The sequence below is a fragment of the Urocitellus parryii genome, chromosome 2 (genome assembly GCF_045843805.1).
Source record: "Urocitellus parryii isolate mUroPar1 chromosome 2, mUroPar1.hap1, whole genome shotgun sequence".
Lineage (NCBI taxonomy): Eukaryota > Metazoa > Chordata > Mammalia > Rodentia > Sciuridae > Urocitellus > Urocitellus parryii.
The window spans coordinates 47,557,457-47,845,814 of NC_135532.1; the positions used below are offsets into that span (position 1 = coordinate 47,557,457).

Genomic DNA, 288,358 nt, shown 5'->3' on the forward strand with positions numbered 1-288,358 from the left:
TAAAGAGATGTCTGACAAGTGTTGGAATTGGCGTCTGAGTCCCCTTCCTGTGTGCTCTCCCATGGTCTGTTTGTATTTCCTCTTGTTAGCATACCCTTCACTAGCTAAAGACAAATTTGGATTTGCAATGTCTTCTTGTACAGACCTGGAAGTGATTTGTAGTTGTACAGAGTTCTTGTGCTTTTGTCACTGTAAAATGTATGGCTAGGCGAGGACACGTGAGACTGTGGGTCCTCCAGTTCTGGGTAGCCTCCAGGGGCCTCAGGTTTTTTGACCTTTTCCTGTTCTGTTGTTCTTTGGAATGCTCTGGCAGACTCACTTGGATTTTGTAAGAGGTAAAGGGTAGTTTTAATTTCAGTGATCTGCCTCTTAGCCTGGAATAGAGCACAATTTCATTCTTCTCTCAGAGTACAGTTCAAACCTTCTTGAAGTGATTACTGGAGGCAGGGGTGGATATTCCAGATCCCCATGGGCTGAAACGGAAGCATCTCTCTCGGGCATATACTAATAGGTAACTAAGTCAAAATAAAAACATTTCTGAGGAAGACTGCCATGTGAAAGCAATAATGGGAAGTACTCAAATTCCTGGGTATCCCAGCTCCCTGGGTCGAGTCAGGGATCAGGATGCCCTGGCTGAAGTCATGGGTGGGAGAGAACTGAGAAATACGTTTGTGCATCTATCTTTATAATAGCACACCTTCCTGATTCTTGCCTAAGACTAAACTGTCAGGATTATGGGGATGAAATGGGGGGTTCCTATCAAATGCCATGAAGAGTTCAGGGGGAGGAAATTACAAATACCTTCTTTCTTTAACTCGTCAATTGAGAAAGTTTTCATTTAAAATCTGTGACCGGAATGTAGATATTAAAGATATAATGTCAGGTGGCAAGTGTAGGAGACTCTATTCCATCAAGGTAGGATTGAACTCTCATGCAAATCAGTTGGGAGACTTTATTAACAGCTTAGTTCTCCTGTCTTCTTGTCCTATGACCTAATTAAAAAAGAAGTCACTTGATCTTTCTGCTCCTGTTTCTCTCCATGTGTAACCTGAAAGGTTTGGGTAAATGTTAAGGAATCCAGGAGCTTGTGAATTATTCCTAGAGCACTTAACAGATTTGGATTAGTGAGTTGCAGGTAGCCAACATATATGGGTAGGGTTGATATTCTAAATATTTAGCAACCCTATAGCAGTAGAGGCTTGGTATAATAACTGGTAGTTTTGTACTTGTGCATGCTAGGTAAATAGCAACTACACCCATGGGAAAGGAGCCTTGGACTCAAATTGCCAAAGCAGGAAAGACCTTAGAAATCACCAGTCCATCTTCTTGATTTTACAGGTTGTTGAGTCTTTGTTTGAAGTAGCACATTATGTTATTGAAAAAAATGCTGCAGAAAGATGACACAAATGCATAGGCCGTAGGACCCAACTGTGATAGATTGTCATAGTAATGGCACCAATGAGTCCAACTTCCCTCTTTCCACACACTTTCTTAGTCCCTTCCACATTGACTCTGGGCTTGGCTCTGTGATTTGTTTTGGTAATGAGACATTAGCATATGTGATAGAAGCAGAAGCTTAACAAATGCTTGCTCATTAGGGCTTGTCCCATCTTTTGTTACTTTTGGAATATAGTAACTGTGTGAAGAAGGCTTCTGGCCTGTTGGTGATCCTCGGCCTAGCTGACAGCCAGCACTCTTCACCAGACTCAAGAGTGAGGCTTAGACAAACAAGTTGCATTTGAGCTGACAGATGACTATAGCAACAAGAGCAACCTCAGATGAGACCAGAAAAGGTACCACCCTCTAAGCTCAGCCCACATTGCTGATCCACAGAATCAGAGAAAGTAAAATGGTGGTTATTTGAGCTACTAAGTATTGTATTGGGTTAATAAATAGCAGTAGATGCTTGAGAAATTGAGAAAAAGAACTCCAAATTGGAAAAGGGCATTCTGAGGGGTGGGGTAGTTGATGGGAGGCCAGAGTGGTGGTCTCCTCTGCTTTCCTCCTTGAAGGAAGGATTGAGGACTTGGATGTAGTCTCTATAAACTGATCCCTTGCCTCCAAGATGGTTCAAGGTTACAACTTCTTTCTTGTCTTTTTGTTCAAGCATGCCCAGTTTCAGGAAACAAACAAACAAACAAACATAGTTTGTCCTAATCTCTCTCAGTGATGCTTACAGGTGGGTTTTCCTGCTTATCCAAGCTTCTGCCATCATTTTTCTTTTCAGAATGTAATGAGGAACAGTTGATCTGGTCTATTCTTGTTAATTCAGTAAATGGCTGCTAGAGAGTAATTTTATAGATTATTATGAGAATAAAAAGGATTCTTGGGAAAAGGTGAGAAGATAAGATTTTTAAAATGACTTGAGAAACACTGATCTTTATGTCCAAATAGAGCCTGCAACCATCTTGCTTACAATGCTGCTTTGAGACAATAAAAAAAAAACAAAACAAAAACTCATTTTGTCATTGCCCTGCAGTTGATATCTTCCCTCTGTCAGCCACAAGTCAAAGAATTTATATAAAACAAAGCCCTGCAGACTTCTGCTTTTTGTCATAAATGACGCTAAAACTGGAAGATATGGGAAGCAACTGTTTTCAGGTATTGAACAACAAGCAGCACAATCCCCAAGGGAAGAGAAAATCTCCTTCAGTATTCATCCAACTCTCAGCCTCTGTTTCCAATGATACATGGAAAGCTGGAGTCCACACAAAGCTGAAGAGGAGAAATAAGGGTCCAGGGTTACTTAAGTGATAGGAAATTGTGCCAAAAGGAGTTGTGCTGGGTGGTAAGAGATGGAAGGAAGAAGTCTCTACAAGGGTTGCTATGAGCTCATAACTGAGGACTGGGTGCGTATGTGCAGGCAAGGTCACAGAGGTTTGCTGCTGTGGGACTCTGTTAGAATGGAGATGCCAGAGATGGAACATTGCTAGAAGATGATGGAGTTTTGACTCAACCTGAAGACAGTTCTTCTTAACAACCCAGGCTCTGCATTTGAGCCTCCCAAAAGGTTGCCCCATAGAAGAAAGAACTATGTCTTGGGTTAAGATCTATTCTAAACCCACTCTGATAAAGCCTAAAAGAATAAAAAGTTTTGACAAGATCTACAGAGGCAACAGAGTATGGAGATGAATCTACTCGAATGAGAAAAACTATGGCATCTCACAGCCTAAAATCCATAGCAAACAAGTTCAAATTTTCAGTAATTTCAAATTTGAAATTTCAGTCAGTAATTTGATTGGCTTTCAAAAATATCATGAGAAAAGAAAGTTATAAATAATGACCCTACTTAACATAAATGCAATCCCCCCAATTTTAGCAAATAAAACCCAGTAATATTTTTTAAAAGATAGTAGACATATCATGACTATGTGGGGTTGATCCTAGGAATACAAGGCTGGTTTCACATTTACAAATGATATAATTTATCACTCTACAAAATAAAGGAGAAAATCATATGATAATCTCAATGAAGAAAGAAAAATTTCTCAGCAAATTAAGAACAAAAGGAAACTTTCCAAAATCAATAAACATCGTATTGGATGCATCTATATAGCAAATATCATAGTTAATAGTGAAATACCAAATGATTTCCTCTAAGACCAGAATATGGCAATGATGTCTACTTTCACCACCTTTTCCAATATTATACTGGAGGGGCTAGCTAGTGAAATAAAGAAAGACAAAGAAAAAAAAGAGATAAATATTGAGATGGAAGAAATAAGATTATCTCTAATCACAAATGGCATAGTTATCTATATAGAAAAGCCTAAGAAGTCTATAAAATACAAAGAAACAAGCCAAGTTAGTGTATAAATTTAATAATGTCTTAGGCTACACTCAAGTTAAAAAACATCTTTATTTCCATACGTTAGCAAAAACCAACCATTAAATAAAAAATTTAAAAAGACATTTAGCATAGTATCAAAAACATAAAGTACTTTTAAATAAATATAACAAAAACCCAAAATTCTTGTGTATTTAAAACAGTAAATTCCTGTAGGAAAACATTTCAGTATTCTAAAATAAATAAATAGATATACCATATTTACAGATTGGCTATTGTTTAGATGTTCATTTTCTCCAATTTGGAACACAGACTCAAGGCAATCCTTACCCAAATCTCCAGAGTCATTTTTCTAGAAATTGAGAAGCTGACTTTAACATTTACACAGAAATCCAACAAATCAAACAAACAAACAAAATACCCTAGATTAGTCAAAGCAATTTTGAAAAGAAATGTTGGAGGATCTATACTATCTGGTTTCATGATTTTCTAAGAATGCTACAGCAATCAAGACAATATGGAATTATCAGAAGTTTAGGCATAGAATCAGTGAAACAAAATAGAAGATTCAGGAACAGACTCACAGATATATGATCAATCAATTTTGAGAAAGGCAACAGGATAGTTTAATAGGAAAGAAAATTTTTATTTTTAACAAACAGAATTGTAACAACAGATAGCCATAAGGGAAAGTATTAGTCTTGATCCCCTACTCTGTATCACATAGAAAAATTAATTTAAAATGGGTCACAGATAGAAAAGTCCAAACTAAAATTTCAAATCTCTAGGAAATAAGGCAGAAAAAAATATCTGTGTAATCTTAGGATAGGGAAAGATTTCTTAGGATAGAAAAAGTACTAATCATCAACTTCAAAGATGATAATTTGAACTTCATCAAAAGAAAGAATTTCTTCAAATTACACCATTAAAAAATGAAAAGGCAATCCGTAGTCCAGGACAAATATTCACAATGCTTATATCTGACAAAAAAAAACTTGTAATCAGAATATACAAAGAACTCCTACAACTCAATAATAAGAATACAAAAACCCTATTAAAATGGGAAAAAGATTTAACACTTCACAAAAAAAATACAAAGAACTTTTGCACCTTAATAAGAAATCAATAAGAAGACAATCTATTAAAAGGGAAACACACACACACACACACACACAGAATTCAGGAATTCAGAATGGTCCACGATGACATGAAAAGATGCTCAATAGTTTTATTTATCAGGGAACTAAAAATTAAAATCATAGCAATATATCATTTCACACTTATCTGAATGTGAAACATTAGGAAAAAAAAAAACCTCTAAGTACCAAACGTAGTTAAGATTGTGGAGCAACAGGAGGGTTCAGACATGGATGGTGGAACATGAAATGTCATACCATTTTGGAAAATATTCTGGTAGTTACAAAATTAAGCATATGTGATTTACCCCAGCAATTGCACTTGTTGGTATTTATCCTCCCTCTCTTCAAGATAAAAAACATGTCCACCAAAGTGTTGAATGCTAATGTTCACAGACACCTTATTCATAAGAGTCTAAAATTGTAAACAGCTCAAATGTTCACACAGGTGAATGGGAAAGGATGGTATAGTCATATGGTGGAATACTGCCCAGCAACAAATGAACAACAGATAAGCAGAGGAAAGGGAAACACACGGAACATCATGGATGCATCTAAAAAGTATGGTACAGCAAGGAAGAAGACAGATACAGAGAACTTTTTCGATTTCATTTACATAAAAATTGAAAACAGGTCAAACCAATGTATAGTGATAACATTCAGATCAGGGGCTTCCTAGGGTGGGATTGATGCAGATTAGCATTGAGGGAACTTTCTGGGGGTGATACAATTATTCTAAATCTTGATTAAGGTGGAAATTTTATGGAAATACATACTTGTCATACTCCATTGAGCTGTACCCTGATAATATATGCCTTTTATGCTATGTAAAACTTGATTAAAAATGAATAGCCTTTAATAGTAAAAATTACCAAACAACAACAAAAATAAAGCCTAGAGGAATTCCTCTTTGAATGAGTCTTTTTATTGAAGGAAAATAATTTATTACTTACCTCCAAATAGTTATAGAGAATATAAAATATTGAATAGTAATATCATTAAATTTAAGGAGTGTGCAAGTTTCAATTCAAATACAACTATGATTAAACCTTTTCACATTAGCAAATTTAAACTTCACAAAAGCAGGAGACAGGCATTAACTGCCTCATTTCTATATTAAAGAAAATGAGCTTCAGAGAGGTTGAATAGCTTGCCTAGAGTCATCATAAATTAGAAGATGGGAGTCAAACCCAGATATTTTAGCACTAAATTAAATGATTTCCCCTGTACTATGTTGTTTCTCTTGTCATGCACCCCTTTTAAAATATTTTCACGAACCAAAGATGACAATATCCCTTCCATTTCTAGGCCTTAAATTGCATTTCCTTTGATGTTATTAGATTGAAAAAGGCACTGAGTTGTTTGTTTTTTTTTTTTTTTTTCCCTGAAATCTTCTCAATCTCTGGCTTTCCAGAGGTGCTGGGATCTTTATCTTCCTTGCAGGAGGTATGGAATCTTTTTTTTTTTTTTTTTTTTTTTGGTATGGAATCTTTAAACAATCAAATTAGGTTGAATCTCATGTTAGCATTTTCTCTTCCCAACCTGCATTGCTGACGAAGGTAGAAATTGGTACCATATTTCTGCAGAGCAATTCAGCAATACATATTAAAACTCTTAAAATGTGGCATATCCTTAGATTGAGTAATTCACCTTCTGGCAATCTATTCCTAGGAAAGCATTAGAGATGTGTGTATGGATATGTGTCTAAGAATGTTCATCCTAGCATTACTAACAATAACAAAAATTAGAAACAAGCTAAATGACTGTCCCCACCCCCCCCCATTATTCTGTCTCTTCTTTCTCAGCAACAAAAATCCTGGTTTGTGAATAGGTATGTGGCCAGTGACTAAAGCATTAGATGTCTCTGCACTCCCTTATAACTATTTCATGGCTATTAGAAATGTGTATGAATTCTAGAAATCTCCTTGCAGGGCCACACTGTTCTTTGACATGTTTCCTTCCAGATTCCTAGATTGTGGATGTGATGGTTGGGTATAAAGCACACACATTTTGGAACATGAGTCATCACACATGTGGGACAGTGAGATACAAAGAGTCTGAGTCCTGGCACTATGAGAATCACCCCACAAAAGCCTAAATTAAGTTTGCATGACTGAAAATAAACTTTAAACTAGCTGAATCACATATAGTATCTGCATGTGAATTTTCTGTCCCTCCACCCAAAATTGAATCCTAACACTTAAACTGTTCAGTAGCAAAGGGATGGTTAAATGCATATGGTCTATGCATAAAAAAATTCCAAGGAACTTTTCAAATGACCTTATACAAGAGCATTTATTTATCTATTTTTGTTCTAATTAGTTATACATGACAGTAGAGTGCATTTTGAAACATCATACATAAATGGAGTATTTATTAACATGAAAGAGCTTACTAGAGGACTAAGAAAAAAAGAACAGGCCACATTCAAAAGCAAGGATAAGTTCTTTGCAGGTATATGCAAAAACAAATACTTTGTTAAATACGTAGGTATATTTGTGTGCATGTATGTATCTCTATAAATGCATATTGTGCATACACATATGTTTATTTATTTATAAAATGTTCCTCCCTAATATATATGACCAAAATGTTGACAACTATTATGTTTTAGTGTGGAATTTTAGATATATCTATGTTTTTAATGTGAGGTTTTCTTTTTCATATTAGGCATGCATTAAATTAGTTATAAAAATGAAAGAATACTTCTCCAGAATAATGCATGTTTAATTGTGATTCACCAATTTCTAAAGAAAAAGCTATGCTAACATATGCAAAGAAAGAAGAAATTAGTATGGAATGAGTCTCGTCCCTTTACCGTGTGCATTTCATAATATATGCTGCGATTGCATATTTTCTTATGTCGATGCCTGAATACTTATGATTACTCTTTAAAACTCTAGGCAAGGCAATTATTTAGAGTATGTACTTTATAACTCCTTTTCCAACAGAATGTGAAGCCGAGGGACATTCTAAAGATGACATCTAGCGGTTGCTGTGGTAACCTTACAGACTGCATTTTAGAAATCTTTTATGTAAGTTTATAGCATTGGAATTGACTTTACAACTCAGGAAGAAGGCAGTAACTGGTGGCTATTAACCCTTACAAACTGTATTTGTGATTATACTCAGCTTTAAAGAGAACAGGGGAGTCACCATGGAGGTGTGTAAGAATAGCTCTAAAATGATTAAAGGAATCTAAAACCTGTGTTAGAATTTTCCTGACAATCTTAAGAACTGTCATGCCAGCTAATAATTAAAGCTCATATTTATTCTAGAGCACTTGCTGTGCAGCAGGCATCATGCTGAATCCTCCATAAACACGGTCTTGTTTACTTCTGATCTCCAACTGAAACCTTAGAATAATCCTGCAAAGTAATAGTATTGCTATTTGACAAAAGACAACAAAACTGAGACTTAGAGAATTTAGGAGAATTGTCTAAACCCATATTGTTAGGACATGATTAGAACTCATGTCATCTGTCTTCACTCTTAACCACTGCTTTATCCAGGTGCTTGCCCTGATACCTGGTCTGGATCTGTTCTACACGTGCCCTTTAAAGGGAGACACAATGATCATTCAGGTTTGTCTGGTCTCATCTTACTCAGTGACACATTAAATAACAACCACATTGAACATGATGTTGTTGTGATTTCTGAAAGTCTGATGTCCCCTTCTTATGAAATTATGGTATACAATCAAGCTTGCAAGAATAATTGTGCACACCACACATTAATATTGAAGCCTACCTATAAGATAAGGTAGATGGCTAAATGGGGTAGGTCTAATAAGTGCAGTAGGAGAGTTGCATCAGCAGTGAGTAGACACTTCCCAAAGACCTGACCTTCGAATAACATCTAAATTCTAGCTGTTGGGAGGGCAGAACTGGAGGTGCTACAGTGCTGTAGCACTGTTTAAAATGCAGATCTAAGACCCTACTCCAACCGGCTGGATCAGAATCTTCATTTTAAGAAGATCCTCAGGTGATTTCAGGCACATTAAGGTTTGAAAAACACTGTTTTAAAGACTGTTTTTGTATAGCACTCAACAGCATTTGTAGAAGGAATTGCACTGAGGTCACAGGACAGCATGAGCTAAGACACAGTGCTGGGAATGAAGGATGCAGTTCCAGGGAAATGTGGAACCTCTGGTGGAACCATACCTTAAATCAGAAGAAGGAGAGTTGTGGGAAGATAGGGCTGAATTCATGGAGGGGCTCTTCTTGTTCTAGAAGTAATGAGTATAACTAAAAGTTTTTGATCTGGAAATGATGTAATGGTATTTTTTTATCTAACAGCCCCTTAAAATTTATAAAGTATTTAAAGTTTGTGATAAATTTGGAATTTAACCTTTGGGTAAAGTGCTGCTCTACAGCCTTCACATCACCAAAAGGAAAAAAAAATCTATTATTAATAGGTATTCAGTTTATGGCGGTTATTAAAAGAGAATGGCGCAGACCCTGAAAGCAATCAGGATCGCTTGAGAATTCTACACCTATCACCATTCCCCGACAGGGGTTTGATAGTTAAATTGATCTAGGAGATTTAAAAGCCCACATGGCCTTGTCCTTCACGAGAAGATGGAACAAGAGATGACGTATGGGCTCACTGTTTTTTGGATGGGTCAGGCTCTCCTTTGCTCTCTCAGTCTGAGAAGGGCCCCAAATCCCTTCCCTCGGGCTCTTTTGATGTGAGAGACAGAAGCTATTTTGTAAACCTGTCTGCTGTCCTGAATAAGGGAGCCAAGAACAAGAGAAACAGATAAGAGGTGCATCTCAGGCTTGAGGGGGGCCCTTGTCTGCCTTGAATTAAAGGACAAGGGAAGAGGATTTTGGAAGGGCGGGGGAGTCAACTGAATGGAATCTTCATCTGCAGGCTGACAGCAGTGTTACAGACACAAAATGAGTCAACGGAAACATCCAATGACTGGTTGAGAAACAAAGACAAGGAACGGATAAATACCACTGGACACAGAATGCTTCAAATCAAGGGTGAGTGCATTTATCAGAACAAGTATCTCAGAGGGAAAGGTAAATAATCCAGATTTCTGCTCCTGAACTTGGTCCTGGCTAACCAGGATATATATATATATATATATTTTTTTTTTGCCACCAATGGGCAACTTAACCAGTTTCCTGAAGGAAGCTCACAGACTGATGCAATCACTGAGTCCTGCAACAAGCCAGATCCTGGGAAGATTTGCACCATTATCTGTCAGGAGTAGGTGAGATTCCTCATGATCTGCCAACCTGTGTGATCCATTGAAACCTCACTCACACATCTAATCAGAGATAACTGCAATTAAAAAAAATAACACTTAGAAAAGGGAAACCTTCACCTAATGGTCATGATCCATAGTGTGTCTTGTTGGCCAGGAGATGCAAGGACTTCCTACCCTGACTGAGGTACGTGTTCTGAGGTCAGCCATTGTAGCCTCCCTAGATCCTGGTCATGGGGATGGTATTTCTTGACCTTTGTCCTGTGTGACCACATGGGAGCTGGGCATTAGGAACAATATTTCAAGGGTTTCACCAAGATCAGGGGCCATTTTAAAATTTGGGGTTCAACGCTATGAGAGTCCCCCCATTTTTTTGGCAGGGTAAATGTTTAGTATTTGCACTTATCAACTCCACAATCAAAGATGGGGGAAGGGTTTGGATTTACTCCTGGCCTAGGGATTCCTACTTTGAGCAATAGGTTTGAATTTTTTCAGTTTAAGACTTCCATCTGGGTCCTGTCGGAGACACTTAGAGCAATTTTTTTTTTTTTTTTGGAGTGGGAATCACAGCTAATATGTCCCTTTGCTTCTAGCCTTCATTCTAAGGTATGGATTTTTACTGTGAGGCTATTGTCATTTTTCCTCAGTTAGCTATGCCATACTTAGGGGAGTTTGGAAGTGAATGTGGGGAGTCTAGTCTTGTGAGGCCTCACTCTTCTTGATTATTTTTGCTTTTATTTTCTTGCACTAACTTGAGTTTGATGGAGAAATTTTTGCCTTATCTACCAAGATTCTCAACTCTTAGCCCTCTTGTTGACCTCTGTCCGAAGAGTCTATTTTAGTGATATTATATTTTTGTCTTTTTCTGTTTCAGAGGAACCAATGTTAGGTTGAAGACTATCTTTTTTCTTATAAATGTAGTCAAGCCCTCCTAATCTCTGACCCCCTATTCTCTGGCTTTAATAGACACATGATCTGAGTCCCAGAATAGAAATGGCAACTTCCCAGCAGCTGTGCAAACATATAGCAAGAATGCAGGTCAACCTTTCAACTTACCATCTGTAGGTCCCCACTGAACTCTTCGATGTATCCCTTCAACTAATTTACTCAGGCTAAGGTCTGTTACTGATAATTTCAGAGAAGCAACTAACTACTGATTGGCTTCAACGTAATAGTGGAACTCATTGTTTTATGTCAATGGAAAGTTCAGTAAGTGATCAAGAATGGCTGGATATAAGTGCTCAATGCTATCTTGGCTTTTTTTTTTTTTTTTTTTTTTGCAAAACGTTGACTTTACTCTCAGTAAAGCACTCTAAATCTAGTGGTTTCACATCCCAGTTTATATTTTCTGATTTTGGCAACTCTCTGAATGACTTGAGTTGGGACACTTTGCATCTGCCTAAATCAATCACTGAAGCTAGTGGGATGAAATGTTCTAATTTGGCTAAGCGTGGGTCAGGTCACCTTCCTAGCATCAAGGGTGGGGAGTCTATCTATCCTACTTACATGGATGGACTTGGTGAACAGATGGCTTCTCAAAAGAAATCTGGAAGCTGAGCAGGCAAAAAACAAGTGTCCTACATTTCTTGATTGGTCAGTATTGAAGCTAACCCAAGACACCAGTTTTGTAACATGTGGCAGGACCAAAGTCTCAAGTATTATTCAATAAGTTTCATTTATTATAGAAGTCTCATATAACCATTCTAGACACCAAGCCTATGGTTCTTCAGTTTTCTACTTTTGAATTCAAATGATCTTATGTGGTATTTCACAGAAATGATATAAGCTGGGGGGATAATAAATACACCTTTAAAGACATAAATCACAATATAATGTGCAAATGCCTATAACAAAGAACACAGCTGTCTTTTGAGATTCCACAAAGTGTTAAGCATTGAACTTCTTTTTCTTCCTATATTTTCTTATTTAAATTTCAAAGCAACTCTTCAAAGAAGGCATTCTTACCTAAAGACATTGAGGTTTTAAAAGAGGAAATTCTTCTGTCTTTGGTCATTTAGCTAATGAGTATGAGGAACCATTGGGAATTCTATTTGGAAATACTGCTTTTCTTTGTAATTAGGAGATTTGAGAAAGTGTGATCATTTTTTTTTTGTTTAAAATAACGTATTTGTTTTTCATCTTTTCAACCCCTTAAAGCTTATCTGTCATGAAGTTCTACCAATTTTTCCACTGCAATGTTCCTCAGATCTTCTTGCAATACTTCTTCCTACTCTTTGTTCAGGCTTTTGACATCTTGTACCTAGATTGACAAGAAACTTCACTGGTCATCTCTTTGCTTCCAGTCTCTCTAGTTCATCTGGCTGCCCGGTAAGTTATGAGGTAAGCAGAAGGTGTATACCATTCAATAATGGCTTAATAAGTCATTTAAAAAATATTTATTCGGAGCCAATCATTGTGTTGGATGCTGATTTGAAGCTTTAAATAAAATGCAATTCCTTTTGAGAATTTCATCAATATTTAGGGAAGGCAATTAGATACATTATTTATTATAATAAAATACACATCAACAAGCTCTTGCTCCATAAACCACAGTGTTTTATCACTGCTGCTTTGGAAGTATTGACAATTTTTTACCTTAGCATCAAAGTCTTCCTCAATAGTGCCACACAGTTAAACTTGTTCTACATAATGTCCTCCTTGAGCTATTCATTCTAGTCAACTGGTCTACTCGGTGCCTGTACTCCTCTGTGCCTGTACTTCTCCATGTCTTATTCACATGACTCCCAGGTTCTTTCCATCCCTAGCAATTCTAAGACTATAATCTAACTTTTTAAACTGTGAGATCACTTCTCATTTGTACTTGATATAACTGTGTTGTTTGGCACTTGTGACCATCTCTGTATTCTGATGGTGAATGTTTAAGTATTTTCTTGTAACAAGGCTGTGTATTTTAGTGTATCATCAATATGTGATCAAATAGCTGTTGATAAAAGGCCTGAAAGTGCTGTAATTAGTGGTGGATACCAACATTTGTGCTGAGTAGAAAAAGAGGGGTTCAGCTTAGAGGAAAGTAGATGAGGATTAAAATAAGCACAGATAAAAATTGCTTCTCAGTCACTAATCTTTTTATTTTTTCCTTGCTTTACTGTATTCTCTGGTGTATATAGGTGTGTGTGGGACCCTCCTCCCTTCAGGGTGAGAGGGACACAAAGTTTGATCTTTTAGCCGATAACTGAAGGTCAAGGGGCAAAGTCAATCTCATTGCCTCACTTGGAATTTGAGGCATAGTTGGACCAAAACAGTAAAATGTTTTTCATTATTCATTTAATTTCCTTCATGCAGAGATATTAATAAAATCAGTAATTTAAATTAATAGTTTTATGTAGAACTTGGAGATTACATAGTTTTGATGATATCTTTATTAACATGATGATCCTTATGGGAAACTTTTTTCTAAGTGAAGATTACACCATTTGGATGCTTATTTTATGTTAAGGGGAACTTGTGATTAGTGTTGATACTCTCTGGTGGATTTCTGTGATTTTTCTCTGGAATAAAGCACTTAAGTAGTTGATAAAATATTATTTGTTTCTATGCTATATTTGTAGATGGTATTTTGGCTGACTTCAGGGCTGAATTATTTTTCCTAAAATGATTTTCCAAAAAAGACCAGCAATTTACTAATATTTTTTCTTATAAATGGCTGCACAGTCAAGCCCTACCCTAATAACAAACGGATTATGTAATGGGGCAACAGGAATTTGAGCGAATGATACTTCTTATGAGATAATTTAAGACAATTTCTCTGTTTTGGAGGCTTATACCACTAATGATTGACTTTAATTTTTTCAAGGTATGATTTTCAAAAAGAAAAATACAAGGCTGTTAGGTTGATTTGTTTTCTTTCGAACAGATTTAATTGCTTCAATTTCTGAAACTAACTCCTTGAAGACAGCAGCATTGCTTTTGATAATACTTTACTCATTCGGCTTCAGAATGTTTGTTCAGTTGAGAAACGAAAATGTGTCTCAGCATAGAACATAGAATGATTTTTTTTTCTAAATGACACTAAAACTGTTTCTGGCCTAGGGAAGTATCAGTTCAGGATCCTGTAAAAGTTGGTGCTTTCTCTGACACATGGACACAATAAGCCAGCCAAATTTGCTCAAGAGCAATTTCCTATGGCTTAATTTCCCCCCAAACATATATTATTATGTAAACAGGAAAGAAGAAAGTTTCAAGGGCACAGACACTATTCTGAATTAGAAAGCTAATTTCCCCTCCATGTTATAGATGAAAGTAGCTTTAGTTTATATTCAAGGTTCTCTCATGTGTAAAGAGAGGCACATTGATGTTATGTGTTCAGCAAAATAGAAAAATCTTTCATTTAAATGATCAGAATGTAAATCTTGTGTTATGCATCTGATATGTTGACATTTCGGGAATCCACTAGCACATTTTTTGTTCCCCCCACCCTCTGCCCCCAGGAACAAAGGTGAATTCTGGAGGGAGTTCACCAATTCCTCTCTTTATAAAAACGAACTGCACAAGAGGAACATATTGTTGCTTTATTTACATGTTGGTCTCCTCTTGACCCAGTTGTTTGTCTCACTTTATCTTTGACTCCAACAGAGATCAAAATATATTTTATGGACTTACAGTGTGGCAATATGCTGGCAAATGGGAAAACAAGCAACATAAAGCAAATTTCTGCCACGGTGCCTTTAATATTGAGACAGATTTTTATCTAACAGAACCAAGAGAATGGAACATGAGAGTACCAGCAGCTTGGGGCTGTAAACATAGCTTCCGGATGACACATCCCTAGGGGGACTGATCATACAGTTTCTATATTATTCAGCTTGTCACCCTACCAGCACATAACTGATTTTTGCCTCAGAAAATGTCTCTTTCCTGAAATTCCAGCTGTCCTTCATTCATAAAGCAATGTTTTAATAAGGTGGTTGTTTGCTACAAAACAATAATAGTGCTAATAATGAATCACTAACAGCATAGCATATTCCTTACCATGGATGGTCTACATGATGCTAAACAGCTGGAGGAAAAGTGGGGGAAAATGCAATCAAGCATTTAAACATCATCACTGGACGTTTCCAAACAGAAGCTTCCAGATGTTTAGCATTGTGGAAGTAATGTTTGATTGCCTACCCTTTTTCATATTTTATCTGGATCGTTTGATGTTCTTTAGATGGAGTCTTGGACTCTTCTTCCTTTTCAGTATCCTGAATAGTTTTTCTGATCATAAATGGAAACAGCAATGTTGAAAACTAGCAAAGGCCAAACCTAGCAGGAATTGTTTGAGATAAGGAAGAAGAGACTTGGATTGTGGTTAAATGGGTCCCTCTCCTGGCTAATGTATATGGAAGCATGCAATTTCTAAGGGAATATTTGAAGCAGTTTAAGTTTTCAGTTAAAATATATGTACGAATTAAGATGCTTAGTAAAGGGACCTTATTTTCCCTGAGATCCAGAGGCTGAATAATAAGAAACTTCCTTTGGATATTCAATTCAAAGAAAGAAGACAGTCTAATATGCTGTTGAGTATACAGGCTTAAAATGAATCTGATCTTTCTAGTAGAGCTGAAGTAGAGCTGTTTCTTTTTTCAGATTGATGTTTTATCATGCAAAATTAAAAGTCTAGAATAAATTGAGTTTTAGCTCCCCCCCCCATTTTTTAAGGATCTCAGATTATCATACCAAAATTAACTCCTGCTTCCCACTGTACTTCTCTCACATATCAGTTATTGGAACTTAGCATAAAAGTCATTGCCAAATGCTCTGCTAATTTAAAACCGTGAAAATTAATGATCTCATCAAAGATGGCTCAGTTTCAGAATGGGATTCATAGGTCTTGGTGCTAAAATAAATACCAATTCCTACCTAAGAGTGAAAGAAAAAAAATAGTCACTTACTGACATGTCCCTGCAAGAATGCAGGAGCCAAGAAAAACTTGGGAATGTTACTAACTCAGCTTGTTCACTGATTCAAGATGACTGGTTAAAGAGCACTGTGTACTGATGATGACTCTGTGGCATGAGGGACAATGTCATCATTAACATGTGGGACTGCTTAGCATTTAGAACACTTCACACATAAAGTGAAGTTAACACAGGACTATTTATGTGCTTTAGACAGATGGTTTAATGTTTCTTTAGCCTTCAGTCTATGAGGCCACCCGTGGTTTTCTTCAGCCAAAGGCTTTTAAAAAATAATTGATCTGCAGCCATTTTCTAACAAGTCCGACTGCAATATATTTCCTTAAGTCTTTCTCTCACCCTTAACTATCCCTTATAATAGTTTGTGACTGACAAACCTCCCTGACACTGATTCCTCACATTTAAGTAGCTATGGACATAAAAGGAGATGAAGGGAATGAAATATCATCATTAATAGTTTCTTTGCTATAGAAAAGCTATTCAGATGATTACTTTGGAAACTGATTCTCCTCTGATTAGACATTGCCTTGCTCTGGAGAAACTGTTGCCCCAAAAGCCTTCAATATACGCAATGACAACCCAGCATAGATAGATAACTGTGTGGCACGGATGCATTACACTGAGCATATATGTTCATCTCAAATGGTAAAGGAGAAGAGCAACTGTACCTCTGAAGAAGAGGTAAAAGGTTCCAGCTTAGGAGGGAATAAAGAGGCTGCAGATCCCCTGATCTTACTATCAAAGCAATAGAGTAGTTACCTGGGTGAATCAAGCAGGACATATTTGTATAGTGCAAACTTTCTGTGGGCTCTTAATGACCCCCTACATGGCTCTAGCCTCTCTTCATCTCTCCAGGCCCTTTTGTGAGTCTTTTTAGGGGAGCAACGTGACCCAGTAGTTTGGGGACTCCTGAGATTGGCCTGAATGGATGCTTATTTGCATTCTCTTGTCTATATAACCACCTCCATTGGGGTTCTACAGAAGCATGTTTAGGCCTGGGGCAGAGAAAAGCAATTACACAGCAGAGAGGATTTAATGATTAGATGTGTTTAAGGGAGCAAGTGTCTCCTGACTGCACATTCCCACTCAGGAGGGCTTGAGAGGTCTGAAGTCTAAGCACAGAACTTGCCATTGGCTTTTCTCTTTGAGGAACAAAGATGACTTTCTGGAGGCTCAGATTTCCTGGTGACACTTTACAAGGGGTTGGGCTGGAGTACTTGCTGCTTATCTGGCTGTTACTAGTATCAGGATCTTGCACCAAAACTGCCATTTCCTCACATATGAGGAAGAAGCCCCGTGCACCGTCATCGATGTTCTCTCTGACCACGTTTTCTTTAATTCCCAGAGCAAGGTGCCTAGCCAGTTCTGACTTATGAAGCAATTCAACAGCTCTCTGCTTTGGGTGCCCGAGGGTGACAGGCCGCTGACTGTCGCGGATGTAGGCCTGGACCATTAGCAACTATGTGGCCAGGCCCCTCGGTGTGTGACGTGGTCAGCTTCTCACAGGAGCAATTCTGGCTGGTGCATATGGCGGTGGAGGTGAGGGACGTTAACAACCATGTGTAGTGCTTCCCCAGGGCCCAGATTCCAGTGGAGGTGTCCGAGGGAGCCACAGTGGGCATGCGCATCCCACTGGAAGCGCCACTGGCTTGTACCGTTGGACGAGGACGTGGCCATGACAACGCAGCATAGATGGATAACTGTGTAGCAAGTGTCATTGGACGAGGACGTGGGTGCCAATGGGCTGCAGAGTGTGCCACTAGCTGAGCTACACAGCCCGTTCCAAGCGGAGCTGCAGACGTGTGTTGGCGGTGCCCAATGCGTGGATCTGGTGCTGTTGCAGGAGCTGGACTGCGAAAGTCAGGTTGCTTACAGCCTAGAGCTAGTGGCCTGGCCCAGGAGGGGGGCCACTGGTCGCGGTCTGCCATCGCAACTCTTCAGTGTGAGTGTGCTGGACGCCAGCGACCACAGCCCAGCCTTCCCTCAGGGAGCGGTGGAGGACGCCCCTGTGGGCTTGTTGTTTCTGGACCTGGACGCGGCGGACCCCCACCAGGGCCCCGTGGCGGGTGTTCTCCTTCCGTGCTTGCAACCCACCCAAAGTGAGCCGCCTCTTGCGGCTCGACCCGGGCTCCGGTCGCCTCATCCTAGCGGGTCCCGTGGACTACGAATGCCAGGACACCTATGATCTGGACGTGCAGGTGCAGGACTGCGGCCCTGGTCCTCGGGTCGCCACCTGCAAGGTCTTCGTGCTCATCCGTGATGTCAATGACAACGCTCCAGACATCGCTGTCACTCCGCTTGCCACCCCGGGAGAACCAGTCACCTCGTCCTTCACCGCTGCCGCGCTCCGGAAAGCAGGTGCGACCTTGTCAGCGGGGCTGGGGCTCTCCAGGCCTGCGCAAGCAACCTCTTTGGCGCCTAAAGGGTGAGCGCGCGAGAGCTCAGTGATTCTGGTCAGCACGTCGGACAGGGACTCGGGTTCCAACGGGCAGGTGCACTGCGCCCTCTATGGGTACAAGCACTTCCGACTGCAGCCGGCCCTTTTGGGTAACTAGTCGGTGGTTACTTAGATGTTGCTGGACAGAGTGCGTATCACAGAGTACTACCTGTTGCTGGTGGCAGAGGACCACGGCTCGTCCCCACTGCTCACCGTGAAGCCTTACAGCGTGCATGTGGGCGACGAGAACCGACAGCGCGCCTGTCTTCACACAGCCAGTCTATGAGATGTGGGCGCTTGAGAACAACCCGCTTGGTGCCTACCTGGCTATGGTGATCGCCCGGGATCCCGACCTGGGCCACAATGGCCAGGTCACCTACCGCTGTTGGAAGACTAGATGGGCCGCGCCAAGGACTCCGTATCCACCCATGTCTCCTTGGACACAGTCACTGGAGAATTGCGCGCTCGACGGTGCTTTGACAGCGAGGAGCTGGCTGAAATGAAGCTGGTACTGGAGGCGCTAGATGGCGGCTTTCCACCGCTACAGCAGTGCGGTTGCAGGTGGAAGACCAGAACGACCACACGCTCCACCCGGTGGCCCCGATGCTCTTCGATGGCTCAGCCCAGCTACCTCTGCCCGGAGGCGTGCCTTTAGGCTACCTAGTGACAAAACTGCAGGCAGAAAACGAGGACGAAGGGTTCAACGTAGAGCTGGCTCACAACCTCCTCTGCAGTGACAGCAGTTTCCGGCTTTTAGCACTGCACCTGGTTACCCGTGAACTATCCCTGCAGCACCACCTGTCCTTTCAGCTCTCTGGCCCGATGGAAGCAGGCCTATCATGTTAATGCACCGCCACTCAGCTTTTAGTGCCCACGGATCTAGTGCCACCTGGCGGAAAAGTGCTGCTGGTGCCGCCGCCACCGCCGCCGCCACCGCCGCCACTAGAGGGAGCGGAAGGACCAGTCTGGAGAAACACTGCTCAGGGAGCAGCAAGGCAATCTGAGCTCTCCATAGTGTGGGTCAGTGCTTGGGCCAGTGGCTGTAGTCTTTTGCTAGTGGCCATAGTCATTGTGACTTGTTCCTGCAAGGGAGAGGGTAGGACATGGAGGAATAGGCTTTGTGAGCACTGCCCAAGTGGGTATCAGACGAGAAGTGACCAAGCTGGCGGAAGTTGCAGAGTGTTAGGAGCTGACTCCCAGGGCTTCAACTTGAGGTTCTTCATGGGGTCATGGCCGGCTTCCATCCTGAAGCACTTCAGATGAGGGATGCAGGGCCCTCTCTGTCAGTTTCCATATCTAAGGGTGAAATATTATTAACTGCTACTCTCCTCTCTTTTTAAATAGGGTTCATTCTCAGTTCAGAGGTCCAGGGTGTTGGGTCTGCAGGAATTTCCAGGAGTGGGGGTAGCGGAGCATCTTTGCGTTCCTCTCCTGGGGAGAGGACCAGAATCTCACAGGCTCAGGTAGAGCACATTTCAGCTCTCTTATTGTCCTCATTAACTCCCCCCCCCCAAGATTTTGTTTCTTTTCTTTCTGTTTTATTGGTTCTTTCTTTTTATTAATTATACATGACAGTGGAATCCGTTTTTATAAAATTATGCAAGCATTGAATATATATTATTTTAATTAGAACCCCATTCTTGTAGTTGGGCACGATGGTGGGTTCACTTAGGTATGTTTTACATGTGTATATAGGAAAATTATCTCAGATTTTCCTACTATCTATTTTATTCCTATCCCCCACCCTTCCTTTCTTTCTCCTTTGTCTAATCTACTGAACTTCTCTTTTCATCCCTCTTCCCCTTTATTGTGCCTTAGCTTCCACATATCAGGGAAAACATTGAATCTTTTTTTTTTTTGGTGGGGGGGATTGACTTATTTCACTTAGCATGATAGTATCCAGATCCATCCATTTACTGGCAAATATCATAAATCCATTCTTCTTTATGGCTGAGTAATAGTTCATTGTGTATATGTACCACATTTCTTTATACAGTCATCTGTTGATGGGCATCTAGGTTGTTTCCATAGCTTAGCTATTGTGAATTGTGCTGCTATAAACATTGATGTGGCAGCATTACTATAGTATGCTGATTTTAAATCCTTTGGATATATCCTGAGGAGTGAGATAACTAGGTCAAATGGTGGTTCCAGTCCTAGTGGTCTTTTTTAAAAATAATTTTTAGTTGTGAATAGACCTTTATTTTACTTATTTATTTATATGTGTTGTTGAGAATCAAACCCAGTGCCTCACACATGCTAGGCAAGCACTCCACCACTGAGCCACAACCCCAGTCCATTCCTAGCTGTTTTGAAAATCTCCATACTGCTTTCCAGAGGGGCTGACCAATTTGCAGTTCCTCCATCAATGTATGAGCATTTCCTTTCCCCACATCCTCCCCAACATTTTTTTTTTGTTACTTGTATTCTTGATAATTGCCATTCGGACTGGAGTAAGATGAAATTCCTCTGTAGTTTTAATTTGCATTTCTTTAATTGCTAGATGTGTTGAACATTTATTTCATATATTGGTTGACCATTTGTATTTCTTCTTTTGAGGATTGTCTGTTTAGTTTCTTTGCCCATTTATTTGATTGGGTTATTCATTTTATTTGGTGTTAAGCTTTTTGAGTTCTTTGTATATCCTGGAAATACATTCATATTGTGGGGGGGATCGTCTTATGAAAATTTGGTGCTGATCACATTTGAGACTTCAAATGGCTAATGGGGCAGGGGTTAAAGAAGAAAAGTGCTCCACAGATGAGGGCAGAAGGGCCCCTGACAGTCAGATGTTGGTGTAGGCCCATGTCTGTTCTCTTTTTTTGCCCATGACAATTTCCCTTGGGTTGAATGCAGTCCTCCCTCAGGGTTAATGCTGCCATCCTGAAGCACTTCAGATGAGGGATGCAGGGCCCTCTCTGTCAGTTTCCATATCTAAGGGTGAAATATTATTAACTGCTACTCTCCTCTCTTTTTAAATAGGGTTCATTCTCAGTTCCTTTTTATTCCCCAACCCTTTACCGAGACGATAAATCTGCTGCATGTTTAAGGTAATTTCAGAATATTTATCGTTATCTCTAAGCAATGTGTTTGACAATTTTGAACACCCTTTTTTATGGATAACAAAGTAATTCTTCCCTTTTCACTATCAGGACACATCCACATCCAGATGAATTTAGTGTGAAGGACAGTGGAGAAGGAGACAGAGGATTGAATGACAGCAGTTCTGATATCAGTAGAGAGGGCTGCAAGAAAGCATCCTACCAAATGATTGCAAAGCAAGGGGTAGGTTCAAACCTGTGACTTCCAATCTCTTCCTCTCAAAGTCATTGTCATACTTATATGAATCACTGAAAAATAAACTATACAAGTGGCCCATCTATACATTCATAGAAGGCAGTGCCTCAGGCATTTCAGGTTACTGTAATAAGGTACCCTAGACTGGGTAGCTTAAACAACAAACACCTATTTCTCATAATAGATAAAGTTCATAGGGGTCAGGATTTCATTTGCTGGGAATATATAAGTATATGGCTTTGTTTGGTTTTACTTTGCTTGGAGAATTCCGCACCAACACAACCTCATGCTATTTGGTTTATCTGCTGTCTTATTTTGAGGTTTTGTTCCCTGGAAATGCCCATTCTGTAAATGGTCAAATTCTCTCTGATGGTGTCTGGTTCTGAGATGGAGCTTCTTAGGGAAAGGCATTATCGATTATGAGTTTTTGTGTTAGTTTGCATGACAATGCAACCTGTTCTCTGTGTAAGAACTGGCCTTGATCCTCTTTGCAGATCAGTACCTGTGTCTCAACACTACAAAGTCTTCTCATTTAAAACAAGATCCCTAATTCTTCTCAAGGTGTCCCAGTTACTACTGTTAGCCCCAAACATAGTGACTTAAAATAATAATTTTGTTATGCTCATGGATTCTGTGGGTCAACTTGGACAAGACTCAGAAAAGATGGTTTGTCTCTATACTCCAATGTGTTTGGGGACTTAGCTGAGAAAATTTGATGGCTAGAGCTAGAATCATCTGAAGGTTTATTTCATTACATAATGGGTATGTGAACTGAAATGACTCAAAGTCTAAAAAAGTGGATGAGGGAGAGGAAGGGAGGATCGTGTTCTATTTACTTGACTTCCAATTTACAACATGGCAGCCTCAGGAAAGTCACATGGCAGCTCAGGGCTGCAAATCTGAATGATCCATCCAATAAGACAGAAGTCACATATTCTTTAATGACTCAGATCCTGAAATGACACTGCTATTAATTTCCATCATATTCTACTGGTCCAAGGAATCTTTATTTTATTTTATTTTGTACCAGGGATTGAACCTCAGGATGCTTAACCTCTGAGACATATCCCCAACCCTTTTAAAATATTTTATTTAAAGACAGGGTCTCACTGCTTTGCTTAGTGCCTTGCTAAGTTGCTGAAGCTGTCTCTGAATTTGAGATAATCCTGCCTCAGCCTTTTGAGCAGCAGGGATTACAGGCATGTCCACAGTGCCAAGTTGGTCCAAGCAATCTTAAACCCATCCCGGATTTGACCCTACCTCTATCCTGAAAACTTTTCAAAGAATTTTGGGGAGTGTTTGTAAATCAATCAAACATGACCTAGAAAGTCCCACATTATCTAGTCCCTGGTTGCTTCTCACACCTGATTTGTTCTCGCTCTTTCCCTTGATAATTTATATCAACGTTTTGACTTTCTTGTCTGTTGAATACACCAAGTTTTATCTCTATCTCAGACAGACCTAAGGGCCTTGCTGTTCCCTTAGCTTCCCCTACATATCCACATTGTTTATCCCCTGCCTTTGTTTAGGCCTTTGATCAAATGTCTATCTACTCAAAGAGATCTTCCATACCTCAGATTTCCTGTCCTCCTGACACTCTCCATCCTCTTTATCCAGCTTTGTTTTCCTTCATAACATTTATCATTACTGACATCAAATATATACTCAAAATAAAACAAAAGCAACACATTTACTGGATAGATGAATGAAAGGTGCATGCTAACCAGCAACTCAAATGACAACTTCGTAGGATCATGATTGTATTTTAGGTTAGGGTAGTCTTGTGTTGGTGTCTTTCTTTGTTTTTTGAAATGCTATTGGACCCCTGTACTTTCTGGAAAACTTTAGTGTCACCTTAAAAACGTTTTAAAATATTTTTAAAAGATTTTAAAATGAATTATCCTGGATCATTTAATGTTAAATTAACTATTTTAGAATATCAAATAACTGGAACTCCTACTGTTTATTATTGTCTTAACTTACCAACTTATTCTTGTCTTAATTCAGCTTCCTCTTCCTAACATTATAAGCAAACCTTCTGGGTCCATGATAGCTCAAGGTGCTTCAGTAGCAGACAATAATGTGGTCAAGGCAATGTGTCCAGTCTGAGAGGATATAGTTTCTTGGTAATAACAATCACATTTCCTTTTACTGACAGGAACCTTTTACTTATTTAATAATCATTTGCATATCACTTTCTGTATGCTAGGAATTGTTCTGGTTGCTTTTAAGATATTACCTTACTTAATAATTCCTACGACAATGCTGTTAAATAGGTACTATCATTGAACCCTATTTCACAAATGGGGAAACTGAGACAGAGATGTGGGAGTAATTTGGTCAATGCTAGGGAAGCTGTAAAGGGGAAGACCTTAGTTTATAACCTGGAAAGTTTGCAGTTCATACTTTTAAGGTTCTGCTTTACATATTTTCAATAGGTTTTTAAACCCTTACTTTATGGGTCTTTTAAAAATTTAGGACCGATTTACATTCCTGAGGATGTTTCTATCTTTGAGCATGAATGAGATGTTCTGATTTATGGTTTGGTTTATCCTCCAACTCTCAGCTGCATTTTCTTATAAAACTTTTAGTAGGGTTATTGAAAAAATGACACATGGGTGATGGCAAGGCAATTGAATTAAGAGCTGATAGTTAGAAGATAAGTTTAATGAAGGTATTTTTTTTTATCATTTTTGCATCTCGCCCTTAATGGTTAACCCAGAAATTAAATGGATTATTAAACACACTGCTAATCTTTTGAAATTTCATTTTTGATTGTAACTTCCCTCATTCCTCTCACCAAACCTGTATTAAAGATTTCAGCAAATAATTTAATGGACTTGCTTCAATTTGATTTCCACTTCACTTCCTCAGTGTGCCAGCAGGTGGAGGTGCAAATCATTGGCAGAAAAACCAGAGAAAGAAACAAGAAGCTAACAGCTGGAAAACTAGTTCCCTAATAATGAACGTTGTTTGCATTTTAAGCATATTGCTGTATAACATTTTGATTTTCCTCATTTTGGGTTTTAAACTCTGTTTTATTTCCAAGTTGTTTCAGATTATTCAGAACGGAAAGCATTTAAGGATCCTGAAAGATTAAACCAGGAATCTCAAACCAGTATGAATTCTTCATCACATCATGAAAATAGCTACAGGATTGAAATTTCTTCAAAGACCCTTTACCCTCACATTTCCCAGCTGAAAAATATGAATTTCCAGCCAGAGCACTGAGAACTCAAACGATGTTATTTTCAAGTCTGTGCTTCCCAAAGTGAAGGGCTGCCAGATGTGTATGACAGAGTTCAAAACCACAGGCCAGCATTGCCACCTCCCCCTTTTCTGGACAGAATGATGAATTAAATCATCCTTCCAGGGACAGATCACCTTGACATCCCTCAGAAGTAGCCACTTCATTCTGAAATATTGCATCCCATATAGACAGTTATGTTTGGGGAATATATACATTTATGTTTCTGAAAAATGTTTATAAGCCAAGTTATATGCCTCCTGGTTTTAGTATATATTTCCTTAAATTATGTCAATGATGACCTTATATTACATGCGAAAGTTTATGAAAGAGTCTGAAAAGTGATCTTTATTGTTATGAATATAATGAATGAACATATATTTTATATTCTTATTTATGAATATAAATACATATTCAGGATAGCTGTTCATTTATTTTTCTTAAAATATTTTTTTAATTGTCAATAGGCCTTTATTTTATTTATTCAGATGCAGTGCTGGGAATGCTGGGCAAGCACTCTGCCACTGAGCCACAATCCCAGCCCTGTTCATTTACTTTTGAATATTATGTAATTCTACTTCACAATAACCTTAAGGCTGGATTAAGAATCTAGTTTCCCAACCTTAATCATAAAGCTCAATGTGGAGGAAGAGGAAGCTGTGGATAGGCAACAGTGAGGTGTGGGGCTTTCATCTCTCTAGTCTGGCATCTAAGCCAGTTGCTGAGTGCTTCATGGGGATAATGGTGGCACATTTTGGCAATGGGTTAAAATAAAATGGGAGTGGCTGGTGACGTTTCTTAGTACTAAGCCATTTGCAGCAGCAGCCTAGTCAGAGGCTGGGGCTATTGGCAGCAGGAGTGGCAAGAACTAGAGAAAAGCTCTTATGGTTTCTGCCATTTGGGTTAGAGTTCCTAGTGGGGTTCCTCTCCTAGGAGTAAACAGGAGGCTAGAAGGAAACTGAAGTAAAAGAACAGGGGCAAAGAAGGAATTGGGCCCTGAATGCAGTGACTTGAGGGTCTTTGTGAGCAGCTGGGTCTTATTTTTGTCTGGTAGAAGCAAGGCTGGCAGTGGAATGGAGACTCTTGTCTTTTTTTTTTTTCCCAAGATTGGTCCAGATTGTGGAAAGATTGGAGTCTCCACGTGCAGGTCCTTAATATCAACTGGAAGACTCTGAGGTCATTAGATTCCAACAGGCAAGATCTATGCTACCTGATATGATAACCATTATCCACAAGTGACTGTTTAAGTTTAAATGAATTAAAATTCAATACAATGAAAAATTCAGTTCCTTAGTCACAGTATCCACATTTCAGTTGCTCAATAGCCAGACATGGCTAGAGGCTCCAGAATTGGACAGAGAAGCTATCAACCATTTCCATTGTCATGGAAAGCACTGATCTGGAAGAGGCAGACTGGAGGAATACCTCCATGGGCTGGGCTTGAGGGGAGCCATTGGCCCACAAACCTTGCTCATGTATGTGGGGGATGGTGTGGTTTTGTTTGTTCTCCACACTTCCCTGGCCCATGACAGTTAAGTCTTTTATCAGTTCATGTATTTACTTCAGAGTAGATTGGCATATTATATTATTTATAATATAAATATAATGTAAAATCTTTGAAAAAGATAATATAAATAATTATATTATTTATAATATAAATATAATATAAAATCTTTGAAAAAGCCTAAGGATGATAATTTTCAGTAGCACAAGGTTCTCTCACCAGTAGAGAATTTCCAAAGGCTTTTCTGGGCTATCCAGCGTGTTAAATTTATAGTCCTCACCATTGGTCCTATAACCTTAGAGATTTTGTGGCAATAGTCATGACAGAACCTACCCGATTACTCTTAAACTCTTCCAAGAAATAATTCAGGAGTTTTCAAGACAAGTTATTCATTTTTTTTAACTTATGCTAAGGCGAGGAGCTGGTAAGTGCTTTTAATTTCTTTGGCCCCTGTATTCCTATATAATATTTCTGCTATTGAAATTGGTCTCTGGGTCTCAGTGTCTTCAAAGTGTCAGTGTGCCATGGCAAGTTTCAGCTTTCTGGGTAGGATTGGGTGGGCTCCAGAGAGATGGTAGGAAATGTGAATGTACCTTACTTTACCTAGCACAAAGCTAAAAAGTAACATGGACACCTGTCTTTTGGGTTGTACCTACTAATGCTTAAAATACATTAGAATATAATTATCCCTTGGTATCCACAGGGGATTAGTTCCAAGACCTCCTATAGATACAAAAATCTACAAATATTCAAGTCCCTTGTATATAATGGTATAGTGTTTGTGTATAACCTATGTGCATCCTCTCATATTCTTGAAGTCATCCCTATATGACTTATCACATTTAATACAATGTAAATAGTTGTTATACTATATGGTTTAGGGAATAATGAGAAGAAAAATGTTGGTATGTATTCAGTATACAGTTTAAAAAATATTTCCATCTGTAGTTAGTTGAATCTACAAATGCAGAACCCAGAGATATAGAGGGCCAACTGTAATTTTTTATGTGAATATATTCTGCAGAGAACAGTTTTTAAAAGCCAAGAATCTAAGATTTTCCCTCGAATTGATAAACATAGAATCAGATATTTACATTTAAAAAAATCAGGTTCACATGTACTTTTGATATTAGCTTCTACCTTAATTATGATTCCTAAAGTAAATTATAGCTCCCCAAACCTGCCTATTTGTGATTGCATTCTCAGAGTGAAATAATAATAGGTAACATTTATTACTCTCTATATGCAAGGCTCCTCTGCTAAAAGCTTTATATGTATTATTGTATTTATACCTCATAACAATTCTAGGAGGTAGTTACATTATTATTCCCATTTTATAGATGAGGAAATAGGTTTTGAGGTGGTAATTTGACTGAGATCACACAGTAAGTAAAGGAACTTAGAGTTTTTAAAATTATGGCATAACATTAGAGTGCATGACTTTTAGGTTTACAGACAAGTGAAATTTTCTACATATATACTCATGTCACCAGTACTTAGATCAACATATGGAACATTCCCAGTTCCCTGGAAGTTTCCCCCATGCACCTTCCCAGGCAACCCCTCTTCCAAAAGTAATCAGTATGCAGAATATAAACTGCTATAGCCATTGTGGAAAACAGCATAGAGGTTCCTCAAACAACAGAAAATAGAATCAACATAAATTCAATAAGTCCACTACTGGATATCCAGAGGAAATGTAATCAGTCCTTGAAGACATATCCATACCCCCATGTTCACTGAAGCAATATTCACAATAGCCAAGATAGGGAAATAACCAAATGTCTGCTAGTGGATGAATGGATAAAGCAATTGTAATATATGTGAAATATATACTTATTTGTCATAACTAGAGACAGATATACCTATGTAGATGTTATTTGGTCTTAAAAGAAGGAAATCTCAGAAGAATAGAAGTCCAGTGGATTAGACAAAAGGAACTAAAGGGAAGGAAAGGGAGATAGGAATAGTAAAGACAGCAAAATGAATCAGACATAACTTTCTTAAGTTCATATATGAATACATCATAGTGAATCTTCACATCATGTACAACTACAAGACTGGGATCCTAATTAGAATAATATATACTCCATATGTATAATATGTCAAAATATACTCTAGTGTCAGGTGTATCTAAAAAGAACAAAAAAAAGAAAAAAATTTAAAAAGGAAATCTTATAATTTATAACAACATGGATTAAATTGAAGGACATTATACTAGTAGATAAACCAGATGCAGAAAGAAAAATACCACATAATCTTATCATTTGTGCAATCTATTTTTTTTCTTTTTTTAATTTTTATTGGTTGTTCACAACATTACAAAGCTCTTGACATATCATATTTCATACATTAGATTGAAGTGGGTTATGAACTCCCAATTTTACCCCAAATGCAGATTGCAGAATCACGTCGGTTACACATCCACAATTTTACATAATGCCCAATTAGTAATTGTTGTATTCTACTACCTTTCCTATTCCCTACTATCCCCCCTCCCCTCCCCTCCCATCTTCTCTCTCTACCCCATCTACTGTAATTCATTTCTCTCCTTGTTTATTTTCCCATTCCCCTCTCAACCTCTTATATGTAATTTTGTATAGCAATGAGGGTCTCCCTTCATTTCCATGCAATTTCCCTTTTCTCTCCCTTTCCCTCCCATCTCATGTCTCTGTTTAATGTTAATCTTTTCTTCCTGCTCTTCCTCCCTCTCTGTTCATAGTTGCTCTCATTATATCAAAGAAGACATTTGGTATTTGTTTTTTAGGGATTGACTAGCTTCACAAAGCATAATCTGCTCTAGTGCCATCCATTTCCCTGCAAATTCTATGATTTTGTCATTTTTTATTGCTGCATAGTACTCCATTGTGTATAGATGCCACATTTTTTTTATCCATTCATCTATTGAAGGGCATCTGGGTTGGTTCCACAGTCTAGCTATTGTGAATTGTGCTGCTATGAACATCGATGTGGCAGCATCCCTGTAGCATGCTCTTTTAAGGTCTTCAGGGAATAGTCCCAGAAGGGCAATAGCAGGGTCAAATGGTGGTTCCATTCCCAGCTTTCCCAGGAATCTCCAAACTGCTTTCCAAATTGGCCGCACCAATTTGCAGTCCCACCAGCAATGTACAAGAGTACCCTTTTCTCCACATCCTCGCCAGCACTTGTTGTTGTTTGACTTCATAGTGGCTGCCAATCTTACTGGAGTGAGATGGTATCTTAGGGTGGTTTTGATTTGCATTTTTCTGACTGCTAGAGATGGTGAGCATTTTTTCATGTACTTGTTGATTGATTGTATATCCTCCTCTGAGAAGTGTCTGTTCAGGTCCTTGGCCCATTTTTTGATTGGGTTATTTGTTATCTTATTGTCTAATTTTTTGAGTTCTTTGTATACTCTGGATATTAGGGCTCTATCTGAAGTGTGAGGAGTAAAAATTTGTTCCCAGGATGTAGGCTCCCTATTTACCTCTCTTATTGTTTCTCTTGCTGAGAAAAAACTTTTTAGTTTAAGTAAGTCCCATTTGTTGATTCTTGTTGTTAACTCTTGTGCTATGGGTGTCCTATTAAGGAATTTGGAGCCTGACCCCACAATATGTAGATCGGAGCCAACTTTTTCTTTTATCAGACGCAGAGTCTCTGATTTGATATCGAGCTCCTTGATCCATTTTGAGTTAACTTTTGTGCATGGCGAGAGAAAGGGATTCAGTTTCATTTTGTTGCATATGGATTTCCAGTTTTCCCAACACCATTTGTTGAAGATGCTATCCTTCCTCCATTGCATGCTTTTAGCCCCTTTATCAAATATAAGATAGTTGTAACTTTGTGGATTAGTCTCTGTGTCCTCTATTCTATACCATTGGTCCACCCGCCTGTTTTGGTACCAGTACCATGCTGTTTTTGTCACTATTGCTCTGTAATATAGTTTGAAATCTGGTATCGCTATACTGCCTGATTCACACTTCCTGCTTAGAATTGCTTTTGCTATTCTGGGTCTTTTATTTTTCCATATGAATTTCATGATTGCTTTATCTATTTCTACAAGAAATGCCGTTGGGATTTTGATTGGCATTGCATTAAACCTATAGAGAACTTTTGGTAATATCGCCATTTTGATAATGTTAGTTCTGCCTATCCATGAACAGGGTATATTTTTCCATATTCTAAGATCTTCTTCTACTTCTCTCTTTAGGGTTCTGTAGTTTTCATTGTATAAATCTTTCACCTCTTTTGTTAGGTTGATTCCCAAGTATTTTATTTTTTTGGAGGATATTGTGAATGGAGTGTTTTTCCTCATTTCCGTTTCAGAAGTTTTGTCGCTGATATACAGAAATGCCTTTGATTTATGCGTGTGGATTTTATATCCTGCCACTTTGCTGAATTCATTTATTAGTTCTAGTAGTTTCTTTGTAGACCCTTTTGGGTTTTCTAGGTATAGAATCATGTCATCTGCAAATAGTGATAATTTAAGTTCTTCTTTTCCTATTTTTATGCCTTTAATTTCTTTCGTCTGTCTAATTGCTCTGGCCAGTATTTCGAGAACTATATTGAATAGAAGTGGTGATAGAGGGCATCCCTGTCTTGTTCCAGATTTTAGAGGGAATGCCTTTAACTTTTGTCCATTCAGAATGATGCTAGCCTGAGGCTTAGCATAGATAGCTTTTACAATGTCAAGGTAAGTTCCTGTTATCCCTAGTTTTTCTAATGTTTTGAACATAAAGGGATGCTGTACTTTGTCGAATGCTTTCTCTGCATCTATCGAGATGATCATATGGTTCTTATCTTTAAGTCTATTGATGTGGTGAATAACATTTATTGATTTCCGTATATTGAACCAGCCTTGCATCCCAGGGATGAATCCTACTTGATCATGGTGCACAATTTTTTTGATGTGTTTTTGTATTCGATTTGCCAGAATTTTATTGAGGATTTTTGCATCTAGGTTCATTAAAGATATTGGTCTGTAGTTTTCTTTCTTTGAGGTGTCTTTGTCTGGTTTCGGAATCAGGGTGATGTTGGCCTCATAGAATGAATTTGGAAGAGCTCCCTCTTTTTCTATTTCCTGAAATAACTTGAAAAGTATTGGTATTAATTCTTCTTTAAAGGTTTTGTAAAATTCCGCTGTATACCCATCCGGTCCTGGGCTTTTCTTGGTTGGTAGTCTTTTGATGGCTTCTTCAATTTCATCCATTGATATTGGTCTGTTAAAATTGTGTGTATCCTCCTGACTCAGTCTGGGCAAATCATAAGACTTAAGAAATTTATCGATGTCTTCACTATCTTCTATTTTATTGGAATATAGGTTTTCAAAATAATTTCTAATTGTCTTCTGTATTTCTGTAGCATCTGTTGTGATATTGCCTTTTTCATCCCGTATGTTAGTAATTTGAGTTCTCTGTCTTCTTCTCTTCGTTAGCATGGCTAAAGGTCTGTCGATCTTATTTATTTTTTCGAAGAACCAACTTTTAGTTTTGTTAATTTTTTCAATAGTTTCTTTTGTTTCAATTTCATTGATTTCTGCTCTGATTTTAATTATTTCTTGCCTTCTGCTACATTTGCTGTTGTTTTGCTCTTCCTTTTCTAAGGCTTTGAGATGAAGTGTGAGCTCATTTATTTGTTGGTTTTTTCTTTTTTTGAGGAATGACCACCAGGCGATGAATTTTCCTCTTAAAACTGCTTTCATTGTGTCCCATAGATTCCGATATGTTGTGTCTGTAGTTTCATTTATCTCTAAGAATTTTTTGATTTCCTCCTTTATGTCTTCTGTAACCCATTGATCATTCAGTAACATATTGTTTATTTTCCATGTGACGTAGGATTTTTCCTTCCTTCTTTTATCATTGATTTCCAGTTTCATTCCATTATGATCAGATAAAATGCATGGTATTATCTCCACCCCTTTATATTTACTGAGGGTTGCCCTATGGCATAATATATGGTCTATTTTTGAGAAGGATCCATGTGCTGCCGAGAAAAAAGTATATCCATTTGATGATGGTTGATATATTCTATATATGTCAGTTAAGTCTAGGTTATTGATTGTGGTATTGAGTTCTATAGTTTCTTTATTCAACTTTTGTTTGGAGGATCTGTCCATTGGTGAGAGAGGTGTGTTGAAGTCACCCATAATTATTGTGTTGTGGTCTATTTGATTCTTGAACTTGAGGAGTATTTGTTTTATGAATGCTGCAGCGCCATTATTTGGTGCATAGATATTGATAATTGTTATATCTTTTTGGTGAATGGTTCCTTTCAACAGTATATAATGTCCTTCTTTATCCCTTTTGATTAACTTAGTCTTGAAGTCGATTTTATTCGATATGAGGATGGCCACCCCTGCTTGCTTACCAGTACCGTGTGTGTGGTATATTTTTTCCCATCCTTTCACCTTCAGTCTGTGTATGTCTTTTCCAATCAGATATGTCTCCTGGAGGCAGCATATTGTTGGATTTGTTTTTTTAATCCATGATACCAGCCTATGTCGCTTTATTGGAGAGTTTAAGCCATTAACATTCAGAGTTACTATTGATATATGGTTTGTACTTCCAACCATGTTTGATTATTTATCCTTTTTTAAAAAAAAATTTAGTTTGTTTCTCCATGATTATCTTTCCCCTCGCCCTCTGTCTTTACCGAGGCACTTCCCTCTGATGGTTTTGGTTATTGTTTTTCATTTCTTCCTCGTGTAGTGTTTTGCTCAAAATGCTTTGCAATGCTGGTTTTCTGGCTGCAAATTCTTTTAACTTTTGTTTATCATGAAAGATTTTTATTTCGTTGTCATACCTGAAGCTTAATTTTGCTGGATACAGAATTCTTGGTTGGCATCCATTGTCTTTCAGTATTTGAAAAACATTGTTCCATGACCTTCTTGCTTTCAGGGTCTATGATGAAAAATCCGTTGTTAACCTAATTGGTTTACCCCTGAATGTAATCTGCCTCCTTTCTCTTGTAGCTTTTAATATTTTCTCTTTGTTCTGTATATTGGATATCTTCATAACAATGTGTCTTGGCGTTGGTCTACTGTGATTTTGTGTGCTCGGTGTCCTGTATGCATCTTCAATTTGTATATCTGTTTCCTTTTTTATTTCTGGAAAGTTTTCAGTAATTATTTCATTCAGCAGGTTTCTCATTCCCTTGGTTTGAATCTCTGTACCTTCTTCTATCCCGATGACTCGTAAGTTTGGTTTTTTTTATGTTATTCCATAACTCTTGGATGTTTTTCTCGTGATTTTTTACCAGTCTTTCTGAGTTGGCTAGACTCTTTTCAAGATGATATATTTTGTCTTCATTATCTGACGTTCTGGCTTCTACTTGATCCACTCTGTTAGTGATACTCTCAATTGAGTTTTTAATTTGGTTTATCGTTTCCTTCATTTCTAGAATTACTGTTTGATTATTTTTTATAATCTCTATCTCCTGATAAAGATGCTTAACTTCTTCTTTTAACTGTGTATGTAACTCATTCTCAATGTGTTCTTTCGCTGCTTGAATTTGCTGTCTCGTATCCTCTTTAAGGTTCCATTCCATCTGTCTAAGGTGTTCCATGAGTTCTTTATATGACCATTTTTCTGATGACTCTAGGTCCTCCTGAATATTTAGGTTGTCCTGCATTGTTTGTACTCCTTTTCTTCCTTGCTTTTTGAAGCTGCTCATGTTACTTCTTGTTCTGTTTGACTGCTGAGTTACTGTTTACTCCTATAAATTTATTTGATGCTTGGGAGGAAAGGTATTAGAAGGGAAGGGAAGAAGTCACTAAAGAGAATGAGAGTAAGCAGGTAGAATTCAAGGAAGGGGGATAAGATAATTGAAAAGAAATGAAAAGACAAAAGAAGAAAATAAATAGGAAATAAAAAAAGAAAAAAAATTAAAAAAAATTTAAAAAAATTAAAATTAAACTTGGAAGAAAAAAATTTAAAAAAAATTAAAAAAAAAATAAAAAACAAGAAAGAAAAATGAAAATTAAAGAAAAACCCAAATCAAAATAAAAAAATAAAAAATTAAAAAAAAGAGAAAAGAAAAAAGAAAAAAAAACTAATAAATGCAGTCTTAGAGTTTGATTAACTTCTCTTCCAGTAGGTGGCGCTGTGCCCACCAGGCCAAGTTTCTCCTGTCAATACGCGGGAACCAATCACTGTGCAGCAGCTCCTCCTCCCAGACTGGGCGAGTCTCCAATCCTGAGTGCCTAGGGCCTCCTCTTGTGTCTTCCCCACTTTTCCTCTAGCCAGGCCCCTCTCATGGGTGCCGCTCACCACAATACTGGGTACACGCCAGGTCTGCTGCTCCCGGGAGCCCTGTTTTCATGAATGCCTGGGCACACTCTCCCTGTTTGCCATTCCCTCAGACCCTAAGTTGGTAGAGCTTGGGGCTGAGAATCCTCAGCGAATTTTACTGCCCCTCCGGTAGCCACGCCCCCAGTAGCTGGTGCAAGAGACCTCAGCTGTCAGCACTGGTGGGAGCGGTAGTTCCGAGCCGCGGGTCCCGCGCCACCTCTAATTCCCTTGGTCTGGCTACCGCGCTCACGGGAGAGCTGGGAGGGGCCCTTAAGGTTTCCCCGATGTGTGGAGAGGGAAGGCTAGGGAATTACACACCTGTGGCCGCAGGTTTCAATGAAGTTATCTCCTCCGCCGCAGTCTGATGACGTCAGTTCTCTGCCATGGTGGTATCTCTTGCAAATGGCGACACTTCATTTCCCTTTGCCGGGTGACCAATGCAACGGGTGGGTCCTTGCTGTCTCTCCCAAGCCCCATTTCAAACCTGTGGCCGCTACCTATGAAGGCTCGGTTGGCATTACCTCCGTAGGATCAGAAGGGCCGACCAGTTGTTTCAGCCGGATGGATCAGTGCTGAGTCGCAGCTGTTTGTCTGAGGGAAGCAGGCGAACGGGGGCTTGAATTCAGCCAATCCGGGCTCGGTGTGTGTTCTGAGAGGCCCAGACTGTTCGCCCCAGATCCACGTCAGCTCAGCATTGCCTAGTGATCCTGAGCAAACAGATTTAGGCTGTTTACGACTCCCTATGCCTGCACAGCTGAAGAGGTCAGAGACTTGATCTCTCCGCGCCCGCCGCCATGTTCGATCTCTGGAGCCAATATTTTGAAACTCCATTTGTGCAATCTAAAAAGTTGAATTCACAGAAGCTGAGAGTAGAGTAGTGGTTAGCAGGGGTGGAGAGTAGAGAAAATGGGGAGATGTTGGTCCATCCTAGTTAGAATGGACTGACTGGATGATAACTTCAGGCAGGTGGGATATGGCTAGAGGAGATAGATCCCTAGGGGTATGCCCTGGAAGGGTGCCTCTTCCCTGTGGCTCTCACCCCTTCTCTCTCTGCTTCCTTGCTGCCTGCCCTTTCCCATGATGTGCTGCCTCACCTTGGGCTCAGAGCAATGGCGTCAGTTGCCTATGAACTGAGACCTCTGAAACCATGAGCCCTAAATAAACTTTCCCTTCTCTAAGTTGTTCTTTTCAGGTATTTTGGTGACAGTAATGAAAAGTGGACTAAACCACTGTGTCATATACTTGAAATTTGCTAACAGAGTAGATCTTCGATGCTCTCACCTCAAAGAGAAAAGGTAACTGTGACCTTCAGCTCGTCTATAGTAATCAGTTACATGACTTAAATATATATAATTTAAATTTAAAAATATTTAAAGATAATGACTGTTTAAACTTTTACCATTTGTTACTCTTTCCTATACTTGAAATTTATATAAATGGAATCATAGAGGTTATACTATTTAGTGCCTAGTTCATAAAAGTTATGTCTATGAGCTTCATCCATGCTGCGTACATATATCATTATATGAATATTTTGCCACTTATTTATAATACTATGGTTGATGCACATTGGAGTGATTTCTAGTTTTTGACCTTTGTGAATAATGAATGAATTCATTGATACTTTTTGTGTGTGTGGACCTAAGACACTCATTTCTCTTGGTCATATGCCCAGGACTAGAACTGTTAGGCCAAGGGGTGACAGAGCTAGGATTTGAACCTCAGATTTTCTGAATCCACTATTAGCCACTGAGCAATACCTACTATATCAATAACAGCTAATGAAGACTTGAGAGCTCTCTAGATTTTATTTTCCCAATCAATCCCTTGATTCAGTTGAGAACCTTCTATAAGATTAACTAATAACAGCAGAGGAAGTTTTATATTTGTTTAACAAATAAGAGAGTCTTTTAAATTATCATTAAATTATTGATATATTACAATATATGTGGAACATTTAGCAGTCACTCTTTTAAAAGACCACAATAATACCAATTTTTGACAGACATGTTTTGCTCATTGAAATGTATACAGTAAGAGTAGAGTTAGCAATTGATTACTCATTTAGTTGTATACTGTAATTAGCTAAGGAAGAAACAAATCAATTTTAAACCAATTTCCATAGTCTACACGTGCATGGGAATTGATTGCAGACTTGAATTTGCTGAATAAAAAGTGAAACTAGCTAATCTCAATTTGTATTTCATCGAGTAAATGTCAGCTATTGATTTCTGTAGCTTACTCCTGGTGAGGCAATATGTCTGTCATTCTTTAGAGGTGGCACAGCACAATCACAATGCAGTTTAATTAGGTGTGGGCTAGTCATTTCACTTGCTTGAGGAAGATGAAATATTTAGCTATGGTGGAAGGAAAAACCTCAGCCAGCTGTCTGCTCTATCACCCTCTTTCAGACTCTTAACTCATCTTAATTTAATGCTCATTGATTCTTATTGTTGGATGTTGTACTGAGCAACCCTTTTGTAATGTGGTGTTTGAAGATTGGCTAAAACTGTACAGGCCAACTCAATTCACTCAAGCTTTCTTGAACTCTTTTTTTTTTCCTTTTCTTTCTTTAACTCTTGACAATGCAGCATTATATTTTCGGGGAATGATTTGACCTGTGTGTTACAGAACAGGTTTCTGCAGTGTGCCTGGTTTTCTTAAAGAGTGATCCATGTTGTCATTGTCATACAGGATTTGTATACTGTTTGACAAGTTGCTTTGCCTTTTGCAAGGGTGCAACATAGAATGGTTTATGTTGCACTGTTAGTACCTATGTAAAAAGTGGCCTGAAATGGCAGAGAGAATAGTCTTTTTTTCCTCAAAAGAAATGCCATAATCTCTCCCTCTCTCTCCTTCATTCATTTGCTTGTTTGTTTTCTTGCCTGTAAAGTGGGGATAACAGTACCTATTTCACTGGGACTTTGGGATGGCTAAATGTGATAGTACATATAAAATGTTTAGAGCAGTGTGTCTTGCACTTAGTAATCACTTAATAAGCCTTTATTATTATTAACATCAGAAATATTTTCACTGTTTTTTTTCTCGTCTAAATCAATGTAGTTTCTTATTGCAAATATTCCTAGATTTTTTTTTATATCTTTTCGTTTGGTGAATTATTTTTTTCTCATCTCTTTGGGTTGGCTACCATTATTATTTTTAAAGTGACTTTTCAAATGGGTGAGAGATTATGATTTAAAACCCTAGAGAATGACGGTATTTTTGACAGTGACATGAGAACAAAAAAGTTGTTATGAGAAACATTTTTAATGGCTCTTATAAAGTTAGATAAGTTGGTTATTTTTTCCATGTCTCTATTTCAAGGCAACCATGGTCTTGACAGACATAGAGGACATTTAAATGGAAAGGCCAGGGTCCAGTGACAAGTATAGCAATTCTTTGGTTCAAGAATTAAATAATAATGTCACAAACATGGAATCCCATTTTAACCTGCTTTGACATGTTCATGTACTTGGGGGACACCTGCTCTGCACCCTAAATAATCACATCAGGAGGCTGTTGTAATACCCGCAAGAGGCATGAAGTAACAAAGTGGCAGAGGATCAGCCTCACTCTCAGTCCTCTATAGCTGGGAGATGATTGGTGGGGAGGCATTACTAAATAATGGGACATACTTCCAGAAAGGACTCAACATAAAAGGTCTTCTCCCTCCAACTGGAAGCCAGGAAAACCTACAGAGTTTTTCCCATATAAGAACTCAAAGCCATTAGAGGCATAAATAATGCAGAAGACATTTTTATAAAAGGCAGATGCTCTAGTCCCTGATAACTTTTAAGCTCCATCTCTTGCCACCCTCCTGCTGGCACTTTCTTCTCCAGTCTCACTGGTCTACCTCCTGTGGAGTGGAGATGGGGCCTTTGCATAGAAAGGAAGTCCAGGCTCTGATCCCAGGATCCAGAGCCACCGCTCAGATGGCCCTCCCAGGTCCTTTAGAGAAATGGTCCCCTGAAATGTGTTGGTCTGCTCACCTAAGTCCATGTCCCCAAGCAACCTTCCTCCTGCATTTGATTTCTTCCCCCACTGAAGTTTGTCTTCAGGGGAGAATGGTCTACTGCATGCAAGGGCATACTTTCTGCCCTGTGCCAATTAGAACCTTCACTATGAATTAGTTAAATTATGATTTTGATTTTATAATCAGCATTTTGAGGATGAACTGATGTGATTCTTCTTTTCAGAGAAGGGCCTAGTTCACATTGTTGAACAGTTGGGTTTCTGAGTTTGTTTCTGAGTACTAAACCCTGTATTGTGACTATGTGATCAAGATAATTAATGCATGTACCTGAGGCATCTGAGAATAGCCCTATGGTCCTTCCCCAGATAAGACTTCACCCTAATTCCTGCACTAGATAAGCCAGAGCATGGAATGTTCTTTTAAAATTGAATGTTCACATCAGGCACCATGAGGGAGTAAGAGCTAATGCCAGTGTAGCTTCTTGTGTGGACTGTGATATTTACTACAATCCTGAAAAGCAGGCACCATTATTATTTTTCTTCTCTGCATAAGAAAATTGAGGTTCAATTACTTATCCAAGTCACAGAACCAGTGTGCGGTGGAGCTTCAATGCCAGATTGTGTCTTCTGGGTTCAGTGCACGTACCACTTTGCCTTACTGCCTTTCCTTTAGCTTGTTAGTTCTTCATTTTATTAGGTCTATAGGTCTAGAAATCAAAGTACTTAAAAACCCATTTTGGTGGTTTCTTTGCTCAAATCACCAGGAGCAAATGAACAGTCTAAATGCATGTTCAACCACTGGAAGCCATGATCGGTTCCCTGGCTGAGTGTCCTTCATCCATCATGCCAGCTCCTGATGGACAGGACGGGTCTTGCACAAAGGGGAGTTTTTCTTCCTCTCTCAGTGGTGTTTCCTTTGAGGCATGCTACTGTTCAGGGCCTGTTGAGATTTTGATTAAAAAAGACAGATATTGTGCAACTTCTATTAATGTTCTATTTCTCCTGTAGCAAAACGTAGGTTCTTGCAACTTTCTCAAGGGAATTTAATTTTCCATGTCTGTTGGCAAATTCAATTTTGAGTTTTACATAAAATACTATAAAACAGTAGCCTTGTCAGGGTTTATGCTTGTAATTCAATGATTCTTTGAGGTTACTTTAACCCTTTTGCAACCTATTCTCCTATATTCCATAAGTCATTAGCTTGCTAAAGTAAAATAAAACTTCTTTTTAAAATATGGAATGCCTAAGGTTTTTTTTTTTTTTTCTCCCGTTGCCTGCCTCTCTCTGGTTATGATAATGCCATTTGATTTTTTTTTCTTCAAAATGTTTTCCAAAGGGGGAAAAATTCTTTCTCTAGGCTAAAAATATATGAAGATCTGTTTTGAAAATGCTCAGCACACAGTAACTAATATTAAGACAGCACATTACACACCTGAATGGCTCTATAATACCTTCAGTGATACTGTGCCTGTGCCTGTGTGTGTGTGTGTGTGTGTGTGTATGTGTATCTCAGTGTCCCAGTCTTTATCTAGCTCAATGTACATATAATTTACTTTTATTAATACTGGGATTTTGTGAATTACTAGAGTATTTTCCTTCTTTCTCTTTCTCCCTGGTTCTCTCTTCCACTTGAATACTATTTTTTTTTGTCTCCATTGATGCTTTTCTGGTGTTGGAAAAGAATGGAGAACAAAGAAAGTCAAATATATGAATTTGATTTCTTTTATGATTTGGCCACTTAAGTGTTAGAAAATGGTTAGATCAATCAAGCAACTAGTTCGAAGTTTGGAGCTGTAGCTTCTACTAATATTTTTCTAGAAATCTGGAGTAAACGGGGGCAGGGAGTGATATAAACATGATTTCCTGCCACTAATAAGTACCCTAGGGATACTATTTTTTTTCCTCTGGGATGTTACAGTCATATGTATGGAATCAATTGCTCATATTCCCATAGTGCCGCAGTCTGGCTGGGCACAAATCACAAGCCACTGAAGCAAGAACAGACTTTATTTTTTTACTGCAAGAAACAAACCTCACACACGCTCCCGGGGAATCCTCCCGAAAAGCCACGAGGCTCCTCCAGGAACCCCCAGCCGGAAATATCTCTCCGGGAAAACCCTCCTCCTGCACTTCGCCAACCAATGGGAACTCCCGGGGAATCCCCGTGAGAACTAAAAATAGCGCGAGAACTCAAAATTAGCGCTAGAACTCAAAAGTAGCGGCAGAGGCGGATATTAACGCCTTGCCTGTCAATCAATACTGTTGGCAAAATGCCAGGGGCCATACAGACTCGGCTGTGGCTCTCAGCATCTCCCCCCTTCTGTTTAATTAAACAACAAGTAATGTGGCTTAGGGACCGTGCCTGTTAGGTAGTCCAATTCAACATATGGTCCTTACCCGTCATCGGATGAACTGACCTCTAGGCGTCAGCCTCCTGTCTTAGGTTGGTACCACTGCAATCGGATCATACCCGTCACTGACTACCGGTCCAGCATACAGCCATACTTGTGGATAGGCCTTTGCACCAGTGGGGGGGGGTGAGGTTCTTTGCCTCACCTCTGTTGGCCCCCAAACTTGTCCTTGGTGCCAATGGGGGGGTGAGGTTCTTTGCCTCACCTCTGTTGGCCCCCAAATTTTAGACCATCACTAGTAGAAGGGAGGAGGATGAAAAATGCCATGACACCAAGCCAATTGAGGGCTCCTTTGAAAAATTGTACCACCGGTGACACCATCAGCAAAGATGCCAGCGTTACCACAATTCGCTGCACCAACAGATAGTTCACAATGCATACAAGTGATACATAGTCCAGGCAAGTTCTGCAAGCAGTTCAAAGTAGAGGAATCTGTCAATATGTCCATTTCCTCCCAAAGTAAATCTACTCCTTGATTGAGCATTACTTGTTGAGTTATTATTCACTGATGCATCAGTTTATACAGTTTGTTGTGATAGCTACTGAAGAAGCTGTAGTATGGTTTTATCTTTGTCTTCACCGGCACTGGGATGAAGATAGGAATTCTGGCAATGATGCTAGGAAAAAAATTATGTAACATTCCAACAGGCATTAAGAAAACAATTTTTTGAACAATTTACATTATCCTGAACAGAATTATTAAATATAATGAGAAGGAAAGGTGAAAGCAAACAAACAGATCTGTTAACCTCCTTATTTGTTCACATATAAAAACAATTTTCAACAGCTGTTTACCCAATCTAAATTAAACCAAAAAAATCACGTGAATAAAAAAATTCGGATCCATTTATTCATGAGCGCTCCTCATATAAGATATATGGACATACACACATACAGACACACAACACAAAACAGAAGTGTGCGCACATAACATACAACATATAAGACAATAATAAAGGCCTTGTAGCTTTACCTAGGTGAAATCTCCATTGCAATGTTTAAAAACTCCACAGTCAAAAAATAAAACACAGTCAAAAAACAAAACTGATCAGAAAAACATTAACCTAGGTTTGTATGAGCTCAAAAAATAAAATAGAACTTTATGATGTGGGAAAAATGCAATAATAAAATAGATATTGAAAAAAGGCACCGTGGTTAATCACTGTCGCAGATGTAAGAATAGCCAAGCTGGAGCTCTGGATATCAGCTGTTATGGATTTCAGTCAAATCATCTTCTTTTTCTGTAGAAATTGTTTTGGTTAACCTCTCTGGAATCCAAATCGGCTGCTGTTCTCCCTGTGGGAACACACAAACGGAACCCCGACTCCAGACAATAACTGGGTCGGGACCTTTCCATTGTCCTGTTAGAATATCTTTCCAAAGTACCTTAGGCTTATGTACATTTTTCGGATACATATGTCTTTCCGCAGCACTAAGTCCTGATGAATCCAAATTTAGAAAGTTTAGAGTAAAAAGGGTTATTTTAAGTTTATCTTTGGGGGATATATACCCCTTTCCAATTCCCTCTTTTTGCTTTAATAAGTACGTTTTAATAGTTTGATGAGCTCTTTCAACTATGCCTTGTCCCTGTGGATTGTATGGGATTCCTGTTATATGAGTAATACCAAAAGATGAGCAAAATTGTTTAAAAGAGTTAGAAGTGTAACCAGGACCATTATCAGTTTTTAACTGTTTAGGAACACCCACAGTGGCAAAATTTTGTAAGCAATGAGCTATAACATCTTTAGTTTTTTCTCCGGAATGAAGGGAGCCCATCAAAAATCCGGAAGAAGTATCAACTGTAACATGTAAATATTTTAATTTTCCAAATTCTGGCAAGTGTGTGACGTCCATCTGCCAAATATGGTTAGGTATCAGTCCTCTAGGATTGACTCCAAGATTAACTTGTGGTAAAAAGGTCACACAATTTTGACATTGTTTTATTATATGCCTGGCTTGTTCCTTAGTTATTTTAAAACGCTTTTGTAAAGTATTAGCATTAACATGAAACCTTTTATGAAAATTTGTAGCTTCTTCTACAGTAGAAAAAATATGTATATCATGTGTAGTTTTATCTGCTAAATCATTGCCCAAACTAAGGGCTCCAGGCAATCCTGTATGTGCCCTGATATGTCCTATAAAGAATGGGTCTTTTCTATCCCAGATTAGACTTTGTATAGTGGAAAACAAAGAGAAAACAGTAGAGGAAGGGGAAATCCTACCAGCATCTTCAAGGGATATTATAGCATTAACTATATACTGACTATCAGAAAATAAATTAAATACAGAATCTTTGAACATTACAAAAGCTTGTAAAACTGCATTGAGCTCTACCTTTTGAGCTGATTGTTTGGGAACTAAAAATGTAAAAGTTTGATCAGGGGTAACTACTGCTGCTGTACCATTATTAGACCCATCAGTGAATATATTTGGAGCATTCACGATAGGTGTTTTTCTTGTCATTTTAGGAAAAACTACAGGATGCTTAGACCAAAAAGACAACAAAGGATTAGATGGTAAATGATTATCAAATGAAACATTTGATTTACACATGATTATTGCCCATGTATTTAACTCATTAGCTAACTCATCAATTTGCTCCATAGTATATGGAGTAATAATTTTATTGGGAGAAATTCCAAACACTCCCTTTGCTGCTTTTATTCCTTTCAGTATTAATTGTCCTACAGCCTCAGGATACCTAGTAAGAATAGTGTTAGGAGAGTAAGATAAATGTATCCACAATAATGGACCTTCCTGCCAAAATACTCCTGTAGGAATATTTTTTGTTGGTATTACAATAAATAATAAAGGCAAACTTATATCAATTCTGTCCAAATGCATATTTTCCATATATGTTTCAATAATTTTTAATGCCTTTCTTGCTTCAGGAGTTAATATGCGGGGTGAATTTGGATCTGATGGACCTTTTAGGATATCAAATAAAGGTCCCAACTCTCCTGTTGGTATGCCTAGATAAGGCCTTATCCAATTTATATCTCCCAACAACTTTTGAAAGTCATTAAGCGATTTGAGTTGATCTACTCGTATTTGAATTTTAGGTGGACGGACCATGGTTGAGGATAATAGAACTCCTAAATAATTAATTGGAAAATTTAATTGTACTTTATCTATTGCTATCTCTAGATTATAATTTTTTAACAAATTTGTAAGTGTGGCATAACATTCCAACAATGTGTTTTTATCTTTGTGTGCTAACAATACATCATCCATATAGTGAAATATTTGTAGTTCAGGATTTTGATTTCTAAGTGGCTGGATTGCTTTATTAACATAAATTTGACACATAGTTGGGCTGTTAGCCATCCCTTGAGGGAGCACTTTCCATTCATATCTCTGATCAGGACCTTCATGATTCAGTGCAGGGATAGTAAATGCAAAATGTGGACTATCCTCAGGATGAATTGGAATTGAAAAGAAACAATCTTTAATATCTATAGCTAAAACATACCAGGTTTTTGGTAAAGCAGACAATTGAGGAATCCCTGATTGAGCAGGTCCCATAATAACCATCTCATTATTAATGGCTCTTAAATCTTGTAATAATCTCCATTTACCAGATTTCTTTTTAATGACAAAAATGGGAGTATTATAGGGAGATACAGAAGGTTGTATATGTCCCTCCGCTAATTGTTGTTTGACCAGGTCATGGGCTGCTTGTATCTTTTCTTTAGTCAGGGGCCACTGAGAAACCCATACTGGTCTATCTGATTTCCAAGTGATTTTTATTGCCTCAGTGACCCCTTCTGAAAACCCAGTCCATGTCTATTTATTCTTTGATCTATTTGTATTGGTGCTGCTATACCTTGTTCTTGTTTTTCTAATCTTTTTCCTTTCCTAAAACCTTGTCTAGCCATAATAGTGGGTGCATTTTGATTGATATTATTTGTTAATGTCAAACCTAATTGATCTAAGACATCTCGTCCCCATAAATTTACGGGAAGATGATCCAATACATATGGCTGTATAGTTCCTTCACATCCTTCAGGATCCTTCCAATCTAAGACCATTGCACTTCTATGGGGATTAGTTGCCACTCCTAGGCCTCGAAGCGTTTGAGTGGCTTGTTGTAATGGCCAATGTTTTGGCCATTCTTGACGAGATATGATGCTAAGGTCTGCACCTGTATCCAGTAGCCCATTAAATTCATGTCCTTGAATATTTAGTTTTAGCATTGGGCGAGAATCTAAATTCAAAGACAGCATAGCCCAATCTACACCTGTGGAGCCTAAACCCCTGGAACCTCTTTCCATAGTAGTACTGGAAAATTTATCATGTAGGCTGGATATTATTAATAACTGTGCTATTCTATCTCCTGGTGAAATTACTGATATACCCTTTGGAGAACTAGCTATAATTTTTATTTCACCTTCATAATCGGGATCAATTACCCCGGGACTTATCATAAGTCCTTTTAGCGTAGAAGAACTGCGTCCTAACAATAAGCCTACTGTTCCTTGGGGAAGAGGTCCTTTTACTCCTGTGGGAATGATTTGAACTCCCATCTCTGGAGTTAGTACTGCTCTGGCGGAGGCGCAGATGTCCAACCCTGCGCTCCCTCTGGTTCGTCTGATGAGAGATCTGATGGATAATGTGTCCTGGGTACTACCCTGATGGGGTTGCTGGGTTCCTCCATGGTTTTTCTGGGTTCCTCCAGTGCCCCGTACATTTGTGGTCGTGGGCCCCGGAGCATTGGGCCCCCCTGTCCGTTTTTTGGCAATGGAGCCTGATGCCTTTCTCCACGATATCGTGGGTAACCACCTGGTCCTTGTCCATTTTTTGATAATGGAGTACCCTCTATGGTGGTTTGAGAACGGCATTCATTAGCCCAGTGTCTCCCTCTACGGCATCGTGGGCAAATATCTGGTGTTCTATTCCTTTGATACCTAACTTTGTTATACCTTCCTCCTATGGGGCAACTCCTTTTAAAATGTCCTGTTTGTTCACAATTGTAGCATGTTTTTGGCCTGGCATCTAAAGCCTGTTGTACTGCTGCCAAGACTTGTCCTTGTTCATTAATGTCTCTACATAATTTAATATATGTGTTTAAATCTTCATGTCTCCATGGTCTAATGACCTCTCTGCAGCAACGATTTGCTTGGTCATAAGCCAGTTGTTTTATAAATGGCATTGCTTGTTCTGTGTCACCAAAAATTTTGGTGGCTGTTTGAATAAGCCTATCTACAAAGTCAGCGTAAGGTTCATTAGGTCTCTGTATTACCTTAGATAGCTGACCTTGTAAATCTCCCTGTCCTTGTAAAGTCTTCCATGCCCTAACTGCGTCTGCAGCAATCTGTGCATATACAGCAGGATCATATTGAATTTGTTGCCGCTGACCCTCATAAGGTCCTTTTCCTAGCAACATCTCTAGACTTCTTTGAGGGTAACCGGCTGCTGCATTTCGTCTAGCTGTCTCCCTGCAAAATTCCTCATTGGCAACCTTCCATAACAAATATTGTCCTCCATTTAGCACAGATCTACACATGCTAGCCCAATCTGCTGGAGTCATGTCCAAGTTAGTAATGGATTCGACCATGCTTACAGTGAAGGGTGCATGAGGACCATAGGTTGTTACAGCCTCCTTTAATTGCTTCACTGTTTTGAACTCTAACTCACGGTGAATTCGCTGCCCTCCTGCCTGCCCAAGTACAGGGCATGCTAATCTTTGAGGTCCTGTCTCAGGATCCCATCTATCAACTACGCGGGTTGAGGGGGTTGAGGGCCACTCAGCTATCTCCATAGGTGGAGCTGTTGGCTGAATTACGCCCTCTGGTGATAGATCGGTGTTAGTAGCAGCCTCCTGTTGTTGCTTCCCCCCTGATAGCTGTTTCTCCTCTAAGCTTTCTTCCTTTAAATTTTCTTCCTCTGTCTGACTAGCTTGAGAGACCTTCTCTTTTGCTTGATCTAAATTGTCTTTCTCCATGGTTTGAACCTCTAACAATTTATTTAACACTCTTTCAGTTTGTTTTTTACTAATTTCTAATCTGTTACAAAGATAACGCAACCCAAAAAGATAACACAAAACAAGACCGAAACAGAATGAAACAAAAATGGAACAAAAAATCGTTGTATCAATTTTCCTATTTTCTGGACATGTGCATTTGTGGTCTATTTCTATCTCTTCCTCAGGGGAAAACAACTTCAAACCTTGAGCCAACCATTTTTCCCAGTCTGCCTGAGAAAATTCTAGGGATAGGCAGCTTGAAACAAAACCAAAACAAATCAAAGCAAGAACATATTGTTTTTTAAAATGGTCACCCATTCCCTTGCCTTCCCTTAGGGGTAAGCAATTTCACTTACCCCGAAGCTTCAGACGTTCCCCGTCCGGGCCGCCAAATGCCGCAGTCTGGCTGGGCACAAATCACAAGCCACTGAAGCAAGAACAGACTTTATTTTTTTACTGCAAGAAACAAACCTCACACACGCTCCCGGGGAATCCTCCCGAAAAGCCACGAGGCTCCTCCAGGAACCCCCAGCCGGAAATATCTCTCCGGGAAAACCCTCCTCCTGCACTTCGCCAACCAATGGGAACTCCCGGGGAATCCCCGTGAGAACTAAAAATAGCGCGAGAACTCAAAATTAGCGCTAGAACTCAAAAGTAGCGGCAGAGGCGGATATTAACGCCTTGCCTGTCAATCAATACTGTTGGCAAAATGCCAGGGGCCATACAGACTCGGCTGTGGCTCTCAGCACCATAGAAAGGCTAAGATAAAGCTTGAAGAATGATTAAGCTAGAAGTTCAAGTTTGTGTTTTAAAAGAGCCTCAAGTATTGTCTACAAGGGTCATATTTATAGACTCCATTGAACTGTGCATACACAGAAAACTGAAAAAATACAGTTTTATGGCATGAGGTTTTTTGTTCTTTAAATCGAAGTCTTTGCTATCACACATGGTTTCTAAGAAAACCAAAGAAGGGATTTAATTTTAAAAAGTTTTATAGACTAAGAGTCGGTAAGTTTTCTTACTTGGATTACCCTGGGAAAAGGTCATAAAATGCATGTTCTACCAGCCCTAAAACTTGTCCACATCCGATCAGACTTGCGAATCCCCTATTCAGAGTTTTCCTTCTTGTTAAGAATCTGTTCTGCCTAGAGAGTTGAGCTTGGGGACAGATGGAGGCCCAGCTGTGTGTCAGAAGGGAACTTTTCTGCAGCCATCTGCTCTTTGCTTGGTGAGCTCCCATCAAATGCCTGAGTCCACAGCAGGCTTTAAAGATGATGGATTTCCCACTGTCCCTAAGGTTGACACAACTTCCCTCCCTTAATTGTGCAGGGGCTGGGTTAGGGTGGTTTGGGAAACAGAAAATACATACTCTGACCTTATACATTCATATTTCTTTCTCCTTTTTCTCTTTTGACTTAAGATCTGATAAAGTTAGACGGAATCAAAAGTCTCATCTTTATGCAGCCCATCCAAAGAGAAAGTAGATCAACTGCCTTTTCACGCCTCCAGTGACTGAGGTTCTTTGGGATCATGGCCAGTTGTATTTTAATGATTAAGTGTAAAAAAGAACAAACAAATAGGCAGACTTGTCTGTCAATAATCTCCCTGGCAAGCTGGATGTGGTTCATTTTCATATTTACATTTCTGCTTCCAGGGGATTATCTGATGGATATGTAGTCTGTGCATTCTTCTAGATACCCTAAATGGTATCTGTAGATCAAGCCAACCCATTATTGATCTGTGTACCTGGAATTAATTAACTGCCCTCCCAAGGTCTTGCTTTTACTGAACTTGGCTTTGGATTTATGCCAGAGGGCCAACGTGGGGGGAATAATAGAAGAGGTAGAGTTATGAAACTCCCAATTATATTTATGCTAAGAATCCTTTTCTAAAAGTTTCTCCTATTCTTCCAGTTTTTGGCTTATTGTATTTTGAGGCTATGCCATGTTAATTCAAATTTAGAATTGTTTTATCTTTCTGGTAGATCGACTATTTTATCATTATACCTATTTATAACTAGAATGCTTCTTTTTTTGTTTAAAAATGAAAAAAATTACTAATTGTAGAAAATATGAAACATAAAATTTGTCATCTTAACAATTTTTTAGTGTTCAACTCAGTGGTGTTAAGTATACTTACATGGGCTATGCTCTAGTAATCCTCATTTGGTAAAATCTACTTTTTATGATATGAGTATAGCACCAGTTTTTTATGGCATATCTATTTTCATTTTTTAAATTTCAATATTTATGTGTCCATATATTAGAATATGTCTTTTATTAGTAGCATGGTTTTTAAAAATCTATTCTAAAAATTTTACCCTAAGAATATTTAGTTCATTACATTTATGTAATTGCCATTTCATATATTTAAATCTCCTATTTTGCTATTTGTCTTCTTTATTTTTTTTCCTTCATTTCCTCCTTTGAACTAGTCAAGAATTTTATTTATTACTATTCCATTTTTCTCCTTTATTTGCCTTTGGTTAGAGATTACTCTACTCCTATTAGCTGTTCGACTAGATAGAACATTATGAACACTAGACTTTGAGAATCTACTGTAAATTAGAACTTTTCACCACTTTCTGAGAAATGTAAGCTTCCTTTCTCACCTTTGGTCCACTGTCACCTGCTCTAGCTCTACATATGCTTTATACTTCATAAGAGAACATTTACTGTGTCATGCAGTCAGTATTCGTTTAGTTTAATCCATTCACTGCTGTTACTCTTAATAATATTCTGCATTTCCTTGCTACCATCTGGGATCATTTTCTTCTGCTTGAAGAATTCATATTAAATAATTTTTTACTTTGGACCTGCTGGCTATGAATTCCCTGTATTTATTGGTCTGAACAGATCTTTATCTCTTCTTCATTTAGAAATGAAATTTTATCTAACTATAATACACATCCAGAAAAGCACACATGAAGCTCAATGAACTGAACACACTGTGTGAACAGTATCCATCTCAAGATCATGGATCATGTTTGCCTGTCTCTGCATTATGTATACATGGAATCATATATTTTCTTTTATGATTGATTTATAGGTTTATATTTGTGAGATTCTCTAATATTGGTTGGTGCATATAGTTATAGGGAGTTATGCTAATTTGCATAGTATTCAACTATGTGGCTATATAAATATTCATTTTATTACTGATACCTATTTGGGTAGTTGTCAATTTTGGTAGATTACATACAGTACTGCTATGAATATTTCAGTATGAATTCATGTCCTTCTCACATGTAAAATATATTTACCCTCTTCCTGTAGCCCCCCAAGAAAGCTCATTTGAGCATCAACTCCAGGTCTGAAGTCTCATCAAAATATTTAAATCAGGTAGGGTGGGACTCAATGGATGGTTTATAATGAGGCAAAATTCATCTCCAGCTTGGAATTTGTTAAGCCAGACAAATTATGTACTTCCAAAATTCTATGCCAAGACAGGCAGGAGACAGATATTCCCATTCTAATGGGGTGAAGTCACTACTTTAGAAAAGAATGATGGGTTCCTGTCAAGTCCAAAACCTAGCTGACAGTTGCATTAGATTTTAAGGTTAGAGAAAATCCTCTTGATACTCTGCCTTTCCAGGAGTACAGGAATGGCACTGTTACCTCCATCACAGGCAGGAGTCCCTTCCCCAAGACTCTAGGTGGCATCTTTAACCTCCAGGCATTGCGTGGTGGCAGTCTGGCCAGTGAAACCAAAGAGGAGACAAGTATACTCCCAAGACCTGCGTGCTCTGGACCTGAATGGCCTTCGGGGACATTCACCATTTTTCTTAAAGGATAATTCATGTTTCCAGCCAAGTAGCTTTATGATCACATTCTGTGGGATCCAAGAAGTTTAATACTTTTTCTACATTTGGTTGCATCTCTATCCCTTTTAGTCCAAGCTGGAAGTGTCTTTCCTGGTGCTTGCTGAAATGACTGCTTGGGTCATGGATAATTTCTTTTTTTTTTTTTTTAAAGCAGAGGCAGTTTTAATTTGTCAGATCAATTAAGAAAGATTTCTATCATTGAGCTGAAAGTTTAAGTATTTATAAAATTGTGATTTTTTTCATTTACATTGAACAGTGAACATTTAAAAATGTCACCTCCTTAATGAAAGGTTATTTGCAATCTTCAAAGTATTCTTATGTTATTAAGCTGTTTTTTTCACTAATTGCGAATATTTATATACTTCTTTTCCAATAGATCCTTTAAGCATGTATCTAGCCTGAAGGGAATCAAGATTAGTTTTCCATATTTAAAAAAATATCCAGTAAATAAGTGTTTCTGTGAATAATCTTTATATTTATTTATTTATTTATTTTGGAGTGGTTGTTCAGCCACACTCTTGATGCTGTCTTTAGAACAGTAGTATTAAAATTGTTTTGTAAAATGAACTGGTTTGAGAATTTTCCAGAACTCTTCAAATTCTGTTTATTTTTTGATAAACAATTCATTCAACAGATCCTCTCACATTTTACTATAAGCACTAAGGAGAAATCAAGCCACATCTTCAACTCTTAGTTTAAAAGTCTCTTCAGAAAAATATCCAGTTTTATCGTTCGACAAGTTATCCTTCTACAAAACACACACACACACACACACACACACACACACACACAACAATCCAGCCAAGCTCCTTGCCACTTTATAACAAGGATTGCTTGTTTTCTACTGTCTAAGTATTTATTTCCGCTGAGACTCCAGTAGGATCATTTTAATACTCATGTCCCTAATAGATCTTGAAACTCTTCCATCCTCTACCCATTACTCATTTCCAAAGCTGTTTCCGCATTTTTAGATATTTTTAGAAGAATCTCACTTGATAGTACCAAAATGAATATTACTACCAAAACAAAATACCATGGAATGGATGCCTTAGAATACAAAAATTGTGGATCTACATTCTGGAGGCTGGAAATTCAAAATCAATGTGCCAGTAGGGTTGGTTTCTCTTGAGGCATCTCTCCTTGGCTTGCAGGTGGGCCACCTTCTCACTGTGTCCTTATATGGACTTTCCTCCATGTACTCCTGGAAGGACCTTGATCCTACTGGATTAGGACCCATACTTACAACCCCACTCAATCTTTAATTATTTTTTCCAGATCAGGTTCTCTTGCATATCAGGTAAGGGCTTTACCCCAAGCCAAACTCCTCCCGCCCTACAATTTAACCTTAATATCTCCTTAAGTGACCTATTATTAAATATAGTAACTTGGGGGTTAGGCTTTCAAAATATAAATGTTAGGAAGGTATAATTCAGTCCATAACAGGATCAAGTTATATTTTTCCCTAAATGGTATCCAACAAACCCAGAACAATTTATTGAAAAGGTAAACATGTCCTCACTGAATTGAAGTTTTGCTATAATTATGGATCAGTTTACCATGTACCTAAGGATGAGTTTCTGAGGTCTTTATTCTGTTCTATAGGTCAGTTGTTTTTTTACTGCATCATTATCAAACTGACTCAATAATAGATTTTAATATATCCTAGACTAAGACTTGTTCTTCTTCTAGATTACCTTGTTTATTTTTATTTTGGTACCAGGGATTGAACCAGGGGTGCTTAACCACTGAGCCACATCCTTAGCCCCTTTTATTTTTATTTTGAGATAGGATCTCACTAAGTTGCTTAGGGCCTTGCTAAGTTGCTGAGGCTGGCTTTGAACTTTCAATACTCTTGCCTCAGTCTCCCAAGCTCCTGGGATTACAGATTGTGCCATGGTGCCTGATACCCTGTTTATTTTCTACTTATTTCATTTTTATAAGATTAGTCAGTGAATTTTATAAAAGTATTATCTTCAATTTTGATTTTGACTACATTGAACCTATAGGTTTTGATTGGTGTCACATATCTCTCATGGGTGTAGAGGTCCTGATAACATTTCTTTGGATTTAATTCTAGGAATTTGTTGTTCTTTGATGCCATTGTAAAAGATCTTTTCACATTTTTCATTTTTTGCAAGATGTTTCTGTTATATATAAATTTCTAGGTTGGGAGTATGTTCTTTCTACACTTCAAGCGGGTATTCCATTATCTTCTGGATGCCATTATCTTGTTTTTGAAAAGTTAATGTCCATCCTAGTGTTGCTCCTTTGAAGTTAATGTGTCATATTTCCTTTGGCTGCTTTTCAGAGTTTTGTCTTTGTTTTTCAATGGTTTTACTATTCTGGTGTCTAAAGATGTTCCTCTAGTGATTTATGCCTCCTAGTGCTTATGCCCTTATCATGTCCCTCTCCTTTAGTATAAAAAAGCCATGTGATTTACTTTGAGCAATAAAGTACATCATCTTTAACACTGCAGGATTCCTGAGGCCTGGGTTTAAGACGTCTTGCTGTTTGCATGGCCTCTTGGAACCCTCACCCTGGATGTTCCCTTGGGAAGCTCACTGTTAAGAGTGCAATTACTTTGAGATCACCGTGTTATAGGAGGATCAAGTAACATGGTGAAGAAGCCCAGGAAAATTCTCCAAGATAAGTTTCCATTGGGGAAAGGGAGAGAAGGAAAGGTGCGGGAGGAGAGAGAAGGAACTTGAAGCTAAGTATAAATTGAATTCATTTTGGAAATCCAGCCCAGATTTCCAAATCTGGAAATTTTCAGATCACTACAGCTTTGCCAATGTCTTACTGCAGCTGCAGGAGAGACCCCAACAAGAACTGAGTAAGCTAAAGTTAGTTAACCCACAGAAGTATGAGAGCTAATAATAAATTATTTAGGAAACCAAATTATGGTGTGGTTAGTTACACAGTAATATAAAAATGGAACAGAAAATAATATCTAAAAGTTGGTTGTAACAAAATGCTAAGACATATATATGGCTTCAGCTTTAGGGTCAGTGGGCAGGAAGAGGCTGGAAGATCCTCAGGGTATTATTGATGGGAACTGATGACAGGGAGGAGACTATTATTAATTAGATGCTGAAGGAAAGGAAACCCATGTTATGTATGGCAGAAATTTTAAGAAATCTTTTGTCTAAGACAAGATGGACAACAGAAAATGTCCCCAATGGAGTCATTGGGGTCAAGAGATTTCTAGACAGAATGTCAAAGGTATAATTGGTTATTTTCAGCTATGTATGATTAATACATAGAGAAAGAGAGAGAGAAGTGCTAAGGGGTAAGTTTTTTAGTTTAAAGCACAAATTAGAGAAGACACAAAGGACATAAGGTTTTCTAAGTTTAAAAGTAAAACTGTACCTGATTCCCAGCTTTTCTATATTGCAGAGATTATCTCAAGAGTACAACTGGAATATAAGATTTCAAGAAGATTTAAGGGTGAGCCTTAGAGATTGTTTGAATTAGGTACACTTTTTTTCCTAAGAATTTTAAGGGTGTTATTCCTTAGCACAAGGCAAAATGGGCCTGTACCAAATTTCTGAGTGAAGTTTTTGTCTGATGATTTATAGGAAACTGAAACATTCTTTAAGAGAATTATATTGACAGAAGCATCATAATCTTGGACTGTGCAAAATGAGAAGAGTCTTCTGGGTCTCTGATCTCATATGAGTAAGAATCAGGCTGAGACAGCTACTTAGCAGTAAAAATGAGTTTTGTGGCAAAGGAAATTTGGAATCGATAACCAAGAAGGAGGAGACAATCAGAGAGCAGAAATAAGAACTGTAGAAAACAATCCCCAGAACTGAGCCCCAATCAAAGAACTACTAGCAATACATGATCAATGGATTTCAGAATTGTTTGGATCAGTGACTGCCATGTAGTTCTTGTCTCCTTATCTCTCCTGCCCTCACCCAAGCCCCATCCCCTTGAAAGCAAAGTCTATTTCAATTGTAATACCATGGTAATAACATTTTATGTGCAGTGTGTGTGTGTGTGTGTGTGTGTGTGTGTGTGTGTGTGTGGTGGAGCGGGGCACTACTTTGTGTCTTTTGTTCAAAGTCTTCAGATTGAAAGAAACTATACTTAAGGGGCTGCACCAGAGAAAAAATACTTGACAATCCTTATCAACATTGGGCTTGACTTAAATGCTTCTGTTTGCTGACTTCTTTTCATGGGACATTTAAAAATCAGCAAAGCTTTTAGGGGAACCATGACACAAAATGTTGGCTCACTTCCCACAGTTTTCTTTTGTCCAGAATCTTGTTGTGTCTGATTCAATTGCTTTTGATGCCTACAAACAGATATTTTTTGTATTTTTCTATCTTATAACTGCCCTTAGTGGGAAGATTGGTCTAATGCAAGCTACTCCCTCATAGTCCAAGTAATCCACATCTTTATTTTAAGAACCTTTGTTCAATTACTCAGTGCTGTCTTTTAAAGGACCCCAAAATTTCTCTCTTCCCCTTCAGTAAAAGAAGAGTGCTTCTTATGAGCCAGAACATTTTATCAAATGCACAAGATAAAGCATATAATCGATTATGGTCTCTTCACATATTTAAAAAATTTAAAACACATGTACAAGATTTTTTTTGAGGGGGGGTGGTACCAGAGATTGAACTGAGGGGCACTCAAACACTGAGCCACATCCCCAGTCCTATTTTGCATTTCATTTAGAGGCAGGGTCTCACTGAGTAGCTTAATACTTCACTTTTGCTGAGGCTGGCTTTGAACTCTCAATTCTCCTACCTCAGCCTCCCGAGTTTCTGGAATTATAGGTGTATTTGCCACTGCACTGGGAACGTACAAGATTTTATTAGATAATTTTTCCTCTGGAGGTGAAGGAATCTTAGCCTCACATATGGGGATTCCTCATTTATTCATTCACTATACTGTATTCTTTATTTGGAGTAAAGTTGTGTATAAATTAACAGATTTGGAAGCTGGCAAAACCAGAAGCTTAGCAATTACAGAGGACTCATTCTTAAAGGTCAACCAATGTGTCAAATTTAATGTTTATATAATCATCAGAAATCTTTCAAGTAAAATGAGAATAATGTTGGTTGGATCCTTTGATGAATGATCTACACTACTCCCTAAATGCAAACTGTGTATCCATGGGAGGTAAATAACTTTGATTTTCTAGGTAATAAATTATTTCTTCCAAGACCCCAAACAGTTCACTGATGCCCTAGAAAATGGTATTTAAATATCAGGGACAAATATTCAATTTTCTGACAAAACCAATGCTTATGTTAGTCCTGGTACTCTACCATTTAGGTTTTTTGACAACTAGGAAATGTTATTAACACAATAAACATAGTATAGCCAGGATGAGAGAAAGATATTTTTAAGTTCAGACTATCTGTCTAAGGACTAGGCTCCTAAGCATGGTAACGCCAGAGCATGTTCATTTAAAAATCTAATTCATGTAATCTACATGTGATAAGGTTAAATTAGTCACTAATTTACATAGGCCGGTAGTGATTCTCCTGATCCCTTTCTTCCTTTTCCTTCTTCTCTCCATTTCCATTAATCATGGTGTATTACTTTGTACTTGGACCAAATAAACAAGTCAGAAACCACAGTATTTCTATTGCTGAGTGATAGGTGGGGGAAATCATACAACATTTCATGACAACACTACACAGGTGCCAATCAATCAGAATAGCTGCCTGATTAATAAGAATGATGTCTGACCAATTAGGAAGACCACACAATCAATCAGAAAAGGGGCCCGCCCTGAGCAACAGATTTGACTATGCCTTGCTACTGAATGCTAGCTCTGCTCATGCCATGTTTTTTTTTTTTTTTTTTTTTTTAACAGGGAAAAGGAAGAAAGTAAGAAGCTAAAACTCAATTCTCCTCTTGAGGTCTTTTGCCTACTAGACCATATTATTATGGAATAGACTACTTTTATTCTTTATCTGAAGAGTTTTATTTTACTTTTTTTTTTTTTTCCGCTGCAAGATGTTCAAAACAGAAGCTGCTGTAAGTGAAAGGCTGTCTTAGTGCAATTTATTTCCTTTCAAGTTAAAAAAGAATTTAGAAAGAAAACATTTCACCTTATCACACTCCCTGGTTTTCTTGAAGGAAGTCTCCAGAGTAATGAAATAGTTGGTGACTTTTGAGCAAGAGGAATAGGAGCAAGGAGATAATTTGGTGTTTTCCTTTATCATTTAAATTGAAACAAAGTATGTGGTTGTATTAATGAAGAGAATGTGCTAGGCAAAAAAAAAAATCCTTCTAATGTAGAAAAATATTTCCCATTTAATGATAGTTTGAGAAAAATTTAAAATACTGAACTGAAAGGAGGAAAGAAAGTTAAATTATATTGTATGATGGGGGCTGCGGTGGTGAGAGAGAGCAGAAACCATGTAATTTGGCATAGAATCAGGATTTTATGGTTGGGAGGAAAATTAGATGCCATCATACCCTGTCTCCTCCTTTTCACTTGAAGAAATAGAGATCTAGAGAAGTTCAGCGGCTTGCTCAGGACCACACATCTACATATTTACTCAGAAAAGCAGAAACGTCCCTCCTTACCACCCAGTTCTTGAACAGATTTACTCTGTGTGTGAGTGTCCATGATACCACAATAATTGATTGAATCTTAATTAGAAAAACAACAACAACAACATGGGGACGTTGTGTCCCTCCTCCCTGAGGCCTCCTGCTGCCCCTGCATCTGCCCAGAATCATTTGCCAGGACTCAGGAGCCTCTCCCTGACTACTGAAACACACCAGACCCTCAACCAGCTCTCCCAGGCCATAAAGAGATTTTTTTTTTTGCTACATAGTTGACAATGATTGGAATTTCAGAGATAGATTTTAATTCCCTGTTGATAATTCATACACTCAATTTTTGTTTATGTTTTTAATTATGGCATAATTTCTATTATGTCATTACTACTCTTAAGCACACAGTTCAATAGCTTTAGGGACTTTGACATTGTTGTGCAACCCATCTGTGGAATACTTTTCATTTTGCAAAACTGAAACACTCTTTTCTTCTTCCTTCTCTGAATTTGATTGCTTTAGATTCAAACGAATGAAATCATATAGTATTGGTCTTTTGGTGACCGGCTTACTTCACATTCAGAATAATGTTCTGAAGATTCATCTACACTGCAGTGTGAATTTTCTTTCTTTTTAAGGCTGAATAACATTCTATTGTATGTTAAGACCACATTTTTCCCCATTCATCCATTGATTGACATTTGAAATGCTTCTAGCCTATCATTTTGTAATTAACCATTTGGGGTGTGCACAGGCAGTTCTGAAGTGTGATTGAAAACAAAAGATTGGAATCATGAGTGTTACACAGGGGACCCTAGGGTTAGAGAGGAGCAAACTGCTTATTACTTTACAAATGTAATATGGTAGGATACCTTGTCTTCTAGAATTTATACAACTGTGGGGTATGTAAAGGGACTGAAACTGGCCCAGCATATGGTGTTCAAGGCCACAGAGGTTTCTTAAAATTTATGAATTTTGCAAATGGAAGGCACTGTAAAGGACACAGAGGTAGCATTTGAGCATTTGGATTTTGGCATCGAGTATATCCAGGCTCAGGTCTTTAGAGCTTTATTAGTTTGTCTGTCCTTGAGTGGATGACATATTTAGAATCTGGAATATGAAATACAGTATCCAGCTCATGGGGTTACTGAGGATTTAATGAGACGATGCAATTAAAATGCTTAACAAAGTTCCCCATGCAGAATGTGATTTCAATAAATTCTAGCTAACGGTTGAATTTCCTAGCTTTACAGATAAAGGTGAGCCTCAGAAGGGAAAGTAACTTTCCCAGGACCACACAGACAAAACTGTACAGTTGGAGTTAGATTTCTACTTGATTTATTTCCAACGAGTCATCTTTCTCTTGTTGGAACTTTCCTGGTCATTGATGGATGCTCATAGAAGCTCATGCCAGGAAGAACCATGGCACATACTCTTTTCTCACTTCTTCTTAATTTGTTCTGTCATTGAATCACTCAATGAATTCCTTCATTCATTGAGGCCCTGTCGTATGACAACTGAATGGTCATTGAGGACATAATATTTATGTGGAGGGGGCAGGCAGTGTGGTGTGCTGAATGTTCTGATGGTGATGACCCTACAGAGTGCATGGGAGCTAACAGGGAAAGTGCCTAACTCAGACCTGCTGGATTAGGAGGAGTGAAAAGAACTGGAGGGGTTGGGGGACTGAGCCCCAATTTACCCTCTGTTGCCATACAATTGAGTTAGCCTGGTTTATGCCTTTCAATAGTGGGAGAAAAGCCACACATAGCGACAGAGAATATGACTGGAAAGCTCAATGTACCTATCAAGTGCTATTGGGCATAGCAGAGGGAGTGACTGGTTCTGCATAAAGGGCATTTGGGAAGGATAATGCTAGGGATGGAGAAAGGGCTTAGTGGATGATTTGACAATGGAGATAAGCCCTGTAGGACGAGGATGACAACACCACCCAGAGAAGGAAGGGGAAACATGCCAGTGCAGGGCTCCAGAGCCCTGGGACAAAGGTTCTCCACAAAGGCTGGGGATAAAGTGTAGATGGAGATGAGCCTGTTATGGGAATGCCCCAGGCCTTGACTGCTGGTGAGGATATAAGGTCTTATTAGCATTTAATGTACTGATTCCACTACTGTTTAATCCTTCAGAGTATCCCATGCTCAGTCTCTCCCAGATATTTATGGGGTACTCCCTGTCCCAACCCCAGAGGCATCTGTTTCACCTGGAATCAAGAGCGATGGTTTCTATGCTTCTGCTCTGGTGTCCTTAGTGAGATTCCTTTAGATGGTTACTGCTGACAGTGCCCTCCACCAGAACAATCTCTGCCCAGCCCAGGGAACCTTGGCTAGTGGTCTCCATCAACTTCCAAAGGATCAAATTTGTTCTGTGGTCTGTGACTGGGAATGGGGTAGTGGGGATAAATTAGACGCTTTCCTTTATGGGAGAGAGAGGATGGGGGAGGGAGAGAGAGAGAAGGAGAAAATCCATGAGACTGTATTTCTCAAGACCAGAATCTTACAGACTCTCTTGAACACTCTTCACCTTTTATTCCAAACTCTTCCCTCATTAGGATTCCCAGGCCCAAAGGGATGCCTTTGCTATCCCATTCCTTCCTCTGACTTTATCTCTTAAGCTATTACACTGGCACCATTATTAATGCACCATTTTCTTTCCTTTGTTTTGGTTAATTTTAAAAAAAGTTCCACAAATGCCTACAGAATAAAAAACAGATACTTGTTCAAAAGGTTTTTGCCCCAATACCCTGTGTTTCTGATTCTTAACACTGGTCCATCTAGTAGCTTTTGAATGTCTCTCATTGTCAAGTTGAGGAATTCTTGGCATTTATTTGAGAGATATTCAAGAAATAATTGCTGAACTTAACTGACTCTCCAGTTGGAAAGAAAGCCATTGAGCCTGTATCTGTTTGTTAGAAGGTGAATTGCATGATCAAACTTGAGTCTTAGAGGAAACTGTGGATTTTAGAAGCAGAGAACTATAGTAGGAAGACCAAATTGGAAGTTGTAGCAACTACCAGGGTCAACGTTGACAGGGGCAGGGGTTGTTAGGGAAGAGATTGTTAGGGATGAAGTGATGGGGACCGAATTGAAAAACAGTGGAAACAAGAAGTTGGAGATAGGTTAAATGTGGTAGATGCAGGAGAGCACAAGATGGTGGCCCTGAGGTTCGTCTTAGGAGAGTTGGTGACTGGTGATAAGATTGGCATCCCCAACTCGTTTTACATAGAAGTTAAGTGATTTGCCCAAGGTCAGTGAACATACTGATAGCAGCATTCAGTGTTCTTATTGTGATAGAAACTCCAAACCAGAATAGTTTCTACTTCATTACCCCTGTGGCCTTTTCCCATTATACAAAAACTTCTACATACAGAACATACTGAAATAATTTTCTAAAATGTCATTAAAATTAAGAAGGTACTTAAAAGGACGTATGAGAAGCCACATTCAACAAGTACAGAAATAAATTAGAGATGAGAAAATATTAAAATACCTGACCTGCGTGGGTATCTGCATAATATTTAAAATGATCTCATCCATTTAGTTCTAGTGTTTGGTGGCCTGATCTGAAATATGAAAAATGTTCTCACAGAGAGTCAGGCAAACTGAAGGAGGATATCTTAATATACAGTGAAATATAAATTAAAAAGCTCTCTAAAGCTATTAGTAAGAGTACTGAAATACATTAGCAGGTGCAGGGTTCAACTTTGGATGAATGTTCTTTGAAATCGGATTCATCACCAAAATTAATCTGAGAGGCGTCAAATCTGTGCTAGGTTAAAGAGGTGACGAATGGGAAGACTTCATAGAAGTTCCAAATTGTAAAGGGATCAGAATTAATAATCCTCTGTCATGGGTAATCTGAGCACACCAAGGTTTAAGAAACTCACGTCTTGGAAAAGAATTGAAAAGGAACCTGGACTATCATTGTTCCAAGGAGAAGTCTGGTCATCAGTTGAATTGATTTGGCTTTGTGAATAATGTCAAATTGGTCCCAGATAGCCATGAAGGTAGATTTCCATGACTTTTTCGTAAATGGGGTTTTGTATTTCAACAGGTTGGTCAAGCCATTCTCTTAGAGTGAGATAAATACAGCATTTTTCTTCCCATCCATCCTTCACACCTGTAACACCTGCCTTTTCCTTCCCCTCCCCATAGGCTCTACCCATTTAATTCAGTTTCTTGGATATCACGCACTGTAGAAGCATCAGTCTTCACCCTCCAGTGCCTTCCATTATGGGCTGTTTGTTCATGTGGACTCACATCATAAAAATGATCATAAAGAGAAGATGGAGGTGGGGTGTCCTAAACCATTCCAAACATATATCTCTCTCCAAATACCTAAAATAAGGAATGCATTTTTTTTCTGGTTTTCAACTAAGTAGTAATACCAGGGTCTACTTCTGAGGCAGTTCACTCATAACTAGAAACATCCCCCTAACAGGAAATTCTTGCTCTAGATTTTCTGTGGGCCAAGACTTTGTCAGGACTGCCTGATGGTCTGAGCCTCTCCTTACTGTTTTTCACCCCTTTCCCCTCTCAGGTGATAATGATCTGTATCATGGGCTGAAGACTTTCCCTGTATAGCCTGCTTTGCTTGCCTTTTTTCTTTCATAGGCATGATCCCTCAATTAAACCTCCTGCATTTCAGCTTTGTCCTATTATCTGCTTCCCTGAGGATCTGTGCTTTTGTTGGAATTTAAATTTTAACGGGGCCACTTATCCACTTGAGTGAGTGATGGAAAGAGGTTACTTGAAATATTTTTGTTGCCTAAAAATCCTACATTATTATTGTTTTTTTTTTTTTTTTTTTTTTTTTGGTACAGGGGGCTGAACTCAGGGGCACTGGACCACTGAGCCACATCCCCAGCTCTATTATTTTGTATTTTATTTAGAGACAGGGTCTCACTGAGTTGCTTAGTGCCTCGCTTTTTCTGAGGCTGGCTTTGAACTCATGATTCTCTTATGTTAACCTCCTGGGCCACTGGGATTACAGGCTTGAGCCACCACGCCTGGCTCCAAACTATCTTAAGGCATTCCCTGAGCCTAAGGGATTGTTTTTTCTGTTAGGGATACCTTCGATCAGCGAGAGGTTTGATTCAGGTTTCATTTCATAAAGGATGCTGAATTCTATGGTGGTTTACTTGGGGCTATAGAACTTTTGTACAACTCTTAGTTGGGAATCCTCTGATAAACCGATAAAAGCAAGGATGGAGGAAAACATCCAAATGCTTAATAAGAACTTGCTGTATCCCAGACTATTAAAAAAATATTTGCAAGATCTTCCTCATTAATTGCAATGACTTAGAAATGTGGGCAACAATAACTTCATTTTAACAGAAGAGGGAATAGAAATTTCAAAGGATTTAATTAAAAAACAAAAACAAAAACAAAAACAAAAAACTGTCCTCCAGTTATACAAGTGCTAAAGCCAGGACTCAGAATTTCGATTTCCTGACTTGGAGGTCCTTATCTTTTCTAATTTACCATTCTGCCTGCATCTAGACGGGCACTTTCAATTTTTCAATTCAGAATCTTTTTTTTTTTTTTTTTTTTTTTGCTACTAGGGATGGAACCCCAGGGCACTAGCTCACTAAACCACATCCCTATCCTTTTAAAAAAAAAGTTATTTAGAGACAGGGTCTCACTGAGTTGCTTAGGGCCTTGCTAAGTTGCTGAGGCTGGCTAAGAACTAGTGATCCTTCTGCCTCAGCCTCCTGAGGTGCTGGGATTACAGGCATGTGCCACTCACTGTGTCTGGCACAATTCAAATAGAATCTTATAAGAGCAGCACAAGAAGCACCGGAGAATGGATAAACCTAGAGAAAAAAATTTAGTTTGTAATAAAAATCCAAACAAACTGAATACCACTGATAGTATGACTTTATGTTAACTTTAATTCTTTTTTACTGACAAGTGGAACTCTTAGCCAAATGTGGCTAAGAGAATCATAATCTTTTCACTTCTACCCATGAAAGAAAAGTGACCACAATACTCCAGCGACCAAGAGATCTTTATTGTGTTGGTGTCTGATCAACAGGAGAAAGAGAAGAGAGAGAAAGAGAAAGTGTGAGAGAGAGAGAGAGAGTGGGGGAAAGAGAGAGAGGGAGAGAGTAAAGTGTGAGAGAGAGAGAGAGAGAGAGAGAGAGAGAGAGAGAGAGAGAGAGAGAGTGTTACAGCAGGATAAGTTCTTATATCCCTTTTGCTGTGCTTTTTAAATCTAACAGGGTCTCTGGATCTGAAAGCTGCCTTGTTGTCTTGCAATAATTGGATCATACAGTAGTTGTTAAGGGTTTCATCTTCTGCCCTCAAGCAGATGGGGCAGGGGTCGGATATGGGTTTCCTTTACACCAGACTGGTGGGGGGTGAGTATTCAGCCTTGAGGCAAACAAGTGATAAGGAACCAGATGGATGAGGGTCCAGTGTTCAGCCCAGCCTGCAACTTGGGCCTCAGGACTGGTAGAGAATTTAAAGGCTGTCTTTTGCTTGAATTTATTCAGCCTGCGCTACAGCTAACAACCCAGATCTTTGTTTTGTTTTGTGTTTTTAGTCAAGGACACTATGGATTAACCTATTCTACATCTGCTCCAACTCCCTTCTAGAATTACCTTCTTGTCTTAACAGTCATATTTCCTAGACTCCCTTGCAGCTGGGGCTCTGCACACAATGAGGTGATACTTTGAGGTGAGCTCATGTGAAGCTTTTATTTTTAACTGATCCACTTTTCTGTCATAGATCATGGCAGAGCCTATGTGGTTCTGGAGTGAGTTGATGTGACTACAGCTTCCTTGGTGATCTCTATCTGAGCTGTGATTTCTGAGAGTAATTCTTGGAACTTGTGCCAGAATCATCTGTTTATCTGTTTCTTCAGCCTTCCAATGTTTTTTCCCCTCTCTCTCCCTAATACACACACACACACACATACACACACACAGAAACACACACAGACATGTTTATTTATGCACACACACCATATTGCACATTAAAGAATGAATTAATTTATTTATTTTGAGGCAGGGTTTTGCCTAAGTGGCTGAGGCTGGCTCAAAGTTGTGATCCTCCTGTGTCACTGGGATTACAGGCATGCACCATTGAGCCCAACTTATTTTTTTTAAACTTTTTAGATTATGTAGTTTCAATTAAGAACTTTGATCAATACAATTTACAATCCAAGGCCTGTTTCTAGAAGAATGATAAATTCCCTATATAAGTGAGGGCTAATTTACAAATCACAGAAGAATCTCAGTTTCTCTTGGTATTGCCCCAAATCTGCACCTCAAGTATGAATTTCCATGAATCATGTTGCTATAACTCTTGCCACTTTGCTATTCAGCTTTATTGTTGTGCAGATTTATGAGCAATGTTAGACCTTAGGTCATTACTCTCCTATAGAGAACATACTGAAATATTCCAGTTATAGATGTTTATTGCAAAAAGTGACTTCTATATTTTGCCTTAATTTTTTTTTCTGGGTTGCTTTCTTAACTTGGGCCTCAGGACTGGTAGAGAATTTAAAGGCTGTCTTTGCTTGAACTCAAAGACTAATTCTTGAAGACATACTCCTCCTTCTGGTAGAAGTTACAGGATGTTAATATTTGTCATGTTCCATCCTCAGCCTCCTCCCTCAGACCCCCAGCATTCTTCTCCCTTATCTCCATAATATCATGCTGGTTACAATATAATCATTTCAGGCTTATCTGATTTAGGCTACCAAGAATATGTCAGTATAGGCCACAGTGCACGTTGGTCTGAACTCACATTGTAACACTCTGGTAGATAATATGTACCCACAGGAAGACTTTGCAGACTGCAAGATATTATGCACATATTGGTTATTCTTATTGACTTAATTCCTGGTAGAGTTAGAATCACAGATTATAGAATTTTAGAGATCGTCCATGTCAGTTATTTTTATAAAGAATTTCATAGAGTAATAAAACTTCATATGGATTCCTTTGGGCCACATGGAGAGAACTAAGCATCTAACCTGTCTTAGCCCTGAGTAGTTCCACTATTATTTCTTTTACATTCTGCTACTAAAAACAGTTTTACAATCATTGATCTCATCAAATTGTTGGCCTATGCATTATGCCCTGTGATCAACATCTCTCATAGCTGGTTGTCTAGGCGTTGGTTGAATGTTTTCAGTGACAGGGAGCTCATTACTTTGCAAGGTAGCTTATTCTATTTTAAGATTGTTGTTCCTTTAGTTTAAGGGAGAAGAAATTCTAGCTAACCGATTCCATTGGTGGGTTTTGGTTAATTAAGGCTTTCTTCTGTAAATATTTTGTATACACAGATAATCATTCTCAGTATTTTTTTTTTCAGTTTATGTGCCTATTTGCTGGTCTACCTGGAGTGGAGATGGTATAGGAGATGGCAGTGGAGATAGTATAGGAATGAGGATAGGCATGTTGCCCACCACTTTCATTTATGCATCTTGCTAATGACAGATACAGTAGCTAGAAGGTAGCACCAAGTTGCCACAAGCAGCTCATCAGATAATATTGTGGTTCAGAAGATATGAATCTAAGGTGGGTGGGCTGAGAAAGGAAGGGATAGGTGTGGGTATTGAAGGCCTCTTTTGTTTTAGTCCATCACATATTTTGTCAAATTCACTTCTTACAAAAATCATCCTTAGGTGTCATTACCTTTAAGCCCAGATACAGTGAGAAATGGTATAAAATTTCACAGTGAGTAGTGACTTTATCCCAACTCTGTCTAACTTCTCTTTGCTGCTCCAGAAGGAAATTTCCAGTCCTATTCTGGTCTCTACCACGAGTCACGTTATTACTGCATTATTGGTTTTGAACTGTTGTAGTCATACACATAGTCCTAGAGTCAACAATGTCTGCTTAATCATTTCCTCTTCTTGTCTGAGTTTGCTCATCTACAAAATGGGCATAATAATCACAGCACGTTCATGAGGTTGTTATGAAGAAAAATGACAAGTTGTGCACTTCATGTCTTCCTGGCACAGGGTTAGCATGGGACACAGGCTAACTTTGCATCATTATTATTATTCTGTGCCATGCCCTTCACTGAGTAAATCAGAAAGCACAAGTTCATTTATACATATGTAGCTGACTAAAAAATAAAAATTTTAACAAAGCATAATAAAATGCCTTCAATTTCTGTTATGCCTAGGAACTTGCTAAATTGGATTGTAATGTCAGGGGGCAAGAGCAGAATTGCGGGTAGGAGGCAGTGGAGATGGTAGAGGGGAAACTAGCTGTTTCCAGGCCAAGGGCTCTGCAGAATATATGTATCCTGTAGTCCAGCACTCTCAAGGTGTGGATATAGGGAAAAGGAAAGCTCACTTGATAAGCACACCAGGCCAGTTCAAAGGCATCACCATAGCACTGTTTTTATCCCCTTTCTATTCGTGACCCTCTGATTCAGGAAACAAATCCATTAAACCAAACAGGATTAAGCTGCAAAGCTCAGCTGGGGATACTGTTGTTAGGCAGCCATCTCCCTGCTGGTGTTAATGGGCTGTGGTGCAGTATCCTAACCCCTGGCTATCCCACCACCCAGGCAAGTGTGAGGCCAAGGGCTGCAGAATACTATGCCCTTTCCTAACGTGTCACAATTAAGGAGACAACTGTGCTAAGTAACTTTTCATGGATCTGCTCTGAAAACTTGCAGTGTGTTCAACAGCCCTCAAAATTTTTCATTTGGGACCTGTAGTGAGGTGGTGTGGTGGTGGTTATACTGAGCAGTGCTAGAATAAATAGTCACCTCAAGAGATTTTTTTTCCCCTTCCCCTTTGAAGTGTATAGCTTGTAAATGAGGTTGGGCTCTTTTTAGCTTCATTTGTGTCTCAATTTAGCTCATTGGAAGAGAAAGAGACAAGGTTGCAAAGATAGTGCAGGTGCTCCTGGCTGCAGAACAGGATCTCACACATTGCTAAGAAGCAGGCGCCAGCTTCACTGGGAACAATACTTTGTATTTACAAAGCAGCAGCCTGCCCAGGCATTCTGAGAGCACAGCATACAGGAGTTATCCCATTAGCGCTGTCCATGGTGCTGGGCGAGGTGCCCAGTGTCAAACACAGCCAGGGATGGATGTAGGGGGCGGGTAGGGTTGCTACTCATCTCTAGGGGCCCCCTGGGTAGGCCTCAAATATCTCCTACTTGTTGTCTCTAGTGAGTGGAACTCTGGAGCACAGACCACTGGAGAGAAGCACTAATTATTTACCCAGAATAAAATCCAGAAGCTAACCCAGATCTGCAAAATGTTTCCCATTATTATCAAGAGCACCACTTCTCAAGTCCCAGATTTGCACTTCAGAAATAGGTGAAAATGAGATCAGATGGAGGTGGTGGCTCTCAGGGCACACCCATGCTGGTTTTGTGGTTGTGATTCATCAATCCTCCAGGAGAATGCCTATCAGCACTTCTCTTTCAGGTGACAGGGAAGGGCTATTAATCATGGTCTTATTCTTTCTGGGAGACCCACACTCCAATTAATAAGGTGCAGCTAGGCAAAACCCAGAAGAGATGGCTGTGAATTAAGATGGGTTGAATGGTAATGGGCAGGTGAGGAATTATTTAACAGGAGTCCAGGCATAGACTAAGTTTCTCTAGTTTCCTTTTAGGAAAGCAAAGTTGTCTCCTCTTTATTTGGGTGCCAGAGTGATTGCTTTAGTATCAGGGCTGCTTTGGCCTTTGGAAGGCACCCTGGTTGGTTTATCCCAACGGGTAGTGGGAACTTCACCCAGTGAGTTGGCATTGCCCTGACAGGCCATTTTCGGGTTGCCTTATTTTGAAGCTAAAGGGGCAAGCATTGCTGTCACACAAGAACTTTTTCCAGCCTACTTTGAAGCAGACATTAGACCAGAGTCATTCATCTTCTGATCTCAGTCTTCCTTTCCAGATTACTTACTGAGTGTGTCCTTCATTCAGTAGCCTATATTTGTTTCTTTTCATGGAGGCCCTGTTCTTAAAACCCTCAAATGTAGAGGGTGTGTGTGTGTGTGTGTGTGTGTGTGTGTGTCTCATGCCTTTGCTTGTGCAATTGTGTCTGCAGGCAGAGGCCCTCCTCCCTCCCCTTCCTAAGCTTCTGCAGTTGTCATCTCTGAGTCCCTTCCCAACTCCACAGGCAGACTCAGTCATGGAAATGTTTTCTTAGTACTCTGAGCTTACCTGGATTGTTGTTGCCTTTCACATTATTTTCAAATTATTTATTCACTTGTCTATCTAATCTACAACCTTGTGAACTCCACTTGAGAAGAACACAAGTCTTATTTATTTTTGCATGCTCAGGGCCTCAAGACAGTAGATACTTACTGAAAGTTTCCCCAAAGAAGAAATGAATGGGGCTCGGGTTGTGGCTCAGCGGTAGAGCGCTCATCTGGCATGTGTGAGGCCCTGGGTTCCATCCTCGGCACCACATATAAATAAAAAATAAAGGTATTGTGTCAACTACAACTAAAAAATTAAAAAAAAGAAGAAATGAATGGAGTAGCTTGGGTACTAGGTGTGGTTCCTGGCAGTGGTCCATTGTGCTATGTATCTTCAATCAGGATATAATGTGTCTCTATTTTAGCTTCTCATCTGTTAAAGAGAAGCGAGTGTGAGAATAGTACAGGCCTACCTTAGGGGACCATATATGGATTAGCAAACTAGAAAATTATGCAAATATCCATTTTGATGGCTGCCAAACCTTGAGATGTGGCTGAGCTTGTGATTGGGAGCCGGCCAGGTTACTTTAGCCCATTTAGGCATAGATAATCAAATACACAGCTTTTCTGACAGCTGCTGATCACAGACACTACTAAAAAGGAAATGGTCATAATCCAGGTGACACAGAGAGAGACAACCCTTCTGAGTGGCAAGGTGGTAGCACTAGGCAAGCAACCTTACCCAGAGTCCTTACTCCAAGGCACGGTGACTGCCTCCCTTTGCTGAGGGCAGGGGCCATTGGAAAAGAGAGGGCTTATGTAGACAATCATTTGCATTTTATTAAAAATAATTGGAGAAGTTTACAGACATTTCTTGCAAACATGCAACTGTCAGGCATGGATGGAAAAGAAACATTTTTTCCCCAATTGTGAGAAATTCTAATGTTGTAGCAAAAAAAATCAGGAGTCTGATGATTAAATGTGGAGAGCTGTCATCTCGGCATTATATTAAAATAACTCGCCTCCAGCAAGTGCACAGTATTTCTTCCTTTAAATCTGTCATTTCTCGGGAGGCCGTAGCTCCGGTTGGCTGCACTGGTGGCTTTGTAGCCATGGCAGTTTAACAGCAACAGGGAGCCTCTGAGGCTTTCTGGGGTTGTGTGTGTGTGTGTGTGTGTGTGTGTGTGTGTGTGTGTGTGTGTATGCTTATTAACCCCTGCATGCCTGCAGCAAATCATTTGCCTATCTATTTCTTTTTGACTTAGTGGGGGCTCTGTGGAATCTGAGACTTGAAGCAGAACACTTGCAAATAAATTATTTTCAGCAGTGCTCCTCAGATGGCGATGTCAGGCTGCGGGCAGAATGAACTTCATTTGTTTATGAAATCGGTTGCTTAATGGCACAATCAGTGTCTCATTTCAGCCTCTAGTCACGATACTTTTAATGATGTCCACACTGGGCTGCTTTTACATGCAAACCATGTGAGAGCAGAACAATGGAAAAGAGCTTAAATTGGCGGAAGAGAGGAGAGGGATGCTGTGTCAGGGACCAAGTCTCCTGCTTGGTTGAATTGAGCAGATGTGTCTCTGCACGTGTTTCTTTCCTTTGCTTTTGCTCAAGAGGCCATTTAACCTCCTTCCCTACTTGAATGTTTCCTGTAGATCCCAGGGTAGCCCCTCCTGTTTCTCTACTTTTCTGATTTGTGCTGTATGATAAAGCAAGTTTTTTTTTTCCTACAATAACACTTCAGTTTGATGGCTTTTGAAAGTGCATTCTCATCTAAATCCTACATATTCCTAACTAAAAAGAGGCAGAGAGGATTTCATAGCAGTGATGCTTTCTATTTGCCCAGCTCTAACAAGATGAATAAGGTCTGAGTATCATATTGTATAGTTTGGTTTTGATTTTTTTTCAATGGTTGTGCCCATAAAACAGATGAGCAGAGGAGATGGCCTGGCAATTTGTGAAGAACATGAGATTTTGGGCTCAAATTTGTTCTGTCATTCATTACTATGTGAACTTGGGCCTGCAATTTAACTTTCCAGTACTTCCATATCTTCTGTAAAACAAGGACAATAGTCACTTCCATAGTGATTTTTACAAGGATTAGATGGGATGAGAATTGCATCCAAGACTGAAGGGGTTTAATGATTTGTAGCAATTATTAGTGACAGTGTTACAGAAATTTAAAATCACGAATCTTAGTTAAAGGCACCGTGAGTTTGGCTAGAATGACATACACACCTGGTCACTGGACAGCCAGGTCTCCCAAATTCTTACCAGATCCTCCCTTACCCTTACTGCCTTTCTTAACACCTCAAGGGTGTACAGATTTTTGTGCTTTCAGCAATTCCAGATGCAGCCTGCAAGGATATAAAAAGCAAGTAAAGAGCCTGAAGAAATGCAGGTGCATTTTGGGGTCCCTTAGCCAAAAGTGCAGCACTTCTTCAAAAGCCCTTAAATGTCACCTCTCCTTGCTCAGCTTGGTTGGAAACGCCCCCATCATTGCCTCTTCAGCTGAGGGGTGATATCGCCTGAGCCATGTGAATCTGAAAGAGGGATTCACCTTGACCTTTTGCTTTCCCAGAAGAAGATACAACACAAAGGAGGCCATCAAAAGCATCACAGTTCCTCCCACTCGGCATGTCTCAAAGACCTCCCTCTGACCCCATCGATCGGCCATAAAACATAAAATCAACAGAGTTCTGCTTTTCCATCTCATGCAGAAAAATCAACATTGACCAGCCTCCTCAGCCAAGCTCACGGAAATATACAGTAAAAATGGGAGTGCCCATGAACTGCTCTTTCAGATCCTCTTAAGCCTTTTCTTTGTCCTGGACCTGGAAGACAGCTGTGGAGCAGAGCAAAATCCTGCTGCTAAGTACTAAGTAGGAGAAGCATTCATCGTTGTCCCTGCACACGGGGTGCTTTGAGCGAATCAGTGACTGACAGCCTGAATAAGCAGTTATTTCTCCAGGCTCCGTTGCAAGAGGCACATGTAACCCAGTGCTTGACCTTATGCAGCTGAGCTTGGCATTCTGGAGCCAGCTTGCTGCCATCATTACCTGTTAAGGTTAAAATAGTGTTGAGTTGATTGACGATGAAGCTCTGATCATGGACTCTCCTGCTGAAATAACTTTTGACTGTGCTCCAAGTCCTGCAAAATCAGGTCCAAATTCCTTTCTCTGGCATTTGTGGCTTATGATGATCTGACCCCAATCTACCTCCCCAGTTTTGTCTCCTAATAACAGAGTTCTTAAGTCCTGTAATGCAGACACATGGAAACATTCTCTAAATCTGCCCCACACTTTCCTGTCTTAAAGTTGCCCCTGATGTTCATTCCTCCAAATGCACCTTTCCTTTGCTATTCCTGTCTAAATACTATTCACCCATTGAGCCCCATTTAAAATCCATCCTTCTCCAAGAAGAGTTACTTATTTCCTTAGTTATCAATAATTTTCCCTCTTCTTTACTCATGAAACTCTGTGCAAACCCCTTTTAAGACGTTTAATGCTTTCTACTCTGTATTGAGTTTTATATTTCTCTCTATCTAGATGCAGCTTGTTGAGGATGGGGGCCGTATCTTTTTGTTCTACGAATCACTAACATTTAGTCCAGGGTCTCTGGTATTCATAGAATGCACTTAGTAAGAGCTTGTAACCAAATTAAAGGATGATCCTGTCTGCAAGAGAGCCTTATGTGGGGTAGGGCAGGGTCATGTTCATGACAAGTGTGTTGGTACAGCCAGAGTCCAATCAGATTGTTTCAGGCCCAGCTAGTTGCTACATACTATATTTTAAATATCACCCTGCGATGAGGAATTCACTCAGTGTGGTTTTCTATACTGTCATTTAGGGAGTAAATGCTTCCATATCATCAACAAATCCATTGGGCTCTCTCTCTCTCTCTCTCTCTCTCTCTCTCTCTCTCATATCTGGAAGTGCTTTGACCAAACTCCCTTTAAAATAATCTGCTTATATTTCCTTGCTATGGTTCATGTGAAAAGAATCCATAAACAATGTTTGGAAAGTATTCATAATTTCTGGTCTTTATACCAATTGCTGAACATTCATTGAAATATAACATTGTACCATGGATCAAAAAGATCAAGAGGAAGTAGAATTCTTACAGGAGAACATGCTTGTTGCACAGTTTTCACTGGAACTGACTTTTCAGAACACATAAGCGATGGCTAATGATTTTCCCCTATTCCACCCTCGCCACCACAAACAAGAGTGAGCATGTTTTTCCCCCAGTTGGGCTTCAATTAATAACTTTATGCACAACATCCATTCTCTTGGGTGTTTGGATTGAGGCTGAGAAGGCCAAGGTGCCTTAGATATTTTCTAATTTTTTTTAGTGTTAAAAATTTTGTATTTTTATTCTTTTTTTTTTGATATTTTCTAATTTTTACTCTCAACGCTGTATGACCTGTGTGTTTTTATTTTCCAGAGTGATATTATTCGTTAAAACATAAATTTTTATGGCAATCTATATATGTAACTTCATTTAAGAAAGATGAGCTCAATATTTTCTGGGACTGTGTTATTTGCGCCACTCCAGGGCTGCTCTTCTTTGGCATGATTGTAAGCAGAGAGAGATGTTTACCTATGTGTTTAAATGGTATCTATCTCCACTTAGTTCACGAAACGTCAGTGAAGTTCAGGAGTGAACCTATAATGTTGCACTGACCACTGATTCTCTTGTCCCCCAGAGCAAGTGGAACATTCAGAGCTGCAGAGCTGACCTTTAGCAAGAGGGTTGCAAGTTATATATTCCGAGTCCTCACTGCTTAAAAGCACTAAGCACCAAGAAGCAGATAGAATACAGAAAAGAATCCTTCCCACCATCAAGCCACCACCACCTGAAGCATGAAGGAGAGATCAAGGAAGGATCACCTCCTAAGCGTTGGTATTAGAACACCCGTCCTCCTCCTCCTTGCCCCAAAGCAGTGCTTTTTATTTTCATTTCCATGCTAACAAGGTAGACCTGTCCTAGCGTGTGTTCTGAAGAGGTTCTTTCATGCTCACGGCCTGGGGAGCTTTAACATAGTTAGATGTACTCTAACAGCAGGTTGCCATCAAAAAATTCTATAATAGGATTAAAATAAAAGAGAAATGCACTTGCAGTGGAATGGCCATGATTATTTAACACATTTCAAGTGCTGGGTGGGAAGGTGCAGCACAAACACAGCAGACAGACCTGCTGCGTGGGTGTGCCGCCTTCTTAACAATCAGGATTTTGTGCAGTGATTGTGGATTTTTGCAGTTCGGCGTTGGAGAGAGTCCAAAAGCTAGACAGCAAGGCCCTGGGAAAGGGCCTCATCATTGTTGGAGATGATCATATCTATGTATGCCTGCTTATGAGCCTGTGGCCCCTCCAGCCCCCTACAATGCAGCTTCTGGGAGGGCTGGAATCTGTCTGACTTGTTCATTTCTCAATTCCCTGTGTCTGGAACTATACCTGGCACATAATAAATGCTCAAGGAATATGCTTTGTCTAAAAGAAGGGGTTCTAAGGATGGACTTGGGAGTCACATTGTTAAATCATACTCTTAACAATCCCAAGCACCAGTTTTCTCATCTCTAGAAGAGGGAGGGCAATATAGCACCTTCCTAGAGTTCTTGTGAAGGCACCTAAAGCAACTGCAGCTATTTCCATATCTGGCAGGCTGCTTTTCATGAACAGCTGTTTGGGATGGATGTGCTAGTAAAAACTCAACTTCAAGACCTGTGGTGGTAGTAACACTTTTGGAGGTCCGGAATTCTTGTCTTACTATAGTGATTTAGCACCTGAGACCTTTAGAGAGTGATAGCAGGTGGTGGTAGCATCAGGAGGAAGGAGAGCCCCCTAGAATATGCACGGAGGTGGCCCGGGAATGAACCGGTTGATCCAAGTCTCGGAAACTCACAGCATCAGTGTTGTTCTGGAAGACAGGAAAGGAGATGGCAAAGCTGCATCTTTTTTTAACATATAGAAAAGGGGCATTCAAGGTGGTCATGGACTTGATTATTAGAATCTACCGTATCTTGAACTACCTGTCCTTATAAGCCAGTATTCTTTTTTTCCACCTCTCAATATCTTACAAGCCAGTGTTCTGCCACCTAATACTCTAGCAATTATTTCCGCTTATTCTTGCACCTGAAAAATTTCTATTTCCTGGCTTTTTTGGGGGGGGTGGAGGTGGGGGGGTCCATGTGCTGGTAATTCTTCATCTACCCCCACCTATCAGATCCCCTTCTTTCCTTCTAATCTACACCTCAGGACACTGGCTCCCTACCTTGTATCAGCTCGCTACCTTGCCCTTTGGTTTCCATCAAGAGATGAGAAGATGGAAGAAGAGAAAAATGAGATTTTTTTTTCCCCCCACTGATTTCCTGTTTTGGAACTATGGTCTGGCAATGGCTTCACAACTCCAGCCTCTCCTTCAGAGCTTAAGCTCTCTCTGGACTCTGGCAATACTGTTTCTTCCAACTGCCCCTTTAAACCTGGGGAGGATAGTGGCTTCCAATGATCACCAATCTCTGAAGCTGTCATTGCATCCGTTCACTGTCACTCGTTGTGGTGCCCTTGACTGTGTTTGTACCTCTGTACACAGTCGCTGATCTATAGAGCTATGATTCCAGTTGCCCATAAGATGTCCCCAGAGCCCCACAAACTCAGTGTATCTAAACCCTAATCATGATGGTTGAATGCAAAATTGTTCTCTCTGCCTCTTCAGGTATGGTACCTTTACCCCTTAGTTTTACCTAAGTTAGTTATCCTTCCCTGTAGCCATTGTTTCTATTCAGATTCTTTCAATTTCACTTAAATTTTGTCTTCCAACCTTCTCTCTTATTCTCCATTTCTAATTCTCTGTCCACACTGAAGGATCAGAGCATCTTTCACCTGGACCTTTGAAGTAGGCTCTTATCTAGTCTTCCTGTCTCTAGCCTCTCTAATCTTCAATTATTTCTCATACTTCTGCCATAGTTAATCTCTAGTATACTTCCTTGCTTGAAAAATTCTGCCAGCTCCCCAGAGCCACACAACTGGGTAAGACATTTCCTGCTGATACAGACCACCCGACTTCTATAGCCCCCATGTTCCAAATCTACTTGGGCTTGTCTGCTTCAGTGCCCTGGGCCTGCAGGAGCGCCCTGACTTCCTGATTTTCCTCAGGCAATTTTCCTGAATTGTTATCATCTCCCTTTTCCCAGACCCAAGTCTCTCTTTTTTTGTTGTTATTCAAGGCCCTGCTGAAGCCGCTTCCTCTGTGCAGTTTTCTCTGACCTTCCCAATGAAATGAATCACTCAGTCCTTTCCACTCCCATGCTCCTTTGCTCTTTCCACCTACTGTGTCATTCCATCAGTTATGTAAGTGGTCTTTTTCCTTCTAGCCTGAGAGCTCTTTGAATCCAGGAAATGTTTTGAATCCTTGGTATTTAGCACACAGTTTGGCAGAGAAGAATTATCAGGGCATATTTATTTCAGTATTTCTCTTTATCCATGGGGGATACATTACAAGATGCCCAGTGGATGCTTGAACACATAGAGAGTACCAATGCCTGTATCTACTGTCTTCTTTTCTGCATACACATGCCTATAATGAAGTTTAATTTATAAACCTGGCACAGTAAGAGATTAGCAACAACAATGAGTAATAAAATAGAAGAACTATAATATTAGACTGTAGTAAGAGTTAGGCGAATGTAGTCTCTCTCAAAATACATTGTGCTGTACTCACATGTCTAGTGATGATGTGAGATGACAGAGTACCTACGTGAGGAGATGAAGTGAAATGAGTGACACAAGCACTGTGACAGTGTTAGGCTACTGTGTTGGGGTTAACTGAACACAGGCACTGTGTTAGGGAAAAAGTCAATTTGATAATCCAGATGGCTACTCAGTGACTAATGAGAGGGTAGCCTATACAGCACAGATATGCTAGACCCATGATGATTTGCCTCCTAGGCAGGGTGGACTGAGATTGTAACACAGAGAACAATTTAAAATGTATGAATTGTTTCTTTCGGTAACTTTCTGTATAACATTTCTACTTGCCCAGGGATGATTGAAATATAAAAACCATAGAAAAGGGGGAATGACTAATACATTAGAAATAGATAACCCTCACTCTCATACTTGCTCTCTAACAAAAATATCTTCTATGTTCTCAACTCTTCTTTTGGCCACAAGCCTGCCCACTCTGGGTAGCTGGTGCTGTGATGTCTTATCCACAGAACATATTGATGCCTGCAGGTTGGGTTCCTAATGTCTGTTACAACAGCTAATTTATCCAATAGCTGTTAGGTGGAAAAGCATTCAAATTAAACAAACTGAAATAATCTTCCTGACTTGTTTTGTTTTTTTCCTTTTAGGAGTTAAGATAGGGGGATATGTGAGGACACTGTTTATTGGCCCCAGAGACTGGCAAGCAAAAACCATCTCTGAGAGGACATCAGTGGGAAGGAACCTAAAACCCAAGCTTCATCTCTGTGCAATCAAAAGGTGCAGAAGCTCTGGGGGCCACTGGCCAATGTAGTGTCCCTTTCTCATCTGCCCACCTCCATCGGCTGGTGCTATTATCCCCCTTCAAGATTAACCAGGGGATGGCTGTAGGGTGGCTCATCTGTGAAGGGGAGAGAGAAGAGAGGAGTTAATACCTTTGTGATCAATATCTGCCTGGACAGGGCCTTGCTCATCATACCCTGGCCAGAAGCATTACTGAATTTTTTTTTGCTTTTGTTCCCAAATGGATTGGGAGTTGAACCAGACCAGGCCTCTGCTCCCTGAATTTCCAAAATTTAAAATACTCTGAGGTTGGAATCTGGTTTCAAAAGCAGGATTTCTTTTTCTGCGGATGATCAGATCAACTTATTTTCTACCTTCAACTCCAACCCTTCTCCTCCCACAACAAATAACAACCAACCAACCAACCAACCAACAAAATGAAACAAGGAAAGATGAGATGGCACCAAAGGAAAGGATTTGTTTTCTGGCTGTCTGTGTGGGATTGACCCTGACCTGAAGTCACCTGTATACCCACAAAGGTGAGTCCATCTGTGTCCTGCTGCCAGTGTCACATGACCTCTGTGAAGAACAAGGTAATAGTTCAGGGCTGAGCCTGTGCGGGGATGAGGCGAATGAATGGCAAAGTGGAAATGAAGAGGGATGAGCGTGGTGTACTTCTCATTTCTCTTAGGTGGTAAAAACTTGAAGCTGATTTTGATTTTCTGAAATGAAATTTGGTACCAAATTGAGAAGATATAGCATAGACTTTAATGTGTTTCGAGCACAAAGCAGATTTACAGCCGCTGAGATAGTTTGTCAAATTCCTGACAACTTCCCCAACTCAAGCAAACGATGCAGTGTGCTGTTTCTGTCACTGGGGGAATAGCTACCCCTCACCCTTTCTTCTTCCCAAAGGAGACTCCAGAGAGATTTCAAAACAAGAGGAGAAAGCAATGAAATTACATCCCAGACACATCATAAGTGGCGGCCATCTCATTCTACTGTCAGCTCTAAGGCAGCTGGATTCCTGGGGATGAGACTGGGTAATGACCATGAAGTTAGATGTCACCAGTGTCCTGTGCTCTTCAGAATGGATTCTCCTCAGGCGCTGAGGAAATTCCAGAATGGGTTAAAGTGCAGAGCCTAGAAATTGTTAGAAGTGCAAAAGCATCAATCTTATTTTCATTGCAATATTAGATCTGAGTATCAGACAACTACAATATGATCTAATCTATTCCTCAGACAAAGGACATCGAAAGACTGAGAAATAGCCCTATTTCTTCATCTTCTTTTAGATGGGGGATAAAGTTGCTGTGGGGTTAATGTGGGTATTGTTCAATTTTTCCTATCATTTTAAGTAAAAAGGCATTTTTTTTTCATATGAGGCTGTATCAATTTGAGCATAAATATCCTTTTATTTTCATATTGCAAGCTAATTGCATAAATTATGACTTTTAGGTTTAACTCTTAATACATTGTATACAAAGGTTTTTTTGTGATGGTAATCTGAGTATGTTGCTCTAAATGAATATTTGCTTCACCTTAAAAAAAAAAAATTAGCCCTTATTCTTTCATTTATTTCTGCTGAATTAATAGCCTAGGAAATGTCCACAAGATGGCAGTGTCACTGCATAGCTAAAGAATATTTGAACTTCTGGTAAGAAAAGCGGGCTAGTTGGCTTGAGCTATCCTGCAAAATCCAGAAGGTGGCAGATTTTAGCTATTTATGAAAAGACAAGTACAGTTAGAACAATGTCTCCTTTTTTTTTAAAAAAAATTATTTTTATTTATCTTTCCAGAAGGAGATTATGAGCTGAATAAAATTATCTGTGATATTTAAAATATTTGAAAATGTTTCACATTCTTAGAGCATGTAATACAAGCTGAAGGGCTAGCTAAGCGAACAGTGACACAAAATCAAGGTGAAATTGACCAATAAATTGAGAACTCCATTACAGGAACAATTTCCCCGAGTTTGAGTCATAGTGTTTGAGTGATAACCTAAACCTGTCTCAACTTTGTGAAACATTTGAGGCAAAGATAGAAGGAGATAGCGAGGGACACTGGAGGGTGGGAGGGGGTGGTCGCTGCTGTGTGGGCACTGATGTTTATATTTTTCCCACCAACTTCTCCGATCTCTCAGAGGACTTTTGGCAGACCTGTGCTGTAGAGTTCAGTTCTTTTCAAGGTTACTGATTACCTGAAGGGATCCTGGTTTAAAAAATGAAAAATGACAGCTTGAATACAATAGTCCAATTTAGAGGGATCACGTACCCTGTGCAGCTTTGCTAAGCTATGGGGAGCGTTTGCAAGAATAGAAGACCACATCCATTTTGTGAAAGATGCTGCCGCAGTTTCAATTCCTCACCTCCAACCTTGGGTTAGTGTGTGCGAGCTTATTCTAAGGGAATACCTGGCTCTCAGTTGATTTTGGCCGCAGGCAGTGTGGATGGGGTTTGCCTTCTTTCCTCCTGCAAGAAATACTCATTCTTATGAGGGTGCCGGGGTGGCAGAATGACAGGACAGCTGGATGGCAGCCTGGAAGTCATTCTTCTGAGTGACAGCACTACGTGACTCTCGGCACTCCAATATGTCAGAGAATTGGTGCACAGACTGGCATCATTTATCTCATTTAAATATTCCAAAAAGAGTAGCCTCTGTATTCCAGTTAGATTCATTTTCTTCTTCCCTGTTCTGAAGTGGCCTGGCAGCCTCTCTCAAATGGACGGGGTGGGAGCCAGAAAGGGAAAAGGATGGGAAGGAAAAAAATGGTAAGGAAATGCAGCAGGTGAGTGATATACAAGGTGAGAACAGAATTCAATATCCAGGACGAGGACACATATGTCTTGGACCCCAGATATATAGCTCAGAACTGATGGAGAAATGGGCAGGAAGAGAGATAATCTTTATCTCTGTTCCCAAGCCTTTAGAAATAGCTAAGGCTAAATCACCCTTAGAAGAAAGCAGGAAATGAAGACTGCTCTAAGTCACCCATGAGATTTCAGAGTGCAGGCCCCTGGCTGAGCTCATTTTTCCTTCTTCTTTTTCTTTTCTTTTTTTCCCTCGGAGTCACACCCTGAGTTCAGGGCCAGCTGGTATATGGGAAACCTCAGTAAAAAGTATTGGGGTCTAGGCTAAGCATTTGGATTTCGGTTTTAATTTAGGAAATATTGCTGGATTTTACTTGAACTTATCATCTGAAATCTTTGCAAAAGGCAAAAGGGGGAGGGAGGAATTGTGGCATTTGCCACAGCCTAATTTGTGTCTTGGAAAATCGTGTGAGAATGTTCATTGTCTTTTCTGACATTTCAAATGCCCACTCATATATGTGAGAGTTTATTTGCTTTGGGGCTACCTGTTTTTTTTTTCTTTTTAAATTTTAAGTTAGTTATAACTGCAACTGGCTTTTAATAGTTTGCAATCATAATTTCAGGATGATGAAATCTAAAACTTGGTGCTTGAAAGAAAGTGACCCATTCTATAAAACATGATGTTCTGTGTTCTGTATTCAGTTACTGCATATTCCTCCATATGGTATTTGAAAGTTCTTCCCCCACAAAGAGTCTGTGATCAAAGAAGTGGGAAAATAAAAGGAACTCAAAAAGTTCTTTGGTAGTCACTAATTTGTGAAGTGTGAGGTCTTTTATCTGCAATGGTCCTAGTAATACTCTGTGTCTCATCAATCTATTGAAACTGATGTTCTGTGAGTTTCCTTGAATTGTCTGGAAAATACCTCACTTGCTCCATCAGTTGGTTTAGTTAGCTGATGGTATTCACTAGCAAAATGTGGATATAGGGAGTCCGATTGGGGTGATTTAGTTATCTTTGCAAATGCTCCATTCCAAACTCTGCAATTGTCAGCAGAGAGGAAAATTCCAGTGAATTCCTTTCAGAGTTATGAATCTACAAAGAACCCACTTTTCTAACAGCTTTCATTCCTGAAGGATTCAGAACTTTCCCAGTGGCACTGTAGAACTTCAACTCATTAGCTGGTTCAGAGCTAGGGATTTCATCTTTGCGTGAGTATAGGCTGAAAGTATAGGGGACCTACACCAGTTACCTGTGCCATTGCTTAGGGATCCAGAAAAAAGGGGCATCCTCCTTTATGTTGGAATTTGCCTTATGAGGTTGTGTTTACTTCTTTCTCTAGGTAGTTCCGAGATGGGATTGAAAAGGATACATCAACAGATAGGGACCAGTTTACCACTTTCAAATGGGAAGAAAGGGGCTTCTAAATCATCTCTTTTCTTTTCACTTTCCTTCTTGATCATATGGGCAGAATGTTGTTTTCACTCCCTCACTGGGGGTACCTCATGGTTAAGGTAAATTTGGGAAGCATTTTGATGTGAACAATTTGTTATACCCACCATGAGGGATGGCTGTTTTATAATGAAGGACTAGAAAAGAGAAAGGGGGTGTTAATGTCACTATTGAGGCTCATTTTCTACACCATTTCCCTTCCAGTCTGTGGTAGATGTGTTGTTTTTCTGCCTATCGAAGTTAAGTGTAGTCACTTGATTTGCTTTGGCCCAGGAAATGGAAGCAAGTACATGTCAGTTTCTGGTGTTGACTCAGGAGGCTGAGGCAGGAGAATCTCAAGTTCAAGGCTAGCCTTGGCACTTTAGCAAGGCCCTAAACAACTTATCAAGTCCCCATCTCAGAATTAAAAATTAAACAGGGGTTGGGGATATAACTCAGTGTTAAAGTGTTCCTGGGTTCAATCCCCAGAGACAAAAAACAAACAAACAACAACAAAACCTGATATGAATGGATCTACCCTCTTCCCCTGCTAGGTCACTCTGGAGAAATATGAAACTTTTGTCAACTCGAGTCTCTGAAGTGATCTCACTTATGCAAAGCCTCCTCCTTCCCATTCACATTGTGCATGCAGCTCCATGTTGAACATTTAGAAGAGATGAAGAATAAACTTTTGTTGTACCAAGCTACTGAGGTTTTGGGGTTATTTGATACTACTACAAAACCAACACTCTTCTGCTTTGCACATGGGAGTTGCATCTGATTTATTTGCTATAGGCAGCACAGTGCTTGCTTTACAGGGCTCTCCATCATGGGGTTTTCATTATTTCTTATTCTTACTTCTTTGTCTTTGAATAATGAAATGCTCTCAGTTCCTCTGACAAGGAGAGCTTTTATTGGCCTGTTCATACATGCTGTGTCTGCCTGGCGCACCTTATTCTCCATCTTGTCCTACTGTCTCCTACTGACCACGTAGATGCTGGCTGAGACATGGCTATCACAGGAACATCTTCCTTGACTATTTGATCATCTTTTCTTTATGCTTTCAAGCACCTTTATTGGGTAATTTAAATGCTGCTTTGTAATTGCCTTTTCTGGTATCTCTTTCTCTTCCCTTGTGTGTATAATATTTTCCTGTATTTTCACCTGGTGACTCTAGTGCACAACTAATAATAAACGCCACAGTTAGACATGAATGATAGAACAGGGCTCTAGATGGATTGAATGGAACCTGGATTTTTTTCATCTGTACCAAGCCTCTTTGTTCCTCTGGGTTTCTTTTCTGTATATTGGTCACAATGAGAGAGTATTGGTGGGAGAAAAACAGCAACCAGGACATCATTGATTCATGGCCTGATGCAGGTGGGTCACATCTTTGATCTTCCACCTGCAAATCTCTGCTCTGGGTCCTTTACTTAGGAGCTGATGTGTTTTCTCTGCTGCGCCAGGTCCCCATTCCTCCAGGTTATGGCCTTCTTCCTGCATCCTGAATACTGATCCTTTACCCACAAGGGCCTCCTCCTATTGATTGTGTGTGTGTGTGTGTGTGTGTGTGTGTGTGTGTTTAGCATAGTGATAGGGAGATAAGAGTGGATAGTAAAAGGGACCTGGAGTAGAAATGCCTAAACTCTGTTCCTGAAATGGTACTGACCATTTAGGCCATATGAAACCTTAGGGATAGAAGGTATTTGCAACTAGTACCTCTGTTCTCTGAGCTTGACCTTCTGCCAACCCAGGAAGTTGTGCAGTGTATGAGGCCTATAGGACCCCACATGTCTTTCTTGTTTAAAAGACACTTCATTGAGGAATGATGGATGTGTAAAAAGCTGTACATGTTTAATATATATAACTTGATGAGCCTGAGGATAAGCAAACATTGATGAAAACTTATTCCTTATTCTTAATCTCTTTACCTATAGACGAGGAGTCAAGGATTAACTTCTTACCCTACCTTGACTTAATTGTAATAACATTGATGTCATTACTGTTAAAAGAGTTAACATTTTATAGATTGCTCATTATGACTTATGAACTTATCTAGGGGCTTTAGGAATGCAATGTCATTTAATGCTTACAACGTATTGACATGAAGTCTGTGCTATTGCTCTTGGTACATGAGAAAGTGAGTCTCAGCATGGTAAAACAGCTTGCCAGGGTCACACAACCAATAACAGAGAAAAGACTTCAATCAATCAAAGTTCTTAGGTTCCCACCCTAGGCTATTGCTCCTTAAATTCTATATCCAGGAGAATAAATAGCTTCACAATACAAGTGACTAAGTGGGTGTGGCAGTGCATGCTTGTAATCCCAGCAACTCTGGAGGCTGAGGCAGGAGGATTGCAAAGTTGAGGCCAGTCTCAGCAACTTAGTGAGGCCCTTAGTGAGATCTTGTCTCAAATAAAAAGGACTGGGCCTCAAGCGTAGTGGTAAAGCACACCTGTATTTAATCCCCAGTACGACCACACACACACGCACAAAACAAAACCCCAAACAAGTGAATATATAATTTCAAATCAACTTAAATGGCCACCTTCACAACACAGTGCAAGAAAGATTATTTGTTTTGCCTATTCTTAAAACCAGCCCTCGGCATTCCTTAAGCCTGGAAGACAATCCCTGCCTTCAGAATTTTCCTCTTGGTATCATTTTGGGAGAAGAAATTTTCCCAGAAGATGATGATTCTAGCTGGCACAGAAGCAGCAAAGGGTCTTTAAATAGCATTGTGGTTCTTTGACATTATCATTCTGGGGTGCTGAGACATAATGAAGTAAGGCAGGCATTGGGAGCCAAGGCCATTATGAATAAAATTCAGATTTTAAATTGCTACTTGTGGCAAACGATTGCTTAGGTCTGGTTGAACCAGGTGGAATCTCTACAGTGATTATATTTACAGGTAATTACTTGGTCCCCTACTCCTTTTGCCTGTGTGGACACTGTAAGCTTTTTGAGTTAGTAGGCAGTAGGGCAATACATAAAAACGAAATATTGTTATTGCTCTCATTAAGAGAGACCCTGATTCTTTTAAGTCGGCTCTAACGAGAGCTTTTGGAAAAACAAGAGAAATTTTAGAATATCTGACTAATTTAGATTGAGCAATTAATGAAGTGACATAGCTAACAGTGCTGTTAGTATCACTCATTAGGGTGGCTGTGTGGGAGGCAGCCTTCGTCTTGGGAAGGAGGCCATTAGAATCAAGTGCACCGCGTATCTGCAAGTCAGCCCTAGCAATCAGGCTCCTGTCTTTGAGGCATACAGAGCTTGAAAAATCTACTTTTGGTGGTGTGTGGTGCTATGCTGCTTTTTATTCTAGCAGAGGATGAAGTGGCTAGAGAAATAATACCATTTTTTAACAGTTCACGTTCAGAGCCCAAGCTCTGCTAAGAGGGCTGGTGCATGCCCTCTAGTCCTTTCTACATTGCTACCCTGGGCACAGAGTCTTGTGGTTTCAAGAGATCATTGCTGGACCTCCTCACCTGAGTGCTCTTGGCCAGGCCACTTGCTGAGTTTACTTGATGGCAGCAATCACTGAACTTGGATACTCCCCTGATAGCGGAAGGACCAGTTAATATTAGACTAGAGTGACTATGTAAAACTGACCAGGTTACAGAGTTGCTTTGATTGTAATTGACTATTTGATGCATGATAGGTTGCCTAAAGACAAGGGAAACAACCATTTCGATTTTTTTTTTCTATCATTGTGTCAGGGAAAGGTAGCTGATGTGGTGGTAGTGCCACCAGAGTTGTTTTAGATAGGAGCCATCATTGATTGCATGAGCTCTGAAGCCAAGGGTATCTTGTGCAGCAACTCAGGGGTGTGATCTGGCTCTAGGAGGAGAGCATTTTATTAGGGCTGGGAATGGGGGATTAGCCAATATCATCTAAAGAGAGCTGCTGGGTTGTCTAAGGACAGTGTCTGATGTTGTACAACAATCAGTGTGTCTGAGTTGATCCAATTGTGGAATAAAGACTCTGAGTTCAAGGACTGAACATGAGCCAGGTGAGGTCAGAAAGTCTGATCATACATAATAAGGCTGTAGCTACCCTGACCAGCAGAAAAAGACTCCAGCTTCTAGGGAAGAGGGCTGGTGAAGCAAAGAGGGCTATGGAGTCCCCCATTAGCCCATTGTAGACAGCAAGTATCCCCAGACCTAGGCTGGAAAGTTGGTGTGGACTAGATTTGACAGAGGAAATTAATGAGGAAGGTCTGCATTATTGTCTGGGGTTCGATGGAACTGGTTTGAATTTGAGCTTTGCTACTCACTTGTCATTGACATTGGGCAAGTGATTTTTTTTGTGAATGTCAAGAGTTCTTATCCATAAAATGGGCCTAAGATTGTCCCTGTTGGGCAGATTGGAGATCACATAAGCATTATGGCTAGGGCCAACGTGGGAAGTCCATTGTAGGACTGTACAATGGGGCTCCTGAACAACCAGAGCTCACTGTAAGAATTTCATATCTTGAGACTGTTGGATTTAAAAGAAATCTGTTGGCAGTGCAATGTGGGAACCCGGCAAGGGGTTCTCTTCAGAACTCAGGTCTGCAACCTATGCTCTTATCTGAAGCCATTCAGAGATGACAATGTAGAGGTCATTGCTCTGCCTCCCAGCTTGGCCAATACAGGCACAGTAGCAGGAAAACTGGACCAGAAGGTAGATTCCAGAGCTGTCAGCTGGCGAAAAGAAAGGTGGGCAGACAGGAGGACTGCTGCCCAGTTACTAGGAACAATCTTTCCATGCCCCCCAAAGCCTGTACCTTCCACTGGTGTCAGGGCTTTTATATCCATCAAAATGCCCAGCAAATAGCTGCAAAATGAAGATGGCCAAAGTAACACCTGAATCTTTTACATTTCTAATGTCTTCAGGCAATGTGTCATAGCTAGGCATTCACATTTTTGAAATATAAAGGATTCATATAGAGGCAACTGGCCACATGTTCCAATTCCAGATACAAACTTTGTATTCCAGTTTCTACATAGTATCATCTGGGGTTCGACAGAACTGGTTTGAAATTGAGCCTTGCTACTCGCTTGCTATTGACATTGGGCAAATGATTTTTTTTTTTTTTTGTGAATGTCAGATTTCTTATCCATAAAATGTGCATAAGATTGTCCTGTTGGACAGATTGGAGATCACATTAGCAAAATGCCTGCCACAGAGTTGCTGCTTAATAAATGGAGATGTCATATACAGGCATGCCTCAAAAGCCTCATCAAAGAGCAGTGGATTCCAGCAGCTTGGGAGGCTGAGGCAGGAGGATTGTAAGTTCAAAACCAGCCTCAGTAATTTAGCAAGGCCCTCAGCAATTTAATGAAACTCGTGTCTCAAAATAAGAAATAAAAATGTCTGAGGATGCGGCTTTATCATCTCTGTAACAGAGATGATCTGTGCCTGAGAGGCACCATTGGTGGTTGAGTGCTTCTGGGTTCAATCCCCGGCACAAAAATAAATAAATAAATAAAAATGTTGGACTAAATCTGTAGTGAATTAAGGATATCACAAACAGTGATCAAAGGATTGCCTTCATTTTGGACTTTTTTGGGGTACTCGGGATTGAACTCAGGGGCACTCCACTACTGAGCCACTTCCCTAGCCCTATTTTGTGTTTTATTTAGAGACAAGATCTTACTAAGTTGCTTAGGGCCTTGATTTTGCTGAGGCTGGCTTTGAACTCTTGATTCTCCTGACTCAGCTTCCTGAGCTGCCGGGATTACAGGCATGCATCACCAAGCCCAGCTCATTTTTGACTTTTGCTATTGATCAAAAATTGCATAGCAATGCTGTTACATGTCTGCATTTATTTTTGAACATATTACATATATTAAATATCTTGCATTTATTTAACATATCTTGAATATGTATTGAATATATGCAGTAGTGATTCTCACCTCTCAGCTAGTCCTTTTACCCTCAGTTGGGATCTCTGGTGTAAGGAGAACAGTGTAGGGATGGAACGAGAGAGTTCAAGTATCACTGACATGTACTGCATATGCCGGAAACACCAAGAGATACTATATCCCCAATTGTTTTCTTGTTAAGGAAAAAGTTCAGTAAATCGCATTTTGTTCAAGTTTATACTGACACAGAAGCCGGAAGGAGCCTATTCCAAAGGAAAGACACAACTTTCTTTGGTTCAATAACAGAAAGACCACCAGTTATCCTTTACTCTCCAGCTTAGAAAATCTTGCAAAGGTTAATTTTCTAGTAATTGAGACTTTTATAAGAGGAGAAAGATGACTGTAAGCCAATGGCTGCTCTGTGGAGAATAGCTGCTTCTGATCACCACACCCTCTTACACTAAAGCGGGGCTCTTGTTTTGGGGGTGCAAGAAGCCTGGGTGGGGAGAAAGGCAATGAGGGAATTCAGCTGACAACACGAGCCAAGCAGTTAGCTCTGCCTGAATCAGTTGTCTTGGTCCTGGGATTTCTCTGTAACAGAGATGATCTGTGCCTGAGAGGCAACCAGTTGGAACAAGAAGGAATAGAACTTGACAGGTAACCGTTAGTCAAATTCTCTCTTCTGAGTAACAACGCACATAGGTATGAAGAGTGAAGGCCATAAAGTTGAGTAGAAAAGTGGAAAGAGGTTTGCTATCAATTACCTGCGGTAAGGAGCCCTATGCATTTTGTCCAGCAGAACACCCAAGATGCACCTCTTCCTGATGGTCAGTTCTTGCTAAACTTACAAAGGGCTCAAAGTTCAATATAATTCTGTAGGAAAACTGAGATTTTCTTTATTGAATTGGCATTAATTGCTTTTTAAATGTAAATTTTCAGCTGCAAGCCTTTTTTAAATTAAAAAAATAAAAAAACCTTCCAAGTATATCAGGGTAAATCAAAGACTAATTGGTGACCAAATTATAGGGTTTAAAGCTCACTCTCTCTCTCTAAACCATAAATGAGTAAAAATAATTAGCAAATGTGAATATATGCTTTTTCTTTCATTAATATGAATCACATGGTGATAGTCAATTTTTAGCAAAATAAAAATTTCAAATTTGGACCCAGGGCTGCAATTCCATTATGTGGCAATTTATATTCAGCCAGTGCTTGGTGTTCATCTTTTAGTGTCAGGCTGAGTCTGGTCTGATTCTTGGGATGGTAGCGTTAGAGGACAAGGTGAAAATGGAAGCCTTTTTGGGATCTGTGGATAGGATTAAATGAAACCCTCTATAAATGAGTTTCTGGCATATCCAACAGGTTTCAGGTTTCCAGGGAGGCCTGCAGAAAGGTAGGGGGCTTGATCAGAGGTCCATAGGATATCTGGGTGGAACCTGGTGTGAGAAGCCGTCTGTATGCTATTTCCCTGCTTGGTGACAGTTTCAGCCCACTTCCTATCAGCCATAGCTATTTATATTCAGAGGCACAGATTTTGCAGCTGTAAAGAAAGTGCCTCTGAAATCAGAGTTTCTTCTCTCTTTTGCTGAAGGAAAATTTACAAAGTTGTTTTTGAAGATAATCCTAGAGAACAGGCAGAGTTTTCTCTCTAGGAGAGGTTCCACCGTGCCCTCCTCTCTTTCAGATATTACAGCCACGCATTGATTAACAGCAGTACATATTCTAAGAAATTCATTGCCAGGTGATTTCCGCATGGTGTGAACATCACAGGGTGGACTGATACAAAAGAAGATGATATGGGCCAGTCCCTCCATGAGGCCTCTTGTCACAATCAAGAGTTGCAATAAACAAAGTCTATGATGTTGCTGCTGACAACATGGCAAACTGTGTTACAGTAAACTTTTTCTTAACAAGTCAGAGTACATCTGAAAGAATGATAATTAGTATAGTATACTAGATACACAAATCAATAATAATTGTTTATTATCATAATAAGCATTATGTACTATGCATAATTTTATTTGCTACACTTGTACAAATGGAAGCACAGGTTTGTTTGCACCGGCATCACCACAAACACATGAGCAATGCTTTGTGCTGTGACCTTTCAACATCTATGACATTATTAGGTGATAGGAACCCCCCCCAACTTTTCACCACCATTATGATCTCCTGGGAGCACCGTTGTACATGCAGTCTGTTGTCAACTAAGACAATGAAATGTCATTGTGAGGCCCATGATTTTATTTCCTCTCCTCTCATTCTAAAACACCACATCCCTTTTACAATGAAACAATGATTTGGTTCCTCTGGACCTTACAGGAAAGGTGCTGAGCTCTTGGCTGAACAGAACCTACAGTGTTCGAGCTAGAATTATTCTGCAAGTCAAGTTACTAACTCTGGCTGGGAGAAGAGATCAGGGGGGGTAAAATTAGCAGCACTGACTTTTAAGAGAGCTACATAGGTACAGAGGTGTCAGAAAAGGCATTGTAACATGATGCAAAATCACCCATCAGGAGTGAAGAGAATTGGAATCTAGGCCAGGCTCTCAGGGGCTGGGGCAAAGGGGCATGTTGGCAAGTCAACTTGCCTTTCTGGCTTTGGTCTTCTTTGTGAGGAGAAGGTGCTGTTCCTGATGACCTCTGGGGTCCCCTTCAGCCATGAAATTCTATGATTACTGCAAGGATCATTTTCCCTCTTCCTGTGAAACAGTTACAGCTCTGGGGTTGGAAAATGATCTAACGGTATTGCGACATGAATGAAAATGTGTATTTCCGACAGTTTTGCTGAGAACAGCCCGGTTTCTATCATAGAAAAACAACCCCTCCCCACACGCAAATGCAAACAGGGGCGGGGTGGTGTTTGAAATGAAGAATAATACCACCATTCTGTATTTTTACCTTTCATGATAAAACAGTAGTTTTAAGCATCGTAAAAATGTACTAGTTTGATAAATAGCACATTTAAAACCCGATTTAGCAAAAGGTTTTTACCTTTGTAATTTTAAAACTGTCACTTGAACTAAAAATATAGGCTAGCAAGTTGGCCTTTCATATTTAATATTTTCTCCCCCCCCCCATTTTTTTTTTTTTTTACTTGCTGTTTGTTCTGTTCAGCTTTGATTAAAGAAGTGGCAAAAATGGAATGGATGAAGAGTGGCCAGGACATGGCTAATTCATTATTGGGAAGATGGTGGATGTGAGATCTGAAATTTCTCACTAGCACCCCTTCTTGGTATGATACATTGCCATCCACTTTATCTTTTCAGAGTCACAAAAATTACTGAAGGGTTGTTCTCTCGCTTGCACATAATCCCAAGGTATTCATGTTTGTTAAAAAAAAAAAAGATGGGATAGCCCTAGATTAATTGGTAATTATAGCAGGTCAGAAAGAATCTGGAACAAAAATAATAACCCTGGGTGTCCTGGGGTGTGGAATATTAAAACCTGGTACTTGGGATTAACAGAATGTTTACAATATACTTTCTCTGTTTTAGGTAAGAACTAAACAGTGACCTCGGGCAAGTTACTGTGTTTCTCTGAACTTTAATGACCAGATCAAATGAAAGAAATGGAAGTAGATGCAAGCAAATATTCCTGTGTGTTCTAAAAATCTGTATTTGTGCCCTTTTATTCTTTTTCAGGGTTTGTTCATGAAGGGCATTTTATAAATATTTGTTGGATTCCACCGAGTTAGCATCTGTTCAAAGAGACAGCAGAGCACAGAGGAAAGAACTCAGCCCTGGGCCTTGTTGGTGTGGGGACCTTGGGTAAATCACTCTAAGAGTTTCTTGGTTTGTAAATGGGGATTATTAGCCTCACCCCTATGAGTCTTTTAAGGCTCAAATGAGATAAATGAAATAAATCTCTCAAAAGACTTAAAAGACTGTATAAGTGGAAGGTATTAGTATAAAAAACCCTCTTAAAGAATATCGATGGAAGCATCTCTATGCACACATGCCCTTCCTTATTGAAGGGTTTGGTAAGTTATTAGTTGTCATTAGCTTCTGATTCTGGACTGTTGATCTATCATGAGAGTGTAATGGATATGTTCACAGCAAAAATGTGCCTGAATGCCTGAATGCTTGAGCTTATCTCCCCGAAATGTCTGCCTTCAAGTTCCGATGATTAGTGCCCTGTATTGGGGCATCTCAGGGTCATCAATGTGTTCACTCTGAGGTGAACACGCTTTTTGTAATTTCCTTCACAGATACTGAGTAAAACTCTGGGGGGAGCATCTGCAGTGACCAAGGGGTGTTGAGATCAAAGGCAGGAGGCTTGCCTCTCTCCACCAGTCTACTTTGTGCACAGTCTATGAGAGGAGCATTGGGCCCTTCAGCTCATTTAATTTTTATCACCATCCCTATGAGCTGGATTTTATTATCCCATTTTAAATTGGAGGAAATTGACTCTAAAGTGTTAATTAAATAAAGTAACTGAGTTACTAAATGGTGGAGTTGGGATAAAGATCTTTCTCATTCTAAAGGCTATTTTTAGGACTTTCTGAGAAGCTTGCTATCTCCTTTGACAGATTCCTTTTCCCTCTCCATCATTTGATAGCTTCAAATGTTAAAACAAATCATATCTCAAAGTATTCTATGGAATCAGTATCATGGGCATCACCTGTACTCTTTAGACCTACTGAGTCAGATCTTGAACTTCAGCAATACCGCTGTGATCCATGGGCACATAAAAGTTTGAGGTTTACTCTCTAGAGCTCACAGAAAAATTCCTCCTTTTCATGATGGCTTCCTAAACACCTCTCCTGTGTGTTCCAGAAGCGCCATTGCCTGGGACACCTTTAGTTCCTTCCGTTCAAACACTTCTTAGAGACCTGAAAACTTCTGTGAAGTTTCCTTGACTAACTGAAGAGAAATAATACCTTCTTCCACCCCATCCCTCACACTTACACATTTCATTTCCCTCCTCTGCATTATAAAGAATGCCTGGATGCTTATGAGGCGATGAATTGTGAATCTTACTCTGTACAATTGCTTACCAGTCAATCAAAAGTCAGATGGAGAAACCCCATCTAGGTTTTCAAGTAGCAGAGTGAAATAGAGAAAATGGTGAAATAACCTGAAATTGGGAGATTTATCTTGTGGTGTTCTGTACTGTGGTTAAAGAGGGTAAGAAAAGGAAGGCTTTGAAAGTCATTACAAATTATAGAAAACAGACTTTTTGGAAAGCCTTTATTGAGCTTCATTTGATGCATTGACTCTTAGGTTTAATGTGATACAAATTTATTTCCCTTATGAGTGAACCAAGTTTTGTCAAAATTAGTCAACTCCTCTGAGAGTTATTATGAATGAACACATAAACATGCAATTTATAGAACAATTAAGTTGAAACACGGTGTGCTCACTTTGTCCAGATAATAAGTGCATTTATAACAACATTTGTGCCATTCTTACTATGCTTATTAGCCATGCCAATCTTTTCTTTCAAGGGAAGGGTATAAATTTGCTTAATTTGTCCTTTTAGATGCAGCCGAAATTGGTCATGTGCAGCTCTTTCTCCTTTCTAAATGCTTACCATGGAATGAAAGACACTCTTTCTCTCAAGGAATTACCAAGTCCCCTCACCCAGAAAGTTCCTTCCAGCCACCAACACCAAAGACAGAAGACAGCAGCTATTTCAGATGAGAAGGTCCCATTCTGCCTTCTGATCTGTAACCTGGCTTCTCATTGCTTCTTCTATCTTTTGACCACTTGTCTTAGCTAACAGGGAATTATTCTTTGACTCGTCCCATTGCTGATGATATGCAGTAAAGAACGTCAAAATCTCATGCCTCACAGAAAAAACGAAAAAGACAATTATGGAAAGAAATTTCAGAACCACTCGGTTTGGGTGATGGTTTAAATACCTCCAAATGTATGCAGACTAAATACCTTCTACAGCAACAAAAACACTGAAACCTGGGTGGCAAAAACAAACCAAAAACTCAAGTAACATCTGCAGAGAGTCAAAGTCAAGGACTCCTGCTATAATCTGACACGAATCCTTTGTAGTGCCGAATCATTCTATTAATTTCTTGTCACATTTTTTTCCCCTCCTTGAAGTGGCTTGGCATTGTCTCTTTGACTGTTCACCAAAGGAGATCTCTCCAGTATAATCCTGAAGGGGATTATCAAGTAAGCCCTTGGCATTTGAGGGACCAGGCACAGACTAAGAGAATTTCTCTTTCTGTTACTTTACTTAGAGACCCTTTGACTTTTCACTGGGTAAGGAAATAGATTTTATGGCTAGTAAGGGAAAAGATTGCAAGGATAATACTTGATAATGTTATCAACATAGGTAATGTACCTGTAGACTTCAGACAATAAAGAAACCTGAATTGAAAAGAAATCAGGAATTTTAATCATGTCTCTGGCCTCTGGGTCATGTGAAACAAAAGCTTCAGGTTACCTTCTAATCAAGCACATGAATTAATGACTGTTGGAAAAGTTCTTGCCCCGAGTGCTATGGCGTCCCATTTGCTCCTGCCTGTGGTTGGTGTGTGTTATTTTCCTTCTTGCTCTAGGTATAGACAAGATAAGTGGCTAAATCTCCTTCATTTTATTTATTTATTTTTGTGTAGCTTGTGTCCGTCTATCAATTCCTTACTGGCTGGATGATTAATGTGTAGGGAGATTCCTAATCTGATAGGGACAGAAGCTTTGCTGCCTCAGAAGCCACCTCCAGAGTTCCAGGTCCGAGAGTGAAGTTCTGCTTCGGCAGAACCTTGTTCCCAGAACAATGGGAGAAGGTGCTGTGTTTGGGAGGCTCATTCATATTCATGACTGGGCAGATGGATATGCCATTCCTGTTGCAAGAATATCCACTATTTCTCGTACAATGGATTCTCTTTTGTGTACACTGACTTAGATTGTGACTTTTGCTCTGGAAAAACCATAAAAATCAGGGGAAAGATCAATCTACATGATCCAGAAGTTTCTCTGAAAATTGTTCTGCTACCTATGTCAAAACCAAACGTGTTGCTGTCAGAAAGTGAAGGAGCAGTATCACATTGTTATGTGGGAATCCCTCAAATGACTGCAGTGGAGATAGATAGGATTGGGCCCAAACCTCAATGAATAGGGGGTGGTACCTACAAGGAGGGACTCTGGAGTCTACAGATGGATAGTGAACTGGGTCATCAGCACAAAAGGAGGTGCGGAAAGGGATTGTATTGAAGTTTTCAATTGCTGATTCATCAACTGCCTTCAGTATCCCTGGTACCATGGTAGGTGAGGCCCTGGGTTAGAAAAGTGCTGCTGGGCTGTGAAATGAGCTTTAGGATCCAAACCTCCCGAGAAACCATCCCTGCTCTATTACTTCTCAGCACTGCCACTTTGAGTAGGAAAATGCTTCCTACTTAGCATCTTTTTCTTTTTTCTTTCAGTCTCTAAAATTAGTATCAATTGTTATTTTCAAGATTTAGTGAGATCATATTATTTGCATTGCATTGTACATAAAAACTTTTGATCAGTGTTAGCTCTTTTACCTTTCCTCTATTTAGGGATCATGGGGGCTGCCGAGAGAAGTAAGATGGGTTTGGGAACTTAAGAGGTTTGCATTCCAAAGGGGAAGAAAGACAGGCACATGACCAATTGTAATATGGGTTGGAATGAAATAAGTGTGTTAATAAGACAGAGCTATAAAAGGATGTAGGAAAAGCTATGATTAATTCTATTGGGGAGTGGACTGGAAAGGTTTTTTGGGGGGCAGGCAACAATAGAGCTGGTCCTGAAGGATTCAAGGCACTTTTTCTTGATCCTGTGGATGAGAAAAACCCAGGAATATGCAGTCAGAGCCATCTACTTGAACAGGGTTAGTAGAGAGTGGAGGAACTGAGAATATTAAAAAACAGATGTGTAGAGACTCAGGAAGAAAAGCAAGGAAAACTATGTCAGGGTAACTCTCAAGGGAAGGGCAAAGTCTAATTACCCAAATTGAAATCTGGCCTCCATAGCAGACCTAAGACTTCTCTTGAACCCATAAAGACCTACTGTAGAAGCAGAGGCATTCTTGAAATAATTAGCTTTATATTTCAGCTCTTGTTTGGGAATTCTTGGTTTGTATCAGCCTTTTCCCAGGAAGCCAGAGAGGTATTTTGAGAATGGTTAGAAAATTGCCTGGATAGTAGCAGGGCAGGAAAATGTGAAATCAATAAATAATCAGGCTGAATTTTAATTGAATATATTACTAAGGCCGTGCTGACATGTACGTTTAAAAACTACTCACTAGAGAAAATCAGCGTTTTCCCTTTGCGATACTTTGGTTTCAGGAGATGAGACAAAGAATGGCTTTTACCTCCTTTCCTTAGCAGATCTCATATTCTCTGTTTTTTTTTTTCTTTTTTTGCCTGAATAGGAGGCCAGTGTCAAAACAAGTTCCTATCTTTCTTCTTTTCTGCATAAAGGAGTAAGTATTTATTTTGGAAAATCTTATTTGAGCCTTAAATTCATATAGAAACAAAGAACAGAGATGAAGGAGGTATTCTTTGATGTTATACCAACCAGTCCTTTGAGACAGAGTTATGGTTACTTTTGCAGAGGGGATTTGGCTCAGTAAACTCTTTGCTGTCACTGATTTTTGTGAAGTCTCAAGAGCCTGAGGTCATAAGATATGTATCCTAGGTATGGGTCTTTTTTCATTTCATTTTTATTTTTTGTAAACATTTTTTTTGTGTGTGTGTGTATCCTGTGTAAGTATTTGGTAGCTTTTTCTGGAATTTTGAGCAAGCGTCTGGAGTGCAGGTGAGCTAACAAGAACTGCTTTGGCACAAACTGAGGCTCAGGAAGCAACCCCCATCCTCAGGGACCAGGATGGGAGGGTGGAAGGAACCAAAGTGAGACAGGCCGGGGACTTGCCTTGAATATTTTCCTTCCAGGCGTCTCATTCTGTATTCGCTTTCATACGGGGTGTTTGTGGTGGGAAGGCTCCTGTCACCTTAACCTCTGCACAGACACTGTTGCTCAGTTGAAGAAACACACTGCCTCTGAACGAATTTGTTTCTACATGGGTTTAATTAGGCACCTACCAGGTGCCCAATTCTGTGCTTGATGCTGCCAGGATCATGTAGAAGATTTATGAGGCACAGCCTTTGACTTTAGAGGGAGCCAGCCTGCTATAGAAAGCTGGGAAATAAACTTTAGTGTATATGAGTCTCCTGCAGAGATTGTCAAACAGGAACGATGCCTGGAGATTCTGATTTCAGAGTTCCAGCACGAGACCCTTGAATCTGCATGTTAAGAGGGAAACCAGGTGAATATGGCTTAGGTGGCCCATGACTCAGACTTTAAAAGACATTAGAGCAGACTGGAGTTAACATTGTTATTAGTGGGAAAGACTTGTTATTCTGAGACTCACTCTGTACTTACTTATGGAGTGATTTGGAGCAACCTTTGTTTATTCATTTATAGAATTATAACAATCATGCCTACCTTATAGGATTTTTTAAAGAATTAAATGAGACAAAAACTAGTGCAGTTTCTGAAACATTCTAGAAATATAATAAACAAGTTTCCTTAGCTTCCCCTTCGGTGATCTCATTGGGAAGATAACACAGGCTACTTAAGCTTTCAAGTTGTTTTTTTTTTTTATTTGCCAAAATGATAATGATGTTTATAATCTATGTCACACACCTGACTCTTTGTGTTGCCTAAATTGCTTTGTTAGTTTTCTGTTTATGTTTTTAAGTGAAGGCTTTGGCAATGTGTAATTGGCTTACCCAACCCAGGAACTCTGAAATGTCACCTCAGGCCACCTGAAATTATAATTGCATGAAATGTATGACAGAATTTGGATTTGGGGATGAAAGTCTTAAACCAAAGCTGGGAGAGGAAAAACTGCCCTGAAATCTTTAGAGGAGGTTTTTGGAAAGATTGAGAATGAACACTGGGTAAAAAGTAAATATAGGAGAAGACTAAAGACATAAACTCCATTTCAATGCATAGTTAGGGCAAAGACCTATTAATGAGAAATAATACCACAGCTAAGAGGACTGCCCCCTTGGCACAGTTCAGGCTAGCTCTCACTGATTCTAGATCTAGATATAGTCCTTAGCCTTACGGGTACTAGAGAGAAATCTGCTGGCTGCCAGAATAAGCTATGAACAGTAGGCTCTGGGAACTACAAAAAGCTGTCATGCTCCAAGGGAGAGTTCATAACTTGGGAACAAAAGAGCTAGGACTCCAGGTGGTACAGATAGGGCTGACTGTGGTATCAGAGCGGTAGAGAGAAGTAAGAGTTTCAAGAACTATCAAGGTTATGCTAATGACATTGAGTCAGAGATACATGCTGGATGATCCTGACCATGAGAGTGAATGAGAAGACTGGAGGTAATCTCTTAGATCAAGAATAATGCCTAAAGCCAGGAGACCCAGTCAAGAGTGACTTGAATTTTCACTCTAGCTCTGGATTCTAACCCCAACTCCCTCTAAACCAACCTCCACAGGGCATGCATGGCAAATGGGGCCTCTGTTTATATGAATGTCCTAGATTCATAAGGGTGGGACTTTCAGTTAATCCAGAGCAATAGCTGTTTGAATATTTCTTCATACAGCCTTTACTTAATAAATGTTTTAAAAATAGAGAATCACAAAGTGTTAGTAAGGGAAGGGGCTAGGGATCATCTAGCCCAATCTCCTTATTTTCCTTAAAAGGAAGCCAATTCCGAAAAAGTGTGTGACCTTGTAAAGGTCACAGAGCTGCTCAGTAGCAGAGCTGTGCCGGTAACCCAGACCTTCCATGCCGCTCAAGTCCTAGGCCCCGCTTTCTTGTGATGATTTATACTTGCCTGGATTTCCATTTATCTCCCTGGGAGCGTGGATTGATGTGCCTGCTCAGGCTGGACAGACCATTGCTCGGCACTTAAAATACAACAGATTTCCTTTGCTTTTGCTCTTCACATGCTAACCACGGAGTAGAAGATGGAACTGCCACTCACTGCTCACACGGATGACAATTTCATTAACTCTGTGTTGTTGGGCTTTAGCAATCCACTCATCTGATAATTGTGCTAAGCTCATTCTGGTGAAAAGTACATGAGGATTTTTGAGCAGTTCATAATGAGGAAGTCATTGTTCAAGTTTCAGCAAAATTAGCATTAGGTATTCATGAATACTTAAAAGCAGAGCGGAAACTAATGCAGTGGCACTGGACGACGGTCTCCTGTTTACAGACTTACCTTTGGGAGGACACCTGAGACAGTTGTTTGGTTAGAGCTGTTTTTGAAGCAGCCTGGTTGTAAAAGATAAGCATCTTTCACTTAGTGAGCTGCCATCATGAAATGTGGGCTGGAGGTGGCATTGACCACACAACCATGGGCAGGGTGGCACTATAGTAGACAATGGCCAAAGAGATTTCTCTTTGTTGTCTTCACCTTTCCTGCTCCACAATAACTATTTCTAGCTCTACATGGAGCTTGCTGTATAAAGAAAATTTTAACAGCATGAAAATGTTTTCATTCTATCAAGTTAGAGGAATACCTTTTTGGCATCCTGGCCAGTAGATAAGGGGATGAAGTCAGGATTTTTCTGTTTAGATGGAAACTCGGGGCAATGCAAATCTTTGTGCCAATAATCCAGTGTTGCATGTCACTTCGGTCTTAGCCATTCGAGCACATAAAGCTATTTTCTTATTTAGTTTTCTTAGACTCAGAGAGACGGATGTCTAGATAACATCTCATTTCAAATAGATCAAACAGCCCTGATATGTATGGTATAATTTCTCCCTGTCTGTCCATAATGTCCACCCCTGTTGTAGTGTTAATTGATCTGCCAATAGTCAGTCACATCTCCCACCTGTGAAAATATATGAAATGAAGGCTCTCGCCTAAGATGAACCATCTACATCCTTCTAATTTTCTTTTGGGTCTATTTTCTAGCCTTCAGTTTTAAGAAAGATAATAATAATAATCCCAGGAACAGATATGCTTTTTCTAACTCATTTAAAGTGCATTTGTATTTGTCAAGATCTAAGCAACTGACCAACAAGGTTTATTTCTTGCTGACACTACAAAGATTGTCCCGGGCATCTGATCTCTGTCATTCTCACTCTGGGCAACCTTAGAGTGTGGCCAGATCTTACAGAAGAGGGAAGGAGGAAGTGGCAAATTCATGCTACAGCTCCTCCAGCTTCCATTCAGAGAAGATACAGATTCCCTCTACTAACATTTTACTAGCTGAAGAAAGCCACATGGGCACATGAAATATTGATGATAATGAAAATAGAATCTGTTCATATAAGTGCCTAGAGAGAATAGGCGACAACATTTGTTTAGCAGCAATAACGACTATTAATACTTTCTTAAATTATCTAATTTTATTTATGAATGTTCATAGTAGCTCTTTCCTGAGAATAGCTAGAGGGAATTACAGATTTATTCTATGTCTTCTAAAACAATAATTTCCAAAGTTTTGGACTTCACAGACTTTTTTTTTAAATTTGGAGGATATGTGGTTCTCATATGGTTGCATGTCATTTATTTTGTTAACTATCTGTCATCATTTTGTTAAAGAAAATTTAGAAATTATAGAATTGTGAAAATTCAGGAATCGTGGGAAGTGTAGACCCTCAAACAAAGGTTAGTTCTTCAGTTCCATCTATGTTTCTGCACAACTCCCAACATTGCTATTACTTTTTCTATGGCTTACTGCTGATTCTGAGAAGTTACAATGCTGGCTGACAATTAACATGAATCACATGTATAAGGTATATACACAGGGGTTGAAATAGTAAATAAACAAATGAAGTGTATGATTGGATGCAAAGTTTTACTAATTTTGAAAATAGAAGCTAGCTTGGCAGGTTGAGAGATTAAAAATGAATTGCCGTCTCAGAAAGCGAGTTGGAGAAGGACTGATTGAACAGGCCAAGTTATAATCCAGTAGGAAAGGAGGGGCAAGTGTCAACCTGGGATGTTGGAAGCCTCAGTTAAAAGCCTAGTTTGGGGACTTTTCAAAACTATGTGTGGAGAAGACAACTTGGGAAGTAGTAGAAAAGTGAGGATTTGGAGGGATCCATGGCATATGCCTCTAATTCTTTCACTTAGTGAGCTTCCATCATGAAATGTGGCTGGAGGAGGCATTGACCAACCAACCATGGGCAGGGTGGCGCTATAGTAGTACTGTGATATCCAAGTGCTTGGACAAGTCACTTAACCTTTAGATGCCTGTGGTCCTTTGGAGCTTCTAAATCTGTAGATATTGACTTTTAGAGCATGGTGTCTGTAGGGAGAAAAGAAGTTTAGGATCATAATGTTCTCCTTGAATCCTGAACATGCCTATTCTGTGGATTGGTGAAGTAGCCTATAGAAAGATGGGTGTTTTACTTTGGGACAAAACAGAATTGGGTTATCTATTCAGTGTGAAAATATAGAAAGGAAAGGAGTTGAAAGTTGACTTATGGTGTCTTTTTTCAAACCAGAGATGTGATATTTGCACACATCAGGAGAAAAATGATAGGTGTACCAAAGTTATCTGCTTCATCCCAAGAGAGGAAAAAGGAATCTATCAGGGTATCTAGTGTCATCCATTTTTGTAGTCTCCTCCCATCTCCCAAGAAAAGTATTAACCAGTAAGGGACCATGATGAGAGCCCCCTTTGCCCCTGAAGATCTCCAAGTTTTCAGAAAACATCATTTCAATCATTAGAATACATTGAAGTGTGTTCATTAAAATCCAGCTCTATAGTGGAACAGAACTTGATTCTGGGAAATGAGGGTTGAATTAGAAAAACTAGTCTTTTGAAAAAATTACCTGTCACTCACAGACATAATGCATTTTATATAAAGGGATACTGTCATACAGAAATGCAAATTTGTAACTATGAAAATGTATTGCAGAACATGTGGAGAAAACAGGTGTGAAAACATCTTTACCTTAAAAAAATGCAACAACATTTTGTCCTTTATTTAGTATGGATTTTATTAGCCCTTCTGTTAAGTTACCAGGGTGACCTAGACTTTCTGGTACAGAGAGAAACCTGCACATGCAGGTGAAGCAGAAGTTTGCAAATACTACTGGAATGTACTAGTAGGAGCTCTGGACTTTGGTTTGATCCTCTTTCCTGTGGGCTTTGAGTCCCCAGAGGTCTCATTTTCTCATGCATATACTCGTAGGTTTATATTGAATATAAATCGTAGATTTAGATGACCTCTAAATTCTGTTCTGCTTCTATGATTTTATTAGTTTACAATTCTCCAAATGGAAATATAAAACGGTCCCTGACAAAACTGTATGAATTTCCAGAAGATTCAAGTAAACAATGGTTAGACTTTGTGGTAATCCCAAACGCTTTCACAATAGCCTGTACCTTTTCTGGCTTTTCTTTCCCATTCTATTACCTTTTTTCCCCTCTTTGGTTTAAATAAAAACTCCTTTTAAAATTAAGCCTTCCTATGTTGTCTGATTCATTCAGTGATGTTATAACCACAGCTTGAGATATGACATTTCCTTTCATTCTGGTGAAATTGTGATGTCACAAAACATGAATTGATGCATCCAACTGAATTAGGCAGAAGGAGCAAGATAATTACAAATAAGAACATTCCTATTTATACACATGTGTCTAGGTAATCAGCAGTGATGGGAAAGGAAATAGAAACAAGACACTTGGTAAAACTTTGCCAGGCTGTGGCTCTAGGCAAATGCATTTTTAGATACAGCATCCTGCTTTAAAGATTGTAGTGAATGCTGGAACCTATCTGCAGAAAGAAGCAATAAGCATCACTTGTGTAGTCTTATCACTGGGACTTTGGCTTTTGATCTCCAAATTCATTAACCTCAGAGGTACTAATGCTCCTTAATGTTGCTGTTATCTTTAGTTGCAAATCATAATACTGATAGACAGCTTATCTCCAGAATCCATGAGATTCTGATCAGAGAATTCTGATTCATGGATGATGGAACTATACCTCACAAAGAAAAAAAGAACACATTTCCTTTTATATAGACTGTTTTTTTTTTTTTTTTTACAAAATGATAGACTGACATTAAGTAATGCATAGCATTATTCCAGAAACTGTTAACAGTATTGCCATTTCTTGGAAAAGAGACAAAAGTGACATGGGTGTTTTTTTGTTGTTGTTGTTTTGTTTTTGATATGAACTCTTGATGACAATGCCAAGCATCCAATGTCCAGCATGGTCACTTACCAGATTAAAACATGAGCAGTCTGACATGTTGGTGAAAGATCCCTTCAATTTTCACTATAGCAGAAATGATTGCTCCTTCAACTGATTGTTTGATGTGGCAATTTCTGGAGTTTTAGACAAGGATAAGCAATCTGAAGCTAGGATGAAGAAGATATATAGAATTGTGCTTTATGGTGCTTTATAGTCCTGCCACTGGGGAGACAGAGAAGGTTTTATTTAATTGATGTGCCAAATTAGTCATGCCCACGTCTACTGCTGTTTTCTAGAATTCAACTATTCCTCTTAACTTCACTATTTCCTAATATAGCACAACTTTCCCTGTACTTTTGAGGAATGAGACATTGAATTAATATTTAATATCTCCTCTTTTCTTCTTTGTTCTTTACCTCTGATTATTTGACGATTACTAGCAATTTTGCCTTTCAAAATTATATTGGTATCTGCTATTTGATCTCTATGGCCAGCAAGTCATCCTGATACACAGAGACTGTGGCTGTGGTCTCCCTGCCTCCAGAATTTTCCTAATCCATCCCATTTGGCATATCACTGAGAAGTTAATTTTGCTAAAGGATCATTTTATGTCATTTTTTTTGCTTAAAAATCTTCAATGGTTTTCAATTTTCTGCAGAATGAGGTTTCAAACTGTTGAAGCTGGCATTGGAAGTGCTCTAAAGTTTTCCACTTAGACTTTCAATAGTTACCATACCAACACTGGATTCCAACCAGTCTGGAAACTAGAAAGTAAAAGTTTTCTAAACATATACTGTAGTTTCTCATTCCATTGGCTCATAAAAAAATTCTTATATTTGTAAAACCATAACATGGTGAAAAATGTGATGTAGTATCTTCAATGGGTGCTGTGTTCATGTACCTTATCATATTGCCGAAGTTCATATGATGAAATTCTAACCCTCCATTTGATGGTATTAGAAGGTGGGGTCTTTAGGAGGGGATTAGGTCATGGAGGTAGAAACTTCATGAATGACATTCATGCCCTTAAAAGAAGAGACACAGAAGGATGGTCTGTCTCTCTTTGCTCTCTGTCATGCGAAGGTGAAAGGAGAAAGCAGCCATTGGAAAATCAGGAAGCAGTCCTTGTGAGAAACCCACATGTTGGCACTTTGATTGTATACCCCAGTCTCCATAAGTGTAAGGAAAACATTTCTGTTGTTTGAGGTACCCATAATAGGAAGGTTTTTTTCTACAGCATCCTATAGTTCAGCCTCTCTCTATTGCAATAGTCTTGACCCTAACTTCAATAGTTGTATGCCATGTCTTCCTTAATATTTACAGCAAGTGTCCAGTGTTTTTCTACCAGTATAAGAAATTTTTGTTTTATTACAAAGACTAGAGAGTGTGGAATAAATAGCCTGACCTCGTCAGTGGAGTAGTAACTGTGGAGGATGGGGCATTAGAGGTTCCTCTGGGTGACTTTCAGAGGGCTTTATGCAAATTTGAAGACAGATGAGATCCTACAACAGAGAAAGAACTTCAGTTTAAAACTAAGAAAATCTGCAATAATAACAGTCGCACTCTAACAATATTGATTTGTTCCTTGGAGAAATGTACCATACTAATGTAAGATATTAACAATAGGAGAGGGGTGTATTTGGGAACTGTTAGTACTGTTTTTGTAAATCAAAAACTTTTCTAGAATATGAAAAATTATTAAGATATATAAGAGTAAGATAAGTCGGTGAGCCAGGATGTGAAATACAGAGTTGGTAAGATACAATTATAAATGAAGTGGTGTGAGAGGAGGGGAAATAAATTGTATAGCTATTACATGTCAGAAAAATAACTACAAGGATTTCTTTAACACCATTTAGTCCAACTATTGATATGGAATATGATTATGGACTTAGCCCAAGGAAAAAATTCTGAGTTTATACTTCCCCATCTGAGAGAGCTGAGGATCCAGCAAGTGTGCCGGTTTCGGCCTGCACCAGGGACTCAGCTTCAGGGGAATAAGGGTGGAGGGGGTCTACCAAAAGCCCTTGGTGACCTAGTCACTCTCTCTTAGCAGATGTGCTGCCATCTAAGGAGATAACTATGCCTTAAAAAGGGACCCCCGAGTGTGTGTCTGTTTGGGAGTTTCGAAGACTTACTGGATGAGTCTGAGGCTTCTTTGCAATTTCCTGAGTATCCAGTACCCAAGTCTGCCTGAAGCTGTCCTTCAGTTTGCTCAACTGTAGAGTTTTCTTCCTGGCCAAAGCCCCAAAAAGGCCATTATAAATCCTTTCTCTTCCCCTTTGAGATGGAAATCTTCTGCATACCCTGACTGTCTTCCTTAAGGATCCAGGAGTCCCTACTCTGAAATCCAACCAAGAAGAATAGTGTCCCTATCTTTCAGTCTCTATGGGAAGGTAGGAACCTAACTTTGGTTAGCAGTTAGCCAAACACGTTGACCTGATGACAAGACCAACCTTTCTGCTAATGTTATAACAAGTGTCCAGTGAATTTTTTTGATTTGTATCAGGAGAAGATCCTGAATGAGGCCAAGAGAATGTGGAATAGCCTGACCTCATCAGTGGAGTAGTGAGCACTGTGGAGTTGGGGACATTAGTGGTTTGCTGGGATGACTTTCAGAGGACCATATGTAAATTTAGAAAAAGTCATTTAAAATACTGAAACTCTTTATTTAGAGTTTTGCTATTTTACTGTTGAATACATAGTGTTTATTTTAAACATGTATTTCTGTAACACATTTGGATCAGCATACTTATGGTCTCCTACTGAGCTATCTGATGAAATTGTTCTAGAACTCTGAATGGAAGTTCCAGTGAAACGATACAGGACATTCAGGTATAACTGGGTCGTTCAATTCACAGACATTTCTGATACTTCATTTCTAAACTTAGTAGTCAAGGGACAACACAGCCGTAACTGTAATATGATTATTTCCTGTGTATTTCCTATAGAAATAATTTATGTCAAGGGGCACAAACTGACCCATGGGCCAAATCTTCCCCTGCCTATTTTGTTAAAAAAGTTTTATTGGCTCTCAGTCATGCTTATTCATTTACATATTATTTATGACTGTTTCACACCACTGGGGGAGAGGTGAACATTTGCAACAGAGATGGTACGGTATCAAAACTTTAAATATTTACTATATGGTATTTTATAGAAAAAAATATGCTATGATGACTTCTGATTGATATTGCCAGTCAGCCAAATTAGCATTAATACAATTTCTTCTTTCCAAGGGAAAATGCACTTACTTATAAATCTATATAAGCCAATAAATATACAGGCAGCAGCATACTATAGTAGTTAATAGTGTGGGCTATGGAACCAGAGAAACTGCTGGTTTTAAACTTGACTTTACCATTCACTAGTTGGATGACAAATCACCTCACTGTGAATTGTGCCTCAGTTTCTAGCAGCACAATTCATAATAGCTAAATTGTGGAGCCAACCTAGATGCCCTTCAGTGGATGAATGGATAAAAAAAATGTGGAATGTATACACAATGGATATTTACTCAGCATTAAAAGAGAATAAAATCATGGCATTTGCAGGTAAATGGATGGCGTTAGAGAAGATAATGCTAAATGAAGTTAGCCAATCCCCAAAACACAAATGCCAAATGTTTTCTCTGATATAAGGAGGCTGACTCATAGTAGGGTAGGGAGGGGGAACATGGGAGGAAAATAGATAAATTCTAGATAGGGAAGAGGGGTGGGAGGGAAAGGGAGGGGGCAGGGGATTAGTAAGGATGACGGAATGTGATGGACATCATTATCCAAAGTACATGTATGAAGACTTGAATTGGGTGTCAACATACTTTATATTCAAACAGAGATATGAAAAACTGTAGTATATATGTGTAATAAGAATTGTAATGCAAAAAAGTACACGTATAAAGATATGAATTGGCGTGAACATACTTTATATACAAAAATATGAAAAAATGTACTCTATATGTGTAATAAGTATTGTAATACATTCCACTGTCTTGTATTTTTAAAAAATAAAATCAGTAAAATAAAAATGGAGTTAAACTGTTGAGTCCTTAACATGATTAAATGAATTAGTAACATTGATGCTCAGAACACTGGCATTTAGTTGGCATCGTACATTATTAACATTAGTTACTATTATTGATAGTTACTGTGATAAGATCTCTTTTTCATGAGGAGGGCAAGAACTAACTTGGTAATTATTTCATGAGCAACCCTATTATCTGCAAGAAAAAAATGCTCAAAATATTGTGTTGCTAAATGCTTGCTTCTTGTCCATTTTATTTTCATAACTGTCCTATGCCTTGATGTTTTACTATTATGTGTACCATCTTAGCACAAACTTTCTCAATTCATTGATAAGTCATATCAGATACTGTATTTATAGAAAAACTTGAAACATCTAAAGGAATAAATTACTAATGATAGAATTTCATGCATAATGTTTAGCGATGGGGAATGACCCCGTTCTTCTCTCAGGAATTACAATATATTCCTGAACTTTACATATCTGTTCAAGTTCACCTGGAGGCATACTCAACCACTGCCTCTTCCTTTCTTCCAGTCTACTAACTCTCCTGGACTTGGAGTATAAAGGAGCCTTGAGTTCAAGTTGAATTTCTGGGTTTTCAGTTATAAAAGACGGATAAAGCTATTCTGCCTGTCTCATAGGGGTATCTTATTGTCCATTATGAGTGACATTCAGTCTTTCCTGCAGCTGGGAGGCCCCATATGTCATGCTTCTGTGATCTCTGATCTCAAGTCTTAACTTCTTGTTTGGTTCCACATCCTCTTTTTTTTTTTTTTTTTTTTTTTTTTTACAGCGTCTCCTCAGTGCTAATCCCATATGCAATAGAGTTTTGACCTCAGAGCTTTTGCTTTTCCCCCAAATGTTTCCTTCTTTTGGGTCCCTCCTTAGTTGTAGATTCCCCCTGAAGGACTTCCTTTGACATTTATTTAAATCATTACCATTCATCATATCATAACCTCTTACCCTGCTTTGTTTTTCATCTCAGTGCTTGTCATTACTCTTCTTTATATTTATTTATTGTTATCTGCCTTTTCTCTAGAATTTTAAACACCATGGGATGAGATTTTGTCTAGTTTAGTCACTGTCCTGTATTCCTAGCCCTGAGAACTGACTGGCACATGGCAAGTATTCAATAGAAATGCTTTGAATAAATAAAAGGACATGAAGGTTTGCATATTAAGTTGTTTTGAAAACGTCACAAAGTTAGGAGGCAATTTAAAAAATAGACTGAAGCACTTCTACTATTTCTAGTTCTTGTCTCTGCATCTGCTAAAATGTCCCTCTAGCTTTCCCCACTAATACCTCTTGGCCAGGCCCCCTTCTTTGGCCTGTGGCTTCCTTTCATCAACTCTTCCACCAGCTTTCTATCTGATTTCCAATCTCATCTGAAATCTCATTGTATCCTGCTCCTTAATCTCCAGTGCCTCTCAATACTCTGTAACTCCATCACCCAGAGCACATCCATGCATCAGACAGTGGAGGTTTCTGGAGGTAGGGGACAGTGACACAATTAAGCAATGGATAAAAGATTTAAAAAGTCACAGAATTTTGTGAGCTAGTATTAATTTAGAAATTATCAAATAAACTCAAACTGCATGAATTCTGTAATGGGTTTGGAGAGCAGAGTCTCTGGCAAACATTAGAAAATATTGAACATAATGTGAAATGAGGTACTCCCTTTGGATAATTCTTCCAAATCATTTCTGACAAATATATCAAGACAAGGTTGGGAAGAAAACTCTGCTGGGAAGAGATCCACATCCTCTTTTTTTTTTTTTTCTGATTTTCCCTGATTAATGGTCCTTTCCCCCCTCCCTTTTCTGCTAGAGAATTTGAGGCAGGAATAACTTCTATCACTCAGATTCTGGTCTCAGGGATTGTGTTGATCTCCTTAGCTTGAATTTTTCTGATCTTAAATTAAGACATTCAAAAGGATACTTTAATTGGAATTTAGGAAAATGAAGAGTCATGACAACAACACCACTAAAGTAACAGAGTAGAAACAAATTAATTAGACAAGTCTAAAGGTCAGGTGGATAGACCAGTTGAGGCTTTTGCAATCTGGTAAGAAGAACATAATAAGGCCAACTTCTTGCTTCCTATCACTGTGATTTTCAAGCATTTGGAGGCAATAAATGCTATTATCTTACTTGGGGGGACGAGGGCCACTCTTCTATTTGGGAAGACAAATGCCACTATATAAACTTGCAGGTAGAGTATCTGAGGAAGGAAGAATTTACATTAAGTGGAGACAGAGTCAAAAGCACGGGATTGGTCTGCAAACAATGAATGGTCGATTTTTAGTAACTAGGAACACCTCTTGAATTCTCTCCTGTGTCAGGTTCTAAAGAGAGAGGTAGTCATCATAAGTGAGTATCTTTGGAGCGTCCAGAAGACCTGAAGACTCAACTCCTCTTTGAACTGGGCTTGGAAGAGTGATAATAAAATTCCAAGGCACGGGAGTGGCAGGTTGAGCAAGGTGAAGGGGTATTATAATTCAGTGCAGGGAGTATTGGGAGAACACATAGGATCAGAACACTGGAAACATTGGAAAATGTCAATGCTGTAACCTAGGAGCCAGGTGACCATGCCAAGAGGGGCAGAGATCAGCACAGTGCTCCTTAGACCACACAGGTAAGCAGCCCATCTTGAAAGATCTTCAACAACTGGCTGGGAAAGATTTATTAGAGTTGTATATCCTTCTCCTCTGTCCCAGTGATAGGGGCAGACTTATTGCTTTGCTTTTATTCCCAGGACTCATTTACTTCTCGAGGTTTGTATTGGAGAAATGAGTGTTAGACAAAAAAGCTACTGAATTCATGGACAAGGTTGGAATTCTGTATCTTCAATCAGTCCTCGGCTTTGTCCAGTACCTTTTGGCTTCTGACACAAGGGCTGTCCCTAACCCCAGGATTCGTTCCTGTGTGTCAAACCACTGCACTACTAAATCATATTATCCTTTTTGAATTCCAGGGAGTAGAACTCATTACAATCCCAATGCTACTTGCTCAAGTTCACACAGTAAGATACTGACCTCAACTTGTTCTGGTCTGACTACAAAACCCAAAACTTTAACCTCTACCCAATAGAGATCTTTGTGTGGCTATCAATAAAAGCACTTAGTATAGGGTTTGGTCCATTGAAATGTTTAAGGAGATTCTTATTATGAAAATAAGATTTGCCCTCATGCTGAGAACCTTAAAAGCAGATTTTCAATAGCTTTCTAGAGAACAACCAAGTATGGAAGCTAAGAAATTGTCTTAGGTCAAGCAGATACTGTGTGGCCTGAATTCATTTCCTACAGTTAAAAGCAGATATTCTTCCAGGTCAGTAAGTCTAGAAACTAGAGATATTGGCAAAGCTGGCAGTGTGGGAAATACATTTGAATTCAGTCAAGTTAAAAAAAATAATCTCTATCTTAATCTCTTAAACCCCCAGGATTTCTCCCAGCATCCTCCTTCCACCCTTTGCCCTCCCATAAGCTCTTCACGGCAGCTGGCTGCTCTCTCCTCCCAGCTTTCCTTTCTGCTAAGTCATCTTGTGTCCTCTATGACCACAAGCATAAGGCCAGAGACAGAGGGCAAGCACCACCTCTCCCACTCCAGGTTTTTGGGTAGAGTTTTTGCCATCAGCCGTCTCCTCTTGAATACCCAAGGTCAAAACTTACCTAGGAGGTGCTGGATTTTCAGAATCTGAATATACTTGGCCCCTTTCCCCATGAGATAAACTGTGGAAGTTGCAAGGAAACTTGTTTTACCTCAGTGTCTCAGGGATATTGCAAAGTCAATAGAGCTGTAAAGACAATTACTTCCAAACAGTAGAGCTTTCTGAGTCCCTGTCTGTTGGGGTGGATGGGGGGAAGGGTGGCACTCAGGTAGGGCTGGATGCTGGGTCAGCTTCTGCCCTTCTCCATTCTTCCTGCTCTATCTAGAGGATTGTTCTGAATAAGCAAAAAGGGATGATTACATTCCCTCCCCTTGGACAGTACTAGTGGTTCCCCAGCCCCTCCAATTTTAGATTCCCTGGGTGTGCTCAGAGCAATTATAAGTAAAGAAAACACCCAGTGCTCCTGCACTAATGAATTACACAGTGCTCACCTAATTAATAAGGTAGCAGTGCCCTATTGAATTAAAATCATAAGGTATCAGCCATTTCAACAATCTGTTCTTAAAAATTAGCAAGTGGAACTGAACCCAGGGAACACACAAGGGAGACACAACACACAACGGAGGGCAGGCGCACCAAGTCCTGACAGGGTGATGGAGGGCTTTGGTTAATGTTTCCAGCAGTGGCCTGAGAATCAATGACTCTGAGCCTTTCCAAAGATCACAGTCGTTTGGACAACCTGGAGCAAACCATTTAGGCATACTAAGTCTGGAGGAATCAATTTCGCCATTCCTGAAATAGTCCTATTAAATGCTGATAATTTTCCTTTTGGGGGTACTGAGAAAGACTCATGGCATGCCATGATACATCGAGTAGAAGAGAGAGATAGATAATTACGAGAAATGCTTCCTCTCACCAGTTCTGGTGATTTTGAAAGGCAGCAAAAGGCAACGTGGCACACACTTACTGTTTTGTTGAGATGTGTTGGAAATAAGAATGAGATCATAGATTTCTTTTTTCTTAAAGCATCCCATGGAAGTCTACCATTCTATAAAGGAGATTGTGAAGATTGTTGCAGATTTTGAAGATTGCTAATCCAGTTAATAATTTGGCAAAATCTACTGAGAGGATGCTTGCCGTGGAAGGCACAAACATTGACGTATTCAGAAGTCCAATTCCATTTCAATCTCTGCAAATGAAGGAAAAATGAGGTTCCACTATTTTCAAAGTATGATGCGATTATTAAATAGCTACCAGATGGGGAAAGGCAATAAATGCATTTTTAAATCATTCTTACAGGTTACTTCCCTCGCTTATTTTCTCTTTCAATTTCCCCTGCTGATCCACATCTGTTTTCTGATCCTTAGTCTCTTATCTGTGATTCCCCTTGGGAGTTATACTTCGTAGTTTATGTTGGATCTTAAGGATCTCTTATGGCACGCTGTCACCACAAGGAACCACTAACACATACTTAATTTATAACCGGACTTCCCAGGAGTGATCTAGAACACCAGATCACACACCCCATGTTAGGGATGGTACATGACAAAATTGATATTTTCTGGAATTGAGATTCCCAGAATCTTTGACCAGCTACATGCTTCTATCAGAGATTCAAAGATGACATCTATGCTGACTGCAAAAAAAAAAATCATAGTTTGGTGAGTTAGGGCTGGATCACTCAGAGCCAACAAGGACTTCCTTCACCTGGCATTGACAGGCCTCCATTATAGGTAGGAAATAGGGTATTTGTCAAGTTTCAAAATATAGCAAGGACAGGCCCTAAGGAAAGCACATTAAGAAAATGATGGGAACTTGGAAGGAGATTGTCACACCACGCCTGGAACAGAACTGGCCTAAGGGTTGAATTGTGTCTGGGAAAATTTAATATGCTGAAGTCCTAACTCCCAGTATCTACAAATTTGACCTTACTTGGAAATAGGGTTGTTGTAGATGTAATTCACTGAACTGAGGTGATTAGGGTGGACTCCAGTCCAATATGACTAATATCCTTATAAAAAGTGGAAATTTGGACTCAGATCTGCACATGGGGAGAATGCCAGGTGAACAGAAAGGCAGAGATCCAGGAGATACAGATACCATCCAAGGAGCTCTAAAGACTGCCAGCAAACTAGCAGAAGCTAGAGGGGAAGCAGGGAGCAGATTCTTCCTCACAGCCCTTAGGACAAACCAACCCTGCCAGCACCTTGATCTCAGATGTTTAGCTTCCAGAACTGTGAGATAAGAAATTCTTGTTGTTGAGGCCACCTGGTCTTGGCACTTCGTTCCGATAGACCTAGAAACTGAAGACGGGTTACCTGCGCCAAGCTTCTGTAACTGGGACAATAAAGACCTCCTACTCCAGAGCTGTTTTGAAGGATAAAGTCAATTACTCGGTACAGTTCATAACAAATATTTGAAGCTTAATACATGTTGGCTGTTGTGATTGCATAATTACTGTGCCTATCATTATATGTGTTTGAAGATTCCCTCCTATTCCCTCTTCTGTGGTTCTCAACACAGTCAGATTATTAAGTCCTAAAGTTGGTTGAAAACTAACTCCCTCAACTGTGCAGAATGATTCATAGGTTTATAAACCTAAGTTTTAATTTCAGAGCTGATTTCAGGAGAGCCGAGCCTGCCTTTGTACCACTGTAGAATGGCAGGCTTGTAATGCAGTGTAATACACATCCACTGGGAGATGGCATGAGAGTCGCCTCCCATAACTTAATCTTTAAAGCTACTTATGGAAGGCTTTTGTTGAAACAGACAGGGTTTCCGCAATTAAATTACCATACGTTAAAAAGGTTTCATTATGGTGTGATTCTATTATTAAAATCGGCAGCAAATAAGCAGTGTGGGCTGCCTGGCTGCAAACTGGCATTACTGAGACCAGCATTCATTTTAATAGGTGAGGGAATATTAGCCTTCAAGAAGCTCTAAAATAACACGATCTCAAGAATATGCAATTGGTAAGTTGTTCTCCATTATTCATTTGAAGAGAAGGGTATCCACTGAGAAGATCTATCTTGTTAATTCACGTGGCAGGCTATTGGCTGCTAGAAACTCCACTCTGAAGTGGGAGAAGAGAGGCAGAAGTTGGGTCGTTCAAAGCTTTGGGATTAGCGAGGCTCTGATGTCCTCACGCTGGAATGATGGCTAGTCCAGATCTGTCGTCTCTATCAGCCTCTATCAGCCAGCCTCCCTATCTCAAATAAGGCGTTTTATCTTCCAAAAAATTGCTCAGACTCCTGTGAAACCTAGCGAACCCAGACAAATGGAATGCCTTCTCGGGGGCTTGTCATAATTCTCAGCGTGCAACCTCTTATGGTTGCCAGGAGCTGTTTTTATGGACTTGGGGTTGCCAATTTGAGATTGGCTTAGAGATAAATACCCTCCCAATTTTGAAGTATGATTTTCTGAAATCAGTGGCCTGACTTGACCAAATTGAGGTTTCTTTGTGTTTCTATTTTGAGGTTTTTGTCTACTACAACCCACACGAGAAAAAAAACAAAAAAACCTCCCCAAACTTTTCAAATCTGGTTTATTTTGCACTTGCTATTTGAAGAAGTAGCTGTTGGGAATAATAACTGAAATAAAATTATATCAGACAAATGGTTGTTTCCAACCAATGTGCCGGAGGAAATAATCAATAGCTCTAGTGTTGGAAAATCAAATATGTTGACATTAATATTACTATGTTCTCTTCTTCTCACTAACATTTTAGATTGTGCCTCTAAAGCATTTATTGTTCAAGGTTAGCAATCTTATTTCAGATGTGTCTTAGTAATTCTGCATTTGTATTTTATAAGCTGTTAATTGTTGTGTTTGCATATGGTATATAATTTCATTTAGCATTTATGTTTGTTTGCATATGCATGTATTTCTTCTCAGTAATAGGAGGTCAGTGTATTTTAATGTATTAATCTGTTTCTATTTGCATATGTATATTTTTCTGTGCTCACTAATAGGCTGTCACTGCATTTTATATATTTATAAATTTTATGGTGATGTTTGCTATTAGTTAAAATGTACACATTTTATTTTCTAAGTGAAATATATTTTTATGCATTTAATATATGAAAAATTTATTCATGAAACAACCAAACAAAAATCTCTAGCAAATATTCCACTGAGCTACTTATATACTAGCCCACAGCCTTTGGCAATGCTAGAATACTAGTCTCCACTGTGAGATCCTTGCTTATCATGACTTGGTTATAGCCATTGTGATCATGGGTTTTAGCATTTTCTTTAATCATGGCAATATTGACTTATATCCTTCTCACTATGCTTGGTGCAGTCTATGTCTGTGATGTTTTTTTTTATTGGAAAAGATTCATGAGCACAGATATTTTTGATCCAGGGTGAGAGACTTCAATTTAAATGAAAAAATGTGTTTTATAGTTCAAGCACTGAAAATCTGGTTATAAAGTAAAACCTTGTGCTCTCTCCCCCTTTCCCAGTGCACTGCCCTGCCCCCTCCAACATCCTAGGTAGGTGGTTTTCCAGAGGTAACTGCACCCCACCATTTCCCCACAACTTGAGGCAGGGACACTATCTGTAGTGGTGTTGACACCTGAGCAAAAGAACAGCTCCCTGATGGCACTGGCCAAGACAAGACCTGAGATTCACGCACCAACCAGTTCTGTCTCTATTAATAATTCCTCTGGCTCTTCTAGGTTCTTCTGGTAGTTGTCTGTATGACTCTGAATACAATGCTCCTTTATTCCAGCTCCTTGACGTTGTGATTTTATACAGGTGTTTATTGCCATCCCCTGTGAAAGATGAGGAATATCACATTCTCAACACCAGTCTGTGTCTTTCTCCCTTTTCGCTTCTACCAATTTCTTATTATTTTTAGGTCTTCTAACGGCTCCCTATATGATTTCAAAAAATAACGTAGCCATCTATTTATTGATATGTCAAATGTGAACAATGTCTATTGATTCCTTATTACATAAGATGAGATTTGTGGTTTCTTTTCCCAACTTCTATCAGCGAGGCCATTGTTTTTACATTATGTAGTTACAACATTTAAGCTTTATGGGGTTGAAATTAGGAGTAGGGTTTTTTTTTTTTTTTTAAGTTCAGTGGATTGCTTTGAACTGGACTTTTAATCTCAGCACTGGGAATTTTCCTTCTTTTTTTATTTTCTAGAAATTATTTTCTGTCTTTCATTTTTTTCTAGTTTTTTTTTTCCTTTGAAACTTTGGAGTGAAGCTTTTCACCTTTTTGTCATGTTCTGTGTTTTGGGAGATGGCCCTACTTTTTATCTTCCATTTTTTCCACTGTATTTTTCATAGTGAGGATTGATGATTAAATTTCAAGCTTTCTCTTATTTTATATTTTTTTGTAGCATCCTATTTTAATTTATGATGGGATTATTTTTTTCAAACCTCTCTGAATTTGCTAGTTATATTTAAAGGTTATCTTGCATTTCCTAAATCATTTTTATATCCTTGGGGATAATTTTTCCATCTGGTTTATCTTTATGCTTTTCTACATCTGGAGGCCCTCACTTGCCAGTATTGATGTCTTAGGTCCCAGGTAGTGTCATGTGCTTCCTCTGTCATTGTGGGGAGGTGCTTCCCCCAAGGGCTTGTTCTTTTTAAAGGGTGACTGAAAATTCAGTGTCTATGAGCCAGGCATGTCTGCCTGCACCTTCTCTAATGACCTGTTCAGCTCCTTCAGAGCGATGATCTCCTGTCCTACCTTACCCTGAACCCATGACTGGTAGCATCTTGGAGACAGGTGTGCTGTACAGACTTTACTCTGCACAATGTTGCACAACTTCTTGGCACACAGTGCTCAAAGTTAAGTCACCTCAAGGTTCTCTGGGAAAGATAGTGGCTTCCACTTCATTTAAGCTTTGTCCTGACTCTTCCTCTGTTCAGGCTGGACTTCAACAACTTCTATTTATTCCCATTTTTCAGAAATTAAGCAATGTCTCCTAACTAATGAAGCTGACCTTCTGTTTACAATGTACTTCAGGATTTATTTTCCTTTTGGGCAACATTCCTGTTATTTCATTGTGATTCTTTTTGAGAAGGTGGGGTAAAGGGGGATGAGGATAGAAGTGTGTGCTCAGGGTATCCTTAGAAATTCCCTGTGAGATAGATATACTGTCTGACCAGCTCAGGATGCATCTTTTGGGAATACTGGTTTTTCTATGTTTTTTTCTTTTTTTTCCCTCAGAGGGGAGTAGTGTTGAAGCCCAGGTCTACTGAGAGGAATATTCAGGTAAATGGATGGAGTTGGAGAATATTATGCTAAGTGAAGTAAACCAATCCCCAAAACCAAAGGCTGAATGTTCTCTTTGATAAGTGGATACTGATCCATAATGGGGACGGGGGAGGCATGGGGAAAATGGAGGAACTTTGGGCAAAGAGGAGGAAGGGTAGGGAAGGTACATGGGGGCAGGTAAGATGGTGGAATGAGATGGACATCATTACCCTAGGTACATGTATACTGAATATGTTGTGGACACTACATCGTGTACAACCATAGAAATGTAAAGTTGTGTTGCAATTGTGTACAATGAATCAAAATGCATTCTGCTGTAATGTATACTAATTAAAATGAATAAATTAATTTAAAAATAACAAATGCACTCTTTTATTATGGAAAATTTAGAATACATAAACTCAAAAGAGAATAGTATGATGAGCTGAGCATAGTGGCATATGCTTATATTCACAACAACTCAGGAGGCTAAGGCCAGCCTCATCAACTTAATGAGGCTTTAAGAAATATAGTGAGACCGTCTCAAAAATATAAAAAGGGCTGGGAATGTAACTTGCTAGTAAAATGCTCCTTGCTTCAATAACCAGTACCTACCCCCCAAATAATAGTATGATGAATATCCATGCGGTCATTACCCAGCTTCGACAAGGACCTCATGAGCAATCTCATATCTTCTTCAACTTTACTCATGTTTCCTTCATGGAATTACTTTGAAGAAATTTCTAGACATCAAACTGAAGTAAAAGCTAGCAGTATGGGAAGAGATTTTCAAGCCAGACTATGATGCTGTTTTTGCCCTTGTTGTGTCTGCTTTTAGGTGAATGAGCTCAGCAGGCTGTTGAGGTCTGAACTGCTCCCATGGCCTAGGTAGATCACACCGGTAATGTGGATAGCTGAGAATTGGTTTTTCCCATTTATAATTTTTTTCTATGAAAGGTTAAGTTACTCAATTAGCACTTATAAATACCAAGAAATGGTTAAGTAGCATATACTAGCTTTAAAAAGATTAGTGAAGCTGCTTCTTATTCTGTGGATGCAGAATGTTATTTGACTCTCATACTGTTCCCTTCTGGGTTTCTGAACTTTCTGTGGGAGGAGGATGGGAAAGCTCAGTGCTAGCTGAAGGCGTCTGAAGCAAGTGTGTTGGGATTCCTGTGAAAAAATAGGTGTGGCCCTATGTTTTGGTCAGCTTTTTCACTGCTGTGACTAAAAGACTCCACCACCACGATAGTTTATTTAGGAATAGTTTGTTTAGGGGCTCACAGTTTCAGAGGTCTCAATCTACAGACAGCAGTCTCCATTCCTTGGAGCTCAAGATGAGGCTGAACATCATGATGGAAGAGTGTGGCAGAGGGAAGCAGCTCACATGATGATCAGAAGGTAGAGAGAGATTTCCTCTTGACAGATACAAATATATACTCCAAAGCCACACCCCTGATTTCCAACTCCTCCAGGCACACCCTACCACTTCAGTTACCACTCAGCTAATCCCTATCAGGGATTAATTCGCTGATTGGGTTAAGACTCTTTAAAATTCAATCATTTCTCCTCCAAACCTTCTTGCATTGTCTCACATGTAAGCTTTTGGGGGACACCACATCTATACCATAACATCCTGATAGACAATGTTCCTGAAGGCAACTGGCATTCCTATACCCTTCTTCTCTGGTCTAGAAAATATTTTATATCTAAAATTAAAAAGAGATCCATCCCACTGATATATATATAGTGTCACACCTGTCTCCATGTTATCACATTTTCTGATAGCTTCAGCTCTCATGTCTATATTAATTACTCCCACAGAGCTCTCTTTTCAGGTCACATTTGTTATCCAAATTGCAGGCTTTCATCTAAGTATTGATAGCACTTACAACAGTACCTAGGACATAATAGTATGCAGATATTGATCCTGATAGATTTTTAGAGTCATTTCCAAATTGATATCATATCAAAATTGAAAGTGCATTTCACACTCCAAGCCATCCAACCTTGGCTTCACAGGTTGTTAGTAGCACCCCTCTGCTCCTCAGCTGAGCGGAGAGGCTAACTGTGGACCCTGTCATTTCTTCAACAATCCCTTTTTGGGCCAAGACCTATGTTCACTTCTTTGGTCTTTTCTCTCATATGTGTGTTTTAATGTTTAACTTCATCACTGTCTAGATTCTTTTCTCCAGTTTTTCCTCTTACATTCTCTCCAGGGATCAAGTATCTCAAAAATCCATTTTGAACCTCACTCCTCTTTCACACTTCCAACCAGCACCCTCAGAGATTCTTGGCTGCCTGTAGAGGGCAGTGTGAGTGTCTTTGCCATTGCAGGTTCTCCACCCAGGCTTCAGGCCATTTATTTCAGCTTAATCACTGTCTGCTTTATCTTTGTTGTTTGCCATTCCTCTGGAAAGAAGCCCCGTAAGGGCAAGACATGTTCTGCCATGTCAGCTGATGTATCAATTCAGAATACCCAGAGAGTGTTTGGGATATAGGAAGTCTTGGATAAAAAATATTGAATAAATGAATGTTCCTTACTTCTTTCTGAAATTTTACCCTGAGTCAGTGGGAATTATCTACAGTTTTCTCAATTATAAGACAGTATTTTCTACCCCCTCCTTTTGGCTTCTACTTTTCTCTCTCCTTGAAATAGTTCCATTTTTTTCCTGTGGCCTCCTTGAAGACCCATCTCAAAGTCTTTGTCCAGCGTCCTGACTTTCCTGATTCTGGTCCAGAACAACCTTAACATCTGGGGGAGTGGGTGGGTCTCTGGACTTCATTTGGATGTTCTCAGAGCATTTACTGCATCCTCTTGGGTTGTAGATATCTAGGTATTATCCTGACTTTCTATTAGAAATTGTAAACTCCTGGAGAGTGGGAAGTGTGCCTTTCATATATTGGAAGCTGGATTCCTACATTTTTCTATCTTCCACAGTTGTGGATACCTCCTGAGGATGTTTGAATCACTCTTTCTTGGTGTTTACTGGTAAATGAGAAGTTGAAATCTATAAATATTTCACCCTTTTCTTCTACACTTACTCTCCAAATCCCAGATATGTTCTTTATAATGTCAATCATTAGCTGGCCATCGAGTTTTCTTCTATTTTCTGTACATGATATATTTATGATGTGGTGAAACTTATCACTAGTGTCGGGATTTGCTGACCCAACACGATGTGTTTTTTTTTTTTTTGACTCAAACTCCTATAATTGACCCTGGGGTTTCTGTTCACTCATTATTAATCTGGATAGATACACTATACTGAAACCTAGTTCCATCTCTGAGAAAAACACTGGAGCAGTTTCTGAATTGCATGTGCTTAATTTGAAATTGAATTAGTTGCTCTAACGTGTAAAATATGGGAATTAAGCAGCCAGCTCTGCCACTTGCTGGCACCGTAACCTTGGTCAAATTACTTACCCTCTTTCTGATTCAGCTTCCTCACCTATGAAGTGGGGGTAATAATACCTAATTTACAAGTATCATGTGAGGGTTAGATGATTTAATGTAAATAAATTAATTAGAATAGTGTCTGTCATGTTAGAGGTAAGTGGACAATAAATGTTTGTGGCCATTATTGAGGGAAAGCTATTGGAAAGAAGCTTATTTAGGGCCTTATTTAATCCTTAACAATGACTTCATACCCCAGAGTTAGCTATGGCAGGAACCACCATGATCTTTGTCATTGGAGCCTTTCTCCCTTCACTGGTTTGGGAAAATCTTCAACATCTAACGTGGTCCAGTAGAACTTTATGATCTGGTCTTCATTTCTATTTCTGACCAGCCATGTTGAATTCTCCAGCGCCATAGTTTCTCTCATCTTAAGCTTTCATGCAAGCTATTCCTCTGTGCATTACATTTATCCAACCTTAACATCGTTTCTTCAAGAATATCTTTTCTGCTAATTACTTCTCTACCCTCTAAAATTACATGTATTTCCCATGAATTGCTGAAGCCCAGGATGATATCAAAAAATGTTCAAAAATCAATGTAGCATGGACATAATCAATAAGATTTTTTGAGGGCTGTAGCAGTAACGTCTTGGTAACCTCTGGTGTCCTTCCTTTAGTTACTGAGTGGTGAGGCACAGAGAGGTACAGAGAGGTGGAGGGAGCCAGATTGACACGGAGAGGTCCCCTGTAAACTCCGAGCAGCTGTATGTGCCGGGTAGTATGGACTCAGTATACTGAATTAACAGGTGGCATGGTGGCAGTTTTTATCAGCTGAAGATCTGTCTTGGTTGTGATCCGTCGTCCTTCTATTGGGAAAGCACTTACCATAACTCTAATGGTCTATTTCCTTATACATATTTCCTGCCAAACATAAGTTCTAATCATCACATCCTTTTAAAAATGGTCTTCGATTAAGTTCCCTTGAAAGTGGAGTCTGAGTCAAGAACTCAGACAGTGCTAGTAGTTTCTTGAAGAATTGATCCTAGGACACAGGAGTGAAGGAGTAGAGTGAGTGAGGGGGGAATGAAGAAAATCCCATGTAGAGCTGGTGTTTCTAAGGCATTACTATAGGGAAGAGGGACTTAATTCTGATTCATCTCCTTGGTAGTGAGCAAAATTTCTCCCTGAATTGTCTTCTCTAGGAGAGAAGGTTGGGGCATGTCCCTTGGATTGAGGATTTCTGATGGAAATATGAACTCTCCTGCATTTTCAGAGTGTGTATTTGTGTGTATGTGTGTGCACATGGGCAACCTTGAGCACAGAGGGGCTTGGCAGCATCAGAAAAGGTCCTGGGGCAGGAGGCAGAACAATGACCCACACATACATGAGGTGGGTTCACACTATGTACAACTGTCCACTAAGCTACCACTGAAGTCCCTGGTAGGAGGAAACTGACATGGGGCACAAGAGGTATCTTTATATGATACACTGGCACTGAGAACCTCAGCTTTCATTAAAAAAAAATTAAAAATCTTGCTAAGTTACATATTTTTCATGTTTGTCCCCAATTCTTTCTCAATAGCTTTCATTTTATAGACTCAAAGATTTATCAAATAAATATTGAGCACATAGGATATTTTAATGATGGGTTTTTTGATACAGAAATTGAAGACCCAGTCCCAGCCCTTCCCAGAGCATCAAAACTTTCAGGGCCTGACCCAATATTCCTTAAGTGGCTTCCAAACATTTTGCATTATTTTGAAGTTTGAAATTTTGACTTCGTAGAACAGTGGGTGGGGATGAATGGAATCCAGGAGTTTTTCATTCTAGTTCTTGATCCCGGTCTTTCTTCCTCATTCAACCTCTAGCTTCTTCACATCTTAAATGGAAACCATGCCTCCTATATTTTCTTGCTGAAATCCTGTGTTGGATGGACAAAGGGAAGTAATGCTCACATGAACAGCACATTAAATAAGCTCAAAGTAGCACTGTCAACACATGCTGTTTGCAAATGTAAATCAACAGATGAGATGAGAAAACAACTGAAATGTATTGCCGCATCTCAAATCTCTCCCTGTTCTGGTTTTGAGATTTCAAGGGTAAGATTTATGAAGTGCACATTGATCTAAGAAACAGGGATGTCCAATTCAGTTTCACTGTGATATAAACCAGTCCCTCGCACCAGTGCCTTCCCCAGGAGAAGAGAAGGGAGAGAGGGGACTCTTTATTGAGCATCTGTTGTATACTGGCATGAGTGAGGCACTCAATGTGAGTGATTTCAAGGCAAAGCTATATATGGATGCATCTTGCCTTTGGTTCCTGACTCCCCTTAGGATCCCTTGGAGCTTCTGTGGGCTTCTTTTCCATTTGTCCTTTCTCACCCCTCAGGACTCTCTTGCTCTTCTCTCAACTGTGCTCAGGGGATGCAAGATTTCTCACCTCCTTTTCATTTATACACCTTCTGCATCTCATGCTGTAGCACCCAGTCTAAGGTATCTTAAAAGTGCCATCCCTGTTTAAAAATTAATAAAAATACTGATACAATGAGACATTCTGTTTTAGTTAAAATAGCAGTTCCAAGGCTAAGATTTCCGGGCACTTTAGCATTCAGTGAGAGAAAATTTTGGAGGACAAAGTGGACATTTTGGTTCTTCTCAGTTGACACTGTTTGTAATATAATACCTTTCTACAGGACTTACGCTGCTTACATCATGAAGTCTGGCAACCTATGGCATCTTTTGACCCTATGGGTCAAAAATCATTATCAATTCTCATGTGTCTGACTGCAATAAGAAAATGACCTTTTCAGGTGTTAAAATGGGACATTAGCAAAAGTAAGAAGGGTACAGGAGAGAAAAGGTCAGCTGAAACCAACAACATTTTACTTATGAGTTCCCTAGATTAGTAGAGAAGGTCTCAATCATAGTACCCCCACCACCACCACCCGACTCTGCTATTGGTTCTGAGTTTCCAGCCTACTAAGACAGTCTTTGGTAAAAGGATGATAAGTGATAATTCTAACCTCAGATATTGGCAGTGCTTTGCAGTCTTAGATTCATTCATGTTGTTTGCAATAATGTTTTCTGTTTTTAAGAGTTTTCTAAAGCTGCATAATCCATTTCAGCTATTGTGATACACATTGCAATTGTCGTAATTATCATCACTGAATGCTATTTATCCTTATGTATAACACAGGTTCCCACCTTTCTTAAAAACCATTGTGAAGAGGTTGAGGCAACTTCAAACATGCTTCCTTTACTTTTTAAGATCGGGTGAAAACATTTTGCTGTTGAAAAGGTTCATTTTTAACACCTGAAACTATATTCAAGCAATTTAGTTTGGGTTTTAACAACAGTGTCAAAACATGAATTCGGCAGAATTTATATCCTTTTGTTTTCTAGAACTCTTTCAATGGCTCAAACTCTGAGTTGAATTTCATAATTAATTTTTTTCCCTAGACAAGGGCACATTTCTTAACACTGTGTTTTATGGTTTTATAATTGAGCATTTCTGACGAGGAACAGAACCTTAGGCAAAACACCGACAGCTCTTCTGAAATCTTTTATTTGACTTTCATATAAGGAAACAGGTTCAGAATCTGTAAAGTCATAAAATCTGACACATTATTAGGTACAGAGTAGTTAACTAAATCTGTGATTGATTGATCCAAAATGATTAGAAAAGAAACTGTAATCAGGCTGGTTGAAATCTGCAGAACTCCTGTGGATTTGAACAGTAGACTTAGGATGGGAGAATCTCTTTACCACGGAAATTTATTTCAATAAACCTTAATACAGGCAACTGTGGCACATTTTTTCTTTTCTTCTTTCTAGCTTTAATTTTGTTTGGGCTTTATGGATATCAGTTGAGAACAATGACCAGGTAAATATCTTTTCATTCCTTCCTAACTTGCCACAGGGACTATACCTTCACTTGTGAATCGCAACCATTAATTCCAGGTGTTTTTCACTTTGACCCATGCTCACTGCTTGGTTGTGTGTGTGTGTGTGTGTGTGTGTGTGTGTGTGTGTGTGTGTGTGAGAGAGAGAGAGAGAGAGGAGACGTGGATGTGGGGATTGAACCCAGGGCCTCATACATTCGAGGCAAGAGCTCTAACACTCAGCTACATCATCAGCTCACCACCTGGTCTTAAAACAAATGGAATTCAACCTCTTATGGCAATTAAACTTGGAAAAGCAATAAAGCAGATTTTGAAAAAAAAAGCAGCATTTCCTAATATGTTTTCTTGAACACTTGCTTCCTTATATTATATGTGTGGTAAATGCTATATCCAGTGCTACTCTGTGTGGCCTGTGATCTGATGCCAGTCCTCAAACTGTTTCCTGTCTGTGATGTGATATATACAAAACCTGAGGATAGGTGTTAGAGACCTGAATAGAAATTTAACATAATAATTTTACATCTGTTAAATCTTAAAATAAAAAATTGAGGACTTTGTTGTATTTTGTGTGCATGTGTTGTTTTTATTTCAGTTTTCTACTAAATTGAATTTATTTATTTATTTGGTACCAGGGATTAAACCCAGAGGCACTTAAACAAAATGACCCACATCCCAAGCACACACACACACACACACACACACACACACACACACACTGTATCACTGAATTGCTTTAAAAGGGTATCACTGAGTTGCTTAGGGCCCTTGCTGAGTTGCTGACGCTGGCTTTGAACTTGCAATCCTCCTGCCTCAGCCTCCTGAGCCACTAGGATTACAGGTGTGTGCCACTATGCCAGGGACGTTTATTACATTTTACTGAAACAATGCTCCTGGATGAATTGGGGGAAAAAACTCCAATAGTGATCCTGCCTCATAGGTAGAAAAGTACTGATGTATTACTATTGTTCTTTAGAGATTCATAATACATGATATATAATAAACCAGAGACCCTAAGAACTTGCATAGGGAAGAGACCTATTTAACTGTGTGTTTTCAATTCTACCTAGGCCTCAGAAGTCTTTTTTTTTTTCCTTTTGGGTTAGCTCTATTAATAGACTATGCAATTAATGTTCTACAGAATACATTTTGGGAAATTATGATAAGCAATATTTATATCACACTTTATGTTTCAAAATCATAACATATTACCTTATTAAAAACCTATTCAAAATGGAGTCAGTAGGTAAACCAGGCATCTAACTTGATGCCATATTGCACATTAGAAATGTATGTTTTAACTATTAAGATATAAACAGCAGAATTACCTACTTACATATCATTAAGGTGTTTTAGAGAGTTGATCCATTAAGGATGAGCTATTTTCATTTCAGATAAGGGATCAGGAAAAAAAAGTGATGGGAGGAGATGATTTTGATTATTTATTCATGTCAAAAATAGAAGGACCCTGAGGCCTCTTTCCATATATGTTGGAGCCACTGATCATGCTGTGAATTCTCATGATTCTCAAGACTGTGTTTTCAGCTGTCCACAATTTGGGTAATATTTGGAAAACCTCAAAGTGGACTTGGGAGATTTGTTCTATACAAACAAGCCAAGCCACTGACATCCTGCATTAAATGCATTAAATGCAGTCCCTTTTGGACTCCCAGTGGGAAGTGCACTTTCTTAATAGGGGACTGTACTTTCTTCCTCGAATTCCACAGATTTGAACACAGTCAAACTGAAACTGCTGCAGAAAAACAAAACAAACAAACAAACAAACAAAACAAAACAGGAAAAAAGAAACAAACCAAACAAACAAATAAACAAAAAATAAGCAGAAAATATAGTATATAGTTAGAATTTCATTTGTTGTACTTAAAAATAAGATGCATGGGATAGCAGTATATGTGGTATTTCCTTGGGGGCCATGGTTTGGCAATTCACTCAAAAAGATGGCATTTCCTTGAGAAATTTTCTTGGTTCCTGGGTTTTAATGTAACCTTTCAGTGTTGGAAACTTTACAAATGAGCATGTGTTTGGATGCTGATCAGTGATATCAAAGCTCCCAACAACCCTGATGATTAAACTCAGATTGCTGAAAGCATAACAGTGAAGAGTACTTATTCTAGATGCAGTTTTCCTATCTTCAAATTAACTTCTTTTTTTATTACTGAAAATTGATCCCATTGAGCTACATTCAGCATTGCATCCCCCTGATTTTTATTTTTTATTTTGAGAGAATCTAACTAAATTGCTGAGGGTCTTGCAAAGTTGCTAAGGCTGGCCTTGAACTTGAGATCCTCTTGCTTTAGCCTCCTGAGTCTCTGGGATGGCATGTGCCACCATGACAGAATTAAATCTTAACTTCTCCACTAACTGTATAACATTGGATAAGTGACTTAGCCTCAGTACTATGGCAAAGATTGAATTAAATAATATATATAAAGTACTTAGAATGTTGTCTGGTGTGGAGTAACCAATGATGGTCAGCTATTTAATTCACTTTGGTAGTTGCAATGTTAAATGAACTATACATTCATATTGGCTTGATTAGTTTTTCTCACCTGTGGACAGGCTACATAGGAAGCCAAATTATTAGCACCTGCCTGGTAATCATGGTGTTGGAAGAGGTACCTCTGTCTTTATGCTTCATAGCACCAGTCTATGACTACATGATGCATCCTGTCAGGTTCAAGCACACAGCTGGCTAACAACCCCACAGTGGGTTATGGGCCAGAATTGCTGGCCCAAGAGATATTCTGCCTCTTTATGGTGACTCTGCATGCTTATGTGTTAAAGTGTAATAATAAAAAAAATTGTCCCCCTCTGTGTGCTGAGTTTATAGCATAGGTCTTAGAAGGCTACCTTATTTTCATGCTTACAGAGGTCATATTACAGTTGTTCCCAATTACACACATACCTCATATGAGATATGCATATATTCAGACTCAAAGAATATCTGTGAATTGAGTAGTGAAGATGAATAATTCTATTAGCAACCAACTGGTACTTATAGGAATCAGTCACTCAGTGTGAAGATTTGCAGAAACAGTCACAATTTCAGAAATGACATGAATTTTATTGACTATAATTATACTCTGAAGTTGCTTATCGAGTTGAAACCTTAGGATTTATCTAAAATATTAAGTATCTGCTTTATCGGTTTGGCCAAATTTCCTCAAGCTGATAGATTGAGCTTAAAGAAAATCATGCACATTGGGCATTATGTAGTATATCTATAATCCCAGCCGCTCAGGAGACTGAGGCAGGAAGATCGTGAGTTCAAAGCCAGTCTCAGCAACTTTGTGGGGGCACTAAGTAACTCAGCGAGACCCTGTCTTTAAATAAAATATAATAAAGGGCTGAGGATGTGGCTCAGTGGTTGAGTGTCCCTTAGTTCAATCCCCAGTTTCAAAAAAAAAAAAAAAAAAGAGAGAGAGAGAAAGAAAAAAAGAAAAAATCATGCCCATTTTACAAGAAATATCAGGATATTCCTGAAAAATTTGATTCTTTTGCCACATTGCAGCCAAAATTTGAGCCTTGAAGGCTTATGATGATATACCATCTTCTCTGAAGTTGCCTGAGTTAGATGCTGGGAGCCCTCAGCAATGACAGGAACCTATGGTGAGATTAGAGCTGTGCATGACATTTCTTACCCATGCATGGTTCAGACAGTTATGTACCAGTATTTTAATGATCTTGCTAAACACTGAAATATGGTTCCAGCTAAGTCTGCTCTTTTAATGGAGAAAGTGGTTCAAGCAGATTTTGGACTGCTTTTGTTTTACTGTTAAGAGTCAATGTCCACAGTTGGCTGCAATTTAGCAGAGAAAAATCAGGACATCCATTTGTGGATGGATAATGTTAAAACCGATTATTAAGAAGGGTGGATATTCTTATTCTTTATTATCTCCATTTAACACAGCAGATAGATTTTGTGCATCATTCATTTCCCCTGACTTTTAAGATTAGAGTATATAAAAATAAACTTTTAATTAGCAATCTAGTGAAAAAATAGACTCATATTCAGATCTTGCATTATGTATTTTTCCCTTACTTCTAAAGCCTTTTAAAAATAATCTCCATCATTTTAACTTGGCAATGAACCTCCAGCATCACACTCAAAATTAACTTATAGTTTTCATTAAGTGCAGTCTAGACTGTGTCTTTTCTCATTTCCAAAGCATAAGCAATTTGATTTGCTGCTTATCCCAAACTTTTTCCTAAAGACAAAAAGTGGAAGTTATGTACAACTGCTTTCAAACCTCCAATGAAGTAAGTACAGTGTTCAATAACTTCATCAAAGAAGGTCTAAATTTTATGGTGCAAATGGCAGGCTTCACAGGTCAGTGAGCTTTTTCAAATGGTACACAGGCTGCCTATATCAAATTTGTAGAAAAGAATTGATTTTGGTGGTTGGAATAAGGCCATTTTCATCTAGCTGCAAGCTTTCCAGAAATAATAGTGCTATATTAGAAGATAAATTATATATAGATTACTGTTTTTAAGTATTATTCAGAATGTTAACAACTAATATAATGGGCCTTCTATTGCAATCCTAAATAGCAAGTGTCAACCTGCTTTTTAAAGTTCCCCAGTAGCTCTCAGCAGTCATGTGGGTTCCGGGGAAAGCTGTGCTGTCTGGCTCACAGAAACATCATGTTTTATTCTTGCTCTTTGTTTTCTTCCTTGTAGGTATGCTGTGCCTCTGTTATTGGCAGGACCTTTGATACCTGGCAAGTTGCACCACTGGGAGGCAGGAAGAAGTGTGTCTGCAAAATGGAAGTTCTTAGTGTGTTTTCCTTCCGTGTGAGCTATTAACTGGTAGAAAGATTGGTAGGTGCACAATGCATCCTCCTGAGCCTCCTCTAATTCACCATGTGCTGTTGTGATCTTTTACTCATGAACCACTTCTCAGAATGGGAGCTTTTCTAATTTTGCAGCCTTACCATTTCAAGAGGTCAGAAGGGCTGTGTGCAGCACACCTGGGCAGCATATTTTTAAAGAGACCCTTTGCAGCTAGCTATATGTTTGCTGTAGTTAGGAACCGAATATATGATGCAAACTGTTTCCATAAAAGTATAGAGTTGTGCAGAGAAATTCTCTCCCAGTTCCTTTAGTTTCCCCTCTGCACTGCTGTTGCTTTCCAGTATTTCTCTGTTTGTTCGAAGTTTGTATTCTTAAGGAAGGCGGGAATTCCTATCATCTTTTCTCCCATTCCAGTGTCTAGCCTAGCATCTGGAACATAGTAGATGGTTGGGTTTGTTAAGTCACTGCCATCCTACTTGAGGCTTAAAGACTAAAATCTGTTGAAATCCCACAAAATCTCAAATACAGAGTATTTGCTAATGTGAACATTGAATTAGAACCGAATCTATATGATGCTCAAGTGAAAGGAACTCAGAAATAGTGTTTATTTTCTTAAGAAAGTAAAGAAAAATGGTGCTGGGGATGCCAAGAAGAAAAACAGGCACACTTCTACCATGGACATGTCTCTGACTGCTGTTTCCCATTTGAAAGGTGGAAGTTGGATCTCAATGATCCTTTTAATTGTAAAAGTTCAGGGCATCTTTGGCATAGATCATTATTTTATTTTGTTTTATTCTTTATGTTTTAAAGATCTTATGTTCTCATTGCAGTTCAGAATGCATGAAAAATATATAGATTCAATTCAGAAGGGCTTTTTTTTTCTTTTTTAAAGAATTTAACCTTTATTTTATTTATTTGTTTTTAAATGGTGCTGAGAATTGAACCCAATATCTCACATGTGCAAGGCAAGTGGTCTAGCACTGAGCCATAACCCCAGCCCTTAAAAGGGTTTTTTTTTTTTTTTTTTCTAGCCACAAAGCTTATGATAGACCCTTAACTACAACCAGGACACTAAAGAGAATGTTTCCAAACCTTGTTTGGGGTTTTCAATGCCTGAGTGATACTTGCAGCTGGCATATCAAATTATATATCTCATGTAACTTTAATATCCGAAGAGTATACTTTAAAATGTAAATGAAAAAGGATAATTAATTTTAATACAATCCTCTCAAACTACCTTGCCTCCCACTATTAGAATGACCTCTCTAGATTTATAATGGTTTATTTCACTATTAAATAAAAACTATCGCTACTTTAAAATATCTGGGCCTGTTATGCCCATTCAGGCGGGTGTTCAAATGTCCACTGTCAAGGACAGCATAACCAGATGGGTTGGTTTCGATTTAACCTGCACTCTAGTCTCCGTGGTTATTTTACCACTTAGAATAATAGCAGTGCTCAGATATTTAATATATTTCTCAGAGCTGAGGTGCTCAGGGTCATTCCAGACATGACAGTCCCTTATGAAAAAAAAGAGGGGAGGGATCGGACTCTCTTTTTGTACCAGTCATACATAAAGGGCCTCCTTCCCATTGCTCACTCTCTCATGTTTGACTTCTGGTCCTTGGTCCTCCTCCCTGGGGGAGCATGCGTTCCTCTGCGAGTTCTTTGTCATGAAAACTCAGAGCTGAAAGGGACCTCAGAGTTCATCTGTACATTTCATAGATGAGAAGCCAAGGGCTGGAGAGGTCATGCAACCCACTTGAGGTCACACAGTTAATTAGGAGAGGGCTGGACCTGGACTCTGGGTCTTTTGACCTCTGCTCCAGAGACTTTTCTATCAGGTGTGGAGAGGGGCAGTGGCAATGAAGGCATTAGAGACTCCATGTGGCATTTTAAAATAGCAAGACTTTCTTTTCAGTTTTTTTTTCCTCTCTTGTTTTACAAAGATTTCTTTCTTTCTTTTTCTTTCTTTTTTTTTTTTTTTTTTTTGTTAATTTCCCAGTCCTCCCATTTTCTTATATGGAAGATTAATCTGACATCTTCTGCAGAGAATTGACTGTTTCCCACAAAACAAAGAGTGGAAAGAAAGTAGTACAAGCATTGGAGGGTCTCGAGGGTCCTTAGTGCTCCAAGCTTCCGACAGCTCAGTAAACATCCCTGCCCTGATTGTCCAGGGAGTGGAAGAAGCAGGAGGAAGTTGCCTTTGGAGCACTGGGGACGGTAGGAGAAGCAGTGTTGCAGCGAGTGAGTGGCTAGTGTTCTTGGCGCTGTGATAGGTCTGTTTTTCCAGAAAGTACAAAAAAGCAAAATCATCATTCCTAAAGCTCAGAAGAGCCTGCCAGCCAACAACACTCATTCCTAAGGCTCTAAACAAATGCCAAAAGGCACCGTGTGTCACATCAGAGATCCCAGGAGACAAGCCAAGCATGTGTTTATGTTGCACACAGGTCTACAGGGAGGTTGCCTTCAGTCTCATGAAGGAAAGTTCTAGCTCTGATATCAATGAATAGGTACCTGCTCGAAGGAGGCAGGAGGGTGATAAAGGGTGATACCAGGAGGACTTCAGCCTAGGTGTTGAGAGCCTGGTGTAGGAAGTTTCCAAAGATTAGAACAGACACACAGAGAGTCCTAAGTTATCCTTGCCTTTAACCTTGCCTCCTTTCCCTTTCTCCTGTTTCCTTTATGCTACTTTCCATACCCCTGAGCCTTAACTATCCTACAAACTTCAAAGCTGGCAAAAACATCTTTGGAGAACACTCTTCTGTCACTTCAGGAAGTGGGACTGTACCAATGGCTGAGCAACATTGCAATTTTGAGTTTCAGAGCAGTTAAAGATAAAAACTGCTACCTGAGCCAGACCACAAAGACATCTTCCCCTCTCATCTCCTTACCCTGTACAACAACAACCTGGCTTCTCTTCCACTCAGACAGCTCTCTGGTCAACAGAGGCTTTTGGATGCATGTTGGCTGAAGAAAGCCATTAATCTCTATTTGAGTCATTTAAACAATTTTCTTTTGACAGAGGGAGTAGTGGTCATAAATAAAAGGTTTTTATCTTTGACTTCTAGGATAGGCCTGGGAACGGCACATCCCCAGACACTAAATGGAGTATTGTGATAAGACTGAGTGGGAAAATGAGGAAGATATGAGGCTTGATTCAGGGCCAGGAGAAGATGCATGTGGAACTGGATTTGAATGGCTTGCGGAAAGTCAGGTCTTAAACCAGCGTCAGGTAGCCTAGAGGTCAAGGACATGGTCAGTCCTACTGCCATGGCTGCCTAACACTTCTGACACGGGCCACCTTTCAGACCTGATCAATCAGCTACAGATTGGGGGTTCTCCATAAAATCCCTTAGGTTTGATAATTTGCTGTAGCAACTAGAAACCTCAAGAAATTTATAGCTACAGTTTTATTATAACAAAAAGAATACAAATCAGAAGCAGCCAAATGAACAGACACTTAGGGCAGTATTTGGACTGGGAGGGTTCCAAGCAGGAAGCTTCCATGTTCTTAGGGACATGTCACCTTACTGGCACAGATGTGCGACAATAGGAAACCTAGGGAATATTCCAAGTCAGGAAGCTTATCCTTGCTTCAGTATGTAGAGCTCTCACCAAGGCTTCATTTGGTAGGCATGATTTTGATTGAATTGTTGCTCACATGATTAAACTCAATCTCTGGCCCTTCTTTCCTCCCCAGAGGTCAGGTTGATCTCACATGGCCCAAATCTCTAAGTCTAATCACAAGGTTGGTTTTTCTAGCATGGCCAGGCTTCTCCCTAAACCTATCCACTGACTGACCCCACTCTGCATCATCTCTTTGTTATAAACTATCATGTGAGGTGTGAGGGACCCCTGTGATTAACAAAGTCACCCCTATTGCTGGGCAGTTCCAAGAGTCTGGAGGTTACTTCTGAGAAGCTGGATAAAGGCCAGATCTGTATGGGTGTGGTTTATTCTTCTCTAAGCATTTGGCAGTATGGGTTGATATGGAAACTCTGTGTGAAGTCACGCTGTGACAGGGCGTGACACTGGGAGGGAACCTGGCCACCTGCCATGATCTGGACCTGCATGTGCTGAACCGTGTGTTACCTAGAGCCCAGTGAGAGCTGTTACCTGAATAGGAATGAAGCTTTGAGTGCATTTGGTCAGCTTTGACACCCAAGCAAGTTACTAATGGCTGTGAATCCATAGCCTTAAGTTTCTCTTTGCTGTTAACTCAAACCAGAATAATAAATGCTGGTGTCAGAGTAATAAATGCTGCTGAAACAAACTCATATTACTCAATCCTTTCCAGTGCAGTCATGTGTGTGGTGGTGGTGAGGGGGAGAGAGAGGGAGAGATTTTGAGTTGGAAAAATTGTCAGGTTACCTTCAAATAATTAGTATTTGCATTTTAATATTCTCAGAGGTCTGCATTTGCTCACCAATACAATCTGACTTAGAGGACAGTCAGTAATCTTGTGCGGTTCTTCCATAAAAGCTGAAACAGTCAGTTTGTCTTTGAGGCTAATGCACAGCAAGAGGCTAAGCTGATTTGTGTTTTCTTAAATTCTCCAGGTGATAGGGACTGGGTAGCTTATTGGACTTCAAAGGGCTTCTCTTCATGAGAAGCGAGTGCAGGGAATTAATATGCTACCCAGAATAGGGATAGACCAAGCAGAGGCTTCTCTAAGATCACCTGGAGCCAAGACAGGAGGCAGATGAGAAGCACAGAGGATAATGGGGTGAAAGTAGGGAAGGATTAATTCTCGGCATTTTGTATTCCTCTGTTACGTCTCAGGACTTTGAATCAGGGGGACTATAATACTAGATTACTAGTCCTTTGCTACAAGAAAACTGTTTCAAACCATCTCCAGGGTGGGTTAATGCAAGGAATGTCATGCATGGATTCAGAAGACATGGTTTGGATGAGACTAACTTACTTATAGGCCGTGTTGTCCTTGGTGAGTCCACTGAACTTTCCACCTCTGTTTTCTCATCTGTAGAATGGGAATAAGAATGTCAATCTTAAAGGATTATTATTAGAATTTATAAAAAAAAGATGCATATAAAAATACCTGGCACACTGTATTTGACATATTGGGTATTCAGCAGGCATGTCTTTCCCTAGCCTTTACTGTTTCTTTCCACCAAAGTGCTTCGTGATCTTAAACCTCTTGCTACTCAAAGGCTTTGGAGCGGCCACTTTGACACAGAATTCTGCATTGTCTAAAAGTCTTATTTGCCCTGCAAACCCAAATTCTGCTTAATTGCTTCCTTCCTACGGTTGCTCTGGGTAAGTTCTGTATAACTCAGTTTGAAGTTTAACCCTATTTGCCCTTTGTCAAGGGGACTGTGCTTGGGGGGTAAGCTGTTTCTGAAGAATTGTGCAATTTAGAAAAATTAAGTTTCAGGCCAGCCATGTGGCTCTGACAGCTTATACTGCTCAGTACTTAGCAATAATGGAGAAAATGCCAGTAAAAATGACAAAACGGCAGAGCCCTGATCCACCAGGTAATTGTATATTGAGTATGTCTTGGCTCAAACTAGGGATGATTTTGCTTAAATGAACTAAGGGCAAAACTGCCTGTTGTAAGTCATATAAAACAAGATCAGTGCCCTGGGTAATTAAAGATGCAAACCAGCAGCACAAGATTTTTGAAAATGGAAGGTGAATATTACTAGCTTTAAAGAGGTTGGGATAGGGTGTAAGGGCAGTCCATTTTCTATTTAATGAGTTGATTTAGGTATGTATACGGACACCAAAAAGAGACAGGCAGTCATTCAAATCCATCTCTATTTTTTTCCCCTCACATGTTAGAAGAAAGATTAGAGATATTGGTTGTCCAGATCCCATAACTGCTCTTATCATCCTGCAGATGCACAGAGAGGGGCAAATAAAGGAAAGAGTTTGAAGGAGATAAGTACAAAGCCACAGAGTGAATTTGTGCAGGAATGAGGATTAAAGCCGTTAAGTGCTTTAGTCACTTGATCCTGCTAATCTTTGTTCTCTAATGTGAAAAATTCATGGGCTTTAGGAAGAGACTACTGTAGGTTCTTATATGGAACAGGATTGACTGTCATTGTGTAATCCCCACATATTTGCACCCTATCTTTTCAGTGATCAGAAATAGGCGACTGGGGAAGGCAGGCAGAGAGATTAGCTCTCTATTTCTCAGCACATTGTGTTTTTGTGTTGCAGCATCTTTAATTACTGAAAAGTAATTCACTGAATAGCACCCTGGTGGCTTGAAAGAGTTAATGCAGTTTCCAGAAGTGTCTAACCTCCTCCTAGGGAGTAGCTTAAGTACAGAGAAAATCTGGCTCAATAAATACTAAACAACAAGAATCTACTGATAAGGGTCAAACTCCACAAAACAAAATTGAACCAATGGCCCATTTAATCCAGTACCTTCTCAATAAATCCTTTTTCACCAGAAGGCACTATTTACCTGGTATTTTCCATGAATTGATGGCCATTCTTTCTCGATCCTTTGAGGTCAGGTCAATATCCATTTATATCCTACTCATTTCATCCACCATCTATCTGAACATTCATCCATCCATCAGTCTTATTGAGCACCTACTGTGCAAGGTTCTGTGATAAATAAGACAGTCTTTTTTTTATTTTTTTCTGTGAAGAACTCACTGGAAGAGGGAGATGGAATGAGAAGGACATATATAACCTACTCTGAGAGGCCTGGAGAAATCTTCAGAAGCCCTCATGAAACATGATCCCCCAGATTGGGAACGCTGCTCTCTTTGTGTGCTCCCATTTGGCTCTGCAGTTACCTAATCACATTGTGTTGTAATTTCCTTTTTATTGTCAATCTCCCCCTCTATGCTGTGGACTTCTTGAGGGCAAGGTCTCTGTTTCATTCATCTTTTTGTTCCCAGGGTCTAGACCAGCCACTGGCATTGAGAAGCTAATGGTAAATGTCTGTGGATGGATGAATGGGTGGGGATGTATTATTTTGGCTGTGAACTTAGCTGTACAAGGCATAGTTTTGATCTATGCATATAACTCCATGGTGCCTGGATAGTTTTAAAAGGTAATAGCTGGGGATGGCCATAGAATCTCAAGCTTTCCTATTTATGACTCAGGCAAAATGTGAAATTTGTGTGTATGGTATACAACTTCTTTCAGAATGAGAAATATAAGCTCACAGATACTCTCTATATATATTGGCATCCTGGAATCCTTCCTTTACGTTATAAACTACATTAAATCCACCCCTATATCATATTTATTTTGCCACCTTAATAGAGTTAAAATCTGTGTACTTTTCTTCATCCTCACTGTTACTACTTTAGTCCAAGCCACCATCGTTTTTCACTTGGTTTACTGCTCTGTTTCAGTCTTGCTAGATTCCAGTCTTCCTCCTTCTCCCAAATCTATTTTTCATATTGAAGCAAGGATATCTCCTTAAAGTGCATCTGGTTATGCATTCCCCTTACTTAGGACCCTCTGATGGCTCCTTCTTGCTCACAGCATTAAGTCTTAATGCATTAGCACGGGGTACAAAGTCTGCCATGCTCACATCTCTAGCGCCATCTCCCAAGGATTCTCTCTTGAATACCCTTTTCTGATACCCAGAATGCACCATACACTGTCTTGCCTCCTAACTTTCTGTTCTAGCCCCTTCCCTCTCTATATATACTTGACTAAGCTCCTCCAGCTAAAACATCTCTTCATTCAAAATTCCTTCCTGGAATGTCCACTCCTTCCTCCCCATTCCTAAAGCATACTCACTGTGAGGAGGGTGTAGCTAAGTCTAAGCGGTTCTGTGAGGTAACTGGTGAGTCTAAAACTCAAATCCATGACAGGGTACCTGCAAAGCTGTCTTTCCTAGCACCTGTGAAGATGGCAGGGATCCCAAACTGGGAGTTGGAAATCCTAGTTAGAGATTATCCCAAGTTAGTTGACCTTGGGCCAGCTGTTCAACCTCTCCGAGCCTCAGTCTCTCCATCTGTAAAATGAGATAGCACATTCTCATATGTGTCATGATAGTTGGGAGTTCAAAAAAATTGTGCATGAGAGAGTAATCTGAAAGCCACAAGTACTCTGCAAATGTGAGGAACCATCATTATCCCACAGTAATGTTATATGACCACAGGCTGAGTTTTTTTCCACCAAAAGTTATAGTCAATATGGTTCTAGAAGTGTCTATTTTCAAGCACATAAAAAGGACTGTGCAGAAATATGGAGCAAATCCACAAGCCCATGATACACAGCTGCAAATGTTGGAGGCTCCCGGCTGTGACACAGAGCTAGCTGGCCATGAAAAGTAGTATCTTTTTAAGATATAGCCTGGGATCTTCTCTTTTGCAGAATTGAATTGTTCAATTATATTACAGTAATCTGACTATGTGATCATTACTTTTAGTGACATTTGCCAAAGTTGGCTTTGTACTGTCTACAGGATGAATTGAATTTTGACAGCTACAATGAAATTTAACTTTTACTCCTTCATTACTATAATTTTTATTTATTTATTTATTTTTGTGAAGCGTAACGTTGCATTGCAATTTTATTCTCTTTCTGCCAGATAACATGAAACCTACCAATTCTGATGCTTTTCTCCTCTTAGAGCATTTTTGAATTATAAGAATATATTTTCTAGATAGAACATTATATACTACCTATTGCAGAAAATCTATGTCATTCCTCCTCACCAGCTCACTCCCACAACACATACTCGGTTACACTGTAATGTGTTTGTACCAAAGAAAATTACTGACCTCATGATCTGAGCAACAAAATGTTCTCAAAATATATTGCCTCATCTGTTAGGTTTGATTAAACCATTTATCAGCAAAAAATAAAAATTGCTTTTCTTTGCTGAGAACATTTGGAGATTCAGGAGTACTTTGCTGGGCTGTTGTTATCTTTGTGGGGCTATTGATAGAACTGCATATTATCATTGGTTTGTAATAATATGGATGTGGGTTTAAATTAAGAGGAAGATTGTCTTATTTCTGATATTTGCACTGCTTTTCATAACTGGGCTTGATTCTGACTATATTCTGACTATATTAGACTATCTAGGAGCATTTAATTGTTCTCTCTCTCTCTCTCTCTCTCTCTCTCTCTCTGTGTGTGTGTGTGTGTGTGTGTGTGTGTGTGTGTGTGTGTGTATTTCTTTTAGGTTCCATTTAGGAAGTCATATAATTACTCCTCCATCCATGATATATATGCATTGAATTTTTTTTGACTCATAGGGATGAATTTATGGTATGTGCTATCTCACCTTGGTGAAATATCTGGCTGAAATTAGGAATGTGGCCAGACATTAAGCAGCTGAGTTTTTCCTCATGTAATGCTCATTGATCCCCAGGGCCACTGAATTGCTATCTTCATCTTTTACCTTCATTCCCTACTCAATGGAGTCTGTGACTCCAATGAATGTGAATTAAATGGTTGCACAGTTTGACCCGCCCGACTCTGAAGGGTTATGTGACTTCTCAGATGTGGTCAATTTTGATAAATTTCCAGATGAAGTTACATTTGGCATGGGATGATTTGAGAAAATTGTTATTCCATTCTCATTATACTTGCACTGCCAGAAAAATATATGAGACCCTTGCCATACTTATATAGTCACAAATTGAATAAGCGTTGATTCTTTTTGAAGTTTCTGGAGAGGATTTTATATAAGAGATTGGTAACATACATTATTCCCCTAATATTTATTGAGCAGCTATCCTGTGCTGGGCGCTGTGGTGTTTCCTGGAGTTGAGATCAGGAGCATAACCCCTTAAGGAGTTTAACATCTAAGTGCTGCCAGACTTGCAAATAAACACTTGCTAATTATAACTGCTTGTGTTGGTGAGCTTTTTGTCATTGTGAGAAAAAATACCTGAAAACATCAACTTAAAAGGAGAAAAGGCTTATTTTGACTTACAGCTTCAGCGGTTTCAGCCTAAGGTCACTGGGCCCCATTATTTTGGGCCTGTGGCCAGGCAGAACATCATGGTGGAAAGCATATGGTGAGGCCAAGACGCTAATCTCTTGGTGGCCAGGCAGCTAAGAGAGAGAGAAGGGGCCAGGGGTTCCAATACACCCTTTCAGGGCACAGCCTCAATGACCTACTTCACCCCATGCAACCCTATCTTAAAGTTTCCACTGTTTCTCAGTTGTACCCTCAACTGGGGACTGCCCTCAACTGGGGACTGAGCCTTCAACACCGGAGGTTTGGGGGGATGTTCAAATTACAATGCTGCTGTAACTGAGTGTTTAAAGTATAGGAAGAGAACAGGTGTAGGAGAATCACAGTTTGCCTAGGGTGGAGGGAAAGTTTTCCTTGCGGGAATATAATTGGAATGGAGGCTTCCAGGATGATTAGAAATTTAAAGCAAAATCAATTATTTAAATAAATAAATAAGAAAAAGAGTGCTCCAGAAGAAATACACTGTGCCAAGGTTTGGAAGTGAAAGAGAGTGTGGTTGTTTAGTGGTGCTGGACATTGAAATTTGTGTGTGCGTGCTTGGGGGGGGGGCTTTGCTGGAGGGACGCTATGCATGAGGTGGGACAGCAGGCCGGGTCAGCTAGATTATGAAGGGCTTTGGATGCCAAGCAAAGGAATTTAGCTTTTGTGCACTATGGGAGATTTTCATCAAGGTAGAGATTGTAACAAATGGCATTTGGAGGGTAGCAATTACATGTCTCCAACAGCCTAGCTGCAACCTCCCGAGTGACTATAAAAGCTCCATGTGCCCTTGAGAATATGTCAAATATAAGTGGAAAAGAGCTGAGATTACTGCTCAGGCAGTTATGAAGTGCTGAACGCATCTGAGAAGGGGCATACTGGATCAGATTTACATGTTCATTTTACTAATGAGAAAAAAGGCTCCGAGAGGTTAAGTGACTCCCCCACCCCCCAGGTTCAATCTCTAGTGATGTTTGAGGTTGACTAAATGCACTAGTGCTCTTTTCATCTCACTAAAAGGCTGCAAAGAAGACTAAAAGGGACAGGGCAGATAAGGATTTATAGCAGACAGAGAAGTGACAAGCTGAGTGCTGGGTGATTTCACAGGATGGAACCGGAGCAGCTGGGCAGATCTGGAGGGAAAATAAAGAACCCTTGAAATACTAGAGAAAAACTTAAGACAGAAATCTGGTAGGAGTCTTAGGACTCCTGGTTTTAAAGTCCTAAACTTTCCGGTTTAAGAGCTGTTGCCTAAGGGGAAGTTTTCTAGAGTGTTACAGCACAGTTCAAAGGAAGTGGTCTTAGGATGGTAGCATTAAGCCTTAATGGACACTCACAGCTAATTTCTCAAGTTGAGTTTGATCTGAATGATCTAGTTGGGCAAGTGGGAACTCAGAGCCCTTATGGCAGAATTCGGTGGAACACAGTTCCCACTGGTCCTCTTAACCGTGGCATTTGTTTTTAGATGTGCCAGAAGGTCCAAGGGCACTGACTCTGAGAATGGGGATGTTTTGGAAAGGTGCCGCAGTTCAGTGATTTTATTCCCACCCTGCACATTCCTTTGCCAGGGATCACTCATAAGTACCACTGCTTTAAAACACACAGGGGACATGGCCATCAAGAGGCAGCATTTCACAGACCAAACCACCTGGCCAAGGACAGCAACTCATTGCTCTGTGGATTTTATCTTAGACCTATCACACATGGGCTCCTCCATTCAGAGCTAGCCTTGACTCTTGGTAGTTCTCTGATATGATATCTATGAACCTATTGTTCATTTGTTTAATGTTTTGACAAAGCTCGTCCTTTACCACCTTCTTATATCCTTGTCTAACACAGCTTCGCACATTCTGGAAACTTCTTTATGTTCCTTAATACCCTGGAAGCCTCTAGTGAGCAAGAACTGGTGCATTGGTAATATGGCATATCATTCAATTTATGCCCCAAATAGTAAAACATTTCTCTCAAAGTTTCCTGAGACTTTCCCAGTGTTCTGCATATCAAGGCTATGGACACTAACATATGCTGGAAGCTCATCAAAGTGTTGCTTTGTTTTAGTGTTTGTACTAATATTTTCCTTCAACCAATTCCATTTTTTTTCCTGGCTAGGAGATTATGGAGATATGACATGATACTTGATTAAACTACTTGGAGTACCTTAAATTGGTCTAAGGATAAATGAGACGATCCAAGTAGAAGTGCTTGGTTTCATGTCTGCCACATGCCACATGCTACATGTCACAGAATAGTGACTCATTGGCAGGTTTCTTCATCATGACAAAAAACGAAAGTCAAAACAAACCCCGAAGGCCTCCCCTGAATCATTAATGTTTACTTTAAAAATTTTGAATGTGGAGAATATTTTCGCTCTCTCTTTCCCCTTGTTTACTTTCTGGAAAACAATCTGGCTGTTGGCTGTTGAGTTCTGATTAAAGGTGAGGCATGCTTCCATATGCATGGATGAGATATTAAAGAAAAAGATAACGCTTGAAACCACACTTTTAACATTCAATTTCAGTGCTGTCCAGAGTAACTATAAGACTGGGGAAAGGTGAGTAATAGATTTGACAGCTATACTCTAAAATGGACCTTATTAGTGAAATATAAATTATAACCAGGCATTTCCTATCAGCACCCTGTGCAGTTAATGATAAGCAGTCAATGAGATTTATATACCCTTAGCATTTTTATAATGAGTCTGTTGCTTTGATGACAGTTTACTGTCAAACATTATGCTTAGAAATTTATAGCATTTGATTCAAATGAATAGACAGTTTAGCTTCATTGCAATCTGTTCTGATTTTCCCTTTTCATAAGGCTCACACTTTCACTTCTTTCTCTCTTTACTTTTATTTATTTATTTTTCTTTCCTAGGCTAAGCTCTTAAGCCCTACTCTGGAAATGAAATTTTGAAGTGGGTGCACATTGACCTGCAGAAAGTATGTGATAACTCTAAGGGAAGGAGTTCAATGGATTCCAAGAGTAGGTATGAGGAGTCTAAAGAGGAAAGATGTTCCATGAAAGTATCAAAAATTTACAGACGCACTGGGATGGTGGCTGGAGGGAAGTTATGAAATATAAAAGAGATTGGGTAGGATAACTGAGACAAATGGTGGTTCCATTCCAAGTTTTCTAAGGAATCTCCCAGTTATCCCACTCCCTGGTCTATACCCCAAAGACTTAAAATCAGCATACTACAGCAATGCAAGCATCAATGTTCATAGCAGCTCAATTCACAATAGCCAAATATTGATCAAACCTAGGTGCCCTTCAACAAATGAATGGACAAAGAAAATGTGGTATATATACACAATGGGATTATTACTCAGCCATAAAGAAAAAATGCAATTATGGCATTTGCCAGTAATTGAATGGAACTAGAGAATAGCCTGCTAAGTGGAATAAGCCAATCTCCCAAACCCAAAGGCTGAATTGCTCTCTTTGATATGTAGATGCCAACCTACAACAGGGAGGGAAGGGAGAAGAAGAATAGAAGTTCATTAGATTAAACAAAAGGGAATGAAGGGTAGGGAAGGGAGGGGAAAATGGGAAAAGGAAAGACATTAGGATGAATCGGACATAATTTTCCTATGCTCATATATGAATACACGATCAATGTAACTCTGCGTTATGTACAACCACAAGAATGGGAACCTAATTGGAATGGGTTGTACTCCATGTGTGCATAATATGTCAAAACACACTGTACTATCATGTATATCGAAAAACAACAATTTTTTTTTTTAAAGAGATTGGGTGGGAAGAAAGTCCTTTAACTTTGGGAGGAGCTGCCCTTACATGTTTGCATAGAGAACACAACATCTCATTCTCTTCTGGAAAGAGCCCCACATGGGTTTCCACAATTGCCTACAGTCCTGAGGACAAGCTCTCTATTAGACAAGTGCCCAATAAAAGCTGCTGACAGATTGGCTGCAGCTGGAGAGGGCATGCAGAGGTGATTCCAAGGATCACTCAACAGAGCCCTGCTGCCCCTGTAGGGCTGTTTTGCTGCACAGTTCAAGTGCACGCAGCTGTTGGATCTGATGGCTGCCTCTGCACAGCTGGGAGTGTGGCTTCCCTTCCGGCATCAGGTGCTTGATTTTCAGGAAATAAGACTCTTGTTCAGAAAAATGTGGTGTCTCAGGTAGGCAGGCATTGAAGGTAGGTGTTTTCCAAAGGTGGTAGTATTAGAGTGGTATTTATGCAGCTTTATAAGTAATGCAAAGGGGCTGAAAGCATTCATATCTCATATCACTTATGCTCTCTGTTCCATTTCAGAACCTAACACTTTCCCTCCTTACCCAGGGCATGTCCACTGGCTCAGAAGGGTGAGCTGGATGGGCACCTGCATTTGAAGTCCAAGATGGCTGCCATCTGCTCCCCACCTGTTCTTGTTCTGATTTGTGTTCTATCACAATTCTAAAATGTTGGCCCTGCCAATATTTTTCTGAGTCTGGTCCTTTGGATTCAGTGTGGATAATCATCTTATTTTTATTTTTATTTATTTTTTTGTGTACAGAGGATTGAACTCGGGGCACTCGACCCACTGAGCCACATCCCCAGCCCTATTTAGTATTTTATTTAGTGACAGGGTTTCACTGAGTTGCTTAGCATCTCACTTTTGTCCAGGCTGGCGTTGAACTCACAATCCTCCTATCTCAGCCTCTCCAGTGGCTGGGATTACAGGTGTGTGCCACTACGCCTGGCAATCATCTTCTTTTTTGAGTCTCAAAATTTCCTGAAGAGCCCAGAGTCAAGTTTCCCCTGGCTTCTTATATGCTGTGCTGCTTATGATCAGAATTCCACTTGGATTAGGAGTCCAAACCTTGTCAATGACTGTTTCATTGTTTGTGAACTCCAGGGCCCCAGCAAGAACCTAGATGGATGCTTGGCTGTATGCCCCTTTAACGATGACTTCTATTATGACAATAACTTTCCTATCTATTTAGGCACAAATAAATGGCAGGCTCTGTGCTAGTTATTTTACATATTACTTTCTAGTGCTTACTAGAGGCAATATTAAAATCCATATTTTGTTTATCCACATTGGTGAAAGCATGGATAAAAATCCAAAGTTCAGGATTATTTTTGGAATAGTAGAATCATAAGTGGAAAGTGAAATAATTCAGAGAAATAAAGAACTCTGATTTCTTATGCCACCATCCATCTCGGCCTCTTGTTTGGAGGTCTCAGCTGGCAAATTTATCTTCCTTTTTCATGAGGATACTATTTCATGTGATTATTCTTGCCTCCAAGCTGATTGATGACAAGTGTTCAATTTAAATAATGCCACAGTTAGGAAAGAAGTGGAGAGAAATCTGTGGAATTCTCTGAAGCCTGAGTCAGGCATAGCACAGATTAGATACGAAACCTGGGAGGGCTATCCTGCAGGAGCTACTATGTGGGTAGTTTTGGTGTATTCACAGGAAACATTCCAATGTTGCTTCTGTTAGGAACAAAGACACTGACAGTGGAGGTCTCTAGCATGCACTTAAATTATAGCACTGTGGTGAGAGCAGGGATTGAGGGGGAGTGGTTGTCAGGGAGAATTATGAAAGCAAGTGAGTGCCATGGTGACAACATTGGTAGACATTAAAGGGTCTTAAAAGGGTCACGGACAGAAGGTAACATTTCTGCTGTGTGCCCCAGAAGTCATGTAGCTGGAGGCACACAGCCCCAGTGACTGCGGGATGCTGAGTAGAGGGCTCAGAACCAGCCAATGAGAGGCACATGCTTTGCCATTCAGAGCTTAGATGCAGGAGAGATGTGTGATCAAGTGGTTATTGCTCAGTCTGGGCTGGAAAATCCTTTCTAGCCCAGGACCAATATTTCTTTAATATAGCACAATATGTGCTTGAGGCTGTCTGTCAGTCTTTGGGGCTTTTGAAATACAATATTAGCAAAGTCACTGACATTTTATTCATAGAAGATGAAAAATAATGCATTGGTTATCAAATGCCTTTTCATAAGCATCATATTCATGTATTTCATATAGCCGTTCTCCAAGATTGAAAAAAAGCAACTTGTCCTTAGAAACCAAGAGAGGGCACGTGGAATGGTTCTAAATGAAGATATTAATATTCACATTATAGCTAAACCTTGCTAATTTGCTCTAATGACTGGAAACCTATTGCAAATTACCAAATTAGTGAGTAAGCCAGCAACCAGGATTTCAGAAAACCCAAAGATGGCATCGGAAAATGAAACTTTTCCTTTAATTTCATCAGCACAATTGAATTTTAACCACCGAGAGTATTTGTAGTCTATATTTTGCCTATCTTGCAAATCTATGTGCATTTTAAAGAGTAGTGGTGAGGTTACTAAAATAAAATTCATTTTAATATATGGTTGTGATTAAGAAACATACACAGAGCAAAACAAAAACTTGGAAAAAAGACACTGAAGATTTGTCCAGAGGATTTTAATTTTTATTGTGTTTTTATAATCATTGCCAGACATAAGTGTGTTGTTCATTTCTTCCTTTAGTTATCAACCAGAATATTGCAAATGCTTAATGAAATATTGCACAAAAGACTCATCAGCATTGGTGAATTCTCCCAACTGACCAGGCACCTTATTAGTGAAAGAAGTAATTTTCTAAAGCACGATTACATGAAAATGAACTGAGTGGGAGTAAGGTCCGAATCATAGCTTTGTTGGCAGTGACAGCTTAGATCTATAACCTATGAAAGTGGAGGGGGTCCTGATTGGGTGGTGCCTGAGACCAGCTATGACATCCCTAAGGTGTTGTATTGTCTCATTCTTCATAAACCGTTACTTTTATATCTAATTTTCTATTTTCAAATTTATATTCTTTTTTAATTGTATAAATTTCTGCCCTTATAAAACTTGAGTCCACCCTGGATGTTGGAGCCAATTGTTTGGAGCTTTTGTTAGGAGAGTTAGTGGAGTGAGAAGAGAATGGACTGAGGGTAGAATCTAAAGACATAGATGTATAAAGAAGAAGAATACTCTTAAAATGGAAAAGAAATGAGCTCCAGGATCAGAGAGTTCTTGGAACGCAGAATCCTGTCTTTGTCTTCTTTTTCCTTCTTCCCTAGGCAGGGTTGCTCTGTCTTCTAGGAGGGGAGAGGATTTCTTCTTTCCCCACCTTCAGAGAACATCAGTGTTTCAGCTTCCTGGATGGAGACAGGATATGGGTTGAGAATTATCACACCGTGATGAGAGCCCATGAATTTCAAAGGCAGCCCTGGATGAGAAGGGAAATGTGCATCCCAGTATAGAGATGGAGCATGGGAATTTTGTCATCATAGGTAACATATTTCTATAACATGTCTTGCCAACTAGGATTTAGCACATACTTCTCTAAGGTAATGTAGAAATGGGAAAGAGGCACGAATAACATTTATTTTTAAAGGACTTAATTTGAAGACATTACCTGTGTCCACGGCTAATTTTAACTTTACCTACACTTTTAACTGCTTGGTACTTGACAATCGTATTGAGCCTCTATGTTCTTTGAAGAAGTAAGAAACATTAAAAATATTTTTTTTCAAGGAAAATGTGTTGTTCTTTGTGTTAAAACTGAAATATAAAAGGAAGTAGGGTACCTCTCTCCCATCGTTTAAGAGGAACGCTAGGAGCTGTTTGTTTATTTATTTATTTATGTTAAAGCTTCAAGTATTCTGGAGTGTTGAGTTTGTCTGGCAGTACCTTATGTTTTTCCCCTCCACTTTTGCATCTTTGATAACTTTCTGGAGTTGTTTCCTTGGAGACATGGTGGTAATGATCATAACAGGTACACTTGGTCTCTATCACTCTCTTACAAGGATGCTGTAGATGTGACTGGGTAAAAACTTCTTGTAATGAAATCCCATTCCAATTACTGCAGTGCAGAACTTAAAGTATCAGCAGAATACACCGGGAACACTTCAGCATCTTTTCTGTTTTTTGTTTTTTGTTTTCCACCCAGCTCAGATATTATTACTTTTTAAACTTTTGTCCGCAGGAATCCATCAATGTCCCTTTTCAAACCCTCTAAAACACTCTCCAAAGAGGATTCTCAGATAGGTAATTTTATCTTATCTGAGTTTTTGAGGAATTTTAGTTCAAATGTTATTGTATTTTTAAGAGCCCTCTAGATACCTATGAAAGATAGTCGAGTTGAGTTACAACACACGTGATCCAATGCATTCATAATCTGAAAGTATTCTTTAGGAAGAACAATCAGAGTAATCGCTCCTTTATTCAAAAGAGAGGCCACCTGAGCTCTTCTTAACACTTCCAAATGTTTGAAAACCAATGCCCTTAGCTGGTTATAATGACATTTTCACAGAAGATATTGAGCGTGTCTATAATATGTACTAACAAATAGATATGGTGAAATTCCCTGATGGAGCTGAGCATAGAATGTCAGTTCTGGGAATCCCTCTGGACCATGACAATTCGATTTTATTAATGCCTTAATTCTGTTAAGATGGTAAAAGGAGGGTTACCTTTGCCTTTCTTTTCTTTATTGAATTAAAATGTCCTGCTATGAAGCAACACTTGCAGAACAGTCACATATTTAAGGAAAGAAGTGGCTAAAAGATGTTTCCAGAAAGGTCTGCTGAGACTGACCAGGTGCACTTTGTCATTTCATTATCCTCTGTACTCAGATGTGGGGGAGTTAGGTTCTGCTACCTCCTCCCTCTGTTTCTTATTCTTTCCCTACCCCATTTCTAGGTATGTTTTGTGGAAGAAGCCAATCATGGCACTTCAATACTGTGTCGCCTCAGGGCAATTACATTCCTTTGAAAGCCTTCTTTATTTGGCTTTTGTCTTTAACTTCCCTTTCTTAGGCTTTCCTATAAAGGAATGAAAGAATATTCCTAAAAACGTGGAAGGATAATTAACTTATCGTTATGATTTTTCTTGACTATCAAATTTCTTAACTCAAAATAATAACCCAAATAAAGGCAATTTGAGCCAAGATAATGACAATCACTTTCTACATTTTGTCTTTTACACTGTGGACTTGATGAATTCTGTTACCCAGTGACATCATGATGTAGAATTCCAGTGTATGCATTATGATTAAGAGAAATTCACCTAGTTGCTTATATGAATGCCATCTGCTTCTCAGCTAATTTGCCTACATAAAATCTGGACAAACATTTAAAGCCATTTAAAATCAACCCATTCATGAATCAAAATGCATTGTTTGATCACCTACCATAAAGAAGATATGATGTTATCATTTTTAAGGGCACAGAGATTTGCTAAGTATTGGCCTGCTGCAAGCAGTTTATAACTGACATAATTATTAAAGACAAATACTCACATGAGGTAGCAAGAGGATGTCAAGCCTGACAGTACAAACTGCCAGAGGATGGTGAGCTCACTGTGGGCTGCTGCAGTCAGACAAGGCTTCCTGGGTTGTGCTTGATAAATGAGGTATGAATGAACTATAATAACTCTGAGGCACAGGTATGGGTAGGGCCTTCTATAAATGAGTGATGAGAGAAAGAAAACTCTGCAGGCAGAGAGATTGGCACAATTGAAACTACATCAGCAGAACACTGAGAAGGGTGTTGGAGTTGGGTGGGAAGGGCAGGGAAGAGTTCGGTCAACCTGGGGTGGTGGGAAATCACAGAAGAAAGAGGACGCAGTATTGAAGTGCCAGTGAAATCATTCATACTAGGATTTTCAGCTGTGGTTTTGGCAAGTCAGAATAAATATGTTCTTGTACAAGTGGGAATTAACCCTGATGTCTTAGTAATTGATTCAAGTCTCAGTATCAAAGACTAGATGACTAAACAGTACTAGCTAATAGATTTTATTTTGTTCACCACGCTTTTGATGAGAACAAATAAACATTTTCTGTTTGAAATGTCTCTATGCATCAGCCATTGTTAATGGTTTTCAGTGGGATCTCTTTGTGTGTTTGTGGGGGGCAGGACATGGCTTTATAGATGAACCCATATATGTACATGTGCACCTGTAGACTGTGTGTATACATGTATATGTGTTTTAAAGGGGCTTGCTAAAAATCTTGGTGTATGGTATACAGCCCTTGATCTGCCATAGCAGGGGAAGGATTTTTATTGATATGCATTTCTTCTTATTGTTCACAGATATTTTTGTTGATGAAAATGAATGAACCAGTGTATTCATTTCTTACAAATATGCATGGTCTTTGATGACAACTGTAGGCTATAATAATTACCATATTCAAAGATTGCTTGTGAAAACTATGAAGGTTTTCTTATATTTTTGGTTTTGTGGATGAACTCAGTGATCAGGTATCACTAAAAACCACTGGTTTTTCTAAGGCCAATACCAGGACCACACATTCCAGCAATTCTGCAGTAATTGTTTCAAAAGGATTCTTAATTCATAGGTAGAACAACTACATCTCATTTTGCCTTTCACAATGTACTACTGAATAAAACTATTTAAAAGTCATTTGTCTGGTGAGTTACTGAACATTTCATAACAAATCATCTTTTCTAGGAAATAATTCACTGTGAGACATGTTGATGACAGGTTCGGATTTTAGAAAATGGTAATTTATAGTATCAGCTCAGTTGTCTTGATGACCTTCACTAGACTGTACTAGTATTTTACTTATTCTTCCCTCTTCTTTGCCTTTCAACATACTGGAGGATAATTCATATCCTTACTAACCTTTACAAATGCTTTCCCCAAAGGTTTTCCTTCATCAATATCAGTGAAAACTAACCCATTGTCATCTTCTTTTAAAAAGTAATTAGCCATGAGTAATTGCTCCATCCTGACATCTTTCCAACTGAATTGATTTTCTTTTTCTTTTATTTGAAGGTAGATCTATTAATTGTGGCTGTGTTAGAATGCGATCACCCTTTTATTTTCCCATTTCTTACTTTCTGCTTTTCTGTGAAGCCTCTGGATTACACTAAGCTTGTAGAGTTTAATGCCATATGAACATTTCCCTGGTTTTATTATACATTCTATTCCAAAGTAGAAGAATGGATTTTTCTATCCAGCTTTATTAGATTCGATTTTGGAATATTTTACTTAATGGGTTATTTTCATGGCCGTCTCTATGCAACATTTATATGGGAAATGTGTGTTACTTGATTAAAAATATCCCATGGGACATTTTCCCCCAGGATTTTTTTTGACATTACCATTTGGCTGTGCAAAAGTTTAAAAAAAAAAAAAAGAAAAAAGAAAAAAAAGAAAGAAAAAAAACCTTTTTACTGGGCATGAGGTGGTCACCCTATAACAAACTCCAGGCACTTGAATACAATCTAATTGGAGAAGAGCCATAACAAAGGATGAAGGGAAAATAAACAGACTATGCCTGTATAATTCCTATTTCTAATGCCCAGATGGGATTTTGTCTATGTGCTCTATTAAGGAGCTACCCTGAAAAATTATTCAAAAAGCTTTGGCTGCTACAGGCTCTGAGGGTTTGGCTATGCCTTTGCTTGCTGGTCTCCATTAGTCACTGACTTGCTTCTGGGCACAATTCGAGGGATTAATTTTCTATCTACAAATCCCTGTGAGGTTAGGTCCCAGCAATCTTGGCAATAGTGTTTCTATTCACTCTAAAGGCAACTAAGATTCACAAGGGAAACTCCTTGATAGAATTATATATGATGAGAAGCCAGTGCTCCGTGCTTAAATAGGTAACCTTAATGTTGTGTGACTAGAATTTGGCAGTAAACAGGTATTTTATGTTCTGCCAAGATTTTACTATCAGATACACTCTCCTGTTAGCTATTTAATGAGACAAGGTCTTTTTTTCCCCCTTTTGCTATATTGTAACATTGCTTAGATTTATGTCTGATTCAAAAGCAGCTGTTCCCAGTTGCTTCCTGGTACTTAAAATCTGAACTATGTCTAGTGTTAGCAATTTGAAAAGCCTTTATAGCTTGGATACTGATCTCATATAGTGCTGGTGGCTTGGTGAATACTCACGTAAGCAAACAGAAATGAAAATAGTACACAGTTCATTATCAGAGTATTGAAAGCCTGGGATAGACTCTGAATTTGAAACCGACTCAGCCACAAAACCACTCTCTTTCTTGGCAAAGGTAATCTCTCTCTGTTTCAATTTCCTGATTTAGAATATAGGGATTATACAATTTTCTAAACCTTGGCTTCTATGGTGAATGATAAAATTTAGTCATTGGAAGGGGCATTGCAAATAGAAATTACTCCAGAATGTGAAAAAAAAAAAGAACACTAATTTAAACCACACACACACACACACACACACACACACACACACACACACACACGTCTCTATTAGCCACCCTGATTTGCTTCTGGGCACAATTCAAGGAATCAATTTTTTAAAAAATTGTATTAATATTTATATAGAAAGAAGGTCTACCTCTGTAGTGATTTGAAAATCTCAATTATAAAAATGCAGCTCAATTTGGCTCTTTGTTATTTTAGTCATCTGGTTAAGTATGGTCCTCTTTTGTTGTACTGGCAAACTTTAAGAAATTGCAACAAAATGTGGATATAAGAAACCAATAAGCAACACAGGAAAAAAACAAGTTTGCAAACTATACATTTTTTTTGATGTCTGTAGGCCAATAGCTTTTAACTTAGTACCTTCAGGTACAGAATAAAGAAAGAGAGGAGAAATAATGATAAGTTTGATACTTTGCTTCTAGATCTAAAATATCATTCCCTACCAAACTTGTTCCTTGGAGAAGGTCACCATCACCTAGCCTATGGTGAAACCTAGAGTTTGTCAAACTGCCCATATGTATTTACTGTGAATTGGTGGCACATGTAAGGGCAGGCACTGTGCTAGATAACCAAGCAGATGGGGTTCTTGCTCTCATGGATCTTGCATTCCTCAAGACAAACAAAGGCAGTCAATGAAAACCAGAGAATAACACAATGATCTAAAGCCTACCGATGGTGCAAGTGAAGTACTGAGGTGGATAAGAGTGTGGGCATGTACTTCAACTGGGTGATGCAGGAAGTCTCCTCGGAGAAGTAGGCATCTAAGCTCCGTCTTAAAAAATGAGGAGGAGTCTTTATGTGAAAGTTACCAAAGAGGTGCTTCAGGCAGAGGGACTAGCAGGTGGAAAACTCCCAGGTGGGAACAAAGAGAGAGCCTGAGGCTCATGTGTAGACACAAAAAGAAAAGCAGGGGACAGTCTTGATGTGGAGGATTCTAGACTCCATCCCAAGACACTAGGAAGCTTCTGCGGCAATCAAGTTGAGGACTGACAGGATCTAATGTACCCTTCCAATTTTGATGCTGTGTGGAAGATGTACTGAGGGTTCCCCCTTCAACTGAGCTCTTGGGTGTGCTCATTTCTGTCTTTTTCTCTGCCACCTCTGGATCCCTGCTTTGGTCTCATCTTACCTTTTCTACTGCAATATTCCCTTGATGGGTCTCCTCATACTATCCTTTCTCTTTCAAATCCATTCTCCACACAGCTGCAGCTATGTTTGCACAATGCAAACCTGATATTCTTTCATTCCTATGTAGAGGCCTGAAGTAGCTTCCCATAGCTGGTGGGATAAAGCTTCTCTTACGAAAGCTTGCACTGGCTTGGCCCCTGCCTGCCTCCCCAGTCTTGGCGAAGCTGGTTCTCCCTGCCTCTCTGGACTCTTCAAGGAATATTCCTTCCTATTTCCTCAAAGTGTTGGTTGTTTTTCCATGCTCAATTCCTTTGTGCATTCATTTTCCCATCACCCTGATAATCTATTCCCTACCCTCATAGCTCTCAGACTCTAGCTTGGTGATTCTCAAATTTAATGTGCACCAGAATCAATCTTTCCATTTCTTATATGAGACAGTGATAAATATCTTTGGGGGAACATAATTTACGAAATGTAGGAATAAAAAAATAAATGTTTCTTAAACTCCATATTTTCTCCTTTTGGTGCCACCAGGAAGTCTAGAATTTGGATTTCGTCATTGGGCAGTGGTGGTCCCAACTAAGCATATGATCCTGGAGACCTGGGCTCAAAGTAGAGAAATGACTGAGTGACATGTAAAAGACTGGTGCTGGGCTTAGTACTAGTTATGCCTCTTACTAGTGCCATTTCTTCATGCTTCAGAGAATGGGGATACTTACCAAGCCTAATTCATAGGGTTGTGAAGATGAAAGAGTTAATACATGTAAGTTCTATGAACAGTGCCTGGCATAGCACTTAGAGATGTTCACTTTCATTATATTTTTCTATTTTTGGTATGCAACTCATTCAAATAATTTAAATGGCTGCAGACAGTGGGTTTAATTTTAATCTAATAAGTAGAGTAGAACATGGAGAGATTTGGGATTCTCCAGAAGGACAAAAATGACTGGATGTCAGGATGAGTAAGGTCAGATCTGGGCATCTGACCTGTCTGTGTGTACAACCCAGACAATTAGTTGTCCTAGATGAAGGCATCTGTCAATCATACAAACAGAACTTAGAAAGGAGCATCCTCATTTGAAAACTAGTTGATAGAATTTATAAAGACCAATGTGGAAGGGAGAAAGGACATAGAAATTACAAAAGAGGGAAAGACCAAATTGCTGTGGATGAGGTCTTGAAACAGAAGGTAAAAATAAAAATCCTCCTTAAATACCCAAGAAAGCTGCTCTCAAAGTCTTGGTGTAGTAATTGTGAAATTATTTTTTTTTTTTTTTTTTTATTGTTGGTCATTCAAAACATTACATAGTTCTTAATACATCATATTTCACAGTTTGATTCAAGTGGGTTATGAACTCCCAATTTTACCCCGTATAAGCAGATTATGCTAAGTGAAGCTAGTCAATCTTTAAAAAACAAATACCAAAAGTGAAATTATTTTGTTAATTTTTGGTCCAAGACACACACATTCTCTCTCTCTCTCTCTCTCTCTCTCTCTCTCTCTCTCTCTCTCTCTCTCTCCCACCCCCCTCCTCTCTCTTTGTCACTGGAGATTGAATGCAGGGCCTTGGGTATTCTAGGCAAACACTCTACCACTGACCTATATCCCAACCTTTTGGTTCAATTCTCAATGAATATTAGTATTTTATCCAATCTCCTATAAGGGGTTAAGTGTAATAAAAAATGCATCATAAGATTTTCACTTTTCAAAATTTTTATTTTTGTTTCTGGTAAGTTATTAATGCTTTGTTAAATATCCTATAAAGCTGTTAAGTACTAATTATTTGTTAAAGTTTTAAAGTTATAATTTTGGCTATAACAATGACTACTTCCCTGATTAGCGTTGGGGTTGCATTGCAAAGGGTTCAATTGGTAAACTTCTTGAGGAAGTGACAAAGGATGATTAAAAAGAAATCTAAGGCTACTGCAGAGTGTGATTTGTTATCTTGTTTTGACAAGTGCAATTTAACTTTAATTGTACGTGATAACAATCTGTAAGGGGAGTGGAAATGTACTGGGATTCGTTCTGTAAAGGTGATCCAAAACATCTCAAGACTGCATGCTGTTCTTAAGTCTGCTGAGAAATGAGGTGTGACATTGCCAAGTTTCCATGTGAAAATGATTATGTTTGTAGATTGAGAGAGAATGAACCTAAATTATTCTATTGTATATTCTGGTTGACTGACACACAGATCTGCCTAATTGAGGACGTGAGCTGCCAATAATTGAGTGTCTTCTAGTTTTCAATTTTCAGAAAACTACTTGATAATTCAAGGTGTTCCCCCTCCCCAGCAAGAATCATTCACATGCCCTGTGTTCATTTATATTCTTCTGTTGTGGTTTGGTTGTAATCCAGGGTTTTCTGACTGATTAGCTATGCACGGCTTGTTTCAAACCAGTGAAAACTACAGCATTCTCTCGGTTTTTGTTTCTTTTTCATGTGCAATATTATAAGCTTTCCTAACTTCTCCTGGAAATGTGGTTATTACTGCATAAAAAAGTTTAGTTAAGCCTTAAAAAAATGAAACTATCACCTCACAACAAGCCTACACCATCGATGCCAAAGAAATTATCTGTCTCTCATCTAGCTCAGACAAAAAAAAAAAAAAAGAAAAACTCAAAAAAGTGAAAACTAAATTCTTCATTAACTGTTTGATACCAAAATCATTTTAAATGTCTCTAATAGATTTATGTAATCTCAGGGCCTTTTTGTGTCTCCTGTCTTTAAACGAAATTGTGTGTGTGTACACACATATATACATATACATACATACATACATACATGCATATATACACATTTTTTCAATCTAAATCAGCTTAATTATTTTTACAATAACAAAATTTGCATATAAATTATACATTAGAAAGAAGGATATCCCCAGAAAGCAATTGTATCGTTTTCTCCTTTTCCCTCTATTCTATTACTTTAAATTCAGTTGATACAATCTCTCTTTAAACTTCCCCAGGATTACTTTGCATTACTCCTTATTTGTTCCTTGAAAAGCTTCTGCAGATGAAAGGTTATTTACCATAGCCCTTGCACTCGCTAAAACTTAATAGGAAAAATACTTGTAAGCAGCACAGTGGTATCTGTCAGAGAGGCAATAATTTGGTTTCAAAAAGCTGTCTGATCCTTTTTCTTTTCCCCAGACTCTGCTACCTGATATGAAATTGCATATCAGTGACTTAAAGAGATTAAAAACAAACGCCTATGAGAACCCTTAACCCAGAGGTCCTCAGTCTTCTACTTTCTGAGGAGTTTCCTCTAGAAGTGGGGACCCCCATACACCACTAGTGGGGTACTGGGGTAGGTCAGTAACTTTGCAGTTCTGGAAGGCAGAGCTTTGAACAGCTTTTCAGGTCATTTTGATATAACCTCATGGTGAGAAGAGGGTGTGGTTTCTCCTTCTATATTTGAAAATCATTGTCCTGTTTTAGGTGGAGAAAATCATGTCGGCAAAAACATTAGATCACCCCGCCCCCGTCTCCTTAAATTTAAACATTTGAAGTGCATTTTTTAAAAGTTATTGAGTTCAAGTAGCTTATTCCTGATAGCTACCCTTGTTGTCAAGGATGTGAACTAAGATTTTGGATTACAACAAGATGATAGGGAAGGGACTCTTTGCTTTATCAATCTTAAATAAGTAGTTCCTGATCCACATACTATGAAGATCATTGTTCAGAGGAAATGGGTACATAAAAGGCACTTCCAAGGAGTCTAACAAGACTCTGGTAGTTTTTGATGGTTTATAGGTCCATCCTGTATTTGGCCTGTGTGGTTTATGAATTGCTACCTTGGGCCCCTTTTGTTTCTGGATTTCCTAAGGCATCAAAGGTATAGAGTGAGAATTTTCTAGTTTCTCTTTTTTTCTTAATTTTTGATTATTTGTGGCTCCATTGTTTCATACCTATTCTCTCCACCCTGTCCAGGCATTCATGGCCTTCAATATTTTATAGCCTCCATATATGACCTCCAGCTTACCAGCCTGGCTTCCCCAGGCTTCCTGACATGCACATTGTTTTTTTCGGCCAAATGCTCATCAGTTGTGTGCTGAGGGTTTTGCTCCATTTCATGTATCCAGGCCCTTCCCTGTGTTCCTTTCCTTCCAAAATGTGCTTCAAGTATGCACCATGTCAGTATATCCTGGGAGACTTCCCAATTCAGGCATCATCCCTCATCAAGGTGCCTTAGATGAAAACATAGAGGGTATCTTTGATTCCTTCTTTTTTCATTTCTCCATCATCCATCAGTGACTCATGTCAATTCTACTAGCAAATATTTTTCTCATGTTCCAAAAATTTCTCACCATCTCCCCATTGACCAACTGCATCCAAGGCATCACCTGGCCTGGATGGCCAGAGAAGCCAGCCCCTCTCTGTCTCTCTGCTTCCATCGTGACTCACATGGAACACCTTCCTTTCAGTAGCCATGAGAACAATCCTGGTTTAACACCTTACAGAGGCTTCCAGTGGCTCTGGGCGATCTGATCCCTGGTACCTCTTTGACTCCACCTTCGGCTCCTATTTCCTTGCTCCTTTTATTACTGTGCCTGGATCTTCTCTTATAGACCCTGAACAATTGGAGCTTATACTCAAGATTTAATATTTGTAGTTCCATTGTGTGGGAATCTAATTAGCCCCAAATTTCTGCTTTGAAAAACTCAGGAATAAGTAATGTCACCTCTGCAGAAAGGACTTCCTTAATCACCATGCCCAGCCACTCTTTATCCATCAGTGTGTCTTGTGTTGCTGAAGTTCTTATTTACTTATTATTTATTTATTGTCTGGTTTCCTCCACATACAGAAGGATATTGTTTTGTTTTGTTAACCGCTCACTGGATCCCCAGTGCCTGCTCAAGGCCGGCCTATAGTTATTGATTGCTTGAAGGGAAGAATCTGGAATGCTCCCTCCTTCACGAATGCTCACAGCTTCTGGCACCAAGCCTAGATTTGTTCATTTTCTTTCCCTGTTAGATTTGAAGCTTTTCAAGGGCCTGAACTCTGCTCAACATTTTATCCCTCGGAAGACTTTTCATGAGGTAAACACTGAGTAAATATTTGCTGAATTCATTTATATTCTTCATTAAAGAAAATTGAGTGACAAACTTAAGTAGCACTCTATAGTATCCGAGGGATTTAGAAAGAGCAACAGGCTCAAACAGTGACAACACAGTGTATTCATTTTCAGATGCAGATTCTCACATCTGCTCTAGTTCTGGACTTCCCTATTCAAGAGTCTACTCTACACAACCTGCCAACAGTTGATTGGCTCAAAAGGAAATGGAGTAGGACAGGCAAGTAGATGAGCAGAAGAAAAAACTCCTGTCCTCAAAGGTTTTAATTAGTACTTCCTCTGTGTCATGGATTCCTGACAGTACCTAGGAATGGGCATGGACTAGAGGTGCTAGGAAGCAAGATGGCAGCCTTGAAGCAGGTGAAGAAGAAGTGGGAGGAAAAGAAGATCCTGTGATGCTCAAAATTCAGCTTTCCAGTCAGTGAAAGGAGGACTTAGAGGAAGCTTGCTGCAAGTCTGTAGTGGTATTGGTTACTGTGCTCCATATAGCAGATAAAGAAAAGACACTCTAAACCCTCTGTAATGTGTAAATTGCTTTTAGTCATTCTCCCCAGGAAAGCAAGCCAGTGTCATCCTGGAAGCTGTTAGGCTGCCAATCCTATTGTCAGGCAACCAGGACATTTGAATTCAGATTTGCTGAAATTCCATTTGTGGGTTTTCCACTACAAATCCCAAATATAGAAAGAGACCTCTGGCTAGAAAGCAAGTGAGCTTCACACATCAAATCTCTTTTCAAATATGTTTTAAACAGCTCTGCTCAAAGAATCCTGGAAACAAGTCACAAATTGAGGTATTCCACAAGGCTGGGGACAGGTGAGAGGGAGAGCAGGCAGTTATTTCAGAGGGAGTAAGAGTTGTGTGCTGTCATGGTAGAGTCTTTCTTTCATTTTTTATCCATTCAACAAATCTTGGTTGGAAGGCAGAATATCACAAGGTGAAGAATTTATGCTTGGAGTCAGAAGGCTGGGTTCAAATCCTGTGGGTTACTTATTGTGATGACTAGTTTTATGTGTCACCTTGTCTAGGTCAAGTTATTCAATTTAACACCAGCTAGGTGTTATTGTGACGGCATTTGATGGATGTGGTTCACATCCACATTCAGCTGACTTTAAGTAAAGGAGATTATCCTCAATAATCTGGGTGGGCTGCTTCTAGGCATTTGAAAGGCCAAAAGAGCAAAAACTGAGGTTTCCCTGAGGAAAAATAATTCCTCCATGGGCTGCAGTTGCCTGAGTGTTTCTTCTGCTATGAGTTTGCCCTAAAAATTTCAGATTTGTCCACAATGTGAGCCAATTCCTTATACTCTCTTTCCCTCTCTCTCTGATTTTATTTTATTTCTCTGATAGAATATTGGCTGATTAATAAATCTGTGCATTGAGCTGACCTTGGGAAAATATCTCACCCTTCCTATGCCTCAGTTTCTTCATCTGAAAAATATGGATATCAATAATATCCATCAGTATCACAAACTGTGGTAAGGATGAAGTGAGTTAATGAATGTTTGGTCCTCGGGTGGGGAATGGCACATAGTAAGTGTTTTTCCTCATTATTAATCACCTATTGTTTGCTTATTGTATCTGCTGGAGAGAAATAAGAATAAAGATGAGATGCCTGACATCAAGCAGAATGCCATTTCTCAGAGGACTGTAAAGCATAATCACAAATAAATTTACCTAGAATGTGACCCTGGTACATTCTCATAATTAAGAAAAGGTTGGCCTCTAATGCTAATTAATGCTCATGAGAATAGATAATATTTCTCTGCTATCGGTACTGACAATTCCATTGTTCATTTTTTTTAACATTCATCCTTTATTCATTTGTTATTTTACTTAACATTCATTGGGTGCCTGTTAGATATGCACAGTTAGATGCTGAGGACATAATATAAAATTAGAAGAGGTTCTTGTCACCTTGTAATATGTATTCTAGTAGAAACTGCAAATTACACAAATTACAATAAAAGTGCAATATATTACCAAGTAGGGATATATTCTATGGAGAAAGATAAGGCCTGGCAAGAATTGTCAAGGACAGTCAGTGATGTCTGGGCTGAGACCTGAATCATAAGAAGCAGTAGCTTTACAAATACCTTGGAGAGGGTCAGTGACTGTAGGTGGAGAGAATGTGAAGAGTCAGAACCCTTAGATCAGGAGAAGCTTGACACATTGGAAGGAAAGGAAGAAGCCCCCCATTGCTGTAGAGTGAACAATGGGAAAAGCATCAGGAAATGGATAGGAAAGGAAGTGGAGTACATATATTATAGGGCCTTCTAGGTCATGAGGAGAAGAAGGACAAGGAGGAGGAGGAGGGTGATGGGAATAAATTCATCCCCTAGTGTTTGCACAGAATTGGTTCCAGAAATCCCCACAAATACCCAAATCTGAGAATGCTCAATCCCTTATATAAAATGCCGTAGTATTTGCATATAACTTATACATATCAAATTGTCTCTACAGTATTTATAATGCCTAATACAATGTAAGTGCTATATAAATAGTTGTTATCCGGTATGGTTCAGGAAATGATGACAAAGCAACAACGTCTGCACTTGTTTAGACGTTTTACTATGATTTTCCTGAACATTTGGATCCATGGTTGGTTGAATCCATGAATGCAGAATCTACACGTATGGAGGGCCAATTGTATTCTAATGCATTTTGTGTAAGAACTGCAGATGTTAATTGTAGATGCTGGGTAGGTAAAGCATGTTCTGTGGTGTTGAGGGGCATTGGAGAGAAATGAAGCTGGAGAAATTGCATCAGAGGCTACTGGAGAAGTACAGGTGAATGGGTGGGGTAAGCACTGGCTTTCAGGTGGTTGAGATGGGGGTATAAGAAGTGGATGAGAGTCACAATAGATTTGGGAGAGAGAGCTTTTGGGTAAGGCCAAAATTAAGATGCAAGTGTTACTTTGACCTTGTTAAGCTTCTCAGTGTCCAAAGGCCTGAGTTCCTCAGCTGCCAGATATCCTTTCTACCTGCCTGTGAAGGCTTCCCAGCCTGGTAATTCCTTCATGGATTGGACCAGCTGATCACCACCCCCAACCCTCAACCCAACAGGCTCCACACCCCTGCCTGTGAAATCATTCAGCAAACCTGTTACATCTTCTCATGGGAGCCAAGGGGTCACTGCTCCTACTTGTTGCTACAAAAACCTGTCCTCCAAGTGGCTCTTCATGACCTGCATCTACCCTGGACTGTGGGTACATTTCAGTAATATTCTGCCAATTTCCAAAGCTGGGAGGTGTGTTTGGCCATCTCATGCTATTTAAGAAAACAGATCACTACCAATGAGGTGAACGAGAGACGTTCAGAATAACGTGTCCAAAACAGCATGGCCTAGCCACAAGCAAGGGCTTCCTGTCAGTGTTAGTTATTTGTTCTTTGATAACAAACTGGTTTTTTTTTTTTTTTTATAGGGCTGGAAGGTCCATACTATGAGTGATTAGACGAACACAGAAATTGAAAGCTAGGATTTTATGCAGCTAGAGATCAAAACACAGAGAGGGAATTTGTACAAAGGGGTGGGGGGTAGAAAAGAGTTAGGGGCAGGGTGGCTGCCCTGCAGGAAAAGGCAGAGGAGGGTTTCCTTTCACCAGCTTCTAGGCTATGGACCTGGCATTCCTGAGGCATCAATGTGCTGTGGATGGCTTGATCACCACAAAGGGCCTAATCCTCAGCGATAGAAAAAGCCCAAATGAACAAAATATTCATGACACACCTGTGGCACAGCAAAAGGATTAATTCAGCCTAACTTAAATCCAGGGCCCTTCAGTGATGCAGTTGCCACTATCAGAGCAATGCCACTAATGCTAGCAATGCTGACTTGAGGCTCCCTGGAAGACCAAGAGTGCTGTTTTTCACCAGTGTCATTTATTGAGACGGGGAGAAGTAGAGGAGGAGTGGTTTTGATGAAGGAAATTAAGAAGAGGATTTAGAGAGATAAAAACTGGCATTGTGAAACAAGGTGAGAAGGAATAAGTGGTCTTGAGAATTGATGGTGGAGAAATCACTTCCAGTTGAGGGAACAAAGACAGGCTCACATTATGGGAGGCGTGTCGATGGAGCCTCAGAGAGCTGAGAAGATTTTCATGACTAGTCGTGTTGGGATTATACGTGCTAACAGAAGAAAATGGTAAACAAGGCAGCATGGAGAGAAGACCAGAATGACAAGTGATTTGGCTAGGCTGATTAGAAATAGGAGCTAAGACGGTAAATGTATACTGGGATCATCCTAATCAAAGATCTTGGACATTAACTAGGTCCACATTGAGAGTTTATATTTTATCATAAAGGCATTAATTGTGTTGGACTTTACCAGAAGTGATTAGGGTTGTGTTCAAAAGATGAGTCTGCCAGCTCTGTACTGTCCTCCGTCTTAGAAAGGAGCTTGGTGGGAGATGTGAGAATCAGTAGGAATCATCACAAAATTGTCTGTAATCAGAAGTGATGAGTCTATCCCCAGGATGGAAAGAGGAGTGGATTGAAAGACATTGCAGGAAGAAAATAAGAATAAAAGCCCTTTGGATGGGTTTTGTTGGGTGAAGGAGAGAGAAAAGTGGCCTGTGGTTCAAGGTTGGCGACGTCTGGACAGCGAGGAACTTGTGTAGACCCCAGTCAGTAGGGAGAAGAGTTAAGTCTGAGTCAAAGAGGATGATTTTAATTTCAACATGTTGAGTTTGAGATGCTGTTGGGACTCTTCAAATGAGATGGTCTCCCATTGGAGAGAGATCCAGATTCCAGCCTTATACTTACAGAGGGCAGCTGAGGAGGGCTGAAGTGGTCCTGGTGAAGCAGGCTCAGGATGCTGTCCTGGTATTACTTCCTTTTATTCAGTTTACTCCCTGCCATTCCAGAAAGTCACTGAGCACATTCATCCATCAGAGCCTTGTGCTTGCTCTTCCTGGCCTTAGATCTTCCTTCCTCCAGAATGGATGCCTCTCACTTTATTCAGATATTTGCTCAAATGTCCCCTCATCCAGAGGCTTCCACTGATGACCCTGTGTAGACAGGAAAGGGTTCCTCCTTCCTCCCTTTACCATTTTTATATCCTAACTCTGCTTTGAATATTATGTGATTAACTGTGTATGTCACTCCCCTCTTTAGGGCCTAAGCTCTGTGAGAGCAAAGACTTTGTTTTACTTACTGTTCTATCCATGTGTCTGGCACTTAGTACACACAGTGCTGCTGTGTCTTAGATGCAGAGGGGAAGAAGGAAAAAAAGGGAGAGAAGAAAATGGTGGGAATGAGGCCAGAGGTTTGGGCAGCATGTTGTTTCTTGCCCATCTGTTCTCCCCTTTTCTGCAGGTGGCACCTTGGTTTCCCTCTGGGTAAGTACCCTGCCCACTGTCAGCATGGGGTTAAAATGATCATTAAGTCTGCTTCTGGCAACATGTGGCCTGCGATTCAGATATGGGTAAAGTGTTGAGTTCAAGGTGAGTGGTGCAGCCATACACAACTGATCCACTTCTACCTGCTGACACCAGGCTGAAGGCAGCATAGCATAGTGATGAGGAATCCACATCTGAGTCCAGATCTTCATGTTACCTCTGTCAATAGCTAAAAGAGTGACTTGGGCAAGTTACCCCTTTCCTCTGTGTCTTGGTATAATATAGGATTTTTGTGAAGATAAGAGGAGTTAACACAGAGTAAACTCTTAGACCAGCATCGATCAGAGTAGGAGCTATGCCAGTTATTTTCATCTCGTGAAGAAAAAGAAGTGTATTATTCAGTTGAATCTGCAGGCCAAGATATTATGGTTTTGGAGCTGTTGGGGGCCATCTTATCACCACGTGAAACCTGAAAATAAAGCCAGGTGGAGGAGAATTGGACTGAAAGATGGAGAAATACTGACTCTCAATAGTATCTCTTGATTTGCTGGAGTGAATTGGAGTTAGCTTATCAGTCAATTGTAATGAAAGGTTCATAATCGGTACCACAGCTAGTCATGTTTCCTTTCAATTCTTTGTGTCTGCCTTGCTTCCTTGCTTCCTCGATTCTGTGACTAAGTCTAATTTTCTTCTGTCAATATCTCACAATCCTGAAGCACTAACCAATCAACCTGGTTCTTTTCATCTTTTCTTTTGGTAATTGTTTTTGTTGTTCCCTGGACTCCTGTTTGCTCCTTACTCTGGTATTCTGGGCAGAAGAGACCTTTTATACTCATTCTCAGAGCCCAGAGCGAGGTCACCCTCTTGCCTTTTGTCCTCAGCCTCACTCTTGTCCTCTTCTGTTTTGTTGCTTTTCACACAGGAAAAAAAAAGAAAAAAAAAAACACAAAAAACACCTCCTCTCACATTATTTTCCCATCTTCTCACTTTACTTCAGAATGAGAAAGAAGGAAAAATGGAAAAGGAAGAAACAGGTGCCAACCACATCTCCAGCAGAGCCTTTCTCTCTCTAAATCCAGGTTCATATCCCTTCACTCACTCATTTCTTCCCCCAAACTCCCCACCCTTCCAACTTCATGCCCCAACACCTCTGGGTGAGTGAGAGCTATTGGTGGCTATTTATCTTAGCTCTGATGGTTGAAGTTGTCTCCCATAATTGTATCCACTCACTTCCTAGCGCCGAGTTTTAAACCCCACAGAGGCTCCATCTGGGCTTCCCAGTTTAACTAGACCTTCCTCTTCTGTGTATTCTTGAATGAACACACACAACCCTTGGAGTTGTGCAAGAGGAATCACTTCAGTACAGCAAGAGAGGAGGCAAGGAATGAGGGTGTGGAATACTCTGGATGGAAAATAATGGAGAGTTTCAACCAGACCTGGACTTGCAGGAGGTCTGCCATTCCTGTGGGTGGTTCCATCCTCCACAGCTTGGCCCTGTGGCTAGACCAGCCTCTCATCTGTCCATTTCTGCCTCCACTTCCAGCCAAGCTTTTTCTGGCTCCACAGGCACACTAATCTCTCTTTCACCTCTCACCTTCACAGATGTTTTGCTCTACGTCCAGAAAACTCTGATTTCAGGTCTTTGTGCTGAGAGACTTCACTTGCCTCAGGCCTTGGTTAGCTCCTCTTGCCATTTGTGCCTGTAGCTCCCTCAACCTTCTCATCACAGCACACATCACACCTGATTACTATTATCCGTGTAACTGTCTTTCTCCACTGCTGGATCATGGGCTCCAGAAGGATGGGGAACACATCTACTATGCACTAATCACTGCAGTAGCCCCAGGACCTAGCACATTTCCTGGCTGTATTAGGTACCAAAAAAAAATGTTTGTTGAATGAATAAAGTTTGGTGTGAATCTTAAAATCCTCTCAGGGCAAGAAACAATAATTAGAGCTCTTCTCTCTTCCAGTGGAATTATAACTGCTGAAACTATGCTTAATTTCTATCACGCCACATAAAACCTAGGAGAGTGAATCAAGTCCACTGATATATTTACGCATAGCATGTCTTAACAGGAGCAATTAACATAGAGTCACCCCAAGGTAACACCCTCAGTAGAGATTCTTGCTTTGTGAGATAAAAGAACAGGTTGGTAATCCAGCTAAAACTAATATGTTATTTTTCTCAACATAATAAAAGTTTTTTTTTTCCTCAAAAGGGAAACTACATTATCCAGAAAGTTACTCCAAATCTTGGCATCGCAATATGAGCAGGTGCAGACTCCTCTATTGGGCCTGAACAAGACCCAGTGACCTGAGGCACCTGCATCTACAACCCATTACCTCTCTCCTGAGCTACCCAGTCTCAGCACATTCACTTTCTGTTGGAAAAGACTCTGCATTCTCTCTCCCTGACCTCTGCAGTCTTACTGGGAGGAGGCAGTGGGGGCAGAACTGCAAGTCTGTGTATCTAGAGGGGACAGGGAAGAGAGGTCCTTCATCATGACAAGTTGCACTGTATAAAAGTGATTTGTGTGTGCAGGCTAGCTTTCTTTCTAGTCTCTTTCTGACACTTGGGAGTTTACTTCATCATAGTTACTCATCTACCTTAGCCAAGAAATTACAAATGAAGCAGAAAGAAAATATGTGTAAGTGAGAGAGTTTCAGAGTTTGACAGGCAGAGGTAAAGTTAAAGCAACAATAACTGGTGCTTGTATAATAGTTTTCAGAATTGACATTTGAGGCTTATGGGGCTTTAGTTAATGAGGTATTTGAGCAGAGAAACAATAGTGTTCAAGTTAAGTTCAACTGAAGACTCAAAATACCTTTATACATTTTGGTTTTTATCTTGTTTTCTAGGGACAGACTAAGAGAAATCTCTTCTTGGTGGCAGTGTCTATGACAACAAACTCATTTCATTTTCTAACTTTAATGCACATGATAGACAACACTGAAGAACTTTTGATATCTTTTCTACATACATAATTAAGCAACCGAAGATTGCCTCCCACTCTTGAAATGATTTGAATCCACAGCAAGTTACCCCTGGATTGAAGGGCAAGAATGTGGGTGGGAATTGGACTCCATCAACTTAAGCATTAAGACTAGAAAATAATTGTGTTGCCTTAATTGTTACTAATCAATTATCCTTTTTTTTTTCATGTGGCTCAGTGATCTCTTTGATAATAGAAGTTATGAATTCAGGGGAATAAATTCCAAGAGAGGCAAGGGAGGAAGAGACTCTAAATTCACAAATATTTTGCAGTATTCGCCATATGTAGGGCATGACCTGGGCCGCCGGAGGGAAGCAGAAGCATATAGAAGGCAATTCCTCCTCTCTCTGCAGGCTCCACACACCACACAGGTAGCTGTGCAACTATAACTCAAGGCAGGGTCTTGCCCTTATTGACTATCTTAAAGTTAATCTCAGTCTATGGATACCCAATCCCAGCAGGAAAATCTCAGGGGAAACCAATTTAGGAAAAGCCCATCTGGTGAGCCCATGCCTTTTACTGTTCAAGGGATAAGAGGTTAACTATTTTCAAGTTCCGCAAGCCAAAGTTGCTGGTTGCTGGTTGCTGCATATAGAATTGTCTATATGACTTTTTCCTCTAACAAATTTCACTAATCAAAATATTTTAGAATTCCTGGCTCTTTTTAATTTCTATTTTTGTTCTGAGTTAATGGTTAAAAATATCCTTAATAATTTGGATATTTTCTAGAACTTCTTCTCTTTGGTTTGCGTAGATGCTGCCTTTATAGATTTTCTAGCAATAACTCCTGAACCCAAGTGGTCACTGAAATTGGGTTGGTAGCTTTATAAAAATAGATATTTGTAAGCCAGTACATGTCTACCCAAAAGAATCTGCAGGAGTGAAACTCAGGTATATGGGTATGTATGTGTTAGAAAAGTTTCTCAGACCATTTTGATAACTGGCTGGCTCAGAGACTATGTTACACTACATTACAGAGATTTTTTTTTGTGTGTAGTGTTTTAAAAAATAGAAATGTATGTGAAATAGTGTTCCTTTGGATCTGATTAGATTATCCTTTGTTGAATAGAGGTTCATCACACTTCAACAGCAATATGATGTTAGGTGATTTGTTTCATCTGCAAAATGGAGTTAATTTTATTAATTAATGGCTGTAGGAATCAATTGTTAAAAATGTGTGGTAATCTCTCTCTCATATATATATATATATATAGATAGATATATAGATAAAGATATGTATAGATATAGATATTTATCTATCAATCTATATATCTTCCATTCTAAATGTTTTTATTAAATATCAATCTCATTTAGATGTAAAATACTCAGAATTTTCTGTAAATAATTTTTAAGGATAGGGACTATATTCTCCATCATTTCTCATCTTATTGACATTTAGGATAGCACATGGCACATATTGACCTCTCAATAAAACAATTAGATTGATCTATTTAAAAATCTCCATATCTATTAAGGATATTCCACACTGTATGAGTACATATTGGACAGTGAAGGAAGTTAAAGAAAACATCTCCATGGTTTGGTCACATCCTTCGGGTGTGGCTTTGGAGGGGTGGGTGGGTATATGTACCCACTTAGCATGTCTGATTTTGTAAGGCAGAAACCTCAGCACACAGCAATCAGCCAGGAAAGTAAGGAAGGCGAGATGCTACGGTATTAGAGAAAGCAATGAAGAGACAAACACTTAGGGAGCGTTTGTTTCAGTGCAAGGTCACTGTTCATTAATACTTGTACAGATAGCTTATTAACCACCCAGAAAATTCACTTCAAGTTTTCAAGCTACATAATACTCAAAATCACTACCTGAATACAGATTAGGAGATGTGGGATGGCTGCACAGGGAGCTAAAACAGGGTTGTAAACCACAAACTTCATTGATTCCAAAAGTAGAGATTATCTCATGTATGACTTACCCTACCCTGCTCACCCTTGGCCCCACGTATGTAATATTTCTCTTTCCAGTTCATTTTTTCAAAGCTTTGTAAGGATTTGTCCCTCTGAATAGCTGTATATGTACACCAGAAGGGCAAATTAGATGATGAACGTTGTCACTGTACAGTAGGACATTTTGCCTCAGGTGCCCCATGAACAGTAACAACTAGGGGGTGGCTGGCCTTGCAGATCTCCTTTATGAGGCATCTGTCAATCCCTGTAGAACCCAGAGTGGCACCTTCTTGCACACTGTAGCGCTACATCAAATGAATGAATGAAAAGTTGTTTTAGGGTTTTTACTCAGTACAATTTAGTAACAATAACCAAATTTGCTTTACCTGGGAGCCTCCTTCTTAGTAATAGCTCTGTAAAAATTTCGATTTTCCAGTCAGAGTTCCATCTGATACACAGTGGAATTTATGTTGTAGTAACCAGAGCCCATTCAAAGTTGAAATGCTTGTATGTTTCTCCCATCAAAGGACTTTCCCCAAAAGGTGCCATTTGAGTGCAAGGAGATGCTTGAGTGTTCACAAGGGAGAAGGGGTCAGACCATTGTTTGACGTACTGTCTTCTGGTATTTTGCCTGCCTGTGTACTCGGAGACACCTCATTCCATATGATCATTGAGAAGGCAAGAGGCTGTCTACTGATGTGTGACTGCCCCTCCTGTGCTTTGGGTTGTGTTGGCAGTACCTGTTGGAGTCAAGGACATGATCCATTCTGATCATTGTGCCTCTGACTCTACCCTGTGGCCTCTGTCCTTGCCCAGGTCTCTCTTAGTCCATGAGTTGCCCCACAGTCTAATATTCCCTGCTGGAGCATGTGTGTTTCTGTATTCCTGGGTTGTGAGGAATCAGGGATACTATCCCCCTCCCCGCCAGGCCCACTTCTACCCCCATTCCAGAAGACATGTTGCTCTGAGCGACCCAAGGCTTCCTTAAGGAACTCGAAAACTTACAGAGAATTGAAGAGCAACACCTGTAAGGGACCATTCTATTAGACTCCTCAGAAGTTCAACTCTAAAGTTAAGGATGATAGAAAATGAAGATATTCCTGATTCTTCTTTCTTCTTTTTTCTTTTCTCCCCCATCTGTCCCCCAACTCAGCTCTTTCCCTTGACTTTTGATGGGCTCATGGCTCCCTTTCAGTCTCTTCTCTCTTTCCTTGGAAGGTCCTCCTCTATCCTTTCACCTACTATAGGAATGGTGAAAGAGCCTAGGGAAGAAAGCTGGCTTCCTGTTTTAGTTTGCCTGGACTCTTATAACTAAGTACAGTAGCACCCTATTATACATGGTGATATGTTCCAAGACCTCCAGAGGATGTCTGAGACTGCAGAGTACCAAATTCTACATAACTTTATATCCTGCAACATTGCCAAATAGTACCAGAGTAAATCTGCCCTTTCATCTTCTATGCCTTGGTGGCTCCTTTGAATCACTACTTTTGTGCCTTAGAGGCCATTATCGAGTAAAATAATGGTTATCAAACATGGCACTGTGACCCCCAGGTTCACACCAGGCGGGGCAGCACCCTGTTCGCACTGCACTCCTGTCCAACTGAGAGCTGATCTTGTGTTGGGTGGCCACTGTGCCCAGTTAACGCTGTTGGGGAGGGGGAGGAATTGGAAATCAGGTACCTGCTCAAATGGCCATCTGATCTGATAGCCACGCCCACCACAAAAAGTGTTCTTGCATTATATGCCGTTAATTCATACATAAGACCTGTTATATGAAGATTGAAGAACACAGGTCAGAACAGACTGGAATGGAGAGACATAATAGGATTCCAGCAAACTGCACAATTGTTCTCTAGCGGAGAGATAAGTATCCATTTATCTGCAAGTTATTGCCAGCTGCAGGAGAACGCGGACCGGACCCACTAGGACAGGTCCGGCGGACAGCTGAGGGCTAGGCCCGTCCCCTCCCCCAGTGTCTGCAGGTAGGCGGGGGACTGTGTACACCAGCAGAGCGGGCCCAAAGCCTGCTGAGGGGCGGAACCGGCCCCTCCCCCAGTGCCTGCAAGCGAGGCGAACCTGCAAGCCACGGGCGGGCGGGTCAGGACCAGCAACCAGCCAAGTGACAGCAGCTCCACGCGCCGGCGGGGAACGCGGACCGGACCCACTAGGACAGGTCCGGCGGACAGCTGAGGGCTAGGCCCGTCCCCTCCCCCAGTGTCTGCAGGTAGGTGGGGGACTGTGAACACCAGCAGAGCGGGCCCAAAGCCTGCTGAGGGGCGGAACCGGCCCCTCCCCCAGTGCCTGCAAGCTAGGCCAACCTGCAACCCATCAGGAGGTTAGGCCCAGCAACCTATGGAGTGACACAGGTGCCCCTGGCGCCTGCTGGGTAGGTGGACCTTTGACCGACCAGCAAAGCAGACCTAGGGCCTGCCAGCATGGTAGACGGATCACACTAATTAGAGGAGGATCACAGCCACTACCTGCCCTGCAAGGGTGATTTTTCAACTATACAAGAGCAATATAAATAAATAGAGGGGGAAAATATCAAAGACACAACAATTTCACCAAGCAGAAAGAAACGCCAGCAGTATGAAACGACAAGGAAAGAAAGGACCACAGGCAATGCAGGTCAACTCAACTTTAGAAGAGGTAATAGCTGCAACAGATGGAATGTCAGATAGAGAGCTCAGGACATACATGCTTCAGATGATCTGGAGTCTCAAGGAAGACATGAGACAGCAAAATCAGACAATGAAAGATCACATTGACAAACAAATCCAGGAAGTAAAAGATCAATTTCACAGGGAGATAGAGGTAATAAAAAACAAACAAATAGAAATACTAGAAATGCAGGAAACAATAAACCAACTTAAAAACTCAATTGAGAATACTACCAGCAGAGTGGATCACTTAGAAGATAGAACATCAGACAATGAAGACAGAGTATTTCAACTTGAAAATAACATAGATAGCTCAGCAAGTCTACTAAGAAACCATGAGCAGAACATTCAAGAGCTATGGGATAATATCAAAAGACCAAACTTAAGAGTCATTGGGATACAGGAAGGCACAGAGCTCCAAACCAAAGGATTAAGCAATCTATTCAGTGAAATAATACAAGAAAACTTCCCAGACTTGAAGAATGAGACAGAATCCCAAATCCTAGAAGCCTACTGGACGCCGAATGTGCAAAATCATAAGAGATCCACACCTAGACACATTATAATGAAGATGTCCAACATACAGAATAAGGAGAGAATTTTAAAAGCTACAAGGGAAAGGAAGCAGATTACATTTAGGGGTAAACCAATCAGAATAACAGCTGATCTCTCAACACAGACTCTAAAAGCTAGAAGATCCTGGAATAACATATTTCAAACGCTTAAAGAAAATGGATTCCAACCAAGAATCTTGTATCCGGCGAAATTAAGCTTCAGGTTAGAAGATGAAATTAAAACCTTCCACGATAAACAAAAGTTAAAAGAATTCGCAGCTAGAAAACCATCTCTTCAAAAAATCCTTGGCAAAACATTACAGGAAGAGGAAATGGAAAATAACATTGAAAACCAACAATGGGAGGTAGGACAGTAAAGGGGGGGAAGTAGTCAAAGAGGATAACAAATCAGGTTTAGTAACATCAATAAACAAACATGGATAGAAGAACAAACCATATCTCAATAATAACCCTAAATGTTAATGGCTTAAACTCACCAATTAAGAGACACAGGCTAGTAGAATGGATCAAAAAACAAGACCCAACAATATGCTGTCTACAGGAGACGCATTTGATAGGAAAAGATATACATAGACTGAAGGTGAAAGGTTGGGAAAAATCATATCACTCATATGGACCGCGGAAACAAGCAGGAGTGTCCATACTCATATCTAATAAAATAGATTTCAAGCCAAAGCTAATCAAAAGGGACAAAGAAGGACACTTCATACTGCTCAAGGGAACCATACACCAACAAGACATAACAATCATAAATATATATGCCCCAAATAATGGTGCAGCTGTGTTCATCAAGCAAACTCTTCTCAAGTTCAAGAGTCTAATAGACCACCATACAATAATCATGGGAGACTTCAACACACCTCTCTCACCACTGGACAGATCTTCCAAACAAAAGTTAAATAAGGAAACTATAGAACTCAATAACACAATTAACAACCTAGACTTAATTGACATATATAGACTATACCACCCAACATCAAGTAGCTACACTTTTTTCTCAGCAGCACATGGAACCTTCTCAAAAATAGACCATATACTATGTCACAGGGCAACTCTTAGACAATACAAAGAGGTAGAGATAATACCATGCATCTTGTCTGATCATAATGGAATGAAACTGAAAATCAATGATAAAAGAAGAAAGGAAAAATCAAACATCACCTGGAGAATGAACAATAGGTTGCTGAGTGATCAATGGGTTTTAGAAGACATCAAGGAGGAAATTAAAAAATTCCTAGAGTTAAATGAAAACACAGACACAACATATCGGAATCTATGGGACACATTGAAAGCAGTTCTAAGAGGAAAATTCATTGCTTGGAGTTCATTCCTCAAAAAAAGAAAAAACCAACAAATAAATGATCTCATACTTCATCTCAAAATCCTAGAAAAAGAAGAGCAAAACAACACCAAAAGAAGTAGAAGGCAAGAAATAATTAAAATCAGAGCTGAAATTAATGAAATTGAAACAAAAGAAACAATTGAAAAAATTGACAAAACTAAAAGCTGGTTCTTTGAAAAAATAAATAAAATTGACAGACCCTTAGCCATGCTAATGAAGAGAAGAAGAGAGAGAACCCAAATTACTAGCATACGGGATGAAAAAGGCAATATCACAACAGACACTTCAGAAATACAGAAGATAATCAGAAATTACTTTGAATCCTTATACTCCAATAAAATAGAAGATAGTGAAGGCATAGATAAATTCCTTGAGTCTTATGATCTGCCCAGATTGAGCCAGGAGGATATAGACAACCTAAACAGACCAATAACAATAGAGGAAATAGAAGAAACCATCAAAAGACTACCAACTAAGAAAAGCCCAGGACCGGATGGGTATACAGCAGAGTTTTACAAAACCTTTAAAGAGGAACTAAGACCAATACTTTTCAAGCTATTTCAGGAAATAGAAAAAGAGGGAGAACTTCCAAATTCGTTCTACGAGGCCAACATCACCCTGATTCCGAAACCAGACAAAGACACTTCAAAGAAAGAAAACTACAGACCAATATCTCTAATGAACCTTGATGCAAAAATCCTCAATAAAATTCTGGCGAATCGGATTCAAATACATATCAAAAAAATTATACACCATGATCAAGTAGGATTCATCCCTGGTATGCAAGGTTGGTTCAATATACGGAAATCAATAAATGTTATCCACCACATCAATAGACTTAAAAATAAGAACCATATGATCATCTCGATAGATGCAGAAAAAGCTTTCGACAAAGTACAGCATCCCTTTATGTTCAAAACTCTAGAAAAATTAGGGATAACTGGATCATACCTCAACATTGTAAAAGCAATCTATGATAAGCCACAGGCCAGCATCATTCTGAATGGAGAAAAATTGAAGGCATTCCCTCTAAGATCTGGTACAAGACAGGGATGCCCTCTCTCACCACTTCTGTTCAACATAGTCCTCGAAACACTGGCCAGAGCAATTAGGCAGACGAAAGAAATTAAAGGCATAAAAATAGGAAAAGAAGAACTTAAATTATCACTATTTGCAGATGATATGATTCTATACCTAGCAGACCCAAAAGGGTCTACAAAGAAGCTATTAGAGCTAATAAATGAATTCAGCAAAGTGGCAGGATATAAGATCAACACGCATAAATCAAAGGCATTCCTGTATATCAGCGACAAATCCTCTGAAACGGAAATGAGGACAACTACTCCATTCACAATATCCCCCCAAAAAATAAAATACTTGGGAATCAACCTAACAAAAGAGGTGAAAGATTTATACAATGAAAATTACAGAACCCTAAAGAAAGACATAGAAGAAGACCTTAGAAGATGGAAAAATATACCCTGCTCATGGATAGGCAGAACTAACATCATCAAAATGGCGATATTACCAAAAGTCCTATATAAGTTCAATGCAATGCCAATCAAAATCCCAACAGCATATCTTGTAGAAATCGATAAAAGAATCATGAAATTCATATGGAATAATAAAAGACCCAGAATAGCAAAAACAATACTAAGCAGGAAGTGTGAATCAGGCGGTATAGCGATACCAGACTTCAAACTATACTACAGAGCAATAGTAACAAAAACAGCATGGTACTGGTACCAAAACAGGTGGGTGGACCAATGGTACAGAATAGAGGACACAGTAACCAATCCACAAAACTACAACTATCTTATTTTTGATAAAGGGGCTACAAGCATGCAATGGAGGAAGGATAGCATCTTCAACAAATGGTGCTGGGAAAACTGGAAATCCATTTGCACCAAAATGAATCTGAATCCCTATCTCTCGCCGTGCACAAAAGTTAACTCAAAATGGATCAAGGAGCTTGATATTAAATCAGAGACATGGCATCTTATAGAAGAAAAAGTTGGTTATGATCTACACGCTGTGGGATCGGGTTCCAAATTCCTCAATAGGACACCCATAGCGCTAGAGTTAACAAATAGAATCAACAAATGGGACTTACTCAAACTAAAAAGTTTTTTCTCAGCAAAAGAAACAATAAGAGAGATAAACAGGGAGCCTACATCCTGGGAACAAATCTTTACTCCACACACTTCAGATAGAGCCCTAATAACCAGAATATACAAAGAACTCAAAAAATTAGACAATAAGATAACAAATAACCCAATCAATAAATGGGCCAAGGACCTGAACAGACACTTCTCAGAGGAGGACATACAATCAATCAACAAGTACATGAAAAAATGCTCACCATCGCTAGCAGTCAGAGAAATGCAAATCAAAACTACCCTAAGATACCATCTCACTCCAGTAAGACTGGCAGCCATTAGGAAGTCAAACAACAATAAGTGCTGGAGAGGATGCGGGGAAAAGGGCACTCTTGTTCATTGCTGGTGGGACTGCAAATTGGTACAGCCAATTTGGAAAGCGGTATGGAGATTTCTTGGAAAGCTGGGAATGGAACCACCATTTGACCCAGCTATTCCCCTTCTCGGTCTATTCCCTAAAGCCCTAACAAGAGCATGCTACAGGGACACTGCTACATCGATGTTCATAGCAGCTCAATTCACGATAGCAAGACTGTGGAACCAGCCTAGATGCCCTTCAATAGATGAATGGATAAAAAAAATGTGGCATTTATATACTATGGAGTATTACTCTGCATTAAAAAATGACAAAATCATAGAATTTGGAGGGAAATGGATGGCATTAGAGCAGATTATGCTAAGTGAAGCTAGTCAATCTTTAAAAAACAAATACCAAATGACTCCTTTGATATAAGGGGAGTAAACAAGGACAGGGTAGGGACGAAGAGCTTGAGAAGAACATTTACATTAAACAGGGATGAGAGGTGGGAGGGAAAGGGAGTGAGAAGGGAAATTGCATGGAAATGGAAGGCGATCCTCAGGGTTATACAAAATGTCATATAAGAGGAAAGGAGGGGCAAGACAAGATAATACAAATGGAAGTAATGATTTACAGTAGAAGGGGTAGAGAGAGAAAAGGGGAGGGGAGGGGAGGGGAGGGGAGGGGAGGGGGATAGTAGAGAATAGGACAGACAGCAGAATACATCAGACACTAGAAAGGCAATATGTCAATCAATGGAAGGGAAACTGATGTGATACAGCAATTTGTATACGGGGTAAAAGCGGGAGTTCATAATCCACGTGAATCAACCGTGTAATATGATGTATTAAGAACTATGTAATGTTATGAACGACCAATAAAAAATAAATAAATAAATAAATAAATAAATAAAAACAAAAAAAAACATGGCACTGTGATACCACAACTGTCAATCTGACTAGTGGGAAGGTAGTGTATACAGCATGGATACACTGGACAGAAGGATGATTCAAGTCTTGGGTGGGATGGCATGGAATGGTGCAAGGTTTTATCACACTGCTCAGGATGGTGTGCACCTTAACACAAATTATTCAATTTTTTAACATTTTGGGACCATAGTTGACTGCTAGTAACTGAAATCATAAAAAGTGAATAAGGTTAAGGATAAGGAAAATAATTGTGTCACTAACTGAATAGATTTTACAATAGAATTTTATTGTCTTATAGTTCTGGTGGTCAGAAGTCTGAAATCAAGGTGTTGGTAGGGTTGGGTCCTTCTGAGGGTTGTGAGGAGAATTTGTCCTAGGCTGTTCTTTATATCCTGTAGATGGCCATCTTTTCCTGTATTTTACATTGTCTTCCCTTTCCATGTGACTATGTTCAAATTTCTTTTTCTTATGAGAACACAGGTCAAAGTGCCTTAGGGTCCGCTTTAGTGACCTCATTTTGTTACCATTCAGTTATCAGTGATGAGTTCTGCTCCCTCAAATGTTGAAGTTTGAATGTTAGAGAAGCATGCTGAGGCAAGCATGTAAAGCAAGGTTTATTTAAAAAGGAGTAGACTTTTTAAATAAATATAATAAACATAGACTTCTCCTGGGATGGAGAAGGGAGCCATAGCTGCTATCCTGGTATCCCAAGAAGCGAGAAGCGAGGTGTTCTGCCCTTTTTATATGTCCTAGTCTTCCTTTGTTCTCCTGCCTTTCCCCCCTTATCTTTCTCTTTGTTGTGTATGTGACTAGGCCCAGGAATGTTCAGGAATGCTTGGTGGGACGGCCCAAAGGTGGGAAACAGATGGGCTGAAGGGGAAAGGGCAGAATGGAATAGCCAAGGACACATTAACAACCTTACAGCTCCCTGTAGGAAGGGGCAATTCCTGGGACAGGTTATCTTGGCAACAGGTTGGAGCAGGGGCAGGTTCTTGATTAAGGGTGGAGGAAGGGCTCTGAAGGAATTAACGTTTCAATCCCTCAGGGCACAGTCTTCAACTTGTGGACTCACTCAAAATTGGCCTGACTCAATTTACTTATCTGTACTGACTGCCAGTCTAATTCTGCCTTCAGTTTTAACTTGATTACCCCTGTAAAGGCCCAGTCTCCAAGAAAGGCCACATTCTGAGGTTCTAGAAGTTAGGACTTCAGTGTACAAACTTTTTCAGAGGTATATACACAACTCAATCTAAAACAATTACCAAGAAGGGAAAATATACCAGTAAGTATTTGAAATATTCTTGCTATCTCATAATGTTATATTTGCACATTAGGATGGAGTGAGAGTGCTGTCAATACTCTTTGGATGATTGACTTTGATGGCTTTAAATGTAATTGGAAGTTTTCATGATTTTCTTACATTGTCACTCTGGGGACATTCTAAGGAAATAATTCTATTGGTGAAGTTTTAGACTAGGATGTGATTGGAAGTGGCAGACCCTAGGCTCTATGAGATTCCATATCTTTTAAGAAGTGAGAAAAGGGGGCCAAGAGATGGAGCTGATGCTACATTTTCCCCCAGGAAGCCCTTGGCATCAGATGAGCCCCTGATGTATCTTGATATGAGAACTACAAGGAGAGTGTTTGAGCCAAAGAGGAGGCAGGAGTGAGAAGAGTTTATTGCAGAGATTTAGGCAAGTAATTTCGTTTGTGGGAGTCTGACGGTGAAGATAATGAGAATGGTTGCTCCATTTACTGAGCAATCATGTGCCAGGCAATCCAAGTACTTATTCATTTGCAATTCTGCAGAGGCAGTGTCTTATAGTGGTTGAGAACATGGACTGAGAACTCCAGAATTGGCCCTGTCTGACTTTGAATCCTAGTTCTGACATTCATTCACTGGATTATTTTGGATAAAATTCATTTGTTCTATCTTGTTTTAGTTTTCTCATCTGCAAAATGGACTTGATAATAATAGTATCTATCTTCTTCTAGGGTTATTGTAATAATAAAATGAATTCATGTATGGAAAGAGCTAGAAGAGAAAGAGCCACAAAATAAGTACCATACAAGTATTACTTACTAGTATTAAAAGTTTGAGATACTAGGAGTTAGGGAATCAAAGTTAACTGAGATATATACTTTGCCCTGAAGAAATTCACAATTCATAGAAGAAAATAAGTAACTGAATACATATTGTCCCTGACATATTAAGCATAATGAATAGGACGTGGTAGGATTTCATAAAAGGGCATTGCATTTACCTAATTCATGCTATGGACCTCAGAGAGGGCTTTCTGGAGGAGATGGGACCAGGTTTGGATTTTAAATGATAAATAAATCACCTCGGCCAGTGTTTTTCAAACTGTAGCATGCACCAGAATTACACATAGAACATATTAAAATATGTTAAAATCTAATTTGTCTATGTGGGAAGGGGAGTGTGCATTTGCATTTCTTCTAAGGTACTACTGTGGACTGCTCTAGATCTAGATGAAGTGGCACTGACCTATGTGAAGAAGAGAACTAGGGTAGGGATACAGGTAAGGATCTGTAAGGGGTCCAATATTGCTAATCTGTACAGAGTGAGGAGTGTTAGAAGGAAAGAGAAAACCACAGTCATGTACACAAGGCCATCAAAGGCCTTATTCTGTCTTGGGAGCCTGGACTTGATGCTGGAGTTATGAGAGTGTTGGAGATTATGTAGGAGAGTAGCAGTATCAGATTTTCAACCTAGAAATAACACCCTACCAGTGGAAAGGAGAATGAACTTCAAGGGGAAAATTCAGAAAGTAGAAAGATTAGTCATTCTCACTGTTACTCAGTTAAGAAAGCATGAAGTCCCATATTAGTCATTTTCTGTTGTTTTAACAAAAACCCTGAGACTAGTAACTTTATAAAGAAAAAGTTTATTTAACTCACTGTTTTGGAGGTTGAAAGTCCACAATTGGGAGATCTGTCTGTTCATCCTTGAATGAAAACCTCCCTGGCTATGCCACAACATGGTAGAAATGGAAAAGGAGAAATAGTCACAGGCAGAAAGGATCAAGTGTGTGGGATGTCCTGGCTTTATACCAACCTTATAACCTGAGCACTAACTCACCTGAGAGACCACCCTTAAAGCCTCCCAAGGACCATGCCCCCATGATGTAATTATTTTCTTTTAGAAACCACTTTTTAAATGTTCCACAACCTGAACACCATCATACAAGGACCAAGCTTCCAGCAACATAACATTTTGGGAAACACACTCCAACCATTTCCAAACCATAGCAAGACCCAAACTAGGAGAAGAGGGGACAGAGACTAGACATATTAGGGAGACAGTTTGACAGCATTTTGAGGTCCAATTAGATATAAAAACTCAGTGATAAGGGGGAGTTAGTAATGGTTCCTGTGATTTGGATATGAGTTATTGGAATAGGGAAAGGGTAGTAGTAGAAGAAGAGAAGTTGATACATTCACTTTGGGGATGTGTTAGGTTTGAAGTGCCCAACAGATATTTAAAAGGAGATGACTTATAGGATGAGCCATTATTCTTTATACACAGTGTGTTTAGTTTTCAACTAACAATGCAAGCAGGCATCACGTACCCCCATTTGACAGTCAAGGAACTGAAATCCACATATTAAGTGGCATACTGAAGCTCAAGGTCAATATTTGATATATATGATTCCAAAACCAAGCACCCAAAATGGTTCTAGTCACTTTCTCACAGATTGCTAAAGCAGCCAAGGGGCCACTGCCCTTCACTCAGAACATGAATTCTCTGCATTGGTCCTGATGTGTAACCTTGTATTTCATACCCTGAACATGAGCCACAGGCTATTAATGTTTAAAATAACATTAGTTCCTAGGATGACTATCTGTCAGACCTGGGTTAGGGCTTGCCTTTCAGCAAGGTTTTAAATACATTTGAAATGACCTTAATATCAAGTCAGAACTCACCAGAACATTGGAGAACTCTCTGCTTTGAGGGTTTATAATATGGCCAGAGTTGGTAGATTTCTTTAAAAATTAAAACTTGTTAATGTTTTCTGCTTATAAATATAAGAATCTATATATTGAATGCTAAAAAATGATTTAATACCAACTTTGGGTGTTTTTAGTTACAGAAGGGTAAACAGGACTCTAGTGTCTTCTGACCCCAAAACAGTTTCAATGAAATAATCTACACATTGTATGGTAAAAACAATATAATTTCAATTTTGGATATTTTAAGATATAGAAGAGTGAAGAGAAATCTAATAGCTTCTAACTCAAACACAGTTTCAAGCTAAAACAAGAAATTTTGTGGGCTATTAGTTCTTAATGGAAATTAGTGCCTTAGCTATTTTTTATAAGTGTATAAATGCACTAAACCGGCAAGATACAGAGACTTAAACCACAGCACAGTTATCTCCAGTCTGCATGCAGAACAGCTGTCTGCAATGAACACTCCACACATGGATCCTATGGAATGCTGAAAGCTGTTGGGTATTCATCAATGAAACCTGAGGTCCTTGCCCTCTGGGGTGGGATACAAAACAGGGCCAAGAATCTGAGTCTAGTTTTGGCTGGAGCACTAACTAGGAGATTGGCATCAAGATCTGGATTTTTCTTTCTAATAAGAAATAGGAAAGAAGTGAGATTCAAAATAGACTGTTACAATGTTTTCTGCTTGAGGAAGTGAGGCGGTGAAATGCCTTCCCTGTAGTCACAGATGTCCGTGGGTGAATTAAAAGACAGGAAAATGGAGAGTGGGAATGCCATCTTATCTGCAGCTTTAAGTGAGCAAAACCATAAATAAAGGTTATTTGCTTCTAATGTAGGAGTTGAGGATTTTTTTTTTTTAGCAATAGGTACTATGACAAAGTTTGAAATTTTTTTCATTTAGCAATTATTATTTTAATTGTACAAAGTTATGTAAGTCAGGGCGACCATTTGGTTTTGTTTAAAAGAATCTGAATTCTGTAGGCACAAAGACTACCTTAAAATTCCACCAATGCTATTTCTGTGATCAGGGGCATTTTTTAAAAAACCCTTTTCTAGATCTGCATTTTTTCAACTTATAAAATTGCAATAATACACCTACTTCAAAATATTATTGTGTGCATTACATGTTTTTAAAGTGCTTAGCCTAACACCTGGTCCGGGACACACACGCATGCAGTACCAGTGTTTACTATCATTCTTTCTATTTGAGCATATCTAGTAAAAGGCAGGTGGCCTGTCCTTCCAAGTTACCTTGGTTCCTTTTGTTCTGCCTTCTTCTAGAAAATCACTGGTTGCCCCTGGGCTAGAGCCAGGAGATTCACTTCATGAACATTCTTCTCCACTCAGCCAACATCCTCTGATAAAAGCACAGTTCTTTTTCTTTCTCCCTTCTTTTCTAGTTGTATCTTGTGCCAGCTGGAGTGACAATGAACTTAGTCCAACCGGGCCATTTACCCTGCCACGTTGCCATTCTTTTGTCTAGCGCCATAAACCCTCCAATAGAAGAAGTGTGCATAGAAGCAATGCTTAACTGAGCTGTGTCACATCACTGCTAGGCTGTCATTCCTTTATACTCTTTTTGACCACTCCTTGCTCACCTTCTTGTCATTTATCTTTTTGTTTCTTATCTTTACAGAGTGCTCTCTTTTCTAGTCACAGGGACAACTTTGTCTTGCTGAAAGCATTCACGATCCGTCTCTATCGTCTCAGCTGCAAATGTTGAACTCTTCATTAGCTGGTTTAAAAATTTTGTTGCTTATTCTGCACATTTCCATTACTGCACTAAGGTTGGTATGCTTGATTCTGCAATAAAAGCTGTAGATTGACAAATATTGAATATCTTTAAAAGTTAAATTGATAAATAATCTGTTCTCACTCTTTCCTACCCAGCTTCCTTCATGAAGGATCTGGATAACCCTGAGTTCTACTGGAGGCTTCCGTCAGAGGCTTCCACAGTGACCATTCTGGGGAAAAGGTGCCTTTCTCATCACTGTGATTGACATTCTCACTGGCCACACCTGTAGTGTGTCACACAATGTGTTGTTTATGGCTTAAGGAAATGTTTAGGTACTGATTCAATGTTATTTTTTTTTCTTCCCTCTTTCAGGGTCAGAACCACATTATAAGGAATCCTAAAGCTTAGGCAATATTTGAGACCTCTTTAAGAAAAAGAATTCAAAATAAATAAATAAATACTAAGTTAATATTTATCTAAAATGAAAATAGAAATGTCAGCGAGTTCCAATTTTTAAAATTGGACAAAATCACAATCATTGATTTAGAAAAATAATATATCTCTTTATTAACTTATTCCTTGATAATATTTTTACTTACATTTTTGCTTACATGTTCCTTAACTGCCTCTTTATGGGAAAAAAAAATCATGTAACTTTCTATATTTGTTGAGAGGAAAACTAAATTCTTCCTTTCCCCTTGCACAATTGATGAAAATTTGTATCTATCAACAGTTTAGAAAATTTCTTTTTGCTATACTCTTTGTTATCGGCAGTGTCATGATAAGGCACAGTAGAATGCATAAAACATTTGGATCCACTCACAGAAATATTTACTGTTTATAGCACTGTTATAGGTTTTTCCCTATAAACTTAGGGATGCTGATAAATTTTATTTGGTAAAATTCTCATTAAAAGAAAAAAATATATAAGATGCTTTGTAATGGCATAGTCTGCATTCAATAAAATATTCCTGAGAAGAGAGAACTTACATTTTGACTAGGTATTAAACATACTCTCTGCTTACAATTTTATGTATCTGATGCTTGGAAGACTTTTTCAAAGAGTAGCTCTGCCTCCATACATTTCAACCTGTTTCTCACTCACTATTAAAATTCTTTATTGAGCCAGGCACTGTAGGCCACATTCATATGGTGACATTATCTGGTATATGAGACCTTTATACAATGAGGCTGGGGAGTTGACACAAAGGGCAGAAGGAATTTTCCTAAAAGTCATTCCTATATGAGGATGGTATATATAACAACTATACATGCAAATGATTTCATATTATTTAAATATATTCTGCAAAGTCCAAACAAATAAATCCTAAACTTGACTTAATCTTGGGTGGATGTGAAATTACCCACAGCCACCACAATGCTACTACCCATGAGGACACATGTAAGAGAAGGCAGTCAGAGTGAAGAGAGACAGGTCTTAACTGATTGCAGTTACAATAGCTTCTGAAATTTTCTCATAATTACAAATCATTGCTAGAGAGCTTCTTTTCTTGGTGACATGTTATTCATTCATCTTTTCAGAGTACATTGTGATCATGTGATACATGTGTACGATGCATAACAATCTAATCAGAGTAATAAGAATTTCCATCTCTTCAAACAGTGATCATCTTATGGGTTAGGAATTTTATATTCTTCTTTTGTAGTCATTTTGAAAAATATCATAGATTGTTTGAACTTGTGTCCTCTTAAGGTCTTGGGAAGACCTAAGCAATTGAGGAGCCCTGAAGCTTAAGTTTTATTAGTCTTATGGTAAATACACATCTGTGCTGCCTCCCTACTTACCTGTTTGCCTCCTTACATTCCTCTAACTCTTCATTTTTTTCTTCCTTTTTACTTTTTCCCCTCCTTCTTTTGTTCCATTGCAGAATAATTAAAAGCATAGTGATTAAAAGTGATTGCATGGATTTACATCTGTGTTTATCACCTTACCATGTGTGTCTTTGAGTGAGTTGCTTAACCTCTCTGAATTTGAATTACCTCTTACTGGTTCCATGAGTTACAAGCATTAAGATAATATGTGTAAATCATTTAACTGACACATATTGAGTGCCAAAGAAATGTTTGTTGCACCACATAGATTCAAAAGAGAAGTCACTCTCCTTAGGGATGTAAGGCAAACATAAATAAAAAATTATTTTATAACTCTTCATAATTGGTAAATGCTCTCATAGCAGGTAGTCCATGTTCCAGAAAGATAAAGTTGTGCAGAATGTCAAATAAATGATTGAAGTTGCCCACTACTTTAGTAATTCAATACTAAAAAGTCATTGAATTAGGTACTTAAAATGCTTGCATTGTATGGAATATGAATTTTATCTCAATAAAATTGTCACATATATAGGTGATATAGCCTTGGGCTAAATGTATAGAGAGTATACACAAAAGAACTTGGGGTCATATCAAACACTGAAATCTAGGAGAAGAGGAGGAGAAGGAGATATATGTGTGAGGGATTAATACAAAGAAAGGAAGGGCATGGATGCTGGAAAATGTCTACTCACTTATACTAAAATAGCAATTTTCAAGCTATACCTTCTGGGAACACAATAAACTAGACCTTGGATTTAATCCACCAAAATTGACACGTGGATATCATTGTACTCTTCTCCTCTTCTCAGAAAATTAAGTATAGAGATGATAAAATTTTCTCAACTTAGTTTTATCTCAGTCTAAAATTTTAAACAAATATTTAGGATCTGAATGGTGCTGTTTTGGTAAAAATGCTAGCATATAATGTAACCAAGGAATGCTCAGCAAATGAATATTCAACAGAAAATTCTGCAAGTAACTGTGGCAGACAACATTAGTTGGCTTGCACAATTGCCTTGATTTCCTTTGTTGTTACCCTCTATACTTCAGACAATAGAAGCTTAAATGTTCAAATTATCAACCTTTCTTGATAAAGTTTTATAAGTAGATTTGAGCTGAAGATTTTCTAGAAAAGATTTTGCTTTTCTGATGGGGCTCTACAGGGCTGGTAACATACTTTCTTCCCTTCATACTGTCTTGAATACCGATAGATTGCCTGTAATTTTCAGACCAAGAAGGAAGACCAAGAGAACTGTGGAGACACTGGCCCTGTCATCACAGATCCACAGAAACAATGCTGTCAGCCACAGGGTTAGCACACACACACAAAATCAAATCTCTTGTTACTATATCCAGGATCAGTGGAAGTATAAAGTTTTGAAGAGATAACTTTTTATGCCACTTAAGAGTTTTCATTGAGGTACTAAACGGGAAGTCAGGGACTTTGAGTCTTTTATCCAAATTATCTATGTGACCTTGGCTAAGTTACTTAACCTCCATTTTCTCATTTATAAGAAGTCCATTATATCAACCTATCTTATAGGATCATCATGCGTTCTAGTAAATAAGTCTAAAGTGCTTCATAAATGCTTAATGATGATAATGATCATGCAAGCAGAACCACTTTTGTAGGACACAGAAATGATCTCCCCTGAAGGAAGTATCAACAAAATGTAGACAGGAAATAGTATTTCTTACAGGGAGAGAGTATGCATATTCCTAAGGAAAGGTGATCATTTAAGCTCTGCATATCTAATTGAAGACTAAATGGAGAAGATGATGGTGTCGTGATTGGGTTTATTCAGAATGTAATTGAAGATTCATCTGTTGAAGATGAGACTCATTTTATTCTCTCCTCAAATTGTATAGCACAGGAAGTCATGACCAAGGGAATGTTAGCTTATTCATTTCTATAAAACAGCTCACCTTTTAGCCTCTTTTTCTAAATTTTGCTTACTTTTTTTTTTATAAGATAGAGAAAAAGAATTGAGATATAAGTAGCTAGAGGTAGGACAAATGCATAAAACCCCCTATAATTTCGGAAAGCCTTAAAATTATGTTCTAAGTCAGCTTTAAAAAGTTATTGTGGCTGCTGAGTGGCTGTTTTATTTTCAGTGTGAATTCTTGGGCATAGGACTATGATCATCCATCAGGAGCTTTGCCATGGACATTCTGCAGAACACTATGGAAACTTGTCCTCCTGCTGTGAGGAGACTTGGATTAATTCGGGTAAAGATTTCAAATTTTCTAATTTCCTTTTGACCGGTTCACTTTTTCTTATTGTTAGATGTTTTCTTCTTCCCTTAACTTTTCTTCTTTTTAATATTTTAAATCAAAGTCATATGTTTATTTGAATCCTCGGAATTGTTCTGCCCATACTGCATGCATTTCAATATCTTTTTGGGCTGGATAGCTCAGTTGAATAGACGTGTGCCTAATGAAGCTGAGTATATGGTTTCGATCCTACTTAATGAACTAGCTAAATTTTCACAGAGAAAAATGCCCCTCATTACACAAAAGCTATGGTTTCGGTGTGCTCATATGTTCTGTTGATTCTCAAGTGTGGGAGAGTTCGCTTCCATCTTGAGGAGACAACTGGAGGCAACCTATTCCACAGGAGGAAGGATTAGTACCTGCACACCACAGCTAGTTAATTAGAGAGTGAGTGTGAAAAGTTGAGTACTAGCAAGTCTTAGTAGCTTTGTATGAGACAGTCTCTTCATTTTTGACTTATTAGGCCAACTGGATTGATCTGAATTAATAGTTCTCTGGGACCCAAATTAATCCATGTCTCTAAAGAGAAAAATACTTTCATGAATTCATGTTTGAAAGAAGTTGCCTTCTGATGTTTGCTACCCCAACCCCACTTTGTTTTTCTTTTCTCCTTTAAACCTAGGCAAAGTTTTAAGGGACCTGGTAACCCCATGGTTGGAGTACAATTCATTTCAGCTGGTTATCTCTACTTTTCTCTGGATTTAGGAAAGCATCTTTCTATTTTCTTTTAATTGACAATTGATGACTCTCCTTAAATTACTGGTGACTATTGGCTTTCTGGTCCATCAGAGTAGATCAGCTGGGAGTGGATGCAGACTCTCTTCATGGTCTCAGACATTCAGAAGGCAGACTCACAAAGTATATCATAGTTTTCCAGTGCCAAAGGGTAACTTTCACTCACTTCAAATTGTTAAATACTAGCATTAAAAATGATTCGAATTTTATACAAAATATAGATTTATTATTCATATATCTTCAATGCACAGCTAGTTCTTTAGGTAAATAAAGAAGCTTTAACTATCCAGATTGTTTTCCTTTTCTTCCTCAAAACGCAAATGAACAGACACATATGCACACATACCCACTCATACACACACTCATTCCTTTTCTTCTAATGTTTATTTTTTCCTTTAGGCTAGTTTATGATATGTAATTGGGAGCCAGTGTTGAAAAATATTCAATATGTGACTTGTTATTCTTTCACCAAAATAGTTTTCTTATTTATATGATTTCTTTAAAAAGTTAATGGTGGGGCTGAGGTTGTGGCTTAGCGGTTAAGCGCTTGCCTTGCACATGCGAGGCGCTGAGTTCAATCCTCAGCACCAAATAAAAATAAAAAAATAAAATAAAGGTATTATGTCCAACTACAAGTAAAAAAAATTATTTAAAAAAGAAATGGTAATGCACATTAGTACATTTCATCTTAACAATTCAGTGTACTTCTGTAAACTATTTAAACTTACTCTCTAATGAGTTTCTTATTCTAATGAATCTGATTTTTGTAACTCATTATGCGTCTTGAATGACATATTTAATACTTATCCTTTAAAAAGTCATTGGCAAGAATTGTAAGTATAAGCATTAAAGGACTTTCCTCACCTATTAGGAAAAAAAACCTAAAAGGTTGGGGAAGAAATACATCAATTACAACAAAAAGAGAGCTGATAATGTCCTTTTGTAAGAAACACTTTTAAAAGATAATGAACATGAAAAATTAATTAGATTTCAAGTTGGAAGTGTCTTTCTCTACTTGATGAACTTGATAGTGCTGCTATTGCTACCTTAATGTATAAAAGGAAAAATGTCAAAATTAATAAGATAGTCAAGAATAAAGAGAGTGGAATGGTTATCTTTGAGGGGGCTGAGTACTCACTAGAAATAATAGCTAATTGGTATTAAGCTAACTTAGGAAAAGAATCAAGCAACATTGTTTAAGACATCTTTGACTGGCATGGTTTCTAAAAACATTCTAGTTTGCAGAAATTTAAATGCATTATAATGGAAATTGGATATCTCTGGACTGAAAAATTAGTGTTTATGTCTGGCTACTAACTTGTAAACACATTGTTGAAAGATTTGTATTTGTTGAGAGGATGTGAGCCAGACATTTAGTGTTCTCATGCCTTTCATATTCCAATTCGTTCTTTCATAAAATTAAAAATAATTTTTGGAGTTCAAAAAAGATTTTCCAGGGGCAGATGTGTGAAGAGAACTAAACAAGAGTTTTTATTTTAACCTCCCACGCTCCCCTCCTCAGTGATTATTTGTAAACCATTTATCTCAGTGGTGATAAATAAAATCTGGAAACCTGTCATCTTTCAGTGTAATTAAAAAGTTTAAGAAAAATGTTTGATACCTAACTCAGAAGAACCTGGGCCAAATGGTCTCTCGATGCCCCTTCCTGCTTTCAGATAATTTTTTTAAATAAATATTTAGCTTCCAGGTTGAGTACCCAAGTCAACCAAGTGATGGCTGTAGCTTTTAATAGCCCTACATTAGTATAGATTCATAATCTCTCCTCTCTCTCTCTCTCTCTCTCTCTCTCTCTCTCTCTCTCTCTCTCTCTCTCTCTCTCTCCCTCTCTTTTTTTATAGGGAGGGACCGGGGACTGAATCCAAGAGTACTTAACCACTGAGCCACATTCCCAACCCTATTTTGTATTTTATTCAGAGAGTTGCTTAGTGCCTTGCCTTTGTTGAGGCTGGCTTTGAACTCTCAGCCTCCTGAGCCACTGGAATTACAGGTGTGTGCCACCGCACCTGGCTCATAATCTCTTATTACATGTTAAAACCCCAATGAGTTGTATATTTGTGTTGTTTCCTGGACTGTGTTCTGGACAAAGGAGTTCATCTATATAAAAAGGGTACTGTGTCAAAACTAATTTTCGAATTGCTATGAAAGAGTGTTTAGAGAAGACAGCTTGGTCTAGATCCAACAGACTTCCCTAGAATGAAGTGAAATGTTCGGTGGGATAGTAGGGTAATGACATCAGTGTCCTTCTGAATTCAGAGGATGCATTTTGTCTTATAGAATCTAAAATATTAAAATTAGATTTTTCCAAAAATTACTAAAATAAAACTGCTCTGTCTCAAAGGTGAACTTAATGCAGATGATCCACGAGAGCATGGTTTAAGTACTAATTACTACTGACCCTCTCAGCCTGTGAACACCGCTCTTCAGTTTGCCAGTCAGGATGATGGTGACTGCATTTGTTCTTACTTTATTGCCAAACCAAGCAGAATCTGTGACTTATGCACTCTGGAGTTTCTCCTGGATTTAAATATATATATATTTAGACTGGTGTGATTCTACTTTTAGATACTGGCTTACTATTTATTTTTTTCTCATAAACTAAAGCATGCTTATATTTGTTCTACTAAAAGAACAGGATGCTCTATAAGGAAACATAATAACATAGTATAAATAATTCAATCTTTATTCTTTTCCCATGTAACACAACCAAAGTGAGTGTTTGTAGCTGTCGAGTGGCTCTGTCCCTCACACAGACATGTGGCCTGCCATCTGCCATCTATAATATAAACTTCCTAAGTTGCCTCTGGTCATCAGGCAGGAAGGAACAAAAATAGTCATCAAGGATCATGCCAGGTTGAGTTGAACCTTTCTTCTGTTTGCCTTCTGTTGAAAAAAACTTGTCAAGTGGTCACATACAGCTGTAAGAGAGGCTTGGAAACATGGTTTAATCCTGAGTGTGGCCAGAAGGAAGAAAGGATTTGGGGGCAGCAGGAATAGCATCCATTGCTTCTCAAAAACCACAATTAAGTCCAAAGTAAAAAAAAGCAAGAAATTGCCCTAAATTCTTCTACCTAAAAATAATACATGAACATTTTTCTGTACATTTTTTTCCTGGACAGATAGAGAGAAAATTGAAAATGGTTAAATAGATAAGTGAAAACTAATATTGAAATAATGCAATGATTCCATGCCTAGAAATTCCTTCAGTTTCATCTCAGTTAAATTTTATTTAAGCTCATTTAAATTTCAGAAGAAAAAGAAGCTGAGGTGATATTTAGGGGATCAATGCTGCTTCATTAATAGGAGTCAGTAATTCTTATGCCATCTCACTAATGGCATAAAGACTTTTATGAGATCATTGTCAGAAGAATTTTTAATTACATATTTCAACACAAATAATTGGATAGGAAATCTGCTAGAAAAGATGCTGTGATTAGAACTCTTCTTTTCTCTTTTCCTCCTTCCTTGTCCCTCCTCATTTTTGTTTCAAATTATTTTTCCTTGTCAGTGTTGTAGCATTACATTTTATTCTGCAAACATAATTCCCTCTGCTGATCATTATGAGTTCTCTATTTAAATGGAAGCGTGGCTCGGTGCTAGTCCTTTTACCATGACTTTTCCATTTCTAAGTTTACTTTTTAATTTATCACTTGGTTGGTTGGATTTTATTGTCCTGTAGTTTGGAAATTTTTATTTACTTTACTTTTTTAGAAAGGGGATTGTAAGTTCTTCATCTCCAAGTTCTTTCGTATTTTGAGAATGTCAGCCTTTTGTCTTGGTACAGCACTTGACTTGCTGTACAGTTCGGGTTATGCATTCTTAGTATGTTATAGACATTTTCCTGTTGTCTTCTGGAATGGACTATTGCTGTGGAAAAGCATGAAGCCAACCTTATTCTCCCCTCTGGGTACCATTTCTGCTCAGATACCTGAATGGGTATTTTTTTTCCTCTTTAATTTGAAGTTTTATAATTTCAATTAGATGTGTCTTGCTTTTCGTACTAATAGCCAATTAGTGTGTCTAGGTTCTATTCTAAGCATTTTATATATATTTAACCCCTTGTGCCATTTTATTGAGGTTGCAAGTAGTATGATTTGTGTTTATTTGATGAGTGAAGTGATTCACATAGAAGGCGGCAGATCTTGGTGGTGAGTGGCAAAGCCAGGATTTAGACCCAAGTCTTATGACTCCAAAGTGTGGCCATGATTTCTACATACTTCTGTATCTGTAGTATTATACAGTGTCATTCTGATGACCTGTATAATGTTTACAGATCAATCAGTGGTGTCTAGCATTTTTTTCTTCACCTGGAAATTTGCTTCTTTATTTATTACCATGAAATTTCCCTGAATTTTATATCTGAATCTTTTTCCAAATTTATACATGCTTAGTTCTCAGTATTAGGAATTGTCAAACTATAGCCCATAGACCAAATCTGTCCCACTACCATTTTTTTTTTTTTTGTTTGTACTGTGGATTGAATCTAGGGGCGCTTAACCACTGAATCACATCTCCAGCCCTTTAAGTTATTAAGGCTGACCTTGAACTCATGATTTTCTTGCCTCAGCCTCTGGAGCTGGGGGATTACAGGCATGCACTGTCGTGCCTGGCCACCACCAGTTTTTATAACTGAAGTTTTGCCAGGTGCAGTGGCATACACCTATAATCCCAGAGCTTCAGAGGCTGAGACAGGAGGATTTCAAGTTCAAAGCCAGCCCCAGCAATGGTGAGGTGCTAAGCAACTCAGTGAGAGACCCTGTCTCAAAATAAAATACAAAAAATAGGGCTGGGGGTCAAGTACCTTGAGTTCAATCCTTGATACCAAAGAAAAAAAAGAAGTTATAAGTGAAGTTTTATTGGAACATAGCACATAGCCATACTAATTCATTTACATGTTGTCTATGGTTGCTTTCTGGTCACGTGAGCAAAAGATGAGTATTGTGACAGAGACTCTGTGGCTTGCAAAGCTTAAAATATTCATAATCAGGTCATTTACAGAAAATTGAAGACCCCCTGCTTTAAATGAATCATTCAAGTGTTAATCATATGCATTTTATTTTTGCCTCCTCCTAGTTTATCATGTTTTCTTTCATTTCATTCTGTCATTGCCATTTATTACTTAATTTGGACACTTATTTTGCATACATCCTGTTCTTATTAATTTTTAAATGATGCATGTCTTAACTCCTTCTGTGTTCAGTACTTTATTTTTTTTTCCCTCCATCCTGCCAATCTGGGTTCTTTGTCTTTGTGTGTGATGGTCAATTTTTCTTTTAGCATTTTCTTCTTTTCCCTTTTTCTTTCATTTGATTATGGTGTATTTATATAGTTCCCATGTCGTTCCTTTCTCTCCTGCTCATTTTAACTCTAACCACATGTTTTATTTCTCCACAATCTCCTTCCCAGAACCACTTAGTCTCTCTTTTCAGTTACAATTTGATGTCTGAGTGCTGCTTTCCACACATTGTCTGCAGTCCAAGGACATGGGAGTTGAACAACGGAGAGCTCTCTCAAGACTAAATGCCTCCCTGAGTGAGCCCTGCATATTTTCCCCTTAGGTTTCATTAAGTGTTTTGTACACAGGCCCTGTCTGCCCAGATCAGGGTGCAGCACACCTTGTGGGCTTCGGCAGTGTCTCCTACTTAGCACACCTGCTCTGGGATTCTGCTCTCTTTGACATGGCTGAGTTTAGAGTGGGATGCTGTATCTTCCACTGGCGCCTGCTCTCCATCAAGGAGCTTCTCCACCTAGAGGACATTCGTAGGACTCTTCTGAATGTTACCGACTCACTTGTCTTCAGAACAGCTTGGAGATGTGAGATTTAAGAGCCCATTATCTAATTTTTCAGGTAAGGCACCACAAACAATGCTTTCATGATCAAGCAGTGCTCTGAAATCTAACCATGAATTTTCATTATAACTGCAAGCAAATGGCTCTGACCTGTAATTTTGAATTCTCTCTTTGGTTTGCAAACAATTTCCTCTAGAGTGCATTGCTTTCTACTTCACAGCAATCGTGGATATAAACATGGATCTAAGAAAGATGAAGCAAAACAAAAGACCCTCTTTGAAATGTATATCTCGTGTAGCCTTTAAGACAACTGCTTACCCTATTCCAAACCTTTGGGTCCTGGAGGAAATAAAGGAATGACTGCCTATCAAAAATTAACAAACACTGAAAAGTTTTGACAAGTTGACTATAATTACCACAGCTGTTCACTTCATTTTTTTTTCCTTTAAATTGCTGTTAAGTAGTAATTATGAACTACCTGTTTTAGGAACGACACTTTTATGTAGCTGTTCTTTCTCTGCTCTATCCTGGGAAGAAGTGACTCTGTTAATAAATTCCATTGCCATCTCTCCCACTTGGGAACTAATGGCTGTCCAATTTGTTAGTATCAACAAGGAAACGAGTGAAACAGGAACATGACCATTACCTTGCTCAATCCTAAAATTCTTACACATAACTGTTTCTAAGGAGGAAGCTAGACAATGGAAGTGCTACTGTAAACAAAATCAATTTTCATTACCCAGTGCAGATGGGTATTCTGGTCCTCTGATTAGTTATTCAAAGATGGCAAACATGTGGCCATTGTCATCTCCTTGTGTACAGCCCTCAGTAATTGTGGTGTTCACTTCTGCCCATTCAGCCCAGAGACAGCTTTGGCATATCTCATGTGGTGCCCCAGAGAGCTACTGCCAGTCCCTAAGTCTCAGCACATGAATTAAAGCTGATTTGATATCCTTGATCAGTTTAAATGACTAATCTAAAAAATCAGATTAGATGAAGTTATCAGGAAAGCCTCTTCTCTCTCTTAATTCTTAAAATCTTGTAGAATCTTGGAATGTCTAGTGTTCATCATTTTAAGAACACATTTTGATTGCTTCAGAAAATCTCAGTGCAATTGCTCCTAGAAAAGCACAGTCTGTATTTTTGAAGGTTCTCAGTCCAGTGAGAGAGATGGCTGTGCATATGAAGATGCCATCAAGGCTCCATCCAAGGCATGTAGGATATCATGGAGGAGCCATTAATTCTGCCTGGGAGGTCTGGGATGGAGAAGTCATACAGCTCCAGGTTCCCACGCTGGGTCCTGAAGCAGTGTCAGTATTACCATTTGAATTGTGATTTAAAGATCACTGGAATATCTATTGTCTTCTCTTCTTAATACTACCAATTAAAATTCATCATCAAAACTAATAGCAAGAGAGCAGTTGAAGATCATTGTCTTTTGGGACTTGCTGCAACTATGAAATCTCAGAATCCTCCAGAGAATCTGCCTGAGCTACTGACACCTGTTGTCCTCACTCAGCAAAGCACAGATGCAGGGACCACTGTCTCAGCTCTGTCTAGTGGGTTTTTCATGTCTGCTTTCCAGTGGTTGACCAATGAAAGCAAGCAGAGACTTCATCAGGATAGCTCATGGCCTTTCAAAAATGTTTGACGACAATCTAAGATAAGAAATGTATTTTAACTTTCACAATATATGTAGAAATGTATATAATATATACACAAGTAATTTAAAAATGTAATGAAACTAATTATCCTATGTGTGATACATTCTTATCATTTCTGTTTTTAAAAAAATTTTTTAGTTGTAAATGGACCTTTATTTTATTTATTCAAATGTGGGGCTGAGAATTGAACCTGGTGCTCTGCACATGCTATGCAAGAGTCTCTGCCACTGAGCCACAACCCCAGCCCTTAATCATTTTTTAAAAAAGTTATTAGTTATGACCAAAAATTATTGATATTTTTAACCTGCTATTAGATGATCCAAAATTTGAATAACATTCATCTAGGAGATGTATGTTCATAGATAAAACTATTTATATTGTAACGAAAAATCAAGACTATGTAGGAAAGTAAATCCAGTGGAAAATATAAACCACAAGGCACCTTTCTAAACAAAAATAGAATTAATTTGGGAATTGTCATCTGGCATACCAGAAATTTTTGTGCTGCTCCTGAACAAGGATATCTTGAATTTGGTCATGTTTTTCTTTGTGTTTTTATCAAGTTCAGTGTCACATCTGGATTTCCTAGCATGAATTTTGTGTAATTTCACCTCTGACTTCATTTTCTTTTCTTTTCTTTTCTTTTTTTTTGCTGGAGTTCTGAGGGAACTGCTGAGTTCTGCTTTTTAAAAAGTCCAATTTTATTATTTGTATTTTTTAAGGTGCAGTCACAGCTTTTGGATAAAGACACAAACAAATACATAAAGGAGATATGGCTGTTGCTGCTATCAGTGCAGATAAGTGAGCATTGAAAACCTCTGTATTCTGTATTGTGCTTTGAATTGCTTTGAATTACACAGAATGCTCCTTGTTTCAGTGTGCTTGTACCATCATTCCATTGTGACTAGCTCAGGCTCATGCACTTCAAATTGTTTAGTTACAGTGTGAACAGAAAGACACAGAGCTTGGAAATACTTGCACCTGTCTCCCTTGCTAATGTTGCCGAGAGAAGGAGCTCCATGTTTCAACAGGTTCCTATGGAACACTATGTTCCAATTTATTGTAATTCCCATGTTGTTATGGTGGAGAGTTTCACAAGAACAAAAAATCTGATGGAAGTTTGGTGCTTTTGTGTATGGAAAAAAAAAAAAAAGCCCAGCATGCTAATTACTTCAGTGATGACATGTCAAGTGTATCCCTGAAAAGGGAATTTTGTGTTTTGGAACATGGACGATGCTATGACTACCCAATGGAAGGGCAGATATTTGCCTACACGTAATTACCTATGGTAATTGTGTCCCAAGTGAAAACAGGCTTTATGAAGCCTAGTGGAATAATTACCAAAGCGAGAGAGAGAAAGCATGTTAACATCAAAATAGTGTCTCAGAATAATTGCAGGCAGGAACAGACACCAGCCTGTCTGGGAGTCTATAAGGCTTCTGTATTTCACCCGTGTTGGTTGTCAAACATGCCACAGATGTTTTCCAAATGAGCAGGTGCATGAAACCAAAACATTATATAGGCTAAGTTGGGTTTTACATTGCATGATTCTCATCATGTGTGTGCACATCTGTACCAGTTTCAAATTTCTAAGCACACTTTGTGCTGTTTAAAATGTGAGCATGACAGACAATTTAACAACGAACACTGAATTCTGATGTTCAACACTGTGTTGATTGATGACTTAAGAATCTTTCAAAAATAAGTGATTCACTGATTTCCCAGCAGATTATTGACTTCTGGACCAAAACAGACAAATGTGATGCTTCATTAAGAATCAAAGGAAACCTGGTAAACTTATCTGTGCACCCTCTCATGCCACTGTTACTACTGTTATTATTGTGAGTTTTCCTTGCAAAAAGTAGGAGGTAAAGTCTAATGAGCAGAAACAGAGGTGAGAGTTTTCTGCTCTGAATTCTCTTCCTGCTCCTCTGTTAAAAGCCTCCTAGTCCTCTGTTGAGGTTTGCTGATCCTTTTTAAAAATAATTTAATTTTTAGTTGTAGATGGACACAATTCTTATTTATTTATTTTTATGTGGTGCTGAGGATTGAACCCAGTGTCTAGTGTCTCACACATGCGAGGCAAGCACTCTACCACTGATCCACAACCCCAGCCCGAGGTTTGCTGATCTTGAAGCAGATTTCTCAGATTCTTTCTGTGTCTAGAAAGAAGTTACTAGAAAAAACTTAAAATATTTGTTGATTACCTTCTATGTGCTAGCCACTGTACTAATTCTTGGGATAGAGCAACGAACAAATTAACCCTATCATGTCCTTCATTCAGCTTCAGAATCCAAGAGGGATTGGCCATTAAATATGGACTTACAAAGGGGATTTGTGCTTCAAGAATTTATCATCCAGACTTTGTTCTCATCAACCCACAAGACAAAGAAATGCACAGTTTCTGTTTTGTAAGTCGATATATTCTAGGGGGCTCGATTTCTGGTGAGTGGCATTTCAATTTCAAGACTTAAAGAAATGTTTTTAAGCAATGCTCGAATAGTCTTCCTGAAGAATCTGCAGGGAGCCCCCTCTAATGTATGCCACATATAAATTCATATTTTCTTTCCAAATTCCTTAGGAACTTTAGTCAGATTGGGTTTTTTCGATATCTGAAAAGAAAATGAGGGTTGGTTAATTAGAATTCCACATAAAACCCCCCAAAGAGACCATGATGACAGTATTGTCTGCTTTTTGTTTCAGCACAGTGGCTGATGGTCAAATAAAGTTTCTTCTAAAAAGTTTCTCATATGTCCTGGATGGCTGGATGCCTTGTGCTTTTTTTTTTTTCCTGTAGAATACAACACTGTAGGAAGAGGAATAAACATTAAAATACCTGAGAAATGTCTGGCTGGATTATTGCATATAAAGGGGAAAGAAGGAGCATACATGTTTTTACAAAAGAATCATTTTCCTTTTAGCTAAGGATACACAATGAGCTGATTTAATTTTAATGAGTTTTAATCTGTCATTGTCCGTGCTTACACTTATATTTTCCAAATCAGCCTTGCATTGTCTGTGTGTGAGCCTGGAATACTTTTCATATAGTTTTGGAGAGTTATTTTTCTGAAGGTCTCTTTTGTTTTGGAAACAGCCCTTTGCCCTCTTTCACACATTCAGTTACTTTTTAGGATTTTCAATACAGCTTATGACTTTAACACCTACAGTTTTTAACCAGGAAGCTCAGAGTCTCAAAATACTATTTTTCTAATTGGGCTGAAATTATGCAGCAATTTTATGAATTATAGTACATTTTTATATTAAGGATAGTTTTTATATACATAGATAATTTACAAATATGTGATGCTATATAGAAATTAGTAGGATTTAAAACTCTTAATATTTTAATCCAATGTTAATTTTTTTGTGGTTCTCTGACTGCTGAACTTGTAAGACAGCCATTATATAATATCCTCTTTGTCTTTAAGATGCATATTTTTACCCATAGAGCTTATAAAATATGTTTTATATAGTGTGTATGTTATGGACTTATAGTGAAAATATATATATATCTCACACGTACCCAGGTTCCTTTTTTATTATGCTTATTAAGAAAAAATAGTAATAGTGTTATAATAAGGAAGTTCAGTCTCATGAAATCTCAGATCCTCCTAAAATTGAAGCTCTAAGAAAAGTATTTTTTCATGTGACCAACAATGTTGATAGTATTGACTAAGGAGGAACAATATATCATTACTTGTTCTGAAGAAGCTGGGCAATGTTTGATTTAGAGGTAGACAATAGTTTATTATAGAAATAAACAATAGTTTATTATAGAAATCAGAAGAGAGCAAATAAAGCCTTTTATTTATAGATGTTTAAGGCAGTTTTCATCATTTAAAAAGCAATTATAGAGGAATAAAAATATTGATGTGGGCAGGTCAAACTCTTGCATATTGATGGATGCTAGGTTTCTTTTCGGATTTTGTCATATAAAACTGTATACTTAAAATGGACAATAAAGTCAGAAGAAGTAGAAGGAGAAGGCAGCATGGAATGATGGAGCAGGACTATGAACTTTAAATTCTATCTTGAACTCTACTATCCAATAATTTTGTGAATAGAAGCCCCTTGGGCCTTTCTCCTCTGTAATTTAAGAACAAGTAAGTCCAAAGATAGCTTTCTTCAGGTTGTTTTATGCTCAATTCCCTTGCCCAGGGTCCCTCTGGCTATAGTTTCCCCTTTGATGGGGCACTAGAGGGCCGTTGAAGGTAGCATATTTAGAGGCAAGACTGTCTGTATTTCCAGGCTTTTTGTAAGTCCACCTAGATTTAGTTTGTCTATTCCTTGTCTTGGGAAGTAAGGCTTATTTTGTCCAAAAAGCAAACATATACAAAGATTTTTATCTAAGGTATAGAGTGACACTTGGGTCTTGTATAGGAGGCTTTGGAGCCTTTCTCAGCAGAAGTTAAATAATGCCAGGATAAGTACTTTCCATTACAAGTAAAATTGCCTAGTCTTGTTTCCCTGGACCACAGATAGTGGTGAAGGCCCTGAAAACTTGCAATTTGGGGTCAAGGTTGGGACTGGTTTGAAAAAATATGTTTGGCCCTAGAAAGTCTGTCTGTGTAGAGTGACAGAGTGCCCCAGTGTGTGTGTGTGTGTGTGTGTGTGTGTGTGTGTGTGTGTGTGAGAGAGAGAGAGAGAGAGAGAGGTGTGGATGTGTAAGAATGTGGGTGTGGGTGGGAAATTAGGGATTTTGTTGATTGTGGTCTTGTCTGAGAGCAAAATCTTGATTTACTTTTGAAAGTTATGGTTTTAAGATTTACTATAGGAGGCAACTTGAAACTCATAAAAGAATTGAAATGGAAAAGATGTACAATAAAGGGATGAATTAATAAGGCAATGGTAGGATAAAGGAACAAAAAACCCCAGAAGTCTCCCAACTTCACCTTATAGATAAAGCCATCTCTGACCACATGAATATTTCTCAGAGATTGGTTGTACAATGTAGTTGCCTCTGGAATCAAAGACTATGTTAAATAAGTGCTAAAGAATGACTAAAGCAATATGGCTACTATAACTTCAATAAATAAAAATATGGTGAGTCTTTGAGATAAAATTTATTTTCTGCCTTATTTAGAAAACCAGCTTTCTCTGTTTTGTAGAAAAATGGGAATTAAACAATACAAAAATCTTTAGACTTTTCTTCCTATTAATGAGCAGACTCCTCATCAGGATGGACTGCTGGTCCCCAAAGAGGATGCAGAACAGAAAATGCTTGCTGAATTTATTGTATGTAGATTAGAAAATAGTCACTCCAGGGATATGCATAATAACAGCCAAGTTCAAATTTGTTCTTGTTCTCTCTTGTTTTGCACCTGCTCCTCCCTGAGCAGGGACCCAGGGCCACAAGAGGAATTCTTTTGGGATCAGAAGCAGAGTGAGAATCTGATGCTAGAAAAGGATCAAATTCTTAATGAGCCTTATCAAACTTATTTACAAGAAACATGAGCTGTGGATCTTGGGGACCTGGTGAAGAACTCCAAGTTGGCTCAAGGATGCATTTGTTCTGAGAAGTAACTAGCAGAATTCAGAGCATATTTTATTTCCAGAAAGTGTAATGTGGGGTGATTAATGACCATATAAGTGGGCTCTTTAGAGCATATGTGGTGTCAAAATTACCAGTTGGTGGGGGAACACCATGCCTCTGGAAGCCCTGCCTTCTTTTGACCTAGAAGTTATTTTCATCCCTTAGTGGGGTTCTTAGTATCTAACTGCGAATATTTCCCTAATCTTTACTTATCTCTCTCATTATTAATTACTTCACCAAATCAAAATAACTGCTTTAATTGGCCAAGCTCTGCATCAAGCCTCAGTGTTTTTAGGTTTATGGCAAACCTTACAACGAGTGTGGGACTAACTAAAACAGTTCACTAAGCAATCTCTGAAAATATAATCCCTATAGCCCCCCTAGCCTGCTTAATGAGTGGAACACCTCCAGGTTTTCCTCAATGTGATTTAAAATTGTCCTGAATTCTCCAGGTACTTAATTCAATCCTTTCATTATTTTTCTTTTAACGTTAAAATTTTAGGATACTGCAAGAAAGAAAGAAAGAATAGTATAATAACTATCCACATGTCTTTTGCCTGCGCCAAGCAATTGTTAACATTAATCAATTTTTTTTACCATACTTTTGTTTACTTTTCCATCTATATAGAACTACATTTATTTTTATGAACTACTTGAAAATAAATCACAGACATTAATGTATTTCACTCATAAATATTTAGCACTGATCTCCTAAGAATAAAGATACTTCGTTATTAATCACCATTAGTAAGAATCATATGCCATTACTTAATATATAGCCAATTTTCCAACTTCCCTAGCTCTCTAAAATTGTCATTAATAGCCATCTTTAAAAATTCCAGGATGTAATCAAATTTCAGGTTGTGCATTTAGTGTTCTTTAATTTACAAAATTTCTCATAGCTTTTCTTTGTTTTCTATGTCAAAGTCTTTTCTCAAGAATCTGGGCCAGTTAACTTGAAGAATATTGTTTATTTGGGATTTGTCTGATTGTTTATTCATGATTAGAATCAAGTGTGACCTCTGTTTCACAGGAGCATTGCAAAGATGACTGGTATATAACTTATCATCTCTAACATTCCTCAGAAGAGCTTATTTCCAACCTAAGTCTTTGAGCTTCACTGCATGACTTGCTGAGGCCAGACGGGTGTTAGCAGGTATGTCATGAGCTGTTGGGCTTGTCCTTTTGAGCTTCTGCCATTAACATGAGAAAAAAATTCTTAGATCTCAGAAAATTGAATGATATATAGACCTGTCCTGAAATCAAACCCCAGCTTGTAGCCAAGTCTTGCCTAGATCAGCAGAACCCCCAGCCAGTCTGCAGATGTGTAAGCAAAAAGTAAGGATTTATTTGTCATATGCCACTGAGATTTTATGGTTAATTAAATATTAGACAAAACGTTGTAAGTGAGACAAAGAACTTGTCTACTTCTTTTTTAAAAAAAAAAATTGTTGTTAAAAACATGTAACATGTGATCTACATTATTGTTGTTGTTGTTTTTTAGTATGTGCTGGGGATCAAACCCAGAGCTTCATCCTTGCTAACCCAGCACTCTACCCCTGGGCTATATCCCTAGCCACACCCTCTTAAACTTTGAAGTATACAGCACAGTATTGCTAATTATGCTCACATTATTGTACAGCAGAACTCAAGAACTTTTTCATCGTGTGTAACTGACTCCTGATACCCATTGTACAGCAACTTGGTATTTTTCCCTTTCTCCTGGATTTTGGCAGTCACACTGTACCTTCTCCTTCCATGAACTTGACTACTTTAGATACTTTATGTAAGTGGGATCATGCAGTATTTGTCCTCCTGTGACTGGCTTATTTCACGTAGCACAATGTCCTCAAGGTTCATCCATGTTGTGGCAGATGACAGAATTTCCTTCTTATTTTAAGACTAATATTACATTGTTTGTATGTATATACCATGTTTTCTTTATCCATTCATCCATCCGTGAGCATTTGGATTATTTTGACCTGTTGGCTATCATGAATAAGGCTTCAGGAAATATGGAATGCAGATCCTGTTTTCAGTTCTCTTGGATTAAAAACTTGACTTTGGATTGTTCTATTTTTTATTTTTTGAGAAATATGTTCTGGTTTCCACAATGGTTGTACTAATTTACATTCCCACCAATAGTTTGTGTAGGTTCCTTTTCTCCACATCCTCACCAGGACTTATCATTTGTCTTTTGATAAGAGATGTTCTAATAGGAGTAAAATGTTATCTCATTGTGATTTTGAGTTGCACTTCCCTGGTGATTAATAATATTAAACTTATTTTCATATACTCATTGGTCATTTGTGTATCTTCTTTGGAGGATTGCCTTTTGTAATCCTTTGCTTATTTTCAAGTCAGCTTGTTTTTTGCTATTGAGTTGGATGAGTTCTTTATTTATTTTGAATATTGATTCCGTATCAGATGTATGGCTGGCAGATATTTTTCTCCCAATCTGTAGATTGCTTTTGCACCTGTTCATTGTTTCCTTTTTTTGTGTGCAGAAACGTTTTGGTTTGTTTGTAATTCCACATGTCTATTTTTAAATTTTATTTCCTGTGCTTTTGGTATCACATATACGGAATCACTACCCACTCCAATGTCATGAAGCCTTTCCCCCTCTATTTTCTTCTAGGGGTTTTATCATTTCAGGTATTGTATGAAAGTCTTTAAACTATTTTGTGTTGATTTTATGTATTGTGTAAAATAAGGATTCACTTTTATGGTTTTGCACGAGGATATTCAGTTTCCCCAACACCATGAGTTGAAGAGACTATCATTTTCACATTGTGTGTTATTGATACCCTTGTTGAAGACAAGCTGACCACATATAGATTTATTTCTGAGTTTCCTTTTTTTGTTTCATTGCTGTATGTCTGTCTTTATGCTAGTATCATACTGTACCATCAATTACTGTATCTTTGTAGTATATTTTAAAGTTAGGAAGTATTATGATTTGGATATGAAGTGTCCCCCAAAAGTTCCTGTATTAATGTAGGGGATGTTCAGAGATGAAATGATTCAATTTTGAATGCTATAGCCTAATTAGTCCATTCTAGTTTCAATGGGTTGATTGAGTGTAAGTGCAGGCAGGTGGGGCATGACTGGAGGAAGTAGGTCACTCAGAGTGTGCCTGGGAAGGGGGCATCTTCCTTGTGGACCCTTAACTCTCTCTCTGCTTCTTGATCCCACCATGAGCTAAGCAGCCTTCCTCTACCACTCCCTTCAGTCCTGACATGCTGGCTCACCTTAGGCCCAGAGCAATGGAGTTGAAAACTTTTCCTCTAAAATCAGGAATAAGGCAGTTCATTCTGCTTTCCCCCAAGAAAGAAAGATTATACTACATACGCGCACACACACACACACACACACTGTAGAGAAGAGAAAGTACCTCTGTCAAGAACATGAAATTACCTCAAACATAATTGATCTGTGTTTTCCTGGGATTGGAGTCTCCATTTTATTTCTTGTTATAAGATGGAGAAGGAGATCTGTGTAGCTGTCCTAATTTTTTTAGAATGATTTTGAGTATTTTTGTTCTCTCTCTGACCTAAAATCATATTTTGGTCTACTTAATGAAAGGAGGAGTTAATACTTAAAGACAACATAAGAAGTTCAAGAATAGAGTATTGGATAATATGGTATATACATTGATTTGAATACTACCCAGACATTAAAAAGAATGCTGTAGATAAGCATTTAATAATACAGAAGAATGTCTGTATTATATTAAATTGGGTTATTTAAGAATATATATTGTATAAGAAGAAATTTATGTGTACATACAATGAAGTTTTATTATAAAAGATTAAGTCATCTTTTAATCTATTAATCAGGATCATATGTAGTCAAAATTATGAGTAGAAGTACTTTAATTCATCCATAAATAATAATACACATAATTTTATATATATGCAAGCTACTCAGTAATTCATTCTTACACAATCTGAAATTTGAAAGCCTTTGGATTAAAAGAAAGGATTATATGTGTATATTTGGGAATATGAACCATTCTTTCTTTAAAATGACTACCAGGTATCTAGAAATTGGAGATTGTTGGATCAAGAATTGTAAAATGTTACTGCTTATCTTCAAGCCCTTTTCCTCTCTTTGAATTATTAAGCCTCTAAACATTAATTCAATTAAATAGAACACTTTGCTATTCCGAGAATTTAATGAAGTAGGGAGATTTATCTTATGGAAGGCAATAAATAGGTTCTAAAATCCGTGCACAAGTTAAATGCTTAAATGCATGAATGATTCAATTCATAGTATGCTGTTGTGTGTGTGTGCACTAAGCTTTATAAAGAAATGTACTAAAATTATCATAATTAATCATTATTAAGGAGTAGTCTGTTTGGAGTCATTTTTATGTACTTTGTAGAATTTTAATAGTATTTTCTACATTGGAATGCTTATTACTATGATAATTATTTTGTTATATATATGAATGTATGTGTATATTATATATTTTTTAAAGACTTTGATTCTCTTGCTTAAAAAAAAAAAACCCAAAAAACAAAAACAAAAGAAACACTAAAGTGAATCTAGGCAATAAAAGTCCTTTGGATAAAAACAAATTTCTCCTTGGTCCCCTAAAGAAGATTCATGAAAAAACATATGTTTTAATAAGATTTTTTATTGCTATGTCTAAAGGACCTGATCAGAACAATTTTAGAGGAGGAAAAGTTTATTTGGGTGCTCATGGTGTCAAAGGTCTCAATCCATAGATAGCAGGCTCCATTCCTTGAGGCTCAAAGTGAGGCAGGACATCATGGCAGAAGAGTGTGGTGGAGGGAAGCTGCTCCAATAATGATTAGGCATCAGAGAGAGAGAGAGACTGCACTCACCAGATACAAAATATATACCTCAAAGCCAGTCTCTTAATGTTCACCTCCTCCAGCTACACCTTACCTACCTAAATCACCACCCAGTTAATCCTACCAGGGGATTAGTTTACTGATTAGATTAAGACTCTCACAATCAGATCATTTCCCCCTCTGAACCTTCTTACATTGTCTCATGTGTGAGCTTTTAGGGGACACCTCACATTCAAACCATAACAACATGTACTGTAGGCTGGCTGCTTTGAGTAAAGGCAGGATAATCCTAGATGAAGACCCCATTCCGGGTCCTCAGTGATCACTCTCCTCACTTGGGGCAGTACTTGAAGACAGATTATGGGAAAAGGGCAAAAGGAATAAACTACTCCAAATTAAATACTATTTCTCCCCAAACTGCCTTGCACAATTGTACCAATAATTCCAAAAATGGTGTTGTTTTATCCTTTCCAGACTGAATATGTTATCTTCATTATTGTAGGACTAGAATCCTCTGAGCTTATATCAGAGTTCCATGAGTGTCAAAATGCAATATAATTTTTTATGTAAATTTTTTAAACATAATATAATTTTCTAATATTTCCAAAATTAAGTTTTTCCACAAAATTAACTTTTAACTGGTGGTTTTTAAATGAAGACCCTATTTATGGTCCAAATAGTGGCTTTTCTCTTCACTTTGAAGACTCTACCTCTTTTTCTACCCTGGTCTTGTAATTAAAAAAATTTTTAACATATATTCAAAACATACACATGAGTGTAAAAGAATATGATAGATTAATAAAATAATAGTTTAAAAAGCAGTGTTGAAATTTCTATTTGTAAGTGGTAAATAAATCATAATTTAGATTCAATTAGAACATGGATTAGATTAAGAATTATTGATTAAAAACAATTGATAATACTTCTTGGGCACCATTTTGTACCTGGTCTTATGTGAGATGCTTTTCCTCTCACTTAATCCTCTTGTTAATTCTGTGTAGTAGGTAACTTTCCTTATTTCCTTTTCATAGATGAGAAAACTTAGGTTTAGAGAGCATCTTGGTTTGTTCTTGATGCCATAAAAATACCTTAGGCAATTTATAAACAATGGACATTTATTACTCATAATTCTGAGGCTTCAAAGTTCAAGATCAAGTCAATAGTAGGTTTGGCATCTGGTAAAGTCCTCCTCTCCTTCAAATATGGTTCTTTTCACTTTGTTCGTACATGGAAGACATGGAAGTCAGCTCTCTTCCATCTCTTCTCAGGGGCATTAATTCCATTCAAGAACATAGGGACTCGCGACCTTATTATCTGCTAAAGGGAGGTAATAAGGGTTAAAGTTCCAATATGTGAATTTGGGATGGGACACCAGCATGAGACCAAAGCAGAAAGTGTAAGCAACTTGGCCAAGGCCATTCAGTTGATGAATATTATGGCCTAGACTCTGAACTTCATAATTTTTATGTTAATTCTGGAGATGGAATCTTCCATAATTTTTTTAATAGAACAAAGATGCGAGGAGGCCCAGCTATTGGCATTTGGGGATTTATTTTAATGAAGAGGTCAAACACCAAGAGACACTAAATATGAAATTAAGAAAATGCTAGGATGGCTGCAGAAGAGACAAGGCCCAGAAAATGAAGCCAAAGATCCAGAAGGATAAATAGGAAAGCAACAAGTCAGTGGTTTAAGGCTGGACAGAGTGTGAAGGGGAGGTCACGGAATGTTTAGGAAACAGGAGAGGTGAGGGAACAGCCATTGTGTAATTTAAAGAGGAAAATCAGGAGGAGCCATGTGAAACCTGAACTTGTGGTTAGGAGAGAATTTATTCATAGAAATAAGGGTTTAAATCTCATGCTTGATGTCAATCTAGTTTACAGTTTTAGGTAATGTAAACCAAGGGTGACAAATTCAAAACAGATGGCAAGAAACAAGGTTTACAGACAGCAAATCACCAATGTCGGTGGAATGGACATCCTGCAGGGACAGCTCTCACTTTCAGGGGGCTTCGTGACCCTCGAAGGTGATTTACATGTGACAGTCATGGGCAGAAAGCACCTGCTAACGAACGAAGTTTCCGGCAAGATCTGTTGACTCATTTGGCATGATTTGCTGATTATATTTTGGGAGAAGCACAATAACCTCCTGATAGGAACATTGTGGCAAGGACTTAAAACACAGATGTAGCGTGATAGTCTAATGGCAAACCCCTTTCCTCAAATTTTCTACCCAAATGTTTGCTTCTGCTTTAGAAACCTGTTTAAAAATGTTTGGGCTGGGTTGGGGATGTGGCTCAAGCAGTAACGCGCTCCCCTGGCATGCGTGCGGCCCGGGTTCAATCCTCAGCACCACATGCAAACAAAGATGTTGTATCCACTGAGAACTAAAAAATGAATATTAAAAATTTTCTCTCTCTCTCTCTCTCTCTCTCTTTAAAAAAAAAAAATGTTTGGGCAAGCACTGTTATGTGTACTGCGTTGGTACCCACTGTTCGACTGAAATAGGTATTGGATGGAAATCAGATTTGAAATTTTCTCCTCCCCTTACCACTCCCATCAAAATGTTAAGGCAACTGTTCGTGCTACCAGATTTAAAGATAGTTTTGATGGTGGCACACAGCACGATGACACCTGGATAGACAAAAGACAGAACTCTGTGTTACTTACAGCTCCCAAGGAGAGAAAGCTGCAGGGTTTGTACATGGAAAACAGGGCATCAGTACATTGGAAATGTAGAAGGTGGTTTGTGTCTGGCAAAGAGGGTTGGGGTAGCAAGTTAAACAGGCTTCCTGGAGATTGGCTAATTTCAGCAATTCCTTTTTGCAGTGCAGATGCTGTCTCTAGTTATTAGGTAACTGGCCTGAGGAGATAGGGGTGTTGCCTAGGACCTTCGAGGGTGGAGATGTGACAAGCCAAGTGGTGGGAGTTAGGGTTTAACAAATAACTTGCAAGGAGGATCGAGAGTTCTTCTTTGTGATTTCAACAATGAGTCAAGAGAGCTTTTGTGAAATATTAAATGACACTGTTAGGACTGCCGAAGCATCAGAGCTTCAACCTGAAGGAACCTGTTTCTGCCTTTGAATTCTACATATGTGTGGAGGTGTTAAGACCCCTTATAATAAGGGAGATATTTATATTCTCTTAAGGGATTCCAGACTTTCTTCAACTGCTCCATTTTCATCAGGAACCCCTTATTCTTCCAAAATCATCTTTGCATTGTTCACCTATCCCTCATCCTGTAACCTCTTGCCTCCTCTTCCCTAATTTATTTCTGCCTTCCATTCCTACAACTGCCATCTTAGTGCAGGGCTTTATTAGCACATAATTATTTTAATAGCCTCTTTAAGCCTCTTTTCCCTCCTATAGTCAGCAAATCAAGGCTTGCAAGCCAAATCAAAGCTATTGTCTGTGTTTATAAATAAATAAATATTTATTTATTTAGGTACTGGGGTTTAAACCCAGGAGCACTTTTAATAGCCTCTGAGACAAGTTCTCGCTGAATTTATTAGGGCCTCACTAAATTGCTGAGGCTGGCTTGCTGACTTTGAACTCGTGGTCCTCCTGCCTCAGTCTCCCAAGCTGCTGGGATTACAGGTGTGCACCACCTCACCCAGCCTATAAATAAAATTTTATTTGAACACAATCACACCCTTGTTTATGCATTGTCTATGGCTGCGATTGCACTACAAGGGTTAAAGGGAGTAGTTACAACAGAGTCTGTGGCCTGCAAAACCTGAAGTATATACTATCCATACAGAAAAAGTTTGTCAACAACAGTGTTTTATATATGATACAAAATATCTGTTCAAAACCCAGATTATGTCAACCTAGGAGATAATGGATGGAAGGAAAGAAATGAGAGTCATTGAGCACTTCTTATAGCTCTGGACTGGACACTGCACATAAATAAAACCCAGGTCTACATATTCAGAAGAATAAGCAGTGCAGTTTCTTATGTTGCTTTTTGAAACTTAAAATATAAGATAATTTTACTCATAATTTCTTTTAACAAAATCTCGTTCTCTTAGATGTAAAATATTTAATCTCCGTCAATTCAATTTTACTATCTCTTCTTTTCTTGAGGTTTTATTTGTCCTCTGGATGAGAATCAATATGCAGTACCAAGATTTTGCATAGGCTGTGCTGCATCTGATCAATATCATCAACTTCACTCCCTCTAGGTCATTTTCACTCACCCAGGAAGGTCTTGCTACCTTGGGTCTTGTTCCTATTCTGAAGGCCCCTTTTGGCATGCTTGTCTTTGTATCTTTTCTGTCGTTCTGGGGTTTACAGAAAATGTAACATATCTCCTATTGGGGATTTAACATGTGGGGGGCCTCATCTGCTTCAGAGTCCCTATAGGTACATGCAGCATTCTACTGCTTCTTGGTTACACTGAGCCAGGGAATATAGTGAAACTGTCTCTTTTCTGTTCTAGACTCATATCATTTCTTCACAGGGATCTCACTGACTCCTAAGAAATGAGACAACAGGCCATTGAATGGTCTCCAAACCTATGACTCTATCCAGTACTCTTCTTCACTCTTCCCAAAGCTCGGTTGGCCACAGGCTCCTGTAGAAGGATCTACATTTTCTGAACTGTGGCATCTCATTAGTTTGTGTTCCTCTATAGCTCTCTTCCATTGTTTAACTTAAAGCTTTTTGTCTAATCAGGAATTGAAGCTTCAGGAGTCGGGGGAAAAAGGGAAGTTTGCTCCTAGTCGCCGTATATTCTTCCAAATTTATGGTAGATACACATGACTTCTTTGTGTTCCTTATGGAAGTTTAGTCTCCTGAAATTGAAAACCCAAGGATTGACTCCTCCTCCTCCTCCTCCTCCTTCTCCTCCTCCTTCTCCTCCTCCTCCTCCTCCTTCTCCTCCTCCTCTTGCTTCTCCTCCTTGTCCTCCTTCTTCTTCTTTTTGTTTCATGAATCCCTTGACCAGAGTTTATATTAATGCAGAGAAAACACATGGGTAAATAATCTCATAATAGTACCTCTTGCCCCTGCCCCTACCCATTATCTCATTTAGTCTATACTATAGCACTGCCAGGTAAAGATTTCTGCTTCCACTTGGTAGATGAGAAAATAGATCCAAATGAGTTAAGTGGTGGGAAAAATATGAATTCTGGTCTAACAGCCCCCAAATGAATGTTCTTCCCTTGACACTGCACTAAAGTATGAATTTTACACTAAGGTTTGGCTCTCAAGTCTCTATTCTATTCTTTCTTGTTTAATATCTGCTCTGTAGGTTTCTAGTCATCCTGCTACCTTTGGTTTTAATGATTTTATAGCTTATTGGGCTACATATATTATGAAATCAAAAGTTAAAATCACAAACTAAACAGCTCTACACTCTCATGTGTTCATTTAATCATAGAACAAATATTCATTGGCCCTGTAAGTATAGAAGAATACAGTAAGCACTATATTTCTCTTCTTATGGTTAGGAGCCACAAGAAGCATATCATAGGAAAAGAAAAAACAACATTAACATAGTCTTTGGTTACACATGATGTATTGTTATGTATTGTTAATGGAGTTGAATCTTTTGATTTGCTGTATTTCCACAGAGAACATTTAATTTGCATGGAGGAAATCAGAAAGGTTCCACAGAAGGTTCCATATGAATTGGTTCTTAGAGAATGATTCTTTGAGTGGCAAAGAAGATATGGAAGAGCCTTTTAGGTTGAAGATACTGTGTAAGCAGAACGATAGGTAGAAAAAGGATGTTTTCTACTATTGGGTTGGAAACTGGGTTGGAGTGTTAAAATTACAGGGCTAATGGAGAGATATAGTAGGATATTGGTCTCAAGACCTGAACCTGAAAAATAACTAATGTCTTTCTTAGAAGGCAGAACATTATTCTGAGGCAAAAGGGAACCACTGATGACTTCTGAAGAGGGGTATGTCGCTGTCCAAACTCAAATCAACACCTTTGGTAATTTTGGCATGTGATCTGTAGGGAGCAAGAAGGACATGCAGATTTGGGGCTAAGATTCACAATCATATTATTTCTATATTCAAGTGCATTGTTCTTCATCACCATTTTCAAATAACATGAGCAATGTTGTCTCACCTGCGGGTTTGAGACAGAGTAGAGATTCAGACTTAGGCCATGTTTGGATACCCCCTGTAGATGTTGTGCTCATTAGCCCAGAGGTACTAGTTCTTCAATTTCTTTCATAAGTGTTTTGTTATTTTGTGGTTGGATAATAATGAACATGTCAGAGTAACTATATTACAACTTCCTGAGGAATACTTATCTGCTACAGTTTATGGTGACCTAACTTTCTAGATGATATACAGTCTACCCTTCTTGTGAACCTATACTTGTTACTAAGATATGTTCTAACTACATCTTCTATTTTTTTATTTATTTATTTTTCAGGTAAAGGATGCTACATGAACTGTTAACTCTTAATTTTCTCTTCCAGGCAAGTTTTTTCAAAACATTCTGCCATAGTACACAGCTCAGAGGTGATTATTTGTGCTATAGCATAGTTAGCAAATGATTTATTTTCATTATAGAAGCAGTGGAAGGAAAGGGAAAAGATTAAATGCAGAAATGATCAATTTCCACCTTTGACCTCATCATTTAAAATCAAAAAGTGTGTTTCCTTATTCTGAACTGTGTAAGGCATTTGGATTAATTTATAGATTTATTTGATTGATTTGTCAGGAAAAAAATGGCCATATGTCACAGGCTTGATACTGGATTGGAAGGTAAGGTTCAATCCAAGGGACACATCATTTACTCTTAAAATCAAACTTTGTATTGCAGATATCAGCAAAACATTTTTCACATCTAACCTGTGTAAGGATTGTACTAAATGCTATGGAGATACAAACATATTTGAGACAAGGTACATGCAATTGATTAAAAAATGTAGTAAGTGTTTGCTAATCACATAAATAGAAACTACTGATAGATTTACTTAATATAGTATTTAACAGGCCAGTAGAGTGGGAGCTTTCTATTTTCTGTGAAAGAGCTGGTGGGAATTAGCCTCTGCTGATATGACATCTACTACTTCATTCCCATGTCTGATCAGCCATAAACAATTTCATTTCATCTAAAATACTATTTGAACAGTGATCTGAGATGGTAAAAAATGTAAAGAATATTTTTAACTTGTAGTGAGTTTTACTTTGATTAGTTATTAAGCTAAGACAATTTCCTATAAGTTGTTTCAGAGATGAGAAAATTAGTTATGGGTAAGCTTAGTCCATTAATTATTTTATGTACCTGCAGACCTCTAGGGAATTCCGTGGCTTCACAACATGGCCCTAGAGTGTTAAATTTTTGCATTTGATTCTCTGCATTTACTGAAGATGAGTAAAATTGGATGACTCCCTGTTGACTATGCATCTGAGGCAGCTACTGTGTGTTATTTCCCTAGAGAGAAAGAATTCTATAACATCCTGATTTTAGTCAAATTATGCCTCTTTCTCCCCAAAGATTTTCACATGCAAGTGGATTAGATAAACTGTAGGAGTTCATAGTGAGAAACCTCTGGGAACAGATAAATATCCCTATATTGCTTTAAAGATTATTTTTAATTATGGAATATTTCAACCATTGAGAAAATCATAGAAAATAATATAATACAAACCATTGACCCCAAACCTATATTTAATAGACACTAACATTATGTCATATTATTTTGCATCAGATTTCTTAGTCTTTATGTCCTTTTAAAGAAATAAAATAATTATTCATCCAGTTAATGCTTCTCCTTTGCGTCACATCCACCTCTCTGTCTCCAGAAGTAGTTTCTATTCTGAAGTTGGTTGACCCATGTCACTTACACGAATGCTTAAACTTTTGCTTGCTGTGTAGATATCAAGAAATTAAAAAATAATGTTATTTATGGTTTATAAGTGACATCAAATTTGTCTGTATGTTGCATTTCACAGTCAGCATTGTTTTTGAGACTGAAGCATTTTGATGCATGTAAATCTAATATACTTTAACTATTATATAATATTTGTCTGAATTTGTCTATTTTAACTCTTTTTGTTAGTTCTCATCACTGGGATTTCTTTTGTACATGCCCTCATTTCTTTGGAGTGAACACATAAAAGGGGATTTGCTGTGTCATGATTTAGCATAGACTCCACTGCTGAAAGTCAGCTAATCTGTGATGGCACAAAGAAGTTTTTGCACACATAAGAATCCAAAGAATGTGTGCATGTCAATGGGTATGTGTCAACTTGACTAGGTCACAGGATTCCCAGATAGCTAGTAAACATTATTTTGGGTGTGTCCCTGAGGATGAATCTGAAAGATATTAACATTTGAATAGGTGAACTAAGTAAAGCAGCTGGCCCTCCCACTGTGGGTGGGCCTCATCCAAGCCTGAACAGAACAAAAAGATGGAGGAAGGGAGGATTTGCTGATTCTCTGCCTGACTGCTTGAGTTGGGGCATGTCTTCTCTTTCCCTCAGAGCTTCTGATTTCCATGCCTTCATACTGGGGCTGGAATTTATACCATTGGCTCTCCAGCTCTCAGGCATTCAAATTATACCACTGGCTTTCCCAACTCTCCAGCTTATAAATGGCAGATCAGGAGACTTCTTAACTATGAAGAATCATAGTCACATGAGCCAATACTTTCCAATATCTCCCTCTTTATTTCTTTCTCATTCTCTTCTAAAATATATACTCTATGCCTTTGTTTTTCTGGAGAATCATGGGTAATACAGGGTGGTTCTACACACTGAGGTGAATCAGGGACTCAGTCTTGTTTTAACCATGTTCCTGTCTTCATCAGTGCTTTTCACAGTCTGGGTGCAGCTAAGAAGTGGAAAGACAACATGAAGGAGACAAATTCACCCTTCTAAAAGCTCTAGGTTAGAATTGTTATTAACCACTTCTAGTCTTTCCAGGGAGATAACTGAATTCATTATTTATGCTTGCTCTTTGGGCAATTATCCTTGCTTTGGGAACCCTACAGAGTAGAGGTTGTCTTTAACCCCTCACTTTCAGGTCAGCTTTCATACACTGGCCTGAATTATTATGGATGGCAAAACTGCCCTAGGTTTCCTCCTATGGTCTAAGGCAGAGTCTGTGTCATCACAAGTAAAGTGTTCCTGGATTAATACTTAAAACCAGATGGAGAATCACACCAAAACATAAGAAAAAAAATTAACCTTGTTTCTTAAAATGCACCCTGATGGTTTATGGGCTTTGTTCAAGCTACTTAGATCAGGATCATAGGTACATAGGCATGGCTAAGGTCAATACTACAGGTTGGCCTCATCCTACTACCTAGAGTCCTGTTGATATTACCTTAATTAAACATTGTATGAGACAAATTGACAGATTTGGTCTCAGCCTCCATTGGTATGATTTATCATAGAGACTGATTAGTTGGGATAGTCATAGAAAAATTTACCAGAAGAAGAGATGATGTGAAAAAGAGAGTATTATTGGAAGATAGTTCTCTCCAAACTCTGATATTTCTGCACAACTTGGAATCAGAGGTAGTAATGACCATCCTTCTGGCCTATCTCTGTCATGCCTACCTTTCCTGATGATCATAGCTATCTTTCAGGAGAAAGGTGCAGTCATGTTTAGTGTCTATTATATAATAATGATTCCCTAAACTCAGGGTGCCACTCCTATAATTCAGTCAACTATGTCTGCTGATATTAACTTGTCCTCTCCAAATCTCCCTGTGGAAACTGGAGCTTAGGGAACTGGAACAAGAAAATACTGATACTCTGGACACTGTTATTGCTATGAATAATAAAGACCTTTGCCTCTGACCCAGGAGTCTTATGTCTTCTGTCAGCATTCATGATAATGTTGCAGGCTAACTTGTTAGCTTTCAAGTAGGGTAAAATGTCAGATCCTTCAAAGTTCTTGCCACTGATAAAATAAAGATAACACAACTTGGGTGATCTTGGGAAAGGTAGCTAACCACTTCTGTTACTTTATATATTTCATGAGTACAGGGATTTGGGCTATACTGTTAGGGCTTTGAGAGTCTAAAAAGACATTCCATATTGTAATCCATAGTTGAAGACATGGAAGGCATTTTAAATACAGTCTCTAACTTAGCTAGTGATTTAAGGAAAATCTGCATTTGGTATGGCCTCTATTTCAGCAGACAGCAAATCAAAGCAGTTCTGACCATTGGGATTGTATGAGATGTATTAAGGCAGTATGAATCTGCATTTCATTGTTTACCAAAGAACCAGAGAGATCAGAAACTGAGCAAAGGGCACTGACTCAAGGCACTTAACTCAGGACTCCTTGTTTGTTGTGAATATCAAATCAGTTGTCTTTTTCATTGGGTGAAGATGTTAACACTGGCAAACTTGGTTGTTAACAATACTTTTCCATGTGGGATTCTATAAGGCTTGACTAGAGGGTAGAGGGCAGGGAGAGTCCCAAGCGAAATGAGGCCAGGGGAGATCTGTTTATTACAGGGTCCCGAGGCAAGGCTGTGACTGAGGCATTGGCTCTTTGCTCCTAAATAGTTCTCTAACTGAGATGCCATTCCTCATATACATGACAGGAGGTGATGGGTCAAACTTTGGGAGGACTTGATTGACAGGGCAGAGGCCCAAGCCAGGAGGGAAGACAAGGGGGAGGACAATGAAAGACACTAGGGAGGGAAGCTGCAGCTCAGCAGAGGCAGCTCAGAGTGGAAGGAGCTTGCTCTCACCCTCTTTTCCCTAATCTCTACATTCAAGCTATGTGCCTCAGGGCCTGTGAGTCACCTTTGCTCATTTACTGCTCCTTTTCTGGAACACTGAGCAGCACTGGCTTGACTGGGTAAACAGATACCTTTTCTATCTCTAAGGCCAATGAAGGAGGAGACTCCTGTCCTTCCTGGTCATGCAGATAGAGGGTTTTACAAGGGCATGTCCAGCTGTCTTTCAAGCCAGAACACTGCATGCATATTTTTTAACATTGTTAAGAAGGTGCTCAATCCTCACAAACTCTGTGAAGCTCTTAAATATTCTTGAAATGCTGCTGCTACCTTTTCGTGCAGCATTTTATCCTCCTATGAAGTGCATTTTCCTCTGCATTTTTTCAGGCCTACAATTCTCTAACTTAAAAAAAATAATAAAATAAAAAAGTAAGTTCAGCTATCAAGGGAATTTGCTTTTTTCTCATTAAGACCCTGAACCACAGGAGTGTCTGATTAAATTAACCACAAGGTCCAGAGCGCAAGCAGTGCTCTGTTTAATCTTCAATTTTCTTATCCATACAGGAGTGATGCAAACACTTTTCTCCCTTCCCATTATTCTGGGTTCCCTTGGCACAGGGACACTTCCTTGTTGCTGGCTCTGAAAAGACATGTGTCTCACAGACAGTAGTCAGGGTAGATCAGTGTTATATATCTTTGAGGACATTTGTTGCCTATAAAATAAGTTAGGAGAGGGAGGAACAATATATCCCAGGTAGAAGAGCATATTTCCTATTTTCACAATCACATTTTCTCAGAAATAAAGTGTATCCAAATATTCAAAACGTGAAAAGGGACCATCATCTCTGCTTTTTCTCTTCCCTTCCCACCGGACGGTGTTTTCCCTTACCTATTTTATCTTTTCATTTTAGTTCTGCACTTCACCTTGTCCTCCCCTCTTATCTGCTTCTCTCTGAATTTATTAATCAGATCATCCATCTTTACTGTGTAGGCAGAGCCGTCACCACAAATCCTGCAGCTTCCCAGAATGACTATAAAGTAAACCTCTTTCAGAAGCCTCAGAATGGTGACTGGTTGCATAAAGTAGATTATGCCTGTCTGGAGTTCTCTGGAAATTGTTGTATTCCAAGTATTACTTGTCTTCAAAATGAAAATATCAAGATAGTTTATCTTTGAAATGCCCCCTCTACAGACTATGAGGTGGAAAACGTAATAGTATCATGAATTCAGTTTAAAACAACAATCTATTTATTCAAGATACTTTCTCTTCGATGCTGTTCATCAGAAATGCTCTCAATGAAGCTGTATCTTTTAGTATTTTTTTTTATGAACTTATTTACTGAGGCCCAAAGTAATTTAATGAGCCAAAAGAATGCTTGATGTTGGAGAGACAGGGAGGAAAGAAGAAAGGGGAAGGAGTGAGGGAGACAGAGAGACAATGACTTTTTAATGAAGTTATAATCTCTAAGTCTGCTTGAAGATGAAAGTATTTCAGAGATGTGACTTGCTCTTTTGTTTCTGTCTTTGTGTTTTACAAATGTATACCACCTGAGAGACTGGGTCATCCATTTCTTTGAGGATACCACTTCATGCCCTGTATGACTAAGACTTAAAGACAGAGAGATTTAAGGCCAATCTCTTATTTTTTTCTTCTCAGATGAGTAGTCAGAATTGCAAGAAAAGTCAAGTGCATTTCTTACCACTAGCGCTGGTGTATAGGTTCCATCTGAGGGAGATTTCCCCTCAGTTCCTCCGGGGGATACTTTGCAATGTCTAGAGACATCTTGGGATGTCACAACTGTGTGTAGGGGACTGCCACTGGCATCTTCTGGGCACAGAAAGAGATACCACTAATAGCTCTCTCTAATAAACTTGTTTTTTTCTGTTTGTGGTCACAATTTTTGAACAACTAGAAAAGAGTGGAACCAAAATTTTCCATCAAAATTCAGTCTCTTGGGGCATTCTTAAGCAAAAATAAAAAATAATAGAGGCAATAAACATCTCTTCCCATTGTCTCCTGACCTTGTAGAGTGAGAATCCTCAGGAGAAGAGCCTGGCCATTTATATGTTCTCCAAATTCTATAAGAGATTTTATTTTAGTAAGCCCCGTGTTTTGAATTTAGTGCTACTCAGTGACTACATGTCATTGCTGATGATTATTTTTGTGATTTGCCCAACCCATCAGCTCTTGGGTCAAATTGAACCCCAACTCATATTGACATTTGTTAGAATTTTAAAATATTTATTTTCCCAGTTGTTATAAGTAGATATTTTAGATATGACTGTGAAAAAAATCTGAAAAAGTATAAAGTTGTTTCTACAGAAATACAGCACAAGTTTTCGTAATAGAATTTTTTTTTATTGTTGGTTGTTCAAAACATTACATAGTTCTTGATATATCATATTTCACATTTTGATTCAAGTGGGTTATGAACTCCCATTTTACCCCATATATAGCTTGCAGAATCACATCAGTTACACTTCCATTGATTTACATATTGATATACTCATGTCTGTTGTATTCTGCTGCCTTTCCTATCCTCTACTATCCCCCCTCCCCTCCCCTCCTCATAATAGAATTTTAAGATTTTGAAATTCAAAGATAAAATTAGGGTGTGTAAAATGCACTTAATAAATGGAAATAAAAGCAAGATACTGATATATGTTTTTTATTATTTGTCACTTCAATACACATGTAATTTTTGATAATTTGAGCTTTGGAACTCAACCTTTTGTTTAGAGGGTCTTTTGAAAACTAAGTCTGGAGACAAAACTCTCTACCCTGATTCATGAATCCTACAACAAAGACTGGAGGCTTTGAGCCTCAGGACTCATCAAGACCATGAATCTCATTCAGTGTTTACATTTTTCTCATTCAGTGTTTACATTTTTTGAAAAAAAAAAAATCTGTTGCTAAAACTCTAGTGATTTCACTTAAAAACTTGGAATTCTGATTTATGTTTAACTTGCCTATCCCCAGTGCAGCAGTTTCAGCTTAGTAACCTTGTCTAAATCCTGAAGCCATGTAAATTTGTCATCATGCTCTGCAACCCCGGCTTTCCAAGTTTGGCCCAAAGCCAATGGAGTTAGGAGTTAGCATTGTTTCAGAATTTGTTAGAAATGTAAATTCTAGGTTGTCACCCTGGACTTATTGAATCAGAAACTCTAGAAATTTGGCTTAGCAGACTGTTTTCTTAAACCTCCTCAGTGATTTGGGGACACACACTAAATCTTGAGAACCACCGCTGTACAACGTCACAGTCAAATGGTCCATCGCCTCCTTTCTGAGCTTGTCTAGTGTCAGTAAACTCCATCTCGTGTCTAATTGTTTTAGAGTTTGCTTTTGATGTGAGCCACATTTTATTTTTCCTTTCCCTTTCACCATTGATGGCTTTTCTTTCTCGACTCTTTTTGCACTTGAGATAACTAAGAAAAACAATATCCTTGAGATTCTTAGGTTTTCACCTAATAGCAGCCATTTGTGAAGAGAGTCCTGCCCCCAAACACTTTTGCCCTTCTTTGAGGCCATCCTTAACTCCTGTTTGTTGAGTTTATCCTTAAAAAAACTCTCCATTTCTCCTCTTTCAAAACTAGGAAGTTATAAGCAGCCCTGGAAAGAATGCAAATTTGTGCTTTTATTTTGACATTTCTTCTGACATTGATTAGATGATTTCTGATCTGTTTATTGTTTTGTGCAAGAGTGTGAAAACTTCTAGAGATTATTCTCCATTGGTGTTTCCTTGCTGAGGGAAAATTCATCATGTAAGAACTAGCTGTTATACTATGAAACCAAGATTCTTGTGAGATTTGTAAATTAAATTTTCTTTCCAACTTTTGTTTAATATATTCAGTGTCACCTTGTAAGGCAACTGAAATAATTTTGTGTACCCTATCAATTTGTTTCTTCTTTGACATCTGTGTTTGTTTATATAGCTTTCAGAAGTGGAGAATTCTGTCACCAATTAATGTTGATGGCTTTGAGTTAGAAGAGAGTATGCTTACAAATGAAAGTTTTTGTTTCTAGGTTGTGTTTTATCATAGCTGAGTGTTTTCCAAGAAATAGTCACTGACTTTATTGAATACTTCAGTTGGATAATGGAATCACAGGCTTTCAGAGTGCTAGTGCTTGAATATAATTTTATTTGTAAAAAAAATTCCTCTGCTGTTGAAGAGTAGGGCAATTGAAATACATTAAAGGAATATCTTCAAGTAATTGACTAAGTGTATGTTTTCTTGTGAAGGTGAACCACTGAGGTAAGGACATTTTAAAACAAATTGTCCATCAAAGTAGGAGTTGCTGATTTCTGATTTTCCCATTTGGTTGAAGAATCACCTATGGAGTGTGTTCAAAATATTTTAGTAGCTATGTGATAGGGATAAGAAGAATGAATGAGGGCTGGGGCTGTAGCTCAGTGGCAGAGTGTTTGCCTAGAATGCATGAGGCACTGGGTTTGATCCTCAGCACCATATAAAAATAAACAAATAGATTCAAGTGGGTTATGAACTCCCATTTTTACCCCATATACAGATTGCAAAATCACATCGGTTACACATCCACATTTTTACATAATGCCATATTAGTAACTGTTGTATTTTGCTACCTTTCCTATCCTCTACTATCATAACCCACTTGAATCTAAAGTATGAAATATGATATGTCAAGAGCTATGTAATGTTTTGAACAACCAATAAAAATAAATAAACAAATAAAATAAAGGCATTGTGTCCATCTACGACTACAAAAAAATAATAAAAAAGAAAAATGAATGTATTTTTCTCATAGCTGTAGATGGACAGCATGCCTTTATTTATTTTATTTTTGTATGTGGAGCTAAGGATTGAACCCAATGCCTCACACATGCTAAGCAAGTGCTCTGCCACTGAGCCCCAGCCCCAGCCCAAGAATGAATGTATTTTATACTTCTTTCCAGGTGGTTTTTAATATGTAGCTGGGTTTGGGAGCCTTTTTGAAAATCACATATTGTTTCCTCTATGAAGATTCAGAAGAGTAAAATTTTCAGCCTATGGAATCAGGAAATAATATTAGGTTTCTCCAAAGCATCTGCTACCTTTTGAACTTATAAATCTTATAACTATTTTTGGACATTATAAATTTTATATAACTATTTTACCTTTTTGATTTGACTATTATTAATCTCAGATACAGTATTCATCCCATTGATTTTTGCATAGAATTGGATTTTCTAGACTATATTTTAACCTGCTTTTTAAAGCCCTCTGGCTTTACTTTTGCATTGCTCTCATCTTTTTCTTTTTTTTTTTAAACTCTGATGTCTGTTTTCATTTAATTTTGATATTATAGTATTGTTTTATTTTTTAGTACCAAGGATTGAACCCAGGGGTGCTTAACCACTGAGCCACATACCCAGCCACCCCCCCCCCGCCCTCCACTATCTTTTATTTATTTGAGACAGGGTCTTGCTAAATTCCTAGGCAGTCCTTGAACTTGCCATTCTCCTGCCTCAGCCACTCAGGCCACTGGGATTATAGGTATGTGCAAGCATGCTGGGCTAATGATCTTGTAGTATTTTACATAATAAATCTCTTTTGGTCTTAAGAATGATATAAACAAATATAATTATTATAGCCAAAAGTCCATTGGTCATTAGTAGGGCTATTTTAGGGAATATTACTTAGTAATCTTGAAGTGACTGCTACTTTACTTTTTTCCATATATAGAATTATTATTCTATAATAGTAAACTAAGGAAAGAGAACCATGTTTGCAGGGTGTCTTGAATTATGTTTTATATTGCCCTTTATGGGTTTTACACTGTACATAACAGTTTAAAGACTCTGAAAAGACCTGCAGTAAAGACAGTTAAAAAATCTTTAACCCAACATTTCCCAAACTTTTTAAAACTAAGCAATCCCTCTCTCCTCCCAGGACATATTGAACATTTCCAGAATATTTTATTTGGAGAATTGTCTATTATCACTATGTTTTCAAATGTTGAACATCAATATAAATGAAAACACTAAATTGAATGAACAGAAATTATTGGTCACCTTTGGTAGAAACAAACTGAGTCAAGTGAGTAAACTTCTAGAAAAGTGTCAGTTAGCACTGTGAAGAAACATACACAGTAAGGAGAAGAAAATGATTACAGCATATTTATGATCTTGCTGTTGTTGAAGGAAAAGCACCAAAAGTCCCAATTTGAAGCACAAGCAAGTTAAGCTGAGACACTAGCTCATCTCTACTATAGGCTCATCTTCTGGGTGCTCACGCAATATCACAAGAAGTTATGTAAATGAGGTAAATGGCTATGTCCTCCTATGACCAGGGAGAAATCTGAGTATGTTTCTGTGTTGGACAGAGGTTAAATCCTTGGGGAAAATTTAATTTAATATGAAAGAGTTGAACTCTCTCTGAGGTCATGAGAATTTTAGGTTTTGCAGACAGCTTATTATTCCTGACCATTTTGGTTAGAGTGTGAATAAATTGTTTCCTACCTATATTCCCAGGAAAAACAGAAAAAAAATATTCTAGGGAAATTCTGCTCTACTGAAGGAAATTTTTCATGTGACATCTTATTAGTCACTTAGTCATTTCCAATCAGAGTTTCCTTTAAATCATATTAAACATTACCTTACCTCTAAATAAATAAAAAGTTGAAAGGACTGGGGAAAACCCAATATAATACAATTCAGTTTTCAAACAGCTAATGTGTAAAGCTATAATCCAAATTAGTCATGAAAATAAACATTGAATCCAGTGCCTAAGCCATTCAGGGTGGACTTATCAAGAGACAGACATGAAATTGGATCATCCAGTACCATCTGTTCACAGGAAACTATTCATTGAAAGAAGGTACCTTACTCTACTGTTCGGAGATGCCATACTTCATATTGATGGGAAAGTGTCCAGTCAATGCAAATTCTGTGACCCAGAGAAGTAAGTGGGCTGAAACAGTTTGGGTAATCATTCGCAAGGTAATTTAAACTTCTGACATCTCGAGAAGGCCAAGTTCATGATTTCTTTCATCATTAAGTTAATCATTTGATCCCATTCTCCTCTCCTGGGAAGATTTATTAACTGGGAATCTTCTCTGTCAGTCTCTCTTTTCTAATCAAGAAAATCCACCTTGTTTGATATCTCTTTGTCGGCTTAGTTCTGTTTAAATTAAATTTCTGGTTAAAACCCCATCCAAGTGGTATTCTTCTATATAGAAGAAACATTGTTCACTAAAAACAGGTTTTCTAAGGAACACTGGTTACCCTATTAGCCTACTGAAGCTATTAGTAGTAATATGTAAGACTTGCTTGTATATATATAATTTTTATATGCAACTGGCCTATATATAGTAGCTAAGGAAAGAGGAAAATTGAAAACTTTAGTTTACAGATTAAAAATTTGTCCGGGGTGGAAGGGGGGTGTCATGGTGTTAGGTCTTAGTAGTATGATATTATTCTTCCCTATCTGTTGCATAATTAGAAAAGAAGCAGAGATGTGAAGATAAGGAATGTGAGGTAAGGTTGGTGTCATGGAGAGAGCAATGGCTTGGGAATCTGAAGAACCAATTTCTAATGCTAATAGTAAGAAACAACATTACTTTGATGTCTTCAACAGTCTCAGGCTTGCTATATCTCAAGTCATTTAATCTTCATAATGTCCTTTCAAATGGTATTAGAATCCCTAATTTGTAGGAAACTGAGGCCTAGGAAGGTTCAGTAACTTTGTTAAAACCACATAGTAGTAAGTGATGGGACTATAATTCAGATTCAGAATGCTGCTTTGACTCAAACACTCTGCTCTTATTGTTCTTATTTCCTTTCTTTGCAGATTCCTGAATTTAAGAAATGAACTAAAATAACCCTTTAGTAGAATGATGGTTGCATTAATCAGAGTAAGCTAAGTTGTAATGGAATTGACAGGCACTCCTAAATAGCAATATTTCAAATAACAAAGACATTTATTTATACCCTACAGTTGTAACATGGATCAGCTGAGATTTTTCACTCCATGTCTCCATAGTCCTTCTCAGGAACTCAGATGGATGGGCTAAATGTCTCTTCCAACTCAATGGGAACTAAGTAGGAAGAACAAGTATTGTGGTCCATAGTGTGGACTGACTATGGACCAGGTGATAGGCTGCATGTCACTTCTATTCCCAGCCCTATGAGGACTACCAGTCACTTGGCCTTCCAATCACAGGGAAAGCAAGAGCACAATTTTACCAAGAGCCTCCCCTTACCAAGGAGAGAAGAAGAAGGTGGGTGAAACAATTGAATGGTAACCTAGTGGTAGTGCCGGGTGGGGGTGGTGGGGGTTGATTTCCTTTATTCAGTATGATGTCAACTTTTCTCTTTACTGTTTTCAGTTTCCTCTCCATCATTGGTTATTGGACTTTCAGCTTAAGCTCTATGTAACTTGGTTTCCCAGCATGATTATCCTATTCTCTTCCCTGCCTCTAGCTAGTTGAGTGTTGATAGATTAATTCCTTGACCTCTCCAGGCCTAACTTTATCAATCATAAAATAAGGAGTTGGATTAGGAAAACTTCAAGAGACCTGCCAAATGAAACATTATGTGACTTAATGAGAAGGCAAAATAATCCTTCTCCTTTGATTATCTTGTACTGGCCAGGCAGGTAACATAGGGTATGTGGCTGGGGAGACATAATCCAGCAACGGAGAGATAAGCAGCTGAGGGACACTGGTGCTGAGCTAGGAGAGATATTAAGGATGAACTGCTAAGGACGAATTTAGGCTCCAATCCAAGAATTCAAAGGCAGGTAAGAAATGGTGAGGAAACGATCAAATCTAGGATCCCCTGATTTTATTTTTTTAAATTTATTGGTCATTTAGTGATTACTTGAGGTAAACCAATATGTGTATGTATGAAATTATAAATAGAAAAATATTTATGACTGTGAAATTTATCTATATACACCTACACATACATACATACACACACACACACAAGGGAAAAAATTTAATTACTAACTTGAAAGTTCAAGTTCCAAGACTCTTTTTAAAGATATCTGTGAAATACATCTAGGGCTTATGTTTTATACTCTACATTGTTACATATAAATGTCTTTTACCAAGTGGCAAGGTAATCAAACTACAAAATAAGTTTTTCCAAAGCTGAATAATTTCCTATCAGTTGAATTAAAAAACAATGGAAATAAGTGATAGCAATTGTCTTGGTACGACATGTTTCCAAGAATTCAAACTATTCTCATTGCTCTAATCTTCATTTTAACTTCTATATCCTCCAGAAAGCACACTGATTCATGCATTTGAGTATACGGATTTAGCAAGGCAAGGCAAGGCCAGAGAAAATGTACAGGTCTGATGTGGCACAGTCAGGGAGAGCTCTTAAGATAAAGGCAAGATTATTGGTAATAAAAGCATAGTGGAATACAGACTTTACATCTTGTAAAATGTCTATTGACATAAGCAAAGTTTCCACTTGCAAATGTATGAAGAATATGCAGAAAGTAACACTCACCTAAAGAAATCAAAGGTAAGAAATGGAGAGTGATTCCTGATCAGCTAGCTAACAACCATACCTAGGTCCAGATCCATGCTAAGACATGAAGCTATTTTATACTTCTGGAATTTTCCATTACATGAGGCAATAATTTTCCTATTGTTTAGGATGGAATTCATTGTATTTCTTCCATTTGCATTGGAAAAATGGCTGACTTGTGCATGGGATGTGGATTATAAGATTAAGGTTCAGAGACATCCTGATAGGAGGCAGCTTGAGCAAAGGCATCTAGGTAGAAAATTCTAGAATTTTTTTCAAGCTAGAGTGAACATCAAATGGAAAAATGGGAGGTGGATCTGGAGAGGGAGGGAGTGCTTTGAATTTCCTAAGGAATGTGAATTTTATTGTATAGAAAACAAAGAACAGCAGAAAGTTTTGAGCAGGGCAGTGAAATGTATGAGATGTGCTTTCTGATGTTTCCTGGTACATGAAGCAGGATTTAGAAAGGGAAGATATAGTTTCTTTTAAAAGAGAAAACATGCTAATCAATAATCAGTCACTTTGTAGTAAATAGGAAATCTGATTATATAGGGGATGGGATAGGCAGGAGGAGAAATCGAGGAATGATTTTGAGATTTTAAGTTTTTCTACTGCTAGTGAAATGGTAGGTACTCAGTTAATGCATCTGAAAGGCTGGTTAGATAGAGGAAGGGAAGAGTTCTATAGGCAGAATATTAAACATACAGGAAGGGAATATGTCGATGCTGAAAGAATATGATGAATCCCTTAATACTGACAGTGTAAAAGAAGGCATAGTCCTAATCAGTCCCTAGGATTCAAACTCAAATGACTCTCTGCATGCCTGAAACCTAATTGGTGAAAGATAATTCTCTTTTCTACAAAATTGATAAGTTTATTTTTATTTACCTAGGCAGTGCTGGGGATCAAACCCAGGGCCTTGTCATACTAGGAAAGTGCTCTACCACTGAGCTGCATCCCTAAGCCTGATAAGTTTATTTTGAAAGAAACTCCTTCTAGCCCTGTGAAAAGGTCAGCCAGGCAACCTGCAGGGGCAAGCCCAGGCAATCTCAGGGCTGATGGGTATTATTCCACCATCACACAAAATTTCAGCAGCCTGTTTGTCTTTTTTCCCCCTGTCCAGTCTCCATGATGTTTCCACATGATGCCTCTTCATTTCCTAGGCATACACATTGCCTTCTGTTTCTACACGTTTTCTAAAGTACAACCCAGTCCCTCCTACCCCTAAACCCTCAGTCCCATATGTTCCACTGTACCATTATGACTAAATCTGCCTTTCTTAGGAGCTACTGATTTTTCAAAATTGCTATTTTTTTTTCTCCTCCAATTTTTTTGTCCTTTACTTGCAGCTCTAAAGGGGGGGGGGGAAATTTAAAGAGGGACTGATTGTAGCCTGGTATTGGGAGGAAAAAAAAAAAAAAAATATATATATATATATATATATATATATATCTTCATTTGGTAAGGCTGCAGCACATAATTTTTAATCAAACACTAATCTAGATGTTACCATGGGATATTTTGTGGTTACCATTTACAATCAGCTTGCTTTAAGTAAAGGAGATTACCATAGATAATGTGGGTAGGCCTCCTGTAATCAGTTGGAAGTCCTTAAGAGCAAAAACTTAGGTTTTCTGGAAGAGGAAGAAATCCTGCTTCAAGATTGTAAACTCAGCTCCTGATGAAGAGTTTCCAGGCTGCTGGCATGCTCAACAGATTTAGAGCTTGCCAGTTCCCACGTGCATAAGCTAATCACTTCATATCAATCTATCTACCTATCTAACAATCAATCATCTGTTTTTCTACCTGTTTATATATGTATATATCTATCATCTATCTCTTATTGGCTCTGTGTTTCTGGAGAGTCCTGACTGACCTAAACTCTTTCAAATTTACCATTGGTAGTGTGATTAGCTAACTCTTAAATTTAAGCTAAGATTAAGCACTATTTGTGAAAAAGTAATAAGCATTTTCAAGAGAAACTTAAGTTTCCCTTCATGTGAAGCTCCAAGGGTGATGCTCCATATTCCCATCTATTTATACTATTTCTTATAACTAAAAGTAGGGCATCTATTGATGGAGTTACCATAGATCTAATCAAGAGCTGAAAGTGTCAGAAGCCATTGGTTATCACTTAAATATAAGGAGAAACTTTCTAAGCCAAAACCAAAACATTGTGAACCTTGGAACTCTGGATTGGGATGAGATCTCAGTTATCACTCAGCCCATCTTTCTTATTTCAAAGATAATAAAATAGAGGTCTAGGGAAAACTAATCATGCTGTGCAAAACCATATTCACTGGAAGAATAACCTATCTTTTTGAACTTATTTTTTTTTACTGGAAGATATTTCAGTATTTTTCTTTATTTCTAAATGTTTTTGTTTGTTTGTTTCAGCCTGTACAATATTCCATCATATGCATGGGCCAGAATAGTTTAACTGAATATCTATTTGGTGCATTTAAGTTATATTCATGCTTTCATTTTTATAAACTCTATACTAAATATCCTTATACAAAAATATCTATACAAATGATGATCATTCTTGAGGATCATTTTGAAGAAAAGATGTTTCTGGATCAAAAGATTCAGATTATGAAGGTTTTCATTTCAGTTGCCAAATTGTCCTCTTGGGGGAGTCTCACCAACGTCCAGAACTTGCTGATGGATGAATGTACCTATCCTTCCCACTCTCACATACCTGGATATTTTCATAAACAAACACAATATGAATGGAACCCTGTTTTAATTAATAGTGAAGTTGAACTCCCCACCCCACATTTTATTTTTCAATTATTTTTTATGCAAGTTTAATATGCTCTCCCCACCTTTTAATTGTAATTTATATTTTATTGGTTTGTAGAAGTTTTTACAAAATATAAAACAGAGTACACAGACTTTCTCAGTAAACTGTTTTACAATTATTGATATTGTCATTGTTTGTTTTGTTGTTGTTGTTGATATTCTGGAGTCTGCTACTAGGTGCTGTCTTTCCTTAAGAGGAAACTACAAAGTTGAATCTGCCTGGGGTCCCATAACACATGTTAGGATGATCAGAAGGTAAAATGTCTCTATATTTCTTTGGGAAAAAATGCACCAAAGCAAATCCCAATTATGCTGTTGATTTTTAAATCTTTTATCTGCATCCTTTTGCCAGACTCTATTCTCCCTGGAATAAAGTAAAATGTGGTTTCTGCTTCAGGCAAATGTTTAATGGCATGCAAACCACTCCACCTCTTTAGTTTTCTCTCTAACTAGGTACTGGGATTCTTTCGTTTCTTGGAAATTATGTGAAATTGACCTCAGAGAATACATAAATTGCAAAGTGCCTCCTTTTTTTATATAACATTTTACATTATTCCTATTTTTCTCCCTCTAGAAAGTGTGAAATTATGTATCTTAAAATGGAATCTGTGTAGCAGTTTTTTATCTTTTTAAATATTTAGCAGTACACACTGTTTACTTTTTATGTTTCATTCTTGAATATTGTGCTTTATAGAAGACTATCAGAGAGTTTTCTTTTTCATTTTTTATAGTAGGACTCAAACTCTTGTGGGTTTGTGGCTGAATTTAGATTCTTCCCCTAGGGCAGGAGTAATGTTTATGATTGGCCATTTTATCATGTGGCTTTCACTAAGGAAAGGTGGGAGATGACTCAGATATTTGGAACAGTCATTGAAAGTGACACCTGAAAAATACATATCAGACCCTTTTGTAGGTTTGGTTATGGAAAGTATCATTCCTCAAATGAATGAATATATGTAACTTGCTTAAAATAGCTCCTGATACATGGTCAGAATGTCACAAAGATGGTAGTTATCTTTTGTATCAGGGTTCTCCAAAGAAACAGGACCATTAGGATTCTGTACATGTATGTGTATACATGAGATTTAAGGAATTGGGAATTGACTGCAGCAGCTGTGGAGGGACATGTTTGAAATTTGTCAGGTGGGCCAGCAGGCTAGATTCTCAGATAAGAATTCTTGTGGCAGTATTGAGTCTGAAATCTCTGGAGTATGACTCAGGTTTGAAGCAGGTAGGATTTCTATATTTCTGTCCCATGGAAGACTCCTTTTACCTTAGCAAATCTCAGGTTTTGCTCTCCATGCCTTCAGTTGATTAGGTGAAACCGTTCGATTTATAAAAGGACAGTTCCTTTACCTACAATCAACTGACTTTAGAGGTTAGTTACATATACAAAATATCTTCACAGCAATATTTAGCCTAAAGTTGAATCAAATACCCAGCATCTTAGCCCAGCCAAGTTTATGCTTATAATTAGTTACCACACTTTCCTTTTACACTCCTTCTTTCCTGCATGTAAAAGGGAAAAGGTCTTGTAGGATGTGTGGGCACACACCTATAATCCCAGTGGCTTGGGAGGCTGAGCCAGAAGGATTGCAAGTTCAAAGCCAGCCTCAGAAACTTAGTGAGGACCTAAGCAATTTAGTGAGACCTGATCTCAAAATAAATAGATAGATAGATAGATAGATAGATAGATAGATAAAACTGGGCTGGAGATGTTGCTCAATGGTTATGCATCCCTGGACTCAACTCTTGATACCAAAAAAGGAAAAAAAGGATTTTTCCTCAACTCAGTTTTGTGAACTGACTGAATCCATTTAGTAAACACAGCAAGAAGCAGAAGCAGAAATTTCACAAGCAGGATACAGTGATACAATGCAGTGGGGTTTTTTTGTTTGTTTGTTTTTTTCTCCTGTGCTGGGAATTGAACCTAGGGTCTGATGCATGCTAGGCAAGCACTCTACTATCGAGCTACACCCATATCCCCCAGTGCAATTTTGAATAAGAGAAAGAAAAGAAGGTTTTGTGATCATTTGGAAAGTAAGGAAGGCAGAAGGAGAGATGAAAACACCACAAAGCCGCAGCTTCTGCCTTCCTAGGTTGGCCTAATTCTGCTGGCTATGACTTCACAGTTGTAATGACAGTGGTAGGTTGGAGGACAGCAGAGAAGAGATGGGCTCCCTGAACATACTTCCATTTTACAAAGTGGGAGTCTTATAGGCTGGGTGAAGTAAGGCCCATGGTGATTCTCTGGGAGTATCCTCCATAGGTCCCAAGAAATGCCCATATCCTTCTTCAGGGTAGCACTGTAGATCTTGACCAGGGTCCTTACTGAGTTCAAATTGAGAATGGGCATTGGAGAAGCAGTCTCTAGGAGCAGGAAGAGAATGGGTTTGAATGAAGCAGAAGAGTTCCTCCTGTGTTGGTGGTAAAGTTGCTTAACCTTTCAGCTGCACTAAGTATTTAGACATGTAGGAGGATAATAATATCAACCCCCAACCTATTAAATAGGGCAAATGAGTTAAAACTATGATAAGATTTTAAATCTACATCAATCAGCAAATTCAAAGCACAGCACTATAATTAGAAACTCATGATTACCCGTAAAATATCCTTGTGGGCAAAATTAACGCATATTGAAAAATTTTGGCACTTATATTAATCTCAGATATAGCCTAGTTCAAATGAGTTGATTTCTTTATTCTGAGCCCGGTGGGCAAACTATGTGTAAGGTAGACTCACTTTAGAGATGAAATTTTCTGCTGTTTGGTGCCAATATTTGTTAGATCATGGTCAACAACTACAATTAGAAAATTTAAATCAGTGACTTGGAGAGGTCTCCAAGGTGCCACTTGTTTAATGGAGAACATGAAAGACTGCTCTTCTAGGGGATTGATGTGGCTAGTGGCTTTATTAGATGGTGTCACTTTCCTATATACTTTTGTAAGGCCAGTTTATGTATCATAAGCTTATTAATGTATAGTCAAGTTCACTGTTGTATTGGATTAGAAGGAATACATCCAATAGCTGCTTTTTAAGAAGGGTTCTCTTAGGATTTAAATCTGGGTAGGCAATGTATTTGCTAAAAACTTGACTTACTGTCTTTCGAAATATTTCTTTTTAATGCTTATTCATTTTGAGCAACACAAAACAAATGCAAAGTAATTCACTTCTTTTAAATGGGATTTTTCAGTTTAAGAATCCAGAACCTCTCCCATATTGCAGTGTACAAACAGTGGTACAAATGACTTAAATGCTGCCTGGGTTATTTACATAAGAGGCAATGATATAGCATGGTTATAATGAGGATAATGAATTTTGGAACCTGGGAAGTTAGCTACATAAGTCAGATATGGAAGACAGAATGCTGAATCTTTGCATTGTTAGTCTGGTATTTGTTTAATGTGATTTTTCAGAAAAAGTTATCAGAAAAGCTTTCCCTATAAGCAGCCATACAACCTCCAGGAGGCAGTTAAGAGAAATGTAATGGGAGTATTTGATGTAGTATAGGTTACATCTTTGGCAATGATCCAATTTTTTTCCAGTCTTTACTCACTAGGGAGTAAAGTTATTGCCTCATAAAACAAGAGAAATGTCCAGTTATTTCTTAAGTAGTATCCTATTAAGTTTGCCACTGTCACCAGTTCCTTCCACAACATTAAAATCTTTGCAGCCTTGTGACAAGGAGGATGTTACATACTCACGTTTAGTGATCCAAAGACAATTATTTTGAAAAACATATATTTCCTTGAAAGACCCAATTTTGAAAGAACTAATACTCAGAATGATGTTCCAATGAATCACCAGATTCAGAACAGCATTTTTCTTTGAAAACCTTTTGCCTATGTCAAAAAATATCAGCCAAAGTATAAAAAAGTGAGCCTTAATGTTGAAGAAAATTTATGATTGAGTCAGTTTGATTACAGAAATGCATTACAATGTTTCACCATAAAATTACTGAATTAAAGTTCAATTTATTTGGAAAATCTAGATAGATTTCCCCAATTTCCATCCGAACATTGCCATTGTGTAGAATATTCCTTTAGGCCATAATGAGAGTTATAGTTCCCTTTCTGCTTGGTTGGCAGATAAAATTCTGTTATTATGCACAACAAAGTCTGGTGAATTGAGTGAATTCAATGAGTTGAATTTATTTGAGGGGATGTGATGGTTTCTACAGAAGAGAAGGTCAAAGGTCATTTAGACCTGATTCCCTTCTGTTTGGGTTATTTATTGTCAAGAACTGTCTAGGAACTAAGTTTGAACTTGACCAAGGATGGTGTAAGATTCCCAAAGACATAATCTAGTCCCCTTGGCTCCTAGATCAAGCCTCTAATAACCAAACCCTTTGCATCCATTTCTAATTGTAACTTAGCTGGGATTCTTGAATTCAGCTACATTGGCTCTGGAATTTGTATAACCACATTGGTGCTCTTCTTGGCCAAGCTGTACAGATAGAGTTTGGTTAAAGTGCAAGCAACAGTCATTTAGGTGGGTTCCTCCGAGCGCTGATCCTGAGAGCAAGACTGTGAGAAAGTGAAACAGGGAAAAGAGAAAATCAGTTAAATATTTGTTAAAGAGTAAGTTAATTCTGAAGGCAAATGGGACTCAGTTTACTGAGGCTCCCTAAGAAACCAAGAATAGTCTAAAAATTGTCCCCTGGAAGTACAGTGGTGTTCCTTATTAGCAGGAGGTTTCCCCACAAGGGAGCTAACTGACCCAGTACTGAGTTGCAGCTGTGGTCCACTAAGGAAATTTCCATCAGTCCAGAGAAAGGCCTCTCCCTGGAAAGCAGCAACAAGAAAGGGCATTTCCAGATAAAAGGACATAAGGGAAATTTCCTTGAGTGTGCCTGCACAGCTGGCCAGTAGTCTCTTCCCAGGAATAGATTGGCATCTACTTTGAGACTGAAGCAATGGAAAATAAGATATTTCTTTTGTTATTTTTGAAAAACTTTTTATGGAATTAATTTTGCATTTCTTGGAAGCAACACAAATCATTCAAATAATGTTAAGAGGCAGCTATGCTTGGGATTGTGTGCCAGTGAGTGGCTACAATATGGAAATAAATGGATACTTTGGTATTATTAATACATTCAAGACATAACTTTGTCATAGAAAAGGCCAATATGTAAACGTTTCTCTAAAAATCTAGGAAATTTCTCTCAAACAAATGCTTTTGCTTTCACGAAAGAAACCAACAGTTCTAAACAAAGGAATCAGAGTCAATAGAGGAGAGTAGGATTTTAATCATTCTGCTTGAATCAGATATGTAATCATTCAGCCTGTGATGAATATTCATTAATAATCGATCAATAAGCTATTTTTCCTATCTCTTAAACTAGAATTGGAACACAAAAATGAAGAAAAGCAAACATTTTCTAGCTCTTCAGAAGAATAATGACCACTGCCAAGATGCTCAACTACCTTCAAAAATAATATATTTCTGCAGAATAGTTTCATATACTCTTTCTTTAAGGATTCCCCCACCCTCCATCACCAGGATCTGGGATCTCAAAGAAAACCAGAATGAGGCACTATGCAAAAAAACCCACAAAACTATATATATATATATATATATATATATATATATATATATATATATATCTTTTCCCCTTAACATTGGTTACGTGAAGCAAAATAATATTATAGCATTGGCATGGCCCTACAGTGGAGTACCTGAGGACTTCTTTCATGGAGTCCATGAAGAAGATCCAGACTTGCTTCTGGATTCTCCTAAAGAATATAATGCCTACATTTCCATGCTTGTGTGTGTATGTATGCATGAGCAGAGCTTTAGATTTGTATGTGCCAATCTGAGCATCTCAGTTTTTTTTTTTTTTCAGTTAGTTCCTCTTCTCTAGCACATCTTACAAACTGAATGTGGTGATGGAATGTAGTCCTTTTGATTTTTGATAGTTGTAAATAGGTAATCTAAATAATTTGATTCACATAAAGTTTGGGGCTTTTTAATTTTGTAATTTAAATATTTGGTTGGGCTATTAGCAAAACTTAAATAAATCAGGTAGCTAACATACTTCCCTGTTTTCTCTATGCTGCACAGATGTAATATTAGAGAGAGAGGATTGCTCAGGCATTCAAACAGATTTTCTTCTTTTATTTTTTTTCTTCTTGTTAATTCAGGCCACTTAAAGGAATATGTACATGCATATATATGCATACATATAATTATATATTGAACTGAATTTTTTTTTTGTAGAATCTCTCTCAAAATGTAATCAATATTCTAGGGTACTCAAATCTTAAAAGAGGTTTATCCTTTGTTTCTTTTGAGATTCTATAGTGAATATTTACTACTTTTCCCCTTTACTTTTCCTTATGTATCAGAAAAACTTTAAAAATCATCTTTTCTGTTATTTTGATATTTATTCATTTATACAAGTATGAGGTGTTCTATGTACTTTAGTTTTTGCTAAATAAAAAACAATCTTTTCTTTCAACTTGTGAAAATGAAAACAGGGAATTCCTTGGCAGCAATATTGCCCAAATAGTCTTTATATAACTGCTTTTCTACTTGTTTTCAGTATTATCAGGACTGGTATCCACAGGGCTTAGTAAATTTGGAACTTTATAATTTAAATCCAATCTTTTTACTCAGGACCAATTTCTCTGTTGTTTGGATTACTGGTTTTGGAAGCTGGGAGAGAAAAATGTCGTTCAAAGTAGGACTCTTTCAGCTGGGAGTGTTGGTTTTATATATGCTCTCTCTCTCAGCCTTCCCTAATGATTTTTTAGCAGAAGGGTTTTAAAGCAGGTGAAAAGACTGAAGTGGCTTTTACTTGTGTGGTTTTGGGGAAAGAGCCTTCCAAACCCAAATCACTTTCCTTTTTTCCTCGAAATGTGAATTTGGTGCTGATGAAAGGGGTCATGCAGATAACTATCAGCTTGGTGAAGTGTTTTCTGGGAAATAAATACATGGCATATGGATAAAAAAAATATCCCTCTTACCTTGTGGTATACCTCTGATTTTAACGATTCCCACTTCATAGACCAAAGGAATAGTTTTCTATGAGTGACTGTAGTTTCTTGAATACCTCAGCCAGAACTCTGAGAAAACAGGGGCAGCACTTCAAAAGCTGGTTGAAAGGGGTTGCTGAACTTTGGGAATTGGACTCCCTTGGGCTTTTAGGTATGTGAATAAAGGACTTCCATTAAAATACATGCTAAGCATATGTAAAAATACTAATGTTTGTATATATGTATATAATGTTCATATATATATAAGTATATATATATTCCTACTATTTTTAAAAATTAACTTTGAATAAGTAGCCGAATATCTTTAAGAACTTTGACTTAAAGCATCTTCATGTTCATGGCACAGTCTGAGAATCTTGATGAATTTAAACTAGAAAGAAGATGACAAAATAGTCAAGAGTTCTTACCTTCCCACTTTGAACGTGCTTGTGGATAAGTCGATCAGAGTATCCAGAATCAAGGTCCCTAAGGTTTCCAATGGTGTTGCCAATCCCTGTATATTTATATTTCTTTCTGTGTGTTCTTTTGTCTTCTTTACTGACAAAGGAACTTATACTCCCAAACTGTTCATTATCTTCTTCTGTTGGGATTTGTATGACACCTAATTATTGTCTCTGAAAACACAGGGACATTCGCCTCTGGGACATGAAATCTCTGGGACATATTTTCAACATTATTGTATTCCATGTCTGAGTCTGTGGCTGTTCCTCTTTGAAAGATATTTGTTGCTATAGGGGTGGGTCTAAATTACTGAATGGAATGGGAGATGGCCAAAGTTGTGGCTTGGAATATAAAGAAACATTTAAAACAGTGATTTGCTGTTTTAAATGATTTCTGGCTAGTTAGTTTCTCCAAAATTCTCATTAAAATTGCTATCCTGACATTTGGAAAGGCGAAATCCACAGTCCCATTAAAAACTAAGACTCACATTTGCCAAAACCTTGGGGGAAAATTCTACTAATAGCCAAACTAATACCACGCTATTGAAAATCATATGGCTGAAGTGGTTAAGAATATAGAAAGACTTATTCCCAAACCTGGTCCTGTCCTTGTCTTTGTGTGACTTGGTGGTTTACTTGACCTTTTGGTGTCTGGGTTTGCTCGCCTTTAAAATGGAGGTCATGGTAGACTCTCCTTAACAAGGTTGTTTCGAGGTTTAAATGGATGAATACCTGCACTTGAACTCTTGAACAATGTTCAGAGCCCTCAAAGTGCAGAAGATTGTTACTATTATTATTCCATGGCCTGACTGTACCTTGTCTGCATGACATTAGGTGGAAATATTCTTTATCCTCACTCACTCTCTGGTCATTCAGTCAAGAAGGACTGACTGACAAGAACATTGAGAAGCCATTTATGTACCACATTGTGTTTTGAAGCAGTTACTGATGTTACCTTCTCCCAAATGTGTACAACTCAGCAAAGCACTTTTTTGGCATAAGACAAAATGCAGCTCTCTTGACAGCATTGATTTCTCCTGGCTTAGGCTCAACGGGATTCTTATGAACGTCTTTATTCCTATTATCGCTTCATTAAACAGACATGCTTTATAATATCATAATCAAGCTATGATGAAGTCTTCATTTTACCTGTGGGGAACTAAAGTTCAGAATGTGAAGTGAAATAGTACCGAAATTGAGAAAGGAACTGAAGAGTTCAGAGGTCCCTTCAATATGGTGACCTTCAACAAATGTCTATCTTTACACTTTCTCTCTTCCTGTTATTTTCAGTGCCTTTCAATATAATTGAGTTGAACATCTGTTAGAGGAGTCTGTAATGCATCCATCAAACATCAACCAATCTATCCATTTATCAACTATCATCTCACTGTACCGTTGTTGCAGTTTTTAAAGGAATGCAATAAAGGAAAATATCTACTTATGCAAGAGATGTAAGTTATGAAGAAAAGAGACAACTCATTAAGAAATTCAAATTCTACTTCTGTGTTTTGACTGTTTTGAGCTTGACTTGGGTCCAAACACCTGTGCTCTTATTTGTATCTCCTTGACATTAATATGCACATACGTTTTTATTTATTCCCTTGATATAAAATACATGCTGTCAGTAAGGTGCAGCTTAGTAAAAAGGTGAACATTAAGGTAGAAATAGTTCTGATGCTCAGGTTTTTCATATACATAAATTTATTCTTATGATCTTTTATTGATCTGTCCTATCTTATCTACGAGTGAATTTCTAATAAAGGTTTTTCTTTTTTGTTATTTTGGCTTGCTTCCCGAAACCATTATCTCAGTAGAATAAAGTTTGTTTTAGACAACAGATTTGTTAGTTCTCTCATGCATGTGAGCCCCCCAAAAAGTCTAGGTCACAATTTGTGTAAAATTTAGACTAAACCAGACATCAGCAAAGGTAAAGTATTAAATAAGTTGGCTGTGCCTAGTTATCGATGGTTAACTTAGCACTGTCCCTGCTCCTCTTCTGGGCCGGCTTCTGATTGCAGGGGTTGAAAGCCTGTGAACTGTGTTTTTTCACAATCCCTTGTCAAAAGGATTCTAGCTTAGATTTGCCCATAAGAGGCATCAATGCAGGAGTTCAAAAAGTGAGAAAGAGGCGGAAAGCATCCTACCACTCCTAAGTTAGTAGAGGGAGGGTGGCAGGATTCAGAAAATGCCTCTGGGCATTTCCCTGTGAAGTACTTACCTGACTGCTGCAGGCAGCTGCTTTTCTTGCAGTTTCTCAAGTGCCAGGCAGTTTCCTGACTCTGAAGCCTATCAACAAGTCTGAGAACTAGAAGCAGATTTCCCACACCCCACTCTTTCATCCTTTTTATCACACACTTTCCTGTATTAAATCTTGACTTGCTTGAGAAGCTTAAATTACCTTTGTCTTTGCTGACTTGACTCTCACTGCTACACTAATATTAACCAAGATTAATTCACTTTGAACTTCATCAAGACAGCTCAACTTTCTGGCTTCTCATTCTTTCTTTCTTTTTTTAAATACACACACACACACACACACACACACACATATATATATATATTTAGTTGTTAATGGGCCTTTATATTTATTTATTTATATGCAGTGCTGAGATTCAACCCAGTGCCCCACACATGCTAGGCAAGTGCTCTACCACTAAGCTACAACTCCAGCCCTCTGGCTTCTCATTCATAGAATGCAAACTTATAATTGTAGGACCTGTTCTATGGAGTATTGATTCTTACCAGAACGTGCTCTAGAAAGATGTTTCCCGGGAAGTAAGACATAGGGAATAGTTTTATACTGGTGAATAACTATTTAGATATGCTTCTGTAAGAGTCATTTGTCCTATTCAGTGTCAAAAAAAAATACTGATGCCACATTTAAAGGTTTTATTTTACATCAAAAATCTAAAGTGTTGGACTGTCTTTAGAAGTCAGAAGATCTGACAATGCTGGTCTTGTATTCTTCCACACCAGCAGTTGGCTGGAGCCAAGCCATAGCTCCAGCGTTCTCATCCTGTCCTCCCGCCTTCTCAGGCTGTGTCATCTGTCATGTACCACCAAACAGGTGCATTTCCATTTTTACGGTAAAGAAAAATTGTTTTGAACGCATGCTTCTATCAAAAGAGTTAAAACTAAAGAGGAAGAAGTAAGGCAATGTATTTTGTTCAGAATAAGAAGGGAAACTGTTCTGTGCAGAATTATTTCTACAAACTTATTTGGCAATTGCTCATTCTCTTCACTCATTTATTTCATTTTTCTGTCTCCTGGAAGTGAGGTTATGAGGTCTGGCCTTGTCTCTACTGCTGGTTTTTCATCTTATTTGGGTCACAAAGCCTTTGAAGAATATCATAAAAAATACTGGACATTTCCCCAGCAAAAAAAAAAAAAAAAAAAACTGCGAGAACACAAACATATAGTATTCTGATCACAGGTTTCTTTGAAGTCTTGCATGTAACTAAGTTTAATAAGATCCTTGGCTCTACAGTAGTGCTTCTTGCTAAAAGGCAGATCCAGATTCAATAAGTCTTACAAGTGCCCGAGATTCTGCATTTCTAAAAAGCTCTCAGGTGATGTCCGTATTGTGGGTCTGGGGTTCATACTTTGAATAGCAATATTCCAGTGATTCTTAAATTTTCTGTGAACATTAAAATATTATGGATACATCTTAAAAAAAGAATAAGAAGAAGGCCAATGCCCAGGCAGTAGTATTTTTAAATATCTCCCACCTGAGGTGTTTGGGAACATCTGCTGTACATCAATGGTCATTTACTGTAATAAGCAGAGACAGGTGGAAAAGGCTGTTAGAAGGGCCTAGGTATCAGGTGCATGTTCAATTGTTTATAAGTGGTGCCAACTAAGGAGGCAGAATATTGCCAATAACCTACTACTTTATTTCTCTCAAGACTGACTAATTATGTTTTGTACAGTGAAAAGAGTAGCAGTAACTCAATGCCCAAGAGAAATTTCGTAATGACCTGCCATCCTTGGAATCACACCGTTTGCATAGCACTCTTGAGTTCATCTACTGGCCATTTCCACAAGCATGCCAGGAACTGGGGAAAGAGAAGAGAGTTGGATAGAAATGAATTTTCTGGTAATTGTTTATCATTTTCTCATAATGTAGCCTTGTCCCAAGTCACAAAAGTTGCCATGGTAGTATTTATGTCAAATGAAAACTGAGTTTGAAACAATGCCTATGGCCAGTTGTTGGGGTGGATGCTTCCTTTCTTAGGCAGTCCATTATAGTTTAGGAAAAAATATTATGACTCTAACACAAAAGACATGTGTCCGTGACACTGCTGGATCTGGCTTCAAAGACAGAATTGAAAGCTGAACTTCAATTGGTGTCGGATCAGTGGAAAGAACTTCTTCACAAATGATATCATAGCCTGGGTCATTAATGTTCCTCTCCCTTCACCTTACATGGCAGACTCCATGTGCATGCCCCTAATTAGTGAAGCTTGAACAGAGGAGACTTCTGATGCCGAATGTGTGGAAAATTTCCAAAGACGCATTTCCATTTTAAAGAGATCTTAAAACATTACCTGAATCACTTCCCCCTTTAAAAATTCTATTCCTGCAGGGGAAAAGGTAATTATATGCATTTAGATATGGTTGACTTTTGTTAAAAAAAAAATCCTTAGTTGACACTGCCTCATCATAAGGAATTATTTCATAATTATGAAATAATAATAGTCCTAAAACTCTAAGGTTCAAAGAAACCCTTCAGTAAAATTTATCTCCTGATGCTTATATGTACTTACTAAACGAGGTCTTAAAATAAATTCTGCAATGATTTTTTTTCCCGTTAATTTCACAATTAAACTTCTCGATAATGCACCATCAAGTCATTAGTCAGCCATCGTCTTTTGTTCTGTAACTTCTGAACATCTGGTAAAAATGGACATGACATTTAAAACACATCTCAAAAAATCTTTTGGAATATTGCTCTTTTCCATCTGACTCACACTTCAGAGAGGAGGAAGCCGGAGATGGAATCCCTCTGAACAATAACAAATTGGACTTCTGGGTGACAAGTGGTGAGGCCCAGAGGAGCCAGCAGCTGCCAACCATCCCCTTTGCCTGTGAGGTCATCATCTCTAATACACACCGTTTTCTTCACACAATAGGCTTGCACCTGTCATTCAGCTGGGAATGACAAAGAAAATATTTTTTCTGCTTCTATCCATTCTGTTTTCTTATGATTTTCTCTTTTATTCAGCCCCAGAGAACAGATGTTCTGCATCCACTAAGGTCGGTTTTACATTGTTTTGGCTTTCAAGGAGTGTTTTAAACATTCCTGCTGATGATTTAGCATAAATTGTTCTTGTAATTAGCGTGGTTAATGAACTCCCCACCTATCTTTTAGTAGGCAATTATGAAGCTGGTGTATATTATTAGCAGGTACTGTATAAAGATGAGAGGAGGGCTGGTGATTATGGATTCTGTCCTCATGTCTCTAAGACCAAATCCCAAACGGTTTAATCATCATCAATGTCAACCTTTGCCATATCTTCATTCTACATGCCATATATTATAATGCTGCATTTACATTCCATCTTGACTTTGATATTTGCTCCTTCAGAATAGAGGTGCCCTGATTAGACAAGGCGACTGGCAGTTGAAAAAGATGTTTTTAAAATATGCATGTACCATGAACAATTTCCTACTAGAAGTTCTCCTTATCTTTTACTAAGTTTACCAAAGACTTTTCTGTTTTATTTTGTTAGAAATGGCTATGACTAGACAAGACAGTGTAAGGCAAAAAAAAAAAAAAAAAAAAATGACAATTACCAACATCTCCTTTTTGTATGTGGTCCATTTGTTTTCAGGCAGGGAAAAGGAGACAAGAAGGAAGAGGTCTCTTCATGAAGAATATGAAATTACTGAGTATTTTGAATGTATAAACACACTGTGTGTGTATTTACTTAAAATTATTGTCATCCTCTTTCTACACTTCTTTGGTCATTTTATGTCAACTAATGGTTAATAATATTGGGCAGCCATAGATACCAAGATATTTTTTTTATGAGTCAACCATTCAACCATTGATTTTCAAATATTTATTATTATTTATCTACTATGTGTAAGTCACTGTAATAGCAGAGTTGGGGGATAAAGAAAGTTTCAAGGCATATAAATAAACAGAATTGTTAACTAAGCTCAAATTAGAAGCATTTTTGCATAGCGTTTACAAAAGAGGAGGTCCCTTTTCTAGGCATTCAATCTCTAGTGGGATTGATAGGGAAAACAAAAAAAATGTATTCAGTTTCTGCTCTTCTAGTTTATCATAATTATAATTAGGAAAATTTGATCACATTATATAAAAAAACTTAAGAGCCAGACTTAAGAATATAACTAAGATATAACACTAATACGAGAATAGTTTTAAGGCATTGGGTGATTTCTTGACCAATGATGCTACACATTTAATATTATAGGTTCCAGGGAGGAAGTACTTACTGCATGCTGGAATGCTCTTAGAACATTTTAGTAAAAAAGAAAAAATTACTGGTCCTTATGCCTCACCTTAGCTTAACTCCATATAATATAATGCTGAGAATATTAACGTATATATATATTCTGGTTCAGCATTCTGAATATAAGACATCATAGTTTTTTTTGATTGTCAAAAAAGGGGACATTAGGTATTAGAATCTTCTCAAATACCAAATTTAATTATTTTAAGAGGCCAATGATATTGGAAAACTGTTCATATTAAAGTTAGAAAATTGGGTGTGCTATACAGGGTTCCTGATTGCAAACAATAGAAAATGACCCTGTTCAATTTACCAAAAAAGAAATTTGCAGGAGTTAGAGAACAGATAAAAATCCTCAAGCCAAAACAGAACAAACACAAGCCAAGGGAACCTGGGCTACCAAGGAACTTAGATCTCTGAGCTTGGAGCCATTTCTGCCAAGCACTCATCACCTCTGTTCCAGGCATCTTGATTGTTCTGCCACTGCTGTGGGGACTTTGTGAGACCCCCCTTTCCTTGCATTCTTTCGTCAAGTTTTAGGGACTAGGGAAGAAACTTGTGATTGACTGATTCTGTGTTGTGGGCCTGCACCTACCAGAGAGCTGAGAGGAGATCAACACTCTTCTGCTTCCTTGACAATTAGTGCATGAAGGAGTTGATAACTTCCATTGGCAACAATGAGAGGCAATGGCTGATGAGAATTTGTATAGGCTCTCCAAAGGGTATGGTTATTTATGGTGCATTTATAAGTATAAAATTTCTTTTGACTCCACTATGTTTGACAAAGTTGGAGAATTGACGCCTTCTCCCAAGGGACACACAAAAGCAAATTCCCACTCCACCCCACCCTCCCATTTAGAGATGGCCTTTAAATGCTGGTGAGCAAAACATGACAAGTCTGCTGCATGTGGATTGGAGCATGTCCCTTGTTGCCCCGCTGTGTGGCTTGTGGGAACCACTTTTCTGAGCCTCATTCTCTATATTAAAATGGATAAGTCATGATATTATGAAGATTCAATGAAGTGATAAGTGTAGAAATGATTTGAAAACTAGAAAGTGCTACAAAAATGTAGAAATAATGGTTAACCAAGACAGATATTTCTCTAATCTAATCTTAGGAATCCATAAACTTACATTCACAGACCTGAAAATGGTATCTCAAACTGACCATTTCAGAACCATATTATATGGTTCGCTCTCAGCTGTCTCTGAACATGAGATACTAGAGCAATTCTCCCAGGTTTGTGGATTCTATTAATTGATTTTGTAGGCTGAGTGAAAGAATGGATTATCCCTTCACCTTTGCCAGTTATTAAGTAGAAGGCAGTTGGAGAAGTGTCACCACTCTCTTCAGTGCAGCCCGTGGAGTAAATATTTGAAACTGGATTCAGAATGTAAATAAATTGAGTCATTTCAGGACGTGCTGACCTATTTCAACCACTGCTCCTGGAAGATGGAATCTCCACAGGAGCATCCTGGGAACACTTCTCTTGGTGTATTCTCCTGAGATTATACTAGTTATCTCCATGAAAATTCTTCACTGTGCCTTTTGTTCTCTGAGTCATATTTTTTATTTGGCATGGGTGATGGGAAGAAAACGGGAACATACTATGTTACCACTTTTATTTATTCTTTGGACTGACATGGTTATTTTCTTTTGCAGTGGGTTTATATTTTGTACTACAGGAGTCTTTTTATGAAGGAGATGCCTTATATGAGGGTCTGCCAGAGCAGATCTACTTTAAATGACAGCTTCAGAATGGCCTTTTCTATGTCAAGCAACTTGGCACAAAGCTGGCTATTGAGTGACATAGTCATATCCATCAGCTTCCCAAGGACGAGATGAGTGGCCTTCGGTCCACTAATGCCTACTTAATTTTTTTTTTTATGTTGTCTCCTTATAGCGGCCAGGTGATTGTTCTCTTTGGAGGGTCCTCGAATATGATGAAATACAACCCATTACTGTCTATCCAAGGCTGGCGTGCTTCTCCAGTGACTTTTGTCCCTAATACAAAGATGAAGAGACAGTGAGCTCCCCCTTTGTATTTGAAAAGCTCTGGGAACTGGCAGTTTCCCAATTTTGATTTTTATTCAAATTACATAGTGAAAACAATTCATAGAATTTAGTATCTAATTTGAGATATTTTAATCTTAGTTTCATCCATTAATTTGTCAAGACCATATTGAGAGAGAAATTTGAAAGTAAGTTCTCCCTGTCAGGAAAACCATTTCAAAGCCTCAAAGAAAAATCTATCTTAATCATATATTTAATTTTCCCAAAACACCTGAACAAAGAAGACCCATAACACATGCATGAGTCTGAACAATCATTCTTTTTCTGATAGCAACAAGTCAAACTGGGTGCAATCTCAATCCCCAGAGCCAATTAGTAATTTCCATATCCCACAGCAACTATTTATGCAATGCTAACAAATTCAAACCATAAAGTCTGTTTGCCCATCTATAAGATGAAAATTGGGGACTACTTAATCTTTAAAATTCCTCTCAGATTGTTATTTCCTCTGCATTTTTCTTTTCAAATTGTTTTGTTAAAGATAATACTAGGGAATAAAAACAATGCTATCATTATTATTTATGTAGAATAGTTTTGCTGACATTAATATCATAAGTTACTACTCAAAGTATAGAGTTCCTTAGCTCATGCACAGAGTGAAACACAATAAACTGGAATAATGTGCATATACATTGGGTAAAATAATCAAACTTCTCTGGATTTCTGAAGTCTTTATCTTTACTTTCCCTCTCCTCCCCAAAACCATACATGTACATTCTGTTTATCAATAATATGTAAGGCAAATGCATGTAGTATGTATATGTAGTAGATGCTCTGTATATACTGAGAGAGAGAAATTTTGAGTGAATACTCAAACCACATATTTCCATGCTAGCAGATGGTCTTTGATAGTCAAATAAGAGCCAACAGAGCAATGCAGCTCTTGTGATAACAAAGCATTATCAACTGTATCATAGATAACCTTTTTATTCATGGATAAAATATATGACATTGTGACAGCATAGTTCTTCTCTGCCATTACCATTGGTCTTCACTAGCACCATCAAAGGGTATATTTTAACATTGGAAAGACATGAATTGTGTGAGCTTGATATCTGCATTTTTATAACTTCTGCCCCTTCTTCCACCACTGTCAAAACCTATTTAAGTCTCTGTGCTCTTGCTTTTCAAAGCAGCAGCTTGTGATGTGATGTAGGAGCTGAGGTGTGAGAGATGGTCTGTATTAGCGGATAAGCTTGCGTTCTTACATAGAAACGGGTCATGTATTGGTAGGAAATCCTGCTTGCTGTGGAATCCAAGCAGAGTTGGAGGGCAGAGGACAAAAATCAAAACAGAAGCTTCTGTTGTTTTTCTTTTCCTCCTGTCATTTTAGAAAATTTCTTTTATCACTTTGATCATGCTACTTTGTGGAGTTGTTTGGGCAAATCCCCACCGTTAGACAGGCCCACTGACTTCCACCTAATAGGGTCATATTTATGTGGCTGGAAGGGCTGCCGACTGGCTTCATTCCCCAGGAAGTAACTCTTGGCCAGTTCTGGCAGGGACATTATAAGCTCACAGGCTTTATCAAATCTGTGAAACCAAGTGTGATTTACAGCTAGAGTTGGGGCAAAGAAACATACAGCAGTTGGATTCTAAAATCAGAAACTTCTTCCCTGACGAGGTAGAGGGAATGTGAGTCAGAAGCCAACAAATAAGACCGATTTCAGCTTATCTTGAAAATTTCCAGACTTATTCATAAATTTGACAGGAGTGCTATCAGAGAGAAACACTTTGAAATGATAAAAAGTAAACACTCAACGTGAGACCCAGAGATGTGGATATCTTTCAGATGGCTGAGCTTGGAGCAGAGAGCCACAGTGACAATAGAATATGATGCTGCATCCTCTCTTTTTATGTTCTATTAAACTGCCTCTGGAAATGTGGATGGGGTGGGAATTATTCAGTCAGAAATGTACTTTGAAATTTTAAAATGAAAATAGGGAAGAAGGGAGGACGGACTAGGCAATAATGAGGATTTCCCCCTTATTTTTATACACAGAAAAGTGTCAGGAGAACAAATTGACATGAGTTCTATTTTGATTACTTTTCTGAGTAGTAAATGATGAAATAGGAGGGATTGCTTTTCTCTTTGGCAACTGATGATAAGGGAGCGTCACCTGCTCTAGCAACAAAATCAAGTAGGGATGGGTGGAAGATAGCAAAATTTTGCGTGATTATCCTATTTGATAGTTTGACAGTATTATGTAGAAATTGTTAAAATCACCTTGGGAGAGAATTTTTAAATCTCCAGAGGAAATGATAGGTTCATCTTAATTTTAAGCAACTCTAAGCTTTATTATTTTTCACTCTCCAGGAGTCCCATAGTTTTGAAAAAATATGTCTACCAAAAATAGCATTAAGAATTCATTCATATATATGTATACACACACACATAAATATCATTATTTGTTGATAGAGCTCCTGCCCAGCTTGTAACAAAATAACCAGTACTGCCATGCTGAATTAAAATAATTCCAGCCTAAAGCAAAGCAATGTGTACCTGCTAACCTGTGCTGTCTTATCAAGAGTAAATATGAGTGTGCTTATGTTTGTATGTTTGTGTGTTTTTGAAATGCCAACTATAACTGGCAGAGCATCTTCAATGCCTTCAAGAATATCTAAGTGACTTAAAATCCATGCTATAAACCATTGAATAAGAATAAGGAATATGTATTTCAAAGTAGTCCTAAGCCAAATATTTAAAAAATATTGAGTGTATAACTATGGCATAAAGCAATTTTGCAGAGTTCTATGGGAGAAAACCTTTTCTTTCTATTTTTTTTAGTGAGGGATAGTCCCTGTCATGAAGGAGGCAGGGCAAAGGCAAATGTAGTCTTTCAGCAGGAATGCATAGACAGTTCAGACAAAAATAAGAACACAGTGGGTCATTTTGTATAGAACAATTAAAAAGGATATTCTGAACCCCATGATCAAAGATTGGTTGGTTATGAAGTGTTGAATGAAACACTTGATAAAGGAGAGGTGGGCTTAGTTGTCATTGCTGAAGCTCATGTCTACTCAATGATCTGCATGTGGTCTCTCTGGTATCAAGAGAATGTGAGGGTGTTGGGGTGGGGTGGACCTAGGAGTGGCACCAGACTTTGTTGCTACATTTGGCCTGGCAGCCAACACATCTCCAAAACTGACTTTCCTCCCATGGCATGGTTTTGAGGGTGAGATGGCAAAGCTTTTTTCTTACTGACATTTTAATTTTCACTTCTCCCAAGGAATCCTGCCATATTTTTAAGTAGGTGCAACACATAGTACTTAATTTATGCATTTAAGTAAGCAGATCTGACAAAACAATAAAAACTGCATAAGGTTTATGTGGGCAAATTGCCACTTCTTGAACTTTGGAATTTGCATGCACAGTAAGTTGGGAGTTTGCTAATTAACTCTATGCACATGCCCAGAAATAGACTAAAAAATATTGTTTCTGTCACTGAGAATGTGTTTACAATACGCCAAACCAAATGCACCTTCAGATGATATATCCAGGTCAAAAACAACTATGTATCATAATATTTTTAGCTTCTTGGTCTCACCTTTTTTCATTATTTGGCACAATTGTCCTGAGAACATTCTCTATTGGTGGTTGTCAGCTGTGTAGGATAACAAAGTAGAATACTTGCTTTAACCCATGCTATCCCCTTTGCGGAAAACTGGTAAACAGTATACTCCTTGCAGATAAATATTAGATGCTTGCACCTTTGGATAAAAATGGAATCACAGAACCTTGGAGAAGGAAATATAATATTTGGGGGTAAGCTACTAAAACAAAAACACACAAATGCAGGAATTTAATCATGGAGAAAATTATTTATTTCTTATATAAAAGACCACAGGTGAGCAGTTCAGAACGGGAAAAAGCCACAGCTCAGGGCAATCATTTGGAAACCCAGGTTCCTTCAGTCTTGTGGCTCCATCATTCTCTGGGCTATTTTCCATATCTGTTTAGTTGATGCTGGGTCACTGTCAAGTCCAGATGCCATCCAGTGGAAAAGGCAGAGAGAGGCAAGGACAGACAGTTTCACTTTTAAGGCAGTGCAGCAGTTGGCCACACTGGGTTCACTCCCATCGGACAGAACTCTGTCAATTGGTGGAGAGGTCCAATAGCATAGGCTGCCAGAAATCCAAAAATATGATTCTACCTCTCACTCTGACTAGCTGGCAAATCCACAGAAATGGGTATTATGGACTTAATAAAAGATTGATAAAATTTTATCTGTAATTTAAGAAATATGAAACAGCTTTCTCTTGATCTATGAATTGGGTGAATTAATGTGACTTTCACATAGCTTAGTTATAGTTCATAGGTTCGTTTTAGTGTCCATTTATTTTGAAAAAAAATATAAGAGGCACACTATAAAGTTTGTCCTTGTAACTAATGAATCTGAATTATCTTAATGACTGTAAAAGAGAATGCATTGATTAGTTCAGTGAATGCTATGTATTGAACACCTCCTGTGAGCCTATCATTGTGATTAGCACAAAGGAAGATATATGGCTGAGCAATTTCATAGGTCTCAAAAGTCAATGTTGGCAAAATTGTTTGATCCAGATGTTCCAAGACATTATAAAATTAGGGGATTTTATATCCCAGTGAAGGACTTTCACTCCAATCCTGTGTTAGTCAGCTTTTTGTCACTGTGACAAAATAAATGAGAAAAGAAAAACAAAAGAGGAAAGATTTACTTTGGCCATGGTTTCAGAAGTTCCAGTTCATGGTTGGCCTGTTCCACTGGTTTGGGTCTGAGATGGGACAGAATATTATGGCAGAAGGACATGGCAGAAGAAAACTGCTTAGCTCATGGCATGGGAAAGAAAAGTGGGAGACAGAGAGAAGGAGGGAGAGAAAAGGGTGCTGGGGACAAGATGTAGTCTCTAAGAGCATGCCCCCAAGGATGCAATACCTACAACTAGGTCCCATCTCTTATAGTTTCTAGCACCTCCAAATAATGTCACCAAACCATGAACCCATCAATGGATTAATCCACTGTTGAGGCCAGAGCCCTCACATCCAATTATTTCCCAAGAGTCCCTCTGAACACTGCTGTTTTGGGGACCAGTCCTTAAGCACATGAACCTTTGGGGACTTCTCCAGATCCAAACCATAACAGACTCTTTTGTATTACCATGAGATGTGGCATTATTAAATTTTCCATTTTTGAGAGATAGAGATAGATAGATAGAGAGAGAGTGAGTGAGAGAGGGAGAATGAAAAATTGATAGAGACCTCCCAGTTCCCTAATTAGTCCAAGAATGTTTGGTGATCACCTGTGATGCATCTTGTAAGGGTTTAGTTAAACAGTGGGGAGAAGGTAGTTCCTGTCTTCATGAAGCTTATCTTCTATATCAGTGATTCCCAATAGTTGAGCCCTGGTCCATTTACATTTGCTACATTCCTCATTCAGCAGCTGTTATAACTGTAAATATGGAGGCTTCCAAACTTTTTGGCATTAAATTGGAGGCCTCATTCTCAAACCCTGTTCAAAAGCATGCTAATTCAGTGTGAAAAAGAAGCAGAGACTCTAACTATAGGAAACAATCTGGGGTCCATGCAATGATTCTGATTCAGAGATTTTTAAAGTGGATCTCAGAGTCTCTTTTCTCCAGAAACTTCCTACATGATTTTCATGAACAGTCAGTTTGGAGAACTACACTTTTTGCACACAACCTGTTTCTGTTCCAACATTTTTAAAACCCATTTCTTGTTATGTATGCTTAGTGGTTGGTCTACTAGTTTATGTTTTTGTTTTAAAGCAGTTTTATTTAACACAAGCATAAAATGCATTTTTCTTCAAAATGATTCTACAAGATAAAAGCTATAATCTTCTAATCTAACAGAGCAACTACATTTTTTTGAGTGCAATATATATATATATATATATATATATATATATATATATATACCTACTAGGTTTTACTGAAGATAACTTGAGGCCTTGCCTGGTGGATTGTGACTATGAGAACTGTTACTGGATCTCCCTTCCATGTTTCTCAGTCTGACTCTATCCATAGGTTTAACTCTCAAGTGAATTTCAATATTTAGAGCATTTGATCTTTATATTAAATAGTTAGAGTTTTTAGTTATCTACCACAAACCTAGACTTGATTTTGAGTTTGTCGAAAAGTACTTTTAACTTTCCACTATATGCAAAATACAGTCCAAAACATGTGTTTTTGCATATTCTTTTAAAAAGAGGGACTCAAATTAATCTCATCACTATGTTTAACATGCACCTGAAAGAAAGAGCACCATGCATTCATCAATCATGTGAAGCCCTTCTTATAGCCAGAGAGCTGATCAATTTTAAGACATTCACTTGTTTCTCTGTGCACGGAGAGTATGAACTTTTCATTGCATTTTAATTCATGTTTTTCCCCTTTTATTGTCACATTACCTGTCAAATATGAACTTTGTATCCAAAGGTTCTTTTTCCTTATATAGCAATGTGAATGTTTTGTTAGCTATTTTGCTTTCCTTTCACATTCTTTCCCTCACCCCAAAATTGTATAAAAATGGCATTTTGTCTTCCTTTGTTTTAGAAAGGATACAGTGTTAAACCGAGGGAAAATGAGTCTTCTTCCTGAAGACTGTTTTAGAATCCATTGAAAATATATAGAATCTATTTGCTTGACTTTAAATCACCCAAATTTGAACATCATTCTGATGTTAAAGCTGTCCCCAAGGACTGATGACATTTGATCTGCTTAACAGCATTGGTGCTCAGTTGAGGTTGTCCTTTCTATATGGTTTCAAAGTTAGAAGCTCAGAAAATCCATTAAAGCCAGAGTTAGAACAGAAATAAAGGTGATGACATAGCCATTTGAGGTGACAAAGGTTCGCTTCTTCAGAGGGTTTCAAGAAAGTGCATAATGAAGACAATTTTGGTGCCATGCCTCTGTGGTACTCCCAGCTGCCTAACTCAGATCTCCAGAGCAGCCTGAGGATGAAATGCATGGTGACCTGATTAAAACCTCACAACGTCCCTCTGACCCTCCTCCGTCCAGAGTCTCAACACCTCTCTTTAATGCTGCCCTCATTTCGTGGGTCTGATTGAGCCCTGCTAATAGAAGGACTAAGTTTCATGATGCCATTCCGAAAGGATGCTGAGCGGCACCAAGAACTGATTTCTCCGCAGAGCAGAACACAGAATGAGAAAAAAGTATTCCTTGCCATTGCCACATAATGAAGAGGGATTGTAGCTACTTGTAGCAGCACTGAAAAAGTTACCTGTTAACTTCTATTAGAAGTCATTAAGCTCTTTCCCCTTGGCTCCCAGCCTCCTTGACAGCTTTAGCTGAGCAAGATCTCCAGCCATTCTCAACAACCAACGTGCTCCATCAGGCCTGGCGTTTAGACTGTTCTATGCTAAGCACAGGGAAATTGTCTATTCTATTTCTTATTCCAGACAGCCAGTATCATCTGTCTTTGGGGGTTACTGTTGGTAGTCTTGTCATTCAGACTCAGCAACAGGCATGAAGGCTCCTTTGATTATCTTTCTTTTCCTTAACAGACACTATTCTGTTACCTCATTTGCCTGCTAAAAACCCATAGAGGTTCCTGTCTTGTTAAATGTAATTTTGTTGCAATTACTGTCAAATATTGAATTAAAAGTGGTTAGCTCATTAACAGCTCCCCCCAACAATCGATTAAAAAGTTTTATTTTTCATGTGAAGATGGCTGGCATTTACATATGAACTCCTTTCTCATCTTTGGAATCTAATCATAGTCACTTGGAAATGATCATTTTTAACTTGGTCCTTCCTGGGGCATGGAAGGGGCACACAGTGGGAACAGATGGCCATAGCATGAAAACCGCCGCTGAGGCAGAGGCTGGGTCTGGAAGAACCAGCTGAAGGCGTGGGGTACAATATCAAAGGCAGGTGCTGTCTCTAGCTACAGAGGAGACCATCAGGATGTAACAGGGTGCAACTTCCTGATGTGGCGATCAGAGCTGGGCTCTGAGGAATACAGGAGCAGATGACACTTGAAAGTACAAGGCAGGTGGGCAGTGGCACTGAGCACAACACAAATCAGAAAAAGACTAGTTAATGCTGGAGGCCTGGGGTGAGCCTTCAGGTAGAAAATGGCCAAATTACAGCAGGACTGTCTTGGAAGGAGATGGAGCAGTAAACTAGGCAGAAGCATCATATATAATCATAAAATAACAATAAAAACATAGTCTTCTAATCCATGCTCACCATGGCATCCAGAACAATCTTTTAAAAATGTTAAGTGGATCATACCATTGTGTTGTTCCAACTTTTCAGTGGCTTCCTAAACCAGTGCTTATTAATCTTAAAAACACAAAGGGATTGCCCAGAGATCTTGTCAAAATGCAGCTTCTGGGGCAAGATCTGAATTTTTTGCATTACAGTGAGCTTCCGGGCAATGTCCAGACCATATTTTGAGTAGCATGAATTTGGGGTCTGATCAAAACTATCTGGCTTCATCTCACCTGGTTCCTAGCTTTGCCTGTCCACATTCCAGCTACTCTCATCTCTTTCCCACCTCATAGATCTTGTGATTTCTGCTTGTTGTACCCAGAGGCATTCTCACATCCTGTCTCCTTCTCTGGTGCAAATATCACCTCCTCAGAGTGGCTTCTCTGACTACCTTATTCAGAGTCTCTTGTTCCTGATTATTTTTTTTTATTAAAGTACTTTTAATAAAGTATTATTTCAACTTCTATAATAGCTATCCTTTACTCAATCAATACCCATTTATTCCATTGTTTAAAATATATGTCCCTGATTAGATATAAACTTTAAAGTAGATGTCCCTAATTAGGAAGACAGCAACTATTGTTGATATATTTTCCACTCTACCATTTATTAAATTTTACCTATGAACTAGACACTGTTCCACATACTTTATACTTATCCTGTTTATTCCTAGCATCAATTGCGAAAGTTACATCTTTTTAGCACTAGTTTATAGGCAGATTAATAGACATCCTTTAAAAGCATCAGTGAATCCAAGCATTAGAGCAAAATGGAGATACAGAAAATGAATCTTGCATGTGTTACCTCTGACTCTTTGCCTAAGTTTTATCCCCTGAAGGCAGATGTTCCAACTGTGATTATCACTACCATCTACATGTTCCCTGTAGGTACACTGCCCAAATAATGATGACCCTTTCTGTTCTTGATCCTTCCTTGTACATCGGAGCTAGGCTTATATCAAAGCCAATTGCTAAATACTAAGGCAGAACATAAAGAAATTCAGAAAGAAAATTAACTAGAGTGATTGCCACTACCAAAACTACCACCCGTTGCTGGTCATTGTGTTTCAACTATGGACCACATGCTTCAAAAATAAGACCAGTCAAAATGACTAAGAAGAAATTTCGAATCCCAGGGCTAAGATTACATACCTTGGCTAGACATGTGTTCCACTGAAGGACCTCTACCATTGGTAAATAGGAGAAGGAATCCTCTGGCAAGGCTTATTTCCCCCTTTCTGTAAATAAGATTTCCGGTAAGAGTACATTTTGACAGTATTTGGCATCTGAGGTCCATGCACAGCTTTTCCATGCAAGACAGGGCATTTGTCCCTGAAGCTTTATCAGGGAGGGCAGGCCAGAGTTGAGACCAAAGCGTTCAGTTTCCATTGCCCTGGATGATCCTGAAAGGGGGCATATGAGGTCACTTACATAATTCTGTGTAGAAGTAAACATTTCATTTCTTATTGCGGAAGGAAGAAAGGAAAAGGAGGAGAGTCAGAGTTCTGACTCTGGAGCCTCTTCAAATGCTGGCTTAGCTGCTGGCCCTCCTGGAAGGCAGAAGTGCACTGGGGCCTGCCATGTGCTTGTTATTTTTGATGGATTGCAGTCTAGCTGCAGGGCAGGAAGCTCAAACCCCCAGGGTCACGTTGTTGTAGCTGGCAAAGATGTTGAGGCTTGAAACATTTTATTGTAGCTAGGCCCGATGAGAGTTTCAGGTACTGTCTTCAGGATCCCTTACTCTTCCTTCTTTGTGTTCCCCCTAGATATAAAAGAATCACTCCAAATTGCATTCCTCTCCCACACCCTTCCACATATACACTCAAGCTGAATATGAAAATTGGTCTGTAATTGTTGGATATAAGCTTGACTAGCTTTGAATTAACAGCTAAAGCTGTATTCATTAATCTGAACAGGGAAGAGCAAGCAGACTGTCACAACACGGCTCAGTTCAGTAGTCATGCAGAGCAGGTGAGAGAACAGGGAGGCACTTTGAAAGTGCAGCAGCCGATCTCCATCAGTCCCATCAACCAGTGATGAAGAGGGGAAGGCAGCCAGCCACAATATTGCCACGAGATGGATGGCATCCCTCAAAGTCCACCATCCCAGGGGCATCCCAGTGATGATCGATGGTTATCCACAGCAATTAAACTTCAGGGCTTTAAAATGTCAATCTGGAATGGAATGCTCTCTCATAAATGTGTTGTTTAACATTTATCAAACAAGTGGACAGAGTGGGGCTGGGGAGATGTGGAGACATTCTTTAGGGAAAGAAGAAAATTTAGAACTTGGGGAATGGGAAAACCATGTCAATAAAATGTGATTCACTTCTACATGTTCTCTTCATCATTTAAATAAACTGGAGCAGAACCTTTTTGCAAAGACTCCTGGGGCAGTTGAGATTCAGTGGGGTATGGTGAAAAGAATGGATAATAAAGGTTTGGGAGGAGCAGTTTTAAGCCATTGCTTTTCTACTTAGGATGATATACCTTGGAGAAATCAGAACCCTACCTGCCTAAATAGGAAAGGCAGGTGGGAATGATAAGTTTAACCTCCAGTGTGTGTTAGGACCTCCTGGAAGCTTTAAAACATCCCAGTGGCTGGCACTCACCTATACATATTCTGATCCAGTAAGTTCAAGATAGGACTGGGCATGCATATAGTTGTGACATATATAGTCAAGATTGAAAGCCAGCGAATGAGATAATTTCTAAGTGTCTTCCACTCTAAATTTTCATGTTTTTTTTTCTTATGGAGATATTCCTAAAATAGAAGACACTGAATTAATAAGAAAAACTTTCCATCAGAACACATTGGTATTGATGGATGATGATACAATGGTCAATATTTTTTCTGCCACCATTTTGTATTTATTTAATTCTACATTGGAATAACTTTTGCAATTTTTATCAAATTCAGAGTCGGTCAGGTTTACTGGGACAAAGCATAGTGAGGACCATGACTCTGAAGTGTCACATGGATATCACCCTCTAAGAATGGTGGTTGGAGAAGAGTTCTTTGAAGAAAAAATTGCTGATAGAATTACCAATCCTGCGTGCTCTATTTCAGCATTCTCTCCTGTTTATCTCTCTGTTCTGATTAGTTAGGTGGTGGCTTAATATTTTCAAATATTAACGGATGATTTGAAGTTCCTTCTGTGTTTCCTTCCTCACACTCCTTCCTATATTCAGTCAGGCAATTGGCTTCGTAATTGGCACTTTGGGGCAAGGATAGAAAAAAAGAAAAAGGCATACACAAATTTGAGTCCCTTAAACCTGGTTCCTTTAAGGAGAATGAAAGTGAGTGAAGAATACAATGAAGAGAAATTAAGGGCAAATGAGAACACAGACTTTGGTGGGCCCAGGAGATGGGAATTTGGGCTTGCTTTATACAAAGAGTGATGGGGAGTGACAGGGAAGGAGCACAATCTAAAAGAGATGTGTGAAGCCTAAGGGAAACAGTGATTAAATGCCTTTTCTAGATGGAGAACCCCACAGTAGAAAATCCCAGAGAAGGACGTCTATAAGGCCTAAGAACACATGGCATAGGTAGCTTGTCAGATATTCCCATGTATCTAAGCAACAGCAAGAATCTTCAAACCTGGAGGAGTCTCTGGGGCAGGATTGTCTCAATAGCAATTGTGCAAGTTGATGGCAGAAGCCCCAGGCCAGGACATGCTTATAAAGATGAGTGACATAGACTGGATTGTCCATACCTTGCCCTGATACTATGTAAACTCCAAGGAACAAATGAACTGCAATTGCATGGTGGAATATAAATTAAAGCATCCATTAAATATCATTGAGATATGATATTATTATATTATTTCATTCTGATAGTAGTAAAAGATTTAAAAAAAACCACATACATATAGTCCCTTCTGATTGGTGCAACTGTCAGAAGTCCATGGAGTAATAAAATGGATTCCCATTTAGAACAAGTGTTTACTCTGCACAGAGAATTCTGTTGCTTTAAATGAAAACAGGTAGAGAAGCAGACTGGTAAGAGGTAATTCCATTTGCAAGAGAAGAATTCTAATCTATTTGCATGCCAAAGTGTGTAGTACTTTTCACTTTATTGTCACTCCATTAATCTAATTTCAAAAGGGAAGATTCAGGCTGAAAACAAGTTATTCACATTTCAAACAAACTCCATAAGCATAATGAGTGAGCAAAGCATTCAACTGTTAGACTCTGTTGCTTCTTCACCAGCTGGAGACAAGTGCAGGGAAGGTCATGCTATTTAATCTTATGTAAGAATAGATGCACATAGATGTGGTTGGAGAAGGAATTATTTTGAGAAATGGCAAATAGTAGATCTTTTTCTGTATTGGGTATTTATGTACAATTGGGGATAAGCTGAGCAGCTCAATGGAAACTATTTCCATCTTGTTTTAGTCTGCAGAATGACTGACTGAACGAAAAATTCCACCGTAAATCATGAGAAATAGCTAGAGTCTCATAGACCAAACACCACTCTACTACCGACTCAGGAGCTTTGAGCTTGGAGCCACTAGAAATACTTCCACCCCAGGAATTTCCAGGACATCTGGTAAGTCAACAACATTATCACAAACATTATGGCCAACAATGTGAGTTTTTTTTGCAACAATGTATTCATTTCCCAAATGTTCCAGCTGAGAAAGCCACACAGAACATTCCGCCATCTAGCAGATGGCTAATGGGGAAGCCAATATTTTCTGTGGAAACCAAAGTTTCTTCTAACGTTAGACATTTTCAGCAGAGTGAACAAATAAGCATTTGTTTTTGTATTTCATTCTCTCACACTCAGAAAGGGAATGTATTACAGACTATTAAGTTTTAAAAGTGCATAAGAAAAATGGTTCTTTCCTTGAGATTACAGAGGTTGTTAAAAACAGAAACGTTTGGAAGTGGTGAGAACATTTACTGCTTCCTCATGTGGTATAAGACAGAGTTGGGAGAAATTTTTAAACTCTATTTATTATTACTGTTTATTATGATCATTGATTTGTGGGGGAAATCTCATATTACACGGTTGGAAATTATTTACTGTGGTTTTTTTTATACAGTCAATTATTCTGCAGACTAAAGCAAGATGAAAATAAGTATCATTGGACTGTTTATCTTATCTACAACTGTGCATGGATACCTGGTAACTCATGGGATATGGAGATATCAATGTGCAATAGGGACAGACCAGGCAAGGCACTGAAGATAGCAAGAAACAGTTTTATTTAGCTGCAGCCAGGTTCAGAGGGCCCAGCTTTTGCTGTAATCAATCAATCCCCTGAACCTCGAGTTCAGGTAGTTTCAGAATTTTATACCCAGCATGTTAGGGGAGGAGCTCAAAAGTTCACTTCTGTAGAAGTTCACATAAAAGCAGCTTTTCTTTTACTGTTCTGGGCAGATTAATCCTTTAAAGTCAATACCTGAGAAGGGGAGAGCTTCTTCTCCCCTTTCTTCCCTCCCGCTGCCAGGTGTGACCATGGAGCCCAATTGGTAACTTCTCTTATTTTAGAAATGTAGACATCTCTGTGAAGCCCCAGCTCAAGGCCAGAGGCCTTGTTTACACATTTCCACAAACGACTATACTGGATACATGTCTGTGAAAAACTAGTAAGGGGGTGTCCAGCACCTGGAGTGCTGATTTCTTCCTGGCCAGTGGCCAAGTAAGATAAAGGGCAACACGAAAATTGAAAGTTTTTCTACACTGAACTCTTTTGTAGAGACTCTTTTGCTCACAGTCCTAAAATCAGCCACAGTGAAGATGTTTGGAGAAGCACAGTTATAAGACTTTTCTGTGGAGAAATGTGGTGCCACTTCAAATGGACCTTGATTTCATAGAAAATGTGACAAAATATACAAGGCTGAGTTGCCACATCTATTTTAGGGAAGAGTGGGAGAAAATGACAAGCAAAAGATAAAACATGTTATATGATTAACATTGAGTCAATACATCTAGTTTCACAGACTTCACCTTCCAGTGCCAGGAAAGCAGGAGAGTTCACCTAAAAATATTTTATCTTCACTTATTATTACTGTGGTTTGGATCTTACCTTTCCCCCCAAGGCCCAGGTGTTGAAGACTTGGCCCCCCTGCCTGTGGTGGCACTATTGGGAGGTAGTATTACCTTTAAGAGGTGGGGCCCAGAGGGAGGTGTTAGGTCCTTGAAGGGGACTGTGGGATCCTGGTCCTTTCCCCTCTCTCTTTTCACATCCCAGCTGTCATGAGATGAACAACTTTCCTCCACCACGTGCTCCTGCCATGATATTCTGCCTTGCCACAGACCCAAAGCAACAGGGGCAAGTGACCATGGACCGAAACCTCTGAAATTGTGAGCCAGAACAAAACTTTTCTCTGCACAGGTTGACTTATCTCAGGTATTTTGTCCAGGTGATGGAAAGCTAACATTATTATTAAGCATTCAAGTAAATGTGTAGAGAAATATGCTTGTAGCAAAGACTTTAAACAGTGGGAACTTGTTATGAATGTATGTTTCAGTTCACTTATTTGTTTTGTTGTTTAAGGAGTTTGAAGGACCAAGATGAAATTTCCATTTTTCTGGGAATAATGGAAAATGCGTATTTTTATGTGTCTGCTCTCTGACTAAAACCCCTTTTCAAATAACTAATTTGATGCTGCCATGCAAAAACTTTGGCATGTAAAATTACACTTATTTTTACAACAGGCTCCAGAACTATGCAACAACATATTTATTTTGTTTCAAGTCACCTAGTTTGTGGTGCTCTGCTACAGCTGCCTTAGAAAAATAATATACTAGGTGATTCTGATATGCTGATCTTCAAACTGTACTCTTGTCACTTCCCTATATTCTAACTTTTAATACCTCTCGGGATAATTATGATATTTGTTAAATGCTTAAATCTAAGCTTGGTACATAGAAGTACCAAGTCCTATATCTATTCCATGCATTTTACGTTTTCCTCAAAGCATTATTTAATGCCTTCATGTAAACATAATAAGTAGTTTTTAAATTTAAAAAGCTACTTATTGCTAAGAGCAGTGTTATGGGTTTATGTGTATGACTTGATATGATTTTTACATGGAACAGATATGAAAGCAAATTCTTAATAATATTATAATTGGCATATGAATCCTATAGTTTCTATGACTGAGCTTGAGATTAAGATCAGTAGTGCAGTAGTAATTCATTTTACAAAAAAAACATTGCATCTTAAAGGCCTAAGCATGTGCATGAATCTTCAAAACTTTAGTCACTGGGTCTTCTGTCATACAGTGGAGGCATATAAGAGAACACCTACAATGCAGATCACTGGGAAGGAGTTTTGTCAACTGAGTATCCTTAGTTATCAGTGCATTTTCAGCAGTAACACGACATGCTCTTTGGTTTATGGATGGACAACATAGTGAATATGTGATTCAAATAAATGCAAACTGGGATCCAAAATCTTATTGAATTAATAGTATGAATAGATACCCATAATGTGTGTTAACTGTCTGCCAGGTACTCTACTAAATGATTTACCTGTTTTGCTTCATTTAATTCACATGAAAACCCATAATAAAGTTGATAGCACTTTACCTCCATTTTTACCAAGAGGAGAGCTGAGGCTCAGAAGAATTGAGAACCATGCTGTAGAATATACAACTGTGGTCAGTGGCAAAGCTTACATTTATATACAGGTAGTCTGATTACAGTGCCTATGCTCCCAAACTCTTTAAAAAGCTAATATTTTATTCTGAAGACTGCATTCACAAGGTATTATTTATGTACACATATAATATAAACACATACATACATGTTTGTATATAATATAAACACCAGTCTTCAACAAACGGACAGAAGGTTACAGGACTCTAGAAGCTTCCTGTGCTGCCCCTATGATCACATACCTTCTGACAGCACCTCCTTACCTACAGGCAGACTTTCTGATAATCATGGTGACCAATCCTTGTTCATCTATAGCTTTATCATCTACGTTTCTAGCTATCAAGGATGCATGCGCTCACTCTCTCTCACACCATCTTGCCTTTACCTTGCATTCACTGCCTTTTGCAGTCCAGGCTCTGATCTCATTTCCCATCCTATTCCTACTTGAACCTGGTCCTATGATTTCTACTTGATTTTTACAACCCAATATATTATATGCGTTACTTCTTCTTTCCTATTTATTTCAGTGAACTCCTTCCTCTCAGCCACCTGTACTCAAATTCAACTTTTCTTTGCAGCCACCTACATAGGGGTGCTTTTCTGATGGGTTTTCTTTAGCTCCATCTCCCCTGAACTGCTACAGTCCTTGTATCTATTCTACTCATATTTCAATCAGCACACGTTCTCCAGGCACCCATCTAGTGCTGTCCTCAAAGCACTATTGAATGACTTAATATCAAAAGTCTTAAACTGTTTGCTACTATTATTAATATTTTGTTCATTATGAATTTCTCTTTTCAATGAAAATCTACCAAACACATGTTGTGGCAGATGTAAATTCTCTATATGGTTAGCTCTCTCTGATCAATAGGTTCTGTATCTGCAGATTCAACCAACTACAGATCAAAATATATTGCATTGGACCAGAGTGCAGTGACATGCATCTGTAGTCCCCGCTACTGGGTGACTGAGGCAAGAAGATGGCTTAAGCCTAAGAGTATGAGATTAGCCTGAACAATATAGTGAGACCGTGGTTTAAAAAAATACTATATTCAAAACTTGCATCTGCATAAATGTTTATAGATTTTTGTCTTGCCTAAATAATACAGTATAACAATTATTCACATAGCATTTTCATTGTGTTAGGTATTAAAGTGGATAAGTTGGATGCAAATACTAGACCATCTTATATAAAGGGCATGAGCATTTGTGGACTCTGGTATTCACACAGGTCCTATAAACAAACCCCCATGGATCCTGAGAGACAGGACTGTATGCATCAGGGAGTAAAATATAAAAAGTCCCTTCCCTCATGGAAATTACATTCTAGAGTACAAAGACAAATAATAAACAAATAAACAAAGTAGTAAGTGAGAAAATTTCAGATTATTGTAAAACTATAAACACTATGAAGGAAACAAAGCAGGGGTAGGGGTGGTGAGAAAAGGGGGATATCCTGGCAGCTGAGATGTTCTCTACTGTCGGGTTAAGGAATTTTCAGTCAGAACAGCTAGTGCAAGGGTCCTGGGACAGAAACAAGCTTGGCATGGAGCGGGTGAGGAAACAGTGGGAGGACAACAAGATACAGAAGTGGTATTGACTGATCACATGGGGTTATTTAGGTCCTGGTAATGAGCTTTGATTTTTTTTCCTAGATGCAGTGGGATACCATTGCAGAGTTTAAAGAATGGGAAGAATGTACTTTCATGTTCTTATAAGTTATTTCCTTACTTTGTCTTTTAACTTTTAATGTGCATGTCTTTCCCTCTAACTAGATGTTTGATGTTTAGTGTTGCTTCTCTGTTGATGCTGCTAATGGTGTTGAAAATGCTGTGTGGATGCCCTTTCAATGCTGTAATTATACTAACTCTTTATTTCAGTTTTAGAATGTCGAACTTTTCTGAGAGCATGAGTATACTCAAAAATTCATCAATTCGATAAAGTTTCAATTGGACAACTGAAGTAGCTTTATGCGGTTATTACACTGTCAACAAACATGACCTGCCTTGCTAGCAACACGAGAAGTGCCAAAACACTTGTTAGTTGTTCAAAATCTAAAGTGTGCCTTCTTTACGATTAGGGGTAACTTGATGAGACTTGAATGCCAGCTGACCTTTCGTGCACTTCTCAAAGCAAGACATACAGAGCTAGGAAGAAGAACCGAGATTTCTGATAAAAACTGACAGACAGAGCCATTGCCTTTCCAGTTAAATTTCCTAGGGACTTTCTGCATTTCATCTCCATACGGTATGTGCTTCTGAGAATTTTAAACAAGCAAAGCAACTGTCAAGAAGTGAAAATGAACCCTAACCAAATTTATCAACTTACACAAAACTGAGACATAAATGTAGAAGGTTGGGTGGGGGAGAGCTATTAATAATAAAGAGGTAGGTTTTTTTTTTTGTTCTGACAGCTAAGAGCATGCATTTAACTCTGAACATTTTATGTGGTTAATACTTAGATTGCTCTTTATTATCCAAATAAGCAACAGTGTGCTTCAGAAGTTGGAAGAATGATCTGTGAGTCTTTGAACGAGGCAGGCCAGGAGCAAGGCATGTGGCTGTTGCCCTCAGGCAGGATTTTTTGGGGACCCAAGGTGTGTGGGTGTAGGGGGCATTGGTGCTAGCGAGTCAGGATTGGTTATTAGATAGGGGCCCAGGCACCACTGGCTCTGAGAGAAGTACTGATGCTCTGATCACACTCCATTACTCTTCCATGTTACTAATGAGCCAGACTTCCAAAAGGGAATGTTCCCTTTAAGTATGCAATTTTATATTCAGCAGAATGACTTACAGATGGGTTGTACTTAAATGGTGCAACCGTCCAAGTGCCAATCACTTGACCCTCAGACTAGAGTTGTTAATGACTCACTGCTCCAAGAACAGTGTGAAAAACATGGGCCAGAAGATGCTTTACAATAATTTTACTTAAAAATGTTCCCCTAGAGATGGAGGCTTAGGCGGAGATGGTAGTATTCAAGTTGCCTGGGACCTACTCTTCAATGCTAAAATCAGCAGACATCCTCCAGCACTGAGCTAGTTGCCAGGAATGTAATGGTGAGCAGGACAGAAAGGGGCGCTGTGTTTATGGAGCATTCAGACATGGTGGATAGGAAACACACACAGTCAGGGCTGACAGGAGGAAATTCAGGCAAGTTGTATTTAAGGCTCATGGAGGAAACCAGCAAGAGACTGAGATTATAAAACAAGGAAGTCATCACACTAACATAGTGTTTGACCTAATTTAGGCAATAAGAGAAAGTCTTGATGTAGATGTGACCTTTTTGTTGAGATGTGAAATAAGAGGTGTTAGTCATGAGAATACTGGGGTGGAAAGGTGAGAGCTTACCAAGCAAAGGGAATGGCACAACTGGGGGTAAGAAAGACTGAGGTATGTTCTAAGCACCGGAGATATACTGAGCAACTAGACCTTGCAGGGGAGAAGGAATGGGCAATGTGAGATGGACCTAGGGACCCCATAGTCATGGGAAGATGTGTGAATTTATGCTAAATGCACTTCTCAGCTACTGAAAGTTTTTAAGTAGGGGAAGATATGCTCAGACTAGGATCTTAGAAAGCGTATTTCCTCTGCATTTCTAAAAATACTCAGTGTATTGATATGATTTGGAGTCTTGACAAAATCAAAGCTCTTCTAAGATTTCAAATTTTCTTCTTCTCATACTACTCAATCTAATATTTATTGAGTATCTACTATATTTTCTATGTAGTAACTATGGACTCATAAAGAATACATAAGCTTACTGGTTTTGGGGGGGCCTACCACACAAAACCAGAAATCTTCGTATTTATGACCCATGTTCTTTTAACCTGGAGTTCAGAGATTCTAGGTGTTCAATGGGGAAGCAATTCTTTGACTCTGAGAGTCATGAGAATTTCCTTAAAGAACTCTCTCTCTCCATGATTCTAGATTGGCAGCCTATTTTAATATTTAAGCAGTTTAGAGGCCTGGCTACAAAAGTCCCATGTAACAATTGTGGAGGTTATTATGTATCTTATGTGTGTGCATGCTTGTGTGCGTGTGTGTATGGGCCCCTGCACATGTGTGTTTGAAGCTCAGCTCATTTAGTTAAGAGTCAGCCCTGCCACTATAGCTTGATCAACTTGTAACAGTCTCTTCACCTGTGAGTGCTTTACTTCACCAATAATGTTCAGATATGCTGTGATCATCTGTGACATATGTTATGTCATTATGGGCAGCAGGGAGAGACAGGATAATTCAAACTTTCCATGTTAAAAATTATATAACAGTAAAGAGTTAAAACTACTGGCAGATTTCAAGAGGAATCTGGGAGGATCATAGGTCTTCCTCAAGGGATTTTTCTTGTTATTTTTGATGACTTAAAAAATCTCTTTCCTTTACGTCAACTAGAAACTCGCTTTCTAGAATGCTAACGGATGGGCTTCCTGCTATCATAGAGTAAAACATATGTGCCTTAGGCATAAAGACTTATTCTCACCCTGGCTCTTATCTTGGTGAAACAGTCTGCTGACAGTATCACCCTTTGTCTAACCGGGCTTCGAGCTGCTGCAGTCGACACTAAAACCAGAAAAAGAGAGAGGGCACCAGAGATCCTTTGGCTGCCACAGGCATAAGCCACTATCTTCACCCTGCAAAAATTGCCTGATTCCTTTTCTTGATAAAACTAGACATGGGTTTAAAAACATCACTTAAAAACATAAACCTCAAATACCTAAGTCCTTACTTCTTTTCCTTTATCATTCGCTAGAGCCTTTGAGAATTGGAAGGAGGTGGGTAACTGCTTGTAATGAAATGCACTTAAAGAGAGGGAGATGTTAGATTCCATTTTTGAGGCATGGTTGATAGAAGCATTATCTCTGGAGGGCTTATTCAATCAAGAGCCCGAGCTGCTGAAGCAAGCAGAGATTAAGCAATGAAGAAAGGGTTTCATCAAGGCACCAAAGCACACTCTGCTGGCGAAGCCTTCCACTGGCTTTCCTGAGCTCTGGCTCTCCCAGAACTCACACTTCCAGATGGACAACCTCAGGTGACAATTCCCAGAGAGGCCTCAAAGCTTGGTCTTATGCAAAGCCTTCATGTTCTCTGCCTTGCTCACCCAATCCATTTTCTCAGCATTGTTCTATCTGGGTTCTCCACCCGTGCCCAGTGTTATATCCATTCCAAATGTTCCATTGACCTGAAGACTCTCTTCCACTTACCTCTTCCACTTGCCTCTGTTCCTGATACTCTTATCACCTTCAATGACCCAAGTCAATTGTTATCTTCTTCATAGCCCTTTTCAGATCATTACCACTTATTTTCTGTTCCTAGATATTTGGCTTCCATTCCCTTGTTTTAACATTTCCACATTCCTTTCTGCATTCTGGTTGTGTTTCTATACCGGCTCCTCTTCACACTTTAAGTTTCTGGAAGAAAATGAACCATTTTCAGTGCTATGTCTTTTTTCAGAAACTAGAACATCCAAAGAACATTTATTGAATCATCCTAATAAGTACTAGAGAAAAATAGAGAAGACATTCATAATCTCTGTTCTCATGGAGTTTATATTCTGGTAGGAGACAAAAATAAACAGGACGCATAGGTGAACAAAAGGTTTTGAGATAAGAGAGTCTCTAGGAGAAAGGAAATTTCATTAAATAAGGTTTAGGAGCAGGTGTCTTTGTAGTGGTGGCCAAGGGAATAGGAAATGGCCAGAGGGGCAGGCCCAATGGAGCATTCTGGGGAGTAAGATCAACAAAATCTTGAGGCAGAATAAAGCTTGTTGTTTGCAAGGTGAGAAATCATTTTTGTGGGAAGGAGAGGAAAGGCAGGAGTTGGAGCTGGATAGAAAGGCAGGTGCCAGGTGATCAGGACAAGAAGCTGAGACTCTATTTCAACTGCAGTGGGAAGCTGTTGTTTTTCAAAGGTAATGTTGGTATTTGTTGCATTAAACTATCTCTTCAAAAGACTAAGGCTTATTTACTGTGGTTGATTTTTAATGATCTTTCTTCATGTGAAATATCTGCAGAGTTCAAGGACTCATAGAGTAAAACAAGCAGACTATTAAAAAAAACAGAAGAATACTTTTATGTTTATTATCTCGTCTGGTTTAATTTGATTGTCTCAGTTCTACTAATATATGAAACAGGTTTTGCCAAGCTATCTTCAAGTATAAATAGAACATTGGAGAATGGGGACAATAGGAGTTTATGTGAGTATGGTACACCTTTTACTGAATTCATAGAACATATGTTTTAAAATACAACAGCACAATAACTTGTCCTTGTAATTAAAATCTCCTCCCTTTACTTTGTTTCTTGCTTCATCCAGGGTTACCCCTCATAAATGGAAAAAAAAATATTTTATTGTTCAAAGCAGGAGTCTGCTCATACCTGGAAATAATTAATTTAACGTTTTCAGATTTCTTTGTAGTCTCAGAGACCTTTGCTGATCTTTCTTCCACTAACAATAAATAAGTGAAGTGGCACTTATTATTTAAAGCAGATGAAAAGAATGGACAAGAAATGTGATAGGAATAACAACTTTTAGATGTAAAAATTAGGGAGAGTCAAAAGAACAGACTTTATGCTTAAAGAAATTCAATTCTATTACTTTTAGAAAAATTTTCTGGTAATAATGCAGCAAGCTTATATTGGAGGCCACATATTTGTAGCTGAAAAGGCTGAAAATAGTTCACACAATGAAACCTAATTCTAAGGCAAACTGACATAAACCAAATGCTCATGATAGATCCACCTACATGTCACAAATAGAACAGGATCTGCAACAGTGGGAGTCTAGTCCATCTCTAATTTTATTCTTATTGGTACACATCTTGATTAGTTTGAAGATAGAATAAATATTTCAATTAACTTAAACATAACCACTCCAGGATGTGTTTCTAGGATCAAGGTCCTCTGGGAGAAACGATTTAACAAGTATGATTAGTGACAAAATTCATCATGAAATTAGCTTGCTAAAATTTCTAAAATTTTTGAAAATAATTTTTGTGGTGACAATAACTGAAAGAGGTAAAATTATTAGATGCATATTAGTAGCCTTTAAGCATTTTATGAAGTAACCCAGTAAAATTGACTTTTACCCAAGCTCACTGTACCCACTTTATTGGCAACATTTCATCTGTGGGTTGTTGTTGAGACATTTTTACTGTTTACCAGATGGGGTAAGATTTTTACATAACTTAAAACATCTGCTCTCATTGCAGTCCAATATGATCATCTATTTATATTTTTTGAATTTTATTATTCATTTTCTTGAAAATGCTTTCAGAAGGACAAGTTTACATGGTATTTGCCAAAGACATTTAACTTTTCCCTACTTTTTTCTTATTTATCTTCTATTGGCATAAGCCATATTGTGAGTCATAAATGTAGTGAAATATTTAGATATATCTCCTTTTTATGAAATACTTGATTTCACAAATTAACTGTTGTTAATATCACCTCTGCTTTCATATATACACCTGCATGTAATCATTTCAGCATAAATATAAAACACAGAAAAAAATTTTAGCTTGTGCCAAGGGTCTGACAGACATTAAAGACTTCATAAAATATTCTGAGACTAATGCTTATCCTTAAAGAATAGAAGAAAAAAGTAAGTGGAATAGAAAAAGAAAGAAAATCATTTACTGGGACACTGAACAAGTTAATAATAAGACACACTTTTGTGTAATTTACAAAGCACTTTTTCAAGTAACAATCAAAATCGAATATAGATGTTATTATTGTCTCATTATGTAAATGAGAAAACAAAAGCCTAAGGACAACTCACCCCAGGTCAGTGGTAAAACCACAGGAACTCAGACCACAGTCTCTGCCTCTTCCCATTTCATCACAGTCAAGTGTGAAATACTGAATTCTTGGAGACCTAAATGGAGGCACATAGGTTCATGATTCTGAGAGCTGAGGATGATGACTCTCCTTATGTTTAAGAGTGGCACAGAGTGTTCAGGCCTGAAGCTCCTCATGGGTCATGATGTCTTGTAGGTGTAGTGTGTGGGTTGTGTCCTCCTAAAGGCATGCCTGGTCCTAAACCATTATCCTTGAATGTGACTTTATTTGGAAATAATCTTTGCAAATGTAATTAAGTTAAAGACCTTGAGATGAGATCATCCTGAATTTAGGTTGAGCTCTGAATCCAAAGTCAAGTATCTTTATATGAAATAAAAATAAAGAAGGCAAACAAACAGTAGCCACATAAAGATGGAACCACAGGCCAAGGAACATCAAGAATTAGTCAGAGACACCAGAAAACAGGAGAAAAACTTGGAATATATTCTCCCTCAGAACCTCCAGAGGGAATCAACTAAGCCAATTCAACACCTTGATTTTGATTTTGTACTTCTGGTGTCTAGAGCTGTGAGAGATTAATTTACTGTTTTTTAAGTCACCAAATTTGTGCTAATTTTTTTAGTGACAGCCTAGGAAACTAATATAGCTGGACTCTCTTTAGAAACCATGAAAAGAATAATATACCAAAACCAGAATTTGAAGTACATTTGTTTGATACAGAAAACAGGAAAAAAAAATGGCAAGATAACCAAAAGATACTGATTGAAAAAGATTAAGAAGCAAAACTATTAGTGGAAGCCAACAAGTCTTTTCTGATGCTCCTATTGGCCTGTTTTCTTTCCCCTGAAATATAAAAAGTGTGAATGTGATTCAGGAGATTAGCAGCCTAGGACATCTGCTAATTAATTATGTGACCCTGGGAAAGTTGCCGAGCCCCTCAGAATCTCCTGGATGAAGCTGGTACACTTCCAGTTAGACTGTGCACTTCCTCACCTGAAGGCCAGTTTGATGGAATGAAGGTTTTGAAACCAAAGCTTGTGGGTACAAATCTTACCTCTTCCCCTTAGTAGGCATGAAATCAAAAGCAGGCTGATAAATCTCAGCCTTGTTTCCATTCTGTTAAGATCATTACACATTCTCTAGAAGACACTGAGTGGGTTAAATGGAATAATATACTTAAAATACATTTTTTTTGCAGGTAGTTGGTTCTCATAAATGCTTTTTTCTTCCTCCATTAAACTTTAACTTTTGCCTCAGTTCCTTCAGTTTTTTATGTTTCTCAATCCCAGAGACTTTCCTAATTACGGACACGCAGTTTTCTCAATCTCTTTTTAAAAATTTCCACTTTTGAAAATTTTCATCCTCAGTGAGCTTTCTGGCTCTGTCGTTTTCATATCACTGAATGACTAGAGGATATGTATTATGTTTCCTTTCATTAATTTTAAGAAAACAATAGGTTGGCTATGTGTATATTCTTTCAAGCTATACACTCAGAACACCTCATATATATCCCAATTTGAAAATCTGTGGACTAATATTCTAACATTGACTCACTAGAAACCATGCCCTGACACTGTCTGGCAAATGGAATGACAGTTTATCTGTGAGTTGGGGGAAGAGCTTTATAAATGAGAAAACTTTTTGTGTATACCTATAATGCACCTGAAAAATCACATATTTGCATAAAAATTTGGCCTGACTAAAAGCAATACTATATGAAAAAATCAGGGGCCCATAAATAATAATAAAACACCCTTAAAATCTAGATGAACTCTACTATTCAGTCTCATTGGTATTTTCCAGTTAAAAGAAACAAATTCCAGCAGCCAATGAATTTGGAAATAAATCTCTAACTCATTGCTTATCCTCTAAGGGTAGTCAGATATATCACTGAGCAGCACTTAGGAAAATCCCCACTTTTCTCTTCTCTGTTTCCACCACACACTTGAAATTGCTCTGGAGAATTCTCTGCAGCTCACAGACTTCAATTTCTGAACCCAGAGTAATTCCTCCTGTCTCTATCTACTGTGTTCCTTCACAATTCAAATTGACCTGTCCTATCCAGCTGCATAAACCTCCTTCTGTTCAAAAGCTATAGGGAGGTGGGAGCAGGGTGACATATGCTTGTAATCTCAGAGTCTCTGGAGCCTGAGGCAGAAGGATCACAAGTTCAAAGCCAGACTCAGAAACTTAGCGAGACCCAAAGCCACTTATTGAGATCCAGTCCCAAAATAAAAGATAAAAGACTAAGGATGTGGCTCAGTGGTGAAGCACCCCTGAGTTCAGCCCTTGGTACCAAACCAAGAAAGCTGTAGGGAGGAGAGGGTTAGCCTAGGCAATGTCAGAATTCCCTTCCTTGGACTAGGGGAGAGGTTGTGAATGTTCATGTAAAGATTAATTTTTAGTTCTGTCACAATATTAATAACTTTATGATTATAAATTTACAACTTCAGATATATTATTACATATCATATTTTCTCTTTAAAACATCCTGTAAGAATCTTATAATACATCATTATATTTCAGAGACTTGAGTCTCCAAAGAGGTTCCTAACTTTTCTAAGAGAAGCATGGAGGGAGACCTTGAACCCAGGGGTGAATAGCCACTGAGCCATATTCTCAGTCCTTTTCATTTTTTAATTTTAAGACAGGGTCTTACTAAGTTGCGTAGGTCCTTGGTAACTTGCTGAGGCTGGATTTGAACTTGTGACCCTCCTGCCTCTGCCTTCTAAGCCTCTGGGATTACAGGTGTGTGCCACTGTGCCAGACTTTGGCTCATGGTCTCGATTCAGTCTACGACCAATAGACTCAGTTGTTTTGGGCTGTGGCAATTAGGACATGGTAAAACATAAGTGATCACTTCATGGTCAGCAAGCAGACAGAGAAAAAAGGGCAGGAGTCTCGCTGCCATTTCAAGGGCTAATCCCCACTGATTTAAAGATCTCCCAATAAGTCCCCAATTCTTAAAGGTTCCACAACCTCTCAACATCAACACCCTAGGGACCAAGTCTTTAACACATGGGCCTTGGGGGGGAGATTCAAGATCCAAACAGTAGCATTGGGTTTTTTCATTTCTAGCCCTAAGATTTTTCCCCTGTCTCTCTGCTCTATGTATGTATGTATGTATGTATGTATGTATGTATGTATGTATCTATCTATCTATCTATCTATCTATCATCTCTCTCTCTCTCTCTCTCTCTCTCTCTCTCTCTCTCTGTCACTCAGCTGTCCATCACTGCCTCACTGTACCCTTTGAAATGATGTTGTAATTCTTGGTCTGAGAATAGAATCCAGGAGGCAATAGTCAGGGATGGTTGGTATCTCTCCAACCACATAGTGGTGTGTGATATGAGCTGTTCCTTGTAGTCTACCAGCTCTGAAGCTGTCAGTACTTTCTAAAAGGTCATAACAACCAAAGAGAAACTGTCAGATGGGAGGGCCAAAAGGGAAGAAATATGGCAATGAGACAATTTTATGGGATGGATATACTATAAAACTTTACTATCACTTATTCCTAATTCTACGTTGCCCAAGTAATGTGTCTGACCCAAATGTAATGCAATAAAAATAAAATGAAATAATTAATTCCCCAGTCCACAAGTGGAAATCAAAATCCAGTGGACAGGGAGTTTTCCAAGTAAAGAAATATCATTGAAAATATGAATAAATTTTTAACAGAGTTTTGCTATTAATTAACCATTCCATCCAAAGACCTCTCTCGGGTGGAAAGAGAAGAGTTTTTAAAAGCCTTCTTAAAACCTTCTTGAAAGTTCACCAGGGTCATATTCTTATTCTGTGCTCATTATAATCCCCATCTCAGTTATCCTACTGAAAATTATTTTCAAAACACATGCTTTGTTAAAAATGAATTAAGTAGAAACATAAGATCTCTCTTCCTAGATAGACATCACCAAACTTTCCCTGAGCAGGGCCAAATAGTAAATGCTTTAGGTTTGAGAGCCATATGGTGTCTTTCAACTATTTAACTCTACATTGGCAATTCCAAAGCAGCAATGGACATAAATGAATGATGTGACTCTGCTCTAAACGTCATTTACAAAAATAGGCACTGGGATGGATTTGGCTCACTGACTGTGGTTTGTGGATCCCTTTTCTAAATCAAACCCCAGACGTGTGATTTTGCTGAATTTAAAAGCAAGAGAAAGATCTGTGTATGTGGCTGGACATAGCGACATTAATCTATCTCTATTTCATTAATCTATGTAATACTGTCAGCTCAATTCTCTTTCCATGTGATTTCAGAAATCTTTTTATCCTTCTATAGCTAAGAAACAAAGTTTCAGTTCTCATGAAGGGTCAGTCAGCCTTGTAGGGGAATGAAAGCAATTGCAATGGGAAAAACAAATATTCTCCCTTACCAAACTTTTAAGATAGAAAAGTGGAGAAATAAAAACTTCATTAGCAGCCAGAACTGAGCCCGAGATGCTCATTGATTTTGAAAGCACCAAATAGGCGAAAAAAAAAAATGAATACATCAATCTTTCAGAATCGATGCATCTCTCTGCAAATAAAGCTAACTTTCAATTTCAACCCTTTTCTCTCCTCATCCACCAAAGAGACACCAGAAACCAGCCCTCCCTGAGTTAAACTGCAGTATAGTGCCGAGCAAAGATTCTTGGTATATAAATTCCCAGCAAAATGGCAACCACACTGCAAACTGTAGAAAATGTAACATAAGATCCACAGAAAAGCCCACTAAATGGATGGGAGGCAAACAGCTGCGAGCTGTCTCTTTCAGCACCTGACCTCCTGAGATGCTTAACAAAATAGCCTATAAAGTATTACTCTCTCATCAGTGCCAACAGGCATTTGTGGAGAGATAAATAAAGCTATTTTCCAAAATGGGAAATATTCCGGTGTGCTTGTATTGAAATGACAGTTTCTTTATGGGATAGAAGATGGGCAGGAACACGCCAGCCAGGTAGTTGCCCCTGTGCCTACCACCAGTAGAAGGTCTATAATGAGATTCCAAATTAGATTGCTGAACCTCAAAGACAAGGTGCTTCACATCTGTGAGATGTTCAGCTTGACTTTATAATGAGTTCACCGAGCAGAATGAACCACACTTGAAATCAAATACTTTGCATGCAGGATGAAATAAGTGGGGATCAATCATAGTCAGGGAAGTGGCAATCGCTCTGAATGTAATGATACACTGAGCTAGAGGGGAAAAAAAAAAAAGTGTGAGTGTAAAATGGAGTGGGTGAAAGAACCAGTTTGTGGATAAAACAAATGAGAACTTTTGTGCTGGGACCGAGCTGCGTGTGTTAGCTTGTAGAGATGATACCTTTTATAGGATGGAGAGAAAGATGAAAGATACATGCTGCCTACCCACGCACATCAACCCCACTCAGGATGCAGCTATGAACACCGCCATCTTAGGAAGCATTTTCTGAGTACATTCTTCTTGCAGGCTTTCAGCTGGTGACAGCGGTTGGAAACCAAACAAATCAGTCTTGGTAACAAGGTTGTTTTATTTTGCACACAGCTTAGATATTAGATGAAGTCAGGTTAGCCCACCTGTGGCATGACTGAGTGTCAACAAATTCCTGAGACAAATCTTTGAGTTACTTTCTTCCCCGCAAGTGGCCGAAGTGCTGCAAAGAATGCAGAGGCTCCCAGATGCCAGGGCTTCTCACTGCACAGGTAACTCACTCCAAGAATCCCTGAGGTGAGTGTCGACACAAAGCTCTGCAGGCTGGCATGGCCACCATGCCAATAACCTGGGGCCTTTGATCCCAGCCACACTGCCATGATTAGTGTACCTGTCAGGGCCAGGGTCCTCCCAAGGTGAGGGTCGGCTGCTGGAAATAATCAGGGATGCCTCAGGTGTGACCCTTTCTCAGAACCAATATCGTTACCTGTTTCGATGTCTAGTGGGGAAATGTCACTGGAGGCCTCATTAACAGCAGACAGTACAGAGAGTCATAGTATAACTTCTGGCCTTTCTGCAGGATTTGAAGCTTATATTACCAAAGGAAGAAAAAGAACAGATGTCATGACTTGTCTTTTCCTTTTTTCATCCTGAAACTGTCACTCATGGGTTCCAAACAGAATAAAAAGAGCCAAAAGGAAGCCCAGTGAGTGGCCTGGCTGGGTAGGTCATGCTAGTTTGTTGCAGTCATTGTTTTTACTGGAAAAGACAGTGACCCAGGGTTCTTCTCCCTGCCTTTTCTTTTAAAGATTCTCTTTTGACTGACACAGCCATTTGGCTGTCAAGCCCCATCCAGATCCCAGTAGATATCTGCCTGGGTCAATACTGGACATGGCCCTGCTGCTGGCCTCAGGCTGCCTTCTGGAGTCTTCTGGAAGGCTTTCTGGAAAGTCACAGGGAAGCAAGCGTGTGTGTTTCATCCTCTCTGTCCCTCACTGTGTCCACTAATGAAAGCTTTCTGCTTTGAGGGGAGAAAGAGGCTGTCCCGGCTGGTGCTCTCTTGTTCCCTGGTAAGATTACAGGACTGGAGGGGAGGTACATTTTGGATAGCAGTCTCTGGCTGCTACTATAGTTCCTTTTCTACCTCACCCTGCAATTTAAGCTGTGTTCTCAGCTTGGCAAGGGAGTAGAACAGGAGTGATAAGATGAAAGATTCAGGGTGGAGCAAAGTAGGGGCATGCTGTGTAAACAGAGTTAAACAATGCTATTGGGTGGGAGGCACCTACAGGAAATGGTCCTTTCAAAACTACCTCATCGAATAACTTGCTCTGCAGAATCTCCCAACACTGTTATTCTAGGGGAACATTAAGGAAATAGAATGGCCATTGCTGTTTATTAAATATATACGCAGAGGTAGTGTATATTATATGTATATGCAGAGATATGTATTCCATAGTTATGACACACGGAACGCAACAGTAACCTTTGCTCTTGAGGAGACAAGGAGACCATGGTCTGTCATTAAGATGAGCACAAATCGATCCATCCAGAGCGTTGAAGGGCATACCATTATAAGAGGTGCTATTGTTCTGCTATTTGTCTCCTACTCTCTTTCTTTTAAATGTATTTCTCTCCAATCCATTGAATTTTTTCCCCTTATTCCTTGGCTGTCTTAGGAAAAATTCTATGTACTTTTCTAAGTTCACTCTCATTTTGCTATTCTGGTCCATGTCCTCATTCCTAGGGGAAAGACATGGCTAGAATTCTTGTGTGTATGACTGATAAAGCCTTTAGAAAAAGAGATAATGAGGCAGAGACCAACAGAGACTCAAAGAATCTCCCGCATAGATATAACACAACAACTATGTCATCTCAGAAGAAGTCCTGCCATTAATATGCCAGGCATGGGAGTCCTTGTCTGAGTGGTCAGGCAGGTGGTCAGCATTTACTGAGGGCCTACAGTGCTGCAGACAACTGTCCTAGTCACAGTAGGGAATTACATAGGAACAAGCCTTTCTAATAAAAATAAGAGGAACAGATCAGAAAGTACTGAAAATACACAGTAAAATTTAGAGACATCTGTAATGCAGTACATTGCTACCTCAGCACTGCGGAGGTTGCTACAGTGACCGAAACAACCAGAGTCTGCAGAGGATAGTCTGCCTCGTAGGGAAGCAGATCTTGAATATCTGGACAAATTTACATCTAGTAGAAAAGAGACTAAACTAGATGTTCAGTGGGCTGCAGTAGTGAGGGAGAAAGCTACAGAAAGAACCTCATTGCTCCTGGATTTTCTTGCCCCAGCTTCTCTGGGACCCCTTCCAATACATGTTCCATCTTAGCTTGGTATAGACATTTTGGCAAAGTAAGCCCCTTTTCTGTGAATGCCAGAAAACTTGAAGCTTTAGGAAACAAAGATTGCTTTCATCTAAGCACAGGTGCATCACTGTGTCTTCTGTCTCATGAAGTGACATCTTAAATGAAGAATCTTACTTCCCTTATCTTACATGCCAGTAAGATCATAGCAATATGCTAGCACTTTCTCTGGCCCTTCCAAATTTGCTAGGCAGTTCAAATGTCATTTGGCAGCTAATAAATAAATAGGCAATGAAGTCTTTCAATGCTACTGTTTTGGATGTTTCCTCAATTGTGGGTTTTGTTCTATGCTTGCTATCATCTTCTTGGCTCTGTGGTCCTGCTGTAATCTGTGCTTCTGTCCTTTGTGTTTTGGGGAAACTTCTGGACTCCTTTAGATTATTAGACAATAGCAACTAACTCTACTTCCATGCTTGGTTTCCATGTTTCCAGCATAGGAGGGAGGGGGTAGCATCATCATTGGCTGGGTTCTTTCCTTGACTTCCTTTCCTGCACCCATTCCCTCTTGCCTACCCCCTATACATTTTCAAAGGAGGTCTGTTAGCTTTCTATTGATGTGACTAAATCCTTGAGGAAAAAAATCAACTTAATGGGAAAAAAGCTTCATTTTGGCTCATGCATTCAGAGGTTTTGGACCTTTCTTGATTGACTCCATTGCTTTGGAGCCTATGGCAAAGCAGAACATCATGGCAGGGAGCACGTGGTGGAGCAAAGTTGCTTATCTCATGGTGGCTGGGAATCAGAGAGAGAGACAGAGAGAAGGAGAGAGAGAAAGGGGTTTGAGTTTCAATATCCCCTCCAAGGGCACTTCCCCAAAGACCTAACCTCCTCTCATTAGATCCCACCTACTACAGGTTTCACCACTTTCCAGTACCACCGGTGGCTGGCCACCAAGCCTTTAGCACATGTGCCTCTGGGGTACATCTAAGAAGCAAACTATAATATGAGCATTCTGCTATGGATGTTCCAGTTCTTGTACTGATTAAGGAAAGAATACTGCTGAAATAATTTCCAAGAAATGAGGAAATAATTTTTACAAAACTAAAATACTGATAGAATAGAAGGTGTCAAATCTAGGGGAGTTCATTATCTTTTCATTACTCCAGTATTCTTCAACTTGGAGTGATTTTTCCCCTTTTCATAAGGGACAGTTGTTAATATCTAGGGGAATTTTTGGTCGCCATAACTGTATTGGGGAAAAGCAGAAGTTTGCTATCTGTACTTGTCAGTAGAGGTCAGGAAAATCCCCAAATGTTGTTCAGTGCATTTGTCAGGATTTATCGAGTGTTGATCATGCCACAGATGAGAAACTCTGAACTACCTTAACCATAACAAAGCCCAGTTGTTCACATTTAGTAATCCAGTTCACCTAGGAAGAAAAGAGTGTGTTTTCCATAGCTAGAAAAATGGCTGTATTTTTTCTTTAGAACATATTTTTTGTACTTGGCTCCTCCCCTTACTCAATTTCTAAGAAATGACCTATATACTGAAGATCAGCAAACTTTTTCTGTGCCAGAGAGTAATTGTTTCAGGTGTTTTGGGGCTAAGATGTGAAATTAAAGATGTTTATATAACAAGAGAGAAAACTCCTGTCACATCCCTTAAGTTTGCCTGAAATGCACAGTTCCTCCAGGGAGCTGTGGTTCTGTGGAAGCATTCTCTGGAGAAAGTGCATCTGGCTCAAAAAGGTGGGGATTTCAAAATTGACTCCTGGACTGATTCCAACACTCCATGTTAACAGCGAAACCCTTAATACTCATAGGGTGAGGAGTCCAGGACAAAAAGGCTCAGCTGCCTGATGGAGAAGCAAATGCTAAGTGTGGAGCATGGGGCACAGTGTGGACACCCTCCTTGGTCTTCACATGGCTCATTGTGCCAGACTGCTCAAGGGGTGCCTACAGGCTCTAGAGAAATGGGAGAATTTGGCTTGTGGGCTATAGTTTGGCAACCTCCGATCTCTCCCATCCAGATTATGTATTTTGCCATCTTCCATTTTCTCTGAGAGGATATTTCATTTCAATCTGAAGAGAATTTCCAAATATTTTTGGAGTTTTTTTTTTTTTTTAGCAACAATGGAATTTAACTTAAACATGGAGGAAAATCACATTTAAGGGTTATTTTCTCTAAATGGAATCAGCCTTGTTCAGTGGCACCATAAGAATAAAGCTTTGAGTTTCTAGCCCTTGGGGGGCACTTTGAATCATTAAAAGGCGTCTGCATCCAATAACCTACTACTTTACAAAATATCTGGAGACTATTAGGTAGAAACTGTTCTCCATTCCCTCAACCTGTAAGTTAACAGGGGAATATATTGGTCTGGTTTTATTGGTAGAATGGGCATAAAAATAAGACGTAATAAGCTAAAGATATTTTTAAATAAAAAAATAAATAATTATTAGAAAAATGCCAAGAACCATCACTTTCTCCATTCTTTCTGAAAGAGCTACACCCTCTTCTACTCTCCTTCTTTCCAGTGGGTCTTTCCACCTATGTTCTTGGTACTCATCTATTTTTTTAATCTCCACAGAAATAAGCTTTTTAACAGTCTCTCCTTGATATCTGTGAAAATTCTCCATAAGCACCATTCTACATGGTGAAAATTTTAGAAGCATTCTCGTTGTACATATTAGGAAATAGCACATAGAGCTTGGTAACACAATTACTGTATAACTCCATGGTGAGGTCCTAGAGAGTGCAGGAAGAAAAAAAAATCGATTTACTTGGTTATTTTCTTCTCATCCTTGAATTTGAGTTCTCCAGGTTTATGTCCTCCATACTTTACCTTCTTATTCTATGTGATTCACGTAGAAGGAGCATGTTTACTGGGAAAGATAGTGGTACAGTGTTGGATACGTTGGCTTTTGAGATGCCTGTGCTAGTTCTGTCTCATAAAGAAATGGATGATAAGAGTCCATCTAGGTGAATTCATTGCCTCCTATGACTTAAGAGTGTATGAATTAAGAGCCCAAATCTATACCAGAAATTCTGACTTTTCTTCAAAATTGCATACTCTTAACATCCAGTTTTTATTGGAAAGCTCTTGCTGCATGCCCTGTAGGTATCTCAAAACCAAAGTATCTAACATATCCAACAGCTCACTCATTATCTTTCAGGTAAATACTTTCTTTTTGTACTTACAGGGCTTACTGTGACCAACATGTCAATTGTGCTAGGGCTGAGAAATCTCCATTATTTCTGTGCTAACATTCACTCACTCCATGATCTAATTTCTGAGACCATTCCACGCTTCTTATTCAATATACAAATGTGCACCAAGATTCTATTTCCTTAATATTTCATTCTGTATGTCCCCTTGCTTTACTATCAACACCTTAGACAGGTTTTTATCATCTTTTATCATGATTATTGTTATAATATACCAGTTGGCCTCCCTGCTGAAAGTTTTAACCCTCTTCTCAATATTGGAGTTAGAGGGACCTGTCAAAAATGAAACCAAAAATCATGTTAATTTTCCATGTAAACTTTTTTCTGGGATTCTCATAGCCCTTGAAAATAAAATAGAAACTATTCCACATTCTGATCCTATATAACTGGCAGACATTATTTATCCTCTGGACTTATCACCACATTTCTTTAGCACTATTTGCCATGGACTTGCACTTACAAATATTTAATGTCATACCAAAACTTCCCTAAATTTATGATACCATTTTTACTGCCATTTATAATTTAGGAAACTGAGGCACAAAGCCTTTAGGAAACTGTCCAAGATCAAACAGCTGGGAACTATATATTTGGAATATGAACCTGCATGCTTTGATTTCAGAACACAGAATATTCTTTGCCCCTGTTCCCCACTACCAGGAGAAATAAAATGCTTAGGAGCACATTTATCCCCTTCTTTTCTTTTTTGGGCCACAGTTGCACAAAATTGGTTTAGTGTTAGTTTTACGACACATGTAATATTGTCATGCATGGATATTATTATTTTTAATAATATAATAAATACTCTAAAATGCTATCTAATGTACAATTTAAGCCCTTGACAATATTCTGAACCTAAAAATATGATCCATCCACTTTATTTTCTTTCTTTTAGTTCCCTGAAGTAACCATCATTTTGAATTTACTTTTAAAAACAGTCTTATTGCTATCATATGTCTCCCTAAAACATATATATTTCTATTTTAGATGCATTTTACTTCAAAAAAGCTATCACAATTTATGTAATATTTTGGGACATATTGTGAAGATTGATCTTTATTACCATAGTCTGATCATTACAAAGCAAACAATCGTGCAAATATTACTACATTTTGTTGATCTATTCTTCCATGAATGGGCTTTGGATTGTAGCCAAGACTTACTCACTTGTGAACAGTGCTACTGTGTATATGTTTCCTATGCATGTGCACACAAATGTCCTTGGAACAGAGTTCTTCATATTCTTCATCCTTAAGCGATATCACTTTCTCTCTGGTGACATTAGGGTCATTCAGTCATTCAAAAAATATTTATTGAGTACCTACTGTGTGGCCAAAACTGCTATAGGTATTAAAAACAAAACAGACAAAACAATTTACTCTCATAAAGCTACTGGATGAGATGGATAAAACACAAGTAAGAAAATAAATACAAAAGTAAATAGCAGTTTGTCATCCCATCCATCACTTAGCAGTTAATACTACAGCAATTCTAAAGTACTTGCACCCGAGATTTGATTTCTCCAAATCATTGCTCATATTGTTCATTATACATAAAATTTCTTTTGATTCCTCATTTTTCTAGCTAACTTTAATTTCCTTTTGTGTTTGGAGATTCAGTTTAAATATCACCTGCCTTGTAAAGCTTTATGTGATACCTCTGACCAGGGTAAAGTCACCTTCTTTGCACTCACATGGCTCCTTATCATGCCTTTATCATATTTCTTCCACTTTCTTCCTCCTCTAATCAAATCTTAGTTGTCTTATAATAGCTCTATAACCAGGGTGATAAAAGGTTTCCAATAGATGATTATTAAAAAAAACTAAAATGATTCTCAAAATCCTGGGATTGAATCTTCTGTAGGAATCTGACCTTAGGATTTTTGGGTAAGAAAGAATTTCAGCTCTGTGTAGGAGGATTATCGGAGGTAGAGGTGATGATGAGAAAGTGCCTTTACGCGGTAAAAGCAGATGCAGTCTGGCTATGCTCTTACTCAAAGGAATGAGACAGGCTTCTCATTAAAGACCAGTGCCCTAGAAATCACCTAGAAGACTTGGATGGTGTTTGTAGAGGACAATGAGTGCCGTAGTCTGGCTGGGCACAAATCACGAGCCACTGAAGCAGGAACAAACTTTATTTCTGAACTCCACCAGCACACTCCACATACGCTCCTGGGGGAAAAAATGCTGACCCACGCCACGTGGCTCCTCCTGGGACATCCTACTCCAACAGGAAATCCCTCCTCCGGAATTCCCTCCTACCGCACTTCCCCAACCAATGGGAACTCTCCTGGAGAGTTAGCAGGCCTACACTGACAGCAGGGGTCTAATCTCCAATTGAATGCACATCTTAACATAATCATTATCATCTCAATGGCTTGCTGGGGTCACCTTCCAACCAAAAATGCCATGCATCATTCCTACTTGGCTATGGCTCTCAGCAAATGAGCACATGAAATAGTGAAAAGAACAATCTGCAGTGTGGGTCATGACTGAAGGACAGGAGTATATATGCCCTACAGTCACCCCTTTCATTCACAAGAGATTTTTCTCATTAAGGGAAAAAAATGCTTCTCAATTTAAACTTTCTATTTATCTATTTATTTATTTATTTTAATCACTTTTATTTTTTAAATACATGACAGTGGGATGCATCACAATTCTTATTACACATATAGAACACAATTTTTCATATCTCTGGTTGTATATAAAGTATGTTCACACCAATTCATGTCTTCATACATGTACTTTGGATAATGATGTCCAATCACATTTCGCCATCATTGCTAACCCCTTTCCCCCAATTTAAACTTTCACATGCCCCAAAGTTAAGAAAAACTGATATTGCATATCGTTTGATCTCTGATCATAACTGAAGATACAAGGCTGTATTTCTTATGCCTGTGTTTTTCTTTCTTTCTTTCTTTCTTTCTTTCTTTCTTTCTTTCTTTCTTTCTTTCTTTCTTTCTTTCTTTTGCTTGGTTCTGGGGATTGAACTCAGGACCTTGTGCATACTAGGCAAGCACTCTACCAACTGAGCTATATCCCTAGCTTTCTTCTTTACCTTAATAATAATTTTATATGAAGAAAAAGAACTCCCCACTCCTTACTCCACAATAAAGAATACATCAAAGAAGACCACACTGATTTTCAAACTAAGTAATAGGAATTGGAGAGTCTTTTGAGAACTGAAGAAAGAGATGGTTTCCCAGGGACAGGAAGATGAGGAAAAGGGAAGAAAGATAAGGAAGAAGCTGCAGAGAAGGGAAGTCAGAATGCAAATGATGGGCTGGGGATTGAAAAACTTCTAGGTGGTGTGAGACTAAAAATTTGACCTGAAACTCATGCCTTGTGTGTGAAGTTCTTAAAATAAAGAATAGGTTTGGTACCCAGTGTACAGAAGGGAAGAAAGAAAAGCTGGTTGGTTGGGAGGGTGCTCAAAAAGCGAGATGAGGGAGAGTCCAGAGTCCATGGAAACTAGAAACTAGAGAGTGTTAGATGAAGAGGAATCTAAGTACTCTTCACTCCTCAGACTTCCTGCTGATGCTGGGTTGGATAGGAACACAGCTATTTTATTTGCACATTCAAGGAAAAGGTGTCTCAGGATGACAAGAGTTCTTGAAGAAGTTCAGATGGTAGATATTTGGATTACTAAGAATTGCTTAGAATTTTAATAGGTATTTGTAAGTAAATATGCTTAATGAATTGGGTGTTGTAAAGAATAATAAATAAAATCAGGACATTTCAATGTGGTCCTAAAATGCATGAGTATATAGGTTTAGTGTTATCAGCATCACACAGATTTATTTTTCTTCCAAAAAAAAAAAAGAAAGGAACTTTTTTGCCTTTGATTATTTTAGACACATATTTTAAAATATTAGAATTCAGAAGAGGTGACCAGAAAGGATCAATTTAATCAAATAGCAAGCACAATAGAATTTGCATTCTTTTCTCAAGAATACCCATCATTTGGATGCTGGAAATACAGCATCCAAACAAAAGACAAAGATCCACTGTACTTTTACATTTGTATGTTAGGATAAGTTTGGGCACAACTTCCAAGTAACAATTGTTTAATTAGTGTAGTGGTTGATTTTTATTTCATGGAAATGAAGGCAGGGCTAATCAGCCAGATTCTTGGATGGTGTTCCCACAGTCACTGGAGAGTCAGTTTCTTTGTGTCTTCTTGCCTCATCAGCAATGCATGTCCCTTCCTCTGTGATCCAAGATGGCTGCTTCCGAGCCAGCTGCCATATTCTCATTTGAGAGTGTGCGAAGAAGAAATGTTTTGAAAAGAGGAATAAGTGTCCACTTAAGAAATATCCTAGAGGTTTTTTTTTTTTTTTTTTTTTTTTTTTTTTTTTTTTTTTTTTTCGTACTTTTGACTTATGCTTACATTCCATTTGACAGAATGTAGGCTGGGAAATGTTGCTTTATCTGGGCAGCCTTGTGCCCAGTTTAGAAATCAGGGGTTGGGGAAAAACCTATAATTTCTGTCACCAATTTCCATATAGCCTTAATTCTGGAGCTATATACCTGAGTAGAGATGGCATTGAAAAGGAACAATCAAATGGCAGGCATAACTGACAGATCTTTAGGAACTGGATACCTTTCACTGAGTGATTTTAAAACAGTCACCAACTGATGTTAATTATCATTTTGTTTTGGACAGGACAGGAGAGGGAAGGGCAGGGAGGGAGAGGGAGAAGAAGGAGAAAGAAGGTAAGAGTTTTTGGTGACTTCTCTATTAAGGAATATTTAAAGAGCAAGGCATACTTTCTCTAAAATATTGATTTTTCATTTTAAGTTAGAGCCAAATATCAATATAGGTAAAATTGGTAGTTCCCAGAACTGATGAGAATTCACAGAGCTTAACAAAATGAATGCATGGCTTGATCTTACTCCAACATATTTACAAGGAAAGGAGAGTATTGATCAACTCACTTTAGGACACCATCTGTAAATTACTATTGTTTGAAATAGCCTTATTGCCAACAAGTTTGTGTGTGCTGTATTTTGTTCATTATAGGGGAATTCAGACTTAGTATTATTTTGTTTATTGTAAGGGAATTTCTCAAAACTTTGCTGGTTTTGAGAAATAGCCTAATATTGGGGTGTCAGGAGGATATGTTTTAATATGTAATGTATGTGTTCTGAGTTCTTATCTTAGTGTGGAATCATATAGTTCAATCTATAAAAGTACAATATCTTTGCCTCAGTTATGCTCTTAGGAATATTAAAAATATTAATATATATTACTTTTTTAATGACAAAGGAAGAGAATGTCATGATAAAATGTCATCTTATAGTTTTTCCTTGATTTCCAAAAGATAATCAAGAAAACAGAAATGGTTTCTGGGGTATCTTCATCTTTGTTCTTCCTCTGAGTCACTTTAAATCCAGGTTTTATTATTTAGAATCACAATTCACAAAAAAATAACCTGTAGATACAGCAGTGTCTAAAAGCATTCATGTTTTAATTGCTTTATATATAACATTTAGTAATTACTAAGTTGACATCCTTCATTTATTTAAATTTATCCAGCTCTAATTAAAGCTGCCCACATAATTTTCTATTGTGGGTGACAATTGTGCAGTTCTATCATGACTCTACTTGCTTTGGAATAGCCTCAAAGAAACCAAGACAAGGCTCTATATATTTTAATACTGCAGACTATAGATACTGTTTCTGTATCTATTTCAAAGTATTAAAAATTAGAAAAAAAAAGAATAGGATTTCCCTTATTAAGTTAAATTCTGGAGGAAAGAATTAACAGAAAATCTATAATAATGGTTATAAGTGGTAGTATCTATGGATATTTTCCTCTTTATTTAGTCGATTTTACAGAATAGTAAAAGTTAGGTTCAGATAATAAATTCTAGGTATCTAAGTACTTAAAAGAATAGTTCAGGAAAATGCAAAACAAGAATTCAACATCTCATAGCTCTTTTCCAGACACAGAGAATGCAATTTAAAGGAATCAGTTAACATTTGACTCAAGTTCAAAATATATTAGTAATAATATTTTATAGTTCATTCATGAAATTTATATAATTAGTAGCACAAGTGCCAAATGAATGCTAAAGGTACAAATACGTGAAAATTGTGAGTTTTTGTGGTCAGAAAGATTGAGGAAGCCATGAAAAAAAGGGACTTTCTGCTGGATTGTGATGAACAGATAAACCAGATACAGGCTAATAGAGAGGGTAGAGAGGAGCATTTCTGGAGGACTTGATAAAGGAGCAAGAGCTTGTTGGTAGGAGTTAGTAAGATATATTCTGATGTCATGAAAAATAGAGCATTCATCTCAGGGAGTGGTGAGAATGGGAGGGATTCATTTGGTTGGTATGTGATAGATTTTAAACTTGATCCATTAGCCATCTATTCGATCTAGAAATATAACAACAGTGGAGTTTGGGAGGATTAAACCTCAAGTCCTACATGAGATGCTAATAGGCTACATAAGCAGACTGTAAGAACACAGTGTCTTTCAAACTTGCTAAAGTTTGAAAACTTCACCTGGGCCAATTGTCAAACATGTAGTGCCTGGAATAGCATCTGGAACACAGTAAGTACTCAAGAAATGTGTGTTGAATTGAATTTTTTGCCCATCATGAGTCTGTCCAAGTCCATGTGTTATTTGTTCATAGTTTATAAACAATCATCATCACAGACATTATATTTTAATAGGAAAGGCCAGAAGACTACTAAATCTGTCAAGATTGAAAGACAGATGAGACAGATGAGATTCAAAGCTATAGAAGGGGTTGGAGTTGTGGCTCAGTGGTAGAGTGCTTGCCTAGCATGCCTGAGGCCCTGGGTTTGATCCTCAGCACCACATAAAAAAAATAAAATAGATTGTGTCCACCTATAACTAAAAAAATAAATATTAAAAAAGCTATAGAGATTAATTCATCCACCCATTCATCCATTCATTCACTCCTACTGAATATCTACCATGTGCTACCTGTGAGTACCAGAATGCAGAGGTAAATAAGACATGAGGTCTCTGACCTCATGGAACTTACATTTTTATAGATAGAAGATAATAGAACTTCAAAAACCCATGGAGCTTTTTAGGAGTATTCTTGTTATGATAATGAGGTGTCTAATGGAGGGCCAGGAGATAGCTTTAGGATGGGGACTAGTGACAAGAGATCCTACCAGGTGATGAAGGGATTGGAACTCTGGGTCAGTCCAGTCTTCAGGGAAAGATGGGGAGTGGGAAGTTGGTTTCAGCCAATGACTTAATTAATTTTGCTTATATAATGAAAGTCTAATAAAAACTCTGTATATTAAGGCTTGGTGGAAGACAGTAGACACAGTGATACACAAGGTAATGGCCCCCAAGTCCACATGGGAAGGGTATGAAAGCCCTATATTCTCTCATGGGACTCACCTCTCTGTGTGTCCTTTATAATAAAATTAGCATCACAGGCATAGGACTTTCCTGAGGTCTGGAGTTCTGGTAAATTATGGAAACCAACAGGGGTGTGGAGATCCTTGACTTTACGGGCAGTTGTTCCGTTGTGAAGGTGGTTTGGGGGATCCCCAAGTATGACTGTCATCTGAAGTAAATGCAGTCTGGTGTAAAAAACGAGTCCTTCACATGTTGGGGTCTGTGATAATTACAGGTAATTAGAAACAGAATTGAGTTGGATTTCAGTATCCTCAGTCGAGGCTAGAAATATATTGTATATACATATGATGCTCTTAAGTGGTAGGTGTGATATATTTTAAAAATAGGTTTTGAATGATAGAGTTGAGGTTTAGTAATTTTGGTAGAAGCTGACTTGATTCCCTCTTAAAAATATTATTAAAAGACCCAATTAGTACACCTTTTGTTATTCATCCTTAGGGTTGCTTTAAAGAGAGAAGAAGAGGAATAGCATGGATGGTGAAAGGAGACCCTCATCACGATACAAAATACATGTATGGAGATGTGGGAAAAAAATAAAGAGAGAAGAGGAGAAGAGAAAAGAGAAGGCTGGTAATATTTGGATGGATAGAGATGAACGGTAAGAAAAAAAATAGATCTGAATCTCAGTTTATATTCTACGGCTATTTTCTCTCATGGGTCACCCAAATAGGGTAGGCTTTCTGTTGCTTTGAAATCATAAGGAGGATCTCATTTTTTGATGGTATTGTTATTACTAATCACACCATCACTGAAATTCATTCCTTGCTTGGTAGTTTGTTAAGGTCTTTCATATATTATCTCGTGGGTCCTCAAGTAACATTTTGAGGTGAATTATTATTTTTTTTGTACTTTAACAAATAAAGACAAACTGAATCAAAGAAGTTAAGAGATTTACCCATGGTTTTAATAGCTAGAGACAGAAGAGATTCAATCTCATGAACTTTAACAAGAGGTCCCTGCTTACTACACTAAACCAAAGTATCCCTTTAAAATTCAGAACATCACTGGTTTTTTATTGTTATTTGTGATGATTGATTTTAGGCAATAATTTGACTGGATTAAGAGATCCCTAGCTAGATTACAAAGCATTATTTCTGTATTTGTTTGTGGGATGTTTCCAGTGGATCAAGTATGGAAGTTGATCCATTAAAGAAGATTCTCTCTCATCCACAGTGGGTGAGCAACAACCAATTGCCTAAGGGCCCAGATAGAGGAAGAAAGTAGAGGAAAGGTGATTTCTCCACCCCTCTTGATCCCTCTTCTTTTGGAGCTGAGATAGTACTCATCTTCTTCTGCCCTTGGACTTCAGACCTTTCAGGTTCTCTGGCCTTAGAATTCCAGGGCTTAGCTGGCTCTGCACCCTCCTAGTCGTTGGCCTTTGGATTCAGACTGAGATTTACTTCAGTATCCCTGGTTCTCAGGTCTTTGGTCTTGGACTGAGTCATACCAGTGGCTTCCCTGGTTCTCCAATTTGTAGCTCATCAACTGTGGGATACACATACACATACACACACACACACACACACACACACACACACACGCACACACACACATATACATACATATACTACTGGTTCTGTTTTCCAGACTAATACTGTTTGGTTTGTTTTTCTCATCCTCATTTTCTTGAATTGTAATAAAATTCCAAGTCATCATTCGATGGAATGATTACTAGATCCTAAGGGAGGATGGGGATAAAATCTGTAATTCAACCCCATTAGGAGTGTCCTATTTCTCACTGACCACTTAAGTCCACCCCAACTATTCAGGTCCAAAATAAAAAGAAGTCTGTGGAAAAAGGAATGAATCAGGATTTTTTGTTTCAACAGGGGAAGTCATTTTATCAGACATCTGTGCCCCCAAACAATGCCTGTAATCTGTAGGTTGGGGTTGAGAACTGGACAGAGACTTAAATGAATGAATTCTCTCAAAAGTATACTTTCTTTCTTTGTGAAATGTCCTTCAGTAAACATGTAAGTAAATATTAGTGCATTGAACCCATGAGTTTTCGTTAGGCATTTTGAGACTGTGTGGGATTTTGCTGAGTTTCAGGGTTCAGTAGGCTTCTCTGTTGGCCAACATTGTGAACACCTCCTCTTTGGAACAAGGTAGAAGACACCTATAGTGTCCTCAGCCATTTTAATTGAAAGTCATAACAATTTTCCTTTGATTAATATCATATTTAAAAATATCTTGGTGAGGGATTTTTCTTACCTTCCAATTCTTTGCTGCTGAGGTGAGGAACTTGAAAATGGTTTTCTTACAGTAGAAACTCACTTAGCATTAAACATACACAGGAAAGCAAATTTACTACGTTTCTTTAGAAATAAACATAGAAGCAAATGAAATGTGCTAATGTGCTCCCAATTAGCACATTCATTAAGGACTATTTTGAATGCAGTAATGAACTTTTTGCTTCTGATTGAAGATGGAACTCACAATGATAAATTAGTGAGTATATCTGCTGAAAGTTTCCAAATTATAGGGCTGAATGAATACTACTAATAAAATCATTCACCACCCACATGAAAATGATAAATATGAATCTAAAAAAAACCTGAAAAAATATCCTTCACATAAATGTAGGCCCTTCTTTGAGGAAATGCCAGGTAAAAATTAATCTTGAACGTGAGTGTGACTCCTGGTTGATGTGTCTGACCAGGAGTTGGAGTTTGAGGCATTACTTTTCCTGGGTACAGACAAAGGTGACTCCCATTAAACATAGACTGAAAGGAGAGAATCTAATTTAGAGTTTGTCAGGTGCTGCTTAACACTGCAGGAATCACAAAGTTTAGGTCTGTTAACCAGCAAGGGAGGGAGCTGACTAGGAGAAACAACTTCTATGCATATCATAATAGAAGTGAAACCCTAGGGACTGCTTCTACTAAGTTCAACTCTGATACAGGTGGTAGAGGATGCAGCATGAAAATAAAAGTAGGTGATGATGACGATGATGGTTATTAGGAATAGTTTCATTTGTTGAGCTCTTAATCAGACAATGTTTTATATATATTGCTTTTTTTTATTGGTTGTTCAAAACCTTACAAGGCTCTTGACATATCATATTTCAGACATTAGTTTCAAGTGAGTTATGAACTCCCATTTTTACCCCAAATACAGATTGCAGAATCACATCAGTTACACATTCACCTTTTTACATAATGCCCTATTAGTAACTGTTGTATTCTGCTACCTTTCCTATCCTCTACTATCCCCCCTCCCCTCCCCTCCCATCTTCTCTCTCTATCCCATCTACTGTAATTCATTTCTCTCCTTGTTTTTTCTTCCAATTCCCCTCACAACCTCTTTTATGTAGTTTTTTATAACAATGAGGGTCTCTTTCCATTTCCATGCAATTCCCCTTTTCTCTCTCTTTCCCTCCCATCTCGTGTCTCTGTTTAATATCAATCTTTTCTTCCTGCTCTTCCTCCCTGCTCTATTCTTAGTTGCTCTCATTATATCAAAGAAGACATTTGGTATTTGTTTTTTAGGGATTGGCTGGCTTCACTAAGCATAATCTGCTCTAGTGCCATCCATTTCCCTGCAAATTCCATGAATTTGTCATTTTTTAGAGCTGTGTAATACTCCACGGTGTATATATTGCTTTATATATATGTTATGTATAATATATATACATAATATATATTATATATATTATGTACTTTTACAACCACGTGCAATTATTACTATTCTTTTTCTTCTATATATATTGCTTTATATATATATGTTTTTTTATATATATAATATATATACATAATATATGTTATATATATTATGTACTTTTACAACCATGTGCAATTATTACTATTCTTTTTCTTCAGAGGAGGAAACAGAAAACACAGATGCTGTTCTTATGGGGTTTGTTTATATTTTCACAGTCATTGAGGCTCTCTCTATCCTTCCCATAAGATCCCTTTGGCTTGGAAGGCCCTCAATCTGTGTGTATTTTTATTGGCTAATTAAGAAGAGATACCTGCCATGACTATCTAATACCCAACTTTAACAGTACAGCAACTTTACTTTGGTTTATTTTTTAAAAAATCATTTTATAGTTGTGTTTTTATTTCTCCTACTCAGAGTTCTTCAAAGCTAGAGAATGCTCTCTGTTTCTTTTGAATCCTCCCCAGACTTTCTAGTATAGTGCTCTACATAGAATAGAAATCCAATAAATTTTGTTGTTCAGGGAGATGAGAATCTATCAT

The 288,358-nt window shown here is 38.6% G+C and overlaps 1 pseudogene; it reads left to right on the forward strand.

Annotated features, from left to right (window-relative positions):
• The first annotated feature begins 17,431 nt into the window (after window positions 1-17,431).
• LOC113190349 (protocadherin-8 pseudogene) lies at window positions 17,432-19,342 on the forward strand (annotated as a pseudogene).
• The last annotated feature ends 269,016 nt before the right edge of the window (window positions 19,343-288,358 follow it).